Consider the following 288,358-nt stretch of genomic DNA (forward strand, 5'->3'; position numbering starts at 1 on the left):
TCCTCAGATGGAGTGTGTCAGGCCAGAGGGAGTTCATGTCTTCCAGCCTTCTTCCTGTGTCACGGCAGTGATGTGACCGTTGGGACCATTTGCGGCACCTCTCCTCCTCCTCAATGCTTTTACATGAGCCCATCCCTTGCCCTTACTCTGGCAAATCTTACAGGATGGGTTCTGAGAGGCAAAGATAAGCAACCCTTGAGCCTGGGCTCAACTTGCCCACACTCCAACCACAGTTGAAGAAGGAAAACAGAATCAGCATCATAGGAAACACAGATGCTGTAAGAAGATGCAGGTGAAGTGCCAGATGGGAGCCTGACCCCAGCCTTTGCAGAGGTGCCAGTAGCCAATAAAAAGCTCTTTCTTCCACTCAGGGCAGAAACCGTTCATTGTTCATGTGTGTGTGAATCCAATAAACACTTGTTGACTGCCTCCTGTCTATTAAACCTGTTTTCTGGAAGCGTAAGAGAAGGACTACCGGGTTCTAGCACAAACGCCCCATGCTGTGAAGATGAGGCCACACAACACGGGGAACAGGAGTATGAACAGTGCTTTTTTAAAGACTCCTGTAAGGGGACTGGAGAGATGGCTCAGAGGTTAAGAGCACTAGCTGCTCTTGCAGAGGTCCTGTGTTTAATTCTCAGCAACCATATGGTGGTTCACAACCATCTGTAGTGAGATCTGATGCCCTCTTCTGGCATGCAGAAACACATGCAGGCAGAATGCTATATACATAATAAATAAATAAATCTTTAAAAATAAGTAAGTAAAGACTCCCATCCCATCTCCTAGAGTCTGGACTCCGAAGAGATAGCTCAGCGGTACTCCAAATTCAAAGCCACATCCCAACTGGTTCTGCATTCCAGGCAAGAGGCGCTACAGTAACCAAGAACAGAACAGGAACGGAGAAGCTGTGGCACAATTGCTAGAGACAGCTGCAGGATGCTTAGCTTTTGAGCAAGTCAAACTTGCTCCCCTTGCCTGATGCTTGCTTCTACATGGACTCTCCTCCAAGAGAGGACTGTGGGGCCATATTGGGAGTTTCAGAACTGAGCTAAGCGTGTGTGCCTTGCTCTCCTGCTCAAATGCTGTCCATTAAGAGACAGGTCATGATTAAGAAGCCAGATGTTCTGGGGCTCTTTTTGGCTCCCAATTCCCCAGGGAGCTTCTGCCAAGCCTGGACTTGCTGATTTTTATCAGTCGCAATGAGAACCCATGTATGAGACCAAAATCTACAGAAGTTTGTTAGAGTACGTAAAGGAAAAAAGGATGGATGGACAAATGGATGGGTGGACAGACAGATGAGTGGACAGACAGATGGGTGGACACCCACAAGAGCTAGAGTGTCAAAGAGGTTAAGCTGAGCCAGGCAAGAGCATCCTCCCACGCCATTCTTTAAAACTGCCCTGAAGTTTTGACAGTTTTCAGAGTCCAGACTCTGTAGCACAGTCCCTAGGGTGGTCTGGACTACCCGCTTTCATCTCGCGGTGACCTCATTCTGGATCCAGGACTAGGAACCTCCCACTCGCCCCCAACACAAGCACTCTGGAAGTGGTCCCTCCACTTCTGAAGCCTGATTTCGAGGGAGGAATGTAGTACGACATTCTGATCACTCAAATGCCCAAGGCAAGCCTCATGTAGAGGAGCATATGGTGACGGGGCCAATCTCACTATAACCCTGGGACACTGATGGTGGGGATGACCGGGTAAGTATGATAATACAGCTGGAGCGGGGCTAGGAAAGAGCCATGTTCTTGAGAAAGGAGCATAGATCTAGAAAGTTCCACAGCAGAAGGGCATAGAGTACCTGACAATAAAACAGAGAGCTCTGACACCAAGGAAAGGCCAACATGTGGGGTCACAGGTAAAAAAAACAAACAAACAAAAAAAAAAAAAACATGGTGCCAAGGGAGAAGAAAGCCATCCCAGCTCAAGGGTTCTAGACTGACCACAGAGACCTGGTGCTCAGCCTTGGTGTACAAGCACTATCAGGGGTGGGGGAGGGGGTGTTGAACTACAGTCCCCTCGTTTCTCAGCAATCCTGTTATGTCTAAACGCTCTTTAGGGATGCTGATGCTGGCCTAGGGTCCACACATGGAGAAGCATCATCTAGACTGCTGGCATCCACCGGCCCCTCTTCACTCAGAACCTCCCAAATAATCTCTTCTGTGCACACTGTTGATGCTTAGCCAGGACCTAGAAGCTCCCTACCTCTGGAAGTCTGTCCCAGGGCTACAAGATGGCTTGAGTTAAAATGTCACGTAGACAGAGTCAGCGCAAGGCTGATCTTGCATTAACACCTGTTAACACCACAAAGGGGTACACAGAAGCCATCCCAGAGTCCAGGATCTGGAGTCACAGACTTCCCAGCAGAAGATGACAGCCCAGACTACCCTGACCCTGGATGAGACGCAGCAAAGCCAAATCTGGAACAGGATCTCAGGCTCTATTGGGCAACCTATAATCCCAAGGTCGTGTTTCAATGCAGCGCCCGCCCTTTGCTGCCCATGCCTGGAAGATTTGATTTTGTCTGGTCTACTGTGCTTGGGAAATGGTATTTGGTATTGAGGACATATTTATTTTTGTTGGCTTGTTTTTTTTCAGCACTGGGGATGAAACCAAAGTCTTGCTTATGTGAGGCAAAGCTCCATCGCAGAGCTGTAACACCCACCAACACTATGTTTGGCCATTTGGATTTCTTGATTTGCTTCTCACACACCACCTCAGAGAAAGCCTGTGTTAAGCGCATGTTCCCGAAGATTTGGCACTGCAGTTCTGCTGCCTCCAGAAGATCCACTTCACCCAGGTTCACTCAATTCCTACTTGTGATAACTCATACAGAAAACGAGTCACTCAAAGGCACATTCACTAAGTCGAGAACCTGGTCTCGAACCTCTCACTGTGGATTCACTGCCCTGCACAACCAGAGGCTGCTCTTCTGAGTGGCTAATCCTGAACCTGCCTCCAGCTGTGCTTCTCCGCCCCAGAGAAACATCACAAAGGGGATGCCCACATCTTCTCTCTGCTTTCCCAGCCTCCTGACTAACCTGTCTCCGTGCCCTCTCACACCATACATGTCCTGTATCCTGGGATGAGAGATGCTGCTGCCTCTCTGATGGCATCAGCCTCCTGATCCATTGGCCCCACAATACCTGGATAATCATGTCCATATTTTAAAGCAGCCGTTTGAGATAAGAAATACAAGGTGAATCGTCAGCCTCTGGGGCAGCGGGAGATATTGATACTCATTTATTCAAATGCTGTTTTAAATATTTTAAAGATTTCTGGGGGATGAAATCCAGATTTCCCTCCCAATAGCTTCAGAAAGGTCCCAAAAGGCTTGCCTGCATTTCTCCGGGAAAGCAGGCTGTAAAGGTTGCAGCCACGCTGGACTGTTCTAATCGACGGCTCGTCTCCAGGGTGTCCTAACAGAGCATGGGTTTGTTTGCCCACATTCCATTCAGCTTAGGGAACCAGAACTACAAAAAGACTGCAGTGCAGGACTCTAGTTCCCTTTCCGAAGCTTCCTTCTCCGGGGAAGGATGGATCTTTGTTAGCCACTCTGGTCCCTCACAGATTCCATACACATCTGCTGGCGAGTTTGGGGGGAACTAGATCTCTGTGACTGTCCCTCTCCCTCTTCTTGGGAGCCAGTGGCCCCCAGGAGTGAAACAAAAAAACACTTACTCTGTCATTTCTAGCAGGACCCTTGACCTGGGCCAACTGTTATGCAGATGTGTTCCAAGACCTGGTCTAAAAAGCCCATTGTCCCAGCTACTCTGAGCCACACTCAATGAGTAACTTTTAAATTGAACATGCCAGGGCTAAGGAGATGTGCAAGCACAGGAACGGCGTTCAGATGCCCAGCACCTACATAAAAGCTACATGTGGTAGCCTGTGCCTATAACCTTAGTGCTGGAGGGCAGAGATAGGCGTATCTCCAGGGCTGATTGCCCAGCCAGTCTAGAAGAAATGGCAAGCTCCGAGTTCCAGATTGAGTGAGAGCAAAAATATAAAGTGGAAAAGAGGTTAAGGAAAACATCCTTTTGTCATCTACATGCGTGTGCACACACTCTACAAATAAATAAAAAAAAAGCATCAGTTTCTTTATCTCTAAAGTACGTGTTTATCTAGTAGATTCTTACATATTGTAAATTCGTGATACTTTCTTCTTTATTCCTTTATTTCTTTTCCTCACTCAAAGCTTTCTCTCCCCCGTCCCTGGAGCTAGTCTGTCACTCCTTGACCTGAAAGCTCTGCCCTATAGCTGGGCAGTTTCTCAAAAACCAGCGCACAATGGCTCTTGAAGTCTGTCCACAGCAGACTTGTTTGGCTTTGATTTTTCTGAAGCTGTGGGAAGAAACGGGGCTTGTAGTCCCCATCACCACCCTGGTTTAGAGTCTGGTTGACCATGTGAGCTTCCGAGAAAAGAACTTCCCTGGGGGTACCGGGGGCAACCATAGCTGTCTGTGGCTGCAGCCAAAAATAGCAGCTGAACAACTTGTCCCTGGACACTAAGAGGCCACATCCACTGTAGGTGGCAGTGATCTCTTGGAGTCCAAGAGCAGTAGCAAGCAGACCTGAACAGGTGACGAGGATGGCAGATGCCCAGGGGGTGGAGAACACATATTCAAGAAAGCAACCACAGAAACACAGGGAGCTTTGGTGCCCAGCGGTTGGCAGAATGTCAGGGCAAAAGCCAGTGCAAGTTTGGTGTGGGAGCAGTTTATCCACGCTGCAGACACATTGTAAAAATCTACAGTTGGCAAGGTACCATGCCCAGTTCTGGAGATGTACCCTTGAGTAAGAATCCTCCTGGCTTGAGACTCTTGCAGTAAATCTCCACCTTTTCTATTTAAGAGCCCCCAGTATCTCCTTGGGCATTTGAAATGCATGAGGCATTAAATATACCTTTAATGTATCAGTCACTTTTGGTAACGGTTGTTAACAACCACTGTTATCCTTATTTACTTCTTGAGGAGGTAGCATATTAATACATAGGGCATTAAGAGATCAACCTGCTGCTATACTTCATTAGGACTCGAGTGCATGAACCTGTGTTAGTCAGGTTTCCTTGATTCTTCAGGCACGTTTTTCTTTGTTCCCTGGGTGGCCTGGTTTGTAATTTGCTTATTTGATGATAGGCTAAGCGATTATAGCCCACTACCCCACGTGAGAGCAAAACGAGATGGATCTGACACCTTCCTATTCTTTCCGACCATTGTCCCTGATTTGTTGCCTGACACAAGTCTCTGTCTCTCTCTCTGTCTCTCCCTCCCTCCCTTCCCCCCTCATTTAGAAATATATGCATGAAACTACTGTCTTCTAATCACAGACATACATGTGTCTATACACGTGTGTGTATAAAAACAGAGGAAGATTAAGGGGAGAGAGAACACAAATGTCCAGTTTCATTGTTCCTGCTTTCCCTAGAAGGGCACCATGGTGTGAATGAATATTTCCTGGACTTCATTCATTGACATCCTTCTAAGAACCAGTGATATTGTTACATGCCTCTTATTTATTACAGTGGCTTCCTTAGTCTCCCATTGTGTAAGCTACCTATTGCATTCCCACCCCTTGCCTAGTAGATACCTAATTTGGTTCTGCTTCATATTTTACTCTCTAATATGGGAATTTTCAGACTTATACAAGAATAGACAGGATGGCATGGAAAAACCCAGGAAAACCATCACCAGTGACAAAAAATGTCAACACATGAGCAATCATTTCTTTTATTCTTCTACCTAAGACACTGCCCTTAAACAATAAACAGTGTCTTTTAGAAAAGTAACAGCTCTTTTTCCATTTGCTGTATTGATCTCATTATGCTTCTTCTTTGACATGAATATGAGCTGCTGAGAACCCCTCTCTCATATTCTTCTATCACTTCAGAAACATAGTTTGAAGGCAGTATGTCCAAGGCACAGTCAAGGTGAGTCTGAAGATCAGCTGGCAGTTCCTCCTAGTCACAGTCAGGTTCTTTTTCTGGGATCATGGCTGAAGCTGCCAAAATCTGCAGGTGGGGACCAGGTTGCTGAAGGGACTAATAAAGAGATCATAAAGCCCACGGTTCTGCTGTCCCAGCTGCCTGGTCCTTCCATCTCAAGCCATGTGCTCTGCCTTCACAGGGAAAGCCTAGATGCTCAGAAGCCACTGCTTCCTCTGCCTGCTTCTTCTCCTCCTCAAATGGTGAGAAAAAAGAGGACGGAGCAAGAGGAGACAACAGCAGGGAAATGTTAAAATAAGGGTCGAAATTGATTCTGGTTCTCTTTGGTCCAAATCGGGGCCTGTTAAACTCTCTCTGGGAAGGGCCAGATAGTAAATGTGCCAGGCTCTGTAAATGAGCTGCTCTGTCTGCAAAGAGCAAAGACAGCCAATGATGATCCATAAACATGCAGGCATGGCTACATTCTGATGGGGAGAAATGCACAGAAACCAACAGCAGACTAGAGTTGCTGGCAAGATGTGGTCTGCTTTTGTGTAGCCTACGCAAAGCAGCTATTTTGATTTCTGTTGATGCTTCCTGGTTTGACTTCTAATTTCAAAAAGAAAAGGTATAAATACACAAAATATAGCTAAATAGTTAATAGAGTTTTTGCTATCATCCCAACTTTTCAAATGGGAAAAGTGGTAGTCCGCAAGATAAAAGGATTTGTCCAGGGTCACACAGCAAAGATAGCACTCCTTCAATTCCTTATTTCCAACTTTCATCTTTGTCTAGATGCAGGTAATGGCATCGTAACTCAGGCAGTCAAGCATGGGGAACAGCTTAGTCACCTGGAACTCCACTTGGCTCAACCTATGCACACACACCCCACTCCAAACAATGCACCTAGCAACGCTCCAGCAACCTGGGACCCAAACCTGAACCAAACTATGTGCACAGCCAACTCCCAACAATGGAGTGTGTTCTCCCTTTTCTTACTGACCATCAAACCTTGATTCTGTGCAGTCACCCTTGGCTTATGTCGAGGAATGAAGGTAGACAGGCCATTCAGCCTGGATTGGTTTTGGATTCATTTTGTAATGATGCAAAACCGCGTTGTCCCTAAGTGAACTGCCCAGAAGAATCCTCTGTTTATCACCTTATGCATATGCATAACTGGGTGCGCATACGATTGTAATCAGATAGATGCATAACACGGAAAGGGACCCACCAGGAGAAATGATTATGCAACATAATTGGTCAACTACAACAGAGACGCGCTCTAGTTCTGCCCTACGAACTACACTTCCTCTTCTTTTGAATCACGTACAAGAAGGTCCCGGGGAAGATAGTCGGGCCTTTAAATGACTCACTCATTTGAACCCCTGTCAATCTTATTTAATTGAAAGGGCAGATGGACTTTCAAAGCACTCTGGAGGGTTTCCCTCTTATTCAAGACTAATAGCTCCTTGTTTTAGTGGTTGTTTTGGATGGGTGAAGAAGGACATTACTGTACTAAGGGTCAGGCCCAGTGGGCACGTTCTCCACAAGCCTTCAACGGCTGCTGTTGGCTTGTTCTCATACAGGGACCAACAGGGACAGGGCCGCTCCTACTCCCTACGCATTTGCTCCCAGCATGATTTTCAGAGAAGTGCGGAGTGTGGACTTCCAGCTCCGGCTACAGAAAAGCTCTGCTGAACAACACAGAGCAAACCAGCCTCTGAACAGCACAGTGACATTCATACAACATGACACAGGTTGGCCTCGTGTTAGTTCATTTCCTTTATTTGGCTTGGGCTGGAAGGAAAGTCCTGGTTGTCAGTCCGTAGCTTGGTCAGTCCAGCCCTCTGTTTACACCGTCTGTGCATCCATATTCCCGCCACAACCAGGAAGACCAGTGACAGGGGTGCCAACGCAATGCCCCAGGAGAACGTGGAGGAGACTGTAGAGAGGAAAGAAACAGTGAGAAGAAACAGCTCTGCAGAACCAGGCAGCCCAGGGCACAGGGAAGAAACAAATCAGAGGGTTTCTCTTTCGATAAATTTCTAGAAAGTTTGTCCCTTACACCAAAGCCTATGATATCTGTGACATTACAGAACAAGCAAGGTGGGCAAAACCTACTTGAGGGACATCACAAAGTAAGGAGCCAAGGCCATGGGGCTGTACCCATGGGGTGGTGCGTGTGAAAAAGAGCTTGCTTTTGTCTCTGCTAGCTGTCCATGATGTGCCGGGGACAATCTCTGTCTTGCCAGTGATCCTGGGGGTCATGGGGATTAAGTAGGAAATAAAGAAACTTTTGGTTAAGGACCTTGGATGCTAAGATTATTTCTTTGGTTCAGTGTTGTGTATTTGATTCCTAGACATATCTGTTATGGAAATCCAAGAAGAGATTGCAAACCGCAATAACAAAAAGTGTGTATGAGAAGAGTGTTATTGGATATCACGCTGATAGGGTCACAATTCAACGATTTTTTTTTTTGAGATAGGGTCTCAGTACCCAGTAAGTCCTCAAACTCTTGACTCCCCCTTGCTTCGGTTCAGGGACTAGGGCTATAGGTATGTAGGATTCCACATTTGTTAGAGCGGTGTTCACACACACCTCTCTTTCTCTCTCTCTCTCTTTCTCTCTCTCTCTCTCTCTCTCTCTCTCTCTCTCTCTCCTCTCTCTCTCTCTGGAGGGTATGGGTGTGTGCAAGTGCGGTGATGGTAGGGCATGTGTGTGGGTGTATGTATGTGGATGTTCATGGGGGTAGATGTGTATATGGGGAGGATTGTAGGGTCAGTGGTGTGAGCATACACGGATATGAGTGGGTGAGTATAGACGTGTGTGCAGAGACCAAGGACTAACTCGGGTGTCTTCCTCTATCACTCTTCCCCCCTCTCTTTTCTTTTTAATTAGGGTCTCTCATTGAACCTGGAGTTCATTTATTGTCTGGATTGACTGGTCAGTGAGCCCCAGGATTCTTCTGTCTCGCCCCCCCCACCCAGCCTTGTGATTATGGGTACATGTTACCATGGCTGACTTTTTACATGGATGCCTGGGATATGAACTCAGGTTTGCTTTACCTGATGAACTTCTCCCCAGTATCAGATTAAACATTTGGAGCTAGGATTTGCCGTGCTCTGCCTAGGGATGAATAGGATCTGAAGCCAGTTCTATGGGGAATTTCCCCACCGTCTTACAATTCCCCGTGGATGAGAACTATACGAAGCTGTTATTTTCTGAGAAACAAGTTCCATATACCTCTCAATCCTAATGTCCCCTTGAAAATCAGCCACAGCCTCCCTAAGGACAGACATGCTAAGTTAGGACTTAGTGATCTAACGTGTAAAAGGTCTCCAGCGCAGGGACCACACACAGTCCAGGTTCCTTTGTTAATCTGGTACCCAGATAGGGAAGCAACTTTCTGTGGGACTCTGACTTTCAAGTCTATGCAACTCCTACATCATCAGGTCCCTCCCAGCTTGAATGGCACCGAGATGACCTGAGACAGCACCTCAGGCACTCCAGCTCCAGTTATACACCTTCAATCTGGAAGGAGCCAGGGCAGTTGCAATCTGGGGCAGCTCAGGAGAATCTGTGTGGAGGTACCTGGAAATTTGCTTACCCGCACAAACCTAAGGATAGACTGCAGGTCCCCAGCACCTATGTATATGCAAGGTGGATATGTCAGCCTGCTTATAATTCCAGCACCCAGGAGTCAGTAAAGTGTCCACTGTACAAACACAAGGACCTGAGTTTGAATCCCCAGCAGCCACGTAAAAGCTGGGTGCACACATTTATAACCTCAACTCTGTGGTGGGGTAGAGAGGGGCAGATGCCTGGAGTTTATTGGCTGGTCAGCCTAGCCAAAGCGATGTACTCTGCATTCAGTGGGAGACTCTGTCTCAAAAAAGTATAAGGTGGAGAGCAATTGCAAAAGGCATCCAACATGCTTCTCTGCACCCACATGTACAATACACACGCTCACACACATTTTGAGGTTTGCTTTCAACGCCCCACAAGGAAACATCAGTGTGCAGCTCTGTCCAGCATCCATAAAGCATTCAACAAGCTGGGTTTTCTTTTCGTGTCCCTACCTTCTTTGACTGTGGTATGGAGTGACTGAAGACTCCTTGGATTCTTGGCCACACATTTAAAGACCGTGTTCAGATCCTCCCTTGTGACTGGATCGAAAATCAGCGACACTTCCACATAGTTCTCATCGTTCTCTGAATATTGGCTGGGTGAGAAGACCTTTGATTAAGTACGACATGTGTATGGCAAGTAGACCTGCCTTTTTCAAGATCGCCAGGCAGACATTCTCAAATTAGAAACACCTGTCACGTATAAACTGACCAGGACTTCTGTGGAGCTCAAAGAACTGGTCGTCATATTTGGCTCTCTTTTGAGAGACCTTCTAGCATGTTCCTGGAGGACAATACGTCCTTGAAGATGCTGTTCATTGTAACAAAACACTTGCTAACAATAAAAACACATAACCTCCTTTTGGTTTGGATGGAAAACTTCATTTGGGGGTGAACAAAAATATTTTCAATAATCAAGTAGAAACAGAAAATTCTAGTTTGGGAAATTTGACTCTCTCACCAGTCGGTTATTGCATGGTGAGGTAGAGGGAGTTTCCAGAACTCCATCCCCCATAGGTTTCTTCCCTCATTGCTATTTCAGCCCTCATGGCAAAAACAAATGCAGGTAAGAGGCATCAGCCAGTCTGGGGAAAGCCTTAATCAGGGTGGCCACCATTTGTAATGTTAGCAGAAGTCAAAGATATTCACTACCATCCCTTCATCTGAATAAAGACATGCCAGCATGTGTTAACTGGGGCTATTAAGGAAGCAGGCTGAGTCTACTAACCTTGGACATTTATTGTGGCTAAGTCTTTGGAAACAAGGAACTGAAAGCAAATGATTGTGCTACTGCGCATCCTTCTCATCCACTAATTACACCCATAAAGAACTTCTTGTTAATCTTCCCCAAAATGCAAAAGAGTGCCAAACGTAAATCCAGGCTAATTCGAAATATCAAGACTGCAACTTATAAAGCAGGGGAAGTTTTGAACCACTTGTCTCCTTCCCTGTCAACTTTCATAGTGCAAAAACCTATTGAAGGGATGGGTGCTTATACACAACTAATTCATATTCTTTCTCTCTCTTAGAACACATCGAGCTACAAGACTGCAGTTCTAATGCAGATACTAGGGCAAGGCCTTACAGTGTTTACAAGAACTTATGAAAATCTTTAAGAGTAATGAATGTGGCAGAGTGGACAATGGAACTATATGAACTCTGAGATAGACACGCAAAAACTCAAGAAATAAATGTTCAAAGAATCAACTGGCAAACTGCAACTCCTCCAAGTCTAGAGAATGTTTGGTTCTCAAGATAACTTTTTGCAAAATTCAGTTTTTCAAGTTCCAAATCCCCAAGAGTTTATATCTTTTTAAGAAGTACTTTTCTTGCACGTATGTCATATTAACGGGCCCTGAATGTAACACCTCCTCCAGAAGGAAGCAAATCACAGCAGAGACCCTCACCCACTTACTGGAGTAGCCCCTCGGTCACACGGCCTCTCGGGTAGGCCACTGAGATAAAAGTGCTGTTAGCCATCCACCACACAATGGTGTTGGAAGATGTATCAGTTCCCAGAAACACCTTGCACGGGACTATGAGTCTTGACCCTGGGTATAGCAAGATAGAACACATCAACCATCAGAACCCAGCAGGGAAAGGGGCCCCCTGATTTCCCATCCTGCAGAAAGCTCTCAGCCCAGGGCTTCTTTGTCTTCCCAAATACCCCTCACAAGTCAATCCCTTCCTTAGAGGAAAATTTAGTTTCCTCAAATGGTTCTGCTCAAGTAAAGCTTTGTTCGAGTCTTATTTAACAAATATCCCCAGGACCATCCACTGGTCTATGCAGGCAATGGACTTGAATGGCTTCATCATGGTCGCTCAGTTCCTACAGAGCACCCAACATTCAAGGACTGTCTTCTTCCACAATGATTGTAACTACTTAAAATCCAACCATATGTGAGTCTTTCTTTTGGCCCCTTGCTGGTCTCAGCTCCACTCTTTCCCAATAGAAGGCTCCATTCCAAGAGGTCCAAAGTTTAGAATTAACCCTCTGAAAACCAACTGCATAATCTAAAGACAGAGGTTCCTATACGGCTGTGCCAAGAGATGGTGCCAATGCCTTGTGAAGTTACCTTTCCTTCTGAGTCACCAAAGAGGAGACGATGAAAAAGAAGAGTAAATCCCATTCCCTCACTTCTTACTCCTAAGACACACCTTCTGCAGTTGGCCTGTTCCTATTCTTGGTCCTATGTCATACTTAAAGAGAGAACATCAGCTCTCCTCCGTCGCTTCTTGTCCCTGTGACCTTAAACACTCCCCACCCTCACCCCCTGCTATAGTATAGCCCATTATAGCTAGGTCACGTCTAATGCGCAAAAAATCTGACCCCATGCCCAGAACTGGGATTAAATAAATAAATAAATAAATTGGTAGTCATGTGACTCTCCTACACCCTGTGATGCCCTCAAAGCAAGAGATCGGAACTGGAATCCTCTTTGCCGGGTAGCACCTGAGATCTAAGAACCTGGAAGCCAGGCAGTACCAACTACTGTCTCCACGACTATGGCTTTTAAATAGCTGGTCAATAGGCAGGCATGAGGGATACAACCAATTCTAACCTCTGTACAAGAGCTCTCTACCTCAATGGCCTCAGGGTTTAACTTTAGCATTTAAATCCAACACTAAACCGAGGTAATAAGGATAATGTTTTGTTTTTAAAAAGGCCTCTGAAGCCAGAATGAACATCAAAACTATAAAAATCTATATTATTAAAACCAAACACATAAAAGGGTATGTACATGTCAGCTGACTTCCCAGGCATGCAGACCAGAATATGTATCCAGACTTGACCCCAAGTGTGAGTTTGGGAAGTGCACTCTTATCCCCGTGACTCACCGGTGGCTTTTCCTTATGGTGAATTGCAGAAATAAAACCTTCCTATAGAGTTGGTGTAGGCATGGGATGGACTCCCACTGGACAGAGTAGATGCTCAATAAATGGCCAGCTCTTTCCTCCCATGAATGCCAAAAAGGGACTAGTACAGTTCCTTTATGTGCCTTTACTGGCCGCCCACTAAGGACCATCCAGCCAGTGTGTGTGGTGGCCAGGACATCCAGCATCAGCATGGGGCGAGAACGGAAAAGCCCTTTTCCTCAGAACCTTGAGAGACTATAGCAGCTCCTCTAATAACAGGAAACTGTCTGCAGTCACTGCTGGCTTTGTCTGACAAATAGATTCTTATAGGGATTCTGAGCAGTTGCTAAACATTGAGAACAAGAATTAAGCCATATACACCAAAGATGCCAGTTCTGAGGACTCTTTCCTCCAGTTAATAACTGTTACCAAATGATTTACCTCTTCACATTTAGGTTTTTGTAGGTGTAACTTTGAGAAAATAAAGCACTGTTGCTCTCAAATACTGGCAATCCTAAAAAGCGCTTGGCAAAAGACAGAGATCCCCTGCATTGGTCATGTCGGTCCCTACATATTGCGGTTCCTGGGTTCCACTCAGGCAGTATACACCCAAGGGCATGGTGTGGTCAGCAGATGCAGGTCTCCAACCCCCCGCCCCGATGGATTTCAGGCACCACAGTGGGCATGTAGGATACCCAGTCCTTGCAAATCCTTACCCAGAGATGCTGGTATTGTCTCTAGGGGAGAGATAATCACAGGGATGGATTCCGCGGTCATTTCTGAGAAGGTTGGAAGGAAAAGAGTTTGCATTAGGGAAGCCTCGGTTTCGAGCTGAGATTCGGATTCCATTGTTTAGTTAATTAAATGATCCTTCCCCATGTGGCCAGGCATTTCGAGAATCAGCCTTTGTCTGGCAACGGAAACGGGCTCTCCATAAAACTGAGCATCTTAAGCCAATCCTTTTCCCGGCAGAGACATTACTGGAAGAGGCCACGGTTGCACATTCCTCTGGCAGATGGTCTTTTTATCTGCTCTGTAGTGAACAATCAGCTGGTCCTCTCCCAGGCTTCCTGAAGGCACACTGATGATAGCCACAGGATGGCTTTTGCCTAAATGTCTGCCCTACCCATCAACGCTAAAGATTCACTTCTTCAAGAGCAGACCCAGGGGTTGGAAAGTCGCCCCTGCATGAGACTAATCCCACGCTGGGTATTAAATTCAGTGACCCAGCCCTGATCACAGATGCCTTTTTAACTAAGGAAATAATAAACTCTTTAAGGAGGCTTGAGTGGACCTCCACGGTATTTGAACCAGCTTGAAGGAGCTGAGCACCTGGCGTGGAGCAGAAAGGACAGCTGGGAGCAAGTGAAGGGCTGGGAGCCATTCTTCACCTGGCCTCATAGATCTCTTTTCTTCTACTAAAAAGAACTTAAATTACCAGTGAAATAAGGACCTGCTGAGCTGACAGTGAAAGTTAAGAAGCAGATGGCTTCTCCACTGGGAAAGTAACATTGCTACCTTTAACAAGGCTGGGACAGTCAAGGGAGTTCTCCAACTTGAGGATATACCTGCATGGTCTTGAGGGGGAAGGCCCTGGGATAGGCAGTACACAGGCGACGCCGCTATTTTTGGTTCAAGACTACCATTTGGGACTCACTGTGCCTCCCCAGGTTCACAACTCAGTACAACGTGTAGGTCTGCTGCCCCCTCATGTTTCTGTGCAGTATTACACACAAACAAGCAGTGGAGGACGTTCCCAAACACTAGCCTGAATCAAGCAAGAAGTTATGAATGGGTTCTCACAGGACAGGAAAAAAGAAAGCATAGCCCAGAGGCTTGGGTTCATGGAGGATAAGATATCCCTTATGACACAAATGAATCTCTGGGTTCTGGGAGAGAAGCTATTTTCCCCTCATGGAAGTTACTTAACCCTCAGTGTTCCCAAGCTCTCTGGTCTGCCTTTAATTTAAGTCTCCAGTTGTATCTGATCCTCAGTATAAAGAAAGACTGGGTATTCTCAAGGACAGAGTATGTGGCTCACATATTTTATTCTCCTTTCACTCAGCTTCCCCTCCAGCATGTAAGAGATGGGATGGATATTAAACCGCTGTTAAATGCTAGCCAACCCTGCCTACTGCCTTCTTTTCCCAGATAAGTTGTCCTTGTCTAGGCTGAGCGTCACTTCTCCAGGTTTTCAAAATCTGAAGTCCTCTAAAATCTGGAATTCGTTGAGCGCCAATATAATGCTGCGAATGGAAAATGCCGTACTGTGACACTTGGTTTTATGCAGAGTTACTTAAAATACTGGTGGCATGTGTCTGTAATCTCAGCATGGAAAGATTGCAAGAGGTTCTTTCTCTAGCTGGAAGTCAGCCTGCTGCAGCCCCTGGACCACATAACCATTCTAAGAATAGGTTGAGACCCCACCTCAAAATAAAAAAAATGATAGATAGATAGATAGATAGATAGATAGATAGATAGAACGAACATCAAACTATCTCTGGGTCATATTTAAACATATATATATATATATATATATATATATATATATATATATATGAAGCATAAACTAATTTCATATTTAACCTTGTGCCTATCCCCAAGATATCTCATTATGCCAGTGTAAATATGCAAGTGTAAATATGCCAGTTCTCAGGAGTGAGGGAAATCAAGATCCTGAAGATTTCTGTTGTCAACTTTCAGGCAGGTAGTGCTCAATCTGAATGAAGAACAATGAGATATACCCTCGGCAGACAACAACCAGGACACTTTGAATGGGCCACGTCAGTGCACAGTGCTCTGTTCAAAAATCCAATAAAACAGGGCTAGAGAGATGGCTCAGTGGCTAAGAACACTTGTTACTCTTGCAAAATGATGAGGGTTCTATCCCCAGAACCCACATGGTGGCTCACAACAATCTGTAATCCTTGTTCTAGTGAATCCAACAGGCACACACGTGGGACACACACACGTGTGGAGGCATACACATAAAGTAGAATAAATTTAATAAAAAATAAAATAAAGTAGTGGTTCTCAACCTTCCTAATGCTGTAACTCTTTAATACAGTTCCTCATGTTTTGGTGACCCTCAACCATAAAATTGCTTCATTGCTACTTTTATAACTGTAATTTTTCTAATTTAATGTATCTTAATATCTAATATGCAGGCTGTTTGATGGATGACCTCCCCAAAGGGGTCACAAAGCACAGGTTGAGAATCACTACAGTAAAATCTCTGTGCCTTAGAAGTATATACAAGATAATGGCAAGTGTGTCCTCACCAGCTCAGTTTGTACCTTCCATGTTCCAGACTCTTTGGTTTGGCCTCCTCTAGTGGTGAGTTTTAGGCTTACCATTTTCAAACACCTACTTGAATCCTTTACCTGCCCAAGAATTAACTCTCCTCTCAGAACTCCCTGGTATATACTGTCTAAAGTATCGTGCACATGTATTAGTATGTTTTAGAATAGTCGACAAATGTATTTTTCTTTTCCTTCATGTCAAAGATATTCAAGGGCTTCTATGTGATTCTGAATTTATTCTCATCGGGCTACTTCTAGGCATGACAGGTACATTGGGGGTTAAGTACTCACCTTCAACACGGAGCTTAATATTCCTAGTGATGTTGTATTTCGTGCCCTTGTGGAGAAATGTGGCGACACATCTGTAAAAGCCGGCATCTTCCAGGGATGTGTTGGAGATCAGTAAGCGTGTAGGGTCTCGCACTCTGAGGAATTTCTTACTGTCTCTACCCAAGAGGACAGAGCCCTTGAGAGGAAATGGATCATAACGTTACATTGTAGACTAACACAGCTCTTCAGCACTCAGGACCACATTAGCACTGCAATGTAGAGTCTGCAACCCAAGAATTTCCCTAGTACATATTTACATTGACAATTTTGTCTTTGGGGACACACTTTTAACTATGCTTTTAAGAAACTCATACTTTTTTCTTGAGGCAGAAACTTATCATGTAGCCCACACTGGCCTTCCACTCTATAGTCTCCTGTCTTAGCCATCTGGATTCTGGGATGACGTGGATGGATGCCCATACGCAGTTTAGGAAAAGGAATCTGCTAACATCTGTTTTAAAGATGAATATATTTTAGGCCATTAAAGATCTAACAGCCTTCTAGCGACTAGGAACAATATCAAGGAAGACTACTATTCACCAGCTATGGAGATACAAAGAGCAAGGGTGGGAAGAGAGCATGCTGCAGGAATTGCTTTAAAAATCATTTCAATTTTAGGACATACTACAAAAGACATACTGCAAGAGTAAGAAAATAGAGGAGCCTGGGTCCATAGTCTCATACGGACACAGAGTCCTGCAGATTCTCTGCAAATAGAACGTTCAAGGGCAAGGCCTCCAGTAAAATAAGAGAAGTGCACAGGGTAAAAAAAAAATCCTTATTATACCATGTTCTCAAGAATATTGCTTTGATACCATGATAGACCCATACACGGTATTCTGTACCCATAATCTCAGCAGTGGGGAAGTTAAGACAGGAGAATTAGAAGTTTGAAGCCAGTCTGAGCTATATAGAAAAAGCCTATTGTAAGGATAAGGGAGGAGGAGTGGGGCAGAGGGGCTGAGGAAGAAAAAAGGAAGGGAGGAAGGGGAAGAAAAGAAAATGTGATCAAAGTGCAAAGCTTTTAGTAGTCAAATATAACCTTGAGTGACGTCATAGTCATACTCTATTATGGGACAATTCAGGTGTGTTTATGGACACCAAAGTTTGAACTTTTGTCCGTGGTCACGTGCTCTGAAGTAGTCTTCTAATTGTTTCAAGCATTTCCAAACTGAAAACTTTCCACACTTGACGAGTTACACAAAGACAGGTGACCACGCTATGTGACTCTAGGCTAGAAATTGAGGCCTATACTCGAAATAGCCATGTCTGATGCCCTCAGAATCCACACAATACTTACTATTTATTCAGGAAGACCAAGTGCAACTGCATTTCCTCCTGTAATCCAAAAGTTGCCTTGTGCTTTAAAAGAGACTTCTTTAACGTGTATATAACATTTTTGTAGTCATGAACAGGGTTGGTTTTTTTTCTGCTTATTTTTAGGCAAGTGACAGTCAAAAGCCCCTTAGCAGCTATTTATCCTGGAATCATCTCATAGTCTGTCTGTAGGAACCTTACCCACAAACCAGAAAAGGACCAATAGACAATACTAACATCCGCCATTTAGATTAATATTATAATTCTAAGTGTGTAAGCGGATGTGTGTCTACATGGATAAATTGTCTTCTCACAGCTTTTGTGTATGTGTTCTATGGGCCATAAGACGTATTTCAGTGGCACACGTACCTTATACCACTGGACATTTCCACCGGTTTTGCCAATGAATTCTTTCAGGTCAGGGCACACTAGCAACCCGGTGGTAGAAACGGTTGAGATTTGCGAGTAGGAGACAAATGGCAGGGATGCTTGAGTGTCCTTGAAAACCTTGAGCTCAATGGACATCTCCTCACAATGAGATGCGTTTCTAATTGTTTATTGAGAAAAAAAAAGAAAGAGGCAATGAATGATAAGACAGAAATACAAAACCAAAATGCAGAGAAGAGCGACTTCCCACCCCCATTCAATTCTGCCTGCATGGTTTTGATGATTATGGCTTAACTCCTGATTATTTTAAGTTCTTGGGATACGAAACAAAGCGTCACATACTAACAGCTATATAGAAGCTGTGTGCACTGTGCTTTTCATGAAGGACCCCGCAGAAGTTTCATTCCAGTGCCCAGGATATTAAGAAACTCCCAAGCCTTCTCCAAAGGAATTGGAAAGTTGAGAACCTTGAAACTAGCCTAGATATGATCCAAAGGACCAGACCCAGACAGATGGCTTCCCAAGAGCCACTGTCTCCATTAAAGAAAATTTCCTTCTCTTTCCTTTATTACCAACTGGTTTCTAGTTTCAGGAAACTGCTGAGAACTTTGAGTTTGGATTTTAAAAGACATAAACACAACTGAATGGCAGGCGGGGGGGGACAGGGACCATTAACTAGGTAAGATGTGTTTGATTGTTCATCAGCACACCCATAATCCTACTATTGTGATTCTATCAAGCCCTTAGAACTGAGAAAAAGTCAGGGGTAAAAATAGTGCTGGAAATATGAGGGGGAATGGATGGAGGATAAAAGAGATTAACAAATTTAGTGTTTAAAATAGAAAAACAAGGGCTTGGAAGGTAGAGAAGTAATTGAGCATGCACTTTTGCGGATGGCGCTGTGCATTTAATTTGCAGCATCCAAAAAAGGAAACAAAATAAAGCAGAAAAATGTAGTTCTATCAGTTAAGACCCTGAGATATGAATAGCCACCTAAGATGAATAAAAACACATCAATCAAGAGCATGAGAATCAATTGCAAATATGGTATAAAAGTTACTTTCACAAAAGAAGTCAAACAATAGACATCCAAAGAAGCAACACTGCGTGACCAATATATGTGAGAGAGATTTGATAATCACTTAACTGGATGAAAGTTTTAAAAGTGAATTAAAAACATAAAACCAAGAAAAATTGAATTAGATGGACAATTTATGCACAAAGAAAATGCAGAATGTTAACTCTAACTTTTAAAAACAATGAGTAATCGCCCTTGGGATTTGAAGGACACTGAGAAAATCGGCTGAGCTGTGGCTGGAAGTTCCCTCCCCCCCGGCTAGTTTTCACAAGTGTCAGAGCGTGCTATGCACACTGTTGGAGGAGAAAAGTCACCAGCAGTCTAACTGGCTGTGGACCCCATATGCTGCAGCTTCCTACCTGGCAAGATATGCACGCTCCTGTAAGAATGGCATAGCTCTTACAGAGGTAACCAACTGCTCCCTGCTGGGATCTGAGGCTTCCTCCACAGGAAGAAACACATGCTTGGTTCTGTAAACCTGTTCTCCAAGACTAGAGAGGTCATAGGCCCTTCGGGGAACCTTTGAGTCTTGTTTTATTAAATGGACATGATGTTAAACCACTTTCTAAGTATTTATGTTTATATTTGTAGATGAATGCTGTTTTCAGCCTTCATCAGAGACGCCTCTTTTTGCAGCGGATGGCAGCAGAGAGACTCAATGCTGTTACCAGTGTAAAGGATAAGTGACTAGGGAGTGCTCGGCCCTAAATACGACACAGATGTCACCTACTCACTGACTGAGAGAACACTGCAGAAGAGGGGGTGGAAAGAAGCAAGACCCAGAGGCTGGGATAATGCCGCAAAAGAGCATCTTCTGGACGTGACATAGCCACTGCATCCATGAACTCATAGCATCTGGGGTTGCCTGTATAAAATCGGGCTGGTTACAATTGCACAATGCACTGGGGAGGAGCCCCTGAGGCCTACTGTCCACTGAAGAACTATGGGCAACTAATGGGTACCAGGAGAAGGGGCTGTCGCTTTCTCCAGTTATATAGCCGCTAAGTTACCGCTGATCCATTTGTAAACAACAACCCAGTCACGTTTATGCAGGCAACCATGATTAAACATAATGGGTCATGCACACAAAAAGACACCTCCAAAGTTGGAAGAGGATTCGGGGGAAGAAAAGGGGTTCCAATGGAAAAGAAAGAGGAAAATGAAAGACAACAATGGGGAATGGGAATAATCAAAATTCAGTAAATATGTGTATGAAGTTGCCTAATAAATAATCACATTACAAATTGAAGAGATGAAAATGAGAAGTCTGCCTGCAATTCACAACCCCAGAGGACCTAGACAGCAGTGAGGACACTAAGAGAAACATATATGGATCTAATCTACATGGGAAGTAGAAAAAGACAAGATCTCCTGAGTAAATTGGGAGCATGAGGACCATGGGAAAGGGTAGAATGGGAGGGGGAAGAAAGAAGTGGAGTGGAGAAAAATATATAGCTCAGTAAAAACAATTTAAAAAAAGAGAAGAAGTCTGAAAAGTGCTCAAGGTAGCTAGTTTTAGCAAAGTGGTCTTCAGTCAAGTAACATATATGGGAGCAATGATTATTATAGTGATTTCAACTAAAGTAAATTAAGTACACATTTAAGTAACCTTAAATTAACTATGTATATATGTACACATAGACATACATATGGTAATCATGACTATTACAGTGTTTTCAACTAAAGTAAGTTAAGTTCAAACTCAAATAACCTCCTAAGTCTCTATAGCTACTAAAAGACAAAAATCAAAGGCCCTTGGAAATCCCATAAACTACAAGAAGTCTCCAGAAACCAAGCTTGCCAGACATATAAAGAGTCTAAAGCTTGTTCACATTATTGATCTGGTTTAATTCCAGATATTTTTTATATTTTCCAGTTTTTATTCCATTATTTCCCCCTTGGGCAAAGCATTGAGACTGAGGACTGTTTGTTCTGGCAGTATTATCTTGACTACTCTGAGCAACAGCAAGGCCACGTGAGTTCCCAATAGTAAGAGCATAAACATCGAAGAACAGGGCAGTCTCGTGGCCTGGAACCATAAATGCCAAAGTTTGTCCTAGCAGCTGCTGGAGCTTTCCACTCGAGTTGAAGCCCAGGACTACACATTTGGAAGAGACGGCAAGCATTTCCCCCAGGCAAGAAACACTTTAAACACTAGGATTCTCAGCACTCCACCTCAATATCAGAGCTCCTTCCCCACCACACACACAAAAATAAGGGCATTAGCTATAGTTCTTGATCTAGCGTAAAAACTTACTATAAGGCCAACATGCCTCTGTCCACCCCTCCCTAACACTCCTACCTGCAGGGGCTCCATGCTCACATTGGTTATAGGCCATGAGTCTCAGTACACCAGATCCTTCCCAGGCTGTGTTAGTGTATCCAACTCTTCTAACAAACCTCCCAACAGGGAAGAAAATAGAGGCTTAAGTATCAGGATACACAGAGGAGCAGCTAAAATTCCCATTTATGTCTTTCTGATTCCAGAGCAAGTTCATTTTTTTCCTACTCCACTTCTAAGTCTTCCTGGTAGTGTTCCTCAGAGAGAGTCAGACGGAAAACCTAGAAGGAAACCAGCTTTATGCCGGCTGCAAAGTTGGATGTTCCCACTTCCCCAGTACAGGAGGAAGAGATCCCTGGCCTGCTTCTTCAGCAAAAGCGGACAGGTTGAAACCTGCCTCAAAGCAGGGGAAGTGAGGCACACCAACCACCATGTAGAGCTGGATTGGATCTGAAAGAACTTTTGACTCCACAAGCACACGCATGTTGCTTATACACCGCACCTGGGACTGGAGCTGATATTGTGTGAGCTTCCTCCATTCATGCTAAGAACGTCAGCTTGTCTAGACCTCCTTCTAAGCATCAATATTCTGGGCAATCTTGCCATAAATGAGTTAATGAAATCTAGAGGAACTCGAAAGCCAGCAAGTAGGTGAAGCAAGCAGAGGCTTAGGAACAGAGGCAGCCATCTCAAGAAGGAAGGCTATTCTCCAGGCATGCCAAGGGTGTGCCCTAATCCTTTCAGAAGAACTGTGCCAGGAAACGATCAAGATCATCAACATGAAATCAACAACTTTACCCTTCCAGAGGCGGCGGGACACATCAGCACCAATCACTGCAGAAAGAATCTTCTTAACAGATGGCGCTGAGAGCAGCAGAGCCCCATGCAAAACCAGGGCCAGACCCTTGCCTCACACTGTGTGCCAAAAATAGCTCAGAATGTACGAGACACCCAAAACACAAGAGTTAAACATAGAATTATAGGAAGAAAATGCGGGGGAAAGCTTCATAACTCTGAATTCATTCATGATTCCCTGATCCCAGAAAACATGAACAATAGGGGAAAGTACATAATCGAGAAGTCACCAAAATGCAAATGAGTTTCTCCAAAGGACACTATCAGTGGAGTGAATGAGCAAGCCAGAGAGTGAGATAAAGGATCCCCAAGTCATACAGCCAATCAGAAGACATTCCAAACTCCTCCAACTCAATAGCAAGCAATAAAGCACAGTTCTCAAAACTGGCAAAGACTTGAGCAGCCATTTCTCCAAGAAATATACACAAGTGGCCAAAAAAGACATGGAAAGCTGAAATACCAGGAGACTACAGCCAAGGACACAAACTACCGGTTCATACCCATTAGAACAGACCTGTGAAAAATAAAAGCAACCAGCATTGGCAAGCATGGAGAACAGCAGAACCCTGGTAGGGATGGAAGACAACGCAGCTGCAGTGGGAAACAGATTGGCAGTTCCTAAAAAAAAAAAACAAATAAGATCAGACATAAACCGCCAGATGATCCAGAAACATGAACAAAAGCTCATGTTCATAATGGCATTACTGAAGATGGCCACAAAGCAGAAGAAACCTGAGTGTTCACAGAAGGACAAACAGACAAGCAGACAGGAAGGTGTTTACACCATGAGACAGCAACCCATCAGTCTTGAAAAGGAAGGGGCACCAATACTTGCATGAAGCATCTAGAGAGGTAGATTTACAGAGAGAGAGGGTAGAGCAGTGATTGCAGGGGTGAGGGGGTGAGGAACAGAAGGACGGCTGCAGTTTAATGAGGACCAAGCTTCAGTTTGGGAAGAGGAGGATGCTCTGGAGGTGGATGGTGGCCACAGTGGTGCTTCAATATGGAAGCACTTAACTTGCTTGAGTGGCACACTTAAAGACAGTTAACATGGCAGGGTCCATGTTACATGTGTGTAAAAATATTTTCCAAAAGCAGTAGGACATAAAATAGGGAGGACTGGTCCAGATTCATGGTCTATTCCCTGCTCCTTTCTAGAAGAATTTTCTATGCATACTCACTTTCTCTATCTGTGCAATAATCAATCAGATTCAGCTATCTCTAAGATTCCATCCTGTTCTAAAATTCTCCCTGGGATTTTCCATCTATGTCTTGTTTCTCTACATGTTTCTTTACCATGAGTCACCAGTGAAGGGCACAAAGCAAATCCCCCTCTTTCTGCGGCTCGTGTTCTAATGGCGGACATGTGCACAGAACAGGTGTGACTGATGGGAAAAACTCGGTCAAGAAAAATGACATCAGTGTAAGGAGAGAGGACCGAATGCTGCATCAGCTAATGTGCTGGGGAGTTCTCTCCAGAGAAGTGACATTTGAGCAGAAATCAAACACACCACAGGCGAGATGTTGTCTTGGTTGATTTTCCATCACTGATAGACATCCTAACTAAAAGCACCTTGGAAAGGAAAGGACCTATTTCAGCTCTCAGCTCACATTCCATCATGAAGGGAAGTCAAGGCAGGAATCTGGAGGTAGAAACTGAAGTAGAGGCTGTGGAGAAACACTGCTTACTGGCTTGCTTTGCACAAATGACTCAGCCTCCTTTCTTATATAACCAGAACCTTCTGACCAGCGATGGCATTGCTTACGGTGGGGGTGGTGGTTTGAAAAAGAACGGCCCCCAGCGGCTCATGTATTTGAATACTTGATCATTTGGGAGTGGCACTCTTTTGAGAGGGATTAGGAGGCGTGACCTTGTTGGAGGAAGTGCGTCACCGGTGGGGTGGACTTTGGAGTTTCAGAAGACTAAGCCAGTGCCAGGGTTGCCTGTAGATCTAGATGTAGAACTCTCAGCTCCTCCTCTAGCACCATGTCTGCCCGCACGCCATGATGCTTCCCACCATGGGAAGCTGAAAGAAAGCCCCAGTTAAATGTTTTCTTTTGTAAAGATGGCCATGGTCATGGTTTCTCTTTGTAGCAGAGGAACACTGACTAAAACAGTGGGCTAGGTCCTTCTATATAAACCACTAATCAAAAAGTTCCACCTAATGTCTATAAGTCAATCTGATGGAGACAATTCCTCAATGGAATTCCCTTTCTCCATGAAACTAGCTAATGTCAAGTTGACCAAAGAAATAAACATAAATAAATAAACCCTAACCATCACAGGGGCTCTGCAGGGACCCCATGGAGAACAAAGCGTGAATTGCCATCCGTGTGTGCTGAGAACCTTCGACTCCATTCTGCCTGGAGCCACACCACCCCGTCCCAGAGGGTCTTACCTGAATGTGCAGATGTAGGTCCCAGAGTCCGGCTGCACTGCTGGCAGAACCCAGAGGGAGGCATCCTTCACCCACAACCTTGGCTCATCTCCCGGGATCAGCTGAGATGAGTTCATTTTACGCCAGGTCAGAAAGGGGTAGGAACTGGCGGCAGCATCTGAATAAGACCACGTCAGAGGGCACCGCAGAACCACAGGCTCACCTTCCAGCCGGAATTCAGATTTGAACTCTCTGCCACGAAATTGGCAGTTGTCTCCAAGCTCTGCCAGTCAGAGAGAGTAGGCTTTAGATCCAAAACCTGCTCACATCACAAAACCCTAGGTACCCAAACTGAAGGTGGTCCCAACAAAAGGGTACACAGGGTAATCTAAGTAAGACTCTTTATATCCCCAACAAACTGACCCGCACCCAGGATCCCATGAGCAGTACTCCCTGCTACTATGCTTTGGAATTCCCCAAATGATAACCTGGGGACCACCAATTTCAGTTTTCATCCCGAGGAGTCAGTTAAATCAGATTCACAATGCTATTTTTTTAAAAATGGGGGCTGGAGTTCCATTCTTCAGCATCTTACATCAGAAGGCTCAGAACCATCTGTAACTCTAGTTACAGGAGATTTGACACTCTCTCCTGGTCTTTCAGGGGACCTGCCTACATGGGCGTACACATACACACGCCTACATGCATGCACACAGAAATAAAAACATCTTAAATTTCTTTTTTAAAGATTTAAATACATGGTCTTATATTTTCATTTGTTGATATTAAACGTCGAACTCTATAAGTACAGATAAAACAGGTTGGTTGAGACAGATTTCAAATCAAAGGTGTGATGGCTAAAGAAATTCTATTTTCTGCTAAGCCTCCACCTTAGTAAGCACTAGCCATTTCTCTCTGATGCCAGTCCCTGAAAGATAAGCCCCAAAAATTTATCTCAGTAACTCAGTGACTCCCAACCAGAAATACACACCCATGACCACCCACTTCCATGATATGACTGAAGACTTGCTTTGCTTCTGTAACCTTCTTATATAGACATTCAAGGACTATTTTGAGGTAGCCTTGGCTACCTAATCTTGGCAGAGCAGAACAGTTCTTGATTTGCTTGTGCTGATACTCAAGGTGTTCTTGTGGTTTTCGCGTGTAAAAACCCCTTCCTTCACCCCGCCCCCTCCCCTTTGAGCAGCAGTGCCTAGCTTGGCTCAGCAACTGCTGTCCTGCTAACAGCTTCACTAAACTTAACTATTTACAATCTGGATTAAGGCTGTGGTCTTTTTCCAGGGGTCTCAAACTCCATAACAAATGTTTCTTTAAATAAGGGCAGATTGGCCATATTCTGAATATGTATATTTGTTTAGAGAATTGTGCTCCCCAGAAACACGGGGTCAGGCCCTTTCTTTCCCTGTTGAAGTGGTTGTTTCTTACCTATGTGTTTCTCTGGCGTAGTGGGGGTTCCAGAAACCCTTTCTGCGTGTTCCACTGACGAAGTGGTGAGAGCAGAAACGCAAGTCACCAACACACACAAGATGAACATCGTCTGCACCAACTTCCCAAGGGCACGGGACTCTCGGAGCCTACAAGAGGAGAAAGAAGAGTTGGTAGGAACGTGAGCTTCCATGGAAAGATGGTCCTGGGGGATAGAACGGGGTCTTGAAACTGCACCTGAGGATGGGGAACATTTGGTCTACAAATTTTCAAATAAGAAAACTCAAACCATTTTATTTCTCTCCCTGCGGCTATGTTTCTGAAGGTGTCTAACATTAAACCCCTGGGTGTCTCCCACACACCTGCCTGGAACGGAAATTTCAGGTCCCAAGTGTCTTGTCTCTCCAGTAATGCATCTCAATAGCTCCAGCCCTGGGCAACTCTTTGTACCTATTTCTCCTCCAGGCATGCACCCACACACCACTCTCTGAGTGAGGTCTCTCCTCACCCTCAGCATGAGCCTTGCGTTACACTCTGGCCCCAGTGGCCCCTCCACACCCTCCTCTCTGGCTTTGTGGTCCTTTGTAGCAATTCTTCATTAAACACACACAAGCTCTATGTGGATAAGGAATCCACTTTATTCACCATCCTGCTCCACCCCAACTCATTTGCTGAATTTGTGGACAGTTTAACAAATCACTAGAAGCCGGAAGTCCTCAGGTTTTACTCCTCATGGAGATTTTCCTGGTTCTACATGGGCAGATTGAACAGGCCATGGATGAGAAACCAGCAAAAGGGTCTCCTCTCATTAATACCCGTCCACTCAGCCCTTCCTGTTACCTGTTTGCCCTGCCAGTGGTGGGACCACAGCTCACAGGAAGCTACTGTGCCTCCTTGGCCTTGGGTTCTTCTGCTCCGTTCAAGGTAGAAAATAAAGCAAGCAACTCCACGGGAGGCTTTGGAGGGGATTACGCTCAGGTGGGCACAAGGAAGCAGAACACAGACTAGAGTCCCTGGGTCACTCTGACGGGGCAAGGAGCGAAGCCTACACAATCCGAGATGCTCGCCTCAGACACCCAGGACTGCTCATGAAGTCCCTTTGTGAGGGAAATGGCTTAAATAGCGTGATCCTGCAGAGCCTGTTTCTCATTAAAGCTAGAAAGCAGGGTTGAGAAATCAGAGCTTTCTTCATCTCTCATCCCACCCTCCACCCTCAAGATTAGTATCTTCGGAGATTTTAATAGCTCATGACTGACAATATCTGTTTCTGGCTGCTCAAAGGCTAGAGGCATAGAAATCTCTCCTTGGCAGTTCTAGTAACATGTGGTCCTGATGCCTCTCCTGAGGGTATAGGTTAGAAACCTATAGTTTGCCATGCCTGGGACGCACAGGGTTGTCCTCTGGATCCTAACAATGGCACTTGTCTGTGTTTGCAGCCCAGCTCCCTTTCTTAGCATGGTTTTCATAGTACTTTGATTAAAAAACACTGTCCCCAAAAAAGATAGCGGCTGTCCCCAACCCCAAGAAAGTTCGGGAGCTTCCTGTAGGCCCCGATAACACCCTTAGAAGGCACACAGGATCGTGACACTGAAGAGATTCAATTTTTGAATAAACATTGAGCCCCAGGGACCAAGAAGATGCTCCCCTCTATCTTCATGGACAAGGGTGGGGTCTAAGGAGTCTGACTCCCTAGCAATTCCAGAGCCAACCTGTATTTTCAGAGATTGTCTGTTAGGGATATATATGAGTTTAGAACTGGTATCATCAAAGTAAGGTAGCGAATGAAGAAACCTATCCATTCTCTCTAAACAGAAATAGAAACCTATCCATTCTCTCTAAACGGAAATAGAATCAGGTGTTAACTGGAAGGAAAGTTAAACTCCTGACCCATCATTATACCCATCATTGGGCAGCTGGCATTGCAATGAAGGCCAAGAAGTTGGATTGGACTAGAACAGGAAACTCCATATATAATAAAACTGTTACCCTGTTTGCGGGTCAAGGGTTACTTAAGCCGAGGCTCTCCTGGTGTGACTGACTCTGTGAGGGAGGCAGTAGAGCCTGAAGGACCCTCAGGCCTCTTCAGTCCAGGTGGTGACATTTCCTGCTCAGACTGAGCTTGGGTTTAGCGTGGGGCACTTCTCAGCATGCCCTCCCGAGGTGACCAGAGAGAGCAGGCTCCCTTCCTTTATGCGTACTGTTTCTGACCTTGATATCACTGTTCCTATTGGAGCTGGCTATAGACCTTCAGGGGCTCTGTGGGGTGGCCCTGAGGTAGCAATCAAGTCAGAGAAGCCAGATCTTCATAGGTTTCTCTAACCTCTTATGATTCTCAGACCTTTCCACCCACTCTGTGGTGAAAAGCCTTACAGGCCTCTACCAGAGCAGACAAAAGGTCAGAGTCTGCCTCAAGCCGTGTAACTTCCTGTAGGACACTGGGGCAACCTGTGTCATAAGATGGGTAGCCACTGAAGCCCTCTTTCCACTGAGCATGGGACAGCGTTGTCATGTTTTCAGGAGTATCCGGATAAAGTCTCAAGAAGGCCTAAGCTGATCGTACTGAACAGGCTCAACCCTAAAACCCTTCATTTTTTTCAAAAACACAGGACACGTTCTATTCTCTCCCTAGCCTCAAGGTGGAGTTCTTCATCTCAGTGGGGATCCACACAAGGAACTCCATCTCTTCTGGGTCACTGAATATTAACTATGTGGCCGTGTATCAGGTGCTGGCCCATGGTGCAGTAATAACATGCTTCCAAGGCAAGACGAATGTCAAATTTTAGGAACTCATCCCTGAATCTCTCAGCATTCTCTGAGAAGTTACCAAGCCTGTCTTAGCATTGGGCCACGTCCATTGCTGATAGGAACACCTGCTCCTTGATCATGTGTCTGTCTCAAGTTGTCATTTCCCAGGAGGGAAATTGAGTCTCTTGCCTGGGGTAGAGTGGCAGCTGGTTTCCTGATGACCTCAGCCTCATCAAAGATGGAATAAACAAGGGTAGGTGGCCAAAGAGAAAGAAAGAAACACCTCAAAATTCAAAAACTGGAATGGAAAAACTCCAAGGAAAGTTAAGTCCCTCAGTCTTACTTTGGTACATTAGTGTGATCGCATATCATCTTCGGAAGCGGGGCCAAGCCTTTTCACTAAGATGGTTCTGCTGAAGTATGCAGAAACGATTTGTAGAGGTGATTGCCCTTCACCCTTTACCCCTTTGTGCCTTCAGAAGGTGTCTAAGCAGAACTTGCCACGCATAACTGACTTGCTTAGCGCATGTTAAGTTAGGAGATTCTTGGGCCCTAGATTCTGATTCACTTGGGTCTTCTCAGGAAGTCCCCACTTGGATTCGTGTTTCTCAGCATGACTACGTACTAGGATCACCTGGAAGCTTTCAAAAAGTACCTAACACCCTGAGAAACTGCAGCTGAAGGGGGATCCCCAAATTAGTAATCCTTCTTCCCCCCAGATGACTCCAACCTGCCGTCAACAAGCAGCTAGATCCGTGTGCCCTGTCAGAGATACCCTTAAAGATGTGTGACTGGAATTCCTATCTGGAGAGCTTTGCTTTGTCTAAATTCCAACAGAAAAGGGGGTTTGAGAAAATTACACATCTCTGCTGCATTCCCAGATACAACCTTCTATGTGAGAGGAGGGGGAGTCTGAAGAGGGGATGAGACTGGGGCGAAGTACCAGATGGAGGGGTGAGTCTGCTTGTCTGAGCAAGGGAGCTGTAGACCTAGGGATTTGGAGATTTGCACCCCTACAAACCCATGACAGAAGTTTTTTACTATAGAGTTCTGACAGCATTTCATAAAGGCCTGTCCTTCGGGCTTTCTTCCCACCTCCCCTCCCTTTCACAGAACAATATTATATCTGAAATACCCATTTGCTAAGACTACTTGCCAAAGTCATAAAACGTGGTAGAGCAACTTGGGCCCTTCCTATTCTTTCTCACCATCTCTGCTATACATGTACAGACATCGACCACTCTTGATATTCCTTAAGCAAGACATTAGAGCAACAGCACAGCTAGCATTTCCTTTGTGTTTGATATCATAAGTGGCATAGACATGATTCAAAGCATACAGGAAGGTTATATAATTCATACACAGGTACTGCACCATCTTCCATAGGGGTCTTGAGCATCCTCAGTCTTCAGTATCTAGAAGATCCTTAAGTCAATGACATAGACCTGGAGACTGACTCTTACTTTATACACAATTCTGACACACACTTAGAGATTCTACACAGTGCTAACTTCCTGCTCTAAAGTATTGCAGGGGGAGGGGAGAGCAAGAATATCTTGAAGGGATGAGAATCTAAAAAAGTGAATATCATGTACAAGTTCATGAAGCATTCCTACCCTAGGCATGGTCCACCAATTGCTTGTCTAAAAGGCTCCTGGGCCTTTCACACCACACAACTGCTGGTTAAGCAAGCCAACCATGACCATAGCAAGGCAGCGTAGCAGATTATCCCCAGTGCTGACGACATAAAGTGATCATTGGCCGTGACTCACAGTCTTTATGTCATATACAGGCTGACTAGTCAAGACCAGGCAGGGTTGAGGATGACTCCAAAACACAGGCGGAGTCCACGTGGCCTCCATGTTGCTCTCAGTATCCTTAAAGCTGGAAACACCCATTCTCAGGAATAGCCAAGCAACACAGGCAGAAGCAAGCATTGCTAAGCTTGGAACTAGTGCCTTCTTACTTGCCCACATTCCACGGCCTCAGCAGGTCATGGGATCAAGGCAAGAGTCACACACCAGCAGGGGTAATTATGGGAACATTCATGTTCTCTGTTGTGCTTGCTCTTTGCCTGGTTCTGCAGGGGTGGTGACAGCTTTCCGGTCAGAAACTGTGTTGTGTTTATAAGTCTCTTGGCCTCAGTAGCCAATCATGGAAAGTACCAGGGGATATTCATGACTGAAATTCTACCTGAGGTGTAGTCTGAACCACCACCACACCTCCCTTGTCCTGGGAACAACTTGAAATAGTTCAGATGAATATCCACGCTAATGCAGGGAGAGCATTGAGAATATTCCAGTAAAATCCTCCCTCATAAACAGGGGATCTCAGATTCCAAACACCCAAACCTTCAGGCTTGAAGCCCACTTCTAGTAACAGGACAGGGGATCCTTCTCTCTTAAGTGTGTATCTGGCCTAGCGCTGTATCCCCCAAGGTCTTCTTGCTTCCACAGGCTTCTCTCACGCATGCATTCTTGAAACATTAATACTTCTTAAATCTCACCTCTAACCCTGTCTGTCCTCTTTTTTGGTGACATGAAAACTGTACAAACATTAGGCAAGCTGCTTTGTCCTCTTCAGACACTCATTTGAGTATCATGTCTTCAGCTACACTGGCCCTAGCCCAGACTGACTATCCAGTTGGAATAGTACACCATGTCTAACGTATGCTATGCCTTTGTACAAGAAAATTAAGCCAAATATACAAGTGTGCAGGCTAATGTGATAGCCACAGTGACTGTGACAAATATTGAATATACATTTCTTCATTTGTCCCTAGGGGTGACTATCGTACCATTTTATATAAGATGCATCAGAGTAAATCAAAGAGATTAAGGGGGCTTGGCCATGATAGAATAACTACTAAGTAAGAACTGGAGTTTACCCCAAGACTGCTGACTTCAAAGCTCCCTGCTCTTCAGAGCGATACTTTCTATGGCAGATACTCTTTTTCTCCTCCGCCAATACCTATCCACCCTGTTTTCCCTAATAATGTTACCTCTGTCTCTCCTCTGGGTCCATCCCATACAAAGACCACACTTCCCATCACCCTCTGCTGTTAGAATTGTCCATGTAAGAATGAAAATTTGAGCCAATGGAATGTAGCTGGAATGCATAGTCTTCCTGGGGAGGTCCCTTAAAATAATATTCATGAACCTCACAGCCCCATGATTAAGCATATAGCCAAAGGAAATAAAATGAGTATGTCAAAGAGACACTAGTGCTTATTCACAAAAAGCAGGATTTGGAGTCAATTCAATACCCAGATGTAATGAATGAAGAATGTGTAGCATATATACACATAATGGAATACTGTTTGGTCATTTTTAAAAGTGCAAATTCTTCCATTTGTATCAACATAAGTAGAAGGGATATCGTGTCAGGCAAAAGAAGCCAGACATACACAATTACTATAAAATCTTCTTTGTATGTAGAATCTGAAAATCTTGATCACATAGAAGGTGTGGGTAAAATAGTGGTCTCCAGAGATGGGGTTGGGGCCAGAAAAGATTTGAAGTAGTTGGTCACGACACAAAGTCAGACGTAGACAGGCAAAAGAAGTGCTACTTCTCTAACTGTGAAAGCATCGAATTATAGTCAATGTGTATTCCAAAGTAGCTAGGAGGTTTGTAGATGAGATCCATACCAAGTGATCAATTGGTTAAGCGCATATAATTGCTCATTATATGATATATGTGTGTGTGTACCATATTGTGCTGTATCTCATAAACATGTACTATTATCAGTTAGAATGAAATAACATCCCCCAACAAAACCTTCACTAATCATAGCCCCTTGTGCCCTCAGTGTTCATACCCACTGGTGGCTAGGCTGCAGCCATCATCTTGGACCACAAGTTGAGAGGATTCGTGGAAAAGTGTTGGATCAATGAGAAGCGAGTTGGCTCCTAGACCACCTTCTTCTATGTCCTCAAGCTTTCTATAGTATGCACCCAAACCTGATCTGGGACCTGCCTGGAGATCATTAAAGAATTTTCTAAAAAATACCCAGGGGAAGGAGCCCTAAAAGGCAGCATGAGGCGTGCTGTTCCCACAGCCTTCCTTCTGATACCAACTTGGCCCAGATCAGACTTTATCTGGTGGGAGGATTCTGAAAAATGACTTTGACTCGGGAGTTGCCTTGCAGCCTCTGCGGGGATGAAAGCAGTCCCCGCCCCAAGGCTCACACTGTTTCTGAGTCAGGCTTTCCTTGGGTTTGTATCGAGGTCTATAACACGAATAACAATTACTCTGATACCAAGACGTCAGTTAGTATCTGCTGGCATGGTCTCTAGATGATGCTTCATGGAACCATGAAGCTCTGGCATCAGGGAAGTGTGGTTAAGGTGGGGAATGCCCCGGGCCCATGTATTTGAACACTTGGCCTTCAGCTAGCAGCACTGTTTTGGAAGGTTGGGGAACCTTTGGGACGTGTGTCCTTGCTGGAGGAAGTATGTCACAGGGGTAGTCTTGAGGTTCTGTGGTCTGGCCTCACTTCCTGTTCACTCTTTGCTTCCTGACTGTGGATGCAATGTGACCAGCTTGTCTCTTGTCTTGCTTGCTGCCTTGTCTACCAGGATAGACTATATCCCCCTAGAACTGTAAGCCAAAAATAATTGGCTTTACATTGCTTCTTATGTTTTCTTTTCTTTTGTTCCAGCAGCAAGAAAATTAACTAATACAAGAATTTTACTCCAATATCTTCCTTGGGCAAGGAACCAAACAGAACTGGAAGTTGACTGTTCTGTCCAGTTTATCCATCTGCTCAAGCAAGAAGGTAACTGTTTCTATAAGAAAAGGACATCCTCGAGGGCTGCCCTCCTTGAGCTCTGTTTGCTCCTGTCCATGTCCCCGGCCACCCCCAGTCAAGAGGTTCTCTTGAATTCTCTCTCTTTCTCTCTCTGGATTACAGCAAAACAGCTGCTTCACCGTGACTTCCCCAGGAAGTGGCTTCAGACAAGCAAACCGCAGGCACGTAGAAGTGACAGTTTTCAATAATCAAAACCTCACAAAAGGCTGGAACCAAAATTGCTGCCGTGTGGGAAACAGCGAGTCCTTGGCAGGCCCATAGAGGGGACGCAATCATTCGCTGAGGCTCCCACCCAAACACATTCCCTGCCCTGCTTTCTTTAAACACATCTCCAAAGCCCAGGCAGCTTGATTTTTCTCCTGGAGTCCAAGCTGACCTTGTGATCGGGAGGACATTTCAGGGGTGGTTCATTCCAAGCACGGGAGTCATAATTTGATCTCTATTTTTTTTTCTGGACAAATAATCATGTTTCATGCTTCTCATTCCGTGTAAGAACACGGCGATGGGCTGAAAAGTGGGGTAGGAGAGCGACTAGATTTTACATGCAAATGATAAGTTTGTGTGAAGATGAGGTGAAAAGAGAAATAACACAGTAAAGTAAAAGGCCCAAATGACCAGGCCCTGAGCAGACAGGAGTCCTCTTCTCCTGCTTCTCCTGGTACTCACTCAGGCCTGGGGGACCTGTGCCTTTGAGCACAGGTTTAGCTTCTGACCCTTGTACATGGACAATGCAAACAGCTTACGAGCACGTAAGCAATTACATCACTCCACAAACTGGAAACGAAAAAGGTCTGGGTACTTCAGAGTAGATTTCACCTAGAATTGGAACTCATTGTCGTCTCTGTCTCTGTCTCTGTCTCTGTCTCTCTCTCTCTCTCTCTCTCTCTCTCTCTCTCTCTGTGTGTGTGTGTGTGTGTGTATGTGTGTGTGTGTCTCTGTCTCTCTCTGTCTCTTTGTCTCTCTGTGTGTCTCTCTGTCTCTTTCTCTGTGTGTGTGTCATTCTGTCTCTCTTTCTCTTCTCTCCCTCCCCTTTTCCTCTCCTCTTTCTCTCTCTCTCTCTCTCCCTCTCTGTATACTGTAAAATTCCATATACAGAAAAAAATACAACATCTGAAAATTACAGGTATCATCAAATGTCTAAGTACTTCAGGATACATATAGCAATAAATACATTTTAACAGATTTAACAGAAGAACTAAGTAAAAATAAGAACTCGTGACTGGGAAGTCATTCGCCCTAGGGAAAGACCTATGGCCATTGTTTGGCTAAACAGACAGATCATCAAACTGCCTTCTAAATACTTAAGTTTCTATCCACAGATTAGGCAGCTCTCAGCCCCCAATCACAGAAGCGTCTTTTCGCAGTTACTATGGAGACAGCTCATCAAAGTGCGCTGTGGGGATATGTGCTCATCCCTAAAGGAGACATCTAGAACAAGCCCCTCCTCAAAAGGCTCTGAAGCATTTTGAGGGGAGAGAAGAAAAGACTGTGGGAGCCTGAGATCAGTGAAGACAGCTGCTTAAGTGTGTCTTCTGGGCCTGTCAGAACTATCGCACCAGTGAACTCACTAACCTCTGGGGTTGTCTGCAAAAGACCGGCAGATATCAAGCCAGTCAATGTCTCCATGTGGATGGAGGACGGATACAGGAAGCCCCACTGCCAACTGATGAGCAGCTGGCAGCTAATGGCTGCTAAGAAAGGGAGGGTCAGCTTTCCTCGGAGACGCAGGCCCTGATGAATTCCTCATGCTCTATGGGTTGGCTCGACACCATACACATCCAGGCCACCCTAACCAAACTCAGTGGGTCATCCAAAGAGGGCCTGGAGGTGGGAGAGATATAAATGTGGTCTGAGTGGAATCACAGGCGAGTATATAAACAAATTCTTTTTAAAGATCAATTGAAATATTTCAAAAAAAAAAAACCTCCAATACTGTATTTGAATGTGTCAGGACTAAATTAAAGTGGGAAGTTAAGCTTTAGTGTGCTCATTTTGATGCCTGGAGGTTTTGGGCAACTGTCCCACTTCTGAGTCAGACAGAACAGTCACCAAAACAACAGGACAAAGTGGCAGTGTTGACTATTAATCAAATTGATTAGCTACTGGCTCAAGCATCCATCACTTAGTCACGGCCAGGGTGGCAATCAAAGATCCTAAAGCCCACACACGTATCATGTGCATCCTATGAAGCCTTCTATGACTGATAAGGAGATAAATATTCACATCATAGCTTAGGCGGGAAATCTCAGAACTTTAAGAACTGACGGGATCAGAGCATCCTTGGCGTAAGTCAGGAGGGATGTATGACCGGGCAGCCGCAACTTTTATTGGCAAATGTGCTGCCTGGAGACAGAGCCTTTGATGGGATTGTTGCTGCTCTATTGGAAAAACAGAAGCTAGGTTTTACCCCCAGAATAAAGGGGATTCTGCCTCCAAGCAGCGTGATGGTGCTATTTCTGACTGCATAATCATGTCAGAATGAACACTGACCACTCCCTAACCAGGGTCCCCGACTCCCACTGTGTCCTGGAGAAGCCTAGGGAGGAGATGTTGACACTTTCTAGAAAATTCTTTCCATCAGTATCATCTGTAGATGGTCACGAACTTACCTCCTTAATAGACAGGCCTTTTCCATCTCCAGACAAATCCCTAACTCAATACATTTCTGCCAGTTCAGGGCCCAAACTTGCCTTTCTCTAAGTGGCATTCATTGGTCAGATGTTGCTACCTAGAGTTGTCCACAGAAATTTTGTTCACCTTGGTCAGTAGGCCTGGACCTCAGTGAGACTCTTTAGAAAACCCAGGGGAAAGCTCGTGAGGACAGAGAGCGAGAACACAAGGAACACCAGGGGCACAGCCAAGGGCCAGAAACATCACATGTGGGTGGTTCATCCCCTCATCTGGAAAAAATTTTAGGAAGACAGACATGTCACTTGTAGAACTCAACACAGTGCTGGAAAAGAGAAAGCACTCAATACAAGGCAAGGCTCGCCGGTATGTCACAGAAGCTGGTACTTGAGGGGGTTAGTGACATGACAAGCACACATGGCTGGCAGACCCAAGTGAGTGGTCACAGAATCCACCCTCTGCATTCTGCCTGGCTCCTGCTTTGGTGGCCCTCCACAGCCAGGAACTTTCTAGCATCTTCGTCAATAACTGAGCTAATACCAGTTACCATGCTAGAAACGTATAGACTGTTGCCTAAAGCAATCAGTAAGACCAAATGCATACCTCTAAATTACAGAATATATTTAACATATAAGCATGATCTTAAGTACACGGAGAAAAATACCTACAGGTTTATAAAGCTGGTTGGGAATTCTAAGCTTTCTGGTACCTTTTTTCAGATTGACCCCTTAGTGACAGAGTCCTTAAACACAGGTAATGGAGATAGGAACTGGGCCCTCTGTCTTCATGTTGCTATGCAGTCTTGGGCAACCACAAAGTCAATTACACAATCTGTGTCACCATTTCCTCATTTCTGAAATACAAAGGCTATGCTGACGGGGCCTCACTGCTGAGGATTCAAAGTTAATTCTGATTTGAGCACAGGTCTTGGTCAGGCTTTCAACCTCCACTTCTAAAGATGCAAGTTGAAGGGCTTCATCAAACAAAGTATATCAAGTAAGCCCATCTATGTGAGCTGTTTGGGCAGCGAAGAACAGAACCAATGCTCAGGATTTGCCGTTTCTGCCCCCTCTGGACCATTTCTAGGCAACTGTAACTAGTGGTCAGGTCTGCTCTGCTGGCATTGGGGCTGAGTCTGGCTCCCAGCACACACAACACCCTTCAGATGACATGTGTGCTTCCAACCCCTAGATCATGAATATAGGAAACAAGGCAAACATTCAAAGAACCAGTTACCCAAACAACCTGTCCCACTAAAATACCACAGAGAGAACAAACAAGGACCCAAAGATGGGAACAGTTGAAGGAGCCCTAGGTTCTCAACGCAAGAGTCTGTGTTTACTCACAGCGACATCCTAGAAGCCCCCTCCGACATTCTTTCTCTCTCTACGTGGTGTGGCTCTCTTGCAGAGTAGATTAGACCTTGCAGATGTCCGTGAGCATGGCTTCCATCCCTCATAAGTCTCTGTAGTGCTACCATCAGCCTGCCATCAAGAGGTGGAGTCCAGCTCACCTCCCTTGAATGTGGGCAGGCTAGTAACTCATGTGTGGCCAAAAGAATGCAACAGAAGTGAGCTCACTCTGTGTGAACTCTGCAGCTAGGTGAGAGAGCGAAGCAGATGCCACCTAGCTTCCTGGAGGAAAACCAGCCACCTTGAAAGCAGCCTGACTGCCCCCAGAGGGGCATGCGTGAGGGTCTTGATTGAGCTGTCAGCAACCTCTCGAACCCCCTCAAAGGTACCACCCGTGTGAGATAATCATAGACGACACAAACATGTCCCTTCATTAACTGATAACCACAGTTGGAACTCAGTTGAAATACACAGAAGAATTGCCCACCCTTTCTCAAGTATGAGTCCTACGCGATGTATGAGTTATAACAAAGAGGTTATAGTTGTGTCAAACGGCTACATTTTAGTGTAGTTTATCATGGAGGCCAGGGTGAATGTTCACTCAAAAGCAGATGCGATGCTGCTGGTATAGCAGAACACGCTCAACATATTTAAGCTCCTGGAGGATGGGGGTGGGAGTTGATTGGTGGTAGAAAAGTAGATGGTTGATAGAAAAAAAATGCAAACTGCAAACAACAGCAGGTGGTTCCCTGGCAATAAAGGAGATGAGAAAAGAACTAAGACTTGCAAAAAGCAAAGCAAATAACCACGTGGGGCTTGGAAGAGCAGACAGAAGCATTGCCCTCCCTCCTTGTTATTGGGTCCCAACAAGGGCCTTGGGATGTGAGAGCACAGAACAGCTAAGGTTTTCAGTCATGGCCTTAGATGGCACAGAAAGATTCAACTCTGGTTCGAGGGTATGTTTTTAGTGAAGGAAATGTGTCCAAGCTATTCCTGATGGTTCTACAAGATGGCCCCAGGAGTGGAAGCACAACACACTGATTGGAAAGGAGGGGAGGATGTAGATAAGACATGGGGGACACTCCTTCTCAGCAGGAAGACAAGCAGAAGAGAATGATCCTTTGGGGTCCAAGGAAAATGGAAAAGAGAGGTACCAGATGAACGAGATGGATAGGCCTATAATGTGTTTGAAACCTGAAAGCCAATCAGAAAAGAATTTTGATTTTTTTTTTCAATAAACTTAAAATAGAAGAACTCTTGCTCACTACAAACGGATCTGTATAGGAGTCCCACCTTGGTCTGGCTAGCTACTCTTAGTAGGGTGGGAACAGCAGAGAGAAAAAGCAATGGCGATGGGATACATCACAGAAGGGATGCTAGGTTGCTATAAGATGACTTACTGGTAGTCTCACTCCCGGGTCAATGGAGAGGGTTCAGACTGTACGTGCAGTGAAGAATGGAAGGTAAGCTAAGGGTTGGGCTGGGCTGGGGCTGCCACGGCGAAAGGGATTGATCTAGATGAAGCTGTCATTGGGAAGCAGCAGAGTGGTCCGAGAAGGAATCAGGGCATAGCCACTTTGTCTCTGCTCTGATGCTCCAGCTCTCCTGATGCTCCCAGACATCACCATAGTTGAGCAATCGATGTGGCAGTATCCATTCGGATTGTTAGGGGTATGTCCCCCACCAGCTGCTAATTATTTTGGTTATCACCTGGACATTCTGAACCAGAGGAAAATAAACAAAGTGGTGGCCAAATGCAGAGGGCTGGTAAAGTCAGTGAGGAGTACAGAGGACATTGGCTGTCACATACCTGGGACATTAGACTATGGGTTTTTCCAGCCATGGGTCCCAGCAGACACAAACACAGATCTGAGGAAGCCATTGAGTGACCCTAGGTCAGCAGGTATACATCAAGCACACTTCCTCCTACCATTCTTGGGGAATGCATCTTAGAAGATGGCTATAAGGAACCAGATGAGAAACTGCAATGAGCACCTACCCAAAGGAATCTGATGAGCCCAATAGGAATGAAGGTGAGGCATCTGAGATGGAGATACACAAGAGCAGGCTGAATCTCCCTCCCCCGTGGAAAAAGGACTCAGGAACCAAAGGAGACTCTTTTCGCAACAGCAGCTACACGGAGGGGCAATGATTTTCAGTGAGCATATGGTTTTTCTGTAATATAGCTATACATTGTAGAAACATTTTCTCCTAGAACTGTCAAGATTCTGGGACAGATAGGACTTTTCCTTTTATGCTTTGAAAGATCATTTCCCATTCTCCAGCAACTGCACCCAACCTAGACTGGACAACAGTCTAAGGGTAACCAAGGACAACAGCTAAGATGCCTTCTGCTCTGAGGGTCACCAAGGAAAGAAGCTATCCTGAGGAGCCGTGCATGATGAATGTCCTTGAGAAAAAAACTAAAGATCAACAGTGAGCACATATGCACGCATCCCCGTCCACCCACGTACATGCACACACAGAATTCAAGAACTTTCTATCTACACCACGTGGGAAACCCCTTGCTGTAAGAAAATGTTTTAATTGACCGGAAGTCATCCCAGACCCGCTGCATTTTCCATGGGCTCGAAAACTCTTGGTTCTCCCCAAAGGGCTGTGTTCCCTTGCCACGCTGAACCCTCTGGCATCTCTCTCCTGGAGAACACCACCGCCAGCCTGTTCCTGCTGCTGAGAACATCCCTGAGAAGTTTGGAGTCTGAAATCCATTCCAGGATTTCCCTCCTAGCAACCCCCAGCTAACATACCTGAGCAACAGGACATAGTAGATATTAGTATACCCAGGTTCATTAGTGGCTGGCCCTTTCTTACTCTGGCATTTCTCTCCTCTGCAGCCTTGAAGTTAGTCCTGGCACAGCACTGATAGGAACGCTTGGACTTCCAGGCCTACCCACTTCACAGCTGGTGTTCTCTACGCCAGCCCTCTGTTCTCTGGCCATGGGAAACAAGGAGCTCTGGTGAATGATGCCAGCAGAACACAGCTGGACACCCTGACAGGTGATTACCAAAGTCCAGCTGCTGATCCCCACGTTTGTCCCTGCCTCATCTCTTTCAGGAAGTATGAGTGGAGACACAAGAATTTGCATTTCTAGGAAGTTCCCAGATGATGCTGAAGCCTCTTGTCCAGGGACTATACATTGAAAACCACTTCCGTAGGACAGAAAAGCAGTTTCACGTCCTGAATATCCTGTAGCAAGCCTGGGGGGGGTATTACAAACACGCATGCACGCACGCACACACAGAGAGAGTTGGAGAGAGAATGGATGTCAAAACAATATATAATCCAGCAGATGTTCTCTGTAAATACTGATTTGAAAACGGCCGGGGAGGCCTGGGGAAGCTGTGGGAAGTCATCAGGGTCTGGCACAGTTGATGGAAGACGAGATGGCAGAAGCAAAAACTGACCGACGCTGTGTTAGACTATGGGGCGATGTAGGTACCCCTGCGCTGCAACTTGGATTAGGGCATACAGACGTCAAAGAGAAAGACCGGGACATAGTTTTGTTTCCTATTTCTGCGAAACCAAGGACCATACACTGGGCATTTAGCCCCACCAGCTGTAGGTCTAATGTCTGAGCTCAGTTTAGATGGTTTCTTTGCTCAAAGTCTTTCCTGATTAGAGCCAAGGGTCAGCTGGGCTGTGTTCCTTTTATGAGCCTGTAGTCCTCTTCCAAGTTTCTGTGATGGTTATAATTAGGATATTGAAGTCCCTGCTTTCTAGTGGCTGAAGGCTGGCTCCTAGTGACCACCCAGGCTCTAGCTTGTGCACCTCTTTAAGGCCAACAGGTCACTGATGCAGCTTTAGCTCTCTCTGACGCTGACCTCCAGACCCACTTAGGAAGAGTGAGGCTCTGGCATGGGAGCTACCAATCTGCTCTTCCTTTTGCTCAGCTGGTTAAGAGCCTGAACTGCACCCACAAAAGTCCTACAGCTGTACTATATAAGGTGACACAGGCCGTGACTGTGAGATCCATCTGTTCGTACATCCCAGCCTCTCTCAAAGAGAGGGGCTTATACGGGGCATGAATCGGTGGATCACATTCTACGGTTCTGCCTATTGCACACATGTAAAATATCCCGATGAGTACTGCCTCTCGAACATTCGAGACCCACCCAATGCTTTACATTTTCTCCTTCCTCACCCTCAAGTAAGGTCTCTTCCAAACTCCTTACAGCTTAGTTGCTCAGAGTGTAGCCCAACAACATGAGCGGCGCTTGTAAGGAATGCAGATGCTCAGGCCCTACATCAGCTCGCGGGAACAAAAATCACCTGTGTGTCTACAAGACTCCCAGGAAAAACAGGGATCTCACAAGGTCCTTGTCCCCAAACAATTCCCTCCTAGGCTTACTGATGGGCATGAACCTTGTCTTATCGCCTGAGAAAACAGTCCTCAAAATGGGTTTTCCATGCAAGCAGTGCCAGTCTGTGACGCAAGTCCCTGGGTACCCATTCACACCCACTGAATCTGGAAATCCGTGTGGGCCAAACAATCTGTGTGGTAGGCAGATCTGATAGCAGCAAATTCCGAGGACCTGACGAACATGGGCACTGCCATGGTGAAGCATCCACGGCAAGGTGCCTGCATCAGTACCACTTGCGGAAGGTACTAGCATTGCTAGCATTAGGAGCTGGCTCTGCTATCCTGGAGTATGGGAGGAGGGATGTGATCACAGGATTGCTCCACTCTAGGGATCAAACAATTTTGGAAAATGAGATGCGAGTGAAGATATCGGGTGAAGCCCAGGCCCACCGACAGCCCATGGGGGAGGGTCCATCCCAGCTACACTTCCAAACTTGCAGCTCCTGGGAAAGCCTACGAAGCAATGCATTGAGACAGATGAGGTTCAGAGGAGCCTCAGGGGAAGGCATTCTTCCGCACTTACGCCTGTAGGAACAAGACACTGATCCCAGAAAAAAAAGCCTCCTGGAAAGGCAGAGGGAGAAGAGGGTGAGGCTGATGGTAAGAAGCCCAGAGGGAAGACAGCAACATCTCATTGCAAGCAGAATCCTGGGCGGGCCTGAGGAGGACAGTCCAGTTGCTCTGCCTCTATTTACCCAGGGAGAAGTTCTAGCCAAGACCACCCTGCATAAGGAGGCTCAGGTCAGAGACTGGTGAGGTGGGTATTTAAGGGGGAGGGGAAAAGATTCCAAAAGGGAGTCAAGAGAGGGGACTCTAAATAGCAAGGAAAAAAAAAAAAACAAAGAGTTTCTCTAACACCTATGAAGTGAGCAGAGTGAGCAGCCCTCTAGGCCTATCCTAGAGGGCTGCTCACTCTGCAAGAAGCTATGGCTTCTGAGATGCTTCAGGTCCATTTAAAACAAACAAGCACTCCACATTAGGAAAGTCTCAGGAGCCTTCCAAAGAGGCGCTCTGCACTCTGCCCCACATGCCCAGCCTCCTAAGGTGAGAGCCCAACCTATTCAGTCCCTCCAGGGGGGATTTTAGGATTCTGGATGTTTGTCAGCTGCCTGGAATTGTGGACTGTCTTAAAAGCCCTCTGACCCAATTCACACACACACTTTTTAACAGAAAAATCAAAGTGGGAAAAGGCAAAGAAATGTTTAAAGTGACCTGCACACTTGTATAGACACTCACTGGGGAGAAAGGTCACCTAGATGAAGACAGGAGGAGCATAGAGAGTTGTCTGAGGTCCCAGTAAAAAAACGGAGCCTGCCATTCTGCTTTCTGGTCTCTCCCAGGCTCTCTCTAACCTTCTTACCTGGAGCTCTGCATTCTTGAAGCTTGCTGCTTCTTGCCTGGGGAAGGCTGCCAGGTCAGACTTTCACCTTCAGTGATGTCTCCAGAGTCACCACAGGGATTTATATACTCCTGTCTGTTGGGACTTCCTAACTGGGCTGTGTCACTCGCTCTAAATGGGTGGCGTTGGACACACCTTTTCCCTCCTCACAGGGGAGTAGCTGGTTTAGGCTCATGGCGTTTTTTTGTGCGTGAATGACTGCCAGATGGGGAAGTGGCCTAAGGAAACTCTGAGTTTCCCTAGTGTGTGTGTGTGTGTGTGTGTGTGTGTGTGTGTGTGTGTGTGTATGTGACTGGCTAAAATGACGTACTTCCGACCAAGAATACATCTTAAAGTGATTCTGGTTGTATATCCAACATTTAAACAGTTCCATGCATGGGATTTCACCACATTAGCTGGATGCTGGTTGAAACCCAAACATAGTCCCATTAAAGAGACAAGGAGGTGTCTAATGAGTGGGAGAGAAGGTCCCCACTCCTACCCACGAGAAACTCTCTGAGAGCTAAAGAGGGTTAAGCTTATGGGATTGTTTTAGGGGATTCAATTTAGGTTTTTGGTTTTTAGTTGTTTGTTTCTTAACCTTGTTTTTTTTTTTCAAAGAGAGGTGATGTAAAGAGTTGATTTTCAAAAATGCTGATGACAACTTATGCTGGAGAGAATATGGGGTACAGGGAACACTCCTGCATTGATGGTGGGAGTGCAAACTGGTAGAACTACTTTGGATAACAGTATGGTGATTTCTCAGAGTAGGAAACAACCTACTTCAAGACCCAGAAAAACCACTTTGGGTATATACCCAAAGGATGCTCAATTGTACAACAAGGACACATGCTCAACTATGTTCATAGCAGCTTTGTTTGCCATAGCCAGAACCTAGAAACAACCTAAATGCCCCTCAACCGAAGAATGGATAAGGAAAATGTGGTACATTTACACAATGGAGTACTACACAGCAGAAAAAAATAATGACATCTTGAAATTTGCAGCAAATGGATGGATCTAGAAAACATCATATTGAGTTAGGTAACCCAGACCCAGAAAGACAAATATAATATGTACTCACTCATAAGTAGTTTTTCGACATAAAGCAAGGAAAACCAACTTACAATTCACAATCCCAGAGAACCTAGACAACAATGAGGACCCTAAGAGAGACATATATGGATCTGATCTACATGGGAAGTAGAAAAAGACAAGATATCCTGAGTAAATTGGGAGCATTGGGCTCATGGAAGAGAGTAGAAGGGGAGGGGAGAAGCAGGGAGGGGAGCAAAGAAAAATATATAGCTCAATAAAAACAATTTTAAAAAAGAGTTGATTTTCTAATTCTTTTTCCAGTTTGTGGAATTGCTCTAATAGTAGTTTCTGTTCTTAAAGAAACATCTCATTAACTCCCCCAAAAAGTCCAAATGATACCATTGCTTGCTCTCTCTCTCATTCACAAGTCAGCTCCACACAGTGAGCAGGGCAGGATGAGTACAACTGTGGCTCAGAGCCCCAGCTCCAATCTATCCCCTGATGCCTAGCAAGATTCCAAAGACATCATGGTCTACCACTGGGTGCTGGTTAGGGAGCCAAGTAGGAGAATGAGGTCTTGGCCCTGGCCTATCCAGAAGACAAGCACCAGGTCTTCCAGCTCTATGCAGTCCCAACAGCCCCTTTGCCCGGCTGTATAGATGTTGGACAGTGACACACAGTATAAACAGGTGCATTTGGAGGCCCCCTATTGGAGGATAAAAAATAATGCTTCACAAAATGTACTTGAAAATCCAGCACTGCGAGTAATAATCACAAACAATATCAGTGATGGAAGAAACAAACCACCAACCCATGCTATTAACTCCGGTGTTATTTTCTACCTTGTTTATACCCGCTCATCATTCCCCACAGGTGAAAAAGTAGGTACAAAAGCATTTAAGAAAAGTATTAAGACTTCCATATCCTCAACAAGAGTCTCAAGGCCAGGTCTGGAGGGAAGACTCAGCAGTTAAGAGTACATACAGCTCTTGCAGAAGTCCCAAGTTTGGTTCCCATCATGTCAAAGTGGCTCACAACTGCCTGTAATTCCAGGCGATACAACTTTCTCTTCTTGCCATAAAGGACCCTCCATTCCAAAGCACTTAACCTTACACAGATATACACATAGAAGTAACTTTAAAAATTTAAACAATTTTTTTAAAGTCTCAAGGTCAAGTTAAAACTGACAGTCTTTGGATAGCAAGGAAGGTAATTCTTGGAATTGAAATTTCAAATTGAGAAAATGGTATTGAAAAGAAATATAATAGGAGAACTAAATAGAAACTTGGCAATAATCAAATCCATCCTTCAGTTGAAAAGGAGTGACCTGAGGTCCAGGCAGTTGTGGGGCCATGTTTGAGTTAATTTAATCACACACATAACATCATACTAGGTGTCTTAGTTATGGTTTCTATTATTGTGATAAAAGTCCATAACCAAAAGCAATTTGGAGAGGAGAGGGTTTATTTCATCACATAATTCTCAGATCATCACAATCTATCACCAAGGGAAGACCGGGCAGGAACCTAAAAGCAGGAACTGAAACAGAGGCCAAAGAGCTTGCTCCCCACAGCTTACTCAGCCTGCTTTCTTAGAATATCTAGTACCTCCTGCCAAGGGGAGTGCAATCCACAATGGTGTGGGCCCTCCCATATCAATCATTTGTCAAGAAAATACCCCCTCAGTCTGGCCTACAGGCCAGTCTTAAAGAAGTGTTTTCTGAGTTGATTGCCTTTTCCGTGATATGTCTAGGTTTGTGTCAAAGCCAATATGTACACTGGGCAATAGTCTTATAAAGCTATAACTACCCCCAAATGAGCTTTTAGGGCAAAGGGTAAGTCTTAAGTTATATGTTCATACTTTTCCCAAAGACAATTGAAAAAAAGATGATTGCTTTGTTTCTTAATTCTGACATGGTAAGATTGAAGAGTAAGCTCTAAGTTTGGAGCCATGCCAAGGAAGTTTCAAAGGCAGAAATTCACCCCAACAGGAAGATTTTCCTAAATGCCATCTCCATCCCAGCATAAAGGCCATGCAAATGGCAGACTCCTTCACTCTCATCTCTGCAGCTGACCTGCCTAACGTAGGATCCTATCCACTCAACAGCAAAGGCAACACATGTCTTAAGGCAGCCTCAGAGGAGAAGCAAGATCCTGGCAGACGCCTTTGACTACACTCAAGAGGAACTGTGGGACCTTGTGATTCGTAAAGAGGAATTTACCCAACCTCATTTTCTGTTATGGAAAAGCTTGATCATTGTGTTGATTTGCTTTTGTTGACTGGACACAAACCTAGACCTATCTGGGAAAAGAGATTTTCATTGAGAAAATTTCTCCATTAGACTGAGTTATAGGCAAGTCTGTGGGGAAATTTTCTTGATAATTGATTGATATGGGAGGGCCCATCTCAGAAGGCAGGGCAAAACAGGCTGCCATCCCTGGGAAGGTGGTCCTGGATAGGATAAGAATGCAGGCAGAGCAATCTAAGAAGACCAAGCCAGTAAGCAGCATCTCTCCATGGTGTCTACTCCAGTTCCTGCCTCCAGGTCCTTGCCTTGAGTTCCCTTTACAGCCGGGCAGTGGTGGCACACGCCTTTAATCCCAGCACTCGGGAGGCAGAGGCAGGCGGATCTCTGTATGTTCGAGACCAGCCTGGTCTACAGAGCTAGTTCCAAGACAGGCTCCAAAACCACAGAGAAACCCTGTCTTGAAAAACCAAAAAAAAAAAAAAAAAAGAAGAAGAAGAGTTCCCTTTACGAAGGACTGTAAATTGTAATTTGAAATAAGCCCTTTCCTCCCCAAGTTGCCCTTGGTCATGGTATTTATCATAGCATTAGAAACTTAATTAAGGCAATCAGAGTCTAATAGTCCTTTCAAGTACTAATGTTCAAGGCCTAGTTTGGGAATGTGTGTTAGCAAACCCAGCAATTCGGGAGGCAGAGGCAGGTAGATCTCCGTGAGTTCAAGACCAGCCTGGTTCTACATAAAGTCCCAGTCTATCTAGGGTTAAATGGTAAGACTCTAACAAAAGGAAGAAGAGAAAGAGGAAGAGAATAAGAGGGAGGAGGACAATAAGAAAACAACTAAGGTTTCAACTTAGTAGTCACAGGGACTAAATCCCCAAACCTGCTACAGGACCCAGGGACAATGGCTGCTTCTCCTGCATCCCTCTATCTTCCATTCATGGTCCCACCAGCAGCAGGATGTTTGGCTCAGCTTCCCCACCAGCTGATGGGAAATGAACAAGAGCATCGTAAGATCTCCTGAGCTTCAAGATGCCTGTTGCCCAAGATGTTCATTGTAAAGGCTGAAGCAGCGACTCCTCCTCTTTTAGCCCCAAGGAAGCTTTCCCAACGTGTGTTCTGGCTCAGAAACCAGCAGCCACATCTAAAAACCCGGTGGCCAGGTCCTTTTTGGTGATGTTCAGATCAGAGGGTGGAGGGAAGTGAGCAGGAAGACAGCAAGTGGGCCAGCTAACAGCATGAATTTGTTACCAGTTTGAGGGCAAAATCTTAACTCTAAAATACAATTCATCTGTTTTTATCAGACCCAAATCCTGCAGTTTTGATGGAAGAAAATGTGGTCATCAAACACCTAGGATAAAATTCACCGTGAGACATCATACAATTGGGAATTCTCAGCCCTAATCTGGCCAACTGAGCAACAGAATACCTCTGTCTTTTTCACAGAGACATGAGAAAAAGTATTCTTGCATATAAGTACTTCATAAATTCAGGGCAAGGGGAGAAGACATGGGCTTCGGGCTTCTGTTTTTTGAGAAGATAGGATGAAGACGGGTAAATGAGATCTTTGTTTGTTCCCTGTTACTACATCATTCTGGGAGTCAGAGGTCTGAATGAGTCTCCGCGGGCTAAAATGAATTGCAGTTAATATCGGATCTCTGCTGGAACCTCAAGGGCAGCATTCACGCCTCGATCTTTTTCTAGCCTCTGTGGCTCTCTTGCTCATTGGCTACATACAGCCCTGCACACACTACCCCCTTTCTCCTTTGGCCAGCTTACCACTCTTCCTTAAGCACCAAAACTAGCCCTGTCCCCGCACCTGGAAATCCGTAATGAAGTCCCTTTCTCCACACCACATAGCATGCTCCCAGCTTCCAAAGTCTCAGAGGCAGACATCCTTCGGCTCAGTTCTTCAGCCTGTTTAAGTGCAAAGCTTCCTTCCAGCACTCACGATCCGTGCTTTACAATTCTAAATAGAAGACTGAGAAGGTGATTCCGGCCAGTACATCAGTATGCACCTGGAGTCCCAGCGCTCAGAGACTGCGTCAAGATCGCTCAAGTCCCAGAGTTCAAGGCCAGTCTGCCCAGCATGGAGACTCTGTCTCTTAACAACAAATGGCTGAGCATAATTGTTCACTGGAATCCCACAATTCATTTCATAGCCCAAGTTAAGGTGGAAACAAAGTATGGAGTTTTGGAGATTTCCAGGAGACTTTACTTGGCAGTTCAATTCCAAGAAAAGCCAGTGATCACTGTGGGAAGATTTTTGATTTCCTGTCTTTCCTTTTTCCCACCTTGGGTTTCCAGGCAAACTGAGGAAGAATGGGAATGACCTCCAGAGGGACCAGCCTTACCACTGACCGCCGCTGACCACTCTCACACCAGCTCACCTTCCCAGGGGGGCCAGGACTTAATAACAGGGCTGCTAGAATCTGGTCTCAGTTCCACACCGTCTGGCCATCCCAAGAGCACCTAAGCCTAATCCAGGACCCAAGACCCTGTATGTTCTTCCATCAATTCCTCTAAGTCTTTCCTCCAACCCTGGGGCTCCAGGGACACCATGTGGTTTCCTACCCTGATCTGAGCCCACTGTCTTCTTTGCATGAATCAAACACCAACATCCACAGGGAGAGCCTCCAAACACAATGAACTTTATCAGGCGGGAAATGCACAATAGTAAATAATGTGGGGTTTAAGGAAGTTGAGTCAAAGGGCAGCTTTTAAAGAGAAACGGGGGAGGCTTGTTTAAGTTATTTTGAAATAATAATGCCAGGCCACAGGATCAATACCAAGTGTGGCTTCAGTTACATTAAACAGGAAGTCGTTGAGCAGAAACGTGTGTGTGTGTGTGTGTGTGTGTGTGTGTGTGTGTGTGTGTGTAAGGTTGTGGTAGCCATTGTGCAAAGTGTCGATTCTAGAAGAGTCTGTGTCAGGTCTGGTTGAGGTTTATGTGCCTGAGGCCCCTTCCTTCACATCTCTCCAACCTTCTGATGATTTGTGTTGTTAGCATCTGACAGAAGTGACCCTTATACAAGGAGAGCAAACAGGTGCTCCCCGGCCTTGCCTCTCTGCCCATGGGGCCTACCCAGGAGGGAAGCCCCAGAAACTGACTACGGACAGGCCACTCACTGCGGTGGCCTCCTTAAGCTCTGCTCTGGAGGGGAGAGGAAAACGCTTTATTCCTTTAGCATCAGAAAGCGTGGATATGTCTTATGGTGGAAAGTCTAATGGATAGCTCATTGGCTCTCTTTGCCTTCAAATAGAACTAAAAATTACTGAAGAATTGAGTTGGCACGGCTCACAATGAAGTTGTCACACACACACACAAATACACACACACACACACAAACCTTTAGATGAGGTCTCTACTTTAGGATCCCTCGGATATGTGGAGAGGGTGTTACATGTTTGTAGATATCCCCCCGAAGTGTGAATGAATTACAGCTCTCCATTCCTGCCTCCCAGAGCCACGCTCAGTCTCCCGCCATCCCTGATCCACCAATTATCACCATTTCCACCTAGACCTGACAGGACTGCCAACGGGTGACAAACTACACACCTTGTCACAGTTTTGTATTAAGCTCTCAGTGTATTAAAAATTAAAGACCCGTGCCAAAACAGAGTAGCAAGCACCAGACTTTGTTTAAAAGTTTGCATTTGGAAAGTGTTTTAAGACTTAAATAGACCCCATGTGGAGAACTCATTTAAGACAAATCTCAAAGTCATCACCCAAAGCCTTGAGAACTCAAATCTGAAATCTCAAAGCCATCACCCAAAGTCTTGTATGACTGAGTCTTAGGTTGGCGGTTTCGTTTACCCCTCCACCCTCAGTTGCCCATCACACCACACCCCTAGTTTCTATGTTACCTTCTAGCTTCCAAGTCTTTTCTTTTTTAGAATCATGAGCCCTCTACACTCTGACTGATCTCTCCATAGGGCAACAGAACTTTCGCTTTCCTCGGCTGCTGTCAACAGCCCACATCTCTGCAACGCAGCCATCCCATAAGGCCCAAGAGCTCCCAGGGCCTCTTCTTATATCACATTGTATACATGGCAACTTTTTGTGAACCCCACTTGGGCACTGCGACATACTAGTGTGGCTCCCCACACGCGCATGCTTTCTGCAGAGCCCTGACTCAGATCGGTCATCTTCAAACCCTTCCGCTCCCCAGGACACACTGGTGTGAATGGGTTCCCTGCTTTGGCTTGTCAGACTCAGGCTGTGACAGTGAAGCCAGCCAGGAAGAGGACTCTAGGTTCCTCATCCTACAATGGCAGCTTTCATAGGAAAGCTACATTTTCTTTCCAGGGATCCATGTGAGCTCCATCTACTTCTTCTCCTGCAATTCCAATGACAAACTCCGATACAATTCCACCACCATTCTTTCGGAGGAACCAATGAGATTATTGAGCTTCGTTGCAGAGCATAAAATCCCGCACTACCTGCAGTGTGGGAACGCCCACCAAAAGGCCACATTGGAAAGTCTTTACCAGCAGAAATGAGGGCTTTTTCAGCTGCTCTGTAGCTAGGACCCACTCACCTAGTCTTCCCCTACATAGTTAGGGTAAAGCTGTATACGCCTGGCGGTAGGGAGCAGCTGACCACTCAGGTGAGGGTCCTCACACCCTTCTCTACACTCTGTGAGGTGGGGGTGGGGGAAACAGTCAAAACCCAAGCAGGGATGATCTTTTACAAGAGGGCGGAGCTAAACTTCCCAAGATGGTGGCTGTTTGGCTCAGAGGATAGTTTTGTCTAACAGACACTCAGTGTGATGACCACACAATGCCACTTCCCAAACACTGCTGAAGTTACAACATCTGTGTATGATGTGTGCTGCCTCAGACACGGTCAGTGAACTATGGAGAGAGACAGAGAGAGACAGACAGAGATGGAGAGACATTACTTTCCAGAGGTGCTCCATGGAGCCTGTCTATGAGCCATGATGCTGGTCTGGGTAGAAGCCTGTCCTGGAGCTTTGTCCCAGTGCAGGCAGAGTTGGGTTCCTAACCCCTCTTCAAACCCTTCAGGGAACACCATGACTTCCCCGGAGCCTGCATTCGTACAAGTGGAATAAGATGGCGGTGATGGCAGCTCTCACGCAGCAGAACTAAGACCCTGACTGCTCCAAACACTCCATTTATATAGTAGCTCATTTAATCATACAGTGACCTAATGACCCAGTCTACAGATAAAGAAATGGATCCCTGCTGGCACTAATAATTTTCCAAAGGCAAGACAATAAATGCGTTTTCCCAAGGCAGATATGTTGAATCCTAACACTTAGTATCTCTGTGTCTTTATTTGGAACTATGGTCTATATGAAAGGAAGTCAAAACAAGATCATCAGGGTGGGCTCTAGCCCATGGACTGGGGCCTGTATACAAAGAAGAAAAGCCAGCACAGAGAAAAACACAGAGAGAAGGAAGAGGACTTAAAGGTAAACTGAGAGGACAACTGTGGCTGGTGTGGCAAACAGAGGGATGCCAAGGATGGCCAGCAACACCAGGATATGGAAAAGGTACGGAAGCATCCTCCTGCAGCCACCAGAGGGAGTGTGACTTGACCCCACAGTCTGACCTCAGATGGAAGATCTCAGATGGCAGAGACGATTAAAATTGATTGTTCTAAACTATCTAGCAGGCAGTTCTTTGTTAGGCTAAACCACACATGTGCCTTTTGGTAGTGCAGAGCTTGGATGACTGTAAATAAAGCAGCAGGGAGCACAACTCATGGTGGTGGAGGTGAAAGTGGTGGTGGAGGTGGAGTTGGTGGAGGTGGTGGAGGTGGGGGTGGAGGTGAAGGTGGTGGTGGAGGTGGAGGTGGTGGTGGAGGTGGAGGTGGAGGTGGTGGAGGTGGAGGTGGAGGTGGAGGTGAAGGTGGTGGTGGAGGTGGAAGTGGTGGTGGTGGAGGTGGTGGAGGTGGTGGTGGAGGTGGTGGAAGAGGAAGTGGTGGAGGTGATGGAGGTGGTGGAAGAGGAAGTGGTGGAGGTGGTAGAATTGGTGGTGGTGGAGGAGGTGGTGGTGGTGGAGGTGGTGGAGGTGGTGGTGGTGCTCGTGATGGTGGTATTGGTGGTGGTTATCCAAGAACTCCACAGATACAGAATAGATGGTAGATAACGTTTCATTCATTGCTCATCTACATTCTCAAAAGATTAAGATAGACAGAGGCACGTTGACAAACCTCTCCAACAAGACTGAAACCACCCCGACACTCTAGCTTGTAGTAACAGAACACTTTTGTGAAGAATGGCATGTGCCCCAGTAATAGGTTGGGCTTGTTTACCACGTTTTGAAGTGATTTTTCACTCTGCAAGGGTTTGACCCCGTCACTTGCAGCATGAGTCTGCTACTCCTGCCAGGTGGAATGAGGCCAGAGCAAACTGTGTGCCCAGAGGGTAGATGAGGGGCACCCCCAAACTTGCTCCCACAAAGACTGGGCACCACCAGGGTGGGACAGACTTCAAACTGAATTATTGGGGGCTGTATGAAAGTGAGTTTCTCACCCTGATGTCAGAACAGCATCTACACTACAGGCATTAACCAGTCACCCTGAAAAACATAGGCCCTGTGAACAAAGGTAGTAACCAACATCCTCAGGGGTACAGGTCACCAATTCAACCCAGCTTGCCTAGCATTGATCGCTTGAATATTAATTTCTTAGTGTGTGTGTGTGTGTGTGTGTGTGTGTGTGTGTGTAGGTGCCTATGGTAGGCAGAAAAGGGTGTCAGATCCCCTGGAGCTAAAGTTATAGGCCAATTGCCCAACATGGGTTCTGGAAACTGAATTTAGGTCCTCTGAAAGAGCAGCAGGGCTCTTAACTGCTCCTCTGCCCCTCCAGTCTCTAGATATTTTTAAATATGTATATGTATGTCTGTGTGAGTATATACCACGTGTGTGCGGGTACCATCAGCAGTGAGAAGAAGGTGTTGAATCCACTGGAGCTCAGGTTGCAGGAATTTTAAGCTGCCTGACATGAGTACTGGGAAGCAAACTAGGGTGGTCTGGAAGAGTAAGTGTTATTAACTACTGGGCCGTTTCATCGCTCTGGCCCCCAAACCATTATGAAGCACCAGCTTGGCTTCTGGAGTCAAGGTGTAAGGGTGAACGTGATGCTATAGATAGTGTCTTAGTGCTCTATGGTGTCTTAGATAGCACTATAGATAGAGACACCATAACCACCACAACTCATAAGGAAAACATTTCATTGAGGAGGGCTCACTTACAATTTCAGAGGTCCAGTCCATTATCATCATGATTCGGAGCATGGCGGTGTGCAGGCAGATGTGGTGCTGAAGGAACAACTAAGAGTCCTACATCTTGCAGGCAACAGGAAGTCAACTGTAACACTGGGCAGTATCCTGAGCATAGGAAACCTCAAAACCCACCCCACAGTGACACACTTCCTCCAACAAGGCCATACTTACTCTAACAAAGCCAAGCCTTCTAATAGTGCCATTATGAGATTATGAGGGCCAGTTACATTCAAACTACCACAGATAGTAATTAGGCATGTGGTTTACCCTCTGTACCTCAGTGTGCTCTTCTGCAGTGTGGAGACAATCGTATTCTCTCTAACAGTGTTTTAGGATAAAACTGACGTCTGAAAAGGTTGAGCACAAAGGAAAACTCCCGGTCGTGTCAGCAACTTCTACAGAGCTAACATAAACTAATGAACACAGAGGTCTCAGCCTGAACTACAAGGATTGAGAACACAAGACCATTGATGCCAGGTGAATTCTAGCAAGAAGCGAGTCCTGCCTCAGCTCTTGGGTCTTGGCCCTTACTTGTGTGAACAAGCACCGTTCTAAGCAATAGGGCCCAAGTTAGGGATCCTGAAGCTGCTGGCTCAGGGTCGTGTCAACCTTGCCAGCTCATGACCTTGTTCCTGCCTTGTTCCACTCCCAGCTCAGGCCTGGACCTGCTCTAGCTGCTCTCCTTTACAGATTGGCACAGGCATCCAAGGCCTAGCACCTTGGTGAAGCAAAAGCAGATGTCAGGGCATAGGACGAGTACTGAGAAGCTAGTGACAGCTGTGGAGGGTGAAGGAATAAGAGATGAAGAGGGACTGGGGCAGATGGGGTCCTTGTCCTCCTCCAGAGATATCCAGTGTACCCAGTCAGCCCTGGGAGCCAGCTCCCTAAGGAGATAGGATACTCTCACAGATACCTGGTCTGTGGATAGAGCTCAAGATTTTCCCATCATGTTCATGTGTCCTAGGCACTGCATTTCCACAGAAGGAGGCACAGGGAGCCGATTCTTGCAGCACTTGGTCACTTGTTTTATGCTACCTGCACCAGGTCTCCGTGGCCCAGGCCTCTAAGCCTCTAGGCCTCCAGGCAGTGAGTCATGGCCACCCATCTTGTCAAGGTGACAAGGAGCCTGAATTAGTAAAGCCAGGCCACATGGTTCCATAAGTAAAGGAAAAGACTCGCACCCCAGGGCATCTTGGGACCCCACCCTGCTCCCTCTCCTATATCTGAACCCCTCTCAGCCTAACAATACCTATGCAGTGTCTTTCTCCCCTCCTGCTCACACAATTGATCCTGATTCCTTACCCTCCCTCAGCTTCCAAAGCTGTGGGCGCATGTGGGGGAATCCTTCTCCTCACTCTGTCCATTTCTGTGGGTCATGGAGATTCACCATGAAGTAATAGCTAACCGGTTACTCAGGATGCATGGACAAAGCTGAGAGGTCAGAGCACTGGAGCTCCTCACCGTCCTGGTGACAGCTACAAAACTCCAGATCACCAGCACTACACACACCAACAGGACTGAATCTCTTTGTCCTATACAGTCAGGGATCAGCACAGTCCATTCTGAGATAACAGGGTTCTTATCTCCCCAGGACCCTCTTGGCCACAAGAGGCCCCTGAATGTACCAACTTTTCACCAGGCAACATGTTCAGAATCTGATCAAAAATTGGGGTTCCGTGGAGTGGATTCCCAATGTGGTCTCCTCGGCAGTCAAATCCAGATGTTGCTCCGAGGACACGGGACACAGGCCCACCCTCAGGGTGGCCACTCTAAGCATCGGCCTGCTGGCCCTGGCTGTGCTGACCACTGGCCACAGGCCCAGACCTTCCCTGGAGCCCACATTCTGCAGATAACCAGTACCCCTCATCCCAGCTTTCAATTACTTTCAGGCTTGTCTCGCATGACCTGACCACCAGGACAAACCCTTCCTGCCTTCTTTCACCAAAGTGCCTCTAGTGAACCATTCTCAGGAGCATGCAGTCCCAAACCACATCACGGGGGAGCACTGGCTTTTGTCTCAGAAATGCAGAGCAGAGAACTGTGGAATAAGGAAGTGATGAAGTCAAAACCCAAGATCCCACTGTTGAAGTCTCCAGAAATGAAAGGGGTGTCTGTGAACTCCTCCTTTCGAGACTCCTAGTACCCTGAAGATTTGACAGAAAGTAAATACCCATTTGCTTTCCTGGAGAAAATGACCAGGGCTGAATAGAGAATAAAGATCATCATGCCTCCAGGGTTTTTTTTGTCCTGAAAACAAGATCATACAGCACTCCCTAAAATGGTTCAGCCCAACCCACTCATCTCAACGGCCTTTGCTGTCAGCAGTGAGAGCCCATTTCCAATTCAGACCATGGCCTGAGTAAGTCACCCTTTCACCAACGAACACCCACTTTGGTGTTCAGTCAGTTGGTGACTAAGATATAAGCAGGAAACGTCCTGTAGGTGTGACTTTCTTACTAAGAGGCTTGATGACCCCTTTCTTGAGACCTCTTTCCTGATACTCCCATAGTCCTGAGGTATGGCTCAATGCCAGTACCTATCACCTGTGGCATCTGATGCAGATGTTGACATGACTTTAATGTCACTGCGCAGTTTGCATATATTTTGTTCCCTGAGAAAAGTTCGTGTGCCAGGGAGCTGATCTCCAGATAGTAGTACCATCTGGGGGAGGTTCTGAACAATTTAAGAGGTGGAATCTGACTGACAGAAGGTGCTTGGGAATGTTCTATTTCTGACCTCTTCTTATTATCCCTGTTCTCTCTCTCTCCCTCCCCCTTCCGCCCCCTCTTCCATCCTTTTTCCTCTCCCTCTTCTTCCCTTTTTTCTTTTTGCACCCTATGATGTGTGAAGCCTCTGTCACATTCCACCACTGCTATGGCATTCTGCCTCAGCTTTGACTTTGAATGAGCAAGCTCTCACACAATGAACCGAAACCTCTGAAACCATGAGCAAAAATAAAATCTTGCTCATCCTTGTTGTTTTATTAGATATTTGATCATAGCAATAAGAAAAATGATAAGTTGAGTGTAGCTTGATCCTGTGGTTCCTGCCAATGATATAAACCTGAAGGTAACCCTGAGTAAACACTAGACAAACATGGAGGAGCCTTCCAAAGACTCCCCAGGCTACCATCTTTTATAAGTGGCAAATACCATGAAATATAAAGAAAAGTGGTGAAACAGTCCAGGTTACAGGGGCCAATGAAATATGACCATGAAATGCAAGGAAGGATGCTTTTGCTATAAGGGAATTATTGGGACAAATGGGAATGCATACATACATACATACACACACACACACACACACACACACACACACACACACACGGTTCTCTGGCTAGGAGAAAATTTCTTTTCTTCAGGAAATGCATTCTGATGTGTTAAGAAACAGAGAATGTGCCTAGTCACAACTTTCATTAATTCAAAAAAATACTAATTCATATACAGAGAGAAGGGATAGAAAAAGATAGTGTCGATACAATAAAATATTGATATTCAGAGAATCTCATTGAATTATATATGGATTTTGTCTACTATTCTTGCCATGTTTTTTCAAGGCATATAGTCATAATGAAATAATACCTAGGTTTAAAACAACACAGCCCTCAAGTCCCAGAACCCCTTGGCTCATCATCTGGCCTTAGGGTCTTCTCCCTAGAACTCCTTGGAAGAGCTGCTGAGATCTCAACCTAAACCCCATTTCTCCTCCACACCCTGCTCCTTGAGATCAGACTGTATACTGCCCTAAGACACTATGTTATGGAGAAGAGCAGCTATCAGGCTGTGCCTTACCTTGCATGGCTCCATGTTGTAGGCAGCCTGTTCCATTGTGAGTGTGAATGCTCCGGAAAAGGAGAAGACTGCATCTTGCCTGTGCAACCAAGTGCATACTGCCATCTGCATGGCAAAACAGGCTTGAATGTTGTTATGCAAATAAAACATGACCACCAAGTTAATTTATCAAGTTAAGCTGGGAAAGTATGGACACGCTGCTGTGGAATAATCAAGCAGGATTTTCAGGACAGAGAGAATGCTGGGAAGAAAAAGAGCAGAGTCAGAGGAGTCAGTCACCAGGTAGACAAAAAGGAAGCAGGTAAAACCCACGAGCCTTGAGGCAGCACATAAATGAATAGAAATGGGTCAAGTTGTAAGAGCTAGTGAGTAATAAGCCTGAGCTATCAACCGAGAATTTATAATTAATAATTACTCTCTGAGTGGTTATTTGGGAAGCGGCTGGGGGAACAGAGTTGATTGTGGTCCCGACAAAACACTCCACCTACAACACACACGTCTACCAAAACCATTTTTCAAAAAATTCCCAGCCCCTGAACTTTTAAAAGCACCTGACCAACAAGTGATACTTCTCCCTCCAATTGTCACATAAACAGAGGGACACCTAACACTGGGACGGTAGCAGCTACCAATCCTTGCCAAAGCAGGCACATGCCACGGCTGCATCTGTATCTGCTCTTTGCTTCTCTGGCAAGGTCTGTGAATTCTGCAACTCTTTAACCCATTCTTGGTCACTTGGGAACACCACACACACACACACAATTTGAGATCTGAGAGTTAATATCACTTAGATGAGAGTAAAAGAAACAGTGATTGCCAATACCACGAACTCAGTGAATCTCAGTTTCTTGGAATTCAACAATTACGGAAAGCTTAGACATGCCTGTCCATAGTTCTGACATTTCGTGCTGTGACACCCCTTTCCCCGCTTGCTTTGGTTGTTTAGGGACTTGATGGAGCAAAGAGCCAGGCATGCCCCAGGTTGGCCCATTTCCTCTTTGATTGGGATCTTAATTCTGTGGAAATAAGGACTACCCAAATAAGAGGGAACCAGCAAAGTCTTGCTCTGACAGATCAGTCACTTGAGATTTGGCAGATTAAAAAGGCAGGTGGCATTGAGCCTCCTCCTAGGGGGCAGGGAAGCATCTGAGGGACACAAGCTGCTGCCGTGGGGGGCTGCGTGTGGCAAACTGGATGTGAACAGTTCAGATGATTGGTTCAGGGTGGTGCTTTCTTCCACTGATTGTAAACTGAAAGCTGGGGCAGCTGTCAGTTGTCATCTAGTCTCCCTGATGGGGCAGTTGTTTGAGGCATCTTTTGGCTTCCCTGTTCTTATCACCCTGTTCAAGCTCTACTCTGCCTGAGCTGAGCTATCAATGGGTACGTCCTGTGCAAACAATGGGTACATCCTGGATTGGCTGCTGCAGACATACCCAGATCAGAGTTCTGTTTTATATAAATGCACTGGCCATTGCTTATTCTTTATATTCAATTTTTTACATGCAAAGACCAAAAGCTAATCCCCAGGAAACCCAAGCTCCTAACTCCAACCTAGGCTGCAAAAATCATGCCTGCATTTCAAAAAGCGCTAAAACAGACTTCTAAGCGACCAGGGGTATGTTTTGACATGCTTGAAGTACTCATTACCTAGCCAGCGCCTGGAACAATGCACCCTCAAAACCTCAACAACACGATTCCTTGGCCACCCAGCCTGCATTGCTCCACTCTCTCAGATGAGCCAAGTACCTAATGTTCCATACTTCCTAGAAAGGATGGCAAGTCATTCCTTACAAAAACTGTCCTCAAGTGATAATTCACTTAACCATCCAGTAGGCCCTCATATATCCCAGAAGTTAGGCACAAAGACAGGGTCTTTCCATGTCCCCCCTCACGTCATCCAGGCATGCTGTTCCTTCTCATGGAAGGATTTCCAGCTTGTAGAGATTGGTTCCTTTATGTCTTCAGAGGGTTTTGTGCTGTAATCATGATGCTTTAGGTTCTCCAAGTCCAAAATAGATCCTTAAAATCCTTGCCCTTCCTAGCAGCGTGTTGCGCACAAGCGCTCTAAGACGTCATACCTTCTAGTCGACTGGAAACGTGAGTCAGCGTAGGCTCTTCCTGCGCAGTCTTTGTGAGCCCAGGGCAGCCTCCAAAATGCAGCTACATGTGCAGCACTTGTTCCACAGTGTTTGGATGCAGAAAAACCTTACATTTCTGAATTCTGATACATCCAACTAAATCTGGCCCTGGGCACTCCCAGATACCCAACTCCCCAATCGGAGATATTCAAGTTGCCGAGAAACTCGTTCTCAGGCCGAGAAACTCGTTCTCAGTTAGGCCATCATCATGCTTACCTTGAAGCTATGTGAACTCCTCCACAAGCAAGTCCCACAGCCCGAGTTTGTAGGTGACCTCCAGGGGCACCCCTGTAGATACCTGACTCCTGTGTCCACACGTACACTCTGTTTTAAAAGATATTTTTAACAAGTTAAAGTCTTGTAAGCAAATACGCAGTAAGGGTTTTCTGAATGACGCAAGGGTTGCAAGCAGCTATAGCTGGCTCAGGGGAGAAGTCTAAGCAGCATGGGTTCACATGGGAAAAGCAGTGTGGGAAGAGACAGCAAGTGGAGGGGCTGACTTTCCAAGGCGATGGGAAGGGCAGTGAAGTCACCTGCTAATCAACTGCCATCTGCTGGGGAATATTGAAGATGTGTTACACTTGTTTATGCTGTGGGACATTTGTTTAATGATGCAAAGATGTGCCGCATTCTTTTATGTTACATTTGTTTAACTCTGTGAAGCTGTGTTACTTTGCATAAATACGTAAGTAAATGCAATCAAAGTGGCAGGCATGTGTGAGGCCAAAACAGAAGCAATCTACCTTGCGGGTTAAGGCTCTGTTTGCAGTTAAGACAGTTAAGAGTAAGGTACGGTTTGTCCTCTGTTAATTTGTCCTTGAAAATGAAGGTTTCTATTTGTAATTAAAAAATCCCTGTCTGCCGGGCAATGGCAAACACCTTTAAGCCCAGTACTCAGGAGGCAGAGGCAGGCAGATCTCCATGAGTTCGAGGCTAGCCTGGTCTACAAAATGAGTCCCAGGACAGCCAGGATTACACAGAGAAACCCTGTCTTGAAAAACCTAAATTAATAAATTAATTAATTCAATAATCAAAAATGAAAGAAGTTCCTGTCTGTCCTGTGTTAAATCCTTGCAAGTTAAAGTTTCTATTCATAGTGAAGCATAAAGTTCACTGTTTCTTAGACCTGATATCTGAGGTGCGCTGCTTGCAACCCCGTTCACATGGCGTATATATCCTGGCCTTTGTTTCTTCCTTTCAACCGTGTATGATAGCCAACTCTCTCGTCCTTGTGAAGACCGCATCTCTCCTATGAAAGGGATTTCAAGAGGCTGGCAGGGGCTGCTCTCTCAAATCAGATGAGATTCCAGCTGGCAAGTCCTGGGGGCACCCCAATGTACAGCTTGGTTTAATAGAACAGTTTTGGATTTGGTCCTTTCTCCTCTCGATCGTCAGGTTTAGCACGTGCCTGACACTGTTTCCCATATAAGGTCACCTTTCTTCTTACCGTCACAGTGGAAGGGTAGGGAGTACGGCAAAGATGAGATCATGTACGGAGCTATTTATTAGTAAGAGAGGTAGAGAACAAGGGAGGGGCCAGTTGTTTCTAGCTCAGCCGGGTGAGCCTCACCTCTAGGACTTCAGACACATGAGTTATCGTGTGAGTCACAGTGTCCTTGTCGGTAATAGGTAAGGATACCTACATTATCAGTGACTTAAAGGATGGAAGCAGAAAATTCATAGGTAACCCCCATAGCTTCCGTGTCTGTAATAAGTATATTCAGTGTTTAACAATTTATGGAGATGATAATAACTGAGAATCCATAGCTTCATATTCCTAACAGGACTTTTCTCAGAAAAACACAGTGCTAAACTCCCTTCACACAGAGGGTTGACGCTACACCAAACATTACATAGAAACAAAAGGAGATTCCATCCAGTCTCTATCACCCACAAGCCTAAAACCCTTCCAGGAAGACCAGCTACACACGCCAAGAACAGGGTCTGTATCGAAACACATATTTCACTTGGGGTATACCTTGGTCCTTTGGATATAAAATGAGACCTCACAGGAACACAGGCATGAGAGCAGCCTGAATCATCAAGACCAGAAAGACGAGCGTGTGAATGAGGCAGTTGCAAGGTTCTTCAGGCCCTATGCTCTGCAGATGACGTCACCCAACAGCGCACAGGCCGGAGCGAGAGCAGACCCCTGACCTCTGGTTGTGTTGAAGCAGAAAAGGCTGGTGGTAACATTTTCCATGAAATCTCTTCTGGCTGTCTTATAAGACAAACATGGCGGTGGGCCCACACTGGGGACAAGGGAGTTGGCTGCTTTCGAGAGCCCCTCATTTTCTAGACAGGATGGACACCGTCCCGGAAGACACCCAAGTGCTTTAATGACAGCACTATGCTGTCACTAGTGAGAGCCGGTTGTGGTTTTAAGATGGTCTACGTACATGTCTCCTCTACAACCCTCCCAAATACTGTGAGGCCTTGTCCCCCTTGGGGAGTACGCTTGAGATCAGCCACCTATCACTGGCAAGCTGGCTTTGCTGACTCAGAGGTCAGCGCTCCTCTCCAGGCTGCCTGTCTCTGGAGGAGGCTCTTCCTCCAGATCCCGCCGTTGTAGGGAAGTAATCTCCAGACCCAGCCCACCTCGGGTCTCTTCCCATGTGGAAAAGCCGGGCATCTGCCCTTGTGAGTCTCCTGTAGATCTCAAGACCTATACAGCCCTGTCTGGGATCCTAAGAAATACCACCGGCTAAATCCCATCTGTTAGGTCTCGGGCTGTCCAGATATCCAGAAATGAATCGAACCTGGACTGTAGGAAGATTTGGGGGTTAGAGAAAAGCCAGCATTCCTCAGGAACTTGTGAGACGGGTTCCTATCTGCCAAAAGGAGTTCATTTCCCTAACCTCTGGGAGAAGGGACATGTGGCTTCTGTGACACATACCTGTGGCTGCATAGCAAAGCCTCTGCCAGCCTCCAGGCTCACAAATACTATTCACAAATCTCAGTGGTCACAAGTGCTTGTTACATATCTCAAAGGCCCCACACAGTCTCCATCTCCCACCGGCAGCTACTCGCTCTCCATCTAACTCTATTCTCTACTCTTCCCACGCATGCTCTCTCTTGCTGTGGTTTATTCTCTGTCTCTTGTGTCTCACTAGCTTCACTGTTCCCTCCCATTCTACCACTTCCCAGGTTCTGGCCATGTCTAGTCTGTTGGCCATGGTCAGTCTCTCTCTCTCTCTCTCTCTCTCTCTCTCTCTCTCTCTCCTGGACTCTTCCACATGCTTGTAGGTGTTCTTTCCTTCCTTAATCACATCATGGAGCAGTCATGCTGGCAGTTTCTTCGCCACCCCATTCCCCTCTCACATACACCACTTTAGCTCTGAAGAAAAAGGGAAAAAAAAAAACACTCTAAACAGTGCAAGACTAGAAAGACTATGTGTGTGGTCTAGGAGCCAAGCAGAATGATGTCTGGGCAGGGGAGAGAGAGCAGGAAGGGATGGTTAAGAAATGGTGGTTGGTCTCCACCAGCCAGCCCCTGGTGCCTTCACTCCATTTGGTACCCAAAGGATTTAAAGGGCCAGAGAGTTAGTCCTGAACCGCTGAACTGGTACAAAGAGAGATCCGGCGTATATGGCATCCTTCCTTCATAGATTCAGAGTGTGGGGCTCAGCTCTGGAGCCTCCTGATGGGCTAGTCCTCCCATTTGGACCACTTAGTAGCCAACCACATTTCAGCTTTGCTGAAATCCTGCTTGTGGAGGGCTCAAGCGTTATATGGGGAATGGTTGAAAATGGAAAGCCAGGGTTGCTCAAGCCTCACTGAGTTTGCTGTTTGTGATGGCCAATTCTTTTGCTCATTTGATTGGATAAGAAATTACTAGATCTTGGAGAGCACTGTAGAAGAAGGGACATAAGATTTTAAGAACCAGAGTTTGGGGAAGACAGATACAAAACAGCATCTTCCTGACATGACAGGACCTCGACGGTCATGAACTCCCAGTAGTGTGGTGACCTGCACAGGACCAACATGAGATCAAGCCAGTCAACATTGCAGCAGGAATCAGGGAGGCGTCACAGGCCTCATCCCTTGCTGAGGGACTACTGACAGGCTGTGGCTTCTGAGGGTGGGAGAGTCAGTTTTCTTTAAGGATACGGTCCACAGAAGGTTAAGTAAGCTCTAGTGGATGGCCTCATACCAGCAAGTATACAGGCAACATAAATTAGACTCTTGAGATATAAACAAAGAGAGAGAGAGAGTTGGGAAGGAGATGAGGCGTGAACCTGATCTAAAAGGAAATAATGGGAAAGCAGGTGTTGAATATTGTAGTGGCATTTGAATTGTATTTTAATAAATGAAGACTGCCTGAAGATCTGAGAGTAAAACAGCCCCACTGGTCAGCCTTACAGATCAGGTTATGGTAACACACACCTTTAATCTCAGTAGCCATAATGACACATACCTTTAATACCAGTAGCCACAATAGTTGCCATAGAAACTGGGTGATGTATGCCTTTAATCGCAGCTCTAGAGAGGAATATAAAACGGGCTTGAGGCAGCTCTCAGATGCAGTCTCCTTCAGAGATTCCAGGAGGCAGGATCACCATTTCAGACTGAGGTCAAGGTAAGAGTCAGTAGCTGGTTTTTGTTTTTCAGCTCTTCAGGTTGAACCCCAATTTCTGACCCTGAGCTCTTATTAATTGTGTATCAGAATAGAATCAAATATATTGGGTGCATATGTGAAATTCTCAAAGTAGTAATAAAATATTATATGTGATATATGTGAAGCGTGTGTGTGTGTGTGTGTGTGTACAATACCTGGGCAATTAACGAAGGATACCAGGAAGGGTGTTTATGATGGCATTCATAGAGACAGATAGATCCTGAGAGTTCTGAACTCCTTGATTGATTAAGCCCTAGATGAATTCATAACACAATGGTTTCATTGAAAGGCAGTGAAACATAGGGGGTGGAGCCTATTTGGAGGCAGGTAGGAAAGCCTGGTGGGGAGAGGGGGGAATGTCCTTGGAGTCACATCTCACCCTGGTTTCTTTCTTTGTCTGCTTCACGTCCAGCATAAAGTGAAGCATTTCCTCTGCCACAGCATATCCCACCATCATGATATATTAACCAAACACACAGGCTGAGCAACTGTGGCCTGAACCTCTGAGAATTGCGTCTGGAGCAAATCCTTCCTCATTTAAACTGTTTCTGAGAGACATCATGGCAATGGCAGATATGCTCACTATGGAAACACGAACACTGTGTCTTCAGACATCTGACGGGTGAGCCAGCTGAGTATGTCTCCCAAGCCTCAGACACTCCATGAGACACATTGAGCCCCCTAAAAGATTGAAACCACACTGCCGTTTTCCATAGAGTCCTGTCTTGCTGTAGCTATCCAACCTCACCATCGTCTAAATCACTGATAGGCCCAGCTAACAGCAGGGGACGACCCCTCCTCTTAAAATGTGCTCTTGTATCTCAATTGCATCAGCTCAGTTCTCTGCAATTAGTAACAGAAATTAATAATGAAAGGCAGACTCTTCCTCCTCCACTTCCCTACACAATGTCCTTTATAACTGCGAGTTCTACGTTCTTCCAGCGGTTTCTTTTAAATGAGCATAAATTGTTTGAGAATTTGAAGGAGCCACCTACCAGCTTTATGACCCAGACCCGTCTTTCATTCCCCTGAGATACAGACATTTAGGGACAGCACGTATGCAGCTCTCGGTTTCTGTGGGAGCTGGGACCTGACTGTTGCCATAGTGCTGGCCCTCATCACATAGACAGGCATTTGTCCTGCCTTTGTATGAGATCAGTTAACTAGCGCAGATGGTGACCCAGCTATCAGATGAACTGCGAAGGGGAACATGTGCCATTACCAGGGCTGCCATGGCCCTTTAGTGGTTGTTTATCTCATGTCCACTTGGCTGTGTAAAAGGATGAGATTTCCGTCTGGAATCTCTTAGCAGATTGTTGTGATGATGCATATCGCATCCTGGTTTAAAGCTTATCAAATGATAAATTGGTTTTCTTTGTATAAAGGTTTTCTGGGTTGGGAAATTTCATCTTTTACTGTGTTTTCTAAGTAGGACAAATCACCATCAACTTCCTCTTTTCTCAGAAGCACAGAGTCCTCTTGGGCCACAGGTCCCCTGGCAGAAGATAAGCGTCTACCCAAAACTCTTGTGTTACACTTTTGGCCATCAGCCTGTAACTCAAGCTGGTGGGTAGTTAAACCATTAGGAGGTGGGGCTTAGGGAAAGGAAATTAAAATGCTATGTAAGTAGCCATCCAAAGACTATTAGAACACTGTAAGATAGGCCTGAGAGAGACCTTGGTGGGTTCCACAGCAGGTGAGGAACATGGGTGGGAGATGAAATACATCGTGCAAACCGAGCTAGAATGAGGAGATAAAGGGAATGGGTAAGGGGGAGAGAGAGAGAGAGAGAGGCCTGTCCTGGAACTAGTTCTTATAGACCAGGCTGGCCTCGAACTCACAGAGATCCGCCTGCCTCTGCCTCCTGAGTGCTGAGATTAAAGGCATGCATTGCCACCACCACCCAGCCAGAGTTTGTCTCTTAAAGAGACCTTTGCACTAGCATGGTAACATAGCAGCCGTAGGCCCCCGGGGCTGGCTAGGGTACTACCTGGGTTCATCCTGCCAGGTGACAGTGTAGGCCAGTATAATCCTAATACAATGGCTTCCCCTTCCTGTCTCCTGGGTGCCGTGAGGTAAACAGGCCTCGGGTACCATGCTCTCTCCCACTACAGTACACTGCACTGCCCATAGGCTCAACACAACCTAGGATGTATGAACGGCACCAACAAACCCAAACCCTTTCTGTCCTTTAAGATCCTGAGAATCACGACAGTCTTCCTACCCTGATTAGCAGCCCCTGGACCTGAGGGCTGAAGCCCAGAGCTGTCAAGGTCATGTTCTCGAGTTCCCAGGCTGACCAGTGGTTTACATGGGCGATCCCATAAGTGAGGAACGTTCGTCTTTACATCACATGTGGATTAGCCCAAGATGACTCAGAGAAAGAGGGGCGGCCCCAGGGAGTCAGGACTTGAAGGTGACCAGGGGCCCCCTGAGGGACAGGACTATGGAGCCTCCAAGGGGCTTGGCTATTTTTCTTCTGGGACCTTTTCTTTCCTGTGTGGCTTATCTGAAATTCTTTTAAGCATGTTGTGGGCATGGATCCATTCTCCCCTGCAGCTTGGCAAAGTTGATTCCCAGAGGCCTTAGCAGACTGTGGGACTACAGCTGGTACAGCTGGGCTGTTACATCTGGAAACTAGCTGAGGTAGGGCCATGAGGGGCCTGTGACCTGACATGACATGAAGCCACAAGCTAAACACGAATGTCTTCCCAGAGCCAATTTACACAGTGCAGCTGCTGTCTTAAAGCATGCTACGGAAAGAATATAAATCAGAATTGCACAATACGGTGGAGTCAAGATCTCACCCTGGCAACGGAGTTAGCCTAGGAGGGGACAGATGTGTTCATGGTTCATCCTTGGGGCTGTGTCTTGCCTTGCCCTCCATGCCCCACGCCCTGAAGGGCAAGCAGGGGACGCCTGTGCTGCAGGGCCAGCTGTGAGGCCAGCAGGGCATTGATGTCCTTCCACTATGATGGGCAAGATTAAAAGTGGCTCGTTGAGGAGCCTGGAATTTTCCACCGCACATGCCTACACAAGCTCACACCACCCTAGCTAGGCCAGGTTGGCTATCCCTGCCCTGTGCACTCTTTAGGCTCCTCTGACTCTGGGGAAGTCAGACAGGAGATGGGACTCTGAGAGATTTTAAAAAGGTGTTTCTCCAGATGCCCCTGAGCCTGAGCCTGGTACCCACTGAAAGTGTGCTGTGCTCTTCTTGTCCCAGCTGGAAAACCTCCCACTCTTCTCACCTCCAGCTCTGGTCCCTTCTTTCACCTCTCCTGAGGCAAGAGACTCCCCTGCCCTCAGCTGGGTGGCTGGCTACACTCCTTGTCTTAGGGTCTTGCTAGGCAACACACCAGCAATGAGCCCGTCTTTGCCCTCAGGATGTACTCTCGGATCAGCTTTCATGGTATAATTATTGCAACCCCAACAAGGCAATTAGAAATTCAAGGTGATCCTTGGCTCTCTAGTGAGCGTGCATTTTATAGTAGCCTGAGCAGCATAAGACCTTGCCTCAGAGAGGGAGCAGGGATTGATTCCTGGATCTCACAACCCTGACTTACCTCTTTTACCTACCTGGCAAACTACCTACTCCCTTCCAGGACCATTTGCAGTAAGGGGTGGATGTAGTCGTGTGCATTAGGTCTCCAGGTGCTGACCCCACAAAGGCATTCTGTTCGTGTGATAAGGTCCCTGGGTCTCAGCCAAGCCCAACACCTCCTACAGATACCCTTGGCTAATTCTATTGTGCTGTTGCTAAAGCGAGGAGCCCTATGGGGCGGGAAACTGGAAACCCACTGAGGCTTCTGGGGAGAAGTTTGAAAAAAAGAGTCAGTGAGCCAAGAATACTGCTCAGATTGGTAAAGTCACCAATTCCTGCGTTTTGGGTCCTATCTTGAAAGTGTGGAGACAGAGGTACAGGGGAGGTGGCCCTAACACCCACAAGTGACACAGCCTGCAAGTTGTCGCCTGGCCAGGAGCACAGCGGGAGGGTGGGCGGGCTCTCAAGTAAATTTGAGCCACCGAATCTGCAGGACAAAAGGCAGCAGCACTCCAGGTTTGTGCTTGGAAGCTGGGTTGTTTGCACCCATGGGGATTTCCCACCGCAGAGGCCTGTGAAGAAACCTGCCAGAACTCCTCTGCCTGCTGGAAAAACAGCGTGTGGTTGACTCTGCGTAACAGAACCCTGTGGTGAAATGCAGATAACACAGCCCAGGTGGCCACCGTTCATTCCCCAGCTCCAGGGGAGCAGCTGGCTCAGAGGCCCCTGACTTCTTTTGATTCTGAGATAAGTTCACAGACCGTACCAAGAGGAGGCCCCGCGCAGGGAGTTCCCAGAGCATATGCTGCCTCCCTCAGAGAGGCTCTGGCCGGAAGAGGCAGCAGCCCACAGGGCTCGGGAAGAACCTGCCGATTCTTCCACTTCCTGTCAAGTCACTCAGCCTCCCAAGCCGGAGTCCTCATTTGCCAAGGGCTTAGCTGGGCAGCAGTGCCTGCTCTTCAAGGCAGCAGGATATAGGGAACCTCAGGAGTGGCCAAGCAGATGTGAGCCCTCAGTGCCTCAAGGCACTCAAAGTTGACCAGCCCGGTTTAGTTTAGCCTACTGGCTTGGCCAAAGGAAAAGCAGGGTCTCCTTTATGGTCTCCAGCGGCTATGGCTCTCACAGAGGGAGCAATGACGCAGAAGCCCTGGGAAGTATCAGCCTCCCGTCGTGTGCCTCCTTTTGTCAAATGAGGGCTTGGTGAGGTGACCTGGGTGATCTGGGAGGGCTGAAGGATGCTGTCCTCTGCTGAAGGTCCTGTGATCCAGCCTCCGACTCACCCATCTGCCTTGCTTGGGCTCTGTTCTTGCCTAGGCTGACAGCAAATGATTGTTAAGTAGCCTGGTGACCTGTCCAGGGCCATGAGAGATACAGCAGGTGATATACCTCATGTTCAGTAGACCAACCTACCAGATGAGTGTCTCTTTGATAGGGAGCCTTACCTGGAAAGGCAGTGGGGTTCCTGACTGTGGAAACCACTTGCTCCTGTCTATAATTTCTCTCGTAAGTCTCTTCATTTCTTCCTTAAGAATAGCTTTTGGGTGTTTATCTCATGAAAATATTCCATCTGCTGGGCACACATATCTGTGGGTGGTCAGGAAGATGACTTTTCATTTAGCTGTATAATTTTGATACATAGAATATATACTGAGACTTGCTTCATAACTGGATCTATTTGTCCCACAAGGACTGTGGATCCTTTGTTCTTTTGCTCAGACTAACTGCATACAATTAGCTCACTTTCGTCTCAGAGTAAGTTCAAACTGAATAAAGGCTTTTTGTAAATAGGTGGTAATGTCCAACCAAGGTTACTAAGAAAAGCATGTTGATTCTTCACTTGCCAGTCTACTAACAAAAGATCTATGTCTCAAAGATTATCTCACTGTACTCGTTACCCCTCTGGTCAGCCTGGGGGCCCTACAGACGTACATCACTACATCACGCACTGCATGGCCATGCCATACATTGTGTGGTTGCTTAAGGCTCTGTAAACATGTGCAAAGGGTCCTTTTAAAGCAAGTTCCGACTACCCCTGGCTCTCTCCTTCAGCTGTTCTCTTTCCTATCACAGCCCCCCATACCATTCTATCAAATTACTCCCATGTGGGTTTGTGGTATGTTGTGGTTCATTCTTGCCTCCGCTAAACTACAACACATATAGCTACCATTTTGGCATATGACCAGAAAGTCCTCACTGGAGCTGAACAGAGGCCAGGACCAGGCTCCCGAGTCTTTATACTCTTGAGCTAAGTGAGCCCTTATTCTTTAAAGTACCCAACTTCAAGTACTTGTTACAGAAACAAAAAAAAAAATGAGTTATACAATACCCAATATATTTTCTATACATTATAGACACATCATCCACCGCTCCTGGTCAAAACAGACAAAATATCTTATTTCTTCACAGCAAATAAGTTGGTTGAGACCCCTACAGTTCCAAAGGCAACTGAAAGGGGTCAGGTTGAATGCTTTGACATTGTGCTAAAATCAGGCTAGATGGATTAATCATCACTGTCCAGGCCATCATCATGTATGTGCTTCACCCAACAAAGTGGGTATTGCAAGACCGGCTATCGCCCCAGGCCCCAGACTGGTCATACTGTTAAGATAACTGAGAGCTAGGCTAGGTTGACACAGGTGTGCCCAGTACAGCTTTCTTATACTGAAGATCCCAAAGCACCTGCTACTGTGATTTGAGATGCAGGAGAGGTCCCATCCATTGGGTCCATTCCTTTGTGGTCTGGGAGACCAAGGGAGACTACGGCCATTGTCTAGTCACTTCTGCCGTCACTATCAACAAACAGCTGATAAACCAGCTTCATGTTGAGCAATGCAATGTGGAGACAGGGTACCTCATCCCCTAACCAGCACTGATATGCCACTGTGAGGGGATACTGCCAACCACTAACCTGTGCCTACATAGCTAGAGTTTATCCCACAGCTCCATTATGGGCGCATCCTCCAGTCATGACCCAACCCTCAAATGCTAAGTAACATTGCTAGTTCTTCCTGTGCCACCACACTAAGTCATGTGGTTACTGTAGGTAGTTCTTTTAGGACTCAAACATTTCTCCTCATGTATTCTAGGAAAGATATACCGATTTTCTGCCAAAGTAGATCTAGAGAATCAACTGAATAGTAAAACTATACATTTTGACAGACTGTGAAGAAAAAGAAAACCAAACCCCCACAAAATGAAAGATCTGCAGTTCTCTCTAACTTCTTCATTATTGGGTCTGGCCTGTCCTTGCAACCTATCATAATTGAAATGATCTCTTGTCCTTGATGTCCTCACCATCCCTATTGTGTTGTTGTTGTTTTTTTCATTTATTGTTCCAACTGTCTTTGAGCACAGCAGATGGCAGAGGTGACCAATGATTTTCAAAGCTAAGTCTTAAGAAGCTTTTGTAGGGCTGGGAGATGGCTCGGCTGTCCTAAAGGCTAGACGCACAACCAAAAACATAGACACCAGTGCAGTTACTTCTGTCATTCCAGGAATTCTCCCACCCTCGTGTGAACAGACTTGTGTTGGCCTGCTGGAAAATGATCAGTCCCGAGAAGAAACATTCCAACTCCATGCCAACCCGCTGGCCAGTCTCAGCTGAGCCAACCCAGAGGCCACGAACCACCCAGATATCCCAGGAAACCACAAGAAATAATCGAAATCTTTATTTTGAGTCATTTGGTTTCAAGATCTTTCTTTGCCCAGCAATAGCCACGTGGAAATTACACGATCCAGTAAATGAGAGTCTTGACTCAAGAATATTGTAAAGAAAGAATGCCCACAATAACAGAGAGCCCCTCCCCCCCACTTTACACTGCAGTGCCCAGGGCAAGGCAACAAGTGGAGGCTGTATATCCGTGTTTAAGATAGGAATCAAGTCCAAACAGCTCATGGACTGTGCCCAGACGTACCTTGGTTTGCCATAGAATTGCAATAAAACCTGTTGTAAACCAAAAATATCATGAGTCTATATGATTAATATGCCTAGTATCCTGATCACCATAAGTTAGCAAATCACCTACCACAGATTCTCACCTGAATGCTCTCAAGACTACAGTGATGACTTGGAGCTGAAGCTCAATGCTCCCATCCAGCATCTTGAGAGGCTGTGAAAGAGGCATGGGAAGGAACCAACCAGAATTCCAAGGCAGAGCACACCAAGAGTCAAAGAGATTCCATACGTTGATTAATATGGAGAAAATTCCAAGCACAGTTTCTATCCAGTGCATAGTATTTTCAACCTACAATGAAGTTGAAAATCGTACACTGACTCATCAGAAGTCAGGGACTACCTGTAGAGCCCTGCTTTAGGATGACACTCTAGCGAGAGGAGAGGTCTTTAGGTTTCATCTGCAGGGTTGTAGAGACACCTGTGTGATGGCTACTCTGGTGGCAGCTTGACTAGCCATGATGTGCCCAGCAGCTGCTTTAACATTGTCTCTGGTAGGGACCAGAGGGAACTTCTTAAAGATTAGCACATTTTGGGAGGCTGGATAAAGCAGCCCAGTGTGGGAGTACAACCACCAACCTGTCTAACAGATAAACAGGGTAAGGGTGACAAAGCCTGGTTGTCAAGCTAGGCACATGGAGCTCTCTGGTTCTCAGGCCTTTGGACCTGGGCTGGAATCTATACCATGAATCCTTTGATCTGGAGGTTTTACACTAAACCGGTTGAGGGGTCCTGAGTTTCAAGCTTGCAGACAGGATGTCATGAATTACTCAACTTCTATGAATATGAGCCAATTTCTTATCATAAATCTTTCTTGATATAGATATGTGAACATATGGTATGGGAGGTCCTTCTGTCTATGTCTTGTTTTTATTGGTTAATGAATAAAGAACTGCTTTGAGCCTATGGCAGGGAAGAACAGAACTAGGCAGGGAAAGCTAGGCTGCATGCTGGGAGAAAGAAGGGCGGAGTCAGAGAGACACCATGGAGCTTCCTCCAGAGTCAGACATGCTGAAACCTTGCTGGTAAGCCCCTGGCAATATACAGATTAATAGAAATGGGTTAAATTAATATAAGAGTTAGCCAATAAGAATGGGCCAAGTGGTGATTTAATTAATAAAGTTTTCTGTGTGATTATTTCGGGTCTAAACTAGCCGGGCAGCCAGGAACCAACAAGAAGACTCTTCCAACAGACATAGATAGATGTGGTAGAGAAAAGAGGGAGAGGAGAGAGATGCCAATGGATCTGTTTCTCTAGAGAGCCCTGGCTACCTTGTCCACAATCTTCCCTTTCCTCCAAGACTGTTTAACACACCAGAAAACTCAAGTGCAAGAATGTCCCCAGCCCACTTGCAAGCAGCTCTGGCTACTCTGGCTAGGCCTACCTTCATCTCCAAGTAGATACCCCCATTAGACCAAAAGGCTCACACTCAGGGAACAGACCCAGAGAAGAAGACATTACAGGCTTGGGAAGCAGGGTGGGGTGGCATGACCCCGAAGTTCAGGATTTAAGGTGCTAGTACTGGGGTACAGCCTAGAAGGAAGGGTACAGGCAATAGCTGGCCTGACTTCTTCACTTGGAAGATCCCTCACCCTGTGAGGAGGTCTTTCAGGAGCGAAGGCTAGCAGGTCTGGTGAGGGCCTACTCTTGCTGTAGTTTGAGGCTGATGTTAGCGGCTGCAGTAGGCCTGGAAAGCAACAGTAAAAGGAGGCCCTCAGAAATCCCAGTGGATTCTGCAAGCAATTTCACCTATGTTACTATCATTCACCTATAAATCAATAGACCGAAAATGTGTGTTAGAACCTGGAATCGCCTGGGACAAGAGCCTGAGTGAGAAATTACGTAGCTCAGGTTAGCTTGTGGGAGCCATCTGTGGAAGACTGTCTTGACTCCTGACTGAAGTGGGAAGACCCACCCTGCAGTGGTAGACAGGGCCGTTTCACAGGCCGGGCCCTGACCTGCACAAAAGCCAGAACGCCAGCTGAACAGGAGCAGAAGGCAATCAAGGATGAGTTTAATCTCTCTTTGCTCTTGACTGTGGGTGGGATATGACTAACTGCTTAAGTTCCTGCGTTGACTTCCCTGAAATGACGGGCTGTAACCTAGAATTGTACAGAAAGGAAATCTGTCCTCTCCTTGGTGACTTTTGTGGGGATATGGTATCACAGTGACATAAACTAAATGAGGACACAAATAACCTGGGGAACTTTACGCCAAGTGAAAGAATCCGGACTGCAGAAGACCTCGGGGTGCATGAGCTAAAGTCCACGAACGGTCTATATTTAGCAAAACTACAGGGACATCAAGGAAGCAGTAGTCGCTTAGGGATGAAGGCTTGAGATCTTCAGGGAATAGTGACTAAAGAGTACGAGATTATAAAGTTGCTTTGGGATAGATGTAAAAGTGCTGATAGGGGCTGCAAAATACTGTGAAGTTAATACAACTCATTTTTAAAAGGAATATATTACTGCAAAGACATGACTAACATTCCTTTTGAGAAATTCCTGCCAGAATTACATGATCAGCATCTACTTGTGGGGACACATCAGACCAGGGCATCCTTCAGAGTAGCTGGCTGGTGTATTTTTTGGAGGAGTCTTGGTTGAGACAAAAAAGGCCTGAGAAAGGTTCCCAAAAAGAACAAGTTGACACGCATGGGGGACCTGGGTTGGATCTTAGAGGCCCAACTTACAAGCTGATCAGTGGGGCAATGCCCTTTATCTTAATTTTTATAATTTGCATATTCTAATTTTCATCTCCATGACAAATAATGATGTTTTACAGTTATCCATAACTTTGCAGTTTTTTGGGTTTCTTTTGTGAATATATGGATTACTTATTTATGTAGTTGGCCAATTTTTCTACGTTGCTTTTTTCTTCAGTTTTATGAGTGTTAGCAGTATTTCAATATGCATTAACAGTACCTTCCTCCATCTGATCATTACCCCCCTGACTTCTACTAGGACTTGTGCGTGCGTCGGACAGAGGCCGTGGGTAGAGGGCTGAGAGCTCAGGGCCTCAGCCTATGAAGTCAGAGGAGATGTTTGCAGGTGGAACTTCTTCCTGTGGTGAAGGTCAGCAGCCTGAAGCTCTTCTGCTTCCCCTTTCCATTCCTGGCCATGAGGTGAGCAGCCAGTCATACGCTCGTGATGACACACCACCTCACCACAAGCTGCGAAGCCATGGACAAATGAACAACCAACCACAGGCTGAATGCTCCAAAACCGTGAACCCAAGTAAACTTTTCTACTTTTTAAGTTGATTATTTCAAGTATTTTATTGCAGCAATGGAAACCTGATAGCTTCCTGTCTAGTATAATTTGATTTCAGAAACATATGTATAATTAAGTGTACCTGAATCTAATATATAATACCATCCAGGTTTATTGACTTAGGTTAAGAAGTCTCCCCTGTCACAAGCATTAAAACATGGCTCCTTTCATTTTCTTTTTGTGATTTTTATTTAAATGTTTTTACATTTGATTTCTGTAGGATGTTTCGTACTATAGATGAAGGAGGAAGTTCCATGTTTCTTTTTCTAAAAAAAATTATTTTGTGTTCATGAGTGTGTGCATGCACATGTGTGCAAATGCCAGAAGAGGATGTCAGATCCCCTGGCATTGAAACACCAAGCAGTTATGAGCCATTTATATGGGTGCTGAGAACCCAACCTGGGTCCTCTGCAAGAGCAGCGAGCATTCCTAACCACTGAGCCACCTTTCTAGACTCCTCCTCTTTTTTTTCTTTTGATGGGGGTTTAATAGTGCCAACACATGTGATAGGTAAATTGCAAAACAACTCAAGAGAGACAGCACAAATAGCAGTTAAAAAGCAGGCAGCCTGATTTGGGATATGAGCTCCATCACTCTCTGTCTGTGTGACCTCAGGTTTGTGTGCTGACAACTTGACACAGGTTAGAGAGACCACCAATTAAGACAATGCCCCTTGAAGATGACCTTTCGGATGCTTTCTCCATAGATGACCGACGTGGGAGGACCCAGTCCACTGAAGGTGTCACTATCCTGAAGTCAGCTCGACCATAAGTCACAGTGACCTCACATAGCTAGGCAGCAGAAAAGAAGGGGGTGTGGTATCTCTGTTGCTGCCAGAAGCCTGCCCGCCCACCCCTGGTATCCTAGAACTGGCTTTTCCTTCAGACAGCTGAGGACAAAGTTTCCAGAGTCTGGAAACAGTTTAACCCTGAAAGACATCACAATTTTCTCCATTGCAGGTACTCAAGGCCCGTTTATTGGGAGAGGAGAAATGGAAGGGCAGAGGACAGACTTCCCCAGGAAATCTAGCTTCCCTGTCCTGACCAGTCGGTGGTATTGTCCTTGCGTTAACACCCTCTGAAACCCACTTTTCTTAAGTACCAGGGAAGCCTTGCACAGTTATCTTGCTGTTCTTGCTGCCTCAGTCACTATCTCCCAGGTACCTTACATCGTGTCTAATTTATCTTCCTAGGGAAAATGATTTAATGATAACTCAGAACTTCTCCAGGAAGGGACTGTGGGCTTTGCGGCCAATACCTAATGGGAACTTCCTTCCCTTTCTGCTTCCCTGCCCCCATCAGTCACTGTTTCTTGTCATTGCCACCCTCAAAGGTCAACTGGAGATACTTCCAGAGAACAGTGTAGTGCGTACGCTCTATGTACGGTGTGTGGAACTATGTCCAGGGGCCAGGAGAAGCATTCAGAGGGATCTTTGCTAATGAACTCACAGTTTGGGATAAAACCTGTCTAACCTAGTCTCTAGGAGAAGGACACGCTCCAGGGAAATGGAAGTATGAATCTTATCATTTCCTCAAGGTGACTCTCCTCTCCCTTCCCCTCCCCTCCACCTTTCTCTCCTCCTCTCCTCTCTCCTTCGCCCCCTTTTCCTTTACTCCCCTCCCATTCTCTCCCATCCCACCTCTTCTCTCCCCTCCTCTCTTGTCTTTCACGAAGCTAATGTTATAGGTGGGCCAAGTTCTCTGAACTACACTTGGATAACAGCTGCCCCTAACATGTTTCTGAAGTGGTTTACCCAAGGATGTAGGAAGCCAGGGTTAGTGAAATCAAAGCCAGGCTGATGACTGTGGAAAAAGGAAGGCAAGCTGCTCATCACTGAGGCCGATATCTTTCTGTGACTATGACGTTTGACTCATAATTGTCTTGAGAAAAGAAAACAAGGATGGCAGTTGAGGGCTATCCTCAGCAGAAAGAGGGAAATGTCCCCTGTTATCCACCCAGACTTCTCCAAAGGTTCTGAGACACTTGTGGAGCATTTGTGAGATAAATATCAAGATGGCCTCCAACCCCCCTGGCCCCAGACAACACTGTGCCGCAGACGGAGATGGCCATTTCCCCCCACCCCCAACTCCCCCACACCCCACCTGCCTGATAAAAACCGAACCAAACAAGGAAGCAATAAAATCACAGTGAAGGCCCCAAGTCAAACCCTCTGGAGAAAGAAAGGTGCTTTCAACCGGATGGAAGCAGCTGGATCCTGGGTGGGTCCCTGTGCATCTTGATGAGGGCAGGGCTTCTTCGTAGCACCCCTGCTTCAGGGAGCAGTGGTGGGAAGCATTGCTTTAGACAGATGTTCTCCTGCAGGCTTTCTCTCTCAGCTTAGATTTGGGTCCCAGGTACACATCTGGTGGGCTGAACTGCTCCCCGAGGAGGAGGGCCGAAGGCTCTCCTCTTCCATGTAGCAGAGGAGCAGACAGGCAAGACCATAAATGCGCTGGCCACCTTGTGTGAGGATTCCAAAGCCTCATCAGTTTTCTTTCCCCCAAGAGTCTGGAGTCATGCTGACACCCCTGGATGGCAGCTGGAGAAGCTCCAGATCCCCTTGACCCAGGAAATGATGCTACTTGCTGGGACTTTGGGACGCCATCACACCTAAATATTTATGTTATAGGAGACCTGATTGTGATCAGCAGACTCTCATTGATGTGGCTAAGGAGTTGTGGAGGGCCTTCCCACTTCGATGATACTAAACTAGGAAATCCCTTAGACATAACCAGAGGTTTGTCTCCAAGGAGATTCTATATCCTGCCCAGTTGGCCTGCAACATTAACCACCACAGTGTGTATGTGCCTAGTTTGTAATACCCTTTTGATGTGCTATTTCCTTAGGAGTTGTTTATGTTTCAGTATGACGTGGCATTCTTCTCTTCTAATTTTGGTCTGAAGACTATTTGGTCAGATATTAGCACAGTGACAACTGTTTCCTTCCTTGGTTCATTTGTTTAGAATACTTTTTTTTCATGATTTTGCCCTAAGGTTGTGTTTTTTTGTGGAGGCAACAAAGAGCTAGATATTGTTTAATCCAACCAGATAGTCTATGTCTTTTAATTGTGGGATTTAGTCCATTGCTACTTGAAATTATTTTTGAAAGATGTCTTTTAATTCCTGTCCTTTTGCAGTTTGGTATTGTGACTATTCATATATTCACCCAACTATGGGCATGTGAACTGCTGCTAGTATACACACAGGCAGAAGAGGGGTTGCTATACCAGGTGGGTGACTGTGCTTACGTTTCGAGGAACTATCAGACTTACAGCTAGAGCTGCTGAAGTATTTTGCATTCCCAACAAGAATCCTGATTCCTCCACATCATTTCATCCATATATTTTCTGTTGGCATTTGAATCGCACCCCCCCCCCCCGCGCCCCAACTAATGTCGTTATGTTTTCTGTGATTCTTGGACATTGGTGCATATCCTTCGGAAACATGTCTACTCAAGTTTTTTGCCTAGGTTTTAATCAGTTATTGTTTTGTTTTGTCCTGAGACGCAATAAGTTCACATTAATCCCTTATGAGCTACAAGGTGTGCAAATTGTTTCCTCCCTAAATTTTTTAATTTCATTTTGATTCATAAACTTAAATCTGTAATCCAGCTAGACTTGGAAGGGAATGGGGAAAATCAAAAACCCTAAGGACTTCAGTGAGAGCAAAGATTGTCCATCATTACATGCAGATGGGGTGGGGGTGGTTCTCCTGAGCTACAGAATGGTCTGCTGGGTAAGGTGCCCTCAAGTTCGAGGAATTAAGAATTGTCCACAGTCAGCGAGGGAGATCTTGTTAGTCTTGCCATCCTGGACCCCAAATGCTCCATGGCTCCCATATTGCTCATTTCTTCTTTCACCTTCCCAAGGACCACGCTTGCCATCCAGCCACTCGGTCTTGGCAGGGCAGATGAAAAACAATGAACCATTGGTGTTTGGTCCAGCATTTACCATGGGCAAGATGCCAAGATCCGGACGCTTCAGGATGAAATCTTCATCCTCAAATATCTTTGTGTAGATGGAATTGCCACCAATGTCATTATGATGTGTGACGTAACCACCCTGGAACATGAGTCCTAGAATACTTCTGCGAAGGGAGGAACCCTTATTTCCAAATTCTTTCTTTCTATTGCTCAGAGCATGAATGTTCTCTGCTGCCCTTGAAACATTGTCTACCCTGACATTGAAGAACATGGGGCAGGGTTTACCGTGACTGCCAGCGAAGTGGTGACAGGGAACAGTGGTATCTAAAGTAAAATATTATCAATAATAAGTTATCTTACCAAATTTCCATGAATCTGTTTTACTGGTCCCAGCTTTATATAGAACTTTCTAGTCTGATTTTCTTAAACATGGTAATAAATGTTCCAAGGTAACTCCATTCTTTGACATAGTATATTTTACTGAGGATATTTGATATTCCTAAGGATATCTGATTTTTATTATATGCTGAATATTATGCATGGAAAAATTATAGATACAATTAGAGGTTTCTTGAAGTTGTCCTGAGAATATCTTTTGCTTTTTGGCACACACTTGGGGTTAGAGGAAGCTCACTTTATCCAGTACAGGATAGATCTGATTTGAAATTGGTTTTTAGTGTTTGGGGAGGCTCCTTTTTCATGTTTGCCCCTAATCTTAAGAGTGCAGCCCAGTCCTGTGGTTCTTACAGGGAGCCTGGGGCTTTTCTAGGGTCCTGTGCACTAAGAAAGTCACTGGAATCTATGTCTTCCAGATTTATCAGACTGTCAAAGCTCTGTATCCTTTCTTAGTCTTCTTAGGGCCTTGAATTCATGCTGTTTATAAAAGCCAGCTGTTACTTGAGGAAAACACAACAAAATCTTGGTTCATCTTATTGGCTTCTCCTTTTAGTATAAAATGTCTAAGACTCGGCTTCTTAAGCCTGAAGACCTCTCTCTCATCCATGTTTTTGGCTCCAGTGGCTACGAAACTGCTGGAAGCCCAGATTTAGTTCCCGCTCATGAGCGCCTGTATTTTCAACCTTAGGCAACACTGTTTTCAAATAAGCATCTTGTCAAGAGCAGAAATACTTAAGAACACTGGCTTGCCTGCATACTTACCCTGCTTTCATGTGGATTTTTAAAATCTTTTTAAAGCACTTATAATTGTTGTCAGTAGTTGGGAGCATGCGTTTTATCAATGGTTTAGACTTTTACCTGAGTTTAAGTAAATAGTTTTGGCCAAAATGTAAGCAAAAACAAGTTAAGGTGAAGATATTCCAATAAACAGGACAAGCAAGTCTTTAATCAGGAAGACAGAATAAGACAGCCAATTCATCAGGCAGATCTGAACAACTGTTGGACTTAGTGAACGCAGTGGAGAAAATCAGCACTACCTGATTATAGATTGGAAGGCTCTATTAGTGCCACTTAGGATATGTTTTTTAAATTCAATGACTGAATCCAAAATGAAAGTGTTTCAAACACCGACAGTAAAAGGAAAATCCCTGATGCTTCTAGAGTGGGTGTGATGGTTTGCGCTGTCAACTTGACACACCTAGAATCACTGAGGAGGAGAGTCTCACTGGGGGATTGTCTACATCTGGTGGGCATGTCTGTGGGAGATTGTCTTGAGTTAATTGATATGGGAAGACACAGCCCTCTGCGGGTGGCCATTCTCTAACCAGGGGGTCCTGAGCTGAACTGCATGAATGGAGAAAATAAGCCAGGCACATGCAAGCAAACATTCATTCTTCTCTGCTACTGTCTATGGATGCTGTGACTGCTGTTTCAAGTTCCCGAAGCCTTGCCGACTTCCCTGCATCTTGAACTGTATATATAATCATGGACTATAACCTGAAATTGTAAGCTGAAAGAAATCCTTTTCTTCTAAGCTTCTTTTTGTCGGGATATTTTATCACAGCAACAGAAATGGAAACTAGAACAGGGAAAACTTTCAAGTACCAAAGAACAGGATGATATCAATACATGTCTTCAAATGAGTTAACAATCAATGACAGAACATGATGGAATCTGAAGGTCTGTATTCAGGTCAATACAGAACACAAAACTACCAATTATGAGACACAGGATGAACATGAACATTTTCAGAAAGACTACTGTAAAGGTTTCTTCCCACAAACTGTTGAGGAAGTTGCTCAAGGATGTTCTTCAAGAAAATAAGGAAGGAAAAGAGAGAAGGAAATGAAATCCAGAAAACATCTAACCCAGGTAAAGAGAAGAACAGCAGTCACAGAAGTGAAGTGCCAAGTGAGATCTGGCCGACAGTCCTAGACAGCATCATCTAGGAAGGAGAGGAAGCTGTGGTGGTCTACAAGAGATCCTGAGAGGAAAAGTATTGCATTCTATAGTTTCAATACTAAGGCAAGATTGGAGATCTGGTAGGACTGATGGAAAGGTGGGTAGATCAGATGAAGATAACTTCTTAGCCGTTTGTTCAACATCTAGTGGGGAAAACACGCTGAAGTTCAGGGAAAATGTGAACAAACTATTTAGCACGCTTTGAAGAGTTAACAGTGTTGGAAAAGGCTGTTCATTCTCCCATCAGAAACATCTCCTTTCAGTGGTACACAGGTCACAACATTTGACCATAGACTATGCGGAGAATAACACACTATTGGTTCTCATAGCTGACATAGCGAGGTACTTTCTGGAATGGTACGAGTATTAAAGGAGGTTGTGAGCCGGGCGGTGGTGGCGCACACCTTTAATCCCAGCACTCAGGAGGCAGAGGCAAGTGGATCTCTGTGAGTTCAAGACCAGCCTGGTCTACAAGAGCTAGTTCCAGGACAGGCTGCAAAGCCACAGAGAAACCCTGTCTCGAAAAACAAAAAACAAAAAAAAAAAAAAGGAGGTTGTGATGAGTGACACATGATTAGACTTCATCCACATAGACCTCTCAGATCTATTTAAGGGATATCTCATTAAAGCTGTTTTTTAAATAAAATGCAAAGCCCTTTCATATGGCCATGGGATGTTCTACGATGAATGAGTACTTGAGTGTCAGCAATATAGCCATGGCTGTGGCTACAACAACACAAACACGTTTTTTTTTTTTTTTTTTTTTTTTTTAATGGAGATAAAAAGAAACCTAGCTTGTGTGTGTGTTGGCTTTTTGAGACAGGTTCTTTCTAAATTTCCCAGCATGGTCTTTAACTCATGCTAGGAAAGGATACCCTAGAACTTGATTTACCTCTCCCAATTTCCCAAGTGCTGGGATTATATGTGTGTGTCACCACCTCTGACCGTCAAATTCATTTTTAAAAGTAACCTAGAAAGATAAAGAGGCTAATGACTGGAGAAAGGAAAGAAGCTTCGATTCCCTGACTGCCTAGATTTTGTTTAGTAAAACTTGCTCAGTAACAGATATTATTTCACATGAGTATAAAAGTTAAATTTAAAAAAACAATCCTGAAAACTCTAAAGCAGACAAAATTATGTATCACTCTGGTGGCATCACCATTCTAAGGGCAAAAGCAACAAGAAAAACAAAGTCGACCAACAAACCCGTAACTTCTTCCCAACGATCATACATTATTTAGGATGGGTTTAATAGTATTCCGGCTTTGGTATACGTATTGTGACCAGGGAATGGTACTGGTATTCAGGAGAGGAGAAAGTAGATCTAGAATTATAAAACCAAACAAAGAGTTAAAATAAAAAAAAGCCTGCCAGCCTGAATATCAAGTATAAACCCAGCATTTGCTGTCATTAAAATAAGGTCAGAAAAGTGAGAGGTGAATGGGTATGTTTAAATTATATTAATAAATGCACATTTTTCAAAGAACAAAAATATTATTAATATTATTAATAAAATCTTCAGTCAGGCATAATAGCCTGCAAGCACAATTCTGGCACTGAGAAGACTCAAGAGAAAAGATTTTGAGGCCAGCCTGGGCTACACAGTGAGCCCTTGTTCTTAAAAGCAAAATCACAGAGTTGCATGTCATTATGCCAGCACCGTGTTAGTCTTCTCTGTATCATTCCAATATTAGTATATGTGCTGTTGACATGAGTATGAAGCAGTCCTTTTAAAAAAATCTTTACATTGCAAGGAAAACAGAAAAATTCACTGTAGCTACTAGAATACCAGACTGATCAGAAAATACTATTTCTCATGAAGATGGGGCAGTCTTAGAGAAACAGATGAATCCAGTGAGTACAGGAAATGCATCAGAGAGACTACAACTGTCTCTTACATCCAAGAGCTAACAGGACAAGCTTCTGTGGGCCAAAGTTTAAAATAGTGCACAAATAATGCTGACACTCATCTAAATGATCCATTCACAGTTAAAAATAAAACAAAAAAATACTCACAAGAACACATGACAATTGAATATTTGATGAAATTACTTCTGCTAGATTTTGGTGCAATTATTGGATGTATTTGGAAATGGATACTGCGTATTTATGAGTAAAATGATCTAAAGTCTAGGGATTGCTTTGAGATGATCCATAGGTAAAATGAGGTAAGAACAGATACCTCTAAGCTGATAATACCTGAAGCAAGAGGTGGGTGATGAAACAGCTCAGTGATTAAAAACACGGGTTGCTCATTCAGAGGACCAGGGTTCAATTCCCAGCACCCACTTGGCAGCTTACAACCACCTGTAACTCCAGTCCCAGGGGATCTGACATCCTCTTTTGGTCTCCATGGTACACAGACATATGTGCAGACAAAACAGCTATATATATAAAAATATATTAAAAATGTAATTGAAGCAGGAAGATGGAAACATTTAAGATTTTTCATTTGTGTGTGTATGTGTAGGCCTGTGCACTCCCTCAGAACTGGATTTATAGGCAGCTGTCAGTCAGTTGACTTTGGTGCTATAAACTGAACTCAGGACCACTGCAAGAGCATAAGTGCTCTGAAACTGCTAAGCCATCTAACTTCCTATTATTTTTATAAATACTTTAGTTTTTCCACAGCTACAAGATTTAAAAAGCAACTTTCGCCTATGTGCATATCATCTCCATAATGGTCAAGTGAAGACACTCACATTATTCACAGGATTGGACCTAAAACCTCTGGTTAAAACGGCGACACAGAGCCTACACAGGACTGGGGTCTACAGCTTCTTAAGACTGCACCAGAAACACTGGGGATTATAAGCAATCTGGAAATTAGGAGGAAGGGACAGAACCTTCTATCTAGAGACTCTTTGTTTTCTCTCCAGTAGTCTCTTGTCACTTGGGGCTTTCCCATGACACCTCAAATCTGGATAATCAAATACTCTGGAGGGTGAGACCCAGCCAGCCATCGTCACCAACTTCTCCACTTCATGCTCAGAGCTCATTGCTTAAAAGGGGGTGGAAATATCAGAACTAGAGAGAGTGGATGTCTGGAGTCAAACAGCATTTGTTGGATATGACAGGGTCATTGCACACACAAACCCAACAGTAGCTGTGATTGCACGCACAAAAATCGAGCCAAGCAAAACACCAGCAGGGATGGAGGAGGGGTGTACAAATCCCATCCCTCACTGGGGGGCTATGAACAATAGACGGCTGCTGGGGGCAGGGTCTGTTTTCTTCAGCTCCAGAAGCCTATACATGCTCCGCAGACCGACCTACACCCACACACATATAGAAGCACAAAGCTGACTCAGTGCATTAAAAAAAAATAAAAAAGTACATGAAGTTGGGAGTTGAAAGTTGGGGAGAGGGGAAACGAGGAATTGGAGGTGAGGGAATTGGGGTTGCATTTGACTAAAACATAGTATATGTGCAGGCATGAAGTTCTCAAACAAACAAAAAGCCCTTATTTAAAAAATAAAATGAGTAAAAACAAAATAGAACTTTCCCTTCTTGGGAATGCCATCTATGTCCCAGGTTGGAAGACCCTACGTTTGCAGCTGGACCTTCCTCTAAGGCCTGCACTTCGCTGGCCTCTCTGGAGCCACATGCTGCATTCTTGGGATCTGCACGTACTGCCTTTTTTATTTCATATAGTCTGCTTCCTTTTGGAATCGGATCAGAGCCTCACTCATGGCAACTTCAGTGTCTGAGCACTACAAAGCCACCGTACGGTATAATTACGGTGACTGGTACAAAGTGCAGCAGTTCATAAACGTTTACTGCGTGGACACAAAACCCCTCCGTTTCTGATGCAATGGCAATGCTCCGTGCTGCTCCATGTCTGTGAAAGACAACTGTGATGTGAAGCTGGGGAAATGTTGTCCTACATGATGGGAAGCAGTGACTCAGCAGATTTCAGGCTGACCATTCTCTTGTGTTTCTCCCAACTCACGGTGCACAGCCTTCATGACAGCACTTAGTTAGCTAGAGTGCGGTCCCAACAGCAGGAGCTGACAATGGAGTTTGGAGTTTTGTTTGAAACCAGTCAGGGGGATTATGATCTAGACACGGGCGGCATCCATCCCATGGCACAGTCCAGAGCGACTCATGAAGGAACACTGGAATCTTGTTAGTGACTGGGAAGGATATGGCTGACTGTACCATGAGGACAACGAATTACACAGCTGCCATCAAGCTTCTCAATTCCTTCCTCTACAGGTCTGTGCTCCATTCTTTCACAGAGTACACAAGGGTAGGAGCCAGAATCCAGATGCAATGGAAGGGTGGGTTTTCCCCACAAGCACAAGAAGTCTCTGAGCGCCTCATTTCCCAGCCTGATGGCTCCCTGCTCACTGCCGTCAGTGAGTCAGAGGCTCGGATGAACACCTCTGCTGCATGAGCACACGGTTTGCAACTTCATATGGGAACCTTGCCTTCCTTGCAGCCTTTAGAAAATGCAGGACACAGGAGCATGCTGGATTGCCACTAGGGAGGAGGGTTTCTTAGGTTTCACCCAGAGCCAATGCACTTTGCAAAGTACGGCCTCCCACTTTGACCATCTCACGGTACCATTTTAATAGATGCAGGGAACAAGAGCTTTGTAGATGTCGGGGATGGAAAGATTTTGTAAAATTCAGCATAGGTAACATTATATGCAATGGTTCTCAGCCTTCCTAATGCTGCAACCCTTTAATACAGTTCCTCGTGTTGTGGTGACCCACAACCATAAAATTACTTTTTTGTTTCTACTTCATAACTGTAATTTTGCTATTGTTATGAATCATAAGGCAAATATCTGATGTGCAGGATTATCTGATATGTGACCCCTGTGAAAGGGTCATTTGATCCCCAAAGGGGTCACAACCCACAGGTTGAGAACCGCTGTTCTAGTGGGACCTTGTCTTGGTTATCCTGTAGGTCTCTGATTTTAGTAACATATGTCACAATAACATACACTGAAACACAGAAAAAAATCAGCCCACAGAGATCCCCAGGGGCTAGCTAAGCCCCCAGCACACATGTAGAAAACTAAGCACAACGGCATGCACCCATAATCACAGCTCAAGAGAGAGATGAAAACGGGAGGACGCCTGGAGTTTTGCAGGCTGGCCAACCAATCTAATGCAACCAGTGAAGCTACAGGTAGAGACTATTTCAAAAATAAGGTAGAGAGGGTTGGAGATGACTCAGTTGTTAAGGCTAGGCTCACAATCAAAAATCAGGTGGAAGACAATTGACAAGGACCCCTGGCACCAGCATTCTGGTCTCTATATATTCATATGTACGTATGAGCAGACAGATACACACACACAAAGTCTTCAGCATATGCACTGAGACCAGAGGCTCTGTTGTACATGATCACTAGTCCAAACCTCCCTTTAGGCCAGTTTCCCCACAGGAGTACTGTGCCTTATGACTGCTCAGCACACAGGGATTGCTCAACTTGACCAAAAAAGCCACTAAGTTCCCAGAACTTACTCAATGATGTACCCTGCTAGGGAAGGTGAGGGGACAACTAGTCCTTCAGAGAGCACACCAAGGAAGTATCCTAGATGCCAGTAACACATGGGGATCCAAGACAAGACCTTTTGAAACATCTTTCCCATATAAGAAATGGATCCTATGCAGCCCAGTTCTGCCTCTCTGTAGGAGTGAACAGGAAGTGTGAGGGGACAACTGAGACCCTGACCTCACCAACCTGTCCACAGACTGTCCACAATAAGCAGGGACAGTTTGCACGATGCTAGCTTCCGGATGGCGTCCGCTCTAAATTGCGACCCATATCTAGTCTACAATAAACTTGATGTTCAGTAGGATTATTTAGGGAGAAAAGTTCCATTGGGTTTCTAAAATTGAAAACACACCCTAGAAATCTAGGGTAGCTTTGGTGGCTGTTTCCCAAGGGGTGACAGAGTAACCTATGGCTCTTCTTGAGAGAAGCCTTGTGGTTTAGGTAGTCAGTTCTAAAGATAAAGGCAGGCATCTTGGCCATAGACTAGAACCAAGAATGCCAATAAAACATCAACTACCGGCAATGCTATAGCGGATGCACTGAAAACTACACTAAAGGCAGAGGCCACACCAAGGATGCTGTAATCCGTGAATGTGGAGCAGGCAAACAGAATGTGACCAGGAAACAGGAGGTTGCCTATTATCAGGAGATAACTGCAAAAGGGTGCGGGAAGCCTGAACACACAGGCCATCCACCTGTGTGTGTCTCAGTGAACGCGTCGTATGTGAAGATTAAGACAGTATTCAGTATCACCTATTGATGAAGGTCAGTCAGCACTGGTCTGTGTAGCTGTGATCAGGTCTAACTTCTGCAAACTCAGGGAAGGGACAGAATACGCTTGCTCCAGCTCTGGATCCTGTCCAGAACACGTGCGTACCTTGCCGGCCTTCTACATTTTAGACCAAAATAGAAATGAAGATGTCTTAAAAATAATAAAAAACTCAAACCAGCACAGAATGAACAAACAGATGAAGAAAGCTAGACACCAAACTCAAATTCTCTGGAGACCTTGGTCAGGGAGAGCCCTCAGTGTTGCCATGGCAACTCCAATGGGGACACTGGGGCAAGCCCTGGCCTCCCATGTACAGGCTGGCAGTTCTAGTCCGCCTTTCTGCTGATAGATAAAACACTGACCAAGACCAAGGTGGGAAGGAAAAGGTTTGTCTCATCTGTGTTCCAGATCACAAATTTCTCTTGAGGGAGGAGTGATGCTTACTTGCTTCTGGTAGCTTCCTTATACAACCTACGACCACCTGTCTAGGAGTGGCACTGGCCACAATGTGCTGGGCTCCTCTCCACCAATTAGCATCCAAACAATGCCCCACAGCCATGCCCACAGCCCCATTTGACAGGGGCAGTTCTCAACCGCTGTTCCATCCTCCCAGGTGTATCAAGTGGACAACAAAGCTGAGCCATCACACCAGGTCCATACCGCACAAGGGTAGCACCTCCCCAGGATTCCCATTAATTTTTATTTCATTCTTATTAAGAAAAACAGGTTAACCTCGAGAGACTAGAACCTAGTGCTTGAATGCACCGGTCTTCTCACTAGGAAAATGTGGTAATGACTTTTGCCAACTTTCAACTCCTTAGCCATTTTTAAAGCACCCCATCTGCTCCTATTCAGGGAAGCGGAGACATCATTCTTTTAAAGTGTTACACAGAAGGAAGCAACAATTCAACTAGGTCTCTGAGTGTGACACCAAAACAGCTGGTGTCGGCTAAGAGGCTGAATTTGATTCCAATTACTTCCTTTGAGTGAACTCTCAAACAGGGATGGGGAGGGGGAGTGCGGGGCGGAGGGCTAGAAGAGGAAGACTCACTGATAGTCCAAGATGTCACCAGATTTTCATGCTTCATTGGCCACCAGCTGCAAGTAGAGCAAACCTTAGATCATCTGGTAGCCAAGGAATTCATCATTTTACTCTCACCTTTGGAGAGAACATGCTCCGAGACGCAGGCGTTAGTTTCCTTGACAATGCATCCCTGCAACAAAGGCAAGGTGATGGTCCTAAGAGCTAGTGCCCATCTGTCAGAAGTGGCACATGTTTAGAACACTTTGGGATACGACTGGGCACTCAGTCCCACTGACACCATCTAGCCATTGCACCCAACACAGCATTTAAGCACCAATAAAGAAAGGGTTACTTTATGTCCTACTGGGAATAAGATGCTACTTTACATTTTAAGAAGATTTTGTTCCCCTTCATTTGTGTGTCTGCCATGTGTCTTCCACATGCAGGACAGAAAGAGGGTGTAGGTTTCCCGGGAGCTGGAGTCACAGCTGCCTGATGGATGTGTGAGTGCTGAGCTGAACCTGGTCCTGCTAGAATAGCAGGTGCTATTAACTGCTGCGCCTCCTCACCAGCTGGTTTACATCCTGATCCTATTTAGACATGCAAAACCCCAACCTCCTTTCTCCCTTTCCTCTCATTTTTGACCTAGGGACTGAGAACTTTCCACCTTACTTCTGATAAGTTTGTGCACAGGTCTGCCACTTTCAAAGCTGTCCTTCACCAATCTCCCCCAGCCAGAGACAGCAGGATGTGGGAGACCGCTCTGGCCTGGAGTGGCCAGCTGGAGGAGGGAGGGGATGCACAAAACAAGGATCTTCGTAGGAAGGAGATGTCTAAAGGGTCAGGACACACTTAAGTAGAAATTATTTTTACTTTATTTAGGAAAGAAAGGTAGGGGAGAACAATAATTTATATAACAGTAGACAAGTTAGCACTGCAAAAACGAAAAAGCAAAGGCTGTGTACTTGTCCTAGCCTGCTCAGCTTCATGACTAGTAAATTTAATGCACTTTCTCACCTGTATTATTACTCAAACTAGTAAAATTAGCAATTACAAATCCTGAAGTGTGCTACACCTAAGCTAGAAACCCCACGGCCCATAAAAGTCATTTAGAAGTAAACCGTAACTGGGTGCACATTAGTGCCACAAACCATCCCTGTAAACATCCCCTCCCATGTAGAATGTGCATGGTACACTGTACTACACACACAGAGGTTCTTCGAACTTACGTACAGAAAGGCACTGAAGCTCTGGCGCTCTTAGACACACCGGGCGTGGAGGCACCGCGACGAGCACCCCCTCGGCACATTCATGATCCACACCGGTGGTGTGTTACCTTAATACTGCTTTGTCAAAATGACACTCTGTCCTCCCTAAAGGAATATTAAGTCACAGCAGCCTGCTTTTTTCTCTCCTGGGCAACTCTCTCTAGACACCTGAATTCATCTGTATAACTCAATCTCAATTTGGTTTATAAGGTGTCAAGCTGGAGAGGGAACAGTCAAGACGACAGAGGGGAGCAGCTGCTTGTTCTGCTTCAATCAAGTTGGCCATGGAACTGGTCTGGGTCAACTAGGGGAATGCACACTGGGCTGGGAGGGACGTTCTTTCTCCTGCCACCCCCGCAGGAAAGTTCTAGGTATGAACAATCCCAACAACACATGCTTGTACTATTTGCAACCTCTCACTGAAGACAGAGCTTGCAGCCTGTGGATGATGGGCCATGACAGTGGTGCCCCATGACACAGAAGTCAAGTGGACAGCAGCCTCCTTTGTCACTTCCGGCTCCTTGGTATTTGTAGCTTGATGCTTCTTCAAAGCCATCTGCTCACCTTCCACAGCGCTCTAAACCCAGGGGAAAGGCCGACATCACCTGAACAACTTCTGTGTCCTCCTGATTCACCCATCTGCCTTGGTGGTACCTCTCATTTCAAAGACCTGAGTGTGGGCAGGAGGCTGTCAGCATTAGATTTTGAGTTCTTTGCTTCTGGGATCGTCTCAGTCTTGTGTGGGATTAATTCTTTAAACTACTCTAGGTTGACCACAATTAGAGAAGAACAGTAATAGTTCTTGGGCTGCTCTGAAGTCCTTGCATCAATGGAAAACTACTTTTCCCTCCTTTACCCTCTAAGAGTAAGGGTTGCTCACTTATTCTGACCTGTCTTTGCTGGTATTTACAACTAACCACTTAACTGCAGTTTTATGTATTCTTTACTAGACTTTTGTTCACAAAACTACTACACCAGAGCTAAGAGAAGGACAGGTATCTGAATGGGACAGATGGGACAGGCTTGGCACTAGGTACAGATAACTATTACACGGGACAGGGGATCAGATGGCTCATGCTCTAAAAGCGAATTCACCATCAAGCAAGATCAAGCCTTTGAAACAAGCAGTTTCTGTCTGGGGAATGAAGCCCACAGCAGCTGTCGTAAGAGCTACAGCAGGATGGCAGGGCATGACTCAGCATGACTGTCCCTTCTCTGAGACACTAGCATCCTCAGAGGAATGTAGTGATCACCATGAAACCATGAAGCAAATTATTACAAGACATTTATTACAAATGTCACAGACATATTCATAAAGAAAAATTAGTTAAAAAAAAAAAACAGAATGAGAGAGCAAGTGAGAAAACAAGAAAAGCCAGGGCTTCAATATTACACCTAAAACACAGGGAGATGCCATCTTTATGAATAGGTAGAATCAACTACATTCTTAAAATAGTTTTAGTGCGTTGCATTTTTAGAAAAGGGACACCCCCTTACCCCCAAGAAAAGGTTCCTGAAACAATGAACAGTTTGCATGACTACTCAAATGTGACAACCTGCCTGCTACCAAACCCCAACTGAGAACAATGCAATCTCGTGTGTTAAGGGTAGGTGAAGGGGGCCCACCCACCGACCACGAATGGTGAGCCTGGTGAAAACAGAGGCTCTGCGTTTTGAAAGCAGACCGCACCAGCCATGAGGTCGGTCTCCGCCTTCACAGACAGCTTTTCTGGTACCTGATTAGACTTGTGACAAAGTCAGTCAAACTTCAATCAGATAGTTTTGGTATTAAAGTTAAATTAAACATTAATGTTTTCTGCCAAATCCATAAACTAAATCACCTCTCAATGCATTAAAAACAATGAGGTAGGCAAAAAACAAAACAGTAACAAAAAAAAAAAAAAAAAACACAGGAAAGTTGACTTTTTTCCTATTCCAAGTGCAGACCATGGTGGAGCTGCTGTTGCTCTTCCAGGCTTAAACAGAAATCAAACCTTTAGCAGAAGCAGTGCTAATACTGTCACACAACAAAGTTCTGGCCATCGAACAAGACACACACATTTTTTCTTTCTTTTTCTTTTTTTTTTAGAACCATCTGCACAATTTAGGCAAAACTTGGTACACAGAAAAATGACTCAGTTCTTGGCCAGGACAACCCTCTCCAAAAATTTTCAAAGAAACAAAATGGGACCCCTTAACCCACCCCACCCACCCTAGCCCCACCCACAAAAAGTTATCCTAGTAGCTGTGTCTTTCACATTTTATAAATATTAACTTCTTAAACCTGCACCTTCTTCTTTGTCCACATATTGTCACATTACAAAAAAAGAAATGTCAATTAAATACATTGTTAATGTTACTATATTAAATCTGTTCTCTGCTTCAGCAAGCTGCTTCTTACACCACTTACACCTCCTTGTGCCCACTGCCAACATCTGATGGTGTGCTCATCACAACCTTCAGACACCCACAGGCCAGAGTCACTCAGAGACAGGAATCCTGGAGCTGTGGAAAGGCGCTCTTTCTGGTCTGATGCTCATCCCCAAACACTCCTAGCACCGATGGTAGAGTCTAAACAGCACCAGCTGCAATGCAGCCTTGATTTATTTTCGAGTGAGGAAAAGGAGAGATCGGGAATAAACTGGCAGAAAGTGTAGGAAGGAGGGGAGAGGACCCAACACGCAAGAGGCCTGCATATACAGCTGTCCTGGCTGCACCGGTGCAGCTCTGAGCTCCAGTTGCAAGGAATTCCAAGTTCTCAGGGTCTTGACGACTCCGGGGGTCAGTGATCCCAGCTCACACCGCCTCTACCAGCTCAGAAGAGAAGTCCTGCCTAAGGTCATGAAATAAACCTGACTGCTGCCACCAGACCGAACGGAGGCGAAGAACACCTGCAAACAAAACCAGAGAGGGCAGTCAGCAGGCCATCTGCTGCCTTCTAGTGACGAACCCCACCCCCCAAAATATGTCTAAAAAGAAATGTCTAAAAGAAATGTCTAAAAATTTTCCTTAATTTATTTTAAAATATGCCAGAACTGCAAGGAGATTCACCATCAATGTCCATAAAGAATAAACCACTTAAAAAACCAGCCACAACAACATAGGAGCCATAAGGAAACATTACCTTGTCATTGCGTTCACATAAGAATTTTAGTCTTTGAGCCCTTTTGTGCATAAATACACCATCCAAGTGGCCGGTTTCCACAGACCGTATCTCGATCGCCTTCTCTCCCCAGCCCATGGTCTGGTTCGATCGGATATATGCTTTTAGAGAGGGGAAAAGTGTTAGCATAGCAGACTTGTGACAAGTCGCTTGTGACGCACACACACGTCTACCTGAGTGCCTGGCATGTGAGGACTTTGGTATTTCAGGCGTTCTGCCTTGGGGCTGGGCATCTGTTCAATCACTGAAAGCCTACCTCCTGTGCACAAGGCCCGGGTATTGATCAAAAAAGGGGAGTTGTGCCTCTATACACTGTCTGTCATGGGAAGTAGTCATATGAATTAATAATTGAAAGAACTGATTTTCCTTAGGCCTTTAATCAACTTCTGGAAATAGCCATGGTGTGTGGATTATCATACATGTTTCATCAACACAGCATGAGAGACGGTGAGGAAGAAATGACGAGCAGACAGTTCAGGGATGTAAACACAAAGCCATGAAATGGTCAAACACCAGCCTCTGCTCCTGGATACAAAGCAGATGACTGGGCAAGAGGCTGTTTCTAACTGGGGCTCTGCCGCTCAAGATATTTCTATGATTTGCTTCACTCCATATAAATTGGTCAAAAAAAAAAATACACCTGCTTTATTCTATATAAAGTAAGGGTCAAACTAGAGCACTAGCACAGCTGTTAAAGGCACCCAAGAATTACGTGGGTTTTGTCTTATTTAACCTTCACCCATCTGCTGATGACCACTGACCAACCAGAAGGTATGAGCAACACGCAAGTTAGTACAATAAACAGATGTGCTCTTAGTGGGCTCCTCTCACAAATGCCTCTTCATGATGCATCATTACCTACAGATGTTGGCATCTCTCCCCACTGCAGAACCACATCCTTGGTGATCCTTCCATACGTGTTTACATAAACCCCCTCATCTTCATAGCACACCAGAAGCTCCATTCCATCCGTGTTGGGGAGAATAATGATTGCGTGGGGTTTGATGCTACACTGAATCTAGAGAACAGAAACAAGGAAGCATGTTTGTAGCTATCTCCAGCCCCATGAAAATGCTCAGTAAGACTGTCTAGAGAATGCAATAGTCCTATACCCCTGGCCATACCTACCACAAATAGGCAGGACTCTTGGGAAACCCATACAATATACAACCCCAAGTCTACCATTTACAGATCATGGACTCTACTGACTCACAATTTTTGAGTCCTGGAAACATAACTGGATAGTAGACACATTTGAGAAACATTCCCAACCCAGGCTGTTCTGGCCTGACAGCAACTGCCCAACTCCATCCCATGTTAGTTAAAGCAAGTGCTAAATGGTCTTCAGGTCCTAACAGAGCCAGGAAAATGCTGCTTCGTTTAAATACTCACCCTACACGCCAGGGAAATGAGGAAACCCTGCTTGTGTTAGTTCACTAGCAGAGTAAAGGGAAAGTGAAAACAAAGTGAAGCCAGTCAACCAACCATAGAGTGTGGGTTCTTTCTTACGTGTGTTGGTAGATAAATGTCATAGACTGAGCCTGAATCCACATCAACAGCATGGAATCCAGCACAAGATCCATAGATCACTTTCAACCTCTGGCCTTCCTCAACAGTGAGATCCACCAATAATGGTTTATGTACCAGTTCTCCAAATGACTACAGAGATAACCAAGACAGAAGCAGGAAGACAAACTTACAACATCAGATAAGAAACTGGCTGTGGGCATCTGGTTTATCACATGGCATTGTTAATTAGCCTCTGGAAGATACTTCTTCCCTCCCACCTAGCAGGAAAATGCTCTGTCCTGTGTCTTGATTAGAATATGTGCAAAGTCAACAATGAGGAGCTGGCACAACACAGTATTTGAATATTCAAACACAGCAGTGGAATGGGAAGCTGTAGGAGTCACAGCACTGAGAATCTGGCTGTTGTTAGGAGCTATAGACTTTGTGTGACTCAACTGGAAGAGCCCCAGTTCTTCACATCAGCACAGCTCACAGGACCAGGACAGTAAACTGGAGTAGTGACATAAGGCAAATCAACATGCACAGTGTCTGTCATGTAGGAATACTAAAACTAGATTCCAGAAGACAATGTAGGTAAATTTCCAATTTAAATTGAATCTATCTTTACTCAGTAATACTAGATTTACCAAAAATGCTAACCCCACTGACTCTGATTCACTGGGGAAATCAAGCAATAAGCACCCCCTTAATTCAAACTTCCCAAGTAACTGAAACTTACTCTTTCAATAAACTATATCAAAATTATTTTAAATGCAATTATTTTAGATGAAATATCTTATTTCTTAACTTCTAGTAAAATGTCCCTGCACTACTCTTAAGGCTCTATATCTCAAAATAGAAATAATTATTATTTCTATCTAATGCTAGAACCGTATCAATTATAATTAAGAATTTTATGCATTGGATTTAGGGCACTCCCTAAAATAAATTACTAAAAATATACACAGGACAATGACTGTCAGTTCTCTGTATTTGGTGGTGTGGATGATTATGGAGTACAAGGCTTACTGGAAATGTTCCATATACTACCTTTTATCACATACACTGCAAGTAAATATAAGACCAATCATGAGTGTGTATAAACTCACACCCTAAACAGTATCAAGTTTAGCACAAACATTATTACTTCACCCAAACTCTACCTGTAGAATGGTAAAACCACCTTACTGTAAATATCAAGATACTGTTAAACTGAGTTTTTTAATTGAAAGAAAAACAGGACTATAATATAGTCATTAACTTCCTTCTTCCATTTATTTAATGTGTAATATCTATTGTTTATACCCTCCAGAATCTCTATAATTCAATTATCTGTTTGTTTTATGATAGGGTTTTGCTATGTACACCTGGCTGGCCTTGACTCCACAACAATGTTCCTGCCTCAGCCTCTTTGGTGTGCACATCACACCCAGTTTATTACTCAGTTTTTCAACTGTACTGCACTAAACACATCCTTTACTACTGATTTCTGCTGAGCTCTTTTAACCATATCTGGATCGTCATCACATCTATGTCTTTTCATGGAGATCTACATCACCATCACCGTCATCATCATCATGATGATGGATTTTAAGACAGGGTTTCTGTGTAACCCTGACTATCCTTGGACTTGAGAGATCGCCTGCCTCTGACTCCTGACAGCTGGGATTAAAGGCGTGAGTCAACGTGTCCAGTTGAAAATCTAAGTTTTAAGAGAGGGTGCAAGTACCATTTGGGAAAAATGATTATCTGAGAACTTAGAAAATAGTTACATGTGCTTATTATTATTATTATGTTATGTTATATATAGCTTTTTATTCGACAGTTATTTTACATTAATATATACCTTTATATTAACTGTTCAGGCTTCTTAAGCCAATTTAAAACTGGTGGTTTTACCTTAAAGGCCATAAACTTGTGATATGGCTTCGGTGCCCACGCATAGACTTCCACAGAACTCTTCAAAGCAATTACCAGAAATTTGATTCTTTCATATTTTACTGAAATAAACATAAAAGTCAAGAGAAATACTATCAGTATTAACACAGAGCCACAAATTCTTTCTGTAGCCATTTGTAAACTTTATAAATATGCCTCTTATTGCTCATCCAAAATCAAGAGAGAGCTGAAGCCACACACTTTGCTTTTCTAATTCTTCCGTGTGTAATTCACTTCCCTAGATCAATTCTACAAAAACAATAAATAGTTTAGCAGATGATCATAATGTCTTAGATTCTAAGTATTTTATTACCAATGGCCAGCCCAGGCAGCCAATCCTAAAGACTGGAGGACTCATTATTACTTCCAAGTGATAATAGTGTGACAGGCCAACCAAGGGGCTCATACAGACAAGAATAGGGAAGGAGCAAAGTAGTACATGCTGCTTGAATGATAAAGCCCTTGTGTTCTTTCAGAGCTACAACTGCTCCCTAGTGTGCCCTAAGCACACGTGATGTCTGTTCCACATGCCACCCACTCCACACGAACTTTCTATCATCACACCTCTATCTGATACAGCTCTGGTAAACATCACATACTGTCAAATGTTAAAGAGTCATACAAAGAATTATAAGAGGCTGTCCAATGAACGCTGTTAATAGACTTTTCTGGAATGATGGAAATCGTTCTATGTGTACTACTAATCCCTGCAGAGAATACCATAGCTACTGACATTGAGGAGGTCCTAGGGCCACATGGGAGCTGAACTAAAGATTGCTAACACTAATTAACTGTATTTTAGCCACCTGATCTTGTTAGAAACTCAGAATCATTCAAAATAGAAAGATGACTCCTGTAATAATTATTAACCGATGAGCTGGCATTATAGATAAAGAAGACAACGTCGCAGATTACAATATCCTGGGGGAGGTGGGCAGAACAATTGTGTATAGTCTGTACCTTAGTAAAATATGCAAGCACAGATCAGTACTCAATGGATTCTCTAACCTTAACCAGCCAAATTCTATAAAACCACATTATCAGTCCTTAAAACTGTGACTTTGTTATGGTTCATTATTTCCCATTTATTTCTAACACACACTTTCATTTTTCTCATATGGTTAGCTAACTTTGTGAGATTCACTGAATGTTCCAAGGGAGGAAAATGCCAATCAAACAATGGTTGCCAAGAAACAACAACTAGCATGCCACAGTTGTTCATACATCAGGACTACGGTAGCTACCTCTGCATAATGTAGTTAAGTAAAAATAACAAGGCACAAAAATCAGTTAAATTCTCCAATGTTCTACTAGTGACTGCTAAGGGGCACCCAGCACACTCTAAATAAGAGCCGAAAGGTAAAGGGATCAAAGTCAGAGGGCTCAGTATGGTAGCATTTTCTCAGAGAGGTCATCTAGAATCACACCTTACAGAGGAGAATGAGGGCTGTTAAAGAGGGTGGGAGACTCTCAGGGGGAAAGGTGTAGGGAAGACTGAGGACAGAGTGAGCAGAAGGAACACACTGTGCTGTACTTATAGACGAACAATACACTAAGATGTCCAGATGAACCCTAACTAAGCTGAAGAGATCAAACACTACAACTCCCTGGGAACTTACCCACTTTATAGTGTACGCATCCTTCCAAATCGCCCACAGTCGTCCACCCTTGCTTCTTCTCAACTTCTGGGTCATTATGAAGGATTTTATTTCTTAACCAGGATAAATAGTAGACACGTAACTTATCCTTTTTTCCTAAAAAATAACATAAAAATTTATATTTTGATAAATATAAGTATTTTATATGCATGGTCAAAAATAAATCTTATCACTAATAACAAAAATATCCAAAAGAAACAGTAAATACACTTCCCCTAGTGAATTATTTAGTATCAGTTTTATCTGAAATTCCTATTTGGGCTACTTCAAGGAGTTCTGAAGCCCCTTTAAAAATTACCAATGGTATAAGCAGGCATGGCTAGGACAGGATTTGAAAGAATAGTGAATCTTCACTTACATGACAGATCATAAACCATACAGTAGAAACATTTCTGGTTTTTTGTATTTTACTCTATGTTAATGATAGAATGGTGGGTAGCAGGCTATTGTGCAGCTCAGGATGAGAGCTAGGAACCAGAAAGACCAGAGCAGCATGGCTTTCTGCTCCACCCCTTGTCTCCTGAGTCTAACACCATTAGCCAAGGATTAAGTCTATAAAATGAGGTCTCTATTAAAAAAAAACAAACAGAATTACAGAGTTAAGATGAACTTTCAGATAGCAGAACATGTGAGGGTGCTGGGAGACAGTCCATCTGGGAAAGGATGAAAACTTCTTGAAACAATTACAGTGATGATTTTGGATAACAAGCCTATTACACAAAAGCCAATTACTTTCCTATACATCAACTGCAAAATAACAGAGCTGAAATTTAACATAATATTCATAGTAACACTAAAGAAATGAAATAGGCCAGGCACTGGTGGCACACGCCTTTAATCCCAGCACTTGGGAGGCAGATGCAGGGGGATCTCTGTGAGTTCGAGGCCAGCCTACTCTACAAGAGCTAGTTCCAGGACAGGTTTCAAAGCTAGAGAAACTCTACCTCCAAAAGGAAAAAGGCACAAATCTCACAAAATACCTCTTTTAAAGATCTATTTGAGGATAATTATAAAATTCTTGTCAAAGAATTAAACAGAAATACTTTATGTTCATAGATAGAAAAATGCACCATCAGTTCTTCCCAATTTGAGTTACAGACTCAACAGAATTCTAGTCGAACCCAGTGGAGTTATCTGTCCATACCATAAACATCCTCTAAAATTTATATTCAGGAGCAATGCAGTGACATGTTGAACAAAATACTGAAACAAAAACAAAGTTTCTGGACAATTCTTGATTTCAAGACTATACACCCATTACAGTAACCAAGACCATGTGGTTATTAGCAAAAGAAATAAGAAAACAGTGAAAAAGCAGGGCCCAGAAACAGATGCACACAATGCAGTGAACTAACGGCAAAAGGAAGAAGCCCCTTCTAAAATAAACGGAATGCTGTGAATGGAAGGGAATCTGTTCGCAAGCCTTCAGTGTTCCACAAACATAAAGCACAAGCGAGTCACAGACGTAAATGTGAAAATCCAAGTTTGCAGCTTTTAGAAGAAAGCACATACAAATCGGAGCTTGGATTTGGCAGTGACTTTTTAGGTAAAACACCAAAAGAGCAATACACAAAAGGAAAAAGAAAACGAAGTATTTGATTTCACTAAGGAGTCTGCTCTTCAAGACACTGGTAAAGAGAATTAACAGAGAAGCCACAGGCAGGGAAAAGGTATTCCCAGAGCACATGCAATGAAAGGCTGCTATCTAAAATATACAGAGACTCCTTATAATCCAAGAGTAGGGGGAAAAGTAACCCGGTTGCAATATGGGCTAAAGATCTACGCAGACACTAAGTACACAGGTCCCCAAGGAAGAGACAGAGAAGGCAGAAAAGCATGAAAATACACACATCACCAGGGGATTCCCCATTTGAACAAGAGACCACTCTACTAACCTATCAAGATGGAAAATCCAAAACACTAACAATCTTGGGCATTAGAGATGAGGTACAGAAGCCCCCTTCCCTAACTGTCAATTGTGAACACGGAGCCACTTTGCAAGACCGTTCAGCAATTCTCCAGACTAATGAAGCTTTTGGCCTATGCTTCTATTAGTTGTGTTATTTGGCTTTTTATCAAGTACATGAAATGAAGTAAAAAGCTGCACACAAATACTTATCTAGCAGCTTTCCCTATAACTTCCTACCCAGAAGCACCAAGATGTCATTCAGTAAGTGACTGGATACACAGCGACACATCTGTATGAGGAACATTTAGCAATATAAAAGAGACAGACACCAAACCACAAAAAACATGAAGCAATCTTAACTTGAAAGTGTATTTTCAAAGGAAAGAAGTCAGTCCACGTATTACATGATCCAAACAGCCATGCAAGGTTAGCACTATATGAATCCAATGATACAGCATGCAAGAATAGTAAAGTAATCAAAAAGTTGATCAGCTGTCACCAGGAACTCAGAACAAAGTACAAATAGTACTAGATAACAGAATAATGGAATATATATGTCGTAATATAGTTGTCAAAACCAAGTTAATACACTTCTGCATTGCTGGTGGGAATGCAAGCTGGTACAGCCTCTTTGGATGTCAGTGTGGTGATTTCTCAGAAAATTAGGAAACAACCTTCCTCAAGATCCAGTAATACCACTTTTGAGTATATATCCAAAGGATGCTCAATTGTGCCACAAGGACATGTATTCAACTATGTTCATAGCAACTTTGTTTGTCATAGCCAGAACCTGGAAACAACCTAAATGCCCCTTGACTCAAGAATGGATAAGGAAAATGTGGTACATTTACACAATGAAGTACTACACAGCAGAAAAAAATAACAACATCTTGAATGCTGCAGGAAAATGGATGGAGCTAGAAAACATTATTTTGAGTGAGGTAACCCAGACACAGAAAGACAATTATCACATGTACTCACTTATAGGTGGTTTTTAAACATAAAGAAAACCGGTCTACAAATTACAATCCTGGAGACTAGACAACAATGAGGACACTAAGAGAGACTTACATGAATCTAATCTACATGGGAAGTAGAAATAGACAAGATCCCCTTAGTAAATTAGGAGCATGGAGACCTTGGGGAACGGTTGAAAGGGAGGGGAGAGGCAGGGAGAGGAGCAAAGAAAAATGTAGAGCTCAATAAAAATCAATGAAATTAAAAAATAAAAAACCAAGTTAACGCACTGCATAGCAATATAAATTACATTTTAATTAATAGTAGCATACTATTAATAACAATAAAAAATAATGGACTACAAATAAAAAATAGGTTAGTAATAAGGACAACTGGGTGCATGTAGTGACTCTGCACACCTTCCCACATCAGGCAAACTCACAATACTCTGTGATTATTTAATCAGTAGTTCGAGAAGGAGCCGAGTTCAGTATTTAAGGCTAGACATAATGACCGATGCTATAGATTCTGCTTTACAAAAAACACTTACCAGATATTGTCACCAAGACATTCAGGCCCTCAAGAACATCCATCTGCTGGAACCGTCTTCTGTTGATCAGAGGATACACTTTCCCTTGGCCACTTCTGTCCAAGAGCATCAGACCGCTCTCTGTGCCAACTAGCAAATTCACCCCTGTTTCAAGAACACAGAGTGGCTACATTTTAGGCTGTGCTTGTATGGAGCTGTACCGTAAGGAAAGGAAACCATTCTCTATTTGAAAGGACGATAGCTTCCTTAATTCAGAAAGAAATGCTCAGAACAGTGAGGTTAAGGCAAATGATTCTTGCCACACAAGGAATGACAGTGACATTTACTTAAGTACTGAAGAAACCCCATCACCTTACCTGTGCCCACCGTCCTTCTGTCCTGAGTGTACCGTGAGCTTACTGTTTCTTAGGTTTTACAGATCTGGCCACATTGAAAAAAAACCTTCCTCTGATACCATGGCCTCACAACTGGCAAACTTGTGCTTACTCGTAGTCAGGAAGTATCTCTGCTTCTTCCATGGACACTGAAGTTGCTGCCCACGTATGTCAGGTAACAGAAACAGTGGCTCCTACTGCCACGCTTTACTTCCTTATTCTTCCGCACACTAAAGACTCCTACTGAACCCAGGCTTCCCACCTGACAAAGCTACCTAGCCTGGTCTCCAAGTCGAGGTAAAAATCTTCTTGCCCCTCCCTTCTGTCCTCTCGCTCTGGTCTACCATGCTTGCTGACCATTTTACAGATGATGGACACAGGCCTTGATTCAGACTGTCCAGATAACTTCCACTTTCTTTCAAGTGTTCATTTTCTTAAAACTCAGGAGTCATGGTGTATCTTTAAAATTTACACCTCCCAAGATGCAGTGTCAAAATCTCTGGTCTGACAATCAGGACCCCACACTTCTCTAGCCAGTAGCCTTCTTCCACTAAAAGCTTCAGTTAATATGGATTCTCCCTCTACATTCACACATTTATCCAAATGTTCGTACTTCTTTGCTCTAAAACCTTTACCTTTGGAAGCATCTTCCAGCGAACTAAACACATCCATTCATGTCAATCCTCTAAGCTGGGTATAAACTCAGCAAGACAAATAACCAAGTCTCTGTGCTCTTACAAAGTCCCTGCTAGGTCAATCATCTTACACACATAAAATGGGCAGTGGGAGAAGTCAAGACAGTTTGTTAAAGGGGAGCAGTCCATAAAACAGCTTGAGAACATTTTAAGAGAGTCTCTACAATTTGGGCATTTTCCCCCAGAATTAAGTCATTATCAGATTTGCATGACTACTAAAGAATTTGTTACTAAGAGTTTTGCTGGAAGTTTATGAAGCTGTAAGGACACATGCTCTAAGTCAATGCTCTGATTCATCTGCTAACGGACTATCCATAGGAACACCACCTATGTAAATAGACTAACACTAGGAACCAAATAACCCTTGCCTTTACCTTGCTTCTTCTCAGGCATTTGGTCACAAGAAAGGAACTAAGGTCAAAGTCCTTTTAGATGACCAACACACTAGACAAAAGTACAAAAATGAGGTGGGTCTGGAACTTGCTGGGACATTTGAGGAACATGATGTAACACTAAGACTGTTCCCAGGCCTAACTTTTCTGGATAAAATGACATCATTTGCTAAGCATTTATTATCAGTTTCAACATAACTGACATGTTTAACACAATCTCTACACCAACTATGGTGTAACATATAAACTACATTAAAATCTTTCAGTATGAATAACTGACAGCCTGCTTCCTGAAACAACGGCTACTGACGTCTACTGAGCAGCAGCAGCTTGCTAGTCACACCTGTGTGCCAGGCTCCTGCTGCATGGAGCCCACAACCCCTCACCTAGTTTTAGTTTACCTAGCCGTGGTTCTCAGCCTTCCTAGTGCTGCCACCCTTTAACACAGCTGCTCAAGCTGCGGTGACCTCAACAGGAAGATTATTGTCGTTGCTACTTCATAACTAATTTTGCTACTGTTATGAATCATTATGTAAATATCTGTTTTCTGATGGTCTTAGGTGATCCCTAAGTCATTCAATTTCCCCAAAGGGGTCCTGACCCACAGGTTGAGAACCATTGATCTAGACAGCTAATAAAGTCCTCATTGTGTGCCATGAGCTTTAAAACAGTCACGACATGGCAGAGTTCCTGACCCCAAGAGAGCAGGTGTGTTTGCTATGAGTATGCATAGCTCTTCAAAGAGTTTGGGAGATGGCTGGGCAGGAGCTTCAGAGCCGAAGGAGGGCAGGCGGCGTGGGCGAGGACAGGGGCAGGGAGCGTTTGCAGGATCTAAAGGTAAAAGCTGAGCTCTTGCGTTGGTCTCACTTTTTTCTCCCAACAACAACAGAAAGGGGCATGCAAGGCTGGGCTGGAAGGGGACGGCTAATTTACTACTGCATGATGTGCTGGCTGTGACTTCAGGGACTAGGACTGTAGGACGTATGTGCTGTGGACCCCTCCAGAAGACGTCATGTCATTTTTAAGTAGAAGTTGTGTACTCTTAAAGCAGAACACAAACCGTGGGACTAGATGTCAGGGTCAGGACAGGACAGAAAGGAAAGTTTGAGTTTGCGAAGGCAGACCTGAGTGTACAGCAGGCTCCCTGCTACTGCCCTGAGTACACACATGTAAGACAAGACAGGCAGACAGTCCCTCTGCAGACTGTTTCTAAGAGTGTCATTTGGAAACTGGTCAAAGTCACAGGCAAAAAGGTGAACACAAGCACTGACAGACACTTAATCTCCCTGTGCTAAGGACACCTCCTGCTTCATCCTCACCGTGCACCTCCACAGGAGAAAAGGAGACATCTATTGCTGGAAGGACTGCAGACACACACGCACTCTGTCCCCTAACACATACTCAGCTAGACTGAAGGCAGCAACCACAGAAACCATAAGTCCTTCAAAAAGAAAAAAAAAATCTCTGCACTATTAAAACAGCGAGTCTCTGAATGACAGACAAATCTGTTTGTCACAATAAAACTACACAATTTGACAGCAGTGAGACACCTACCCCATAAGGCAGCACACAGTATCTCTGAGTTAAACCTCTTCTTGTATTTACGAATCTCAGGGGTGTCACTCTGTGGTCTAGTGTTGGTGGGGTTCACATTGACCACTGAGCCTTTCCGAGTAGGATCTTGCCTTATGGCTTCTGGTCTCATTCCGTCACAGGAAAATCCCACTGAAATACAGTACATGTGAAACCTTATCTCCTGTACGCTCACAACCGCCCAGCCCCCTCAGCATGCCCCAGATAAACAGCCATATGCTGTACCTGACACTTTCTCAGAGAAAAGGCATTCTGTGAAACATACATGGAAAAGGAAACTGACTGTGAGGCTCACTGCTAAGCAGGCAATGAGAGTGGGATGGACTCCTTAGCAGAGGTCTGTGCCATGAGCAACCATGCCATGCCTAAGCCTCTTGGGAAGCTACTCGAGGGACCAGGTCCTGTCTGTCAGCTGCTTTCCTTGTTGCTGCTGTACTTACCCACGGAAGTAACTGTCGTTCCACTAGATGGAGAAATCTGTAGTAACCTGGGGTCTATAAAAGGTGTAAAGGAGGAGGAAGATTTGTGTTTCTGGAGTGTGCTACTAGCGGATTGAGTCTGCAATGTAAATTTCAATTTCATTAATATAAGAGACATTTAAAAAGTGAACATTAAATTCCCAATCCAAGCCACCTCTTCCTGCATCATTCCCCAAAAACCCCAGCAGGCATTTCAACTGCCATATCTCTTCCCCGAGATGCACACCTAGGGCAGTGATGCTGTAAACTACCAATAAAAGCACCACTTTATAATCAGCTTTAAAAAAAAGTAATGGAAATTCTTAAACAGCATCTAAAGTGTCTTAACATCACTTCAGTACTTTCTGGATTTGCTTCTCATACCACCCCCCAAATGTAACCTACGATCTACTATCTACTGTGGCAGACTATTGGTGTGATCTCCTATGTGGTGTGATCTTCTATCTACTGTGGCAGACTACTGGTGTGATCTCTTATGTACTGTGACAGAATACTGGTGTGATCTCCTATCTACTGTGATAGACTACTGATGTGATCTCCTATCTACTGTGATAGACTACTGGTGTGATCTCCTATCTACTGTGATAGACTACTGATGTGATCTCCTATCTACTGTGATAGACTACTGATGTGATCTCTTATCTACTGTGATAGACTACTGGTGTGATCTCCTATCTACTGGGATAGACTACTGGTGTGATCTCTTATGTACTGTGATAGACTACTGATGTGATCTCCTATCTACTGTGATAGACTGCTGGTGTGATCTCTTATGTACTGTGATAGACTACTACTGATGTGATCTCCTATCTACTGTGATAGACTACTGATGTGATCTCTTATGTACTGTGATAGACTACTGGTGTGATCTCCTATCTACTGGGATAGACTACTGATGTGATCTCTTATGTACTGTGATAGACTACTGGTGTGATCTCCTACCTATTGTGATAGATTACTGGTGTGATCTCCTATCTACTGTGATAGACTACTGGTGTGATCTATCTACTGTGATAGACTACTGGTGTGATCTCCTATCTACTATGATAGACTACTGGTGTGATCTCCTATCTACTGTGATAGACTACTGGTGTGATCTCCTATCTACTGTGATAGACTACTGGTGTGATCTCCTATCTACTGTGATAGACTACTGATGTGATCTCCTATCTACTGTGATAGACTACTGATGTGATCTCCTATCTACTGTGATAGACTACTGGTGTGATCTCCTATCTACTGGGATAGACTACTGGTGTGATCTCCTATCTACTGTGATAGACTACTGGTGTGATCTCCTATCTACTGTGATAGACTACTGGTGTGATCTCTTATCTACTGTGATAGACTACTGGTGTGATCTCCTATCTACTGTGATAGACTACTGGTGTGATCTCCTATCTACTGTGATAGACTACTGATGTGATCTCCTATCTACTGTGATAGACTACTGGTGTGATCTCCTATCTACTGTGATAGACTACTGGTGTGATCTCCTATCTACTGGGATAGATTACTGGTGTGATCTCCTATCTACTGTGATAGACTACTGGTGTGATCTCCTATCTACTGTGATAGACTACTGGTGTGATCTCTTATGTACTGTGATAGACTACTGGTGTGATCTCCTATCTACTGGGATAGACTACTGGTGTGATCTCTTATGTACTGTGATAGACTACTGATGTGATCTCCTATCTACTGTGATAGACTACTGGTGTGATCTCCTATCTACTGGGATAGACTACTGATGTGATCTCCTATCTACTGGGATAGACTACTGGTTGATCTCCTATCTACTGGGATAGACTACTGATGTGATCTCCTATCTACTGTGATAGACTACTGGTGTGATCTCCTATCTACTGTGATAGACTACTGGTGTGATCTCTTATCTACTGTGATAGACTACTGGTGTGATCTCCTATCTACTGTGATAGACTACTGGTGTGATCTCCTATCTACTGTGATAGACTACTGATGTGATCTCCTATCTACTGTGATAGACTACTGGTGTGATCTCCTATCTACTGTGATAGACTACTGGTGTGATCTCCTATCTACTGGGATAGATTACTGGTGTGATCTCCTATCTACTGTGATAGACTACTGGTGTGATCTCCTATCTACTGTGATAGACTACTGGTGTGATCTCTTATGTACTGTGATAGACTACTGGTGTGATCTCCTATCTACTGGGATAGACTACTGGTGTGATCTCTTATGAACTGTGATAGACTACTGATGTGATCTCCTATCTACTGTGATAGACTACTGGTGTGATCTCCTATCTACTGGGATAGACTACTGGTGTGATCTCTTATGTACTGTGATAGACTACTGATGTGATCTCCTATCTACTGTGATAGACTACTGATGTGATCTCTTATCTACTGTGATAGACTACTGGTGTGATCTCCTATCTACTGGGATAGACTACTGGTGTGATCTCTTATATACTGTGATAGACTACTGATGTGATCTCCTATCTACTGTGATAGACTGCTGGTGTGATCTCTTATGTACTGTGATAGACTACTACTGATGTGATCTCCTATCTACTGTGATAGACTACTGATGTGATCTCTTATCTACTGTGATAGACTACTGGTGTGATCTCTTATCTACTGTGATAGACTACTGATGTGATCTCCTATCTACTGTGATAGACTACTGGTGTGATCTCCTATCTACTGTGATAGACTACTGATGTGATCTCTTATGTACTGTGATAGACTACTGATGTGATCTCCTATCTACTGTGATAGACTACTGGTGTGATCTCCTATCTACTGTGATAGACTACTGATGTGATCTCTTATGTACTGTGATAGACTACTGGTGTGATCTCCTATCTACTATGACAGAATACTGGTGTGATCTCCTATCTACTGTGATAGACTACTGGTGTAATCTCCTATCTACTGGGATAGACTACTGGTGTGATCTCCTATCTACTATGACAGAATACTGGTGTAATCTCCTATCTACTGGAATAGACTACTGGTGTAATCTCCTATATACTGTGGTGACTGCTGGTATGATCTCCTAGGTACTGTGGTAGACTGCTGGTGTGATCTCTTATGTACTGTGATAGAAAATATTGTTATAACCTCCTATCCACTATGGTAGGTGATTAGTGTGACCTACTATCTACTGGGACAGACTATGGGCAAATACTTCTTTTGTTCATTGTTTATTTTAATTGAGCCTCTTCCAGAATGCCAATGTTGCTAAAAGGTAAATGACCATTAAGCCCATACCACACAACAGGGGCTCATTAGTAAACGTACAAATGACAATAGGCATGACCTTCTGATCTTTTAGGAGCACTGGTGTTAATAATGTAACTTAAAATCAAAAAATTAAACAAACAAAAAGCTCACAAAGAAAGTGAAACAAGTTGTTAAGTGGAAATGCAATGATGATTAAAACCAAACAGAAAAACTTGCCAGTTTAGTGAGTTAAGGGTTACAGTAAGATGGAGCGTGCGTGAGATATAAACAAGGAGTGCAAGCACAGATCTCAGGGACAGAATACAGCTCAGCAAGCGCCTTTCCTCTAGTTGTTTCCTCTGTGGGGCACCTGAAAGTCACCATGTCCTACAGCCCATGCCATCCTAAGATTCCCCACCTGCCCAGGTTGCCATCTCACAGACTTCTCTCCCTGCCCTGTCAATCAGTGGCCAAGCCGATTTGCTGAGAAAGCAGCTGCCTGACACTGTCCTCAGGAGACTTTTCTCATACTTTCTAGTGAGGGAACCAAAGTATTGCTGCTGCCTAGCAGTCAATCAGGTGTCTACTTGACAAGATTGGCTGAAACTAAATGTTTAGACCTCTGTCAGCTATTAAACAAATGGACACAGTAAGTCTGCACACTGAAATGAAATCTTGTTTAATTAAGCAGGTGCTCAGGTGGGCTATCACTGCACTTGTGCATGACCTACTTAAAGAACAAAGGCTCACCCACCTAGGACCCAGACTGAGCAGCACAGCTATGCCACAAACACACAGGACTTCCTAAACAGAATTTAAATTAAAAGAAAGCTCACACCTTTGTTCTTGCTTAGCATCATAATTGTCTACATTTTACCCCAAAAGTCCTTGACTCTTCTTAAACCCTGAGTATATGTGGATGTCAAGGAAAAAGATAAAAGGACTGGTTAAAACCAAAGTCATCAACCAACAACCAACCCCTCCCCAAAATAAACAGACGAAACCAGTAACCAAAACACAATCAATGCCTATTTGAAGGAGATTCTCACACAAGACAAGAAGTTTGTGCAAGTAAGGCCAAGTTTATGTAGTCACATTTTCCTGTATTTTATAAACTGGATAAAAAGGATGAAGAGGCAAATTCCACAGATGACTACAAGGATTTCATGCCAAATACGTAATGGATCTGAGAACACAGCAATCATTTTATTTAAAAAAAATGAACAGAATAAAGCAAGCCATGCAACTATACTTATCTAGAAAAAGTAAACAGTGAACTGGCAAGTTTTGGGGAATCGATCCATCTAGGGTTAGGGATTTGTATGCAGATCTGAACATGTTACTTGGGATTGGGGAGGAGGGCAGATGACAGAAAAGCAGGGGGAGGAAGAGGGAGAGGGTTTCTGGGAAGGGCTTCTTTGCAAACTAGCTCCTTGGCAGTGCTGGTCTAACCCCAGGAAAGCAGCCAGCTGTGGTGTGAGACATACCTCATTAGCAGTGAGCTTGTCCTGGGGTGTCTGTGGGGACATGGTGGGTGTCGGCTGGCTGGAGGATGGGGAGGAAGAGGTGGAGGAAGTGGAGGAGGAATGGCTTTGCTGTAAGAGATCTGGCAAGAGGTGAATGCGACCGGCAAAGCCATTGCTCTCATGATGGCTGGCACGCTTTTGGTCAACTGTACTCTGTAGAAAAAACAGGCACACTGGTCTCGCTCAAGCACTGCTGACATTGCTGACAACCCTACTGATAACTGCTTTGTTCAAGGTGCTGTGTGACTTTTCAAACTGTTAAAATTACCAAGGAAAATCCAATGAAATTAGCCGGAATCACTCAAACTTCCTTGCCAAATGCCCAATTTGAGCCAATTGAATTCAAAGTACCCAATGCAACCGAATGCAAGTAGCAAGTGTTTCAGCTGGTTCATCTGCAGCAATAGCATGGAAGACCACCCCCTTGTTCTCACTGTAAATCTCTCCAAATTACCCCTAGAAAGTACCCTGTGGTTTCTTTGAATCCTGGTTTTCTCATGTTCTTCCTACTTTCCATCCAAATACACTGCTGTGGCATAAAACACTCAGGGCAAAATCCCAAAGCCGAGAGCGCCGTGTCCTATATTAATAAGGACCCTATCACTTGAATGAAATCTAAGTTAAGAATGAACAGTTATAAAACATCACGGTCCAAAGAGACCACATCTTGCATCACAAACCGAGATAATCACTTTGGACCACAGGAGACCTGCTTATCCTTGTGCCCCACTCCTGCAATACTGCAGACACTCAGGGCCAGACGCCCCAGCAGAGCCTCTTGGTAGCCCTCTTACAGGCTCCAGATCTCAGACTCTCTGTGGCTTTTCTACCACTCTAACACAGATTGTGAAACTCAGCATGGTGCTTGGATGAAGGCTGCCACAGGCATGCAGGGGAGCAGCAATGTGGGGTGGAAGACTACTGGCTACCTTGGTGGCATGCAGCACACCTGCCTCCCTAGCCCAGAATACCCTACCCTCAGAGTTGTGTTAACATGAAAACAGATGATGATGTAGAATAGCATGAGTGAGTGAATGAGCAAGTGGGTTAATGACTACAGGAGAAGCTCAGCCTCTGACAACAGAAAGAAGAGACACAGGTACCTGGCGGACGATCAGGGTGCCCTCCTTGGATGGGGTCATGGCTGGCTCACTTTCCACATCATCGTGAACAATCATAGTTTTCACAGATTCTGTTTCCCCATTGCTCAGATTCAGAGATGACCTGTGGTTACAAAATCCCATGTCAAGAATATCAAGCTGAACCTCCTTATCATCTCAAAGCCTAAGGTGAGAGGAGGCTGCAGGCATGAGCTTCCTCTAGGTAGCAGGATTTGGCTTTATCCTTTTGACAGAGAGTTCTCTGCTGTTTACTTTGTTCTTAAGCAAAACCTCAGAAAGTATACTTTTTAATTATACCCAAACTTCCCTTGTGCTGCACCCTTAAGTTTAAAAAACCACATTCTGAGATATTGTGAGGAGGCACTGACGTGTGTGTGTGTGTGTGTGTGTGTGTGTGTGTGTGTGTGTGTGTGTATGTGTGTAAGTTTATATTCTACTGAGTTCATGAAAACCACATCAAACTTCTGCAACAGTGCTAGGGCAAAAGGCTGCATCAGAAGGAAAGCGTAGAGGGAAGACTCTCATCTGCTAATACAGCAAGCACTGACGCTGCTCTGGTGTCCTCCGGTCCTGAGGTGGAGTCATCAGGCCCCTCCTGCTCCACGTCCTCCTCCTCCTCATCCGTGGTCCCAGACTCCTCACTGGAGGAGGAGTAGTCTGTCACTTTGTGAGGTGGTCGAACATCTTCCACTGCTCGAAGCTCTTTGGCCAATGCAGTCAAGTCCTAACACACAGGATGGAAAACAGGAGTTAGGCAAAGGGGCCAGTAGGAGAGACAGGTAATAAGCTTTCCAGGCTAACTGCCAGTAAGCAGCCAGGGTTGGTGTCAGAGAGGGCTCTCTGGAGATGTGTGTTTCAAATGAAGGAATCTGTACAGTTTTTGATAGAAATAGGCAGATGCCGTTGGCAATCACAATTCAACGATCTACTTAGGATACGCTGACAGCATTCTGTTTTCAAATAGGAAGTAGTGTTTTATGTCTGTTACGTATAGAAACAGGGCCGAGGCTTTGCTATGACGTGTCCTGACTACACGGTAGTATTTCTTTTAAAGGGATAATTCAGAACACCAGCCTCGAATCACACAGATCTGAGTTAACATATCGGAGTTTTCTGCCCTCATTTGTCTAGAATTCCGAGTCCACAAGAGAATGGGGTGCTTCTAGCACAGTCACCCTCACTTCCCTACTAGTAACTACCATCGTGCCGAGTCACAGGGGAAAGTCTCTCTGCTACACGCCATGTAACAGGCGAGATGTTTTCCAGGCCCCCCTTCTAGACTCAGCCACGCTCCCTGCAATATGGCCAAGGAGTGTGAACATCAAAGGAAAACTTCCTAAACCCTGGCTTCATTTCTCTTTACTGTGCTGAGATATTTTAAGATTCTTATCAATCTGCCAAATCTAATTTTCCAGAGTGATGATTACTTACCCCTCCCATTTACATGCCAATTCCAAATTCACTTGAGAATTTTACTTAAAAGCAATGACATTTAAAAAAAAAAAAAAAAAAAACCAAACAACTATATAGCTATTTTTCCTTTCTATTTAAAGAGCAGTTCTGGTTTAGCTTTCTTCTTTTATGCAGTTAACAGTATGTTTTTTAATTCACCCTTGAGCCTCTGAAACAACGGGGACCAAGTCTGAGCCCCCATATCCTGCTAATTATCTGTGCCACTGCAGCAGTTCTCAAACAGACGCTCAAGGGACGGAAGTCTGACCACAGTGAATACCCGGAGCATGTCCTAGTGCTAAGACATCTGATTACCAATGAAATACAGTTTGTGACATCTAGAAAACAATAAGGCAAGTCGAGAGCAGAGTTCAAATTTAAGCCAAGTTAAAAGGTAGAGAGAGCGCTGCTGAAGGTAGACGAGCCAGAGTTAGGGCTTACCACTTCACCCTTCAGGACACGGCAATTCATGGAGGTGGCGAGGGAGGCCATCGTTGATGGGGGATGCAGAGAAAAGGGGAGCAGACAGCAGAAAAAAAAGGAGGGGGAAGAAGTCAAGAAATCAGTCCAAGCAGGAAACTCAAACTTCAGTAGGCTTAAATCTACAACCACCCACAGTCACATAACTAGTTATTATTACAAGGAGAGAAGGGGAGTGCGAGGGGCAGTCACAGCCATCATTCCAGAGACCAAAGGCAGCGGCACTCAAACAACAGGAGGCTTTGAAAAGCTGACTTACAACAGTTCATTTTGAAAGTCAGTACTGTAAATGCCAAACTCATTTAACATAAGGTTTAATGCCCACCTGTCATGTGTGTGTGTGTGTGTGTGTGTGTGTGTCTGTGCACGTGTGCAGGGGGAATCTTAGCTTTTACTTAATATTACTATAAAGTATGTGTTCCCTTTAAAAATGCCTTTCAAATAAAACTACATTTTGTTCTGTGCTTTTCTGTAAAGAGGACTGGACAGAAAATATAAGGCTAAAGTAGAAAAAAATCTGCCCCACTAGGGACTTCAGGTGTGAGATACCTAAGAGAGAACCCGCAAATGCATCCTGGCATAGGACATTCCTTCGACCTCCGCACACAGGGAAAGGACCACACACAAATCAAACCACCACAGGCTTCTCAATCAGTTTGCTTCCTTCTTTTTGCTAGAGACTGAACTAGAACCTCTGAAGTACAGCCCCATACCCTAGCCCTTCAGTCATATTTTTACTACAGAGATTTCACTCAAGCTTGGGACAGAACCGATTGATTTTACACAGTCCTTACAGCAGGCTTGAGAGGTCGAAATACTTCTTTCTTTTCCTCAGGTTTTTTGGCTACATTTTCAAGGCGCTGAGATGGAGAGCCTTCAGACTTGGATGATGCTGTTCAGTTCAAGAGACAAAAAAGTAGAAACACAGATATATGCAAATCATACACTGTTCCTGCCCCACCCCCATCCATCCAGCTTCCCATTTCTCCCTGTTGACTTCTCTCCACGGAGTCTGAACTTCAGGCAAAAAATGGGATCTAGGGACACTCTGCACTCTTTCTGATGTCTCACTGAAAGCCCTGCATCAGTTTCATGGGTGCTCCCAAGGACTACGAAGAAAACAGTAACTACTGTTGTCAATAATACATACTAACGATAGCACAGGTCTCAGAATCCAAACAGGAAGAAATGTCAAACCCCAGCTTAGGCATTTTAATTCACTTTAGGCACATTATCTGACTGCACTCAACTCTAAAGTGTTTATGGTGCTAGATATGTGTGAAGTTTTGAAAATATAGCTCTCTGAGTAAAATTATTATGACTACTTATGATTACTTATTATTTATGATTACTTATATCCTCAGCAATCTATGTCAAAGCATCATTTGTGAAACGCAGCTGTATGCAAGTCCAGGTCTCTTTTACACAAGGAGGTCTTCCAATCACTAATTACAGCCACGGGTGTTCCCAAAGAAAAGTGTGTAGGAGAGATAGATAGCCTACATCTCACTCTGAAGCGTTCACCAGAGCCGCTCTGAGACCCAGGATGGGAGCCAGGCTGGGATCCTGAGTTGCTGGACCCCGAGGAGCTGCCACTGCCTGGCCTGGGGACCAGCTTCTCCACTCTCTCCCATAGGAGCCGGGGCTCAATACTGCTGTTGGAAAAGAAGAGAGAACGGTGTCATTCCACTATGTTATGGCATAAATGTGTACATGATGTGGAATGTGTGGAGGAGAGAGAAGCCTATGAACAGCATTTAACACAGTGCACTGCATACACACGGTGGTGCAGACCTTGTGGACTTACCACACACCAAAGACACCTCCTCCTGAAGCAAATGACATCCATGTTATGGATGCACACAGTCTAGAGCTACAAGCAGCATTTCTGTCCTAATCAGAGCCAATTCTTGATGGGAAATAAACATCACTGAGATAATTACCCATTATATCTAGGTTGCCCTCGTTCACCCATTACAGTTCTCACACCCTGAATGTCCACAATTCATTCTTTTGTCTGAGATGTGTGGGGGAAGCAAAACTGGGAAGGCTTTCTGGCTATGGTCAGACCCACAGCACACATCTGCTGGGGAGAATTCGTGTTCGGGACACTGGCACAGGAGAATGCCAGTCCTCCTGGTCATTGGCATTAAAGGGCTGCCTGCAGATTCTGAGTTACCATCCATCTAGCCACCTGTAACTATACCACGGTTGCCAATACGAAAGGCTCTGTGATGACCAAACTGCCAAAGACTTAGCAAGGATAATCTCTAGGGCAATGCTGACAAACAGAAATTTCCAGTAAGCTGAACATGCAACACACGCCACATCTGATCACTGTACTAGCAGTACACGTGACACCAGCACTTGAAACACTGCTAATGCCCCACCATGGAGGTGAAGTGTTAATTTTATTTCATTTAAAGTCAGTTAAATTCCCACTTAGCCTTGTGTGGCCAACACTACAGCATCACGCAGAGCTGCCCCAACCCCAGTGTGATGCCATTTGACAAGCTCACTAGCCTGCTGCAGGCTGCTACAACACTGACTTTGCTGTGACTTTTACATCAGTCTACACCTTCACAGTTTAGTCTTTCAGGCTGAAAACTTCCTCAAACTTCAAGTTTCTCAGAACCTGTTCCCAAGCCTCCATTCTCTGCTTTACAGAGAAAAGCTGTTTTCATTTCAACTACAATACATACCAAATCTTTTTACTACAGATCAATTTGTTGTTCATACTAATGAGGTAGGGGCGTGTGTACACAAAGCTGCTCATGTCTTTTGTCTAGAACTTCAGTTCTGGGAAGAGCACACTTATGAAAACAGACAACAGATGACTCTGAGAACAAGCACACAGGACATCGGCTCCTGTCAATCTTCTTTTACCTGGTGGAGTTTCTCTGTCCTGCTTGGCTATTTTGCTGTCCACTGCCCTGCAGTGGGGAATCCCGGCGGGATAAGACAGGGGAACGAGATGTTGTTCTCACAGGAACCTTTAGATAGGAAAACATAGCAGTTAAAACTAAAGACATGAGCTGAGCAACAAAGCTCATCTTCAAAGCTCTTCAAAACACATTCCAACACAGTCCTCCTTATGCTGGCACACCTATCACTAGGCTCCTCCCTCTCCCAGTCCTGCCCTTATCCTGCACTGATCAAACCGGCCTGGGCAATCTCTACACTCTGAAACATGATGTGATGTGTGGACTGAAGCTGGTGGCAGGGAGCGCACAACAGCACTTCGCTGAGATAATGTAAGAATCAAGAGATAAGCTCAAAGGAATCAAACAATGTTCTACAAACAGATTAGCAAGAAGCAAAGACTGGCAAAAGCAAGAAATTATTTAGAGGAAGCAAATTCCAAGTGAAGGAAAAAATACACTAAAATATGCCTTTTAATTTCATTTTGTTACTAATTACAAAATAACTTTACAATAAAAAAATCATTTTGTTAATTTTTTCCTCATAAGACTTTTTCTGAAATTTTTGATGTTATGCATCATAATGAAAAGCTTCTGTTTAAATTTACAATTCTATTTACTTTAGAAGCATGCTGTTTACAATTTTTCTTTAAAATTTTTTTTAAAGATTTATTTATTGTGTATACAGTGTTCTGTCTACATGTATGCCCGCATATCAGAAGAGGGCACCAGATCTCATTAAAGATGGTTGTGAGCCACCATGGAGTTGTTGGAAGTTGAACTCAGGACCTCTGGAAGAGCAACCACTACTCTTAACACGAGACATCTCTCTAGTCCCCTTTTAAATCTTTTTATTAAATTACGTTTTAAACCAGTTAACAATAAAAAGCTAACTGACCATTGGCTAAATGTAACTGACTAAACATGGAATGTTTTTCTCTCTATAAAAAGTTACTTTGAAATTTCATTGCCCCTTTAAATCTGGTGAAGTCACCATACCCATAATCAAAGTAAATAATAAATCTTAAAAGAAAAAAGAAAAAGCAGCACACATCTGTCTTTCTGCTCCTTACCCTTGGAGGCACCTCGTCACTGTCTGATCTAGACCAAGCCTTTTGGGTGGGGTCAGGTAGCTCTGACTTAGAGTCAGAGCTTTGACTGAGCACCTCACTGCGGGAAGGTGGACATGGGTCCTGAGAGCGAAGATGGTGGTGTGCGAATTTGGGAGGAGAAGGGTCACTGAAGGAATGGGATCTCGAGACAGGGGAAACATTGTTCTTGAGAGATGCCAGGTGGGACCACTGTACCTTACGAGAAAACAAAACACAAAACATTCAATGCGTTCTGCATACAACTAGCTTTTCTGGTCAACACTAAATCCAACAGGAGCTAGTAGAAGTGAAGTGGGAATCAGAGCAGCGCAGGGTCAGGCACGGAGCAGCAAACCGGTTAAATTCTGATGAAGGAGAGAAAGGGCAAATGCGCACTCACAGGGAGACCAGCACCAGACACATGCTGCAGACAGTGTGGAGGAGCATTTAGACCCCGAGAGGGGAGAGTGCTCTGCATGCACCCCCAGGGCAGGGCAGAGAGGTGGACACCACAGGACAGAGGCACTGCTACACTGCACACTCCCCGCCCCCCCCCCAAGACCTCGAGTCTGAGACTCTGACCAAGAACCAACAGGACAGTTGTGAGCAACCAAAGTTCTTCACATTCACAAAGACCGTAACAGTAGAACCCAAACAACTGACTTTCCAAATATACCAATAGCTTTTTCTTATTTCCTCCTAATCTTTGAGACTTTATATTAATTATGAAAAAAGTGGAATTAAAATTTCTTTAGCAAAAAAATCCAATGACAAGTCACCCCAGGCTGACCAGTGTCGAAGTGTGCCTTCCAATTAAGAACTCAAGAAGGTGACTTTGCCAAGTTAATTTATTCAGTTGCTTTAAAAACATTCTCTCAAAAATCTATGAAATATTTTCATAAAATGTTGTCTTGTTATTGTAGAATAACTGCCCAACATTACGATTCTCATAATTCTTGCTACATACTTACTGATCAGTGTGTTTAGTGCAAACTGAAATCACAAAGTCTTTAACCCGCTTGACTTCTGCCGATATAACCTGTGGCCAAATCCCCGTGCACAATCTCCATAGCTCACAAGTGGATCATATAATCCTAGTTTTATTACAATTTCATACTACTAAAATATTTTAAATGTTCACTGGGAAAGATACAAACAAATGTGTCACCAAGCAGTAGTAAGTGGGGCTCAACGTTAGGTGCCACTGAGAAGGTTCCCTCCAAGAACACTCTACAGTGCTTGCTTAGGCCAAGAGCACTCTCAGCAAAGGAGGAGGAAAAGGGAGACTATTTCTAAATACTGTATTAATCACTCATGAAATAAAAATGAGGTCACGTAACTCAGGAGCTCTTGAATTCTACTGCTCAGAGAGAAGTCTGACCCTTGTGCTGGGTTTAACTTTCAAGACAAATGCTCCTTGTGCATTTACCACGCAGCACACCAGGAAACAAGCTCCAAGTTTAGGAGCGAGTGGCAACCAAACTTTTCTACTTGGGTCTGTTCCTGTTCTCTCACCCTATGCTGTATCTTTTTCTGTCCATCTTTTAATCTCTGGAGTTCTCTGCTGCTGTACCCACATAAACCCCCTCCCTACATACTGTGCCTCAGATCTGCTCCTCTTGACCCCTTGCCATAGCACCCCACTGTCCAATAGGAGGATTTGTTATTGTAAAGCACATTCAAACTCTCAGGTGAATGCATTTGTCAAAGCACAATCATTACTTCTGTCTCAAAACCACGAACTTTTGTCCTAGGAGACATGCAAACTCCAGTGGCAAATGCAGGGAAGTTAGCATCTGTCTGAGGCAGCCTGCAGTACAGAACAGCATGGAAGGAGTATCTAAACACTGTCATCAGCAAGAGAGCAAGAATTAGGATTTGAGGCCAACAGTCAGCCTGGGATGTCTCTGCCATCTACTTTCCTTCCTAGACAACATGGCAGCTTCTCTTTTGAGTACTCAGACAAGGCAGAATATGGTACGGACTGAAGAGAAGTCATAACCTTTGTCAAGACTTCCTCCAGGAAATCAATATTTAATCTAATGGTCATAACCTGTTTGAATCTTGAAGTGTTTGCCAATCTGGTAAAAACAAAGACTTTCCCAGACATATTCAGCCAAATAAACAGAATTCTGCATGGATCTCAGGCATCTTCAGCCTCTAAGCATCCTCCAGGGAACTGGGGACCACAGGAGTAAAGCATTTACTTTAAAATGTTTGAGAGAAGAGCCTCTGGTTCTTTTCAAACGTGCTTACACAATAAAACAACTTTCTAAAAACCTAGTGAAAAAGTATTTGTTTAAGAGGAAGGAGGGACTTCACATCTGAGTTAAGGAGGGCGAAAATGAAATTACTGACTATAGATGTACTGTTCCTAATGACTTAAACAATGAAGTCCGACTGCATATCCTTCTTTAGCTGTACTGCCACAGCAGCTCTCTCCTCTCCACGTGACAATGCACTAAGTGTGGCCAGTGAGCCACTATGTGTCTTCAGCACAGCAAAGGCTGCTGCTGCTACCTGTGGCTCCGCTGGTCTCTGCAGGGCAGGGTGCACAGACTCGGAGTTGCCATTGGAAAAAGATTCTGATCGGGAAGGCACCGGCGGCTCCAATCCTCTGCCTGTTTGCTTAGACTGGGCCTCAGGGGAGCTGTGGTTAGTCTTTCTAAATCTATCTTCCACCTGCATCAGAGAATTAGAAGACATAGCGCCATGTTAGTAGGCAAAGGAGAGATGAAGAAGAAAGTCTAAGAGCAGGACATCAAGAGAAATTGTTCTCTTCAGCTATAAGAAAAGAGAAAGAGCAGCTGAGGGGTGGCAAAAAGCAGGGCTAAGATTTGATACAGGATTTTTAAAAACTATGAAAATTAAAATTAAGCAAAGCAGCCTCTAAGATAGCCTCGGTGCCCAGTTTCATTACTCTATCTGTAAGAGAATTTGTTCCCTGACTCTCCGCCCTGTGAAGGAGGATGTAGAGTAAGAGTGCCATCTACAGGCCAGAACTGCTCAGTGCTCCTGGAAGCAACCAAACCCTTTTGTCTAGCCCAGAGGCGGAAGAAGGCTTGGTTGCATCCGAGTTTGAGGCTGTGACCAAATGTACCAACTGACCCAATAAGAAATCAGGCTAAAGGTCCATTGGATCTTCATCCTAGTCTTACACCAGACCACTTCTCTTGTTCACACACTAAAGAATGATGGTGCCAAACATTCTTTTTTGTGTAGTTTTACTTCTAATTCCTCTAATACTTGTTAAATGAGGCATCCACACAGAAAACGGGTGATTTGCTGGTCCCTTCTGAAATTCATGGTACAGCTCTCTCACCAGTCACGAGGGAATGTCTCAGAGCCTTTTCAGGACCAGCATTTAAGCAAAGTGAAAGAAGATACCTCCCGAGCTCTGTCAGCAGGGTCGTAGTGAGGCTTGGGCTCTGGAGCATGATAGCTTGGCTTGCTCCTGTCCTGCTGCGGCTGCTGCGGCTGCTGCTGCGGGTGCGGCCTCCTGTGGTCGTGCTGTAGAGACAGGAGATATGCTTGTTCTTGTTGCAACTGCCTCTGGAGCCTCTCTGCCTGCCGGTGCTCCTCCATCTCCCGCCATCGGCACTCCTTGGAGAGGGAGAGGGCAACACTGAATCTGGGGACCACGGCGAGCTCATCTCGTCTCTGAGTCCCTTCTTGATTTTTGTTTGTTTAAACAGCACTTCCCCTCTTGTATGAGAGCAAACAAATGGTTGGGATTTTAAATAGCATGTTACCTGTGTAAAATCTGACAGCATTTGCTAACTGTAACATCATTGCAGAGTAAAAAAATTTAATTAAACATCAGATTCAGTGGTATATATACACACAAATTCAGCGAAAATTCTACACATGCTCGGTGAGCCTGACACCTTCAGCACTTTCACATTCACTGAATGCCAAGTTCTGTTTAAAACATGACAGGCACGTACTGAACAAAGCAGTTAACTTACTAATGGGAAATAAACAAAGGCCAGTTTACACTGTGCTTGACAGCATGACCACAGAGGACATCTTCATTAGAAACCTGACTTCCACATAAAACCAAAAAGCTCTGGAGTCACCACAGCCGGCCAACTCAGGGGAGGGACAGGCCCTGTGGCTTGGGAATGGGACAGAGGTGGGGCGTTACCAGTAACATGGCCTGCTCCTGGAGCAGCTGCTGCTGCAGGATTTCCAGGTGCCGCTGCTCCTCCTCTAGCTGCCGCCTGATGTACTCCTGTCACACAGAAATTACCCAGCAGTCAATACATCCAGAAGGAAAGCATCAGTCACCTGTGTGGGCAACCAAGAACTACTCCAATAAGCTTCACAGCAAACTCACCGAAGAATGCACACCTAACCGAAAAACAACCTCTAGCTGGGGACTTTTACAAAGGCTTCAAGCTGGCCAGTGAGTGCAGGGAGGCCAGGGCATCCAGTGACACGTGGCTATGTGGGAGCACTACTGTACAATGCTATTACCACACCCAACACAGAACTGTAAAGGAGGTCTTCCTTTTAAGATGACAGACTCCACAGCCACTGAGCTGAATTAGGAGCAAGGGATTCTGATTAGTAAATACCTGCTTACGTGACATCATTTTAAACAGCATGGGTCAGCAACTTTTGAAAACTAAAACTCAAATCTGTTTTAAGACCAAAAACCAAAAAAAACCCCAAACACAAATTGTGCTTTTGCTAATGACTCGAAAGGTACCTGAATGACTATAGTCTGAAGGATATGGTCAGGGATCACAGGCTACGGGCACTTCTCTACAAGTAAACAGGCCCAAGCTCTTGGTGATGAGTCTGCGTGTTTGTGTATTGTGCACAGACGTGTGCACGGGCACGACAGCGGGTGAAAATGACAGATCTGTATCACAATGGGAAAGGCAATCACATATGAAGCATAATACACAAAGGTAATAATGCTACTTTGACCTGCCTAAAGTCTGTAGTTCAAGTTCCACTCTGGGGGAAGGAGTGAGAGGCGGGAATATACTCAAGCTTGAAGCTGTACCTATCTTATTTTAACAGAGCGATCAGGAGATCCTAAACCCAGTTCCATCAAAAACAAGCTGTGTGATTTGCTGCATACGTTCAACCTTCCATTATGTTTCTTCACCAGAGAAATGGAATATGAGCTAGATACGAAATATCTCTCTGGAGCAAAAGCATTTTATAAGAAGTCTTTCCGTCAGGAAAACAAACACTGCCACCCCTGCATTAGTGAAAACTACCCACCCGCCCTAGAAGGGGAGCAAAGAAAGGGCTTGTGGGAAAACTGTTCCATGGAGGTGGGTTGTTTCTTTAGATGCCTCCTACTGACCAGCCCCTGTTTCATGGCACATGCCTTGAAGTAAAGAGCCAAAGATATGGGCTGCACAGATGCTTAAGCTAACCAGAAGAGTATTAGACAACACAAAAACAATGTCCTGTAAACACCCTCAGGGCACCATATCTTACAAAGAAGACTGAGTCCCCAAAGCCAGGTCCCTGGTCCCCGGCTCCCCAGGATCATGCTTAGCAAGGAGAGTCTTTGTGATGGACATGTGGCCTTAGCTGTCTGAAAAGGAGAATCTGAATACCAAATCATATATATATTTTTTTTGTTTTAGCAAAACAGAATTAAATCCTAACTTAAATGAGTATAGTAACTTGATCTTCCATGTTCTTCCTTTAAAATGCAAGAAAACTGGAGGGGAAAAAAAAATCACATGCTATCCAAACCACAAAGATTCTGACATACAATGATCAGAGAAGATGGAACACACACTTGCATGGGAATGCTATGTGTACTACTTATTATTTAGAAATCGAAAAGGAAAAGCAGAATAAAACAGAAACAATTTTAAGAAACCCTTAAAGTGCAGAGTACTTGCCAGTTAAGGTTAAGATTTATTTTTATTTTGTATTTATGAGTGTTCTGCCTACATGAATATTTGTAGACCATGTGTATGCATTCCAGGAAGAGGCCACTGGATCCCTGGAACTGGAGTGACGGGGTTCCTAAGGGGCCACGTGGGTGCTAAGAACTGAATTCGGGTCTTCTGGAGGAGCAGCCAGTGCTCTCCCCTGCTGGGCAAGCTCACCTGCCCCTATTCACAATATCTGAACAAGTGCAACTTCCACCACAGAATTAAAGGGGAAGCACCACCCTCAAGCCTCTCACAATCAAACACAGCAACACCCCGGTGACTTCTTGACAAGTGGCATTTTCACAAATTTGTAGCCCTCAGGGATAAACATGATAAAATATTAACGACAGTCACCACAAACAAACAGGCAATGCTGTTAAGCATCAAGAAGTAGACAGTAACACGTAGGCTGTATCACGGACGTTCAAACAGACAGTGGTGTATATGCGGACCCAAGCTCAGACACTCAAGGTCCAGGAGGAAAACCAAGAACAGCAGCTGGATCATCCCATCTGGAGTTAAAATCATGGTCTGAAAGTACTTTAAATCTGAAATCCAAGCACTATTCAAATGGTTTCCATTCATTGAGTTTCTTCTTTATTCAAAGCTCAAAACAAAGAATGATCAATTCAAAGACAGGAAAGCCAAATAAACTAAGAAAAGTTATTTTTTGTTTACATATGGTTTAAGAAATTTACAAATAAACTAGAAAGCAATACTAAAATTGAAAGCATTACAAAAACTGTTTCTGTTAAACTATATCAAAAAAATCTTTAATATTACAAATATATGTTTGAAAATGCATTCAGTCACTAGATATTTCAAACATGTATTAAAAATTCCCTTACAGTTGGTTTTTAATTTCCTTATCTAAAAAGTTAACTACCAGATACCTGAAGTTCACAGTATGTAAGCCGAGTCTGTGAACATATATGCAGAAATCTGTCATATGTCACACTCGTCAGGACTCTGGCTAGTTTCAAAGGGTCTCTTCACTGCATCAATTTCTATTCTTTTTGAAGATAAGGAGTCAAGTCGTTAGTGCTTCCAATGTAAACACTAACCTAAACTTCTGAGTGTACATGAGTGCATGCACACAGGAGAGTACTTTTGGTTCCCAGTCTCCAGCTCAACAGGATAACAAACACTACGATTTGATAAACTAACCTGCTCCCGTTCCACTCTCCTCTTCTCCTCCTCAGCCCTTCTCCTCTCCTCTTCTTCTTTGCGCCTCCTCTCCAGTTCCTCTAGACGCCTCTTTTCTTCTTGTTCTCGCCTTCGCTGCTCTCGCTCCTGCTGCCTCCTGGCTTCCCGCTCTCTTCTTTGTTGCTGCAGAAGAAGAACTGTGGAGTTACCAGGGATCCGCTGGCTGTGGTCCTCGGAGATTTGCCGACAGTGAGAAACAGGTGTCAAGGAGCGAAACTCCTGGACCCTGCAGCCTCTTCTGGCCAAGTGTTCTACATGTACCATGTACTTAACAGCTTCCCCATAACTACTGGTCACAGGTGTAATGTTCCTTTGAGCTCTTACAGGGTTTCTGTTCTGCTTTGACTACAATCATTTTCACTGCCTACTGAACTCCACCATTCATTGTTATTCATGGCATCACTATCTAGGACTCTTAAATCAGAACAGAAAGAAATAAATGATTAGAGGGTAGAAAAAAAGGACAAAGAAGAAAAAAACCAAAAAATATCTTAAAAATTAGAAGTATGCACGAGAAAAAAGAACAGAAAGAAATGAGCATCAGCAAAGAAAACAAGTATCACTATTACTGCTGGGAATATCTCAAAGTTATAATTCTCTTTACAACCCTGGGAAGTCAGGATCTCATTCCTACTGTAACTCATTGCGACTACACAGAAAACAGGCTCAGAAAAATAAAATGACCTGTCCAATGTCACTGGCCAAAAAGCCTCTGCTGGAAAAGCCATTCTCCCTATAAGGCTCATTCTTAAGTACACTCCACCTAGCACCCCCTGACAGATAGAGTGTAAAACCAACTCGGTGGACTCAGCCCGCTCCAGACATGCACGCAGTGTACAACAACACAGCTACTTCCCTAACTGTTCTTGCAAAATGACACAGTACCTGTCAGCAAAGCACTAACATGCTGTGGAGTCTAAAGCTTATTAGTTCTTTCTATGAATATGGGAAATGCTAACATTCAACCAGCACTGTCTAATACATGGCTAACACTACCGCTAAACTGTACCTTGCATGCGTAAGGAAACGAGTTTATTAGTGGCTACTCCACTGGACAACACCTCTACAGAATATATCACTTTTTCAGAGAGAGAAAACTGATACAGTTCACGAATTCTATCTGTGCTACTGTGGCTAACAATAAGACTAAATAAAAATACTATATCACAAGGTTACAGTGGGTACACAACATAAGGATCTGTTAGAGCTTAGTACCCCTTCTGAATCTTCCCCATACTCCAGCAGCATCTAAGGCATGTCCTGTGTGTGCTGGGCCTGGACGGGGGTGATGTCCCACTGAGACTGTGCAGTCTGCCCAACCGAGGTCCACGCTGACCTGTAGTCAGTCCCAATGACTCTCAGTACCTGCAACAGGACCACAAAGTGCCCTGCTCTGCAGCTTCTAGGAGCCCCTTTCTGTCTTCAATACAGGGACTCGAAGATGACATGGGCCTTTGCGTGGGCCTTTCTTTCTTTTTGTTTTCAACCGTGTGCTGTGTATGTATTAAGTTTTTCAACTCAGAAACCGTATCTGTTGGTTTTTGATTTTTGGTTTACTATGTAGCCCAGGATGACTTTGAATTTTCAATTCTCCTGCCTCTTTCTGAGTTCTGGAATGGCAGAACATGCCTGACATAAATATATTTCTCAGAGCTAGAAATTTTGTTTAACTATTTAACTATTTGTTTAACTGTATGTTCTTCCCAACACACCAATGTCTTAGAATGTCTAAAGGCAATGTGGGGCTCCTGGATCAATTGGTTTTCTTTTGTTCTATTACCCATAAATTTGTCTTTTCTTCTTTTCCTATTTTCTAAGAGTTTTTAAGCACTTCAGGAATTCTTACTACATTAAAACAAACAACAAATTAAAAAACCATCCTCAGGGGCTTGAGAGCTGGCTCAGAACTTAAGAGCACTGGTTCCTCTTCCAAAGGACTCAGGTTCAGTTCCCAGCACTCACAGTAGCTCACAACTATCTGTAACTCCAATTCCTGGGGATCTTGTTGGAGGCTATGGAAGTGTACAGCAGGTGATAACTAGTGTCCAATAGGCTGACCTATTATCAGATGAGTGACCCTCTGATGGGAGCCCTACTTGGTAAGGCCATGGGGTCACTGTAGACAACTGTTTGACTCTTCTGTAATTTCTCTCATGAGTCACTTCATTTCCTCCCTAAGAGCAGCTTTGGATGTTTTCCCACTGCCTGTGTGTTTATCTCCTGAAAATATTCCATCTACTGGGCACACATATATCTATGGATCGTCAGGAAGATGACTTCTCATTAAGCTGTATGATTTTGATATATATAGAAATATGCTAAAATATGCTTCATAACTAGATCTATTATCCCACGAGGACTGTGAGGCACTTAGAAGCCGCTTTGTTCCCTTTACTCCGACTAACAAGAAAGTAACAAATGTCTCCTCAATCTAAGACAAACTGCACACAATCAGCTCGTTTTTTAGAGCAAATTCAAACTAGACTAAAGGTTTTTGTGAATGGAGTATAAGTTTAAAACTTTACAGCTCTGTACAAGTTCAGAGTCGTGGGTACCTAACCAAGGTTACTAACACAAAGTCTAAAAAACCCTATCACTTCTTCACTTGCCAAGAGTAGCTGATGAAACTGTGTCTCATAGCTCATCTCCCTGGGCACTGTGCCTGCCCTCTGGTCACAGTCACTCCAGAGACCTTGAAGCTTTGTGTGGCCGTGGTAAAGGGCTCTCCCCTTGTCACTCACCCAAAGGAATGTGCTTCTTACCAACGAGATGTAACTCCTGTAATTTTTAAATTATAACTTCAAGCCTCCTGTAAAAAGTGTATTCAGGCTAGATTGAACAGGAAGCTACAGAGAATTGGAACAGAGAATTGGAACCAAAGATTAAAAATTATAGAATTGGAACTAAAGAATTAGAAGCTAGAGAATTATAGACAATTAGAACAAGAGAATTAGATCTAAAGAATAATAAAAGAGAATTACCTTCAGACACTGTGCAAGCTATTATAGAAATCTTTCAATCCTCGCTCCCGAGAAGCATTCTCTGAGTTAGCCTGGGTGGTGGTCAGGGACCGGGACTTCCAGACCACTAAAGGATCTAATGCTGTCTTCTGGCCACTGTGGCACTGTGTGCACAGGTAGGCATAAGTAAAACCCCATACACATAGAATAAAATAATAAATCTTAAAAAGAAAAACCTCAATTATTGACTGAAAGTTTTCAAAAGGAATTTTCTTCTTAGTGTTTAAATGAAACGTTTTAGGAATTTAAGTCCTTTGAAAGCATGGTTATATTTAGCCTTCTCCATGTACACATCACTTTCCTGAGAGGAAAATAGGGTGCACGTGCATGTGTGTGTGTGTGTGCGTGTGTGTGTGTGTGCGCTGGGGACTGACTCCAAGGCCTCAAACATGCCAGGCAATGCTCAGCTACTATTGAGCTCCCCTGTCAGCCTTAATTTAAATTAAATCCGACTTGTGACAAGCACATGGCATCCTGGAGAAAACTGTTGTGGTTGTACTCAGCATCTCACACTCAGAGTGATGGAAGACAGAACTATCTATGCAGAGTTGAAACTCAATCAAATCCTACGATAATCTTTGCATAAAGTACAGATAAGCTAGAGGAATAGCTGGTATATGTGGGTAGGGTATCATATTTTCAAAGCACAGCCTCTGTTTCTCAGGACATAAGGTCTTTGAGTGGTCCAAAGTGTAAGACCTCCTGAGTAAATCAGGAGTGTGGGGGACAAGGGGAGGATAGAAGAGAACAGGGAGGAAGGAAGGGGAGTGGAAAAATGTATAGCTCAATAAAACCAATAAAAGAAAACTAATAAAATAATAATAATAAAGTATCCGAGACTCAGAGATCTCACATATAAGGATCGATTTTCAAATAAGTAGAGTATCAACAGCCACTTTTCAGAGATATACACAGGCCTAGAAATGACTGATTTATCCACTTGAGAAACCTGTATTAGCAAGTATCATGGACATATGAAGATAAATTTGAACAATGAGGCACATGAAAAAATTCCTGAGACTATCCCATTAAGCAAGTCTTGCCTAGGGGAAGAATGAATGAATGGCCAAGGCAAAGAACAAGACAATTTCTTTCTCACTTGCCATCCATAATAGACTTGAATATTCACAAGTATAAACTGAAACAAGAGTATAAAACTGCTCTAATTTAGGGAGGAGAAAAAGAAGACAGGTCCAGAAAGAATCACCAATGTTCAACCCCTTAGGTAAGTGGAGCAATGAGTGGTCTTGGCAGTATCTGGGGAGAGAAAGGGCAAATGCACACTCACAGGGAGACCAGCACCAGACACATGCTGCAGACAGCACCCAAGAAGGGAGAGTGCTCTGCATGCACACCCAGGGCAGGGCAGAGAGGTGGACACCACAGGACAGAGGCACTGCTACACTGCACACTCTCCCTAACATCCTCCCAAGACCCAGAGTCTGAGAATCTGACCAAGAATCAACAGGACAGTTGTGAGCAACCAAAGTTCTTCACATTCAGAAAGACCGTAACAGTAGAATCCAAACAAATGACTTTTCAAGTGTATTCTATTATATAGCTCTTTTTTTTAAGGTCCATTTATTTATTATGTATACAGTATTCTGCCTGCATGTCAGAAGAGGGCACCAGATCTCATTATAGATGGTTGTGAGCCACCATGAGGTTGCCAGGAATTGAACTCAGGACCTTTGGAAGAGTAGTCAGTGCTTTTAACCTCTGAGCCATTTCTCCAGCCCCCTAAATATCTCTTAACAGATGATTAATATGAAAGGCTGTTTTCATGAAAGAAAATAACCTAAATGAAATGAATCTCCTGTTAATACCTACAAATATAATAGTTTAACCTTGTCTTGTTTTCTTGCATCAATTTAACAAACATCAAAGTGAAAGACTGCATAATGTTATAAGAATGATTCTCAAGGTCTCTCAAATCACAGATTTTCTTATTACTGAAGTGTTCTTAAGTGTGTCAGAGTAAATGCATACTTTTTGGGCTATTAAAATCTTCCCCAAGTCTGCCATACCAATACAGCTCTAAAGCCCATTCACACATGCCCTGCATTTACTAGTGTTAGCAATATTCTAATTACCTCCATTCAAGAGGCTTGAGAACATGCTACTGCATACAGGTGACAGTGTGTTTGCTTATGTTACAGTTCTGATCACCTTTTAAAAGAGAAAAAAAAATGACTGGAATTTCCCAAAAGAAAATTCTCCCCATCTTAAGATACCAATGTTTGCTGAATTAAATTCTTCACCAAATTTAACTAAAAATAAAAGCACAAGACTGCACGTCAAAAGAACATTCAAGAACTTACAAGAGGTTCTTATGAACAAGACAGCCACTGCCAACTGGACTAGGCAAGGCCTTAGCTTCAGCCCTGGGTTGCCAGGCCCAGGGATAAAGCAGATCTTTAAAGCGGGAGCTGTGAAAAAGGCAGTGCCAGGCCAAGGCCGACCCTGTTGTCAGATGCTGATGTTTGCACAACAATGGCCTTTTGTATGAAGGCAAGTGAGGAAATGGTTCTTATTCCTTTGAAATGTGTGGAAAGCCTCTGAAAATTCTCTGAGGCAAAGGAGTTCAAATTTTCCCTTCTATGATCTCAGAGCCAAAAAACACAACAGACACAGGATGGCTTATTAACTCTTACTGAGAAACTATGTCTGCCTAATGCTAACCCCACTTCACAAAGAAATTTTCTTTTCTCTCACTTCCCTTTGCTTTTAATGTATTCACTTCCACCTGCCCCTCTAAACTGAATAATCCATGTGTCCTCCTGGGGAGAGGAACTCTACTGAGCACACACTACATGTGCACCCTGCTGAGGAAAGGACACAAGAGGCAAGAGTGGGTATCCTACTGCAGTGTTCACAGACAGAGGGGACAGCAGCAGGGAAGGGAGCCAAGAGTGTTATGGAAAGACTGGCCCGTGTGGACTCCTTCCTGGCACTAAGAGAATGTGACAGGAAAAGCAGAAAGCAACAAAACTAGAAAACCAGTTCCCAGATACCTACGTGAGCTGAGATGTAAGAACAAGCTCCTGTGTTGGAGATTCTGCAAGGCTGCTGGCTGACCGGAACTACTGGGAGACGAGCTTCTTGGCTGTCTTTAGCCTCTTTAATAACCATTCCCTGCCCACTGTGTCTGACCTAATAGCCATGATTACTAGGTAAATCCTTTGCTTCCAACAAAGGTTAGGAGGTCATAAGAGAGCAGGGCCTGGGGTGTGTAATAGGCTCTCCTTAGCAAAGCTAGGGAGTCGTCCTGACAGAAGCATCTTGACTTGTTTGTCTTTGCTCAATCACAACAACTTCATAAAGCTGTGACGTAATGGTAATAAGTGATTAGGTATGTAACGTAAAGGTAATGTGTAGTAGGGTATTGGGGTAACACAGACTGTTCCTAGCCATGATCACTCCCTCTGAGGCGAATGCTGTATCTGCACGCCATGTATAACACACCAGCAAACAGGAGAAGGAGCAGCTGGTATCTCCTAGCTAAGGGAGAGGCACACAAGTACTGAAATATAATGGGCCTCTGCTAGGAAGAAAGAGGACACACCTAGCTGCAGCAAGACTAGTTTTAAAGCAGGGCAAAAGGGGGGGGGGGGGGCTCTGCACCATGGCCCCTTACTCCTCATTTTAAAGCATTTCTGGCTGGCCTAATGAAAGGAAATTATTTAGGGTTTGGGAATTTTTAAATTATGTTTATTTAGTATGCACACATGGAGGTCAGAAGACAACTTGAAGAGTCTGTTTTCTCCTTTTGTCATGTGGGTCCCAGGGACTGAAGCTCTGAGCCATCTCAGTGGCCCAACATCCACTCATCTCATGAATGGGGCTGCATATCTTCACCTACATTGTTCATAATGGGAATTTTTTTAAAGGAATTTTTATTTCCATTTAAAAGGGGGGGCTAACATAGCCTTTTGTTGAAAGGGTTACAAATTACTCAGCCTCAAAGATTCCCAAATTACCTTTCTGGAACTTAAAGTTAAACAATGCTTACAACTGCCTCCAATTAAGGAAAAGGAGCTAGACCTCCCAGAATCCCAACAAGCAGATTCTGTTTGTGAGAACACTTGCTGTTCCAGTGCCTAGCTCTATTTTTAAGGTTTCTTTTTTATTGTTTGAGAATTTCACACATACATATAATGTTTTGATCAACTCCATCCCCTCATTCTCACCCCTCCAACTACCCTAACACCACATTTCCTCTATTTTTCTTTATTTATTTCTCTTAGCAAATGAGTGTTTAGCCTGCATGTATTTATGTGTAGCCTGTGTGTGCTTGGTGCCCATGGAATTATGAATGATTGTAACCCACACGTGGGTACTGTGAACCAGATCTAGGCTTCTCTACAAGAGCAACAAGTGTGCTCTTAGCCACCGAGCATCTCTCCAGCCCCACCCCTATGTTTAGTAAAAGTGGAATCCGCGGTGACCCTGAGTATGAATTTACACTCGATCATAAACTGGCAGACTGAGAAAAACATGCAAAGCAGACATCTCTAACCCACTAGGCATCAATGTACTGAGTGAAACAAATGACCCAAAAACATCAACGAACTTCAGCTGTCTTCACTGTGTAATCCTCACTGCCTACCTCACAGAGAGGAGAGATGCCAATCTCATTACTACAGCCTGAAAGCCACTGTCATCGCCTGCGTTACAAACAAACTCTAGACAATCCAGTTCATAATATCCCCATAGGGCAACCCTTCCCACCTGCATGGGCAGTGGAACTAGACAGGGTCAGAGCTCATCCCAGTACCTGCAGTGAGTTTCCAAACTCATCCAAGTTTTCCAGTCTGTTCACAAAACAGTAAGAAAAGACTTAAATATCTTTTAAAGAGATTTGCGAGTAAGCTTTTAAAAGTCCTGCAAACACTTAATTTTTTCACTATAAAGTTCAGAGTATTTACATATCTCCCTTTGTGAGGCACACACTGGTTTCCAAGCAGTGAGCAAAGCCACAGGATAAAAAAAGACACCGTGCCGGCATACTCGCTGCATGACCAACGCAACAGCATGCTTAGTTCTTTAAAGTAAATCCCACTGGAAATGTCATTACAGGGCTTTATTTCTGATGATTCTTCTACTAGGAAAAAATTATAGAGGCGGAAAAAGTATGTTCAAATCAAATGGAAACAAATGATTGTGAGAAATTAGGGGCTATGGCATAGTAAATAAAAGGCAGTCAAGAAATGAAAATCAAAACACTCTTGATTCTCAAGTGAATCACAGGGAAACTAATCTGTGAATTAAAAATAAAAACCTTTAAATAACTACATTACCAATGCTGAGAATATTAATGGCGTAAATTAACATGGTGTAAACTGTACTTGCCTGCCACAGAACAAAATTATTCTGTTTTCTGAATTTCTTACTCCTTTTTAAAAAAATACATTTGTTGTATGTGTGTGTGTAGTACATGCAATGCACATGTCACAGCACACGTGTGGAGGAAGACAACTTGCTAGAGTTCATGCTCTCTAGGGACCAAACTCCAGTTGTCAGGCTTGGTGGCATGCATCTACATCCATGGAACCATCTTCTTGGCCTGAATTTTTTACTCTTAAATCCACCCCAAAGTTAAGGCATTTTGAGAACAATCTTTTCCATATATATATATATATGTGTGTGTGTCTTAAGTGTCAGAAAAATAAAAAATTGGGATCCAAAAGCCGAGAATGGAAAAGAAATCAGGTCAAGTCTAAGCAAGTCAACTTAAACACAATGGAAACACTATAGAAAGCTGGTCTGGTTCATCTTCAGGACAATGGAGTTCTACACCTCAAAATACACATGTAAACTAAGTGTTAGGCAGGTCTTCAGCATGTTTTACAAGGAACACATTTCTAAGGTCCAGGAATGTGAAGCCTGCCAGGCCAAAGCACAAGCTTCCCTTCAGAAGGTCTGAATGGCTACAACAGGGCCTGCACCTATTGTCTCAGTACCACATCACCTTGGCAACCTGGCGGGGTGTCTGGTAACCAACATATGGAAAAGGAAAAGACCAACGCGGATGTCTCCTACCTCTTCCAGCCGCCTCCTCTGTTCCTTCTGCTGTTCAATCCGTTTCTGCCTCTCCGCCAACAGCTGCCTCTTATACTCCTCCTGCTCCCGGAGTTGTTGCTCCTGAAGAAGCTGCTGTCTCCGCAGAGCCTCAGAACGCTCCTTGTTCTCCTGCTGCAGTCTCAGGAAATCACGGCGCAGAGTCGACTCTCCAGGCACATTGACAATGGAACTGCAGAGTGAAGAGGGCTATCAGGGCTTCATGCATCACCTTGGCTCTGAGGGCGCCAAGAGCATGGGCATCCTCTTCCTCTTCTACATCCAATTCTCTTAATGAGAACTTAACCCAGGCGTTCAATCAACAGGTCCGGGACAACTATGTTTACAGCTCAGAAGGCTTGCATCATCCTTTATCATTAGTAATGTCTGAAAAATCAGTTCTAGATGCTTAGTAGGCATTTCTATCAATTCAACAACAATTCCATCAATTCAACAACACAATGGAAGACTGAGCTCACTTTCTATCATTTCAGTGGTCTCTCTTTGGCCCTCTTATTTTCCATCATCACAAAGAAATGGCACTCACTGGTGCTCAGCATTCCTTCATTTTCTTTCATCTGGCCAGCATCAAGCCTGCTCTGTATTCCCTACCTTTGCTCTTTAGGATCGGGGACAGCAGCAGGCCCCAAGCGGGCTTGTGAGTGGACTTTGCACAGGACGCTGAGCTAGTACTGGTCTGTCTTCCCCAATCCCATATCACACAGAACAGCAAGAATACAAACATGCTGCAATTCCTTTTACTACATATGCCAGTGTGTATCTTACACATGCCATTTTATTCTCTAAAAGCAATTATAGTGTCATGAAATCAATTCTAATTTTGTGCAAATTTTAGTTTGAAATGGACTCAGATTGTTTAAGTTATTGTAGGACTTGTACCACTGTGCCTCCTGGAGCACTAAATGTCAGCAGCAGTATTTCCTCAGCCCCAAACATAAAACTAGGTTAAAAACAAAACAAAACACTAGGTAACAGTTTGGAGTATGGAACTGCTCATAGACATTTGTCATGAGGTGAGGATGGGGACAGGAAGCGAGCCAGTGCTATCTGTTCCTGTGGAATGCCAGCTTCAATGGAGCTTCATCTGTCACAAAGCGGCAATGGCGGCGCCCTTACCTTGGCTCTCCTTCCTGTTCAGGCACTTCCTCCTCTTCCTCCTCACTCCCGCTGTACTCATACTCGGTTTCATCTACAAGACAAGCAGGAGCGTTGACACATCCTGACAGGCACCTGAGGAGGTGAGCATCTCCAGAGGCACGGTGACCAACACAAGATGCTCTTTCTGAACATGGCGGTTAGGAGAACTTGCACAGAACAGATGTTGACTTCCCATATCAATGGCAGTAAATTCCTGGAGCTAGCCACACTCCCTACAGAAGTGCTGGGTTTTCAGCACCGATAAATTCTTAGCTGTGGGATTTTCTGTGAGAGTACACAAAAGAAAAATAGTCCAACAGCACCAACATATTCACAAAGAAACCTATTATAACAAAGTAAATACAAATAGATGCTACATATATACATGGTAGAGATAAATGGTAGATAAGTAGATAGACACAAAAATTATCTACTGGATTTAACCAAGGCAACTAAAATCATAACCAAATTTAATTATTTTTACATTTCAGCTTCTAGCAAGATGGCAAGAGAAAGTTTTGCTAAATAGAAATGAAAAGAGTACAACTGGGGACACCTTAATAACTGATCGCAAATGACACTTCAGAGTCACAGTGACCGACAGAACGCAGTAGTCTTTGGAGTCGCAGTGACAAGCATCTTTCACGAGTCCCTCCTTACAGTGTTTACATATGTGTGTTGGTGTGTGAGTAGATGACACAAAGTAAGCGGGAACCCCGAGAGGGGATATGGCCGTTTACTGTGGCTTTACGCTTGCAGTGTACGTATACAGGAAGGTAGAAGATCATGAGACAGGAAAGTGGAAAGAGGACGTGAGGATGGAAGGGCACAGAGGGAGAGGGATGGCGGGGAAGGCAGTGGAGGCTCAATAACAACAACAAAACTCTATCTAAAAATGTTAGGGTGAAGCCTTTAACACTAGTTTATAATCTTCTAAAATTTATTCAATGCTATGTTAGAAAAAAAGTGAAAATAAAAGAGCCGTAATACCTTTCTCCCCCCTCTTCTTCCTGGTCCGGTCTATATGATCCTTCAGCTGGATTCGAACCTGCCTTTCATTGGGCTGGTCCCTTATGAAAGGGTGTTTCAAAAGCTGCTCTGTAGAGGGCCGCTGCATGTAATTCTTCACCAGGCAGCCTTCTATAAAGCTGAAAAATTTCTTTGACCTGTAAGAGGAAGTGAAACACATCATCAAAGTTCTACCGCAAAAGTATAGCTCCAAAATAGCAATGAGAAGCCTGAAAAGCGGTCTGCCAATCCGCAGCCACGCTGGGAGAACACAGGAGCCCAGGACTGAGGGCAAGGGGGCAGGAGCATTAATGTGGCTTTACGCTCGCAGCACACCACGAACGATGTACCAGAAACCATTGTAAAAGAAGCCAGATTTAAAGGAAAAGAGGTTAAGGCTAATGTCACTCCGTTTCCACCACATCAGGGGTGTAGAAGAGGCAAGAGAATAGAGGAAGGGCTTCACTAAGGGAGCGGGGAGGACACGGACACATTGATGATAGGACTGTGGACAGCACATGCAGGAGCACAGATGAAGATAGCTGTCTGGTATCCAGAAAACAACAGACAGAGAGATGAGCAGAGGGTCTGTCTCAGTGGGCAAGTGCAGGGCATTCTGAACCCACTGATGCTCCATCCAGTCTTGCACTGGTTTGACTCATCAGATCCCAGGGCTTGATGAACAAAGGCAGAAGCAGCCGGTTTTTACTTTGGGGGAGGGCACAATAACTTGTCGCCCACATGTGTGCCACTAGTCACTTTCTGAGCTTTGCCCTTTTCCCATTCCTGGCCCAGCGCATGAACACTCATACCTAGCCCTACCTTTGGTTGGAACATTTAAAAATGTATGTATGTATGCATGTATGTATGTATGTGAATGAGAGATGGCTCAGAGGTTAAGAGCACTGGCTGCTCTTCCAGAGATCCTGAGTTCAATTCCCAGCAGCCACATGGTAGCTCACAACCATATATAATGAGATGTGGTGCCCTCTTCTGACATGTAGGCATATATGCAGGCAGAACACTGCATATGAAATAAATAAAATCTTTGTAAAAATATATGTGAGGTAGAGAGAGAGAGAGAGAGACAGAGAGAGAGACAGAGAGAGACAGAGACAGGCGCATGTGTGGAGGTTGGGAACAACTCCATGAATTCATTTCTCTCCTTCCACCTTTACACAGGATCTGGAGATCACACTCAGGTTTCTAGACCTTACAAGGGGACAACTTCCTTTATTCACTGAGCAGTCTCATTGGCCCAAGTTAAGTCATTCTGCTGGGTTATCTTTTGATACTCAGTTCTGCGACGGGGTCTCCTGGTAAGCCTTTCCTGGCAGCACCCCACCCCAAGTTAAGACCATTTCTTCTGGAGAGATCTGCAAGTCACAGTTTATAGACTATAGTTTTGTTTCTTTGGTACATACTGAGATGGGTTCTTATTTTTCAACCTGTCAGTCATGTTCAATATTAACATACCACAAAGAGTATTTTAATAAGTTTTTGTTGAATGAATGAGTTATTCATCTTTATATTTACTTCAGTTCTAATTATGTCACTTCTATATCTCATATTTTCAAGCTATTTTTTCAGTTTAAGCAATATTTATATGTACATCTATCTGTGTTAGACTCAGTAAGAAACACAAATGTAAAGTAAAGTAGAGGAAAGTTAAGTATACACAACAGCAGGTATATAAAGGCAGAAAAATAAAACTATGTCAGTGTTTAAGCATAAACCAAAGGTACAATATTGTTATTCCAAGTTGGGAACATGAAGACTGTATTCAGGCAATAAGACCATGAACAAAAGGGCAAAAGTATCAGAGACTAAAGAGTCACTTTCTGAGGCTATTACAAAAGGCAGAAGAGAATGGAAAGACAGGTCAGGATCACTTCACAGAAGGGTCTAAGGTTAAAGAGGAACACGACAGTCTATGTAACATGTATAGTACAGCATCCTAACACAGATTACCAAACCTTGCACTCACTAAGATCATTCATAGAATTGACTAAAGAAACAAGTGCTGACTCACTATACCAAAATTCCAAATTTTGAGACTCAATCCCTAAATTAAAAACCACTTATGCACCATGTCCACCAGATAACACTTAGGAATCAACCAGACATGGTATATTCCTTAAAATCAGTAAGTGAATTCTTCTGGCAGATAAGCCACTGGCCATTTCTGATAGCCATTTCTCCAGAAAAAGTAACAGAAATTACATCTGGGAATTAAGACAGAAATCACAAAGGAAGAAGCTTGCTGTACTTTCAAATACTTGGATAACATGAGAACAGTGGCACAAAAGAACCAATGTAGCATTTTACCTAATTTAGTTAGACAAGAGTTTGCCTTAAGAACCCATGAGGTATCACTCCCCATCTACCACTGTCTCTATTAGCATATACTACATGCAAATGGTTAACCAAAATTTACATATAATGGAGACAGTGTGAGGTATTCTTCATACAGAATACTGATTTGTAATCCTCCCAGAACAGAATCTCATTAATAAAATCTCACAAGGAAAAAAAAGAAAGGAAAACAAAGACCACTTGGTTTAGCATGAGCTAAATAGTTCCTCCAGCCCCTTAGCTTGACCCTGGGAAGCATGTCCTTGGCACTGGTTATCAATGATGCCCAGAATCATCATATCTCACTTATTAATACATGGAACTTATCGGGGCCAAAATCTTTGCAACTGTGTGGTCCTTTGGATCTCTCTAAACACCGGTTTAACAGAATTAGGCAATTCTTTTACTTAGCATCGATTTAAGGTTAAAGGGTGTGTAAAGAATGGGAAAAAAATCTTTCAAGTAAAAGAAAGGTGGGAAAGGAAAAGTGAAATGTGTTGAACACCAGGAAAGTAAACGAGGAGAAAGGAGAGAGGTGGGATGGCGTGTGCACCTACAGCTGAGGGAAAGGAAGTCTGCATGGCTCAGAACACAGGCAACCATGAATACAGCAGTCAGCAGAAACTGAAAAACCAAATCCAGATGGATGGGCTGACTGTGAGGCCTTGTGTGTATTTCAGAGAGAGAGTAACACAACCTAAGAAGGGTACCATTAATTAATTGGAAAATTAGTAAGATTTCAAACAAGAGGAAAATGGAAAGCACAGTGGTGTGGCAGGACTAAACAAGCCGAGAGCAGAGGGCACAGAGGCGGGGTGGGGGGAAAGCCAGGCCAGAAAGCATGGGGTGCTTGAGTGCAGACAGGAACTACCAGACAACATTCACGGGGCAGTTAGGCAAAACTCTCAGTTCCCCTCCCAAAAAAAAGAAACTGCCCCTCAAAGATTTAAATTTGACCAAAACACGTGTCTTCACAAGCTACGATTCTAAACGCTTTGCTCAGCGGTCATCATGCCTACCCTCCATGAGTGTCAGAATTCTGAACAACAAACTCAGAAAGCGGCAAGAAGGGGAGCTGGATGCCCGGTGGCAAAGGGCCATTCTGCTAACCGGCTCTTCTGCGACAAAGAGGTGTGCCCACCTGCCATTCTATAAACCATCATTACAGTAACTGCCCCCTTTATAGACGCGGTCTTGCTCTATTATCTAGATGCTTCAAACCCCCACATTCAAACGTTCCTCCTGTTGTAGTCTCACAAGTCATGGGGCCTGCAAGCATGCACCACAGCTCAAATACCTTCCACCAATATTACAGTCTTATTATCATAGGACTTCCAACACATCTTTGCCATTGTTCTGCGACATATTACACTTAAAAGATGTTTAAACATTAAAATATAACCTTTTCTCTATATTATGAAGCTACCAGGTGTCACTAGTCGTAAGTGTGTAATCCAAACACGTATCAAGAACAATAACACAAAGAAATAAATGTACTTTAGATTGTTTGGGGGTGCTGACTTTTGTTACCGAAAATAGAATGGCCAGAATTTTATCCCAGAGCAAAGTGAAACTATTCAAGGTGGGGGTTTTGGAGGGAGGGAAATCCACATACAGCTTACCATTTTTTGGACTTCAGTCTGGGAGGAGGGTTTCTAGGGATGAGAAACAGTGCTCTCATGGGATGCATGTCACAGAGAGCTGGGGAAAGGAGATGGCTGTGTCAGTAAGGCACGTATTTACTCATTCTTGACTTCGGGATTCATTCACAAATAATTTCAAATACTCTATCCCACTGTTCAACTGCCATGAATGTCAAGCAGCCGAGATGTATTTTACAAACCCTAGGCCATATCTTAAATTTACCATTTAAAAACAGCAAAATATAAGGAGAAAACCAACAATTCACAACTTCAAATAGACACTGGAAAGTTTTCATAAACCAAAGATAATATTAATTCAAATTTAAAAGGAGAAAATACTTAAGTCTTCAAAGCACCTTTACGATTGTAATGAAAATGGCTGTTTCCATAAGTCTAGTTTAAGGCTCAGAGCAGCTTGTGAAGGCCTTCAGAGCCTCCACGCAATACTGTCTGTTATTACAGCTAAAGTCACCAGGAAGAATACAGCTGAGTGTAAACAGTCTTTGTAGTTACCGTCTGTATTTACACAATCCGAGCAAGGTGAACTCAGCAGACACGCACACTAGCGTGTCACGGTAGATGAGACACATTTCTAGGAGGAACGTGGGGCCTAGACTAGCAGACACCAGTGTCCCAGTGTGAAAGAAAACAGGCAAATGAGTCAGCAATAGGTCCCCTGTCTCAATAGCATACAAATACACAAGGGACCCGGTTTCTGCTTTGTAACTGTTTCTTTACTGCCAATATTTTTCATTCACTCAACAACTATGTGCGGGGCATTGTACAGTTTGTGCACACCTCACGGAAGCAGACCAGGAGAAAATGCTACACATTCCTTCTTTCCTTATTTTCTCTACATTTCTAGTACAACCTTAATTAAATATCAGTTTCATGATCAATCAATTTACTGATTTAACCCAATCAAATCTTCACAAAAAGTTCCATAAATAAAAGACAGTATCTCAATTTATAAAGTCAAAATAAGAAACAACAAAATTTTAAAGATTAGGGCCCTGTTCCAAATGATATTTTTAAATGCAATTAAGAAAAAATAGCCCTTATTAAATCTGGAGCCCAGGAGGATTACTGGTTACCAAGAATTTGCTCTACATCTAAAGCCACTCTTGATGGTGGGCCCTTCATCCACTCGCTCCACTGGTTCTGCCCAGTGGCCCTTGGTTCAAGTTACACAGAAGAAATGAGCTCAAAAGGAACAAGTTACTCACGGGGGGCACCTTCTGCCATCTCAATTGCTGTGATGCCACAAGACCAAAGGTCACTCTGCAAAAACAAAAAGAGAATCTCCTGGATACCTATTTATATTTCTGGTCAGGCATACAAATGAAATAAACACATCCTTCGAGGAAACAAACAAACATTACCTCCCCAGTGCCAGGAAATATTTGCCATTTACTTCAGCAGGATATTACTTTGACAATGTTGGAAGGTGTTTTCAAATTCTAGGTATATATTAATAGTAGAAAATTATAAACTCTGCAATATATTTTTAAATACTTGAATCAAGAGAAAATTCCTCTGCGGCAATGGTTTAGATTAATCCTCGTTAACTGGGTATTTAAAACAAATGCTGAGCTACATGGGGAACAACTGAAAGATGAATTCAGTTTTAACATCATTAATAGACACAATAACCACTTATGCAAACATTTTGGTTTGTTGACAAATGAAACAGCAATGTAGTCAACCTGAATGAGATTATTAAACACAGGGTTTTTTTTTTTGTTTGTTTGTTTTTTTTTTATGTCTGGATGAAAAAAGTGCATTATGGCTTCAAGTCCCTAGAGGTCACTGTATAATCACTTCAATTTATTTGTATAACTAAGAGGTTATAAAACTCGTTACAGAAAAATACTATAAAATTTCAGAGGATGCTATTATAAATTTTAATGGTATATTCAAAAGAAACCGTATCTGATTCTAATGTGTTCTTCAAGATAAAAAGGCTGCTAGGAGAGGGGCATCGACAGGCTCATGAGGAGATTTCTGTCTGTCTGGCTGTTTGTAACCTCAGTGAAATCAGAAACGAAGCAACAGATCAACAGCACCAAAAAAGTATTTTTGCACAGGCCTGAAAACCTCTTTCAACAGTCTGTGTATTTCCAGTAGGTGGAGTGGTGTGCGGTTCACAACCAAGCCCCCAGTCCTCTGCAATGCTAAGGACCCATGGATGGCCCAGGAGAGCAGGTGCCACTTACTCTGTAGTCATAAGTAGCGTCTGGGTTCTCATCGCAGGCAATGACCTCAGGAGCCATCCAGTAGGGTGTGCCTATGAATGTATTTCTCCGGCCAACCGTCCTGTCCAGCTGAGCGCTCACACCAAAATCAACTGAGGAACAAAAAGCAAGGAAAAGTGAAGCACAATTAACAAAGAAGAAAAACAACTGAGGTGTCACAGCAAACACAAACAACACTGCTTTGTTATCTGCAGAACTGTTCAGGCAGAGCAATGACACCAAAAGCCTGTACCACTCCAGAAGAACCTAAGAGGCCTGGCCCCGGACCAGAAGAGGACCTGTTTGTTACAGGGACAATAATGAGGTTTGCACTTTTTAGAAAATATGTGTGTCAAAACAAGTGCAAATTAAAGAAAGCCCCAAGTTTAGGAAAACGGATATAGAGCCCGTCCTAGATTAGCTCTGCAATTCACAACTCTGGTTTTCCTGGAAAGAACACACTGAAAGGTTCCAGGTAGGCAAGAGCTGTCTGTAAGGGTTGTTTCCCAGATCCTTGCTTTCCCCACTGTCAGAGTTTATTCAGCATACAGGCCCCAGGCTAACACATGAAGACACAAAGGGGCCTGTGAGATGGCTCAGCAGATATGGGCGCTTAAAAGAACTCACTGGACATAACTAGGGATCTAAGGTCCATCCCTGGAGCCTATGTAAGGTGAATGGAAAGAACAGGCTCCAGTTATTCTGACCTCCACATGTGCGTTGTGGCATTTGCACCCACATTTACACACACACACACACACACACACACACACACACACACACACAGAGTAAGAGGAAGGGAGGGAGGGAGGGAGGGAGGGAGGAAGGGCGGGCAAATAAACCTACAATAAACATTCCCCAGAACAACTGGGCCTTCAGTTGACTTTTCAGAGTAACTTCTACTTCCCACAAATTTAATGATGGTGGTCGAGAAGAAAGCTAAAGGATGGGAGGCAGGGCTGGCAGAAAGCCCACGTGTTGGATGTTTGCCCCCATCATCATAGCCCCTACACTGCCATGAGCCCAGCAGGAGGGTCGAGAACAGGAGCAGCTCACACACATAGGTCCACAAAATGCTGGACAATTGGCAGGAACTGCACATTTCACCTCTGTGTACAGAACAAGTTCAGGAAACCACAGGCTTACTTGTTGAATGCTCTTCAATACAAGACAACAACATCAGGACAAAGACTAAATAAGCGTTCTAGAACCCTGGCTAGCAACAGCAACCGATAACTGGGTAACTACTGAAGGGTATCACAGTCTCGGTGTCATGAGGTCAGTGCGTGAACACATCTAACCAAGGCAGTCGGAGCAGGGATGGAGCCAAGTGTTCCAGCTTAGCCCTATGCAGACTTCCACGTGTCAGAGCATCTGTAGATAGCCAGTCAGCACAGGCACTAAGGAAGAAAGCAGTGATCTGAACTCTAAAAAGCAACTTCTATGGTTCAGACTTTTGAGAAGGGAGACTAAATTGTTGAGTGGACAAAGGAAAAATAATGTGAAAAGTAGAAGAAAAGTTAATGTTGATTCTGTTTAAAAATGTTAACAGAGTAAAAATAAAATGAGAATAAGTTCAGGTGTAGCTAGGAGAGACAGGAAACACTGTAAATCATTAGAAGACACCTCTAGGAAACAGTACCCACTATGACATCTGTCAATACCTTCAACACAGAAGACAACACACGAGGTGCTAGGTGAAGGCAGCAGGGACTAACACAGCCCTGGCGCTGGACTCCAGAGTATTCTGGTGAAGAACAATGCTTTCTTTTCTTTGAAAAATGCCACACACTCTCAACAGAATCATAAATTATCAACAGTGCTATAGAAAGGAGGCAGGAGTCCAAGGAGGGTCAAAGGGCCACAGAGAGCCCCTGAGAACAGGAAAAAATGGTAAGTTTGAAAATGTGGACAAGTATTACCAAGGGAGAGCAGGATATGCAAAGGGTCTGGGTGCCATTTAAGACGTCAAGGAAAAGAAACGGCAGTGACTGGGTGGTTGATGCTTCCACCGATCTTTTGTATCTCAAATGCATCTTGATTTACTTTTTATGACTTTGTTTATTTATGATTTTCCTTATTCTATTACTAGAAAAACTTCATAAAATTGCTTTCATGTTATAACATGTAACGTGGGGTAGAAAAAGGGGGTCAGATGACGGGCAGGAAAGTAGCAGGGGTCAGGCCCACACTATTCATTAGTCAGGGCAAGAAGTGCGAATTTTTGTGACTGTGAAACAGGAAATCATTAGGGGTGTCTGCTTCTCTGTGTGTGTCTCTCTGTCCCCTTCCCTCTTTCTGACTTCATACCTTAGGCTGGCTTCAAACTCACAATCTTCCTGTTTAAGCCTTCCAAGTACTAGGAATAGAATGCCAGACACCACTAAGGGTGGTGTTGAAGCAAGAAAGTCTGACTTTATGTCAGCGTAGAGCTGAAAGTGTTCCTCCGTCATCAGTTCCTGGGATTGGGTCTTGTGGTGGTTTGCATAAAACAGCCCCCACAGGCCCATGGGAGTGGCACTATTAGGAGGTCTGGCCTTGTTGGAGTTGGTGTGGCCATATTAGAGAAAGTGTGTCACTGGGGTGGGCCGTGAGGTTTCAGAAGCTCAAGCCAGGCCTAATCACTGTATCTTCAAACTGCCTGTGGATCTAAATATAATCTCAGCTACCTTTCCAGCACCATGTCTGCCTGCATGCTGCCCTGCTTCCCACCATGGTGACAACAGACTAAACCTCTGAATTGTAAGCTAACCCCAATTAAATGTTTTCCTTTATATGAGTTGTCATGGTCATGGTGTCTCTTCACAGCAATAAACCCTAACCAAGAGAAACCTCTCAGTCTCCCTTCCTCAAAGTTAATCAAAATAAAAAATTAAAACACTCTGGCTAGTTGCTCTATCCAGATAGAGGAGTCTACAGAAGCATGGGACAAGGCTGGTGCCTGACTAAGCAATAGGCCAGGTCTCTTAGCCTTAAAGTGGGAGAATGAACTTTTAGCTAAATGTTGAAGGGGCACAGCATGCTGCTGGCTTGTACCAGGTGGGTGCAGCAGACCTCACCCACATCAGCTACGTACCAAGTTTCACCTCCGCATTCTCGGTCAGCAGCACATTCTGCCCCTTGATATCTCGGTGAATAACGTGGTGGACGTGGAGATGTGCCAGGCCCTGGAATGGAAAGCAGAGCAGAGTTCAGCTCTCAGTCCCTGTAAGCAGACAGCCAGCAGCACCCGTTTACAGTAAGTGGCACACGTGGGCCAAGGGTTTGTAAGTCCACATTTAGAATATAAAATTTACCCATGGCGCATTCCCAGGAAGGTGCTGTCAGCCTTACCACACACACAGTAAGCAGCAGGCTGGGTGTTCCCTCTGGGATGATCATACCACTCTCTAGCTGTGCCTATGACACAAGCCCTGATTGCCATCTATAGTTCCTCTGCTATAATTTGTGCTATTTTGTGTACAGGCTAGCTCCTTTCCCATGCCAAACTTCTATCTTTCAGTGAGTAACCCTGTGAACTTATCTGAGCTAGACCCAGTCCGGTCTAGATTAGAGAGGGGCTTAAAATGCAGGCCTGTCTTCCCATTACACAGGAACAACTTAAGTGCTGATGTACCCTACCTTCCATCCAGATGTAAAATAATTCTGCCACCAGAACAGCCTTGTATAGGGATAAAATGTCTTTCTTCCCTAGAGGGGAAAATGTTTCTGGCATAGAGCACTTTTTGATGCCCTTGTATCTAGAATGAGCCTAACAACATCTCAGGAGGCAGTGGGAAAACACTGTTGCACCCAACTGTGGTGTGAAGGCGGCTATGCACCACACATGTTGCACCCAACTGTGGTGTGAAGGCGGCTATGCACCACTGCCGCAACTCACTTCTTTCCTCTTCCTGGCTAGAGAAGCCACACCCCAGAATGCGCCTCCTTAAGACATAAACAAACTGTTTTTTCTGAAATGCCTCAGTACTATTTGTAAGGGGCTTGCTTTATATATATATATATATATATAAAAGAAGGGCTGTGGTGGTGGCGGCGGCAAGCAGAGTCATTACTGTGCAACTTGAAAACCTCCTGCCTTAGCTTTGAGTGCTAGGACCACAGCTATGATATCAAGCCTAACTTCCATCATTTTGCAGCTCTAGATCGCTACCTTTTGAAGCATGGTAGGCTAAATTCATTTGACTAATCTGCCAGTGAAACAGAACACAGCTTATGCGATACTTATCTATTCTCATAACACAAGGTATAGTAGTATACCCTAAGGCTGTGATGGGGGAAAAGCACCCAACACGTGATCCTTCAGTGGTCTAATTAGGAAGCACATCTCCCTCTCTGCATGCTATAACATTAAACGCTGAAAGAGCAAAATGAAGCCACTTTATTCTTTTACAGAATTCCTACTTCTACTGCTCAGTTCACTTCTGCTTTCTAACCTGCATGAACTTACTTCTGACCCACCACATCTCCCCACAAACATAAGCAGCCTGTCTTCAGAGTTATGGCTTATGTGCGATCCTACACACTTCCAGCAGGAAGTATGGGAAATGATGCCCATTTCCCAGTCCATACTGTGCAAGCATTGCTGCTTCTACTCAAAAATAGCTCATAATACTGCTATCTTGAAGTATAATTACTCAGGACAAACATGAATACATGTCCCTTATACGAAGGACTTTGGTAGCCAAGCCTGAACTAAGGCCACAATCATTCCTCCTTGGTAAAGATTCCAGTCCATTTTACTCTGCAAACAGCCTGCTCTAAATCAACTGGGACAGTGTTTCTGAGCTAGGAAACAGTTTTCTTCTAAGTCTATCGTAACTGACTACATGTAACCAAAGAGCAAACTGTCCCTCAACATTGGTAACGTAAAGTCCTAAGTTCTCGTCTTCAGTATGAAATAGTGCTTTCTACTAAGATGAGAAAATTGTTGCTTAGATTGTGAATGAGCAGGAATGGCTGTGTGGTAAACTTTGGGGCCCTCACCATTCAGCAGACTAGCCCAATAGAGGACTTCTGACAGCTGTGGTCTACAGACTTAGGACCCTTGCCTGGTCTACTCTTCTCGAATGTCCACTAAGGGGTGAGGAAAAGCTTTCCCACAGAGAAACCAGCTATTTTCAACAATGTGTGGGAACCCAGAGGACCCACTGGGGTGCCTTTTACATGAGACCACACCTCCATCTTGGTACCCTGCTTTCTCTATCAACATCAACATAACGCCTAAAGCAAACACCTGCATACAATATGGGGCATTCCTTTGTTTTGAAGTAAAACTCTGCTACAGAAAATTTTTATTGTATATGGTTCATGAGTGGAGAAGGTTCCTATTAAAGACGCTCACTGAGAAGGAAACAGTCTGCAGCACTTCAAAGGATGAAGTGCTGCAGACTTGGTCTTCTCTTCAATGTTCCTGGGGTCAAGGGTAACAAAATGCTAAAACAAACACATAATACTTGAGAGGTAAACTGTTCCTCCCAGGTATATAAAAACAGGTCAATCATCTTTGATGTCTGATAATACATCTTATGTCTATAACATTATGCTAAAAGCACAGATTTCTCCACTTGAGAAATCTCTCACCTGCTAAGCATGGTGTTCTACCCTGAAACTACAACACACAGGAAGCCAAAGCAGGAGGCCACAAGTCTAAAGCCACAAAAAAGGTATGTCTATGTTTAAATAGAATAAATAGTCCATCAAGCTCCTCAGATCTGTATCTAAGCAGCTCTGTAGTCCAGTCCTTGCTGCTGTACCCTGCCTGTCACCACGGAGCCTGTACAGCAGCTTTTCCCTTTCGGCCTCAGTTTTCAGTAATATCCATAAAAAGTAAGCACCTGCTATTTTAATAATGGTAAGTCTGAGTAATTATAAAAGTATGGCTCTCCTTCCATCAGCCTCCCTTCCTTACACTGGTTGTGAAGGAAGTTTGATTGAAGACTCCATAAAATATATGAGGAAAGAGAAATCAAACATTTCTCTAGGAATTCTAGTTGGCAGTTTTTAAGTTTGTAGTCTTCTATGAATCTTAAATATAGAAAGTAAATTTAGTTACAATAAAAAAAATGACTAACTTGTTACCAGACTTTAGCAGGAAATAGGAAGTAAAATTTCAGTTTACGTTCAGAGTCTTTATTTTTAAAAAATGGAGGATAAACAATGCAGCCAATTAATTTAAGTGTGTAATTTAGGGGTGAAGGAAAAGAAAAACTATGGTCATGGAATAAAAGACATCCTTTCAACTCTCATGCAGCTTTTAAATATGAAGCCCTGAAAACCTCTGTGCTGTCAGGATGGCTTTACCACTGAAAGGAACCATTTAGTGGCTAAAAAACAGCAATTTAGGAACTTTCTCTGAGCTCATTAGCCAGCTCTGCAATCAGCTGTAACTAACATTAAGCATTAAGACTCACTTCATAAATATTCCAAGAGGTTCTAACAGCTAATGCCAAAGCCCACTGAAGATTCTGGAACCCAGCATTCAGTCCTTTTAGTATTGATCTGTAGCCTCTCCCACAGACACAACATTTCAGGCTCATTTCTCATCTCCTTCCCTCTTATTTCCTTTAAATGCCAAAGAAAGGAACTATTGGGTGCCTTATAATAACAACGAAGTCAAATTCAGAGACTACAGTTACCCTCGGGTATATCTGGAGACTGGTTCCAGAATACCAAAACCTCTAATATATAAATTGCAAACACGCAGTCAGTCAGGCAGTGATGGTGCACACATTTAATCCTAGCACTTGTGTGGCAGAGGCAGGAAGACATCCAGGTTCGAGGCCAGCCTGGTCTATATAGCAAGTACCAGGACAATCAGGGCTACATAAAGAAACCGTGTCTCAAGAAATTATATATATATATATATATATATATATATATATATAAAATATGAATGAGCATGCTCAAGTTCCTCATATTATAACGGTGCAGTGTTTGCATATAAACTATATATATCCTCTTCTTTAGGTCACATTCATAATATTAGGATGGTATAGCTATTATACTGTATTATTTATGAAGTAACGAAAGGGAAAGCCTGTGTACTCTGAACACAGCAATTTGTTTCAAGTATTTTCCAACCACACAAGGCAAGCTCTTAGGTAGGAAACGCTACTTTTTTTTTTTTTAAATCAACCTTTCCACAGAGTGGCAAGTTTCAAACCATAATGTAGAATAAATTAACGAAGTACAGAAAATACTTGGCTACCAAAATAGATAATTATCTCTTGATGGAGAACACACTTGAGATTCAGTTGAGGATGGACACATGATATAGGAATGGGACACTTCGCTTTCCTTACTTACCCTGAGGATTTCTCTGGAGATGTAGGCAATCCAGTCTTCTTTGAGTGTGTTCCCTTTGGTGTTCTTCACAAGGTCTGTGATGGACCCAGCCCCACAAAACTCCATAACAAGCTACAGGGCAGACAAGATAGATGGAAACAATCATAGACCAGACTGAGTACACATTCAAAACAAAACACACAGCCGAATCGCTTGCTCCCCTGAACACCTAGGCACACACCCAATCATGTTGGAAGCATCCAAGTAATAACAGTTGCTTTATACAGAGAGTATATTCACTGTGTCTCTTTGCTGAGAGTATATTCATACAGTCCAGAGGACTCTCACACACATATCTGAGTGGCAAATAACAGAGGTCATTTTGCTGGTCATCATTGCCAAACTAACAGAAATCAGTATTCCAGAAGTTCTTCCTTGAGATGATTTTCAAATTATTTCATAATATTTCCTATGGTACTTCTGAGCAATTACATAGTTCTGAATATATATATCTATCTGAAATAGCTAAACATAATAACAACTACACTTGAAGTTCCTAGAAAATGAACTGAACAATTCTAAAATTTCAATTATGACTGGATTTAGGCAATAGTAACTATTTCATTTCTATTTTCCTTCCCTTTTCTTTCTGCTCCCCCTTTTCCCTTCTCCTTTCTTCTTCCCTCTTTCTCCCTCTCTCTCATCTGTAGTCCATGTGTTTTACTCTGAATGAATGGCCCCCCACAGGCTCATGTGTCCGGTGGTGCTGTTTGAGAGGTTGTGGGACATTTAAGAACAAGTCCTGATGATGGACATATGTCCCTTGCGGAAGGTTTTGAGGTTTTATAACCTGGCCCCACTTCTTGTCTGCTCTCTGCTTTGGGACTGCTGATGCTATGTGAGGAGCGGGCCTCATGCTCCTGGCTGCTATCACTTCCTCATCGTGATGGACGCTGGAACTGTAAGCCAGAATAAACCCCTTTCTCCTCTAAATTGCTTTTGTTGGTGTCTTAACACAATATGCATGTGCAAGGATTGAATCAAAGCACCTTTTCATCTGTATGTGGAGGACAAAGGACTAACTGAGTGAGGTTTCACCATTTTGTTGTTTTGGACTCTGTGTGTGTGTGATTTTATTTATCAGTAAAATATTCTAGGTTCCACAAATGTGAAAGATCATACAACACCTGTCTTTCTATTTGGATGACCTCCAGTTACATCTATTTTCCAGCACATGACATAGTTTTATCTTTCTTTGTGGCTCAACAGAACTCCAGTGTGTATATACTGCATTTCCTTTATCCATTCATCTGCTAATGGGTACACAGTCTGGCTGCAAATGTGGCTATTGTGAACAGTGCTGCAAACAACCCTGTGTGTATCTCCTGAGGCCCATCACACTGGAGCCTGTCAGGTACCTACTTACAGTGTGTAAGTATCTCCTGAGGCCCATCACAATGGAGCCTGTCAGGTACCTACTTACAAGTGGTATATATAGCTGGTCACATGAACTTCCACACTGACTTCCACAGTGGCCAACAATTTACGTTCCTCCAGCAGTGTGTATGAGTTCCCTTCCCCACATCCTCACAGGCATTTGTGACAGCTTCTCCCTGACAGCTACGAATACTGAACACTTTTTCAGGTATTTGTTGGTGATGTGTACTTCATCTGAGGCCTGTCAGTTCATTACCCCATCTATTGATTGGGTTGTTTGGTTTTTGATTTTTTAAATGTATTCTAGATATTAATCCTCCATCAGATGCACAGCCAGAAGAGTTTCTTCTACTCCTCAGACCAGTTTCTTTACTTGACTGTCTCCTCTGTTGTGGAGAACTTTTCAATCTTATGCAATTCCCTTTGTCAACTGTTGGTATTATGTCCTGGACAACTGGGTCCTCTCTGAAAACCCTCGCCTGTCCTCCATCAGTGCTCCTATGCGGTTCTCTAACAGTTTCACAGGGCCAGGCCTTACAGTAAGACCTCTGACCCATTTTCAATTATTTTTGTACATCATGAGAGATAGCAATCTGGCTCCACTCTTCTGAGTGACTTTCCCCAGAGTCCTCTGTTATAGACGTTATTCTCCAAGGTCTGCTTCTGACATCTCTGTCACACATCAGTGGCTATGACTGTGCATATCTGCTTCTGGGTCCTCAGTTCTACCCCCATTCTTCTCTTCTCTCATGTCGGTACCAAGCTGCTAATGCTTTCTACATTAGCCTTTTTAAAATCATTAGAAAAAGCTATCAATCAATCTTCTTGTTCTATAAATCCAATACCTTCAGTTTAGCTCATGCAACTCACACAGATGACGGTCTCTCAGTCATCATTTTGAATATAATTTCTTTTAAGGTTGAATGCATTGGTTTAGGAATTTTTCCTGGAACTTCTGGTTCATAAAATACTACTATCATTAGTGTCAGCAATGACTGATAATACCACACTGTCTTGAGATGTCTATGAAATGGCCTCTCATTCCCCATCTCCTTGCCATACCACAGATATAGGATAAGGAAGGTTAATGATAACAACCCCCTTTGGTTTGGTTTTGCTTTTTTTTCTCTCTCTCCACGTTCCCTGTGAAGTCCTTAATTCCCTTATTACAACAACCACAGACAGAAAACACACCCAAGACTTGCAAAGAGCTACCTACCCAGAGTTGGTCATCATGTCCTGGAGGGCTCTTCTTAATGAAAGCACCATAGTATGTTGCAATATTTCTATGATGAGAATATTTCTTCAGCATATTTATCTCCAGTTTTATTTCTTCCTCTTCATCCTTAAGGAAAAAAAAAAATAAAACAAAACATGGCTTTTGAATGATTTGATTTCCTCCCACACAAACAAAGGTAAAATGACAGGAGGAACACAGACTCCCTTCACTCTCAGCTCACCCTCCTGCAGGTAACTACAAGACAATAAAGAGAGCAATAACCAGTGTGATACACAGCAGGATGGACCAGGGCGGAGTTCCAGCCCCACTCCTCCACCACCTGTGACCTCAGGCTACTGACTCTACTTCTCCGAAAGGCAGTTTGCTCAAGTAAAACCCCACCCCAGTGTTAAATGGTAATTTGACTGCTACTATTTCAAATGATCATTAAGAAGGGCTATTTTCTTTTAGGAAACATTTATGAATAGACTTCAGATGACAACACATGTGTTCCGGGTGTTGTGCGAGGCTCCACTCAGAGGCTGACCTCCTTACACAGGTTGTTTCAGACTAAGCTCTTCCTTGCGTCTGCTGTCATATTAATAAGTAGAGCAGCAGGAAAAGAAGAGAAGATAGGATGAGGAGGAAGAAGGAAACAGACAGACGCATGGGCACAAAAACTTCAGTCAGTTGTTCTGTGAATGACAAAGGCAGAGAGGTCATAGTCTCGCCTCTCTTCACACTTAGGGAAGAAAGTGCATCAATCAACAGGGACATTTTATTTTGTTGCCTGCTACACACACTGACAAACTTCCTGTAAGACAGAGCAGATTATGGAAGTTCTTGAAGTATCTTCCAAATGAAGGAAAATTAGGATTAAAGCGAGAAAACCGTGTGTGTGTTTGTGTGTGTGCATGCGTGCGCGTGCGCACACGTGCGCGCAGGACTTGAAGTGAGAGTCCAGTATAACGGGTAAATTCATGATAAAAATCTCTAAAATTCCTTCTGCACTCCATTGTTACAGCTTCCTTAGATTTCTGCACAAACACACCCACTCGACATTGATGTTCCTCCCTTTTAATGGAATAACTTGAGTAGAATACACAGGTGTGCACACGCATGTCCAGTGAAGTATAGTAAAGTACCCACAAGTGTGTGTGTGTGTGTGTGTGTGTATGAGGCACAAGGTATGAAGATATCAATTGCTTTAGGCTAGCATCTACAGAAGCTCTCTTAAAGACTCAAAAAATATATTAGACTTTATCACTATTATACTCTAAGATAAAAGACAACTATCACTAATTAGATATTAAAGAGAAGACCAAAAGAAATGGAAAAAGGAAAAATACTAATTATAATTTCAGTTATATATTTTACTTTAGAAACCAAACACCTCAGAAGGTTTGCAGTCATCTTAAAGTAGTGAAACTATGAATGGCAGATTTCCTACTGGGTATTATTACCAAAAAAGATATGATAAATGAAAGACACAGATATTAGGATGTTACAGATGTTCTGCAAATACAGTGATTTTATAATTTCCATAGGAGACAACTGTCCACAAGGCAGCAGAGTAAGCTGTCCAAATATAATGCTCTACAATGATTCTCCGCCCTGTAGAGGAAAACCATACCAAATGCATACCACTTCAACAATTGACTCAAACATGGCCGTGTTCAAAGCAGCAATGAAAACTGGGACAATAATTATGGCTATGGTAATTATCTTAATTCTATACAAACTAACATTTAACTTGGCTAATTTAAGAAAAAAATGATTCTATCTAAATTTTTTCTTCAAAGGAACTTTATATTAAAACAAAAAGTAGTATGAACAAAGGCAGAAAGAAATAATGTCTCTAGCAAAACTAAGAATTCTCAATTCATAGAAAGGCTTTAATTGTGTCCTTTACCTATACATGCACACTCATATGTACAGAATAATATATATGAGACATGAGAAGGTCTGCTTACAAAGCCATTCAATGCCTCTTCTGGAACAAGGTCCACAGCTAAACACATGATCCAAAGAGCCCAAAATCCCCTGTTTCTTACATTAGCTGTAGCCAGGAGATCACAGCAAAAACTAAAGATCAGATCATTTTTACTTAAACAAAAAGAAATAAATAAACATATAGAAATTTGGAGTACATTAAAAAAAAGTGCACAGCCAGGTGTGGCTGTGCCAGCCCTTTGAGGCCGCCGCGGTCTACATACAGAGTTGCAGGCCGGGGATACAGTGAGATCTTGTCTTTAAAGAGTATACATGCACAAAACAAAAAGAGTACTTTCAGTAGGCAGGAAAAAGCTAAACATTACCTACAGTTCACTGGTGCAGAGCTGTCCTCGTTCAGGGACATTTTACCCATATATCCCTCACTCCCACCTTCTTCCACTCTCCATCTCGGTTGATTTTTTCCCAGGGTCATTGTCGCATCCCACTACACAAGGGGTTGGTTCTGCTTCTTGGCAGAGAATGAACAAAAGCAGCTCCCTGAAGAGTAATTAAGAATCAGAAGAGTCTGACTGGCTGCAGTGCACTTTTCCTTTGAGTACCAGAAGGCAATTCTTCTAGGATCTAGCTGTTCGTCAAATGCTTCCAAAGGTACTTGATAGTTTCATAACCCACTGGTTAAAAACAAGCACATATTCTCATTATAAGCTTAAATTCAGTACTGTCCAGTGGTCTGAAAATGTTGAATATGTATACTGAGAAATATGATTGGTGTGTTTTCATTGCACTGTTTCTTCTAATTCTAAACATCTTTAGACAAAAACACACTAGTGTGTTCTGTAACTATGTTCACCATCACAAGACTCATGCTGTAACACCTTCGAACTAGGCTGGGAAGCCTGGAATCCCAGCATCTGGGAGGCTGAGGCAGGAGGACTATGCAAGTTTGTAGGCTATATAATGGGACTCATCTCAAAAAGAGAAACTGGGTTACGTCTTAGTCAATGAAATACAAGACCTTAAGTGCACTCAGTTCAACAGTAGCCTTTCTAGAGGACTGGTACATCATCTAGAGAGAAAGTGATCACATTCATTTACTTGCCAAAATATGCCCTTGAGGTCTTAAGGAGTCAAATCATTAAGCCATAAGAAACTCGACTACAAAGAATATTGAGAGGAAATCGTGGTCTCTTTTCCAAAGTACTGTATTAGGATGATGTAATGTAATGGATACTCTAAACATTATCTCTATTGTTTTTATGATTTTAAAATAGATGACTACTGCATATCTAATAAAGACATTCTCCACCACTTATTGTCATTTACTGACTTATTATGAAGACCTAGCCTTGGAGGAAAAAGCATCAGAAATAGAGATTTGCCAGAGGACTTTGAGCCAATTACAACTAGAACCTAAGGACTAATACTGAGTATGCAATAATCTACATTTTCTTTAGACTACAGATATAATGAAGCAAGTTTGAGTTTCAACTTCCCTTTGATCATTGGTTTAAAGTAAGGTTCACGGTTAGAAAGATAGCTCAGCAGTTAAGAACACTGGCTACTCTTCCAGAGGATCCTGATTCTATACCCAGCCCCCACATGGAGGTGCACAACCATTTAGAACTCTAGTTTTAGGGGATCCAATGTCCTTTTCTGGCCTCCATGGTGACCAGGTACACATGTGGTACACAGACTGTATACACATAAAATAAAAAACAAATGTTTTCTTAAAAAATAAGTTTGGTAGTCTTATTTCAACATTTATTAGATACACACACCACCACCACCAAAGTAAACACTGTATTTAAGTAGAAGATACAGCAGTAAACAGGCAGTAAACAGACTTGGGGCTGGCATTTAAAAAATAGCTGAACTGACAAAGCTACACAGAGAAAGTTTAAACTAGACACGTTGTTTAGAGTCCAAATTACTGTGTCCTTCATACTCTACTTTAGGGGAGCCAAGATGATCGCAAATAGGAGGATCTGAAGGATGGGGTGGGGGCTTCTTGGAGCAAAAGGGAAGAGGGCTCTCTTCTGGTTTCCTGCAATGATGAGGCAGCTGCTGACCCCCACTTAGTGAGTTAATGCAGCTGGTGCCAATTAGCATTTTGGCCTCTGACCAACAGGAGCAATTCTCAGAGAAAAGGTCTTTGTCTGGAGCTGGGCTATGACAGTGGGTGAGCTTTCAGTTGGCTATCAGAGGATTGGAGGCTGGGAGGAGCCAACATCTGCACAACATTAATTTGCACAAGCAGCTATGGGTTGTAAATGAGTCAAATGAGAAGCACTGCCCACTTCACCATCTGAGCACATAGGGGTGCAAATTATTACTTTGGCTCTTTGTCTTTTAATGGCCCCTTGGGTGGTGTTCTGAAGATTGTTTTGCAGTGCCTTGAGTATGTTAGGTAAGCGCTCTACCACTGAGCTAACATCTCCAGCCGTTTTTTGTTCCCTTAAAATATGCTTTAACTCCTTATTGTCTCAGTGCTGTCTCATTCCACTGATGGTAGGACTGACAGGCAGACCTCCGGGATGCTAACTGGGAAACAAGAGGACTGAGAAATGTTCTGAGTTTACCATCTTTCCACCTGGCTTCTTTACAAATTTAAATATCAGTTCTTGACAGCTGAACAAATAGAGGGGCAACTGGTGGTCTTTGCAAAACTGGAGAAAAACACTGGTAAAGTGAGACAGTCTCCTGGAGGATTTCTGCACTAAGATGTAAGCATGTTCCTGAAAGAAATGAATGGTTTATAGTCAACTGCTACTTTGCTCTTCCTTATGGCTGCAAGCTGAAAGAAATTAAGATATTTCAACTTACAGAGTCCTGATAGATCTGAGTGTATTACTCAGTTAAAGTCAAGTTAAAGGGAGCACAGACTCAATTAAGTTTAATTTGATTCAAACATAAAAAGTTACACATCTTAAATTCACCATTCAACAATATGTAAATGAAGAAAATTTTACAGATTCTAGAAGAGGATAAATTTTAGAACAAAATTAAGATTATGGAATCAGGTCACAATACTGACAATCTTCAAAACTAACATCCTCATCCAAATCACTGAATACTACAGTAAAAACTCATGAAAATTAATATAACCAAAGTGAAAATCGCATATGCACAGAAGCTTGCTCAAGATATAGAAGAAAAACACCCTTTTGAACACACTCTTTTTATGTAACTGAACCAGGGTGTTTCTTCTGGTAAGGGCTTGGCCTTGAAGCTCTTCTTTGCCTAGTGACACATCTAGTCAGAACAGCCCTGAGTCTTCTACATCCTTTCTCTAACTAAGTTTGCCCCTTGCTGAGTGCTTCAATGAGGCCTTATTAGTCACCTGGTTATCTAGCAGTGTGATTAAAAACAAAACAAGTAACAGCACGAAAGAATGGGACCGACCAGAGATTGCAACTAAAACAACACCACAGTGAGCAGCTTTGGGGGACTGGTGCCCCTATGAACACGATGAAAAAAACACAGAAGCCCAAAGCACACCTCCAAAAGGCACAGCACATGGTGATTTACATCAAGTCCCAATAAAGCACTATTTTTCTAGGTTCTTGAACTAATAGATTGTTTTAAAATTTCGTGTCAACACCCAGACACCAAAGTCAATCCCAAACCATAAGGCAAAATACCATAGGTATAAGTGTTTCTAATGAAACAACCTCAAATAACACAAATTTATTTCCAAAACCAAATTATAATTACACTTCAATGTTTTAAAAGTGATTTTACATCAACTTTTTAAAGGGCCCAAACTGTTAAATTATAAGAACAAAAAGGGATCTAAAAACACCCAGAAACTAGCAAAGCAGTTATGACCTTGGCAACAGATGCAGCTGTCCATAATGTAAATGTGCTATAGACAGGGTGAATGAATACACAAAGGAGAGGAAGAGGAGGAGATTCTACTACAGGCCATCTCTAGGTCAGTTTCTTCTTTAATCTCTTAATCTTCTACATGGCCATGTAATATTTGGCTAATTTTGAAAAACTTACGGTTTATGAAACAGGAATGTGAGTCCTGTGAGAATTCAACAGAACTTTGTCAGTTCTTATGGTCTGCTCCATGTGTGTCTTCCCGTCCCTAATGTTGCAGGATTCTGCCAAACCTAAGACCCTCATAGCCTGGCTAGGACTAGGCCAGAGGCACTACAAGGCCTCAGGCTTGTTCTTTCTTGTCTGCTGTGACCTAAGATCAGCAGTTTCCAAAAGCAAGTCATTCCCAGTAAGAAGCAAGAAAGAGGCTCATCATCCTGTCTTAACTTCTGACTGCCAGAGGCTCCCTTATAGGGATATAGATAGCTTCAGGCCATACAGACACTGTAGACTTTCATGCCAGTGACAAATTCATGAAGCTCCCCATACTACATACAAGAAAGAAAAAAAATACTGTGTATGCTGAATAGTGGTGTTTAAGTCATACAAACACCCAAGTGCAGACTGACAAAGGGAAACTGCAAGGGAGTGATGGGCAGTACCCGTCTGTGACCTCAGGTCACGGGAGCTCCTGTTTACTCACTTGGCATGCTCAGATACAGGCTATGCTCTGAGAAGTATCTGCAATTAGAAAGAATATAGGGAGGGACATCTGCTCCTGGAGGAGATAAAGTATCAAGGGCCAGATGATTTACCCGCCTACTAAAATTAAACAAATCCTGAGGAGGCTAAGATACCAGGTAAGGATGGGCAGTTTTGTGCCTTAAGGGGAGAGTCTAGACTAACCAAGAACAGGAGACTCAAATGGAACAAGAGGAGCCTATGAGCTCAGGGAGTAGAACAGAGTTTGGAAGATCAGCAGCAGCCACATGAATAAACGTCCAGAGAGGAGAGAATTGCACAGATGAAAGCTGTGGAATATGGAACCCTTCTCAGGTTGCAGGACAGCACCGCCACCAAAAAACCACTTGGGGTATGGGAAGAATCCAGTCTTTACCTGGCACCTGTGAGCAGAAACCAGCCCTCACAGAGACAGGAACCGTGCAGACTGCCACAAACCCAACTGAACATCATCCCACAGGACTCTGAAAGCCATGGTCTCAACAGCGGAGAGAAATTAGTCATCGACTAGATGCTGATCCAATCCCAATTTATGGTAATTAACTGAACCCCACCTCTACCGCATGCAAAATCAAGAATATCAAAGCATAAAATATTGTGAATCCAAGAAGGTAGAATTCATGGTGCTGATCTAACTAGAAACTGCCAGGTAAAGAAATTAGAACAAATAACCACAGAAGAGAAGGGGATAAACAACCAACAACCTATTCCTGTTGGTTTTGACTATTGTGCTGGTTAGGAACATGCTCCTGAAATAGCATCACGTGGCTTGATAGGGTGTGCTACATTAACACAACTTGATTTACATGTTTCAGTTCCTCCAGACGATGACAAAGAAAACCCCACAGACCATCTGTCTCCACTTACCTAGTGCTGGGAGAATATAACTGTCTGGACACAATCTCACTATGCGGATCAGACTATCCTGAAACCTACAATCTTGCTGGCCTTAACTTTGATGGAATCAGAGGCATGCAGCACCAGGAACGAATCATGATTTTTAATAAACATTATTATCACACTTAGGAAAAAAAACCCTCCTTAAAATTAATGTACCAAATCACAGCACTTTAATGATTTTTATTGCGTATCAACTGCTAACACAACAATACAGAACCAAAAGTATAGATACCATGGAAACTATTAGACAGTCCATACTGCAAGCAATAATAAAGTGATTTTTAATTCTGACTTTAAAAGTACTAGCAAACAACCAAAGATTTTTAATTAGTTTCTATTTTTAATATAACTGCACAACTTCTTTTTTTCTGCCTAAGATCCTTCCCACTTATCTCACCCCTCCCCACTTTGTTTCCCTTCAAAGTCATGGTCTTTTTCTTTAATATTTTTACACACATGCACACAACAAAAATTCGTGGTCTTATTCTTTACAGCACCTGCTTTCAGAAACATTATCCACCACACACAGCAATGATGATGTTTTTGCTTTAAAAATAACATGAGCCAATTCCTTACACTCAAGTTTCTTTACATCTAAGATAGGGGATCCATTCCAAACAGGTGAGCCTCCCAGTGTTATAAATAATAAATTAGGTTAGCATAAAAACATTTTTACAGTGTACAGCACATAGCAAATATGTGCTGTGATTTTAACTTCAATTATCTTTGCCTTTTTACACTGCATTCCTACAGCAGCCTGTAACACAAAAGCAAGCACTGTTGAACACAGGCACAAATCCTCAGCATGGCCTTCCTGCTAGAAGCAGTGGGCAGACAGGAAATCTAAAACTTACTGCTGGGATGAAGCAAGAAGACAGAGGAAGGATGACACAGGTCAAACCAGCCAATGCCAGTGTAACCTGCTTTATTTCCAACGGCCAGTTAGGCTAATCTCTTGCTAACAATGAATAGCAATTTGAGTCTTAACTATATATACTGTTACTTCTATTCATACAATGACACACACACACATACACACACACACACACACACACACAAAACCCTGCAAGTGTTCCTTCTTAGAAAAACAGGAAAGATGACTATAATCTACAGATATCAAAGAAACTGGTAAGGAAAGATAATTGTATTTACCCAGTGTTGATGCTAGTCCTGCTCAACAGTGCTACACCAGGGAGTCCCACTACCATGAACTCTACTGCAGCCGCTCCCTTAAATGCATGCTAGGGTATGTTCTGAACACACCGCACAGCTGTTGATACTGAACACTGTGTGTATCTTATCAAAGAATAGTTGTCCTTTCAAATGTGATTTTAAAAGATATACATAAGACAACTGTTTAAGATGTGAGATTTTGTTGGATATAAAAGTAAACTTTTACAGGATTCACATGATCCAATTCAAAAGGGCAAAGAAACTATAACTCGTGAAGTTTTGAAAACAGAAGTTGGTTAAGCCTACTACTTTACTACTTCATAACCCTACTAGGCACTGCAAGAAAGCTGCAGAGCAATTACTGAAAGTAAAAGAAAAGCAGACCTCTACCTTAGATAACTAGGAAGGGAGGTGACTGGAACACTGTTTGACGATGGATCATAACACAGAACTCCAGGGCAGCCGACGGCATGCACATTTCAGTCTGGTCTAAAAGCGGCTCACTAACCTGAGATAGGCTCTTTAGTCCCTTCTTCCTCCTTCTGTTCTGAAGTCATGGCTACAGTGCAAGTACACAGACAGACAGAGGCAGTGGAACTCTCTGGAAGAGAGGTCTGGGAGCAGAGCCTCAGAACAGCTCTCCGTCCCGCCAGCAGACGAGTGATGCCACCCCCTAATAACACAGCCATCTCTCCCCAGAGACCCTCTCTTGGCACTCTACATGACCATAAAGCAAAACACATGGTAAGAGTTTGTCTGGAGTCTCCTGAGGTTGGCCAAGTCAGAACAATTGTTTTAAAAATGGAACTCTCACAGGAGACAAGAAACAGAACTCACTTGTCAGAAAGAGGACCACCTACTATCCCATGTCTGCACTCAAGGTAGTGGGACGGCAGAACTGGGTTTCTGCATCAAAGGAAAATTAAATCTATCACCATCATACATACATATACACACACAGGGAAAGGGAGGGAAGGAGACCAAATGACATTACCTCCTCAACAATACATACTGGTTTATAGAGCCTAGAATTTAAGCCAATTAGTTATATGCCGAAATGACTATTCCCCAGTCAAGACCCTGAAAGACAATTACCGACTTAAATTCCTAAGTAAAAATCTGCCTTGTTCTTCCTCCTCCCACCAGTAATAAACGAGAAGTATAAGAAGATTGAGGAGACCATGTCACTTTCCTTGCCAGCCTTTTAAATGCATTCTCCTGCTTGCTGATAGAGTATTTTCAATTTCCATGTTCACACTGAGGGTCAGCTTCACAGCTGAAGCTGAACTGGAACAAGGGAGCATGCACAGGGCAGGGATGGACACTATGCAACAAACATCAACAGACTCTGCAGCACAGGGACAGACAACAGCCACTGGCTCCCCAGGAAGATGATGACAGACAAGAGACTGAAGATGGTGCTTGAGATAATCTTACAGCATCAAGTCATCCAGAACATGACTCACAGCATCCAAAATGAAGCAGACATGGAGGGACAGACAGACACGGACACACAACACACACACTCCTACAGGTTAGAACAATTATATTCACGCTCAAGCCCACACTAATGAACCTATCAGACAAAGCAAACGTGTAAGGAGCAGAGGCTGCACCCCGCACATTTCGCACCTCATCTTTCTATGAAACACTACAGTCTTGCCTAAAATATGGCAGCAGAGAAATGCGGCTTCTGTTTGCAGTCAGCTGACTAGAATTAGACAGGCTGGGAAAAAGAAGCAGCTGACCACTCTAACGCTGAGCACACAGCTCATCAAGTTAAGTGACTTCACTTAAGATTACGTCCTTGATTATGTGGGAAACAGATTGTAAAATCTTGAGATAAGAACAACCCATCCAATGCAAGAACTAGTGAGGTTAACTATTACACATTAACCATGGGCATACATGAGCTTAATATAGAAAAAATAATACAAGCACATAAATGTGCACTGTATAGTTTTGAAAATGTTAATTATATAAAGAAAATACCCATAGTGGTATTGAGGAAAATTATTCTTTCTTTTTTGTTTGGTTTTGTTTTTTGAGACAAGGTTTTGTGTATCCCTGGCTCTCCTGGAACTCACTAGCTAGACCAATATGGCCTCAAACTCAGAGATCTGCCTGACATTGTCTCCTGAGTGCTTGGATTGAAGGTGTGTGCCACCGCCACCACCCAGTGAGGGTAAATTTTCTAAAGATCCTTTTTTAAAATGTACAAGAGTTACTAAGAACACATCTCTGGAGGGCTGGAGAGATGGCTCAGAGGTTAAGAGCACTGGCTGCTCTTCCAGAGGTCCTGAGTTAAATTCCCAGCAACCACATGGTAGCTCACAACCATCTGTACTGAGCTCTGGCGCCCTCCTCTGGCGTGCGGGCATACATGGAGGCAGAATGTTGTATACATAATAAATAAATCTTTTTTTTTTAAAAAAAAAAAAAAAGAACACAGCAGTTCTCAAGAAATCTAATCCAAACCAAATTCACCCTGAGATTAGCTGAAGCTTTCACTGCTCTTTGCGTGCTTGGAGCACAGGGAGTTAGCACAGCCGGAGTACACATGCACTGTACAGACAAGCTACCTGCACAGGAGCATAGAAATACAGTAACACCACGTCCAACTCACTGAAATCCTTAGGGCTTCATGGAAAAATCAAAAGCCTATTGGATTTTTAAATCACGTGCCTCTCTCCTTTGCTAATTAAGTATAATTGGCATTATTCTATTACTTTTCATCCAGCTGCAGAGAACGCTCTAAACCAGGTGTTTTAGTACTGATGCTCCGCTGGTCACAGACACCATGCTGCAGCTCAGCTTAGTGACTGTCATCTTCCAGTCATCTTCCTTCCCTGGTGTATGACGAAATAGGATCAATCTACATCACCTGGGCTCAAGCGTCCACATCAGGAGAACGGTTAAAAATGGGTAGGTTTCAGTCATGGGTTATATGCTTCCTTCTCTACAAGTTAAAATAATAAAGGTGATGGCAATTGTCTTGCCCTTTTAGGAATATCTGTGAAGGAGAGCACTCATTAAACCTTCAGTATAGACGGTGGTAATGAAGAGTCACCTTCCAAGACCCTGGGCGCCAACCACAAAAGTAACTACAAGAAAGAAGTAAAAACTGTCACTAAAACTGGTCTGGTCTTTCGGGATTCACAACCTAAAGACAGCTGCCTAAGAGCACAGACAGAAGGACTATGCGTGGACTGGCTATGCACGCTGTTTACAAGCTACAAAACAGAGCTCACTGTGAGGAGGGAAATGGGGGGGGGTGTATCTGAAATACATTAAGGGACATATTTGAGATGAGGTAAGTTAAGGAACTCACCTTCTGAATTATTTAAACATTTCCTGGAATAAACACAAAGTTCTGAAATTAAATGTAACCATAAGGTAAGCAAATGACCAAGTAGAGTCCTTTGAGTGTCTGGCAGTAGTAAGAAATACTGGGAACAGTCAGAAGCTAAGCAACTGAGGAACGGCCCAAGGTAAGGGGAAATCCATGTTCTATCTCTAGGTGATACGTGACCTTAAGACTTCACTAAATATACATAGATCCTGAAGGAGCTGGGGAGGGGACAGAATATGATCAAAATATATTTCATGAAAAAAATTAAGCAAAAGTATTTTTAAAATCTACTGAAGCACTTTCCACTGTTTTCTCCTCTTCCATACAACTTAATGAAAGACCACAACTTTCTTTAGTTCTAGGGCAAAGGTAGTCCAGAATCTCTACTAGAGAGTAGGAATTAGAGAAGAGTCTATGTGGAGTTCAGCTGGCATTGTCAGAAGGGAAACAGCTACAAAGACAATGCCCACCTATTTTGTATAAACATCTCTCATTCACAAAAGAAATGGTCACCCCCAGGAAGTACTGCATCACCCGGACAGCTACTGCCCTCACTGCTGCTCTCTATGAGGGACAACAAAAAGTCACAGCACCAACACAATGGCTACAGCAATCTCTGTCTCTCCAGGCTCTGTGAGAGCTATGGAGATAGGATCAGAGTGAGCCAACAGGGTAGGATGGTGAGATCTCAGGCTGGCTTGGGATGTTGTTTGGCTCTAGCTCCCTCTGCCACTATCTTGATTCCTTCCCAACCTCCACAAGGGAGAAGACAAGCTGCCAGCTCACAGGGTTAGGCGAAAAGTTACCTAGTCTCCCAGAAGATATGGAGGAGACATGGAGTGTGGCTCAGAAGGAAGACAAAAGGGCACTGTGTAGAACTGTTGCTGAAGAATAGGGCTAACAGTGGCTGTTTATACTGTCAGCTCCAAACTAAAGCTCAGGGCCTGAGTCTAACAAGCTTCACTGGTAGATGAAAATGCCCAGTTGTCTGTGGAAGAAAGTATGTCTGCCCTATGTGCCCTCAGGGCATCGGAGGTCTACACTCCTCCAACTTCACTAATACATCTCCCCACACCCATGCTCATCTTGCTTTGTAGTCTCATGCTCTAAAATAACATGGTAAGGAGAAAGAACAGAATAATGGAAGGACAAAAGACAGATATAAAAAAAATATTTAGTCGTACAAAATACATTGAGTAATTTTTATTTATTTATTTTACTTTAAAATAAACTTCAACTAAAATATGTAGACATCCAATCTGATTGAAGTGTTCATTAACACTAGGCATATCCTGCCACAAAAAGCTTTTTAAAAAAATAAAGAATAAATGTTCTACAGCATAGTTAACTATTCTAGTTCACTGCAGTAGCAAACATGCAATAAGAGCACCGGGAGGCCTTAAAATATCTTCAGCAAATGGTGTTTTCTGGGCTGGAGAGGTGGCTTGGTTAAGAACACCAGTTGCTATTTCAGAGGACCTGGGTTCAATTCTCAGCACCCACATGGCAGCTCACAACGGTCTCTAACTCCAGTTCTGGAGGATCCAGAGCCCTCTTCTGGCCTCCACTGGCATACATGCACATGGTACAGACAAATGTGCATGTAAAACAAACATACAAATAACATACAATGATAAAGTAACTTTTAAAACGGTATTTTAATGTACTGAGAGAGAACAATGAAGCAAGGAAGCGTGGCTTATCAAGTAAAAAGTACTTAACTAGATGCTTTAGCCCTGATAAAAAGCCTACAAGATCGGAATTATTTTTCCATTCTATATACAAGTAAACTGAAACGTTATCTTGTTTAATCCTGAGTAATATTCTAAGGAATGATGTAAGATTGCCTGTCTCCAGGAGAAAGCAAGGACATGAACATAAAATACTAGAGGTTCACAACTGTAAACTCAACTTGAAGGGTACTTATGTTCTTCAAATGGATGTCTACAGGTAAAAGGCTAAGGCATTTTCTATTCATTCAGCAACAAAGTCTTTGTCTTCTTAACAAGGTCCAGCCTATTTTATTTGGGGCAATCTTCCTGTCTCCAAAGTGCTGGAATTATAGACATGGTCAATTTAATAATTTCTTTCTTGGGACATGAAATGTAAGTGTGAAAGTATAAAGAACATAGCATGTTACTATTTATGATTGTTAGCATTTCTGAGTTTTTTTGTGTGTGGCAGGGTGTATTGTTTTGTTTGACATAGGGTTTCTCTTTGTAGTCCTACCTGTCCCGGAACTCACTCTGTAGACCAGGCTGGCCTCAAACTCAGATCTACACCTGCCTCTGCCTCCCCCATGCTAAGATTAAAAGCCTGCACCACTATACCTGGTGATTGTTAGCATTCCTAATTAATTACGATATCTGCAATTATAAAAAGGATATGAAAATAAGATTAATTTTCTTGGCCAAAGAAACCAATATTGTATGCAAGTAATTAATGGTGCCAACCATTGGAGTCTTAATGTGAAATGTTTTTCATAAGCTCATGTGTCTGAAAATTAGACCCTAGTAGGTGGGCACTATTTAAGAAGATTATAAAACTGTTAGTTTTGCTGGAGAGAGTAGGTAAAGGGGGTGAACCCCGTTCCATTTCCTGTTCATATCCTGCTCCCCAAGTACAGATGCAGTGTGGCCTGCCAGCCTCCCACCCGACACTGCTCTTCCTCAAACTGTGAACCAGAACAGACCTTTCCCCTTCTGTCACAACACACAAGGGAGCCAGGAGAAAATCAGTGCTGAGAAGTCAAGCCATCGCTGTGGCAAATCTGACCGTGTATGACAGAGTGTGTGACGAATCCATACACTCTGGGAGGAATGAGAAGTTCGCTGTGCAGGTGAAAACCCCTATAATGTTATAAACAGTGCTTACCAGGGCATTTCGGTCAGAATATGGAAGACTAGAATGCATAGAGAAATGTGACAGTGGTGTCCTAACTCATAAGGTTTACCCTTCAGGGAAAATAAGGACTCTTAGGAAGTCAGACAGAAGCCATCATTGTAATGGCTGCACACCATTACAGAATCTGGCTGCATTATGTTCATGTCCCAAGACACTGAATAAGGACGATTTAAAAGTAATGGACTAATATGTTTGGCAGAGGGGGTTTCAAGGCAGGATAGCATTATTTTTTAGGTCATTTTCTTCTGCTTCACCTATATTTGGTTGTTCAAGTCTTGCTGTTTTAGGGCCACTAGTTTTTATTGGTGTCTTGTTGCTCTTTGTGGTGTTGAATGTATTCTTGTCTTATCTACCCATCTTTTCCTTTGATTGGTGTAGCTGGGACTGTCTATATCTCTGGTGATCAATCTTCCAGATGCCAGTGGATCCTAGGCTCAGATGGTTGTTCCTCGTAGTGCAGTCAGGGCCAAGGTTCCAGTCAGCCCTGGAGGTCACTTGGTGTTCCTGAAGGTTGCTCAGAGCTCCTGGGGGGGTCGATCTGCAATACTGAGGTTCATTTGGGCCTGTTTCCAGGGTAGTTGCTTGCTTCGGGCTGCTTCCACTAAGGTAGCTGCCATGGGCCTGCTCCAGCAGAGGTCGCTGGCTCGGGCCTGCTCCCTCAGAGGTCGCTCCCTTGTCGCCCATTCCTTTCTTGCTCCTTGCTCTTTTCTTCTGTTTATTCTCTCTGCCTGCCAGCCCCACCTATCCTCTCTCCTGCCTCATTATTGGCCATTCAGCTCTTTATCAGACCATGGGGTGTTTTAGGCAGGCAAAGTATCACAGTTTCACAGAGTTAAACAAATGTAAACAAAAAAATGCAACACATCTTTGCATTATTAAATGTTCCACAGCATAAACAAATGTTAATGCATCTTAAAATAATAGTCTACAACAGACTCACGTCCAAACACCCCAGAGCATAACCAAGTATACTGGGTGAAGCAGGCCTCCATTTCCCCACTCAGTGCAGCTGGTGCTGGAGCTGGATTCACTCAGGCTGCCAAAAGTTAACTGAGGGATAGAACCATGCCTTAGTCTTCCCATCCATACCATTCCTCCCTTCTGAGTCTGCATCAACCATTAAGTTTCTCCTAACAAGTCTCAGTCTGATCCCTCCCGGCCCCCAGGAACTAGCTTTTGCACCATTTTTGTCCCTGAGATGAAATAGAGTGGAACTCAGACAGAACCTTCCTATCCAATGACATCTCCTGCTGGAGCTCAAGTCTGGTGCGAAATCTCTCCTATGTGCCTCCCAGGTTCCAGCCAGGCCTACAAGTTCACAGGCAAAGCCTAGAAGCTACTTATGTTCAGGGCAGACAAGAGCATGTTCTCCATGTAGCTGAACATGGGCTTCTATTCACAATCTACACTTACTCTAGATCCTTTCTGAGCCCCAGGCTACAACAGAGGTCAGTACAGGAAAAGCACATGTAAGAAATATTACTCAATACAATACAATGTACTCAATGATTGATTGAAGGTCGGTTCTTTTTAAGGGTCACACTCTGGTTTTCACTTTACTGGAATACATGAGCTTTACACTAATTATTTTTAAAGAAACCCTAAATATACTTGTGTCATGCATTTGCCAACTGTTGCCTTACTTTTCAGGAAAGAAAACACACAGTTGGTGTGTAGGTCAGTGGTACAGCACTTATTTAGCTAGGACACACAAGGTCCTCATTAATCCCCAGCATAGAAAATAACAACAATAATAATACAATACAAAAGCATCTAGTACATGTATAAGTTTGCATGTACTTTATAGATGTTCTCACAAATGCATGATTGGAAGAGAAATATACCGAGGCACACAGTGGCTACTGTAGAAAGGTAAAAGGATGTAACTTTTCTTTATATTCTCCTATATATTACAATCTCTTTCTCTGGTGACCATGCATTGCACATTTATCAGACTCTGCCTTGGATAAGGAGGTCCTCCGCTTGAAGTCTATCTGAGGTGTGAAGGCAGCATACAAGGAGGACACAGCAGCTATTCAGGAAGCACAGCACAGGCTAAAGACACTGAGCCCTAAATTCTGGATTTATAAATATCCAAAGCTTAAGGCTTACTTTTTTTAGTTTTGTTTTGTTGTTTTTGTTTTTGAGACAGGGTCTCTTTATATGGCCCTTGCTCTCCAGGAACTTATTATGTAGGCTGGCCCTGAACTCATGGAGATCTATCTGCCTCTGGTTCCTGAGTGTAGGCATTAAAGATTGCACACCTATGCCTGGACCAAAGTCTATATTTAAAATGGTATCGACAAATCTAACAATAAACCAGTCAATAAGTAAGTTTATAAATATTCAAAATTCCTGGGCTCCGGGACACCATATCCCAAGATAGCAGCAAGAGTCACAGGGACAGGAATAAGGGTTTCAGCAAGAAGGTGCCACTGCCTGGTCCAGTCTCAGAGAGCACTTCACAAATACTTAAATCACACCAAGTTAGAATGTACTACTCTTTCATTGTTCTTTCAAATGTTTATCTGAGCTGTGAATAGGGGGTGGGGCACAGAAGCAGGCAGATCTCCAAGTTCAAAGCCAGTCTGGTCTACAGAGTGGTTCCAGGATAGCCAGGGCTGTTACACAGAGAAACCCTGTCTTGAAAAATAAACAAAAGAAAACCAAAAAATTTTAGCTGAAAAGCATCTAGTTTTCCACTGAGTTATATGCCAGGGTAGGATCCTACATACATAAAAACTGTCCATAACATAATTTGTTAAGCAGATCTTTTGCATATCAACCAAATACGTTTTCCTCTTAAAAGTCTCCTTATGCTCTCTGACAAAGAAAAGAGGGCAGTCACCTACTGCCACGCCTTCAAATATTTGTCAGATTCAACAGATGTCTTGTGGTCTACCATGTTTTCTAATTTCAGCTCACAACTGTACAGATTGGAGAGGTACATGCTGTTTGAAAGCAGCGGAGAGGTCAGAGAACACCTCACTAGATTACTGGTGGCACACTGAATTCAGTGTAGCCGTTAGCATCCTCAGTAGATTCCAGACGATTTGATGTAAAGACACCCCCAGCTCCTCACACCGTATGTCTATCTTATGAACTAAGCATGCATTCTCAATGCACTCAAACAGGCAGGCCCCTGCATGTCCACGTGTGTGGACTCACATTTTGTTTGGTTCAGTTCTCTTTTCCCATGTAAAGCTGCACCATAAATCCTCAATCATTTCAAGAACTATCTTTTCCCACTAAATTTTGCCAACAATCTACTCAACGTTCTAACAGATGTTTCTCTTACAATCCCTGGGAACTTGGCTGGATGTTTTCTTCTCCCGTGATAAAATAAAGAAATAGCACAGGTGTACACTACTACCCTAAGGGAAGCTTTCCTTCACTCTCTATTCATGTGACCTCCATGATCCTGCCTCCGATTTTTTCCCTATTAGTGAAGATGTTTCCAATTACACTCCATTTTGTAGCCAAGGATGACATCACAGGGAGGTGTTCTAGGACAGCTGTTTTAAAAAATAATAATAATAATAAGCAAATGCTACTGACTTAGCTACCTGGGGACCATCTGCAACAACTCAAATATGTCAACTGGCCTGCCACTGGACCCTGAGCACCAAATGCCACAGTGGAGCCATGTGCTCAAGGGATCACAATCTCCAAACACAGAGAGGCTTTTTACTAGGGCAGGAGTAACTTTAAAGCCACAATCCTTTCATAAACATACGTGATCCAGCCTTACCTCGGTGACATCCATAACCTTGATGGCCGCCAGCTGACCTGTTTTAACATGTCGACCCTGAACAAAGAGAAAAGAAAGACTGGTTAATACCAACATTCTGGACAGTCACCCAGACAGAATGGCTGAAGTCTCTCACACAGTATCTCTTCCCTATGCTTGTTCTGTTACTAATAAGAGAAGTTCAAACGAATTTAAATAAAACATCAATTCTTTTTTTTCTGGTTTAATCCAAGGTACTTAAAATACTTTAGTTAAATTTATGTGAGCCTGTGTAAGTTTCACGCATTCAGGAGTCATGAAGGTCAGAAGAGGGCATCAGATCCCCCTACAACTGGAGGTAATGGGGGTGGAGGAGTCTGAGCCACTATGTGGGTGCTGGCAGCCAAACGAAAAAACCATCTCTCCAGTCCTCCAATCAACTTAAGTAATGTGTTTGTCTATACATCAGGGTCACCAACCTTTCCTTCAATGGCCAATAAATGGATGGATGGATGGATGGATGGACAGATAAAGCTCTAGCTATTTATTTTATACCATAAATGGGTAATTGCATTTTCCTAGTGGAATCCCAATAGTAACTACTTGATTTCACAAATTATAAAGTATGTCCTCTTTAAAATCTTCCTACAGCCCCTACAATGCAGGGAGTATAGAGGCTATATTCCAGAGTAAAGGAAGTATACAAAAAGATTCAGAGGCAAGCAAAATAACTTTGTCACAACTATAATTTTTGATCTAGGACCTAAAACTGTGTTGCTCATTCATGTCACTCGGTATTTCAAAAATCTGGTATAATTCTTCTCTCTCAGGATGGGTTTGGTTACCAGCCTATTCTCTGCAGCAAAGCCTTGCTAGCATTTCTCAAGGCAGTAACTAGGTATAGTAACCCAGCTATCTTGTACATGAGCTACTTAAGGATGCAGTGTTTACAAATGGCCCTTCTGCAACTGCGCAAAGCAGGAATAACACCCTCACATTTCCCGAAGATCTGTCTATCTTGTGGTCTCATGACAGAAAGAATGAATTTATAACATCAAAGGACAACTCTGTCTTTACTCACGAAATTTGTGCAGAAACTCACGTTACAACAAGGACAAAGCAGTCCCTGAAATGGTACCATCTGACAGCTAGTACACTGTAATTAAACAACTAGCACACTTGGCAACCAGTAGTGGAGACATCTTTCAGACTGGTGTATGAGCTCCATGGAGGATGGGGTACCGGAAGTGATACACTTCATAGCATTGTGAAATATAATAATCGAGATGCAAAAAATACTGTGGGGCACTTGGGCAGTGGTCAAATATAACCACAGCAGATGAGTCTATCCCCTCCATCAGTAACAGCATCAAGCATCTCCCATGTGACAGCACAATCACAAAGCCAAACTGTGCTTTTCTTGAATCCAAGAAGGAAGAGTACACTTAAGACACAGTGTAACCTTACCCTGACACCGGCAATAGAAAGAGTATGATGATCTCCTCCCACACAGCCCTCAATCTTTTGGCCTTTCTACAGTGGCTAAAAGGCTATTTCCAGATCATTGCAGCAAACTTCTCCCTACTAGAAACCAGGTGACGGTAGAGAACAGCAGGAGTTGTTTGGGCTTTCTTCTTTTTGAGAAGATAGGTATGTAATGCTGGACCGGCCCAGATAAAATATAGAGGAGGGACTCTAAATCTAGAAAACATGAGTCTGTGAAAACACTCTCTCTCCAAAGACTGACACCGTGTCATCTTTCTTTATCCCAATTAAGTAACAATACTCTACCAGTGTCATTTCATGACAGTCTGCCTGACTCACAGTAACCAGAATTACTCCTCAGTACAGAACCTCATAGCTTTTGATTCACTTTTGCTCCCCCCCACCCCAACTAGGAAAATGAATGTCTTCTTTTAAGGGGGGGGAGGGGGGGAGACGAGGCCTGGTAGAGATACAGGCTAAGGAAACGACCTATTTTTCAACTCCCCTTTGAGTTTCTGACCCAGTCACAATCACCATCTTGCCCTTCCAAATATATAATACACAACACATGTTCCAAGGAAAAATCACACTATATAGCTTTAAGATTCAGGACACCATTGCAGCCTGTCTGTACCTTTAGTGAAGTTTGTCCCTGTCCCGCAGGAAGCACAGAGGAAATAACATTAAGGGAAGCTTTTAAATCCCAGTGAGGAGAGAGATGTGTAGGCAGAAGTATATGAGGTCAAATTCAAAGCCCATGTGTCTCTGAAACTTGTATTGGGCTTTTGTTTATTCCCACAGTTATCTCACTGTCCAAAACTGCTTAACGACATGGTACCTGCTCAGAGAAATGGTAATTTGGAAATGTGTGTGTGTAGAAATACTGTGTTTACCCAATAAGAAAAGCACTATTGGGACTCAATAGTAGAATTGCCTGACAGTGAGAAACCAACTGTTCTCCTTTGCTAGAAAAGGCAAAAGGGTAGGTTTTTAGGGAGCAATAATAACCTGAAAACAATCGATCAAAGAGTAGGCCATGGGTTCCCTCCTGAGAATTGGAGCTGCACACAATCTTTCCTATATCCCGGAACAGACATATAGGTGGCCAGAAATGAAAGGAAGAACACAATGGGATGAAAAGCCCTGTCACAAAACCATGCAAACTCTCTGCAGACCAACAGGCAGTGGCATGCGCTGCACCCAGCCAAGATAGCAGCTCTCTCGAAAGCTTAGGAAGAGATTTCATCACAGTATAAAAAGGGAAGCAGATCTGGCTGCTTCTCATTCCCACCCAAAGAAAAGCTTTGTTTCCAAAACCTCTGTTCCTAGACGTGATGTCTTGTTGATTTGGAAAAGTTAGTTGGGTTTGAGATGTTCACAGGAGGTTGGAGTATAAGCATGAAGAACTTAGAATGAATGCCCAGGACTCATTCACAAAAGGTTGAACAGACCGAATCTTATATGGCAAGAGGAAGGCAGTGACAGGAGAAGCCACAGAAGTCCACAGGCCAGTTAGCCCAATTTATTCAGCAGCAATCAACCAGAGATCCTGGCCCAAGGTTATCCTCTGACCTCCAGACAAATGCACCCACATGCATACACACACAAATGTTTTTTTTTTTTTTAAGTCAAGTTTATGGAGGAGTCTGAAGAGATGGTTCAGTGGTCAAGAGTGTGTATTGCTCTTCCAGGACCTGAGTTTGGTTTCCAGCACCCACATCAGAAGGCTCACAAACACCTGTAGCTCCAGCGCCAGAGGATCCAACATGCTCTTCTGACCACCACAGGTACCTGTACACAGGTGGCATGCATGTACATGCAAATACACACACACACACAATTTGTTTAAAAAGAAAACAAAATCTACCCAACGTAGAAGCGTTAAGCTTTTCTAGTAAACAAGTCATGTTCCAAAACAAAACACACACAAAAAAACTGTTCCTGTTCACACATAATGCGTAGACTTCCAGCCCAGATCCAACATGAGAACTGAAGAGAGCAAGACAAGATCCACAGCTTTCTAAAGCAGTGCCTGGTGGCTTCTTGTGCCCCCCTAGGGTTTGAGGCAGTTCTGAGGAATGCTGGGAGTGGGAGAAACAGTCTTTTCCAGGGAAGAGCACACCAATTGGTTATCCAATACCAAATGGCCAGTCCTGAAAACAGACAAGTAACATTATATAGATTGAACAGGTAATGTTTAGAAATATTTATTTATATACACATATACATGTATGTGTATACTAACGGTTAATAAAAAAAGAAGCCATGAGTTTGAAATAGATAAAGGAGGGGTATATAGAAAGGTTTGAAGGGAGGAAATGAGGAGAAATATAATTATAATACAATCTCAAAAATATTTTTTAAAGTTTAATAAAATGATTGTGTGAGAGGGCCAGACTAAGATTCCCCTATCGCTTACAAGCAGTTCATATGAGGAAGGAAAGTCAAAGAGCCACATAGTGCCTCATCTAGACCAACACATCATGGCAGCATCTTATATAGACCACCATGAGGTCAGCTTGAAAATTCCAAGGCCCTCCCTGCTCTGAGTTTGCTTTCTAAAGCACATATGAAACCTCCATGGCTCTCTGCTAAACAGCATGAGTTCAGCACTAGGCAGTTTGATGACCACTCCATCGATCCATCCCAAAGGCAGAGAGGGACAGGTTAACTGGTTCCGCACTGTAAGCCTCAAAAGCACTTCAGAGTGGACTTTACAGGAAGTGCCTTTGGATGGATGGCTGGATGGATGGATGGATGGATGGCAGGCAGGCAGCAGGGGAGAAGGTACAAGGCAGCCAGGCAGCACTGTGAGCCATCTAAGAAAGCTTATCACTAGTTTAGGAGTCGGTTGAGAGCACTTGAGAAAACAACTAGAATGTTCTAAATATCTCCCTGCAGGGCAGTAGGAATAAGGTAGCAGGAGGCCACTGACCCATGGCTAAAAACAGGCAGGCTCACACCTTTGCATATCAAATCCTATAGCTCCTACTTAATACAACTAGCAATGGCTTGTTGCTTCTCCATCTCCCAGGACCAGTGCCTCAAGTGAGCAGGTAGACAGAAGAAGCATTAGAATGCGTATTATAAGATCAGTCAGAATTAAAAAAAAAAAAAAAGAACAGTCCCAAGAGTTTAAGATTAAAAACCTCAATGTCAAATCATACCTTGCTTAGATAAAACAACACTAAAGACGACTATGTAAATGGAGATAAGAGTGAGGGAAAAGCAAAAACGGACAATAGGATGCCTGCCTTATGCCATGCCCCTCCCCAGCCAATGAGTCATCACCTTGCATAGCAGAGTTAGCAAAGAACAGAAAGTTAAATGCATTACGTAGCACATTTTCTTTAAGGGGCCAGTCTGGAAACTTCCTAAACCTTGAGCTCTTCAGTGCCATAAAAATGCTTTTCCTAATGGCTCAGGGACATTGTGAACACAAGTACTACCCAGTCCCTGCAATTAGAGCAATTCAGGGAACTGTTCACCCAGCAGAACAAAGGGCCTACGTATCTGTTCTGTCATTTAGAAATTGTCTCAAAACACAATTTCTTAAGCTGTGAGGTCAGACCCCACAGAGGGAGCCTAATTAAATATGGGGTATAAAAAGAATTAGGGAACAGCAAAAATTTCTTAACTCTTTGTAGAGAAAAATTAATTAAAAACTCAAAATACTTGATTCTAGGTGTTCGTGGCCTCACGGGGATCCTGTCCCTGCAGCCTGGGCTGTGGACACAGGTGAATACTCTGTACAGCATGTGCCAGATGCCACCCAACACCAAGGAATGCTGCCCAAGACACCCCAGCTCAGTCAGGCCACTCACTGCCTATGGTGAGCTGCACGCTTCTTACTGCTTTTATGGAAACCTGCACGCTTCTTACTGCTTTTATGGAAACCTAACAGTTCTAGTTCAGAAAAGAGACTCTGAATATTTTTCTACTGCCATTCCTCAGCATATAAGTATCAAATTAATGTGTGTTTGGATTGTTTTGTGAGAATGTTTGTTTTAAGGGCTAGAACAACGGAAAATTCTGGCTGCAGATATCTATGACCACATGTATCATACCGATATAACCACTACTCCCTTCATTCACTAGAAAAATTCTCTATTCTTCATACTATATGCAAACTTACCCACCAAGAAATATACATTTGCACGTAACTAGTCAGTCTGTTCATGCTAAACCTCAAATTCACATTCTGTCCTGATGCATTAGGAATGAATTAGGTGTCAGGGTACAAACCTTTAATTCCAACACCCATGCTGGCTTGGTTTATGTGGTGAATTCCACCTCTACAGAGTGGGTCTCAAAAAAAGGATAAATACTAGGGGCTTGGGAGATAGGAAATAGCACATTGTGTAATGAGTTCAGATCCCAAGCACCCATGTTGAAAGCTGGTCATGACAGCATGTACCTATAATAAACACTAGTACTGAGGGCAGAGGTAAGATGGTCCATGGGCTCACTGCCCAGCCAGTCTAGCCCACCAGTGAGCTCCTGATCAGTGAGACCCTGTTGTGAAAACTAAATAAATAAGCAAGAGATTGAGTTGAGGAAGATATTTAACACTGACCTCTGGCCTCCATGAGCACACATATTACCATCTACTACCATCCACCTGTGACTTTTAATAAAAACTCTGTTCATTATAATGGTGACCATCTGTCCAGAATAAAAGACCAAGCAGAAATCAGCATTATCCCCTCACCCAAGAAGTTTCCATACATGTCTTCCTTGTGACTTTATAGCATACTTCATTTTGTGAAACTATATCCACCACATCCCTGCGACCCTGGAAACTAAGTTCAAACATCACTAAAGCACTAAGGGTAACGTTTCCCATTGGCTTAGGGCCGAGCATCAGCATTTGAGACACTATCCAAAGACAGAAGATCGTGTGAAAAAAGGACTCTGGTTCCATTCCGGGCAGCGGACCCGCCCATGGATTTCCACTCACCACTAGCCAACCCTCAATTAAGGTTTCCAACTGTTGCTTCTCTAAAAAGCCCTGCTCCTGAGCCGAGACATGGTACACTGCTTATGCAGTCAAATGAATCAAAGTGAGAAACGGAGAAAAAGATCATTTTAAAAATAAGAAAACTTAGGCCGGGCGGTGGTGGCACACGCCTTTAATCCCAGCACTCGGGAGGCAGAGGCAGGCGGATCTCTTTGAGTTCGAGACCAGCCTGGTCTACAAGAGCTAGTTCCAGGACAGGCTCCAAAGCCACAGAGAAACCCTGTCTCGAAAAACAAAAAAGAAAGAAAAAAAGAAAAGAAAACTTGTGGTGCACCCACTACATATTATTATTTACATGTGGCTCCATGGGCTCTGAGGTCACCATAGACTCGGGTGCTGAGAAACAGCTGCAGAAGTTCATGAGCGCCCATACTCAGAGCCTCTGCGTTGTCTGCTACGGCTGCACAGCTCCCACTTCATATCACCCTAGCACCGTATTACAGGCTTCCCGAAGGCTCGGAATGCAGAGCCCACTCTCTAAAGGTTAACGGGGGGGGGGGGGGGGTCTTCTCCCTGGTAGCTCGCAGACTAAGCTGGACAGCACGGTTCCTGCAGCTTGTTTGCTGTAGGGTGAGTAGTGGGGTGATATTTGCATTCCACCTTTCCTGCTGAATATTACAAAAATCAGGGCATTACATACTTTAAAAACTTTATTAATGCATGTACAGGGTACAAAGCAATGGATTTTGTAACATTTTGCTCAAGTATATCATGAGCTTTGGGCATGTTCCCTCCCCATTAGCATCTCCTGTCTCCCTTTCCCTCTCTCACTAATTTTCTTCTTCCCAAACACTCACCACTTTAAAAACCGTAGTTAAAATTTGTGTCTTAGGCTAGGCCCAGGGATCAGCATCTAAAGCGGAGCTGACTGTTGCCTCTGGGTGCTGACCAAGCAGCAGCAGCTCTCAGCATCCTCCAGGCCTTTACCAACAAAGAGTCCTGAAAAATATTTGCAAGGCTCCAGACAGCAGTAGGTCTTGAACCATAGCTCAGTCTCTGGAAAAGACTTCTTACTGTGTGGGTTTTGTTTTTAGTCAAATATGTTTGACCTAAATCTACTGTACCATACCCCATGGACAGTAATATCAGCACAATTCAATATGTAACACCGAAACCCAAACTGTCACTAAGAAAAAAAGTTGTAAGATTCCCCCAAACATTATCACACGTTGCAGTAAGTTGAACTAATAAGTTGCAGTAAGTTGAGCTAATAAGACATGCGGTTGTCTCCTGGATGCACGGAAAAGGCAGGTGTTGAAATGACAAACAAGAAGGCACACAAGAAGCCGACCCCATGAAGCACCAACAGGAGACTTCTGAGAGCCCTGTCCTCCTTTCCCTGCTCTGACCACACTAACCCACCCTGCAAACAGGACCCGGAGTAAAACTATGCCAGACCAGGCGAACTGGAGGTATGAAACCCTCCTTTCACCAGGCTTGCAAGTTGCTGTTGCTTTTGTTGTCTAAGGCCCTGGAGAGAAGGAAGGGGAAAAAAAGATGGCAAATCATGAATTATTGGACGCTAACCTCTCACCCCTAATGCCAGTCCAGGACCGCTCACAGCAGGAGATCAGCAAGTAGCAAAGAGAAATCCAGTCAGTGGTCTATAAACAAACCTTTGTATATGCAATGGCAACAGGGCCAGACCCTGAAACCTCTCAGTGGCCTTTCCTTCCAGGTTTCCAGGCAGCATCTCCTTCAACAGACCACCCAGGATGAGCTCACTGAACTATAACTTCTTCAAAAACACAATCAAATGGAGGCAGGAAAGGGGGAGAGGGGAGAGGGAAAAGGAAGGAAGGCAGGTAGATATAATTAACTCATCTGCCTCTGCAGTAGACAGGACATCACCTCTCCAGTGCCAGACACCCCTGCTGCTCCTTTTAGGCCAGGTGCCCCATGGCCTGCTCCTCACAGGGATACTATAGTAGCCTTGCGGAGCCACTGCATGACACACAGTAAACCTCAGGGATCTACATTGACAGGGAAATATAAACCTACAGATGGATGGCTATGATCTTAATCCAGTCCTTGAAAAAAAAAATAAGAACTATATACATCAAGGAGGGGAAAAACAAACAAACAAACCAGCAAACCCTATTCGCCATTAAATGTATATACCAACAAAAATGTGATAAAGACAAAACCCAGACACCTCGCTGGAAAGGCCCAGAGCTGCCTCTGTAGAAGACCTGTGGGGCTGTCTGTGTATGACCCCCAGGTCCTCCAAGAGCACTTTCTCTCTCTCTCTCCCCTTCCTCCTCCTTCTCTCTCTCTCTCTCTCTCCACTCAGAAACCAAAGGAAGACCACATGATAGGCCTTAGGGTACTGGATCTGTTCTAGCTATAGATTCAACAATCCTTACATGTGTTAAAAACTCTATTCAGACTTGTACACACAAGGAAAACTAGAGTCACTTTTACTTGGCAACTTTTTTAAGTCACTGAGCTGAAGCAGCAATGATTCAAAACCCTATGTGTCTCTCAGCCCTTGGTTCTCTTTTCCTGTTTTCTCAGTGAGGGGCCCCTCAAGACAGACAGACACATCCGCTCAGAGATTGTGTTTCTTGGCATTGTCTTCCTTTCTTCTCCCCCTTGCCTTCCCTTTTCCTATTCTTTTCACATTGACACTAAAGAAATTCAAAGTTAAGAGTTCCTGGTGATCTGGGAGGTCCACGACAAGGAGAGCTCCTCCTCCAGTGCTAAGACTCTTCAGTGGAGTACAAGGACCATGAATCGTGGAATCCTCCAATATCCATAAACACCACCCTACACCAACATGCATTTCTACTACGGTTTCCTGAAAACCTAATGCAAATAAATCAATTGTATCCCTCAGATAAAACAAAGCGGAGGAATCACATGAAGTGGTGAGCAGCCTAGGCTCACATCTCCAGTGTCCCCTCGCTGGACACCCCCACCTCAAAGTAAAGGTGGAAACTGACGTCTGTGGCAACTTTTCTTTGTCCTCCTTGAAAGGAAACAAAATAATTTCAATCAGGTTTTCAGAAAGTAAGTTACAATTGTACACAATTTAAAAAGAACAAAGTTTGTGTGAAAACAAATTATTTTAAAAGTTCTGCTCTGCTTAAGTGGTAGGTGTGTTTCTAATTTGACACTTTAAAAGAATTTTTGCAAAATTCATTAAATTTCACCCCAAGTTCATAAACCAAGTTTAAAATGACTTCAAGTCTGGAGAGACAGATTTGTCCTTTCAGTGAGAAAAACACATGGAATGATTCTGAATGGTTGCTGGGTGGCCTAGAGGCTAACACAAGTCGGTGAGCTTGCAGTCCTCCTCATTAGTGCCATGCCTGACCACTTTATTTGGTCATTGTCCTTTCAATGCACACTGAGTCAAGACTTCTGAAGCCCAATGAAACAATCTCAAAGTAAAGACAGTGGGGGCTGCAGGAGGCCTGGCCCTGCCATGTCAGACTATGCTCAAAGAGCTAAGCTCAGGGAGGAAGCTGCTGACCTCACCAGTAGCAATGATATTTCAATCATCTATCACAAATCAATGCCTGCTTTACTCCTGATTTCAGCCTCTAATGAGAGAAAGTGTGCAGTTGACTGGGATCCTCCTTTTATAGCCCCTCCTGCTTTCAAATGGCATTCTTCAATTCAACCTGTGAATGAAGGATAAATAGGGGAAGCAGCACTGTGAACTACGTGTACAATCTACATTCAGCTGGATCCTGGTCACAATAGTACAGCACCTGGTAACAGCTGTCTGCCCAGCAAACTGCCTCTTATAATCATTTTAGCTCCTATAACTGACTGCCACCAAGACAACATCCCAAGAACCCGATTAATCTAAGTTTGATGAAATGGGAAGGGGGCTGGAGAGATGGCTCAGCAGTTAAGAGAACTGCCTGCTGTTCCAAAGGTCCTGAGTTCAATTCCCAGCAATCATATGGTGGCTCACAAGCATCTGTAATGAGATCTGGCGCCCTCTTGAGAAAGAGACCTGGTCAGTTGTCCTCATCAACGTAGACCATAAAGCCCAATATGGACAAGTTCAACAGACCCGCCATATATGAGCTGCCCATGCAGGCTGCAGCATTGCCAGGGCATACATTTCATTTTTCAATTCAATGCAATGGAGATGATCAAAGAGAAATATTGAGTCCTGCTCTCTTAAGAAACAAGGCCAGGCCAGGCAGTGGGCACACACCTTTAATCCAAACACTCAGGAGGCAGAGGCAGGTGGATCTCTGTGAGTTCGAGGGCAGCCTGGTCTAAAAGAGCTAGTTCCAGAACAGCCAGGATTGTTACACAAAAAAACTCTGTTTCAAAAAACAAAACAAAACAAAACAAAAAAACCCAAAAACACAGAAAGGAAAAAGGAAAAAGGAAAAAGGAAAGGAAAGGAAAGGAAAGGAAGAAAAGGAAAGGGAAAAAGAGAACAAGGCCAGGAGGAAGGTAAGCTGTTGCTAATCACATTGTTTGCACTGGCACAATTTTACACAGTGGTATTTTTTATTCTGTAAAACTTCAAGACGAGCCAGGTGTGGTAGTGCATGTCCATATCCCAGCACGCGGGAGAGTGTGGTAAACAGAGGGTTCCTGAGTCCTAGCCAAGCCTCTCTTATATGCGGGAATGCTGGCTCAAAAGATAAGGCAGTAATGTAGTTAAACAGCTTAAGTAATTGCAGTAATGAGGTACATGTCAAGGGAAAAATACACAAATAAGTAACCATTATGAAAATATTTAAATTCTGTGTTTCAATTCATTTTTAAAAAAAGCTTAGAGATAACTTTATATTGAACAACTGCATCAATTTATATTAAGCCACACACTCAAAAGGCAGTGTGAACTGTGGGAGAGCAGGTAGGAAAAGAACTGCAGGTCTGAGGACAAGCAGCGGTGTGTGTTGTTAGCATGCCAGGCTGCCCCAGCAACTATTAAAGCAAACTTCATACCTAATTAAAGGCTAACACAACTTGCCTTGCCATACACTTCATTTCAGTGCCAGTCAGAAGGGAGCACCTCTGTCAGGGGAGGCTGCCCTGAGCCAGCAGGTAGAAAACACTCTCAACACCAAAAGCTGTGGCCTGGAAAAAGCAGCGGCAGGTGCAGCACCAAAGGAAAGACACTGACTGGATCACACCAAAAAAGTACCAAAGCTGTGCTTTCTAAAATCTGAGAATAAACAGTAAGGTTATTTTGGAGATAACAGATCACAGCACAGCCAAAGCCAAGACACCAAAGCAAGTCATCCTGCTCAGGAAAAATCCTTTGCAGTCAGAGAGCTCCTTCTGAAGATGAATTCAGACTAGAGGCTGGGAAACCACACTGAGGGAAGGGGTGAAAACTTTATAATCTTGAATTAGTGGAGGAGAGGTGAAATAAAAGCCAGGTTAAATTACAGCCTCTTCTATTCAACGTGTAGACAGTCTTCTCAAATAAGCCTCTGCAACATTTTCTCATTAGAGCAGACCACGTGCCATGGTTCCCCTTTCCACTGTCAACATATCTCTCCACTGCAAAGAAGCTGCTTGGCCTATTCAAGCAGAGTTTAAAAACACAATTTCCTAGTACAGGAAACAGAGAAATGAAGACAAAGATGCCAAAGCTGGACACAAGTTAGGAAAACACAACCAAATGTGCAAACTTTTAAAGGAAACTCTGAAAAGTGGGAGAAAAAACCCTCAATTCTGAGAAGGCTCTAAATCTGAAAACAGCTGGAAATACGAAGCTTGAGGTTTATTTCCTTCCAAACTACCTAATCAATTCCACTTGTGTGTATATTTATACACGGGGAAGACACTGAAGAGACCAAGGCCATGCCTCAATGATTGAGAGCTGGGCACAGGCTGCTCCAGGCCTCCAGGCCCTTTCTAAGGTCAAACTTTAAGACATCTCTGATCAGGCTTAACCTAAGGCAAAAGCAAACTGCTCTGCTGGCTGACAAGGGCTACAGCAGTGTCATCCCTCACACCCAGTCTACAGGACCACCACCCTCTCCCAGTCCGGCTTCACCTATCATTCAGAAAGAAGAGGGAAACATCATTCACAACTGGTTTTCCCTGTCAACAATTCTTGCAGCACAGAAGACTGGGCAGGCACTTCAGTTCAATTTTCTGACCAAGGGAGAAAGGAAATTTTGTCCAGAAACAATCTAAATGAGAGCACGTGTCCACAGAAGGTGGTGACAGAGAAGGAGTCTGTGTGACTGGTACAGGACCAACAGAAACAGCAGGCACGCCCCACGCCCTGGACCACAAAACAAACTCGTTACTGCCACAAGCTTTTCTGTTATTGGTTTAGGTTTGTTTGGGCTTTGAAAATTAAAGGTTAAGAAAAAAAAGTATGACAAATTTCATTAAAGAAATTCGTGAGTCTACATTTTAATACAATCTGTAAAGTACTGCTTCAGAAGTGAAAACAATTTTGTGGATTTATTATTGTTAAAACACAAGTGACAGTAACAGCCCTATATGTAATGGTTATCTAATTGTTTAATACCTAGATTACACACCTGCTAACAGTAACATTTTTTTCTTCTAGTTAAGACAGGTTACTGCAATAAACTACTTCAAAACAGAGACATCAAAACCACCCTTTCCAAAAAGAGCATTACATGCAGTTTTCCAATACCGCTATCACAGCTAAGAAACCGATGGCCCAGATGTTACCCACTAGTGCGCATATATATATATATATATATATATATATATATATATATATATATATAGTATACACTCACACCCTATACTTCGGCGTGTTTCTAAAGGGTCTTACACACTCATTCTTTTGACTCTGTCACTGTGAAAGTGACATCGCCCCCTCCCCCACAGACATTCATAATGTCCTTGAACCTTTGCTGTGCAGCTGCTGGCATTATCTGGGAAGGTTATAAAACCTTTGAAGGTGGAGACTTGCCAGAGGAGGTTTGTCACTAAAGGTGAGCCTAGAGTAGAGGTTTTATGGCCAGTTCTCACTTTCTTTCTGCTGGCTAACTATAATACAGTATAAACAGACAGCCCACTCCCCAGCCAGCATACAGTACCTCCCACGGGAGGCCACACCCTTTTTTAAACTGCAAGCCAAGATAAACATTTCCTTGCCGGTCAAGTGGGTGGTCAGAGCACCTAGAAAAGTAACTAATACAGCAGGGGCAGCTTCCTTAAAGAAAGTCTCCTGTTTTGAATTCATCTGACAGTTCCCTTGTGTTAGCTGTGTTGATAAACTTGTTTTTCTTAGTGAGTTTACCCCCAGTAGGTTCTGATTAATTGTTATGAACACTCTATGGATAATGGCATAAGCTGCAATATAATGGCAGTATTACAAATCTACAATATAATGGCAGGCTATCCGACTGGCCGTATACTAGTGATCCTGCGCTCAATTAAGCAATGATATCAGTATTTTACTCTAAGATCATTTCACCTACAAGCATCATAAACGAGAGAATACAAGAAGAAAAAAGGGAATAATACGAGAAGTAAATGAGCCACAACCACAGAAATCCGGGTCTTGGATTTCTATTATATTAGTTTAGGTTATGAGTGACAAATTTAAACAGAAAGTGGAGTCTGTCGGTCTGCTTTACTGCCAGGAGATAACAGTTATCATACAATTAACACTGAAAATCTAATCCTCAAACTAATTCTTTGGATAGCATTAAAATACATTTTAAAATATATGCAAGCAAACGGATATGCCGTCTTCGAATCCATAGACTTTCAAACACACAAGAGCTCGCCCACATCCATACATGAATCACACACACTGGATCTCTCTTAATAGCCACTTAATAGTGAGGGGAGACTAAAATGTTCTCACCCTCATTGTACTGCAACATGGTGTCAAAGTTAAATTTCCCATAGCCTGATACTCAGTATAATGGCCTTTCTAATAAACCTGAGATATGAATTCTGAAGCAAGGTTCCACTGGAGTACAATTTCTCACAATATTTTAATGTGATACTACAGTGCAACAACATTCTTTTTATAAACCAAGGTACCATTTTATGTACTATATATATAAACAATATATGTAAACTATATATAAGTTTTTGTTAATGTCAATGCCCTCTTACCTGAGCGAACAGAATCTCCAAGTGTGTGAAATAAACCCTCTTTAATAAGGCACATCAAACCCACAAAGCTCTCCCCACACCTAACACTGTCACACAGCTCCACAGGACAAATAAAAGCTGCACTACAACTGCCAGAATCTATTCCTGTGTGCTCAGACAAAAACAGCATTTAGGGGTTGTCAGTACCCCAGCGTTGGCAGCCTGGTCTCTGTGAAATCTCACCTCTCTCCATCCTCAGCCTGGGCTGGCACACTTGTGTTGTTGCTTTGTTAGATATACTGTAAATGTATCAGGTTAAGGTGGATTTCCAACTCTTTCACAGATGCATTCATGCCAGAATCCTATTTAATTCTTAATCTTTGTTTCCTATAGAAAGCTTGCACTTTCCAGGCCATTCCTCTGACTCTCTGAATGTTATCAGTTTTAAAAAACTCAAGAAAAATTTGCTTCACCCAATTCCTTTGTCTGGGAAAAACAAGAGAACTTGTGCACATTCTGGAAACAACTCAGATTCTTCTCTGTCTAGAGCAAATTAACTGGGTGAAAATTTTATATTACAAGCCCCACCAATTTAACCACCAAAAACCTTGAAAAACTACACTGTCCAACACAAAGCACAAAGGGATCTAAGAGTTCATACATACTATCAAAAGTCACCAGACTTGGCTGGAATTTGTAAAGGCATACCCCAACAAATAAATGGGTTGGGCTTTTACTATGTTCAAAACGGTTCTACCATGAACCAACTCCCATCCCACTCACAGCAGCTGTGAGGACAGGGCCACATCCACTGCTGAAATAGGAAGTAAAGGGTATGTGCAAAGAAGTTATGTTTCTCCTGTTCTTGCTAGATTCTTCTCTAGAGCCATATGCTGAGGTAAAGTGGATTTAGGCTCCCAGTTATCTCAGTCCAAAGCAGGTGTCTAAGAATGCAATTTGAATGTTCTGTCTCTGTGCTGTTCTGGCCTCTCTTCCTCACATACAGCAAATGATAGTCATATGTTACCTTTCCATACATGTAGCTACTAAAATTCATTACCATACATACCCAGCCCTACCCATCCAAAACGACTGCTGGAACCAGCATAAAAGAAACCACTGCTTCCCACAATCCTTTCCTCTCCTTTTTCCAATTCCACCAGAAGGAGGGCCAAGCACTACGGCCCAAGAGGATGAAATTTGTATTAAGTCCGAGAACCCCTCAGCCCAGTGAGACAACAGTACAGCTTTGTGTACCACATGCTCAGGGTTTCTTCACAGCAATTTCGAATGAGGAAATTATGTTTATTGCCAGACTTTTGTTAAAGGGCTCCCATTTAGATGGTTGTGCCCTTAATAATCTCCCCCTGTGCCACTTCAGCTGTTTTACCTCTACAAGAGCTGACAACTCAGCAGATGGTATCAAAAGCAGTTCTGTACTCAGAGCTGAATGGAGGACCGAAGGCCTGGGCCAGACAGAGACTCTATTCACAAGGGCCTCCTTTGAAAACTCCTCTGGCCTTCTAAACCCTAAGCATTCAACTCAATGCAGGGGAATCCTGACTGCGCAGAGGAAAGGGAGGGGACACCACCAAATGTGCTACCTATGCCAGCCTGGACAACTTGTCACTTTAAAGTCAGGGTAGGTTAAGCATCACATCAAGACATGTCACTTACCATATTACATATTCTAGATGAAGAATTCTTGTAGACCATTAAGATAGGGCCCCTCTAAATGGAGAACACTCAAGTTCTGACATCAAAGCCATCATCAGGATGGGTCACAGCACCACCATTTACATCATGTTTAGTTAAAAGTTCACTTCCCATCACACACTTCCTATCCTGAAAATGACTTTGCTTGCCAGGGGCTCCTGGTTTAATTTTTCCAGTCAATAAATCAACTAAGAGGCTCAGTTGCCCAATCTCCAGACCTGCTGAGGCACAGCCAGGGAGCGCAGCAAGGTAGACTCTCTCCCTAGAGCTCCCTGCTTTTCCAGTTGTAACTGACCTGAATCTGACTGTCCTAAATCCAGACCCATACTGTATAAACTCAGTGCAGACGGGCAGAAGCAGATGGGCACCTACGATAATGCCAGATGCACAAGCACGACTACTTAAGTAATGTCTCCCATATGTCACTGGGAAAAGCCAAGCCATCACTGTATACACAATCATAAAAGAAAAACCAAATCCAAAAATCTTCACAACCATAATCTTAAAAATGAAGTGCTATCAAAGAAAAGTAATACTACTTCAGTAGAATATTTAATGTTTATAGTGTATTTGTAAAGCACAAATGCTACTTAAAAAATCTATTATTGCCTGAACATTTTGCTTCTAGAAGACTTAGCAATTCCAAAGATAAAATCAAGTTCTTTGAGTCCTGCATGAGTAGAAGTTGCATATAATCCCAATCAGAACTCAGAAGAGGTAGAAAGATCAAGAGTGCAAGGACATACTCAGATACACTATGAGTCTGAGACCAGCCTACATCTAAGACAAAAGATTCCTTGATTCATCCAGTTAAAGGACTCCGGTTTCAGCTGGATTTTTTAAATAGCATTTTTCTAATCACGGTTTACCTGCCTATCACTTGACTGCATTATTTTACCCAGTTAATGCTGCTGTTTCATTATGTCAGTGACTCAGTGCAAGGTCCTACACCATATAATAACATGGAAATAAAACATAGGGAGGGAGGGAGGGAGGGAGGGAAAGAGAAAGAAACAAGGAAAGAGAAAGAGGGAGGGAGGGAAAAGAAAAAGAGACAAAGAAACGGAGGGGCGGGAGAGAGGAACAAAGAAAGAAACAGAAAGAGAGGAAGGAAAGCAAAGAGGAAGTGTGGAGCTAGTGAGAACACTCAGTTTCATGGCCTCTTCCTCTCCCCCTCCTAGGAAATCCAGACTGAAGGAAATGCCTAAGAGATGGTGGTACACAAGATGTCTTCAAAAACAGAAATAGCTAAGAGCTCCTTTCTAGGGAAAAGTGTCCAAGGCAGCAAATTTTGTTCACAGAAAGATTTTAATATGGCTTAATGAGCCTTTTCAATCTACTGACACTGAAGTAAGAAGCCTAAATAAAACAGCAACTCTTTTTTACAGCAGGGAATACCCGAAAGAGATTGATTTCTGTTTGACCTGAGAGAACGAGTTGATGATGTGTGTGGCTATTTCTAACGTCTCTATTCCTGACACTGGCTGAATTTCTCAAGTCTTTTCCTTCCTTTCTTTAGACCAGTTGCTTCCTCATAAGCAGAAAAGCATATAAAACAAAGCTGTAGGACCCTTAGAACTAAGAACATCAGGGGAAAAGTGTATAGCCAGCCTGAAACCTGGGGGAGCTTTATATACTTAGCAGAAAGGACTAAAGTGGCATGGTAGCCCTAAGACCCTCTATGCCATCCGTTTCCAAAAAAGAGATGTAAGATGTATTACGACCACAGCTACAACATACAAAATCTCTCTGAGTTATCTATCACCTTCCAGGACAATGGGTTCTATGATTAAATCCACCGTTATATGACTGCCTTAGTTAGGGTTTCTATTGCTGTGAAGAGACACCATGACCATGGCAACTCTTATAAAGGAAAACGTTTAATTAGGGGCCGGCTTATAGTTGAGAGGTTGTAGTCCATTATTGTAATGATGGGAAGCATAGCTGAATTGGCTGGTTTGTGTGTCAACTTGACACAAGCTAAAGTCATCAGAGAGGAAGGAGCCTCAGTTGAGAAAAAGCCCCCATGAAATCAAGCTATAAGGCATTTTCTCAATTAGTGATCAATGGCGGAGGGCCCGGGCCATGGTGGATGGGACCGCCACTGGACTGGTGGTCCTGGGTTCCATAAGAAAGCAGGCTGAGCAAACCAGGGAAAGCAGGTCAGTAAGCAGCTCCCCTTCATGGCCTCTGCATCAGCTCCTGTCTCCAGGTTCCAGCCCTGCCTGAGTTCCTGTTCTGCCTTCCTCCAATGATGAACATGGGAAGCCTAAGGCAAATAAACCCTTTCCTATCCAACTTACTTTCTGGCCATGGTATTTCGTCACAGAAATAGAAACCTTAACTAAGACAACGGCAGAATGTAAACAGACATGGTGCTGGAGAGGGGCTTTGAGTTCTGGATCCTTAGACAGCAGGAAGGAACAGTGACCCACTGGGCCTAGCTGATCACCAGAGGCCTCAAAGCACCCCACCCAGTGACACCCCTCCTCCAACAAGGCCACACCTTCCAACTGAGCCACTCCCTACGAGTCTCTGAGGTCATTTTATCCCAAACCACCACAATTACTGACCATTTTTAGAAAGTTTCACTTTCCCATTGAAATACTCAATGATCTGCTACTGCTACTGTACTGAGTAAAAATTCTGAAACATACTACAGATTTCATTTGCTCACTACAGCATTTACCAGGATAGTGTTTTCCATTTTCATAGAGGGATAGACACAGAAACAAAGTTTATACACAATATTTCTGAAACTTTTAACAAGTGTTCTAGAGTTGCCAAGAGGGGATGCCCTAAAAATAGAAGGTTAATGTGTTAATATTCCAAAAGCATCTTGTCAAACAATCACTTCAGTGAGCTGCTAATGTCGTTAATTACATTAGCTAAGTGTGGAGGGGTCTTTCTGGCCTATGGTGTTCCTCTCACTTCTATCTCAAAGTTATACACAAATCCTTCTGAAGTAGTCTCAACAGTTGAGTGAAACCATAGGAAGAAAGCAAGCCCTGCATCTCTATGTTCTCCATGAAATAAAATGAAAAATTCACTAACAATGGTGGAATCATGACTACAGGGCTTCAATAAATTGGATAAAGTCCAACTAACACAGGGCTGCACTTCCAAGTGATAGCGGCGTTCTTCTAATGCGGCACAGCTGTGATGAAGATGGCTAGAGGACAAAGGACACGGCCAGGGTTCAATCCTGTCCCTACCAATAGAAAGCATCACCGATCAATAATCTCCCGGACCTTTTCAACCCCTACAGGAGAGGCACAAACAAGAGTAGGCTGGACTAGATGGTATCTCCTCAGCTCCCGGGTGTCCTCTCAGCTACAGGGAGGGCTACAGTTTCTGATGGAAAAGTCAATGACTAACGAGAAAGCAAACATAGACATTTACTCCCTTATTAACACGGGAGATTCAGTTTAAGTCCTCTCATATAATTCTCATTTCTCAAAAGTTATCCCTCAAAAAAGAAATTGTGAGTTTATTAGTACAAACAACCTTATGCAAAAGAAAAGTGGAGAAAGTGGACGAAACTGTCTGGAAGTCACTCTAAGTGCTTTGCTAATACACAACTTTCAGAAGGGTGGCTAACAAAAAAGAGATGAAACTGACTTTTGTTAGCCCTTTTTATCAAGCTTAGAATGAAAATTTGGCTATGGTTTCCTTCATGCACGAAAGTATGGCCAGGACTCCTATACAAGATACACACTTTTCTCAAATTTTTTCATTTATTTTACATACCAACCCCTCTCTCCTAACCCCACCTCCATCTCTCCATTCAGATAGGGGCAGGCCTCCGATGGGAGTCAACAAAGCATGGCATATCAAGTTGAGGCAGGTCCAAGCTCCTCCCCCAGCATCAAGGCTGGGCAAGGGAAATGGGTTGCCAAAAGTCAGCTCAAGTACCAGGCACAGGTCCTGGTCCCAATGCTAGGAGCCCCAAACAGAGCAAGCTACACAACTGTCACACACATGCAGAGGGCTAGGTTGGCCCCATGCAGGCTCCCTAGCTAGGTCAGTCCAGAGTCCATGAGCTCCCACTAGCTCAGGTCAGCTGTCTATGTGGGCTTTCCCACCATGTTGACCCCCTGGCTGGTACAAAACCTCTTTCCTCTCTTCAACAGGACTTTGGGAGCTTGGTCCAGTGCTTGGCTGGGGATCTCTGCACCTGTTTCCATCAGTTACTGGAAGGCTCTCTGAAGACAATTAGTGTAGTCACTAATCTGATTACAGGAGAAGGCCAGATCAGATACCCTCTCCACTATTGTTAAAAGTCTTAGCTGGGGTCATCCTTGAGATACATACTTCTTAACGAAGCACAAATACCTGTTTATATTTATTCTGTCCTGTCCAACAACAAGTACACTCAACAGGGAAAGAGGCCACACTCAGGTACTGACTGCGAGGATGAACAGTCCACTAGGAACTGAAGCTTTAAGTCAGGTAGTCTTGATACGCTTCAGCCCCTCCAAGTGTCCTAGGTTAAAACTAGCTGTATAAATCTTTCTTCCAGTAGATTCTTAGACTCAGAAAAATAGAGGGTAGACTGAGAAGACAAGACAATGTACCCTTGCTGTGTTTAAATACTTATTCCCCAGTCCTAATCATATGAATTCAGTTTGTATAGCAGACAAAAGCTTTACTGTGAAGCCTACAAGAAAACCTTCAAAAATTTTAGACCAGAATACAGAATTTTTCACTCTACTTTAAAAAAGTCAAAACAAACTCCATTTTTAGAAAATATTTGATGAAATCCAAGTTCAGCACAGGCAAATTCTTCATTACCCCCAACTACCTTCAATGGACTACTCTAAACAGTGAGGATACATCTTTATTTTTTTCCCAATAGCAAGGAACAAATGAAAACAAACACATTTAACTCTGCTACTCACTCTTGTGATACAACACACAACTTGATGGTCAATCTTTGTTAATGTTACTATATATTCTTCCTCTGGATACCTCCCCAGCACTCTTGAAAATGCTTAAAGCAGAAAAGACTCGCGCTTTCCGCCACTGAGCTAGCTGCTGAATACTCAGACGCTGCTGCTGGTTTTAGCACCAACTAAATGCCAGCCTCATTCTCCCAGAGCATTTTCCTAGGGCTTTAATTCACTCTGTTTAATGCAAACTTAAATCAACAATTCTAACTCAAACAGAAGAATAGGGGAATACCTAAAACTAGAAAGAGATTTCTCACAAATGGGCCAGCAATCACCTCCTGAATCTGAACAGCAACATGAAGTCATTAAAATGAATTTACTGCTAACTGATACCCTGCACAAAGCTCATTCACAAAATGAGGGGGGAAAGACCATGCACATAGATATCTGACAATGAACAAAAAGGGTGGGGGTGTCATTCTTTGAGTCTTTCTCGATTAAGAGAAAGAAACTCTGAACACGTTGGGCTAGCTAATCATCCTAGAACCTGGCTTCATTTTTACTAGGACCACCCTTCTGCACATGAGCTGAGCAATAGTGACTCCTGAAAGATAAGGGAAAAAACTCCAGCAGACAACAAGATGTCGTGCTGAAGAGCAAATCACACAGATGACTTCATTCTTTAAGCCACAGAGTGAGGGAAACTTTATAAAAACACAGCTGACTAAATCCAAAGCAAGCAGCAAAATACCTTCAAGAGCTGGCAATTTCTACAGTGAATATTGTTTGAAAAGAAGTATCTGTTAGATTAAAGCTTGGAAATGTTCTGTTGGGTTAAATGAGACTCGGTGAGTGACTATTTGTGGACAAAATGGATGGAAATAAAGTTCACAAAAAGCCAAAAATGGTTTGCATGCTTGCTGAAATCACTTATCTCTGTGCTCCAGAGAGCAGAGCCAGATGAGGCCGCTGTATCCACTACTTCATTTCTCATGTCTCAGCTTCAACAAAAAAGTCTGTCTACCCTATTTTGCTAAGTTCTCCAGGAAATGCATTTCCACAATCTCCTCCAGGCAGCACAATGAAAATGTGTGTGCAAAACCACCAAAGCACATTCAAAAGCTTTTATTTCAAACAGAGATCTCAAGTCACAACTCTGCACAGACTAGCTCTGTAAGAACTCAGGCAACTTCATAAAAACAACTCCAAGCCTAAATGTCATCACCTACAAGATGGACAACAAAATAATCTGAAGAATTACCTGAGATGGTGGTTTACGTACAAGCATGCTCTATAACTTCTAGAATGCACAGAACACACAGTAAATGCCACTGATGGTTATAGCACAGACAGAACAAGCATTGTCCTATGGTTTGTTCTGCCCTTGGTGCCAGGACCCCATCAGTACAAGGCTGCCAGTGCTCCCTATAGGCAGAACCTGGCACCAGAAAAAAACAGGACAGGGGCGCTTCAGTTGGCCATGGTTTTACAGACAGACACAGACAGGGACCAGCAATGATAATGACGTAGAAAGTGGATGTAGTGAAAATTCTTAGTACTGCTCAGTGGAAAGATTTTGAATTCCAAGCCAGCACCTTTCAAGCCATATAATCACAGACAGGTAACTCAACTTTACTAAGCTTCCCATGTCCTCCTCAGCTCAAACAGATAAGCACATGACAGTGCTGGCACAGGGCCTACTTCCATGAACCTTCCAGATCATCCTGTTTCTTTCTCCCCTCCTTCTTTGCCCTGGAACTGTCTAACACCAAGTAGCTTCTGTCATACGGCTGTGTTCATGAGAAAATGCAGGTTAATAAGGGGAGTGGCATCCTCTTCTCAGCCAAGAATGAACCAATGCAAAATTGAACCAATGATGTAACTGCCCCCTTTCAGATAGGCGCATGAATCACTGAATGAAATGCTCAGAAAGGGACAAGCCAGGGCATTGCAGGCACAGCCTGAGAATCTCAAACCCACGTGGCCCAGTGTGATCCTAGGCTACTCTCCCTAACTCACAGACCAGGCTTCTAATACTTGGACTTCTTTATCCTTGTGCATGTCAGACCTTCAACTTCAGTATAAATTAGTGTCAACCCACTTTAAAACTCTGAAAAAGAAGGGATGGCTCCAAGGGAAAATATAACAGAGAAATCAAAGAACTGTACCGAAGCACCCCAAGTGCTGGAAAGCAGTGTTCTCTAGCGCCCAGCAATGCATGCAGACTACTCACAGGTAAAGTGCAAACACTGCCAAAGAAGCAGGAGACTCCCGGCCCACACCTCAGGCTCCTCTGGGTCTACACTGAGACAGAGTATAACTGAAAACAAAGCAACTTGACCACTAAGGACAAGAGACGCACACTGACTGTGACAACAATGCCTGCTAAATTTAGTCACTTAAGGTGTTCAAGATGCAAAGATTTTGGAGAATAAAATGACATCTAAAAAGCCTTTCTGAGTCAGTTACAAATGTATGTTCCCTCAATTCTCTCACCCTAACTCTTTCTCACACATCCATCCAGTCATACATACGTGTGTCCCGCCTCAACACTCAACTCTCCTACCTTCCATCAGGACACAGAAACTTGAGGTGTATGTGGACAGCAGTCAGATCTCTAACATCCCTCCTATGTCTAAATAAAACTACCATCTTCTCTGTCCCTGCTTACCCCACTATACTGTCTGCATGAACAAAGGAGGGCAGAGGTCACTTCTTCCTGTAAATGGAAAGAGCACTGTGCCTAGTAGCACTCAGTAGGCACCCAATAAACACCTGCCGGGTAAAAGGAAGTCCATCCTCAGCAGAGATACTCCATTCCCCATGAAGTGAAGGCAACTTGCTGTGAGAGTTATATGCCATGGTCAGGATGTGGAAAGGATCTTTGGATTCTACCTCTCCCCGGCATAGGCACGCCAGGAAGGAATACCATTCTGGGGAAACAGTACTTTACTTCATACAACTCCCCAATTTCCCTGTTTCTTAGTCTATTTCGTAGTTGACATCATGTTTCTTCAGCTGGTAAGAATGTGTGCATCCGGAGAGTAAACAAAAATTCTTCGCAGAAATGCTAATTTGTAACTCAAACACCATTATTAAAGCTCTGTCAAACTTTCCAGGACAGCCAGGGAAGTGAAAGTGGCAGAACACCAACAGAATACCCAAGGATGTCGTGTAGGGAGCAAGTGAAGGCTTGAGCAGATGTGTGTTGACATGAGCTTGGCCATAAAGGAGCAAACACTCAGCCCCATGGAATTGGCAAAGTCTCCCCCAGGTAAGGCTCAGAGGAATGGCAAAGTCTTCCTTGGACTGGATCCGAGTGCAAATGCTGACAGTGTACACAGAAAATGTCCACCACAGCTTTTCCCCCGAAGATGCTTACGGCCTAAAACAGTCCCCGACAGAGACTGGTCCTATAGAGACAAACAAAACCTGCCTCGTAGTTCATCCTTTTCCAGCTGTATGCAATAACCCCACTTTCCTGTTTAGATATATATGATAAACACACTGGGCTCCAGAGTGCTGTAGGTTCTCCAGAGAGACCAGACCACCTGATCCCTGATTTTCTGTGTAGCCAAGATTCTGGGACTCAAACCATGCAAGGTCATGGCACTACCTCACTTCTTATCGCTCTGATCAGTGCTACAGCCAAGCTGTCAACCCTGGAGACAGCTAAAATACCAACATGAAGGGAAGTGAAACGATGGGCTAAGAAGATAGATGCCTTATCAAGTTGGGAGAAACTGAGTTCAGATGTCCAGCATCCACATAAAATTCCTGGTATGGCGGCACACACATGCAGTCCCAGCACCAGGGAGGCAGAGAAAGAGGGTTCCTAGGGATTGCTGGCTAGCCCAGCTAATGTAATCAGCAAGGTCCAAGTTCAATTTTAAAAAACAAACAAACAAAAACAACTGCCTCGAAAATAAGGTGGCAAACAATTGAAGAAGACACCGGATGCCCACTGCTGGCCTCCACATACACACCCACACAATCATACACAATGAATGTGCCTGCACACACACACACACACACACCCAAAAAAAAACTTTTTAAAAAGAAGAATGAAAAGATACAAATGGTAGATAGCTTACAGCAATAGCTAGCAATAGCTGGATGCATAATTTTGACAGCCTCTTCCTCTGTTAGGTCATCTTGATAGCCCTGGATATGTTTCCTCGTTCTTTATTTCTAACTGTAGTTTCCTGCTATTCCAAGTTCAGGATCAAGAGGGAGAAACACAAATTATATAAATAAATGAAGCTTCAATAAGTCCATCACCTGACAGTAAACAATTCTAATTTCAAAGCCGGAGAATAGAGTTGCTTTTTGTTTTGTTTTGCTTGTTTATCAGAAACACGTCCCTTCTGAGGCCACTATAGGCACACACCCATACCTAGCTACCTTTGTTGGGTATTTAACATGCTCTCAACAGCTTTACTTACTAAACTTTCAACTATTCAGAAGCCAAAAAGCAAGGTATAGATTTATGCGCACAACCCACTGAAATTCTCTGGGATACTTCCTAAATTACTATGATACTGCTTTACACCCACAGCCTCAGGGTGTGGCTGCTCCTTTGAACAGATGGAGAATACATTACAATTATGCCCAACATATCAATATGCTAAAGACATTTAAAGTATTTCTGTTTCTCTGAGGCTAATGCCAAAGTTATTATCAACGGCTCCAAGTTTCAAGTGCTTCACAAGAATCATTTTACAAACTAGTCAGTCATAGTGAGAGCAGTCTAGCCCAAGCCTAGCCAATTATTTTGAAAGGCTGCAAAGTTAACCAAAGCTTCCTTCTCGTCCCAACACAGGCAGAGTTAGTCTGAGATAACATGTGGGAGCTTTTGTTGTTTTTTGGTAACTTTGTAAGCCAGACAGTTTCTCTAATCCCTATATAAGGCTTAGGAAGAAAAAATGATCCTTCGGAAAAAGGAGAAACAAACAAGGCTGTTGGGCACTGCCATCTAGACTCCTTTACCAGCTGAGCTGTTTTAATTTGCAGTCATATGCAGTACAGACTTTTCTAATTAGAAGTTTGGAATGCCCGTTCCTTTAAAGAAGTCTCTAATTATTCAGCTCTGAAATGCCTACTCCGTTCTAGGGAGACCAGGATCAACGCCTCACACCCCTCAGACACAGGGACATATAGATCATTCTTGGCCGAACTGAAGTGCACAGAAACAATCCAAGGCCAAGTTGTTAGATTTGTTTGTCAGTTTCATCCTCTATCCTGGGAGTCAACTCTTCTGTGGGAGGTCCACTTCAAAGTCTGTCTGGGAGAAGGGGGGAGCTAAGCTATGGAGCTGCAGACAGACCTTTCAGTAAACCTTCGGTTTCAGCAACAACACACTAGCCCAGAAATCAAGTTTCTCTGAAGAATTTGTTCTTCACCTGGAATAAGACATGGGCAGGCCTTTTCTATGGCCAGTGAAGGCACTGGTCTGGCCCTCACGGTACTCCCTAGAGGCACCCACCCTGCACATACCACCACTCACAAAGAACTCAGACAAGTTCAGGCCTCCCAACACAAGCGGCAGCACACCATTCCATACTAGCCAAAGGGCAAATCTGTAAATCTACCGTCTAAAATTCAGTGAGTAGAAAAAAGGAATTAAACAAAGTTTCATTTAATTATAAATCAAATTCTCACAACCCTCAATTTTAGCCAAAAAGCTGAGAAGAGAGGTAAGGCTAAATCCCCTAAGTCTGCTCTGCCTATCTAAGGGCTTTGAGAAGGTGTAAACATGTACTATAAACACACACTATATAGTGGGCTTATTTTTTCTAGAAAGGAAACTGCCTGATTAATAATGACATTTTAAAATGATGAAGCAACAGCTGTGGCTATAATAAGTTAAACAAAACCTATTATTAAAATCAAATTTACCTATTTCTTTTCACATTTTATTGCACTGTAGGAAAATTTAAAAGACACATGGTTCCTATCATAATTCTGCTGGCCAGTGCTGCTCACATAGTTTGAGAATCAGTGAGAATTACAAACAATGCCTTCAAGATTCTATATTATTGTGTCCCAGCACATGAAGGTAAACTGCACTGATAGCTCCTGTAGACAGCACTGAACAGCCAGATCAATCACAGTCTGGGTACAGCACTGAAGGGAGTTATGGTATCTTTCTCCTTGGTAAAAACGGTGATTGCATCTGGGGTAGGGCAGACAGGACAGAAATAAAGGGTGACAACATCTTTCCATAGAATACAAGAGCTCACCATGGCCCTGCCACATGGGGGAGCACTACACATCTGTGGAGGGGCTGACTGCGGCTGAGAACTGGAGTCTCAAGAGACCAATCAGTGCTCTTCCTGTGAGCAGCTGCTGTAGGGCAGTCATCTTCCTGTCACGTCTAGAATGTGAAGAAGGCTGCCTGCCACGTGTAAAGCATGCATAGTGAGCAAAAATCTCTGTGCCCTCCATTCCATCTGCCAGTCAAAGTTTCTCCACGACAAAGCAGGACCAGAGTAAGTGGGAAGTCTCACTCCTTTAATGCATGCCCAAGCTAGCACTGGAGTGAAGACGCTTCACTTTTTGGCACACACTCTTCACTGTAAGCCCCATACAATGAAAAGACAAAGGCACTGGGAGTGCAACAGATGAGTAAGCAGAGGGACATGAGCAGGGATGTGGGAGGGCAGTGTGGCACAGGAAGCCAAGGAAAACAGAAGTCAACTAATTTAAAAGACTTAGGGAAACAACCTAGTCCAAAGAGATCACTGACATCAGACAACCTGAGATTACCAAAAGGCTTTCAGTGCAGAGCCCTGTTGCCTTCGACAATACCTTGTTATTCAACCTGAATGAATCAAGATCAGAACATGCTGGCACATGCCTAAGAGGTCTCCAAAAGAAATCCCAGGGGACCAGAGAGAGGTTGAAGTTCATAGTTCCTGCTGAATGGCACTTTCTCTAGAGATAGGATGAAACCAGTTCCAGAACGTAAGATTTTGAAGGCGTCTTTACATGTCCTCCTGGACAAATGGCAAAGCCCACTGGAGCACGGAAGGTCCCGGGACCAGATCTCAGAACTCTTCGACCTATGCCTTTGTTAGCGACATCTTCAAATAGTAGGTGTTCACTAGTGAGTGCTTTTCCTGTCTACCAATACATTTTTATTTATATCTGTTGACAAGTAAATCTGCCTCAGAATGACTGACTGTAAGCTCTTCCAGACTTGCAGTTAGAAGACTCTTGCTATCTCTGGTGTCTAGCACAACGGTAACTCTGCATTCAGCCTGGAGAGACACTTGGTGAGGAAGTTTACTTCATCTCACAACCCCATTACTTACTCTGATTGACTGGTTTGGTTTTTTGTCTGTTTATTTGTTTAAAATAAGGGCACTGAGAATCAGAAAAATAAATACCATAAGGACCCACAGCTAAAGATTAAAGAAAGGGAACAAACTCAAGGCAGCATGTCCCAAGACATATGCCAGTGGTTTTGTTTCCAGTTTTAGTTTTTACACTTAGAAAAATCAAACTTTTGTTAAGATGAATACTATCACAATTTACATTAGAAATTAAAGTTGAGTAACTACAGAGAGAAAGGAGACAGAATAAAATGCCCTTGATCTAATTTAGTATGAATTAGGAATCCATCATTAACACAGAATCTGTGAGATCCTTAAGGGAGAAGAATATCTATTTATTACACTAATGTTCCCAGAGTCCTGAGGTAGCACAGAGTGCTTAACTCTCTCTTGCCTTGGGAGAGATAACAAGCCCTATAAACTCAGCCTCATCACCCACATAAACAAGGAACAACCACTGGGATGTTTTTAGGGGCCAGGTATGTAGTTGAAGACCTGGCCACAGAGACTCATGCTGATGTAATAATCTTCACTGCTGTGGTTAGCTGCAGCAAGGAGAGAGGTTGAGTGTCCCACTTCATAAAACCTATCCCTGCTCCTTTCCTTACTCTAAACATAAGGTGCTTTTTCAGCACAGATAAGAAAAAGGCTTTCTTGTGCTGACAGTGGAACTGAGAAAACTAAAGCTGATCTTCAAATGTTTATTTTCGCATTTGGATGTCAACACTGCAGTCTACTCAGTACACCTGAAAACAACAGTAACTGCAGACATCAAGGTCAAAATACAGTTTCCATTGTGATGACACTAAAGACAGAAATCCTTTCTGGACTATTTCAGATTTATAGAGTAAATTAGAGACAGAATACAATGTGGGCTTGAATTACAATGTTTAGGGAGAAGATATCAAGATGATAAGTCACTTTAAAACCCCAAACAGCAGATGCTGCACTGAAGCCATGGAAGAACTTTCTCTCCTCCCAGGAAACTCACGGTCTTCACCCTGGGCCTCCCGTGTCAGCACCTGGAAGCCCCAATGACCCTGCTCACTCTTACTTCTTCTGGTGTAAGAACCAGAAACTCTGCCCAAGCACAGCAAGGAAGGGAGAATGCCTTTTACAGATAGGCAGAACCCACTGGGCAGGTCCAGAGCTCTGTACGTTTGACTTCTCAAATGGAGAGTCAAAGAAGTGACTGTCTCTAACTGAGGCAAATTCTTTCTTAATTTCTGGGGTTTACGGTTTCACTATAAATTCTATGTAACAACCGTAAAGGAAGAGTTTCCATCTTATTTAATTATACATCATCGGCCCTGATATACAACATGTCCTCTAAGAAAACAGCTGAAAACCTCCAAGCGACTTATATTAAAAATACTAAAAGCTGTTCTGGCAGATCTGCCAAGTTGAATCAACAAGGACACTTGCTGCCACACCTGTCTACCTGGCTCTGTTCCTTGGTACCCACATGGTGGAAGAAAAGGGCTTCAAAAATTGTTCACTATCTCTACTCCTATGCAGTGATACAAACGCACACGGAAGAAAAAAAAAAAGAACCAACCAACCTAGTACATGGCATATAAACTATTACAAAATAATGTTCTGCTGGCACAGTACCTAGTGTCCACTGTCTTGCTACTACTCAGAAGGTTAAAACTCCAGGGCAACCTGGGCTCCACAGCAAGACCCCCAGAGAGAAGGATCTGGGAGTGATGCACAGACAAGAGGTCAGAGCCTGCCATGCAGCAGGATCAACAGATAGTAATGACGGCATTCTTCTGCATTTCTACTCATTCCTGGAAAACAAAGACTGTGCAAAAAGAAAGTAGGCAAGAATTCACATGAGAGAGCAAGAGGAGAGAAAGCAGGGGAAGGCGTTCATTAGCTCAGGCCATGAATGGTAACAACAGCCGGAAACGACAGCAAGTTTTACTTTCCAAACGTTCATCTGAGTCACCTGTTCCAAGCCCAGGACCCTGCAGGGTCTTGAGTGATTCAAGAGAGGAGGAAGCACAGAACCGCTCCTGTGTGCACTCATCAACATGTTTAATGAGACTGGGCAGTCCTGCCAGATTACTCCAGCTGTCTCTCTCCAAATGTAACTACTCAGTATTTCCCAATCATACTCTGTGATCCATCAAATGAGACAACAATTAGTAATAGCAAAGGGCGGAGGGGACAGAAATGAAAACACCTCGCCTTGCTAAGACTTCACTAGTCATTGGCAGCGATGGTGTGCACTGCTAAGTTCTCCGGAACCATGAGACCAATACAATATAATCTAAAAGTCAAGAAGAAAACAGCAAGCCCAAAACAAGGCACCATCTAAGACTATGTAGTAAACAGAAGCACACACACCCTCCAGCCGTAAAGGTATCATCAGAACGGCAGCTCTTCCGGAAGACGAGTAATCTCAGAGATTAAAGTTTATTAGCAGCTTTATCACCTGTGTTTCACAGACTAGTCATAATGACTAACTTTCATACCCAGAATTCCAAATTGCCCAACATTCCTCCTTTCCTGTGTGTGAACAGCTCATAACAAAGCAAACACATACTACAAGAGTAAAATGAGCCGACCAATGAGGGAGAGGGAGAGCGAGAAGAAAGAACTGATGAAGACTTTTGCTGCCAGGACTTTAAATTTTACACACACCTTTCTGAAGGTGAATCTTGCCCAACAAACCTTGATGTAGCACCCAGTGGATGCCAAAAACTACTGTGTCAGGAGCACTAATCCTGCACCCCAAAAGATCACAACTGACAAAAAAATTCACAGAGCAGTGCAAAGCTGTAAGAGGCACTACAGAGCCCAGCATAAAAGGTAACTTCAGTAGGACGATCAGAAAGACCTACCAAATGAAACTTCTTAGGGGGGTTAGGATTCAGCGACATAATGGATTACTACACCAGGCTAGGCTGAATTCAGCTATGTGATAGCCAGGAGGTGTAGTGGTGAGCCCTCTCTAACACTAATCAAAGACTGCAGAAAGAAAATGCCAAGTGCTATGGCAATAGACTAAACACCTACATCTATAACTTGGGCCCAGTGAGGAATTCAGGCAGAGGTCAGAAGAATTTTAAGCGCTAGGTGGAAATGATGTAAGAACCAGGGCCTGACAGAAGGCTAGAGAGGTGGCAACAAGAAGGGATGCATGTCAGCTAGGCTTGTACTGCTCCAGGGCCAGTCAGAATGTGTCCAACAGTACACGTCACAGCACTCGGAACAGAGAAGAAGGTGACATAATCAATCGCTTGTGGGAACATTTGTAACTATAAGGTCAAAGGTTGAAGGATGAGGTATTGCTGTGGGCTTCAGAGACAAACAGAAGGACCCTGACCACGGCAGCAGCACTGGTACCAAGTCTACCATTCTGGTCTTCAAAACACTCGATGGCAACACGCTTGAGTGGCGCGAAACACCTCGGAAGCGGGCCCCTTGCATGTCAACAGGCGACATCAGCAAACACAAGCTGAAAGCAGGTGCATGTCTGCTTGAGAAAAAAGCACCACTGCATCAACTGTCCTGAAAGCACCTGCCAGCAATCCTTCAACGCTGCTCAGATCTCAGTCTGTGTCAAACTGAGAACAACAATTAGTAAATGGGACCTCCTGAAACTGAGAAGCTTCTGTAAAGCAAAGGACACGGTCAACAGCCTACAGAATGGAAAAAGATTTTCACCAACTCCACATCAAGACTCTCCAAGATATACAAAGAACTCAAGAAACTTGACATCCAAAGAGTGAATAATCCAATTTAAAAAAAAAATGGGGTATAGATCTAAACAGAGAACTCGCAACAGACAAATCTCAAATGACTGAAAGACACTTAAGGAAATGTTCAACATCCTTAGCCATCAGAGAAATGCAAATCAAAACAACTCTGAGATTCCATCTTACACCTGTCAGAATAGCCAAAATTAAAAACACTGATGACAGCTTATGCTGGAGAGGATGTGGAGTAAAGGAAATGCTCCTCAATCTCGATTGCTGGTGGGAGTACAAACTTGTATGGCTGCTTTGAAAATGAGTATGGTGATTTCTCAGAAAATTAAGAAAAAATCTACCTCAAGTGTGGCAAATCTTCCTACAGCACTCAAGACCCAGCAATACCACACTTGGGCAGAAACCCAAAGGATGTTCGTTCAATCATACTACAAGGACATGTGCCCAACTATGTTCATAGCAGCCTTAATCATAATAGCAAGAACCTGGAAACAATCTAAATGCCCCTCAACCGAAGAAGGGATAAAGAAAATGTGGTACATTTACACAGTGGAGTACTACAAAGTGGCAAAAAATAATAACATATTGAAATTTGCAGGCAAGTGGATGGATCTAGAAAAAAAAACATATTGAAGTAACCCAGATCCAGAAAGACAAATATAATATATATTCACTCATAACTGGCTTTTAGACATAAAGCAAAGAAAAACCAACCTACAGTCCACAACCACAAAGAACCTAGAAAACAGAGAGCACCCTGAGAGAGACATACATGGATCTACATAGGAAGGAGAAAAAGAAGATCTCCTGAGTAAATTGGGAGCATGGGGATCATGGGAGAGGGGAAGAAGGGGAGAGGAGAAAAATGTTTTTTGGTTTTTTTGTTTTGTTTTGTTTTTTGTTTTTGGTTTTTCGAGACAGGGTTTCTCTGTGGTTTTGGAGCCTGTCCTGGAACTAGCTCTTGTAGACCAGGCTGGTCTCGAACTCACAGAGATCCGCCTGCCTCTGCCTCCTGAGTGCTGGGATTAAAGGCGTGTGCCACCATCGCCCGGCTGAGAGGAGAAAAATGTATAGCTCAATTAAAAAAAATTTTTAAAAAGACAATGAAACAATCTTTTAAAAAAAAAAAAAAAGTCTGTCAAAATCCCAGTTTGCTCTGCCAGCTACCCCTTGGTCTGTACTTCTCTTGTCTCTAGCACTGACTCTTCCACACACCTCCATGTTTATTTTCTCTCCGGCTCCTAACCCAGCAGCAGCCAAAGCAGTACCTTCAGCCACATGGCTCCATGCCGGCCTGCCCACTCCGCTAGAACAGGTCTTCCTTCAGAATACAGCCTGGACTCACTAATTTAACAGTCCTCTAGCGACAACCTTCAAGCCCTGTCCAAAATGAGGAATAACTAGAATATTCTGAAAACTGTTTGCTTGAAAAAAATTTTGCTTGAAAATCCAAAATTTTCCGCAGCAAGGTCAGCAGGAAACTCCAGCATCAAAGAACAGGTAGCATGCACGGTGTGTTGACTTGTCCATTCAGGAAGACTTTTACTTAGACACCATTCAAGAAGTAAAACCCACTGCCCTCATACGAGAAACTCAGAGGGAGGATAGCCTTGGCAAAAATGACTAGTCCAGGGCTGGAGAGATGGCTCGATGGTTAGGGCTCTTTTTCTTGCAGAGGATCAGGAAAACTAGAGAAGGCTGAACTGCTGTGTCAGAGCAGATGCAAAGATAGGCAATTGACAAGTAAGAGTAGGGCTGGGAAGGTGGTTAAGAGCACTGGCTGCTCTTCCAGAGGTCCTGAGTTCAATTCCCAGAACCCACATGGTGGCTACAACTATCTATAATAGGATCTGATGCCCTCTCTGGCATGCAGAATGCACATACATAAAAAACATAAATAATATTTTTAAAAAAAGAAAGAAAAGTAAGAGTATTAAAACTCTGGCCTGCTATAGAATGAGGCCGTGGACACTTTTTAAGCAAACTGCCCGATTCTCATACTGTTCCATTCTGCACATTCTCAACGTAGACAACTATGTGTCTCAGACTTAGCCGTGAGGTTCTTCTCCTCTAGATTTTTTTTACTACAAAAGGGAATTTTATAGCACATAATTGTTAGCTATACAATTTAGAAAAAATGGGGGCACTTCAACATAACATTTTACCAGGTCATTTTTTTATACTTTCAAGATCTGACTTGGCACCGATTTTCAATTAAAGCATTTCCAAAGCCTCAATCATTCCTATTACAGACACTCCAGTGTGATACCACATAATGGACAATAGCTCACTTTATTTGGGAACTTTTTTCTACCAATTAGCAGAATAATAATAAAAGATGATAAAGAATTCTTATGAGACTTCATCAAATTTATAAAATGCTCGCCAGGTACGACACTTTGTATTAGTGCACCCACTAAGATGAGTCAGCACTGCTATGTCTAGGATTCAAACAGGATTTTTTTTTTTAGGATCACAAAACCAATCTGTGAGAGTCTATAAATCGTTGCTATTTTCCTAACAATGCCATCCCTCCTCCAGCAGAACAGATAAAGAAAGACATGGCAAGTGGGCACTGTCCATGGCCACCTGTGCACAGGTATGTATAATATAAACCCCTTTCCTCCCATGCCCATGCAAACTCCATACATCTTCTGTCTTTAGTGCCTATAAGTCTAACTCCAGCCTTGTCCTAAACTGGAAAAATCAGAGTGCTTGGGCTGAATTTAAACTCACCTCCCGTGCTACTGATCTGTGGAGAACAACAGCACCCTGGTAAACTTCAAAGTTCACTTGTTCTAAATGTTCCCTACCTACAGTCGTAACTGTGATCCAAATGGTTCTATTCCTGCCCCCCCCCCCCGTGTGTGTGTGTGTGTGTGTGTGTACTGCAAAGGACTTCTAAATTCAGTATCAGTTCAAGTCTCACACCAACCCTGGCTGACAGTGCTACCGAAGCACTGGGGTTTGGAAGCAGTGTGCACGACAAGGTAATCTAAGTGCTTTGTAAAACGCCAATGCCCAAAGAGCACTGAAGAATAATCAAGTCTTTCTTCCTGGGGCTGCAGCACAGGCATCAATTTTTTTCTGATCTTCCTAGTGACTATGCTGTGTGAGCAAGGTAGTGGGGAAAGTTTTCAATTAGCTATATCCACACCTCGGATAAACAGTTCCATTGTATAAAGCTGCCTTTCTGCTTGCAGTGAAGCTTTACAACTCCCCCAAGATGATTCTGAACAGCAATGCTGTCCGAAATTTTCCCTTCAAATTTTGTATGACTGCTTTCTCTGAATAAACCCCAGGAAGCAGTCTCCAAACTCCAAAGAGCATGGCTATAGGCAAGCACTCACCAGGTGCAGTAGGAGGCAGCGACTATACACACAGCTAACCTGAGCAGCTGCTATTCACTGAGAGCCGGTCTACTATGTGGCTGATCTGTTGCTAGGTTCAGGGCTGTTTTAAATGAGGTGGGAGAGGACTATATTCTAAATACTGCTGGGAAAAGTAAAGGTTTATGACAAGTCTCTAATCCAATATTAATCATACTTCCTCTCACACAGCAGGCCAAAGGCTATAGTCCAAAGCTAAGGTGCACCTTGCTGAATACACTATTCAGACATGGCCCTGGCAGTGTCCACTAACATCGTCTCTCCTTGCCAAGTCCACAGCCCTTCCTCCTTCTCAAAGCTCGGCGATCTCCTGGAAAGTCGTTTCTAAAAGGACAGGTAAATGTTCTTTTCCAAAGTCATCTAAAGGTGGACTTTGTTTATCAGGCTGCTTCAAGGGATTACCTCTGTATAGTGGCATGTCATATTGACAGTTTCCAGTAGTAGTCAAACTTATTTTAATTCTGAGCCTGCTAACTTGAAGATGGAAATTAACTATCAAAGTCACACATGTAAAACTGAAATGTTAAATCTACACTTGTAGATAACTAGACAGTTTGAATTAATGCTAGAACTGCTATAATAAAGCTAAGTGCAATTCTGCCAGACTACAGTTCTTTGAAAGGTCAAAATATAAAATCTGGTTTTCATTTTTATGAATCATAGGAAATAGTCTTAAAACTGTTATTCTCTAAAGACTGGCCCGCCTGATGCAACAGACTGCAAAATTTGTACCACGGCTGACCAAATTCAGCAATAAACACTTGTACTTGTTTTTCCAAATTACATAATAGCCTACCGTAAATAGACTTAGTAATTATTCGCCTATCAAGACAACATTAACAAAAGATTTCATTTCCTGGGAAGGGGCATTGAAACAGGGTCTCACTAGCCCAGACTAGCCTAGAACTCATCCTGTCCCAGACTCCAGAGTCCTGGAATTACAACCTAGTCTAACGTGTTCAACCCAAGATTTTTTCATTAAGTTGCATGAATACATTTCTAGAAACTAGAGAACTAAAAAGATGCCCAGTGGCTAAGAGGACTTTGCTGTTCTTGCAGAGGATCTGGGTTCTGTTCCCATCACCCTCTGGTGGCTCACAACCATTGTAAGAGATGCCAACGCCCTTTACTGGCCTCCAAGGACACCACCACACACGGTACACATATATACATGTAGACACACTCATACAGATAAAATAAATGAATGTTTAAAAACAAAGAAATTAAAGTCAAAAAATAAAGCTGATAAAAATAATATTTATTACAGTGTCTGTACCTAAGATAACAAAATTTTTTTACAATTTTACTTTTTAAAAGAGAGGTTGCAGCTAGAAAGGGTATGTAGAACAGATCCACATCCTAAGACAGCCAAGTGGAAAACCAGCAAACCCTAAGTCCTGAGTCATCATGTCACAGGACAGCCACTTTTGAAACTGGCTGGGATTCAGCTATATTTTCTGTTACTTAGAGTCAAAACTGTTATTCAAGACGGTGAATATGAACTAAAAACAAGGCAGGAAGAGATCACACAAATCACCAGAGTGACTGTGGGACTCTGTCGGTATACGGTCTAGCAAAGCAGCTTTTCCTTCACCCCAAACCACTGGTTTGCAAGCTCTGGAAAGTAATTTATTTCAGATAACATTTCCAGCGAGAAGGCGGAGTGGGGGTGAGGAGGAGGAGGAAATTTACACTGGAATGTCACTAATCTTTGATCAAGTCCCTCTACCTCAATGAGTCTCGGAACTTCCAGAAAAGAGAGAATACCGGCTCCCAAAGTTCCCTCAGAACCACCATTCTAAAGTTCCAGAGCTCCAACATAGAAGCCACTGTTCTTACCCGCCAGCCCACAGGGGCATGCTTAAGCATGACATGCAAATCTCTGCCAAGACTGATTTTTAACCTGCTTCTCCCTCACCTGTCCTTCCCCTCATCAAGCTCACCCTACCTTCCAGCCACTGCGTTTATGACATCTGTATTCCCACAACCTGAGTCCCAGGCTTTTACTCTAACTATGACATCTTTTCCTGACTGCTTCCCTAGATGGAAGAATGGGCACATAATCAGAAGGGGAGGGGCACGCATAAGCTTCTTCCCTGAGCTACCCATCTGATTATTTTTATACCTGCCCAATTCGCTGACTCAGATCACAGCTGTGGTCTGAACGCCTGTCACTGTATGAGTCTATAGCTTTTTTCCACACCACTACAATGGTCTCATCTGTTTTTTCTAGTACAAACAATGCAAGCCACTCTGGCCCTGGGCCTGCTGTGACCCACCTCACTCTGAAGACAGGCCTCTTCTTCATTCACACTCTCAGACACTTTTACATTTATTCTAGACGTGCACTAGAAACCAAAATGGAATGTGCTCCATGAGTATCTAATGCTATTAATAATCACCAAATCCCCACTTGAGGTGACAAGGCAGAAGCACCACCTATCTGTACTCCTAACAGGAGGAAAGACTTTGGGAGACCCCAGATCTCCTTAACCCGGCCACAAAGACCCCACTTCCATCTGTGTACCCAAAGGTCAGACACTGCAATCTCTAATATCCTGTTCTCTACTAAGAACACTGAGTCCTCCCAAAACTAGAATTCTCACTAAAGCCACAATCTAATCACATCATCAATGTGTGTGACTATACCTGACACTTCACCCTGCACAATCTCAATCCAAATTGACACTGATACACTCTGCTCCAATGAAACACCTAAGTCGACAGCTAACCCCCAACACTCTTAGGCTAACCAGTCTCCTGTGTCCTCAGTACTCAAAGTGTGGAATCGAAGACAAGCAGACTAGACACAGAGTTCCAGGCCTCCCTGCAGACATACTAAATCAGAATCTACTGTAGCTGTACCTGAGTTTTTTTTTTCAAACATGAGCAATTTGAGGAGCAAGAACAACATGATTGTTCTCCTAGACCACCGATGAGAAGCCTGCACACTGAAAGCTGAGAACATAGGACTTCCTTCTACAGAGTTCTACTCTCATTCCTGTAAAGCTAAGCAAAGCAGGTCTAGCATAGCCACGCGTGAACTGAGGCTCCTACACCAAAGCAAAGCTTACAACCATTTGGTCACTCTACTACTGTCCTAAGTGATAGAGGAAAATTCCTAACTTTCCCTCAGCACCAGCTCTTCCACAAAGTCAACTTTTTTTTTTTTTTTTTTTTTTTTTTGATTTTTCAAGACAGGGTTTCTCTGTAACTTTGGAGCCTGTTCTGGAACTCACTCTATAGACCAGGCTGGCCTTGAACTCACAGAGATCCACTGTCTCTGCTTCCCAGGTGCTGGAATTAAAGGTGTGCACCACCACTGCCTGGCATGGCCAGTATCTTTCTAACATTATATTAAAAAGAACAAAGAGAAAACTGATGTGACCAAGGTGGCCGGAGTGTTTTTAAACACCTGCCAACCCCTATGTTACACCACAAAACTTCCAGTTAACTCAGTGACCCAGCAGCTGCCTGAGGGGCTAGAACCACTATGCTGAGCATGGACCCAGCCCAGTCACTGCTCTGCTTAATCATGAAAGGCTGGCCAGGACAACATAACAAAACACTGTTTTAAGGGGTAGGGGCTGGGGAGGATTCTTAATAAATCAATTAGAGTTCATGGAAATTGGAGAACAAGCATTTTTTTAATTGAGGTGGGTTTTAGTACCATGACTAGCGGGTTTTATATTCAGGAGAAGGTCTATATAGTCTCTAGAGGATCCATTCTTTGATCACAGTTCAAACAAAATATCCTGCCAAGGCTGCCACTAACCCTAAGCGAGCTTACATGGAATATCAGAATAGTCTGCAAAACAATTTAGAAAGGAGTTTTAACTTTTCATCTTAAGGTAGTTAACATCAGAGTTGACTTTCACTGAAGGTCAGTTTCCTCGTGCTTTAGAAAAATGGAGGGGGTCTTAGGGCTTGTATTGCTGTGAAGAGACATCATGACCACAGCAACTCTAATTAGGAAAATATCTAATTAGATGGCTTACAGTTTCAGAGGTTTTGTCCATTATCATCATGGCAGGACATGGTGGTACACAGGCAGACATGGTACTAGAGAGGTGGCTCAGAGTTCTACATCTTGCAGGCAACAGGAAGTGAACTGAGACACTGGGTGGTTATCTTGAGCACAAGGGACCACATAGTCCACCCCCATAATGTCATACTTCCTCCAACAAGGCCACATCTGTTATTAGTGCCACTCCCGTTATTACTGCCACTCCCTTTGGGGGTCATTTTCTTTCAAACCAGCACAGAAGTCTTGTGGGTAGTCACATAGGATAGCTGTAAAATAAGTTACTTGTACTTCTGTAGCGGAAAGAAAAGATTCTCTTCAAAGATCCTAACTGAAATGTCAGAAAATTATGCTCCTTATAGGCTGCACAGAAATGCCACCAGTTTCTCAGAGTTGAAGTTAATTTCTCAACAAAGGTTTCTTCACCATAAAGGAAAGGCATCTTAGCAAAAACTTCCTCCCCTGAAATTTAGTCTCTGTTGTAATAAATGAGCAGTGGGGCTGCTTCCCACCACCCGGCTAGCTTTATACCCGAAATAATTACACAGACACTGTATTCTTTTAAACACTGCTTGGCCCTTTAGCTCTAGCCCTTACTGGCTAATTCTGATATCCCGATCAACCCATCTCTAATAATCTGTGAGCACCGGTCTTACCGGGAAGATTCTAGGTCCATCCTGGAACGGTGCTGAATCGCGTCTGCCCGGGAGAGCAGAGCATGGCATCTCTCCGTCTCTCCGAGGCATCTGCTCCCGAGAGGAGAGCTGTGGAATCTGAGCTCACTTCCTCTTCCTCCCAGGGTTCTGTTCTGTTTACTCCTCCCACCTATCTTCTAACCAATGAGAGCCAAGCAGTTTTTTTTTTATTTAACCAATGACCTTCCTCCATCAAGTCTCAACAGGTTGCTTGATGAAATCTGTGTTCTGGGTAGTTCCTCTTTTACTAATATTTATAAACCAGCAGTTGAACAAACTGAATGAAAACTATGCTTTGAAAGTGTGAGAAGGGCCAGGCATGGTGGCATACGCCTTTACTCTCTTGAGTTTAAGGTAAGCCTGATACAGGGAGTTCCTTGTTAAGTACACCATTGTTCTTAAGAGCTCTAGATAGATTTGAGGTTTATCTGTATTGTATGAGTATTAAGACAAAAATATTTGGCGACTTACTCTTCATGAGACCATTCAGGATGGCAACTGAAATAGGAAGCACCTCGGTGTGGTGTTTCTGGTAGGGTCAGATGATGGGAGACTAAAAACTTCCATTTGTCACAGGAACATGGGAATAGCAGAGCACATTTTTCCTACTATGGGAAATATTTTAAGCAAAATAAAGATTTCGGTTTAACAGAAATTTTTAACTAATTGGCTCTGAAAAAAAAAAGCAAAGCAAACTATTAGTGTTCCATGGACAGACTTTGATCTACCCTAAATCACTAGACTTTTGTGATATTGAAAGATATGTTATCAACATAGAGAATTTGTACATATTCTGGAAGTGTTTTACACCATAATTTTTTTTGCAGATATCTTACATCTAGATATTGGCTTGATTCCCATTCCTTAAAATCTTTTATCTTCTTCTATACTATATGGCCTATAATTTGATAAGGTCGAGATCCTGAAATCATTGGTATTATCAAATTATTCTTTAAAGTAATGTGTATGGCAAGTGAGACTTAGTAATGTTTCTATATGCTATATGCCCCCTTACAAAAACATGGTGATCTACTATATACATGATATGTATGAATATATTTATATGTGTTATTCTGGAGAAATGGTGAGATATTAACTTTGAGAGAAATAAGTACTGAATGTAAAAATTTACAGCAACTGCTAACAATGTTCCTTAAAAATATTTGTCATATGTCAAGTAAAAGCAGCAGGCTCTTTGACGAGCTGCTCTGGAAGAAGGCTCACTTTCTACCTCCAAACACTGCAAAGGTGCAGTGATCGAGGTGCTGTGAGGCTGGCAGAAGCAGACACAGCAGCCACTGAGGCTGGAGTCCAGCAGCTCTCGCAATAAATCAACCGAGTTTTAACAAGTGGGTTCAAACAACGGGGATAGAAATCAGATACCTATGTGCAAATGGGTGGCCATGCACACAACGTGAAACACATAGAGAGTAATTAAAAATGAATCTAAGAGCTAAATAAAGCAAAGCAGAAAACATAGGCGTGGACCTTCTAAACCCTGGATTAGGAAAAGGTTTCTCGGATATGACACCAACATCACAGGCAAAAGAGGCACACTGGATTTCATCAACATGAAAAATGTGCTTGGAAAAACTATACAACAAGAAAGTGAAAATGCAATCACAGAATTCAGAAAAATGCTGCGCTCTGTATGCCTGGCGATCCTAGACTTACGAAGAACTTTCAGGCAGTAAATTCAGAAATCGTTATCACCCAAATTAAACAATGGCTAAAAGACTTGAAAACTCTATCCGTAAAAATATTCAAAAGGCCAAAAGCAAGTAAAACCATGCTCAACACCATTAGTCATCAGAGAAATGCAAATCAAAACCACAAATGAGATAACACTCTATACTCATTATGAAGGCCATAATAAAAATGACAGATATTACAAGCATTAGCAAAAAAAAAATACATTCCTATACGGCTAATGGGGGTGTCACAGAAACTATATACTCTGTAGCTCCTCAAAATTCACACTTATCAGACTCCTACAGCCCTAACTGTCTACATAGAAAGTACACGTGCATGCCCACAGAAGCATTATTCCTAGTAGCTCAAACTGGAACCAGCCAAGTGCCCAACAACCGATGAACCAGTACAATGTGGTATAACCACACAATAGAACACCATTAGACAAAAAGTGGAAACGAACCCCTGACACCTACTAAGACATCCATGAACCTTAAAAACACCACGTCAAAAGAAGACAGGCACTGTGTGGCTCTATTTCTATGAAATGTCTACAGTACCTACATCTACAAAAGACAGAAACAAAGGTGGTAGCAGAGGGCTGAGGTGCTGAAGGCATCAGGCACCAGGAGGACTAGAACATGGGTCTATGTGAAGGATGTCATCAGACTGTGACAGTGTGCAATTCTGAATACATTAAGAGCCATGGAGAGCATGTTATAAATGGGAGTATGGTGCAGGAAATGAATCACATCATCAGAATAACACTTTTCTTTTTTTAAAAAAAAATTCTTTATTTCTAGCTGGGTAGTAGTGGCTCTCACCTTTAATCCTAGTACTGAGGGAGAAGCAGTTAGATCTGAGTTCGAGGCCTGCCTGGTCTACAGAGTGAATTTCAGAACAGCCAGGGCAACAGAGAGAAACCCTGTCTCAAAAACAAAAACAAAGACAAGCAGTTCTTTCTAAAGCTAACATGTTTGTTCCACATGTCAATACTACCATCAAAAAAAAAAAATAGGAGGAAGGCATGTTTGTATACACCTTTAACACCAGCAGGCCAGCCAAGTTTTACCTGTGAGACTCTCAAAGACAAGAAACCTAGATGTTTAGGCAATTGTGGTAGTACACACACCTTACATTCCAACACACAGAGGCTGAGAAGGGAGAATCTCAAGGCAACTAATTACAAAGCAAGATCCAACCAAGAAAAAGGAGGCCTGGAGAAATGGTTCAGTGGTTAAGAGTACTTGCCAGGCAATTACACAGAGTTCAGATCACAGCTCCCATTAACAACCCAGGGCATCCAACATCCACCTAAAGCACAGGGCTTACTGGCTTCCAACCTTGCTCAGAAAACCCAAGTCCCAAGTTCTGAGACAGACTATGCCTCAAAAGAATAAGCAGAGAATGATAGAGTCAGACACTGGATATTCTTTTCTGTTCTTACACCCATGGTTCTCAGCCTTCCTAACACTGTGACCCTTTAGTATAGTTCCTCATGTTATGGCGACCCCAACCATAAAATTATTTTGTTGCTACTTCATAACTGTAAGTTTGCTATCATTATGAATCAGAATGCAAATATCTGATACGCAGGATGTCAGATATGCAACCCACCCGATGGGAAACACTGGCTTACAGGTGCATCTGCATATACACTGAATTGTTTTTAAATGAAAGGAAGAAAAGGGGAGAGGAAAAAAGGGGAAACTGGATGTCAAACAATGAAAGGCAGAGAATGATCCCTGACTCCTGGGACTACCTACTCCCTCTAAAGTTTCAGGCCATTACTCAAGAAGAAACCAAAGCAAAACCCAGCCAATATTCCCTTAGCTAAGGATGAGCTTAGAGTCTGGGTAGATTAAGAAGTCAGAGTTAAAATGGGAATGCAGAGGCAGGGATACAGAGGCTGCCCAGACATAAAGAACCCCGAGCTCTAAAAGGGGGTCTGTATGAGTTCAGCCAGTGCAAACCATACATGCATAAAGAAACTACCTATGGTGGAGATAAAATATATACTGAAAAAAACTGATGGAACAGAGCCAATTCAGAGAGATGGCTGAATGCAGAGTTCATAGAAAACTAAGCACTCCAAAATGTCTTGCACACGTAGAAAGAAACAGCTAGTGCCACCCTGTTGTGTCCTATTTAGAAATCAGAGAAATGGGTCCCTAGAAGATTAACTTACTTTCTCCTATGTAACTGAACTCCCAGATAAAAACACTCAGCACTAAAACACAGTAAAATTCACGGTAAATGGCATCCATTGCAAGATAAACATACTGGGAAGTATAACCCATAAGAGAACAATAAGTCTCTGAAAGTCAACTGAAAACTGCAAAATTGAAAGGTTAGAATTAGACGGCATTATTAAAAACAGTATAGCTATTTCTTTTGCTCAAAAAAAATAGAGACAATATAAAGCCTAGAAAAATACAAAAAAAATTCCAAAATCCTTGAAAAAAATGTCTGAAATTTAAAAATATATAGTAGATGAAACTACTAGCAAAGTAGACCCTGGAACTAAAAGATGCTTGAGTGGTGGCATAGAGGTTCAAAGAGCACAGCAGAGGACCAAGTGGCTCCCAACACTCACATTGACAGCTCACAAGTCCCTGGAACTCCAGCTCCAAGGGATCCAATGCCTCTGGCCTCTGTAGACACCAAACTCACATGCACATACCCACAAACATATACATACACATAAATTAGTAAAAACAAATTTGTTTTTAAAAGGTAAGTGAACATGAAACCTGAGCAGTAGTGACCACCCCAAACGAAGCCTTGAAAGAGTCTGAGCAAACAACAGGGTAAATGCATACACACAGACACACAAACACACAGACACACACACACACACATACACACATGAGCACAGGATAATCAAATCAAGCCAACAATAAAAATAAAATTTTAAAGGCAGCCAGGAAAGAATGACATTTATAAACAAAGGAACAAAATAAGAATTAACAGATTCAAATAGAGGCAAAAATGGAAATGAAGACAGTAACTCTAACATACTGAAAGGAAAAATATGAGCCTAGAATGCTATATGCACAAAAATATCTTCCAGAAATTAAAAATGAATGTGCTTTCAGATGTGCTAAGCTGAAAGAATTTATTGTCAGCCAACTTGCACTAAACAATAACAATAAATTACAGAAAATACTCAGACACAAGAAGATGATACCAAGAAATACATATCTAAATAAAAAATGACAAGTACTATCCATGGTAATCACTTGTATGCCACAATGCTATAAGGTCATGTGTGGTAGGTGGGTAAGAATGTCCCCATAGGCTCATATATCTGAATGCTTAGCCATGGAGGAGTAGTACTACCTAGAAGGATTAGGTGGTGTGGCTTTGTTGAAGGAAGTATGTCAGTTTGGGTAGGCCCAGTGTCAGAATGTCTCTTCGCAGAAACAGACACTGACCAAGACAGAAGCTGGTGCCAGGGAGATGGGTATTTCTGTGACAGGCCTGACCATGTTATTTGGCAAGACATGAACTATGGATTCGGTAGGAAAGCAGTTGAACGCTTTAAGCAAGGTTTAACAGGCCATCCTGGTAGAAGCATACAAGATAATGGTCCTGAGTGTGGTGGGCTGCGAGAGCCCAGCTCAAGAAGTTGCAGAGCGGAAGAATATTAGTAAGTCACCATTACTAAGGAGACCAGTTTTGTCTCCTTAAAAAATGTGGCTGCTTTTTAATCCTTGTCCCCCCCCCAAAAAAAAAATCTGCATGAGGCTAAAATGAAGAGTTTTGAATTAATGGTGTTAACACAGGAGATTTCAAGACAATCTAGTACTGACTCTATCATGTGATTATTAATGGCCAGTCATAAGCAGATCTATAATGAAAAGGAGCAAGTGAATAAAAAAATTACAAAACATAGTTTGAGGAGAAAATGAACACCAGGAAGTCTAAAGAAGCTAAGTCCTGTGATGGAGAAGATAAAAAGCTAAGAAAAGCCTTGGTGCTAAATGGTCCAAAGGGAGTGGTGACCTCAGGGCAAGATCCCACCCAGCTAAGCTTCCAACTTGCAGAAAGGAATTACAGAAAAGCTTAAGCAGTGAAGGAAACCATCAACAACAGACAGCTGAACAATTGTAATTGAACGAGGTGGGCAAGCCCTAGCCTAGCAAGCAGCAGAACTTGGCAGCTTTGGCCTCATGGTTCTGGCTTTAGAGTCAAGGATACAAGAAAGGGGTTACGGAATCTCCCTCCTCAATTAAGGAAAGCTGCTGAAGCCAGGCATGTGACAGGGGTGTCCGTGAATGGAGACCCAGAGGGGCCACCGCATGAAAGTGTGAAGGTGAAACCTAACTTCATTAGAGACCCCAAGATGTTGGAGATTCCGGAGCTGTGGGATACCCGCCAAGAAGAGCTGCAAGCCAGGTGTGGAGCCAGCCCAAGAGAGATAATAAGTATGTTGCAGACAACAAAGCTGAAAGGAGCTGGATCTGAAAAGTGCTTTGACATCAGACATGAAGATGCAGAGTTTGGGACTTACCCTGCTGGTTTTAGGTCTTGTTTTGGTTGAGCATTTCCTCACTATGCTCCCTTTCCTCCCTTTTGGACTGGTAATATATATCCTGTGTCGCTGTATGTTGGGAGTATGTGGTCTGCTTTCTGATTTTTTTGATTTTACAGGGGTTACAGGTAAGAGATTGCCATGAGTCTCAGAAGAGACTTTGAACTTTTAAACAGTGCTGAGACTGACAAAGAATGGGGACTTCTGAGGTTGGACTGAATGCATTTTTATATTCTGATATGCTTACAAGCCTAAGGAGACCAGGGAGTAGAATTTGGTGGTTGAGTAAGAACAGTCCCCACAGGCTCATAAATTTGAATGCTTAATCATCAGGGAGTGGCACTACTTAAAAGAATTGGGAGGTGTGGCCTTATTAGTAGATGTGGCCTTGCTAAAGGAAGTACATCACATGGGTGGGCTTTGAGGTTTCAAAAGTCAAAGCCAAACCCAGTATCTCACTCTTTGTGCTGCCTGCAAATCCAAATGCAGAACTCTCAGCTACCATGTCTGCCTGCATGCCACCATGTTCCCTGACATGAGGATAATGGACTAAACCTTTGAAACTGAAAGCAAGTCTCAATTAAATGCTTCCTTCTATAGGGGCTGCCTTGGTCATAGTGTCTCTTCACAGCAACAGAACGCTGGCTAACACAGTAACATGGCAAACTTGGTCAATACCATCAAGTTGACAGGACCTAGAATCACCTGGGAGACAAAGCCCTAGGCATGCCTGTGAGGGATTTGGCACTCTGCATCAACAGAGATGCAAAGATCCCCCAATGTGTCAGCTACATCAGTCCAAGGACAGGGATCCTAGATTGAAAAACAAGAGAAGCCAGCTGAACAAAGACAAATGGCTCTCTGTGTGGCTACAGTGTGACCAGACTCCCACTCTCTGCTGCCATGCCTTTCCACCATAATGGACTGTGCCCTCAAACCTCAAACTGAGATAAACCCTTCCTCCTTTATCTTTGCTTCTTAACAGGTAATACAGGCTAACTTACACATGAAACGTATGCCGTCTCAACTTAGACTGTAAGCTAAAAATTTACACTAAAACTTAGGCATGCCTTTAATCCCAGCACTTGGGAGGCAGAGGCAGGAGAATCTCTTTGAGTTGGAGGCCAGCCTGGTCTACAAATGGGAAACCCTATCTCATTAATAAGTAAGCAAGCAGAGCACTACAAGTTCTAAAGCAACCTATAAAATAACAAAATTACAGCTAGTAACCTGTAAAGAAAAAAATTGGAATTATGGGAGGAGGAAAGACTCCCAAAGACAAAAAGGGAAAAACAACTCCTTACATACAGAGTCGTGGGCAACGAAACAAACAAACAAGGAAATCCTATAGAAAACTTAGCATTAAACCACTTCTTTCATGTAACAGTAAGTAAGCAGCAGAAATTATTTTCAGCTAATTAAGTAACAAACTAGTGAAAAATGAATTGTCTAATTCAATCTTGGGGGTTGATGGCTGACAAAGCCCTATTAAATCAAAATAAAAGGAATTTCACACTTTGAAAGCTAACATTAATAGCTGCAGAGTTTTTTTCTATTAAGATCAGAAAAAGGTTAGAAATATTCTGTTGATTTTGTGGGCCTACGAGATGGCTCTCCAAGTATGGGCACTTCACCCAAGTCTGACAACCTGAGCTTGATCTCTGGGACCCAATGTAGGAGAGAACAAACTCTAGTAAGCTGTCCTCTGTCTTCCACACTGACATCATGGCATGTTCCCAACCATATACAAATAATTATAATTTTAAAAATTAAAAATGGAAAATCCAACAAAGCCATTTTACTTAGTAAGCTCTGAAAAATAAAATTTTTATCCATTATTAAAAAGCAAACAATTATGTGCTGAGGAACAGACTCAACACATGATGACGTCCTACCTAGCGACAGTTGTATTCATTTATACACACACTAAAATTACACACTGGAAAAACAAAATACCTCAAGGGCAACACTTCTCAGAATGTACTCCCAGCACTAAACTCACAACTAACTGTTCAAAAACAGCTTAAAAAAGAAATGGCAAGTTCATCTTTCAATCAGTTACTTCTATTACGGAAACTATAGAAACTTTTAAACCTGCATATGGGTTTATCCCGAAAACCTGTAACCAATGTAGCCATCTTACAGAGGGCCCCCCTTTCCAGCTCTAAGATCAGGAGGGCCAGCACCTGAGAAAGTGATTCCTTTCTGTGTGCAGGGCACACATGGCCTGCTTTGGGTCTCCACTCTCCAAGTATGAATCCAAATATTACTCAAAGGACATTCCAGGCCAATGAGACCTACCTCTGAAGAGAAGAGATGGACAGGCTGAAACATGGATACATAGACTCAAAGCAACCAACACCCAACAGTAGTAGCTGTTGGAGGCAACGGTTCCTAAGACACAGCTAGCTCAAAGCAAACTGAGGGAGAGAGTCAATCACCAGAATAAATATAGAATCCTCCCCATTCTCTTTCTCTGTATTCAAGCCTCCAATATGGTATTAACCAAGACGATAAGTCACAGGCTAAATGGCTTCTCTGGAACCTAGGGACTACTTCTCCTTGCTAGTCTATGCCTCCTGCAAAGACTCTCTACTGTGGACATCACCATCTACTTAACAAATGCAGTTCTGCTCCAGTCACAGGTTCTCTCACAGCCTCTGCAGGACTCCATCTGTAACATCACTTCCTTAAACTGTTCATTGTCTGCCTAACATTGGGCTTGTAAATACGCAGCGGCACACACGGACTTGCCTGTTCGCTGTTCCATTGGTGCCTGGCTCACATTATACACACATTAAGCATTTCAGTAATGAATAAGAGATCTCGCCGAGCTGAACTAGACTCATATACTTGTGGATAGTGAACCAAAAAAAAAAAAAAGAATATTAAGACTTTAAATCCAAAGTAAGAGCTGAGGATCCATAATTTCTTTTCCTGACAATCATAGGAGAGCAAAGCAAGAATGACAGGAAAGAGCACCCACAGCCACAGAGGCCTGAGGAGCTACACACCCCAAATTCACACTGGCATGCCCTGGGACTTGAGTCATGTAAAAGTGAGCATAGCCAACAACTGTGTGCATCCTCAACCACACCCAACACTCAGTATCTCACTGGGAATCCCTAAGAAGGTCTGTGTCCCCTGATGCACAGTCTCTACTCCCATAACCGAGATCTCAAAGTTACGGTCAGAAAAGCTACTCAGCAATTACACAAAGACATCAGAAAAAACTGAGGTAGGCAAAGAAGTTTGTCTGAGAGGCAATACTGTTCTTTCATTGTCTAAATAGGTAAGAAAGAATGTTCCCTGGTCAAGAGTTCCCAAGAGGTGCACAATCATTACTCTTAATAAGAGGAGGGCTAATGCCTCAAGTCTCTAATAAAAAAATAATCATTTTTTTAAAAATGTAAAGTTGTACAAGTTGGCACACACCTATTTTCCCAACACTCAGACAGACACTCAGGAGGCTAAGGCAGAAGGATCATGAGTTCAAAACCAGTCTGGATTTCTTAGCAACATCCTGTCTCACAGTACCACCCATAACCCATACCCCTCCCCCAGGAAACATTCTGAAGGAACTTCTGCAGCAAACTCAGATGAGTAACCTCATTCCTTCACACATAACAGGGAAAATCATTTATTTAACTTGAGATGCATTTTTCTGTCCAAATACAGATTTTTACGCATGTGCACGAATGCTACTGGCAACACACACGAGTCACTTCTCTCCTGCCACCTAGTGTGATCCCAGAGTGGAATTCAGGACCTCTCAGGCCTGCATCTCTATCCTCTGAACCTTGTGGCTTTTAAATCCTGGCAGATCAACAGCTCCTTTTTGGGATAAAGGAAGACAACGGTCTTCAGCATTACGGCACTGGCTACCTTTATGAAATAAAATCTATGAAACACACAGAAGGGAGAATGCCATTTCAGATGAGAGTGAACTCGGTGACAGCAAAGCTCGTCTGCACAGCAATGAGAAAGAAACTGTACTCACAGCTCAAGACTATGACTTAGCCTTACAGCAAGGGAGAAGGTAAAGATTTCAGGAAAGTGGAACTTTCAAATGCTACCTCCCCCCCCCACACACACCAACCCCCCCACCCCTGTAGCAAAGCTGTGTCATGAGAATCAGAGATAAGGCACATTCAGGGTAGTATAGCCAGAAAGGGTGTTTGGTTAAATTGACAGAAATGGAAAGCCCCAAGGACACAAACCCTTGCTCCTTTCTCTTCAGGTAACCCCATCAGGCTGCCTTCTGAACAAGAACGCAATGCCAGGCAAAAATATCTTCCAAATGCACCACTCAAGCGAGCCACACACAAAACACAACTGCAGTGTCTGTGAAGCGGTGGACATCTAGGCAGATGTATGGCAGACCCACATACTGGAATACTATGAACTAATAAAAAGAAACCACCAGAGACCACTATATAGGTAAATCTCAAAAACAGGAAGTGAAAGAAATCACATGCTACACACTGAGCTAATTTAAATAAAAAGGTAAATTTACACAAACAGAATCACCAGGACTGGCCTGGTGCTGAGTTAGAATGGGGAGTAAATGCCTATGAGGATGAGTATCTTACCTGGGCCATCACCTTATGAAAACTGCTGGGGGCAAAGGCTGCGCTGCTCTATAAATGGATCAAAAATCACCAAAATGCAAGCTTCAACAGGGCCAACTTTACAGCAAATAGGAAAAACCTTGAAAAATCAATTTCCAAACTCACTGTCTTGAAAAGCTGCTGCAAGCAGCACAGGGCACCCCAGAGCACCACGCTACACATGCCTCCTCCGTTCCCCCTTCCTCTCCTTCACCTCCAGGGCCTGCACATCCTAAGTCAGCACAGGAGCCTGCACTACGCTTTGTTTCCATGCTGCTTCTGTTACTGTCCGAGGAAAGGAAACACCTGAGCCAACCCCTAAGTTTACAACACAGCCATAACTCCTGGCTAATCGTGGTGGAGTTATCATGTGCACCATGAACTACTGGAAATCATAAGGTAAACAAAAGAATGAAAAAGAGACCAAGAGAGACTATGACAGAGATCATTTCTATCAATTTCTGAAAACCGAAAGGAGACACAGAGCATTTATGAACCCAAATGCCAGGCCAGACGGACACCGACACAAGTCAGGCAGTTTGCCCCCTGGGGTCCAGAAAACATCACCTGAAAGAAAGCAACTCATCCGAAGTACAAGGCGAACCTCCAGAGAACGTATCTAAGTTTGCAGCCCTTGCTTTGTCTCGCACAACTGGGTGACTCTCTGACATCACTCCATACCATGGCGAGTCAGAGGGTTAGCCCCTAGAAGAAGGGATGCTCCAGCACATGGCAGAGGCCAATGGAGGACAGAGGTGGAGATGTGCTTTAGACCTGCAGTGACTTACGGCTTCACATTCTGCATGCTTTCCTGAAGGCTGGTGGAGGACGTATCTCAGCATAATCAATAGTAAGTCAAAAAAAGGGCCATAAGAAACAGGGACACTCCATGACACAGCTGGACACCAGGTCTAGGGGCAGTCTTATCCGCCCAGCTCTGAGGGAGCTCCAGGGTGGAAAAGCTGAAATTAACAGGTTATCTGAAACAATTAATTCTATGTACTCAGCATTAGGGAAAATGGCTGAGAGGTTGAACTTTGCTAGGCATTAATTTAGCTTATCTTTCAAAGTGTATGAATGAGAAAGAAACGGCAAAGCATTGAAAACTAAGCAATAACAAAGAAAAGGAATGTAAGAGGAAGGGTACTGTTTATAAAGGAAACATTATATGCCAGTTGGCTCACAGATAATAATATTTACACAGTCTTGATAATATAAACTGCTATCATTTTAGCCCCAAATGATGACATACTCATTTATGGAAGGAGCAAGTGCAGGAGCCAAGTATTCAGCTGCTCTTGAACTGCAGCAGCTCAGAGCAGCAACTACTGTCACAGGCTGTCAATGCAGAACTAAGCTAGTAAACTGAGGAAAAATGGGTACCAACATACAATAGGGAGACATGGCAGTAAATATCAAACGCGGCAGGTAACAGGACAGAAACTGACGCCTCTGAAGGACAGGACAGCTCCAGATATTGAAACAAGCATCCTAGGATTCTTGATCCCTACTCTGCTTCTAACTGTAGTACACATTAAGGCCCTTATCATAAATAACAGATTTTTTTTTAAATTATAATGCCAAGGTGGGGTTCTTTCTTTAATTATTTAAGTGTAATAGAATAACTTGTCCACATGAAGCCATATCTGAGACACAATGCCAGAGACCAGAGGTATTTGGCAATAAGCACAAAGCTGGAAGCACAGGTTCCTTGGCTCGGCTGCTCAGTGGTGGGAAGTTAACTGCTAGACACTGACAACAGCCTGCTGATGTGCCAAGGCAGGTGAGCTAAGAGCCTGCTCCCTATGAGTTTTACAAGTCAGCTCCAAGCTTCTCAGAGCACAGTTCACTATCAGTGTGCAATAAGATCATTTCTGACACAGCACACGCACAGCAAACTGTTGTGGGAAACTACACACCAGCACTCTATATGCTGATCTTCCCTTCCCATTCTCCAGTCATCTGCTTGTACTGTGTTTTACTGAACAGTTCCTGAACCTCCTAAACTGTAGCCAGGTGTAAGACATTCCTACAGTCCCCTCTATTCTGGAGACTAAGTAAGGCAGGAGAACCTTGAGTTCAAGGCCAGGCTGAGCTACAAAGATAAACTAAGGAGATCCTGCCTCATTTCAAAGCAACCTTAGGCCAGTGTAGTGGCACTTGCCTTTAATGCCAGCACTGAAAGCAGAGGCAGGCAGATCTACAAGTTCAAAGCCAGCAGGGTCTAAACAGTGAGTTCCTAACCAGTCAAGAGCTATGAATTAAGGACTGTGTAGTGAGAATCTGTCTCAAAATAAGCTTGCACTGTGCTGGTTCCACGGTCTGAAAGCAGGTGCTGAGGTCCTGGGGGCCACACAGAGAGGCCTGCTGCACATACAGCTGGTTGCTGTCACTTTGTGTCCACTCCCGTCTTTCCGGCCTTCATCAAAGGAAGCAGTGTCCCTCCCCACAGTGCACTGACACACACAAGAAGCCCCATGCAGGAAACAGTACAATAAGTACCTGAAAAGAGAAAAAAACACTACTATACATTTTTCTTTTAACTCCTCAATTTAGTTCTAAACTCCCCAAACATAAAACATTCCTTGCCTTAAAACATAAAGTCCTAAAACGCTGTTCTTTAAAATATGTTCATGAAAACATGTATCCTAAATCATTACTATGCAAATTTCTTAGCCCAAACAAAGCCAGCAGTCTGTGGTAATGAAGCAGTTTCATACAAAAGATCATATTCTATTTGGCAAACAGTGGTGTAAAATTCTAAAATCCAGATACATTTCTGACAACTGGTAACAATGTAGCATTTCCTTGCCCTTCTCCAGTCTCCCTATCCATCTTGCCATATCCAAACAGTTTACCTTGATTCAATCCTTGTGCTATGAGCAGAGTCAACTAATGTCACCCCAGTCTTCCACAGTGAAGCACATGGGGATCCTTACCCTTATCAGCAGCAGCCCTAGTATTGTAACACTGATCATTCAGATGAGAAGCCAAACACAGTGTAAAATCTACTTAAATTCTAAGTAACTATTTGCAAATACCCAGTCTGCTACAATCTACTAGGTATCTGTCTACCCTGTGAGAGACACTGCTAACACCAATTCAAACCCTGAAACAGAAGACAGAGAAGCCATCTAATACCTTCTGAACACTTCACTCTACTGTCCATGAAACCCCCTCATCTAAGCTGGAGAATAAACCTGAGGGGTGACCACATGGCAGTGCTCACCTCTCACCAGAGCTGTGTCTCGGCACCCTGCCTTTCTGGGTACAAAAAGTGTGAATTTCTGCAACTACATGTCCTACTGCTACCTGCTATTGTTTTCAATGACTGGAATAAATGATGGGAAAAATGAAAGCACTGATAAAACAGGGGCATTGTGAACTTAACACAGCAGAGAGAAATGAGAACTGCCTGATGATCCAAGTGTGGGCCGTGCTTAGTTCAGTCACTCACACCAGTGGGCAAAGAAACTAACAAAATACCACCCAGAAATCCCTAAGCGAAAGCTTCCACCTTTCAGGCACTCAACCACAATGTTTCTACTCCCAAGAAAGGAAGCTGCTTTGGTAACTATTCTTCTGCTCAGCACCACTTTCCTGGGACACACTACTCCAAAAGGAGAACACCTTTTTATGTTTTTTTTTTTGTTGTTGTTGTTGTTGTTCTTTCAGGCTCAATCTGTGAACACATGCACTTCTATCAAAAGGCATGGATAATACTTTCAGTCTGTGTTAATACACAGAAATATAAACATCTCCAATTCTTGCTAAAAAAAAAAAAGGCAAAATACAAGTTTGCAGCTATTCATGAGTTCATATTTATTACAATGTTTTAGAAACTGTTAAAGCTGCACCTTAGCAGGGCCCGCTGGTCAAGCTTTGATGTTCCTGCTTTTGGGAAACAGCATGTAGAAGTCTGGGGTTGACAGTCTGAAGAGCTGCACAGCAATACTTGTTCAACAGGCTGGCTTCCTCCCACCTTACCCACAGCCAGGATCCTTCCAGCGTGAGGGAGTCCAAGTCTCAGAACAAGTCTGAACATGCCACTCAGCTACAGATCAGCTGACACAACACTCTCCTGACGGAACATCACGCTCAGAATTCTCACTGCCCACTGCATGGCTTCACGTCCGACCAGGAACAAGAGGTGCTCTGCTTGTTGGGTTCTTTATCCCTGAGCAGCAATCAGAATCAACTGGGGAATTGGGGCACTCCTACCCTGTCAGCCAAAGCTCCACCTAATCTAGTGACAAGAACTTGCATTTAAAAGGGAGAACCAAAGCATACATGCATCCCCCAAGTTAAATACTGAGAGAAAGACATTCCTGAGCATTTGCCTCCACCTTGCTCCCCTCTAGCACCTCCACCACTGCCCTGCTTCAGACCTTCGCCACCCCTCTCTGGACTCAGGTCCTAAGTCACCCATCCTACCTGCTCTTCCCAAAATATCATCTGATATAGGTCCCTAGGGATCCCCGAGCCCAATAAAACCTTTTAAAGGCTTCTCAGTGCTTCAGGAATACGGTTGTTCCTCAACTGCAGTCCAACAACAATGCCTTCCTGATACTACCATTCCCAATGGTCACTCTCGCTCCTTCATCCGCCACACACGCTTGTCCCTCTATCTTCCTTAAATAATAACTGAAGAGGCAGGATCATCAAAAACAAACTCTCAGTGTTAGTTACCCTTACATCAAGGTCTTTGGGCCTAAACGAGCTTCCTGTTTAGCCGCCCAGGTTTGCCTGACACCTCTCCTCCAAGGTCAGCAAAACAGGGCCAAATCTGCTCTGTCCTCCAAAACTATGGTACCTCTGAGTCCACCCAGATTTCAGCCTCTCTCTCTCTCTCTCTCTCTCTCTCTCTCCTTCTCTCCCTCCCCCCACACCTGCAATGCCTATTACTAAGTACTTCTCAAGACGGCAGTATGCTCATAAAATACAAAATAATGGTAGTTACCCAAGAAAAGCAAAAATCCCCAAATATTCAGAAGAAAAATAAAACCCAAAGTAACATGGAAATTAGCCTTTTGCTGGTCTTAATCTTCCATGCTATTATTGTCTCACTGACAAAAACACTTGTAATTTGCCATTTATTCAATGTGGATAACTAGTAAGCAGATAAAAAAACCACTACTACAGACATTGTTCTTACATGGTATTCTGAATAGAACCTTGTAACCAGAGCTGCACACACAGTAGGTTTCTAGGGACAGAACTGAAGGCCCACCTCTGAGTAGGCAAGCACCTGCTCACTGAACATAGGAAGCAGCCCAAAGATTATTTTTCTAAGCTTTAATCTATGAGTATCTTTCCACACAATCATCCAGATAACTAAGGCTAGAAATAAATTTCTCTGTATAAAGTGTAGTCTTTCAATTCATTTTTTAATGGTTTTTTTTTTTTTACCTTTGGGGTAAGTATGTTATATGCATATGTGTTTGGAGCCTGTGTTCACCACCCAGAGGACAGAGGAGATAGATCCTCCTCTGTCACACTCGGCCTCATTCCCTGGAGACAGAATCTCTCAGGGAATCTGAAGCTAGACTGGAGGGCAAACCCCAGTGGTCTTCCAGCTTCCAACCCCACATAAACAGGTAACCCAGCTTTCACATGGGTGCTGGGGATTCGAACTCGTCCTTGTGCTAGTACAGCAAGCATTCGTGCCTGCTGAGCTACCTCTCAAAGAAAAGACTACAGATATGGTTCAAACACACCAGGCCATATCCTCACAAAGTCATCTTCAAAAAAACTCACTTCATTCAGCACAGCCCCTCAAAACAAGCACCCTACCTCACTCTGTTCCTATAAAATAGAGGGGCAGGTAGGGTGGCTTAGGAAGTAAAACACTTACAGCACAAATCCAAGGCTAGGAGTTCAGATCCCCAGCACCCAGGGGGCACGGTGACCCATGGTAACCCCCCATGTAGGAGGTAGAAACAGGGAACCTAGAACAAGCAACTAACTAGACCAGCTAAACTGACAAGATCTGGGTGTAAGTGGAAAGCCTATGACAAGATGTAAGGTAGAAAACAATCAAAGACACCTAACATTAACCACAGGCCTCCACATGCCACCCACATACATATTCATACATGGGGTTACACACTCAATCACACACATACATACACATATATACACATACATACGTGTATATATGTAGAATATATATATACACGTGCATGTGTGTATATATGTGTGTATATATATATATAATAAAACACTGAAATAAATTAGAATTCTAGGTTGTCCAAGTGCTTAACCTAAAAATGCTTAAAATTTATAAGTTGTAATAAATTCAACTAATCCCAAAACTACCCCATGCCAAGCAACCAAGGGAAAAAAATAGCAACTAAACCACTGTGCACAACAGTATCGGATCTAGAAATTATGCATTTAAAAGGAAAAGGAAACATGCCATTTCTAAGAAATTCAAGCTCCTGTACCTGCTAAGTGGCAAGGACTAGGGCAGGTGGTGCACGCTAGAGAAAATCTGATGTGTGTCTAAGTGTGGAATAACACTGTGACAATGTTTAAAAAGAAGGAGGAAACACTCCAGTATTTATCAATAAAATGTTATCTTAAGTTCAAGAAAAAGGAAAAAGAAGACTACAGATGAAACAGAATCAATGGTGTGCTATCAAACTGTGCTATAAAAACTGTGCTCTCTTGAAAACTTCCTCAAAGAAGAGGGGAAATGTGTAACTGCCTGGGAAGAAAACCTTAAGCGCTACTTTGTTATCGTTGACCTGCAACTTCTATGTCAAGGTCTTAATTCCTTAGATTTGCATAGAGGATACTTCAGCTGCAGAGGGTGGAGTACAAGAACACTAGAGACTGTATCCCTAACACTCCCCAAAAGCACTGCTTAGCAGAGCCCTTGGGGTAGGAAGCGTGGGGCGAAAGAAGAGAGGAGGAGAACAATAAAGAACCTGCCCAAATTCACACCACCAAGTGCCCACCTCTTAAAACTAATTTCATCCGGGCAGGCCTTTTAAACCGCACCAGGGCCTTCTAGCTGACTCCGCTACCACAGCCTCCAGGCTCACCCAGGGAGACCCGAACAATCCAACTACTGTGTAACCAGGTCAAAAACAAGCTCTGGCTAACTCCTTTGGAAGAGTCTACTCACCACTCAGAGTTGGCCAGAGAAACTGGGTTAGAAAAAAACCAAGCAGTGCTTAAGCAAACACTGGGGCTGGGAAGCAAGCCTCTAAGCCAGTTACCAGCCACTCTGGGTTGCAACACAAGCTTTTCCAAAATTTTCCAAAGCCTTCCAAACTCAGCTGAGCCCAGCAGGCTGTTAACAGGGCTGCCTTTCAAATTCAAAAATCTGGCCCGGGCCCCAACAGTTAAACAACAAAACACGCTAATTCACTTGAGATCACCTAAAAATATGGACTCAAGTTCAGACCATGGCCTGTCAATACCAGCATCCAGGTCCCAGAGTGGGGAAGGGGGGCACTAAAGCTAGGAGAAGCAACGGGGACACATAAACCCTATTCATAAAACAGAAAAGGGACAATGGAATCCACACTTAATTTGGCCTCAGAAAATGTCTGCAGTCAGCTTCCACCACCACCCCCATTTTTAGTGAAACAATCACAATTCTTCATGGTGAGCCACAAAGCCCTCCTTCATAAGATAATTTTCTTGTAGCTCAACCTTGACCCAGTCCTAACAACGGGAAAACTCTCCCGGCGAAGACAGCTTCCAGAGAACGTTTAGTAACAAGAAAGAAATCGGGAAAGAGAATTTAAAGTTCTTTCTTTCTTTCTTCATTTTTTTTGGGGGGGGTGGGGGGGAGCCTGAGCCTTCTTCTAGAACGTGCACTCAACAGAATGAACGACACAGTTAGGCACATCGGGTGCCAGCTACTACCCAGCACAGACTAACAGTCTCCACAACTGTAAAGGAAGAGAAAGACCTGGGGTGGTGGGTGTGAAACCGGGCACCCTCTCTACTCCTCCTCCCTTGCTATCTCAATTACACAGCTGTTACACAGGTTATTCCTGGAATTCAGATTTTATAATCTTCACACTGTAATTCTTCCTGCTCCGGTGACCCAAACACACACTCCCCCCCCCATCCCACCCCACCCCACCCCCGGCCTCCCCAAAATACTGTCCGCCAAAAATGGGCAGGCTGGCCACAGCTTTGAAAAGCAGTTCCAGGTAACCCCAAACTCCCCACGTCAAGTCATCTGGCAAGCACTCTTCAGGAAGAAGCATGACGACAGTTTTGAAGAAGACCCAGCCAGTGGTTGAGGGGAATCACAGGCAAGGCCTGTCTACACTGAATTTTAATTCACCAACCAGTGCAAACGTTTCGTGGAGGCCAGATTTGGAGAAAAATGGGGGGGGGGGGTGAAGGGGGGAGACCCTCTGGTCATCTTCTAACTCAAAATTCCTTTTCTATTTTGCTGAAGCAAAGTGCATGCCTAACTGTGTGGCTTATTTCCTTTATCTCAAAGCCAGGAAATGAGGTCTTTTAAGGCCAGTCTGAACACAAGCGAAAAAAAAAAAAAAAAAGCTAGGCGAAACCCCTTTCCCAACTTTGGCCAGGCGGCATGGCCTCCAGTCAGCAAGCAGCGTCTCGTCACCCTTTCCCTCGTCCCCTAAGAAGTTTCTCCACGCCACGGGGAACAAAGGCGCCCCACACCGACCTTATAGACTTGTCCATAGGTGCCATTTCCAACCACTTCCACCAGCTCGAAAATCCCAGCCGGGTCCTGGAGAGAGAGGAGGGGGAGATGGTCGTTTTAAAAGGGGGCCCCCCAAATGAAGAGACAGAGCCGGGCGGAGGGATGCAGGGCGGTGACAAAGGCTCTGGCCCCGCCGGGTCCCCGCCGGCCAGGAGCGCCGCGACGAGTCCCGCCCGCCCGGCAGACAAAGGGGCCGCCGCGCCCGCGGGTGTCCGCGGCCACCGCGATGCCCAGGGCGCGGCCACACTCACCCGCAGGGACGAGAGATCGATGTCCACCAGACTCTTCGCGGGCGAATCGTTCGCCATCTTCCCCGGTCGCCGCCCCGAGAGCGACAAGCCGCGGCGGTCAGGAGCTCCGCGGCGCCGGGGCGCGGGCCGTACGGGCAAGGCCGCCGCCGGGGTCGGCGCGGCTACTCCTCGGAGCGCAGCGGGCGCGGGCCGCGGGGCTCACACCATGGCGCGGCGGCCGTCAGCCCCCCACCCCACCCCCTGGGCGTCGCCCGCCGCCTCAGACCCCGGCGCCCGCCCGCTCGCTCGCTCGCCCGCCCGTGCGCGCGCGCCCGCCCGTCCGTCCGCCTCGGAGGAGCGGCCCGGAGCTGGGGCCGCGGCAGCGCCGGAGAGTGCGGCGAGCGAGCGCGAGGCCGCGAGACAAAGATGCCGCGGGAGGCGGGGGCGGGGGCGGGGACGCGGGGCAGCGACCGGCGCTTCTGAGGAGGAGCGAGCAGCTACCCCCGCCTCCTCCTCCTCTGGCCGGGAAAGCGGGCGGAACCCGGCTCTCGCCCTCGCCCGCGCCGCGTGAATATTCAGCAGGGGTGGGGTTCGAACAATGGCGGGGCGGCGGGGACCTCCGCGGGACGGCGGCCCGGCCCTGGGTGGGGCTGGGGAGCCCTCGGGGCCTTCCCGGAGGAGGTGCGGGGCTCCAGGGAACGCCCCTGCCTCTGCTAACAATGAATGGAGAACAGTGAGGAGCCCCGCGGCCGCAAGGCCACGGACCCACGCCGCGCCGGGGAAAGGGTGTGCCCGACCGGGCAAAGGGAGCTACCTCCGTCCCCACCCACCTCTCCCGGTTTGCCCCTCCGCCGCCTATCGGTCGCGGAGCCCCTCGTTTCCCCATTTCCCCACAGGATTTTCCTTTCCATTCTCTTTTCCAGGCTCGATTTGTGACAAGGTTGCAGTTAGAGGATTCGCTGAGCATCCAAAACAACCCCTGTAATTGCTTGTTGCTGTGTTCCTGACAATCTGTTTGGGCTCTAAAGCCGGGACCGTGCTTAGTACCTGGAGATCACCACGGGTCACCAGACAGGCTTCTTCCAACACAATGGAAGCAAGTCAGCTAGCCAGTTTACACCCTGTTTCATCAAGTCATCTTTATCGCATTTCTGGACCAGCCAAAAACATGTTCGGTGGCTCCCTGTTACCTTAGAGCCGGTGTTCTCGGGAGTAACCCCAGAATGGCCAGATAGTATTGTAAAATCTCCAATTGGGGACTTGACTCCCACGTGTTAAGAGGCCTGGAATGGGCCTGACCAGTTAGCAGATGAAGTGGAGCTTGGTGTTCCAGGGTACCAGGCTTCACAGACATGGGCATCTATTGTCACTAGCAGCCCTGCACCTACTTCCTTGCCACACACTCATGAACTGGTCTAAGTTAGGCAGTAGCCACGTTATAGCCTCAGAGTGGAAAATCCCAAATACTCTTAAGTGTTTTACACAGCCCCATTAAGAGCCTAGTGTGGAAAAGGAGTGGGGACGCTCGCCAGGCCAGCCTGTATATACCCAAAGTTCAAGTCAGCTGCTCCCAGAGAATGACTAGCACTCCCCTGCTTCCTGCTAGTTGTTTACAGTCTACGATTTTTGACGTGGAACTCCATTGTAAAGTTAACTTACATTTGAAACTCCTTATATCCATTTATTAGGAAAGTCATAGTAACAGGTGTTTGAGAATTTGTTAGTGTTCTTCCTCTCTTCCTTCTCTCTCCCTCCCTCCCCCACCCCTCTCTCTCTCTCTTTATGTAACTAACAGCCCTGGCTGTCATGTAACTCGCTAGGCCAGCTTCGAACTTACAGCAATCCTTCTGCCTCTGCCTCCCGAGTGCTGGGATTAAAGGCATGTTCCACCACCACCCGCTTTTGTTTTTTAATTTGGTTTTGTTTTGGTTTCTAAGACAAGGTGTCACCCATGCCAGGCTGGCATCAACCCCACTAGGTTAGCTAAATATAGCCTTAAACTATGATTCTCCCAGCCTGGTAGGGTTAAACCTGTGCACAGTTTATTCTGTGTTGGGGATCTAGTTCAGGGCTTTTCACATGCAAGGTAAGCATTCTTCTGAGGTTCCTCTCCACTGTCTATCCGTGCTTTTAAATGGTTTTGTTTTGGTCAACAGCAATGACATTTTAAGTTATTCCCCTGAGAAGGTTAACTTACTCAGAGAACTAGAGCAGCGCACATCACTGAACTTTCAGATCATGCTATTATTAATAATAATATAGTGGTGCTCTTAACTGTCCTGCTTCACACAGTGGAAAATGAAATCTGAAGAAGTAGCTTGTCCCGTGTGCACAGCTGATCACTATCCAGATATAGCAATCCCCCCCCCCCGCCAGCTCTTTCCACGGATTAGCATCAGACCCACGACATTGAGGTCTACCTCATACCACTTCCTTCTCATCTATATGAATCCCTCCCATCACTTCAGAGCCACCACATCCTACTGTAAGTCCCCCATCCATCCTAAGATGCAATGGCCAGTGTCACCGCTGAGGCTGTCGTTTTCCACTTTCAGGGCAGTATGTATTATTAAAAGGGCTAACAAGTGCCCAGGATATCAGAAAGAGTATCACAGTGTATCCTCAGAGAATTTACAGCTGAGGGATGGTCATGGGACAGTTTCATAAATGCCCATAACTCAGAGTATTGTAATCCCGGCCAGACAGAAAGAGCTGTCCTCTGAAGTCTGCAGAAATCAGGGCAAAGCTGAACTGGGGCTGAACCCTAGCTCTATTATTTATCAATTGTGCAACCTTGCTCCTGTTGCTTAACCCCCCAGCCTATTTCCTCTTCAGTATACTAGATAAAGGCAAGAGATAAGAAAGACAAACTGAGAAGCAAGAGCTCGGGCCAGAGTAGTGAGGACTGGTGACTAGATCTAAGAGGTCATGGGATGCTAGATTCTCCAAAGACTTGACACCTGAAGGGATTCCAGAGAGCAGCATGGAGGTGAAAGGTAAGAGCCTGTCCTTGTGCCTCAGAACTGTGCTGACACTCGCAGCATATTGCCAGGAGCAGGGAAAAGATGGAGTTGCTGGATAACAGTGACCAAATGTTTGCTTTTGCACCCAAAACCAACGTAAACTGAACCCTTTTATCTCTGCCCCACTTGAACCTCTAACTCTGTGGGTAGGAGCCTTGTTAAAAATGCACAGCCATGCATTAGTTCAGGTAATCATAGCCAAAGACCTTGACCCGGGTACCTTTCATGTGGTAGCCCTCCATGAACTATGCTTTTCCTTTCCGAGGTAGCCTTTACCTGAGAACAACTTCAATCTGAAAATGTTAAGTGGAAAATTCTGGAAATAAGCTTCACAAGTTTTAAACAACCTATTATAGTATGTTGTTATAATTGCTTGACTTTATTGTTTTTGTATGCATATATGTGTGTGTATGCATGTGCATGTGTGGGGGGGATATTATCTGCATTTTCAGATATCCACTGAGGATCTTGGCAGCTACTTACTGATGTGTAACTAGCAAAATGTATTTTCTTATGGTTCTAGAGGCTCTATGTGCAAGATGAATGCTTTTAAGTATTCAGCTTTTACCAAGGGTTTTTCCTGTCTGGAAGACATCCACCTGGGTGCGTGATTAAGGAGAAGAGGGTGTGCTCTGTGCTGTCCTGACCTTCTGCGCTTCACCCTTGTTAATTTTTTTTTGTTTTCTTGTTTTATTTTTATTTACATGTATGTATGTCTGCCTGCTTGTTGATACATACACCGTGTGTGCAAGTGCCTGAAAAAGTCGTCAGTACCCCTGAACTGAAATTACAGGCATTTATGAACCTTCTGACATGGATTTGGGGAGCCAAGCCCAGATCTTCAAGTTCTACAAGAGCAGTAAATGATAGTAACCACTGAGCCATCTTCAGGTGGCATTAGGTGCCACTCTCTGACTTACCCCGACTTAATTACTTCCCCCAAGGAACCTACCTCCAAGTACAAACCCATAGAGAGGAGGTAAAACTTCAACATATGAATGGGGTAGAGACAAGCCCTTGTCCTTAGGTATCTGTGGTGGTTTAAATGACCCCATAGACTAATACTTTTGAATGCCTGGTTTCCAGTTGATGGAACTATTTGGGAAGTTTTCGGGGGTGTGGCTTTGTTCCCAAAGATGTGTCACAAAGGGTAGGTGTGAGGCTTCAGAAGACTCATGCCATTCCCACTGTGTTTTTCTGCCTCCTGCTTGTAGATCGGATTGTGAACTTTCGGCTGCTGACCCAGTCATTCCTGCCTGCCCTCTGCCATGCTCCCTGCCACGGTGGTGATGGACTTCTACCCCTCTGGAGCTGTAAGCCCAAAAAACCCTTCCTTCTATACTGTTCATGCATTGTATCACGGCAATAGGAAAGTTGCTACAATGGTATCTGATTGAGCACACAAACTGAGCTATGAAGGTGGAGAATTAGAAAATAAATACCACCCTGACATTTCAGGTCAGGGAGTAAAATAGCTGTCTTAGATAAAGAAGGAAAACTTGGAAGAGTGGAGAGATCAGCCAGACTAGGCAGAAGACTCAAGTCAGGGTCCTCAGTAAAGGCAGAATATGTCACTCATCCATCACTGTAACAAGAGCAGGCTCTGTTTTCCTCAGTTTGGGAAGTTTCAGTCCATGATACGTGGGCCCCATTGCTTCTAGACCTACAGTAAGATACAGTAAGATGGCAGAGTGGCAGGGAGCCCGTGCCAGAGCAGCGCCATTCATCCCAAGGCAGCCAGAAGCAAAGAAAGAAGAAGGAACAGTTGTGGGGGGGGTCCCACCAATTCCCCCCCCACACACACTGCTTAGTGATCCAGGATCCATACTAGACCTCACTTTTTAAAGTTCTCCCATTAACTTCCTGGCTTATCTGGGAATAAACCATCAACACAACACAAGGGCCTTTGAGGGACATCTAAAATCCCAGTTATGTCAAGGAGTGTGCAGACAGCGTCTGCGAAGCTCATGCACCTCTAAACATCCTGCTTCTCAACACTGTTGTGCTGGGGATTCCGTTTCCAACACAGGAACTCTGAGTGATACATGCAAACCACAGCCCGTGAGTAACTCCTAAGCTTAGTAGGTTATGGGACCTTTGAAAGCTCATCTTCCTGAGGTATAAGGGGCAACAGTCGCATCTGTACCCAAGCGCAGAAGTTCCGGGGAGAGCTTCATTATGCAAGGCTGTCTGACAATTACAACATCGCTTTACTTATTTCTTAGCTTTTCTTTATTGCAAAAGTATTTGGGGAAATGTATTTTCCAGATCAGAATAGGACAGTAGATAGCATGGATATGATTTGAGCATTCAAAGTCATTGAGGATATAGATTGATTAGAAATAAGTAATAAAAGTATTGATGGGAAAAGGCAATTGAATCTAATAAGGGGAAAGATGTTTAACTGTGTTCAGAGAAGGATGAAAGGGGGAGAGGCAGGCCAACAGGCCAGAGAGCTTTCTCTGGTGGCCTAGGTGTTGAGAAGATTTATACCCTCTTGAATCCTCAGTTTTCTAACATAAAATTGGAGAATTGGGTAAAATGATTAGCAGATCCTCTTAAAAACCTCCAAATTTCTGTCAGCCATGTATGGAGACAGCACCAACCGTGTGCAGTAAAAATAACAGATGGAGAATATGATAAATTTGGCAGCAAGTTCCCGCCTTTAAAAGCCATTTTTGAAGGACTATCGGTATGGTTTGGTATGAGACCACTTACATAGCATTTGCAAAGCCCTGAGTCGCATCCTTAGCTCTGAAAAACAGAAGAAGACACCCGGGAAATGGTGGGGCACACCTCTGATTTCAGTTGTAGTGAAGCAAAAACAAGGGAATCTGAGTTCCGGTCCAGAGTAAGATTTTGTCCAAAAAAAAAAAAAAAATCACCTTTGATCATTGAAATCAAGACCAAAACACTTTAAACTACTGATCAGATCATTAGGAATAAAGGAAATAACCAGAGACCCACCCGACCAGGTAGACAGTGTGAACTACAGAAGCTAGATCAAAGGGCAACAAAAGAAGAAGTGGTCCCTAGGAGGGACCAACATCCTGTCCGTGCTTCTAAGGCTGTGGGTGTTGGCAGATCTGTGATGAGGAAGTAGTCTTAGCGCGGATCTCCCAAAGGCAGATCCAGAGACACGGATTTAGGTATGGTCAGTTTCTTTGCCAGGATCATCCCCCAAAATACAAATGGGAAGGCGTGTGGTGTTAGGAACAACTGTGTTCCCAAGCAAAGGATTGCTGTAAACAGCTAGGCTAGGCATTCCTAGCTGGCTAAGGCTGAAAACAAAAAGAGAACCACCTAAGATCGTTTCATAATGCCGGTGTAGACTGAGTGGTTTTTAAAGACCAGATCAGTTGGCGCACAGTTCTGGAGGCTGGGAAGTCCAAGAGCGTGACATCATCCTGCTGCTTCACCACATGCCCGAAAGGGAAGGGCAAGCAGGTGTGTGCAGGAGGGAGCAGACCCAGCCTCGCTCTATACCAATCCACTCTTGAGATGACTAATGCCGTCTGCAAAAGAACAAACTCAGAAAAGTATTAATCCCTCTTAAAGTGACCGCACCCCTCCCAAGAGAAAGCCAGAAGGACAATCTCGTTTCACCCACCATGGGTTTCGAAGTCAAGCCATACATAGCGCTTGTGCTCATAGGAAAGGGTTTTGTAGATGTGAAAACAGTAAGCTGGGCGAGGCAGCCTACACCTGCACACGGAGCTACTTAGGAAACTGAGGCAGGATTTGGCACCTCACCAACATCCTGAGACTGATCCCAATCAATAAAAGAAAAAGCAGAATTCTGTTTTGTATTTGTTACAGGTTTAGTGGGGGGTGGGGCTGGGAGTGGGGCTCTATAGGGTAGCTAGGCCTCAAACTCCAGACTAGGCAAGTACTCTACCACTGAGCTACATCCCAAATCTTGGCTTTCCAAATAGAATATCCTTTTGTAGCCTAGACTGGCCTTGAACTCCTATCCGCTTGATTAGCCTTCAGCCTGCTGAGATTATAGGCATGCACCACCACACCCAACCAGAACAGTTTTAAGTTCAGAGCAACATGCAGTGTATAAATCAACCATTTGGAAACCTTGAGTGAGCGTTATTGAAGCTTCAACAGGTAGGTGTTTGTGCCCCCGGTATCCACAGTATATACAGCTCCAGAAAGGAGCCCGACCAGAGGGGTCTCTGGGGCTCAGCATCTACTTTGTGAGAGCAGAAAGAGACGTGTCTATCAGAGTACCCGTTAAAGAGGAACTTCAGGCATACTCAGGTTTATCCCTTCGAAAAGAAGTCAGGCGTGGGGAGTGGGTGAGGTATTTGCTCCTTAAGCGTGATGATTTGAGTCGAGATGCCCAGCCCCCACCCGAAAGCTACCAGTGTTTGGGGGATAAGTGGATCTCCATAGCTCATTCACCAGCCAGTCTAGCCAAATGAGGGAACTCAGAAAAGATTGAGCCTTACCCCTAAAAATAAGGTGGAGAGTGACAGAGACACCCCCAGCATACGCCTGGAGCCATGCATACCCACAAATACACCACACACATGCACACCATAACAGTCAAATTTAAAAATGAACGGCAAGACTCCAATAGCGGTGAAGCAAGCTCACCAGGGCTATTGATCAGTTCTTGGTTAATTACAGTGGCTCCCATCTCAAAACTTCTCGAAAGGTATCCTGTAGCAAAGAGAAAGCGGTGAAGTACCAATGATGAACGGTGAGTTTTGAATGCTGAACTGGGGAGCTGTAAAATTCCTGTCCTCTCGCGTACCTCGCTGTCATTCCCATCATCTGGCCCATGCCCGTAGGCTTTCTGTTCTGTGATGAAACCATTGAGAAAAGAAGACCAACAAAATCAGGCCAAGAGGCCAGCCATCACTGATGGGAGGCACTGACTGGATCCTGATTCTGGGCTATGAACAGCTCCTCGAGATGGCTGGGACTGAGAGGCAGGGTTAAAGGGAAACGAACAAGGATGACTGGCTAGGCTCAGTGCCTTTCAACTCTGGAAGCATAACTCAGAACCACAAAAGGCAAAGGCAGCTTACTCTCACCAAACTGCATCTTGAATTAGAACATACTGTTTCTAGCTGCCTGGTTTGTTTTAAAAGGAGAAAGAGAAGGAGAAGAAGGAAGAAGAATAAAGGCGAAGGAGAAGAAGAGCAAATATTCTAATTTGTAATAGTACTGTGCACGGAACTGTTAAACAGGCATGGTTTTCAACTTAGCTCTGTCGTTCTATAGAGAGAAGAAAATGCAGAGGAAGCCAATCAATAGGGAGAGAAGCTAAAAATTTAAGATCTGGATATGGATTCAACATATCCATTTCTTTTTTGTTTTGTTTTATTATTTGCTTTTTGTTTTTGTTTTGTTTTTGTTTATCCTCTGCGTAGCCTTGGTTGTCCTGGAACTCACTCTGTAGACCAGGCTAGCCTTGAACTCAGAGATCTAACTGATTCTGCCCCCTGAGTTCTGGGATTAAATGTGATTGGAGATACCCCTGACCCTGACTCCCAAGTGCTAGGATTAAAGATGTGCACCACCACCACCACGCAGCAATATATGTCACTTCTAAGAGTCACCACCCATTTTGAAATTTCCAAAAACTAAGGACAAGGTAGGAACTCAGCAGACCAGTTGTTTAAAGGAACCTTAAAATTAATTTTATAACCATCAATTTTTTAGACACAAGAGAGCTATGAGAAAATCATCCAGTGCCATTGAATACTGAATAGATAAAACTGAAATCTGAGTTGGTTTTCAAACTGTGTTCCTCAGAGTCATAAGGTTCCCTGACAATTGTGCAAGATTTTCTGGACATTCCATGGTGTTTCTAGAGAACCTCAGTACTGGACATTCCATGGTGTTTCTAGAGGACCTCAGTACTGGACATTCCATGGTGTCTCTAGAGGACCTCAGTACTGGACATTCCATGGGGTCTCTAGAGGACCTCAGTACTGGACATTCCATGGTGTTTCTAGAGGACCTCAGTACTGGACATTCCATGGGGTCTCTAGAGGACCTCAGTACTGGACATTCCATGGTGTTTCTAGAGGACCTCAGTACTGGACATTCCATGGGGTCTCTAGAGGACCTCAGTACTGGACATTCCATGGTGTCTCTAGAGGACCTCAGTACTGGACATTCCTTGGGGTCTCTAGAGGACCACAGTACTGGACATTCCATGGGGTCTCAAGAGGACCACAGTACTGGACATTCCATGGGGTCTCTAGAGCACCACAGTACTGGACATTCCATGGGGTCTCTAGAGCACCACAGTACTGGACATTCCATGGTGTCTCTAGAGGACCTCAGTACTGGACATTCCATGGTGTCTCTAGAGGACCTCAGTACTGGACATTCCATGGGGTCTCTAGAGGACCACAGTACTGGACATTCCATGGGGTCTCTAGAGGACCACAGTACTGGACATTCCATGGGGTCTCTAGAGGACCTCAGTACTGGACATTCCATAGGGTCTCTAGAGGACCTCAGTACTGGACATTCCATGGGGTCTCTAGAGGACCACAGTACTGGACATTCCATAGGGTCTCTAGAGGACCTCAGTACTGGACATTCCATGGGGTCTCTAGAGCACCACAGTACTGGACATTCCATAGGGTCTCTAGAGGACCTCAGTACTGGACATTTCATGGGGTCTCTAGAGCACCACAGTACTGGACATTCCATAGGGTCTCTAGAGGACCTCAGTACTGGACATTCCATGGGGTCTCTAGAGCACCACAGTACTGGACATTCCATAGGGTCTCTAGAGGACCACAGTACTGGACATTCCATGGGGTTTCTAGAGCACCACAGTACTGGACATTCCATAGGGTCTCTAGAGGACCACAGTACTGGACATTCCATGGTGTCTCTAGAGCACCACAGTACTGGACAGTCTGTGGAATCTCTGGAGCATTGTAGGACTGGACATTCCATAGAATTTGGAGGGCGCCAGATGTTCCTGGGGGTCTCCAGGGCATCAGAGGATCAGGAATACTGCCTTCCTTTCTCTTTTCCACCTACAAATTCTGGCTTTTGATGTGACACAAGTTTGAGAACATGAGTGATTTTTTTTGAGACAGAGTCTCATTGTAACACCCTGACTAGCTTTGAGCTCTATATGTAGACTGGGTGACCTTGAACTAATAGAGATCTGCCTGCCTCTGCCTCCCAAGTGCTGGGATTAAAGGGTGAGTGATATTTTTAATGAGATTTCATTGCTAAGAAAGTAGAAAATCCTACATTAAGGTATACTAGAAACTGTAATCATATAACATATATTTATTAAGTGTATTTTTTAATTCAACACTAAGCAATACTTTAAACAGTTTTTAAATCGTTTCCAGGACTTGAGAAGAGAGAAAGAAATGACTAAGGAGTGTGAGTCAGGAACCTGGCCTCTTGATTCAGAAGCTACCCTGGCATTGTGGGTGCCTAATGCATAGATCAGAGAATGGCCTGTGACTATTTCAGTTGGTGAGGGTGCTATGGTCTGGATATAGCTTGTTCTCAGAAAAGCTCATGTTGAAAAGCCATTGTCACTGTAGGAATACAGACAGATCATGGGGCCTTAAGACTTATTATGCTAGGCCAGGTGTGGTAGTAGATGCCTTTGATCCCAGCACTCAGGAGGCAGAGATAGCAGCAAAGGCAGGTGGATCTCTGTGAGTTCAAGGCCAGCCTGGTTTACATAGTAAGCTCCAGGCTGGACAGTGCTACAAAGAGAGACCCTGTCTCAAAAGAAAAAAAAAAGGAGTTATTCTGGTCTCGGGGACTCCACCCTGACCTGAAGCCCATGAAGGGATTAAGTCCTGAGAGGATGGGTTAGTTACTGTAAGAATGAGTTATTTATGTAAAAGGGTGAGAAACTAGGAGATGACATTGAGACTTGAAATAACTATATAATCATGAACTCACAACTGGAACTACCAGCACCAGGCCTATACAAGATAGACAATCCATCAATAATCGGACATGAAAAGGGGAGGAGCTAATGAGGCCTTACCCTTTACTGCTGATAGGTTTACAGCTATTGATAGATTCTTGGAGAAGGGAAAATGTGATCTTTAGTTATCCACCTGCTGCCGAGCCCACCGTGTTCCAGTGGATAGATGGCTCCATGGTCACACAGACCTCCCTGGTTAAACTCAGTGGGTCATAAAACAAAATGATTAGATGAGAATATGGGGAAAGGATTTGTAGGAAGGAGGGTAGGGAGGTAAGGGTGGTCAGAGGGCATTATACACACGTGTGAAATTGTCAGGGACTGAGCTGTTAGAAAGCATCCTCCCCACCCCCACTCCCCCCACTCCCCACCCGTCCACCCCCTCACCCCTGCTTTCTTTCTGCCAAACCACTTCCCATTCATTTTCCTCCAATAATCGAAACAGCGCCAGGTCCTCATCAGAAGCCCAGCAGCTAGCCCCGCCTGGTCTTGGACTGGTAATCTACAGAACTATGAACTAAAACAACCTTTCTGTACAGGTGAACCAAAGTCAGGTGTTCTGCATCAGCAACCGGAAATAGACCGAGTGGTCATGTGTTCATTCTGTGTGTTTGTCTAACCAAATAGACCGGTCTTTTATATTGGTCATTTGACAAAATAGACAAGAAGAGCAACCCAGGGAAGAAGGGGCTTATTCTGGCTCGCAGTTTGAAGTGACACAGTTGGTCATGCTGGCAGAAGAGTAAGGTAGCTGGCCCCATTGCACCAGAGGCGGAGTGGAGACAGCTGAACACTGGCATCCCAGCAGCTTTCTAGCCAAAATCATCTCCTAGGTGACTCTAGATCCCATCAAATTGACTAACCGTGACACTCATGTTTTTCACAGAGCACACTTCAGAGAATGAAGTCCTCTGTTTTCATGTAAAGTCACTTTCTGAGGTAATGGGGTAAGAGAATTGTGGCAGTTTGAAAGAAAATGGCCTCCGAGGGGAGGGGCACTATGAGGAGGTGTGGTTTTGTTGGAGTGGGTGTGGCCTTGTTGGAGGAAGTGTGTCAATGTGGGGATGGGCTTTGAGTTGTCCTATGTGCAAGCCACTCCCAGTGTCCCAGTCAACTGTCTGTTGCCTTCTGATGAAGATATAGCCTGCATGCCACCATGCTCCCCACCATGATGATAAGGCTGAAACTGGAAAACAAACCAACCTAATTAACTGTTTTCCTCATAGTAGTTGCCTTGGTCATGGTATCTCTTCACAGCAATGGAAACACAAAGACAGGCTTCAACACGTGTTTTTGGAGGGAGGAGAAAAGACACTATTCAAACAGTAATTTGCCGTTTTGGTGTTTCTTTCCGTAGTTGCATCCCTCCTCTCTCTCTGCCTTTCTTTTCTTCTTCTTCTTCTCTCTCTCTCTTTCTTCACTTATGTATTTATTATAACCTGGTTTGGCCTGGAACTCTCTGTGCAGACCAGATTTGCCCCAACCTCAAAGGTACCCCATTATTCTTTCTAACTGGAATGTGGTGGTTTCCACACTTTAGTCACATGAGTGATGGTTTAGGTAGGTTTTTCCCGTGATTCACCTCGTTTTCTCCCCTGCCACCCTCCTTGTTATCTATTCTAGCATGTACTTATTAGTCACACACTGCGTTCATCTAACAAAAATTTAATTTTTTTTCACTTTGTTTTATGTATGTGGGTGTTTTTCCTGGACACCTCTCTGTGCACCGTGAGTGCCTGCATAAGCCAAAAGAGGCACTGAGTTCGCTGCTTTGACAGACGATTTTGAAATGCCTTGTGGGTGCTGGGAATTGAACCTGAGTCCTCTGGAAAAGCAGCTGGTGCTCTTTAACCACTGAGCCATCTCTCTAGCCATTATCAAAATTTAAAACTGCAGCCAGAAGCTGTGAGTTGCTTATTTATTATTTATTTATACAATCACTTTTAAAACAAATAGGTACAACTTGTGAGTCCCTATAAAGAGCGTCCTTAGGATGGCATTATATATAAATAAAAAATCAGGCCATTTGATGGACACCTAAGAGATGAGAGAGAAGAGACTATTAAGGAAAAAGAAGAAAGCCAGATAAGGTTCAAATAGCTCTAAACAGAAATTTAATTTGCCAAAATGACAATTTTTCCACATTGAATAATCTCTAGTTCTGCTGAGATATTTGCAAACTAACTCATGTTTTAAGACAAGGCCTTCCTGGCTTTGGACTATTCGTCTTGTGACTTTTTCTAATGGCAGAGCTAGAAATGGTGGCAAGTTTAGTACTGAGACAAATGCATTTGTTTAATATTTCGAAAGAATGATATCTTTTGCCAAATTTGACAGAATGACATGACACAAAATTGTAAGTAAGGAATTACAGTGTGGCATGGACAAAGTAAGCATGGCTTTCCTTATATCCCTGGAATATGACTCTATTGCTGCTGCAGGCCTTTGCAAGCAAAAATATTTATTTGTCTTGTTGCACGCACACACATATTTTAATGAGAATGTCAGTGACATCATCAGATTGGCATGTGTACTACATTGTGCAGTTATTCTTCTTATTTCTATTTTCTTGCTGAGAGTGCTTTGTTTGTGTCAAAGGCCTAAAGAAATTAAATGCAAAGCTAAGCTGGGACCACAAAACTTGACTCTGAGCAGTCAGGAAATTAGAAGGTGACACTCAACTACTCTGAATATCAAGGGTCAGAAGGCCGAAAGGGGGGCCAGTTTTCCTTCCACAGGAATATTGTTGAGACACAAAAGTACCTCTTCTCTCCTCTTTAATACACAGTGGTGTGGCTGACCCCCAGCCCTGGGTCTCCTGGGTGATTCACCTTGCCCCTTCTCAAGTCCTCTTGCCTCTCCTACAAGAAAGCCAGAAATTCGTCAGTTGGTTATGAACTCAATGAACTGCAGATGGCTACTATTTGAAAAGAACCAATACTATACTATGGAGCATGTATAGACTCCATCACCCTTCCCTAAACAAGATAATAGACCACCCATTTCCAAAGCGTTGATGTCATGTTGGGTACTTTAAGGAATCAAGAGATCATTTAAAAGAGGCTGAGTTCACTCTGTGTGGAGTCCACAGTTTTTGTCTAGGGGACTCCAGCCTGTGTGGATTTGGGTGTGCAGGGTTGGTAGTGGGCGGAAGTGCTGGGTGATGAGCAATCGCTAGTCGATACCAAGGATCGCTATCCATCAAGGGACCACCTGTGTTGACATGACAGAAGTCGTCAGCAGCAGAGCATGGTGGCTGCGCCCATTTAGCACGTGTTTACCATTTGTTGGGCACCATCCCTGGGACTTTCCTTGCATGTCTTATTAAACCCTTACATGCTGTGTAATAAACACGTTTGTCGTAACTGTTTCATGGTGAGGGAGACAAGGAGGCATCGGGTTGTTTGACCACGCCTTCTTTGATTGCACCTTCGGACGGTAGCAGACGCAGGGCTGGAGGCCAGATCCATCTGGCAACCTATTGCTTTTATTTTTAGTTTGGTTTCGTGTTCCCTCTGTGAGTGGGGTGTGTGTGTGTGTGCCACAGTGCACCTGAGGAGCCAGAAGACGACTTGCAGGAGTTGGTTCTCTCCTTCCTCCTATAGGTTCCTGAGATTGAATTTAGACCAAGTCATCAGACTTGGTGACACATGCCTTCATCTACTGACTCCTTACAACAACCCCAAACCCATGCTTTTGACTATGGAGTTTTAGGCAACTTACGCATTTTAACCAAGCTTTGAGAAAAGATCCAATTCATTAACAATGAAAAGGGGCTTAAAAAAAAAACTCCTTTGATTACGAAGTAATGTAATTGTTAAATAAAATATAGAAAAGTATAAAATTAATAAGTATTTACCAATAATTCTTATCAATAATTCGTAACATTTGCTATATTGACATCCCCATTTCCCCCAAGTATGTTGGTTTGCTTCTTTATCTCCTTATATGAAAATGTAATCAAAATTGTACTATTTGGTGGCATGCTTCTTTTCACTTCATTTATTTTTAACATTCTTACAACACTGAATATTTTTATGAGCTAATTTTTAATAGCTTGTTTGACTATAATGTAATTTATTTCCCCCATCCTATTTTGTTAGTTTATTTCGAATCACTTAGGCTCTGAGTACCAGACACACCAGCATGGATGTCCTGCTTTATCCTCTCTTTCTCTGCCTATAGTGACAGTTACTCAGAGTCAACCACAGTCCAAAAATAGTCAGTGGAAAATCCTATTGGACAGTTGGCCAATTTGAAGCTGGGAAGTGACAAAAATCTTGTAATGGCTTATTTTGTCCCTTGTGAGGCATGAAGGAATTGTGTCTTTGTCCTGAATATTCATGCTCCATACACTTAGACCAAGTACACACACACACACACACACACACACCACACAGAGTTAATCATTTCGTGTAGGAAAAAAAATACAGTATGCATACCATTCATTTCAGGTACCCACGGGGTGTCTTGGGACGTATCCCCTGCATATATAAAGAGGGCTACTCAGCTTCCTAAGAGAAATTCTTGAAATAGAATTGCAATTCAAAGCCTATGAACACATATAAGATTCTTGGTATATTTTCTCAAATTCCATCCAAAACTTTTCTGCCAAGTTGTGAGAGGGAGAACTGGAAAGGTGAGATGTGTACACTCTGGCACCAGCTCTGGAGGGAGATACAGGCACAGAGATCACTCACCAGATTTCCCGGTTCCTTTTGGCACCTGGTGTCCGCCTGTGGGTTCCAGAAGGACCCAGTCTGGCACCAAAGGCCAGGGTCAGAGGATGTCACACCCAGGTTCAGGTTTGGCATTGCCGTCCAGCTCACAGATGTGGGCTCGGCAGCCTGGGAGAAACACGAGAAACCACTGCAAAAGCAAAGGTGTAGAGTGACCGGCAGGAAAGTTCTCCGCGTGCAAACGGGGGACTTTTTGCCTGCGGATTCCTCCGCTTCTTGTCAGGTTCTAGAATGATGCACCAGGTGGTTGTCATAGCATCACGTTCCCCTGTGTACAGGAGCTGGCATTAGTCATGGGCCACCGTCTTTGTTTTGCTTTTTGTTTGTTTTGTTTTGTCTGGGTTGTTTGAGACAGAATCTCACTCTGTAGCCCTGGATGGCCCTGAACTCACTTTGTAGACCAGGCTGGCTTTAGACTTGGCTGCACTCCTGCCTTTGCCTCCAGAGCGTTAGGATTCAGGAGAGTTACTCCCTGTTCCACCCAGAGTCGCTTCCTCAGAGGCCCTCCCTCCCGTCCGCAGGTGGAGCTATGCACCAGCACCGTCACAACACGGAGCCCCTAGACTTGCTGAACAAGTTACCATTATTTTTCCACCTTTGCTGAATTCCAGCCACCTAACAGATGCCGTCTTACACACAGCTGGTGCTGAGCCTTCAGCTTGGCCGGCAAAACCAGGCAAAAGCGGGAATGAGGGGAATGCACTCCGCTGAACCGGGGACTGGAAAGGGCACTTGTGGTAATTGCCACGTCTGGTTACACATTCTCAGCGACTACTTAGAGCTCGGAATGACTTTGCAAAGACAATGCCTGGTTTGTTGGCCTGAACAAAGGCGAACAAAGCTCACCCTCGGGCATGATTCTGTGCGCCATTTTGTGGTGTCGACAGAAGAAGGGAAGGGAGCTTGGCATGTGGTGTGCCCTTCTTTCACCTGAGGTCGAGAGAAATGGCATTGAGGACGTTTCCAGGTTTGCCTGTCCATTCCAGAGGGTGTAACATGTATAATACAGACTTACATTTTACCAAATTCTTCTTTTTCTTACACAGTACCAAAGTAGGGCAGAAATAAGAAGCAGAGACAGTTTGTAAAAAGTGTTTTGTAGCTGTAGCCTCTGGGGATGCCTTGGTTGGGGTTGTTGTGCTTTATTGCATCAGGAGTGACCAGGGTCATCATCCCTGCCCCAGACAAAATATGAATCCCCAAAACTGACTCTGATTGGAACGGACTGAAGTGCAGCAAACAGGGTGTGGTGACGTCAATAAAAAATGGCCCCATAGGCTCAAATATTTGGCTATTTGTTTCCCAGCTGGTGAATTGTTTAGGAAGGATTAGAGTTACAGCCTTGTTGGAGGCCCTACAGCCTTAGAGGAGTATGCCACTGGGGGTGGGATTTCGATGTCTTAAAAGCCCACACCAGGCCCAGTCTCTCTCTCTCTCTCTCTCTCTCTCTCTCTCTCTCTCTCTCTCTCCCCCTGCAACTTGCAGACCAGATGTGAGCTCTCAGCTGCTGCTGCAGCACCGAGCCTGCCTGCTCCATGCTCCCCACCATGATGGTCACAGACTAACCCTCAGAGACTGAAAGTAAGTCCTCAATTAAATATCTTCTTTTGTATCTTCTTATACATTGTCTCAGTCATGGTGTCTCCTCACAACACTAGAATGGTAACTAAGACACAGGGGTTTCCATGTTTTACTTCCTAGTTTCTCTGTGATAAGACATGTTTAATGAACATTAAAATACGTTCTGTGGTGCATAGATGATTTCTGAAAGAGGATTTTAATATATCATAGTTAATTTAGTTCTGTGTATGAGCTAGTTGATTGGCCTGAAGCTTCCCTTCACTGTATACACCCATTGATGGAGCCATGGTGTTCTAGTTGGCTTTCTGTTGCTATGGTACCCACTACGACAAAAACACAACTTGAGGAGAAAAGGAAAACTATAATTTCACCTTCCAGCTCACAGTTCATCATCAAGGGAAATCAGGACAGAAACTAAAGGCAGGAGCCTGGAACTGAAACCATGGATGAACTCTATTATAGGCTTCCTTGCAGGCTCACAGTGAGCAACTTTTTGGTTTGTTTGCTTTTGTTTTTAAAGGCAAAAGGCAAGGTGTAGCAGCCCTGGCTGTTCTAGAACTAGCTCTGTAGACCAGGCTGGCCTCGAACTCACAGAGATCTGCCTGCCTTTGCCTTCCGAGTGCTAGAATTATTAAAGGAATGCTCCACCACTGCCAGGTTTAGCAACTTTTCTTATATAGCCTGGGGCCCATCTGCCTAGGGATGACACCACCCACAGTGGACTAGAACCTCCTACATCCATTAGCAGTTATGAAAATGCCCCACAGGTACACCCAATAGAGGCATTTCCCCAATTGAAGTTTTCTCTTCCCAGGTGTAGCAAGTTGACAACTGACACAAACTGCAATATGTGTCATGACTCCTCATCCCAAATTTAGCGATAATAAAAGCCATTCCATCGACTCTCCCCACTAATAGCTCAGTCTGGTCTGTAACACAGTGGTGTACAAGACACGAAATTCCATCATGGTTAAGAGGAATACGTGAGACTGTGTCATGGCTCAGTTAAAGCAAGAACACACTGGCAAATGGTAGAAAAAGCTAGAGGCATACCTAGGTGGTAGAGTGGTTGCCTTGATGTGCCAGGCCCTGAGTTCAGTCCCAAGCACTGAGGAAAGAAAGAGTCAATGTGATCATATAAAAAAGACGGGAACTCAGTGATTGTGTGTTTACCAGGCAGGAGAGCCCGAGTTTGAGGGAGTTAGGCTGCACCTCTTGGTTGTTACTCACCAAACTAGTTCTGCAAAGACAGACATTTAACCTAGAGCCCCAATACTCCGGGGGCATGCCTGCTCTAACTCTTTCTCTTTGCAGAGGAAAATAAGCTTTAGTGTGATTAAGTCAGTTGTTTAAATGTTCTAGTGGGGCTCATTTTTAATTCACACTTTCTGACTCAAATCCAAAAATACCAAGTGGGCAAACCTGCTTCCAACTACGGGCTAACATCAGTGAGTTTGGCTACCAGCGAAGAAAAGTTGTCCAGTGAGCTGGGCATGGTGGTGCAATGCCTTTAATCTCAGCACTTGAGAGGTAGAGGCAGTCAGATCTCTGTGAGTTCAAGGCCAGCCTGGTCTATGTGGTGAGTTCCAGGACAACCAATATTACCCCGTCAAAAAATATGCAGAATGAGTTTTTTTTCCAGCTCCATCCATTTACCTGTAAATTTCATTTTTAAACAGCTGATCAATATTCTATCATGTAAACGTACCACAATTCATTATTCATGAGTTGATATCTAGGAAGTTTCCAATTTCTGGGTATTATGAATAAAGCAGCAGAGAACATGAATGAGTAAGTGTCTCTCTAGTAAGATGTCGAGTGCTTTGGGGATTTGCCCGAGTGATAAAGCTGGATTCTGAGGCAGATCTATTCCCTGATTACTGAGAAACTGACACACCGATTTCCATAGCGGCTGTACAACTTTGCACTCCCACCAGCAAAGGATGAGTGTTCTTCTTATCCCACATCCTTGCCAGCATGAGCTGTCATTTGTTTTATTGATCTTGGCCATTCTTACTGGTGTAAGATGAACTCTCAAAGTAGTTTGAATTTGCATTTCCCTGATGACTAAGGATGTTGAACATTTCTCTAAGTGTTTTTCAAACATTTGGGTCTCACCCTTTCAGAACTCTCCGCTTAGTTCTAGACCACATTTTTTTAACTGGGTTATTTCCTTTCTTGATGTACAGTTTTTGTTTGTTTTTTAGTTCTTTATATTCTTTAGATACCTAACTCTCCATCAAATATATACCTGGTGAAGATCTTTTCCCATTCGGCAGGCTGCCACTGTGTCCAAATGATGGTGTTCTTTGTCATACGGAAGCTTTTCAGTTTCATGAAGTCCTGTTTATTAATTGTTGGTCTTAGTGTCTGTGCTATCTGCATCTTGTTCAGAACGCCCTTGCTGTGCCAATGGATTCAAGACTATTTCCACTTTTTAGTCTATTCAGATTCAGGGTGTCTGGTTTTATGTTGAGGTCCTTGATCTATTCGGAGTTGAGTTTGATGCAGGGTGATAACTATGGATCTATTTGCACTTTTTTACCTGCAGTCATCCAGTTGGACTAGCACATTAATTAAAGATGCTGTCTTCTTTCTAATGTGTATTTTTGACATCTTTGTAAAAAAAAAAAGAAGAAGAAATTAGGTCTCCATAGGTGTGTGGACTTATGTCTGAGTCTTCAGGTCCTTTCCATTGATCAATATGTCTATTTTTATGCCAATACAATGATGTTATTACGTAGATCTGAAGTACAGGGTGGTGATGCCTCTAGCCATTCTTTCATTATTCGGCATTGTTTTTGCTGTCCTGGATTTTTGTGTTTCCATGTGACTGCTCTGCCACTGTTCTAAATAAATGTCCAGAGTAACTCATAAAGGTGAAGAAGCATGGTCATGTGGAGATGGTGAAGAGGTCGACCGTCTGGGGCAGTGCTGAGACTAGCCCATATGGATGCTCCGTCCTTGTGCTATCTTCCTCTTGTGTTACCTTCGAGGTGAACAGGTTATTGTCTTTCTCTTTCTCTCCAGAGCTTAGGATATTGCAATCACCATCATGGAACCTGCGTGCTTTTACCTTAAAAACTCAAAACACAACAGCAAACATCAAAACTACCAAGTCTGACTTGGAACAATTTGTTTAAGAAGAAGAAAAAAATGCCTAGGCTGCTCTCTGTCCCGTCCTCCATTTATCTCCACCCCCAGTACAGTCTCTGGTACAAGATGTTCTGCTAAGCACTTAGTATGAAAGGCACTTCATTATCAAATCTCCTTTCAGGTAAGACCGATGTAATGCTCTTTTTACAGATGGGGAGACAGGCTGAAAATGCTCCTGTTGCTGGTACAAATATCAAAAATGTGGCCAAGGCAGAACAAAGACATAGCTGATGTGATCGGAAATTCAAAGCCACACCGTGAATAGGGCTAACAGGAAATGATAGGATGTCTGACTTAGAATAGATGCAGAGGGTTGGAAAGCAAGAGAAGGAATCAGACAAACGCAGTAAACCAAGGACAAAGTGGCTCACTTTCCCTGTAGGACATAAAGGGATTTTTTTCTATTATTTTTTTCATTTATTTTACATACTAACTACAGTTTTTTTCCCTCCTCTCCTCCCACTCCCTCACCCTATCTCCCTTGTACCCTCCATCCTCCTCTCCCATCTCTTTCAGAAAGGGTCAGGCCTCCCAAGGGAATCAACAAAGCCTGGCACACCAAGTTGAGGTAGGACCAAGCTCCTCACCCAGCATCAAGATTGGGCAAGGGGGAATGGGTTCCCAAAAGCCAGTTCAGGCACCAGGGACAGGTCCTGATCCTACTGCAAGGAATCCCATAAACAGATCAAATTACATAACTGTCACACACATGCAGAGGGCTTAGATGGCTCCCATGCAGATTCCTTGTTAGTCCATAGTCTGTGAGCTCCCAACAGCTCAGGTCAGCTGTCTCTGTGGGTTCCCCTGTCATGACCAAGACACACACACACACACCACCTCCGCTAGTAAAAATCCTTCCTCCTTTTCTTCAGAAGGACTCCTAAAGTTTGGTCCAGTGCTTGACTGGTGTAGAAGGGTCTTCTGTCTGTGTGTTACTTTCGTTGGTTAAATAGACTGCCTTGGCCTTTTGATAGGGCAGAAAATTAGGTGGGTGGAGTAGACAGAACAGGATGCTGGGAAGAAGGCAGGCAGAGAGAGCCACCATGAAGTTGCCAGAGTCAGACATGCTGAATCTTTCTCGGTAAGCCACGACCTCGTAGTTCTACACAGATTATTAGAAATGGGTTGAATCAAGATGTAAAAATTAGGCAAGAAGAGGCTAGAACTAATGGGCCAGGCAGTAAATTAATTAATACAATTTCCGTGTGATTATTTCGGGTGTAAGCTAGCCCTCCTATACTACACTTGACTGGGGATCTCTGCATCTGCTTCCATCAGTTACTGGATGAAGGTTGCCTAATGACAATTAGGGTAGTCACCAATCTGACTACAGGATAAGGCCAGTTCAGGCAACTTCTCCACTATTGCTAGAAGTCTTAGTTAGGGTCATCATTGTGGATTCCCGGGGGGTTCTCTGGCACCAAATTTCTACCTAACCTCCAAACTGCCCCCAATAGGGATATCTTCTCTTTAATTATTCTCCCTGTTTGTCCCACTCCCAAACTGCCCAACCCAAACCCTCATGTTTCCACATCTTCACCCACCCCCCACCCTATCCCCAGATTACCCAGGAAATCTCTTCTACTTCCCCTTTTTAGGGAAATCTATCGTGTGGAACAATTTGAGGAGTATTGATATTAGCTCTTCTTTGAAATTCTTGTAGAACTCTGTGCTGGACTTATTTTGGTTGGGAGACTTTTAATGACTGCTTCTATTTCCTTAGAGGTTATAGGTCAATATAGGTTGTTTATCTGGTCTTAATTTAATTTTGGTACGTGGTACCTTGTCTATTTTTTGATTTTCCAATTTTGTGACATACAGGTTTTTGAAGTATAATTTAATGATTCTCTGTATTTCCTTAGTTTGCTAATTTGGCTATTTTCTCTCTGCCTTTTGGTTAGTTTGAATAAGGGTTTGTCTATCTTGGTGATTTTCTCAAAGAACCAACTCTCTGTTTCGTTGATTCTTTGTATCTTTTTCTTTGCTTCTATTTTTTATTGATTTCAGCCCAGAGTTTGATTATTTCATGATACCTACTTCTCCTGGGTGAGTTTCCTTCTTTTTGTTCTAGAGCGTTCAGGTATGCTGTTAAATCACTATTGTGAGATTTCTCCAAATTATTTTTTGTAAGCACTTGGTGTTATGAAGTTTCCTCTTAGCACTGTTCTCATAGTGTCCCATAAGTTTGGGTATGATGTGGATTCACTATCGTTGAATTCCAGGAAGTGTTTAACTTCTTTCTTTGTTTTTCCCTGACAGTGTGGTGATTCAATTGAGAGTTGTTCAGTTTCTATGCGCTGAAGGTCTTCTGTAATTTGTGTTGTTGTTGAACTCTATCTTTAATCCATGGTGGTCCGATAAGATACAGGAGCTTATTACAATTTTTTCATATCTATTGAGATTTTCTTTGTGATTGAGTATGTGGTCAGTTTTAGAGAAGGTTCCATGAGTTGCTGGGAAGAAGGTATATTCTTTTGTGTTTGGATGGAATGTTCTGTAGATATCTATTAAGTCAATTTGAGTCATAACATCTGTTAGGTTAGTTCCTTTATTTTTCTGTTAAAGCTCTGCTGGCCAACCTGTTCATTGGTGAGGGTGGGGTGTTGAAGTTTCCCACCATTAATGTGTGGGGTTTGATGTGCACTTTATGTTGGGGAATATTATTTTCAGTTGTTTATGCTGCATTTGTTTAACTCTGTGAAGCTGTGTTACTGTGCCAGTCTAAAACACTTAGTGCTCCTAATAAAGATATGAATGGCCAATACCGAGGCAGGAGCAAGGATTGGCGGGGCTAGCAGGCAGAGAGGAGAAATAGAAGGAGCACTGAGGAAGAAGAGGAGCAGGAGAACAAGGAGAGGAGGACATCAGGGTCCAGCCACCCAGCTACACAGCCAGCCACAGAGGAAGAAGTAACTAAAGGTGTACAGAAATAGAACGAGTTAAAAGCCCAGAGGCAAATGGTAGTTGGGATAATTTAAGAAAAGCTGGCAAGAAACAAGCTAAGCTAAAGCCGGACATTTATTACTAAGAATAAGCTTTCGTGTGTGATTTATTTGGGAACTGTGTGGCGGGTCCCCCAAAGAGCCAAAAGAGTAAAACATCATGCAACAAATTTAAGCTTTAGTAATATTTCTTTTACAAATGTGGGTGGCCTTATATTTGAGGCATAGATGTTCAGAACTGAAACTTCATTTTGATGGATTTATTTTCTTTGATAAACATAAAATGCCCTTCTTCATCTCTTTTGATTAATTTTAGTTTGAAGTCTATTTTGTTAGATATTAGGATAGCTACACTGACTTGCTTCTTAGGTCCACTTTTTTCTGAAAACTCTTTTCCCAACCCTTTACCCTGAGATAATGCCTATCTTTGAAGCTGAGGTGTATATGCAGCAGAAGGATTAAGTGCATGTGTTACCGTGCCTGGCTCACTGGACATCTTTATGTAGCTGATAGCCACGCTAACTGATATGACTCTGTGACCTGAGCAGGAAAAAGATGGAGGGTGGCATGTCCAAGAAGGAAGAATTTAGGCAGCAGAGGAGCTGCCTAAATATCATACGGTAGAAACGCAACCACACAGTACATATTGGTTGTGACAAGAAGGATTTAAAAAAATCATCATTGATTTTTCTCAGTTGGTATACAAAAGACTGTGTTTCACCATGGCATCTTCATACATACATGTCGGTATGCTTTGTTCTCCTGCTCTCCCCTCCTCGAATGTCCCTTGCCCCACTGTGCTGGTTTCCAGCTTGCTCCCAGGCAAGCTATTCTTTCAAGTCATATGTACTCTGCTGCCCTCTCTTAAATTCATCACACACACATGCAACACACACATATACACACACAAACACGCACACACACAAACACACGCACACACAAACACACGCAAACATGCGCACATGCATGCACACACATACACACATGCACACACACAAATGTGCACGCACGCGCGAGCACGCATGCACATATACACACATGTGAACATACATGCACACACATACATATGCACACACAAATCACACACAAAGAAAACCCCACACACATATACACACACGCACACACACACACACACACAGAGACCCTTTTAAATGTAGTTTCCACATATAAGCAAAAACATGCAGTCTTTAAACATGGGAATATTTGTCTTTCTAAGTCTTGCTTGTTTTGCTTAACCTAATGAGTTCCAGTTACATCTATCTTCTTGCAACACTGATTTTTCTTCATGGTTACACAAAGTTCCATCATGCGTATGTATTTTCTCTATCCGTTGATGGGCATTTCGGCCGCCTGCGTTCCCAGCTATTGTGCTCTGTGGTATGTTGACTTAGAGTCCTTTGGGTATTTGACCCAAGAGTAGGTCAGAGGGTCGTTTTATTTTTAGATTTTCCATAGTGGCTTCACAGATTTACATTCCCACAACAGTGAAAAAGGATCCCTCCATTTCCACTTCCCGGCCGGCATTTGATCTCTTGATTATAGCCTTTCTGTCCAGGGTGAGAGAAAAATCTCAAACCAGTTTGCATTTGTATTTTCTTGATCAAGGATGTTGAACACTTTCTGCAATATTTATTGACTGTTTTTTATTTCTTCTTTAGTTTATTTTCAGGCTGGATGACTTGGGCTTTGGTGGTTCACTGGTGCGGTACGCTGTACTAGATGACAGACCCCCTTTCTGATGTGTGGTCGGCAGAGATCTGTTCCTAGACAAGTGGAATGTTGGAAGGTGATTGGATCGTGGAGTCTCAGCTCCCAAGAATGAATTCAGCTATTCACGGAGCAGCTTTGTTTGGAAGGCGAGCTCTAGTGGGCACACTAGTTCTGTCTTGTTGCTTCATGCCTTCTGCATGCCACGCTGCATCATTAGGAAGGGGTCAAGCTGATGCTGGTCCCATGCTCAGAGTCTTCTTGGCCTCCAGAGCCCCGAGCTACACAAACCTCTGTTCAAGAATTAGCCCGTCGGGGCTCCCAACGCCACTAGAAGAACGAAGAGGTGTTGAGAGGTGGGGAAGATGGAGGAGTGAAGAGGGCTTTTTGCTTGTTTTTTGTTGTTTTCATTTTGTTCTTTTGTTTCTATTTTTCTTTTTGCTTGCTTGTTTTGTTTCGGTTTGATGTTTTTAAATTTTCATTTGGGGAGGCTCTGCAGGGGAAAGGGGAGGATATGGCGGGACTGGGAGGTGAGCCAAATTGGGATGCATGATGTGAAATTCCCAAAGATTCAATAAAGAAATTATGTTAAACTTTATTTTAAAAAAGTTAGTCAGGGGCTGGAGAGATGGCTCAGAGGTTAAGAGCATTGCCTGTTCTTCCAAAGGTCCTGAGTTCAATTCCCAGCAACCACATGGTGGCTCACAACCATCTGTAATGGGGTCTGGTGCCCTCTTCTGGCCTGCAGGCATACACAGAATAATGTATACATAATAACTAAATAAATATTTAAAAAAAAAAAAGTTAGTCAGTCTGTGGTAATCTGCCATAACAATAGAAAGCAGACTAGTGGATCCAGGCATGGTGGTACATTCTTTTAATCCTAATCCTAGTACTCAGGAGGCCATAGGCTAGTTTGTAGAACATTTTCTTAATTAGTGATTGGTGGGGGAGCCCAGCCCATTGGGGGTGGTGCCTTCCTTGGTCTGGTGGTCTTGAGGGTCTATAAGAAAGCAGGTTGAGCAAGCCATGAGGGGCAAGCCAGTAAGTAGCACCCTCCACGGCCTCTGCATCAGCTCCTGTCTCCAAATTTCTGCCCTGTTTGAGTTTCTGTTCTGACTTCCTTCAGTGTTGAACAGTGAAGTAGTGGCGTAAGCCAAATAAACCCTCTCCTCCCCAATTTGCTTTTGGTTGTGGTGTTTCATCACAGCAATAGAAACCCTAACTAAGACACCCCCTCCACAAAGGAATCATTAAAACAAACAGACCAAGAAGAGAAATAACATAAGAAAGTTATTTCTGTCAATCCCTGGAATACAGAAGGTAGCTAGAATTGCACAGGGGCTGTTGTTGGGAACTCAGGACTACAGAAGCAGTTCTGTTTCTTCCACACAGTGTGTGCAATTCCAAAGAACAGGCCTGGGATGTGTTGCTTTGTTTTGTTTTGTTTTTCCAAGACAGGGTTGCTTGGTGTAGCCCTGGCTGTCCTGGAACTCACTCTGTAGACCAGGCTGGCCTCGAACTCACAGAGATCCGCCTGCCTCTGCCTCCCGAGTGCTGGGATTAAAGGCATGCGCCACTAGTGCCCGGCTCAGAACTGGGTTTTTAAGCAGCTGTCATGGAAGTGAGTGCCACAGCTGTAACTGGAGGGAAAAAGAGAGTAAAATAAATGTCGAAGCCCAGCAGCAGAGGAACTGATGTGTCCTCGCCATATGGAAAAGAGGGGGAACATTTTGCTAGTAAAGTATAATTAATCGCAGAGTAAAAACCTCATTTTTATATTATCATTAATCCTAGCAAATAAATGTATCTGCTACCTAATTAACAATGTTTTGTGAATAACAGAGCACACGACGCATGAACAGTACTTTCACCCCAAAACATAATTAAAAAACACATGAGTAAAGTACCCGGCAAAGTATCTAAAGCAGTTATTGTTATGGGAAAAGATACCTTGAACAAAAGATATATTTAAAGTTGGAAAATGCAGAAACAAATAAAGAGATACTAATAGACAAGGAGCATTGAGTTAAACACAGTGGAGGGAAGGTACCCTACGCTTGCGTCATCCCACTGATAGTGTGTGTGTAAATATATAATAAGACATATATATATAACTATAAAGATAAACTACAAACACAACTTAGAAAACAGAAACAGTTAGACAGCTAATTGCTAAATGATTTACCACCCAGAAGAAACTAATGTGCCTTTAGTGGCCCAGGAAGCCAGACACAGGCAGTTTTCAGTCACAACCAGCACAAAGCCCACACCAGAAGCACCGCTCTGGGCATACAGAGAAGGGGTTGCTGTGAGAAGAAAGAAGAAAATATGATAGGAAAGGTTATGTGTGGTCCAGCAGGGACTTTAAAGACACCTTGGCAGAAGACTGGACGGCAAATTAACTAGGGAAACATTGGGCTCAGATGAGGAGCAGAGACGCAGAGTTAAAGGAATCCTATGGGTAGAAAAGGTGTGACCTGTCCCCTTCCGTGCTTGACTCCAAGAATGCTGGTACCTGACAATAGTAAATAGGGTCTCTTTAGCCTTTAATCCCAGCACTCAGGAGGCAGAGGCAGGCGGATCTCTGTGAGTTCAAGGCCAGCCTGGTCTACAAGAGCTAGTTCCAGGAGAGGCCCCAAAACTTCAGCAAAACCCTGTCTCGAAAAACAAACAAACAAAAACAACAACAAAACAGTTGTCACTGGAACAGAGGAGATAGCTCAGTTAGAGTGCTTGTCAAGCATGTGGTAGACCTTGCCTTTAATTTCTTTGGAAATTAAAAACTGCCATAGCAGATTTGAGAAATTCAGTCAAAAAAACTGGGGATGGAAGAAGGGAACTGAAAATACTCAACAAGAAATTTGAGAAAATTCCTCATGGAGTAAACAAAAGACCACTTGCTTCTCCAACTTGCTTTTGGTCAGGCTGTTTATTACAGCAATAGAAAGCAAGTTAAAATAGTCACACAGTCACACAGAGATGGCACACGCCTTTAATCCCAGCACTCAGGAGACAGAAGCAGGCAGACCTCTGTATGTTTGAGGCCAGCCTGGTCTACAAGAGCTAGTTCCAAAGCTACAGAGAAACCCAGTCTCAAAAAACCATAAAAAAAAAAAATCCTGGGGGAAAAATGTTTTCCAACACAAAAATACACCCCAGATTCCCCCAAACTCCTACTCAAATGAAGACTAGGAAAAGACACATGCAACCAAGCTTCTCTCAAACAGCCTGTCCTCGTGAGTCTGGTCATGTCCACCAAAACAAGGGAGCAAACCAAGAGAAACCGACAAGGGATCAAGTGCTGAGCTCAACACAGGGAATGAAGGGTACACCCAGGGGGAAGTGGAGGCACTCAGGTTCAACCAATGGCAGGTGGGCAGTGAGTTGCTGGGTGCTAAGGAAACACGTACTCTTCTTGAGGAAGGCTGGGTGGGGAAAAGTACCTAAACCAAGCAAAAGCAGAGCTTTATGAACAGCCGAGAGAGCAGATGTTACATGGAAAAGAATATATAATGAAAGGATATTAAGTAGTTTAGCTATGAATCATACTTTCAAATGCAAATATCAACAATTCTAGCTCTGCTAAGAAGAGCGAGGAACGAAGCTGGGAGTGGGATGGGGGAGTGTAAGAGCCCTAACTAGCAAATGTCCCACCCCGGAAAGAGGTTGAATCTAAAATGAAATTCAGGAGATAGTAATGGAAGATAATTATGTAGAAATATGGAAGCAATTACCAGTGGAGGCAATGTAATAAGTGGGAGAGGAAATACGGAGGCAAATGGATGAAGCAAAGAGATTTTACTTTAAGTCTCATATAATACTTTGATTTTAAAAACCAAGTACCCATACAAGTTGAAATTTATATAGATTAAAAATGTAAACACAGTAGACATGACAATATTAATATCATATGAAATGAGATTTAAGCTAAATGTATTACAATGAGAAAAGTAGTTTTGTGATGGTAGTGTTTCTATCTAGCAAGAAAACATATTGTCATGAATCTTTATTCTCTTAATTATATATAATAAATAGTCTTAACACATATTAAAATACACCAGAAACATTGGCAATAACAAGTTTATTAGAACATCATCCAAACCTTTCTCAAAAAGCTAAGATTAAACAGAAAAAAATTTAATTCTGTATTCAAGCAAGACATGAATAGTAGAATTACGTAGAATATATTTACACAACTATATGAATATTTGCAGACGTGTATTTATGTACATTCTTTTCAGTTGACCTTAGAGCACTCATAAAATACATTAAGGGTTAGGGAGGCAACTCAACACATGAAGGTGCTTGCCATGGAGGTCCATCCACAGGACCCACCTGATAAAAGAGGACAAATTCCCACTACCTGACCTCTGATCTCCAAGGTGTGCCATGGTATATGCCCCACACTTGTAATTTTAAAAAATTTAAGAGACATTACTCATCAGTACATGTTAAAAATTCCAGTATGGTTCACCAGGAACGTACATATATGACCACAAAGTCTCAGGCCACGGACAGTAAAGTTAGAAATAGGGAAAGTAAAATGGCAGCAAGAAGATTAAGTCACTAATAAACGTTTATTGTTTATCTCTAGAGTTAAAAAAACATTTTTACTGACGTCATTAACTCCTTTGAAATGAACAGTTGCTAACATAAAACAGATTTTAAGTTAAGATGAAATGGACAAAGACAGAATCTTAAAAGCGACAACAGAATCTTCTTGAAGAAGATGTGTGAAGGGCTGGGGAGATGGCTCAATCAGCAAGTCCATTACTTGCTGATAAGGTGGAATTCACAACCCAGAACCCACTCAGGAGAGCCAGGTGTGGCGGGCGCTGTGCACTTATAACCCAACCCTGGGGCAGCAGAGATAGGTGGGTCCCTGAGGTAGCTGGTCTACCAGCTTACCCTGATTAGGAAGCTCCAGGCCGGTGTGAGGCAACAGCTTGAGAAACTATAACTAAGGTCGTCCCCTGTTGCACACACAGGCATGCAAGCACACACACACACTCACACACACACACACACACACATACACATGCACACTCATGAACACATGCACAAACGATCTCTATAAAAGTAGGAGGAATTAACTGAAATGAAAAAAAATCAATATAATCAATATAACCAAAGACTATTTGAGGAAGTTAGTGAGGAAAACAGATGCACTTTGAAAGCTTAGAATAAATGACAGAAAAAGACGTATAAATAAGTAAAGTTAAGAGGAAGGACAACACTGTCATTTCTCATCAAGAGTTTTCACATCTAGATGAAACACATTCTAGGGAACTATAAATGACCAAAAGTGACATTTTAAAAAGCAAAAATCACTTTATGGGAATTTTTGAATGCTATATTGTGGTAGAATACACACACACACACACACACACACACACACATGCACGCACACGTGTGCCACATTAAGTAGACATATTGGGAACAGTAACTCAACACACTTTCCAAGCCTTTTCCATCAGCCAAACAGAAATCCTATAACTGATAAGGAATACCACCTCCCATTCCCTTTTCTAGCTATTCCATGATGGAGAACCACACACCTTTTTGTCTTGCGACTTCTGATTTCAGGGGCATGTCTTCAAGTTCCATCCAGCCATATCATCTGTCAGAAGTTCATTAGCGTTTATGGATTAATACTGTCCTATGCTCAGAGCACCATGGCCAACAACAGTGACTTTGAAAGAACATAGCCAACAACAGATCAATTGCTTTGGAACAGAGTCAGTGAAAAATCCCTCCTTTAGGCTGGATGTGGTGGCACACGCCTTTAATCCCAGAACTCTGGAAGCAGAGACGGGCAGATCTCTGTGAGTTCAAGTACAACCTGGTCTACACAGTGAAATTCAGGCCAGCCAGGGCTATGTAGAAAGACCTTGTCTCAAAAACAAAAACAAACAAACAAAAATCTTCCCTTGCAAAGTTCTCTGCTTTGGTAATAAGAAACTTTTCCTAGACTCACAAGACAGGTAAAGGTTCCTAGAAAAAAAAATATTGCCTTTATCATTCTAGAAGGCTAACACAACCCTGACTAGACAAAATTCTTAATAAATAGGCTAAGAAGAAACTTATAAAGAATCGTTACTGAAAACCTAAGAGCAAAGGATCCTAAAAGGAAGTAGAGAAGTACAGTTTACCCGAGCTCTGACTCACTCTGCAGCCTGTGGGTTTATCCCCGGAGTCCAGGGCAGTCCATCCTTGAGAAACCTCTCACTAGGATGGAAGATTCCAGCAACTTAAAGAAGAGAAGACTGTATAATATAGAACACAACGTCCATCAAATTCCAACCTCTTTAAGTAAATTAGAAAAAGAAAGAATTTTCCTTTGCTGTTATTCTTTACTCCTCTATGGCAGTGTGGTTCTCAAACTTCCTACTGCTGCGACCCTTTAATACAGTTCCTCATGTTGTGGTGACCCCCAGGCATAAAACTATTTCCATTGTTTCTTCTTACTGTAATTGTGCTGTTATGAATCGTAATGCAAATACTTGTGTTTTCCAGTGGTCTTAGGTGGCGCAAAGAAGGGGGCTACCCACAGGTTGAGAAAAGCTGCTCTGATACAAATGCCATGGAAGTGACTTACAATACAATGAAGACAAACGTACAGCTTTCAGGGAATACGAGACTAGACATCCGAATAAGAGCTCTTGTGTTTTAAAATTGGCAGTGAGCTAGCACATCAGTTTGCAAACTCCAAAGGGAATTTCACTCGGATATTCAGGGGAAGTTGGCAAATTGAGTCCAAGCCCATCGGGGAGAGGAAAGTATCAAGAACTGGCAGAAATACTGAAAAGCAAGGATAACGAGGGGAGAATCGCCCTGCCAGATGGCAAACCAAACTGCCAGACTAGAGCAGTTAGAGCAGGGTGATAGCAGTGCCGGGAGAGAGAACCGGAAAAGCGCCGCTTATACCGGGGAATTTATTGCATCACCCAAGGGGCGTTTCAAATCAGTGTGGGAAGCGGTAGGACATTTGCTATCCATTGGGAAAACACAGATCACTGCCTTATATCACAGACACCAACTGATCCCAGTTCTACTTAGAGAAAGAGACTTCTGAACTTGGGAAGGAACAGGGTTGCTGGCTGTGGACCAGAGTTCCCATGCAAGGCAGTGGCCCAGCCTAGCTCTAGGAGTGGGAGTCCTAGCTCCCAGGGCTCTCCCTGCCTGGGAAGAGTAAGTGTTCTGAGAGGTCCCTCTTTGAGCTTACAGTCCCTCCAAGTCCTGTTTCATCAGCCTGGAGATGCCCCGAGGCACTCATGCTACCTTACAGTACAACAGGAGCCAGAAAAACTGGATCCACCTGGGTTCGAACGCTATTCCCAAGCTGACGCTGTTGCTGCCAGAGACCTCACGGCACCATGGACATCCCCTTTAGAATGAAGACAGAAAACTTCTGAGTTATTGCTGTCGTAGATTTAACTTCCCTGGGTGTCTTCATTTGACTCGATCAGCTCAGTAGATTTTCTGGAGGGGGGATTACATTTATTGATTGGTGTGTATACATGGAGCGCATGTGGAGGCCAGAGGACGACTTTGAGGACTTGGTTCTCTCTTCCCATAATGCAGATCCTGGGTCAAATGCGGGTCAACAGGTTTGACAAGAGCACTTAAGCACTGAACCCATCTCGATGATCTGGGGCAGTAGATTTTTACGGAGTGGCGTGTGCACTCTATTCCAACTTGTGTTGCCCAAGAGAACTTTTCATGACAATGGAATTATCCCGTCTTCGCTTTCCAGTTCAGCAGCCACAAGGGGTTATTAACACTTAAAACGTGGATGGTACAAGAATTGAATGCTTCACTATGTTTTAATATAATATAATTATATTTAAATATAATTTAATATATGCTTTAAATATATTAAATATAGATGCTCACATGTGACTAGTGACAGATGTACGCAGGACAACTTTTAACAGTCATTAGCCTGAGCTTCTGGGCCAGGTAGAATCTCACCGAGATCCCACAGGGTAGCCCGAGACTAGAATCAGGGGCGTCTGCAGAGAAGCTATGCTAGTTTCTTACTGATGCTGATAGGGATACTGGCTCTTCTGGAGGCTCTGGGATTGGAAGCCACTGCTTGCTTGTCTTTTCCAGCATCCAGAGGCTGCTGGCATCTTAAAGCATGTGACCTCTTTCTCCATCTTCAAAACCAACAGTGTAGCTTCTTTGAAATCTCTCTCTCCCTCTTCTCCACCCCTCCTCTGCATTCCCCCCCCCCCCCTTCGCCTCTCTTCTGGCCTCATATCAATTTCTGTCTCTGACTTCTTGCCTTCCTCTCGTAAGGACGCTTGTGTTTTCTCTGGAGCCACCAGGATAGAAACTAGATAAACTTCTCAACTCAAGATCCTTGATTTCATTGCAGAAACTCTTCTGTTATGGAAGACGGGACAGTCACAGGTTCTGGGGGCTAGGACGTGGACACCATCGTAGTGAGAGGGTGTTGTGTAGCCTAACGTCTAGGATGACCGACACACAAAATCCATGCAAATAGTGACAGTTCTAGAGCAGACTTGGAAATGTACTTAACCCAGAATCCTCCACTCCCCCTCTCGCCTCCGCCTCAGTTTTTCAAGACAGGGTTTCTCTGTAGCTTTGGAGCCTGTCCTGGAACTAGCTCTTGTAGACCAGACTGGCCTCTAATTCTCTCCTTCCTGCTGAATTTAGCACCAGACATTTATCTCCAGAGAACATGGAACAGGGTCTGACCCTTGGGAAGAAAGCTAGTAAGCCCATTGCAGAAGAAAAGCGACTTCAGTCTTTGGAGCCGGGAAGGTGGGGGGCTGAGGTTGAGGGGCAGAGGTGAGCAAGGGGGGTGGGATGTCATTTTACAACAACCTGTGCAGTGTCTTCTAGACCCTGGAGAGGCGGTGGCTTTTCTGTGCTGTAAAGGTCTGTAAACAGAGCAATGTTTAAAGAAGATTTTACTGGTTCGGTTGTGTGTGAGTTGGGCAGAGGGAGAGGGAGGGAGGAAGAGATGCTGGAGGGTGGGAAACTGATGAATAAATCCAGGCACAGGGTACTTGGTTTCAGAGGGAACAACCGAAGACAAAAGAACATGCCAGAAACACCTTGTCAAACAGAAAGTGCCCTTAAAACATCCCCCACTGAGCTAAACAAAACAATAACAGCGGAGGCTTAAATCATTTTTAGAAAGAAACATAATTTCTGATGTTATTGGTTTATGTACTCAAGGAATCTGCGAAACTGTAGGGCCTGTTCAATGGCTTTATTAATACCTACCTCTGTCACCAGGAGTATATGTTTGAAGTGCATGTTTGAAATACTGAAATCCACCGAAGGCAGGGTCCCCTGAAACCTTTCCCCACGCACTAGGTGGTTTTCAAAGCCAGCTGACTCTATTTGAAGGAGCACAGTGGGCCAGGTGTTTGAATGAACACCGATAAGATGTGAGGCCCAGGACCATCCTTCCAGCAGCAGAGATGAATTTCTCACATAGGAAGTTGTGACATTTATCACCTTTCACCTTGAAGAAAGAAAGAAACAAGCCCTGCTCTTGTTTACCAGATGGCCCTCTCTCTGCAGCTCGTGTGCCATCTGGAATTGGTTTTGATAAATCCAAACATTAGGGCTACATTATCTTTCCAGCTAAATATAACAGTTAGTTCATTAGCCTGGCAACCTATGCATTGCTTTCACAAGCTAAACAAGATAGGGCTGGAGCTGGCCTGTGTGTTTTGTTCCCCCAGGAAGCCGCCAAGAGAAATCAGTCTGCCTTCAATGACCTCTAGACCGGTTTCAAAGATCCAGAGGCCAGCTGAGTCCCTGAAGGGGTGTAGACACTGCCCTGAGGGCCTGCAGATCGCAGCATCTGGCAGGATGGGGGCGGGGTTTGGATGTGTTTCCCATCCTGGGTTATTACTCAAAAGCAACTCTAGTCTCCAGACACCTAAAGACTAAAGGCAGCCAGCAACTTTCCTCCTTCTCTTTCGAGAATTGCCTTCTTTACATTTGTGCACGCACATAAAAAAGTAAAATCATTGTCCAAGCTTGTAACAAAACAGCAGCCCTACCCGAGTCTTTCCATGTCTCCCTTTAAAACCTATCCCGTTCCCAGGTCAGCTGTTTCTTTGGATTTTTTTTTTTTCTTGTGTGGGGGCGTGTGAGGGTGCATGCATACCTGTGTGTGTGTGTGTGTGTGCGCGTGTGTTCAGGTGCATGTGCACAGGTATGTGTGGTGTGTATATGTGTGTGTAGGCCAGAAGTCAATCAAAGTCTCCTTCTTTATGATTCTTCACCCTAGTTTTGGAGAGAACATCACTTATTGAACACGGAGCTCGCCCATTCAGATAGATGGCTTGACCAATGAGCTCCAGAGATACATCTGTCTCTTTTCCACCCCTCCCCCAGCACTGACACCACAGACACCAGCTTCTACCTGGGTGGTAGGGCTCTGGCCTGGTTAGTGGCAAGCAATTTCCCAACTGAGCCATCTTCCCCAGCCCCTGTGCCTCCATACTTTTTAAAACAAATTTTTGAAGGTTTTTTTTTGTTTGTTTGTATTTTTGTTTTTAATGTATGTGGGTGTTTTGCCTGCATATATATATGTGTGTGTATGTATATATATATATATATGTGTGTGTGTGTGTGTGTGTGTGTGCGTGTGCATGTGCGTGTGTGTGTGTGTGTGTGCAGTGCCTACAGAGGCAGAAGAGGATGTTAAATGCCCTGGAACTAGAATTACAGGAGGCTGTGAGCCACCATGTGGGTACAGGGAATTGAACCCAGGTCCTCTGGAAGAGCAGCCAGTGCTCTTAACCACCAAGCCATCTTTCCAGCTCATTGGTGTCCATACTTTTTAAAACCTTGCTTTTGGTGCCTATCTCTATGTTTCCATTTTAGCATTACCATTTACGTCCCTTGTCCAGAAGGAGCGAATCTGCCCTCACAGGTCACAGTTCCCTCTCAGTTTGAGCCTCCGCTACTTCAGTCAGCAGCAGCAGTGATGTTTCTGTCACCAGGACAATGGAAACGGTCCTCAAGGCTCAGACCTATACCCTGCTGCGGTTACGGCTCTCTCCTTTTCATTAAACTTCCACCATCCTTCCTACCACAATAATAAGTTTTTGTTTGTTGGAAATAGAGTCTTACTCTGAACACTCTGTCCAGGTTCTCCTGGAACTCACTATGTCGCTCAAGCTGGCTTCAAACTCACACCAATCCTCCTACTTCAGCATCTTGAGTACAGAATGACAGGTGGGAGCCACCAGGTTCAAAAATCTTTGTGGTTAGATTTTTATGTGACAACTGATGATTTATCCTATTCTTATAACTATTTCCAAACATCAGCTTCCCCTTTAAGTATCCTAATAGTATATAATTTATTACTATCATTTTTTCCCTTTGGGGAGACTCTTTCTTTAACAGTTTGCCCATCTGTCTTTCTTCTCTGTCACCACAACAGGCCCATCTTCAGAGTGGGCACTTCTCTCTCACTGGGCTGGAGGGTGTCTTGAATCTAGGGGGCTCACTTCTTAGACCCCTCCTTCATCCTGGTAGATCCTACCCTTCCTTTAAGAACACAAAAGAGGAGTTAGGGATGGGAGGGAGCCGGGCTATAATCCCAACCCTTAGGCTGAGGCAGGAGGATCCCAAGTTTGAGACTAACCTGAGGAGCTACACATCTAGACCCTCTCCAAATCAAACAACCACCACAAGACAGAGCAAAGCAGAACAAAGCATTGGAATGCCATTCCGTTCTGGTCATGGCTGGTTAGGTGGGAATTTCATTCCGACATGTTTTCCTGTAGGATGTTGAAGGTATACATGTGCATTGTCCTCTCGTTATCACTTACAGCAGAAGCTGATCCATACGGATGCCCCAGTCTCTCCCCAAAGCCTTGGTACTGTTTGGGATCAGTGGAAGTCTTTAAGAGTCTCTGTCCGGGGTGTGTAGCAATGCCATGTAATTTGAGGACAGTTCTGCAGTTGTTGGTGAGTCGCCTTCATCTACAAATGCGTCCTTTTCTTCCAGGGTACTGCCTCACGCGGTGAATGCTTCCCTCCTGTCTGTTCTTCTCTCTTCTCTGTTCCTCTGCCTCTGGGAGGTCCTTCTTGGTGGATCTCAAATTCTGCTGTTGAAGAAAAGCCAGCCCCCCCCCCCCAGCGGTAACACAGGAAGTCACCTGGACAGTGAGTGACTCAGGGTGGATCAGGCTACCTCACCAGGGTGGCCCCCTGGCTAGTCATTAGTGTTATCAGAGCAATTTGGTTTGTAAAGAAAGCACTGACTGGGGTTGAGCTGCAAGACTGGAGAGAGAAATTGTCGTAAATAGAAGATGCAGCGGGGTGGGTGGCCAAATTTCTTCCTATCACTTAGTTTCTTTAGAAATTAAAAAAAAAAAAGATTTGGTTATTTTATGCATAGGAGTGTTTTGTCTGCAGGTATGTGTGTGCACTATGTGTGTGCCTGGTGTCTTTGGAATTCAGAGTAGGGTATCAGACTCCCTGGAACTCGAGTTTGGAACGGTTATGGGCTACCATGTAGGTACATAAATAAGTAATATTTATGTCAACTTTCCAATTGGTTTCTTAACCTCATTCGCTTATTTATTTTTTTTAATTTGAGACTCTGTCTGTCTCTCTCTCTTACACACACACACACACACACACACACACACACAGAGAGAGAGAGAGAGAGAGAGAGAGAGAGAGAGAGAGAGAGAGAGCTGATTTTGAACTCCTTAGCTTAAGTCAGCCTCTGCCTCCAAAGTAACATTAGATTGTGCCCAGCCTTCCTTAGCTTTTAGCTTGTTGTGCATGGAAGATGCAGAATCTCTTTGGGCCTCTTTCTTTTATCACAGCTGGGAGGTTGAAGCACCCTTGTGTTTGGCAGGGGACTTGTTCCTGTAACCTTACTCAGGAGGAAGCAGGGAGGGCCAGAGAGGAGGCGGTAGAAACATGTTCTGGAGTGTAAAACATTGTTTCCCAAAACTTTGCAAATAGTCTCTTCAAGTTCACCAGGATGCTCGACAATCAGGAGGAAGTGCCTATAAACTCCCCAGCTGTTCTTCATGTGGAAGGTCTGAACATAAAGGCTCTGTGGGTGCGCCAACTGTGGGAGAAGCCATAGCTTCAGGTCTTTCTGTTTTCTGTGTGAGAATGTCACCCATATTAAAACAAAACAACAAAAAAACGTAACTGGGCTGGATTATAGCTTAGGGGAAAACTGCTTACTTAGTATTCAGGAGGCCTAAAGTGGGTCCCGACACCACACTGTAAGAAAGTAATCAGACACAAAGTGGCACACACCAGAGGGCTGGCGTGGTGGTGAGGGATGGGGCTGATTGAGGGTACCTGCTGGGTGATTGGAGTGTTTTGTTTTGACTAGGATGGTGATGGCACAGGTATACACAGTTCTTAAAAATCACCGAATGTACTCCTGAGGTATGTGAATTTCTCTTTATGTGGAATGGAGTGTAATACATTTGCTTTTTAAAGCTGCAATGCTTTCTTCTTAACTAAAATGAAAAAAAAAATGAATGAATAAGATCTTCAAAATGTCTCCAGAATGATCCGGCTGTTTCTCAGCTTCTGAAGTACCGTGGATGTCGCTTCTGTCTTGTTCTAACCCCAACTTGTCCTGCAGCGCTCAGTCAAAGATGACCTACGCCTCTGTTCCTCTCACCAGGAACTGCTCCTGTCTGTGACTTCACACTTCTTCACGAATCATCTTTCTTCTTTGTAGTAATCTTTGTTTCTTCCTTCCTTCCTTCCTTCCTTCCTTCCTTTCTTCCCTTATTCCTTCCTTCCTTTCTTTTTTTTTGAGTAGATCTTTCAGAGATTTTTTTTTTTTAGTATAATGTTTTTTGAATCTTTGAAAATTTCACACCATACACCCCAATCCCACTCGTTTCCCAGGCCTCCATGTCCTCCCTACACTCTTGTAGACTTCCCCCAAAAGAAAATAAAAATAATTGAAAACGAAAACCAAAAAACCCTTTGCTCCTCCATCTTTCCTGCCTCTCTGTCACATATTCATTTGTCATAGTGGCCTTGAGAACTATCGTGTGTCACACACTCTACCCTTCTGCTCAAACAGAGTCAGTGGTGATTGCAGTGAGTCGTCAGTCTGCTTCAGGGCCTCTGGTTTCTGGAACACCATCAATACTGGACCCCCACTGAAACTCCTTTGGGATATCCTGCTGTTTTCTCAGGTCATGGAGCTCCTGCAGCTACGGTTACACCGGACCGCTGCCTTCATATGTTCCAGAAGGTCATAGATGGGGTAGATGTTGGAGTGGGTCAATTCGAAACCTTGGATGTGGGCCTGGGTGGTAGCTAAGTTGGTTAGCCTGGGCCTCTGCCAGGACCCCTCCCCATATGAATGGCAGTGCCAGCTCTCCCACTGCAGTGGCTGACAAGGGGGGGGGCAGTTCTCCCAGGGCCATCAAGTTGGGGCTAGCTTAGCTCTCTCATGCTCGCACCACTGAAGCCAGTTCTCCCAGGAGTGGGGGCCAGTTCTCCCACTGAGGTAGCTGACAAGGGGTGGGAACAAACTCTCTGGTGCACAAGACACGGGGGCCAGCTCTCCCATGGTCCCTGGTGGTAACACGGGTCACAGACATCAGTGCAAAACCCAGGATGCAGTAGGACCATGGACCAGATATGGCCCTGGGCCACAGCTCAGACCAGGACATCACCATGGCCCTGGGTGGCAGCATGGGCCAATCAGATCAGTATGGTCCCTGTGAGATCATGGCCTCTGACACTAATGTGACCTCAGGTGGTGGCCTAGACCCCAGGCATCCACACAGCCTTCAGTGATAACACAGGCTATGGACATCATCACACACCCTGGCTGCGGTTGGACTACGGACCCAGACATGGCCCTCAGCAGCAGCGCAGGCCCAAACATCACATGGCCCCACCCCAGGTGGCAGCGTAGCTTCAGCTCCGTTTCTCTTTCTCTCCCATGTCTTCATCACACGCCAGTTCATCATCACAATGGGGCCTTCCGCCCAGTTCTTTGGGTGACAGGGGCCTGTAGATTCATTTTCTTACAAGCCGTCCAATGTCCGGAACCCTTGCTCCTTTGTTTTGCCTCTTCAGATTTCTCCCTATATTTTCCATGTTTCAGAGAAGGCTCAGTAAGTGTTGGTTGGACTGAAGAGTAAAAGGTTATATGAGACAGTGGGAGGTTCCTGGGTCCTAGGAAAGCGAGGGTGGAAATCCTGGATATCCAAACCTGAGTAAATGAGCCGCACTAAGTTTAGGCTATTTTCATGTATAAAAATTAGATATTAAACCCGGCTGTGCCGGCATATGCCTTTAATCTCACCAACTAGCTCTCAAAAAGGTCCAAGCCTTTAATCTGAGCACTCAGGAGGCAGAGGCAGCAGATCTGTGAGCTTGAGGCTAGCCTGGTCTACAGAGTGAGTTCCAGGACAGTCAGAGTTGTTACACAGAGAAGCCCTGTCTTGAAAAAAAAAAGGTATATACTTACTCATAAGTGAATACTAGCTGTAAACAAAGGATATTGAGCCTGTAGTTCATGATCCTCAACTAAAGTTCATGTAGAAAATCTAAGTAACAAGGACCCTAAGCAATAGAGGAGAGGGTGCCTGAACTGGCCTTGCCCTGAAGTCGGACTGATGAATATCTTAAATATCACCATAGAACCTTCATCCAGTAACTGATGGAAACAGAGGCAGAGACCCCCATCAGAGCACTGGACTGAACTCCCAAAGTCCACCTGAAGAGTGGAAGGAATGAGAATATGAGCAAAGAGGTCAAGACCATGATGGGTACACCCACTGAAACAGTCTACCTGAGCTAATGGGAACTCACCAACACCAGCCAGACTGGAAAGGAACAGGCATAGGTCCAAACTATACCCTCTGAATATGGTTCACAGTTGAACGGGGTGGGGGGGGCAGACTGAGGGGCCACTGGCAGTGGCACTGGCATTTATCCTTACTGCTTGTATTGGCTTTTTTGGAACCTATTCTCTTTGAATGGATACCTTGCTTAATGTAGATTTAGTAGCGAGGGCCTTGGACCTTCCCCAAAACATTGTGCCTTACCCTCTCTGAGGAGTGGATGGGCAGAGATGTAGGTGGAGGGAATGGAAGGAGGGGAGGAAATGGGAACTTGGATTGGTATGTATAATGAAAAAAGATAGTTTTGTTTTCTTAAAAAATGTAATAAAGAAAAACAAAAAAATTAGCTATTAAAGGCAGTTTCACAGAGTAGTTGACAGGAGGACAGAAATAGCACCTGTGTAGGTACCGCTATACCATCTAACTCTCAGTGGCTCTATTAGTCCCTTTTCCGTTGTTATAGTAAAATAGTTGAAGCTGGGTAAGTCTATGTAGCTCATGGGCATGGCCCACTTCTCTTCAGCTCTAGTCTGGGTTCGTGGCCACACATTATGGGAGAGGACAATTGGATGGGGAGAAAGGAAGCCTGTGTGGGGAGGGTGACTCTTGCCTTTCTCTGATGGGAACTAATCATCAGCATTTTTCCCTCCTGAGGGTGATGTCCCTGGTGACCTGTATCTTTCCCAAGGCCTTGTGTGTAGTGTGTGGGGTGGGGCACAGGGGTTGAGGCCAGAGGACAACTTGCCGGGAATGGCTGTCTTTCCACTTGTAGGTTCCAGGCATCATACTCAGGTTGTTCAGCCTGGGGGCAGGAGTCTTCATCCATACATCATCTCACAGCCCAGGCTTAAATTTTTAAAAACATATATTTTATTTTTAATTATGTGTATGAGTGTGTTTATGTATGGAGTATATGGACAGTTGCCCTCAAAGGCCAGATGCATCAGATCCTCTGGAGCTGGAGTTACAGATGGTTGTGAACTGTCTGAAAGGAATGCTGGGAACTGAACTCAGGTCCTCTGCAAGAGTGGGGTGCTCTCAAAACCAGTGAGCCATCTCTCCAGCCCTAAGCTCAAACCTGTGAAGGTTCCATGACCTTTCACAACTACCACACTGGAACTCAGCTTTCAACATGTGAGTCATATTCAAACTGGAGCAGTGAGTACTGACTGCAATGTATGCATCTTATTACTGAATTTTTTTTTTTTAGGACAAGATAATGGAAATAGGACCAGTGATTCCAAAGTCAGTAACACCCCTCAGGCCTTCTGCACCAGAATGTTCTTGGCTTGCCTACCACATCCCTGAGAACTCTCAGTCTTCCCAGTTTCTTGTTTTGGAGGGAAGACAAGGAAGGTGCTATTGAAGGCGGCAGGAGATGCGAGTAGCTACCACCAATGGCCCATGCCTCTGGCCTTCCCCAAGAAGCAGATTCCTTGCTTCATCATAGGCAACTTGTTGTGGAACATTAATTTAAGATGCATTACATTCATTTATGCTGTGAAACATTTGTTTTAACGATGCAAACATGTATTACATTCTTTCCGGTTGCGTTTGTTTAACTCTGTGAAGCTGTGTTATTTTGTCTGTCTAAAACACCTGATAGGTCTAATAAAGAGAGGAACAGCCAATAGCAAGGCAAGAGAAAGGGAATGCAGGGCTTGCAGGTAGAGAGACTAAATAGGAGGAGAAACCTGGGGAAAAACATTCAAGGAGCAAGAAAAGAAGGGGCCAGCCACCCAGACACACAGCCAGACACGGAATAAGAAGAAAAAAACATGTAGAAATAGAGAAAGATAAATGTCCCGAGGCAAAAGACAGGATAATTAAAGAAAAGCTGGCTAGAAACAAGCCCAACCTAAGGCCAAGCATTCATAAGAAAGAATAAACCTCCACGCGAATTTATTTGGGAGTAGGGTGGCGGGCACCCTAACGAGTCAAAAGGAAGCAATGCCTATCTCAGCTTTGGCATCTTCATATTACACAAGCTACAGATTCCTGTTTCCAAGCTCATCTCTTGAATCCTATTATATCTCTCTCCACTTGTCTTCCAGGTCTCTAACTATTGTTAAAGAGAGAGAGAGAGAGAGAGAGAGAGAGAGAGAGAGAGAGATCAGCTTTCTTTGAATCACTTCTCTAAATGGTCCAGTTGCATGGAGTTACTGAGTCAACTAATAGAGACTATTTTTACAAGAGCCCTGAGATGCCTACTAAGCATTAGTCAGGGCTATTGACATTGCCCCTATATGTCACCTTAAGGTCTTTTTTTTTTTTTTGGTTTTTCGAGACAGGGTTTCTCTGTAGCTTTGGTGACTGTCCCAGAACTAGCTCTTGTAGACCAGGCTGGCCTCGAACAACCAGAGATCCGCCTGCCTCTGCCTCCCTAAAAGCCAGCATTCACTCTTAGATCGTATTCTTAGAACTGCTGATGCGCATGAGTGCTTACTGAATATACCCAGCTCCTGTTAAGCAGGCATCGTACAGACATGGGTCCTCAGCTATTCTGAGAACCTGGAGAAGCGCTATGCTCCCCTGGCCTAGCTGCTCTCTGTGCTCCGTCTCTAAATGGTGTGTTAAATCAAAGAGGAAAATAATCAGGTCTATGGCAGTTTTGATTGTTGAATCCTGATAGGTTTTAGTATTTGGATACAGGAACTGCCCGGGATTTTGGCTCTGGTAATTGTGTGCCATTACTGCAGTATACTGTAGTCGGAGCAATCTTGGGTAGGATTTAGAAACAGGTGTAAGTGGCTATAAGTTTTCACTAAGTTGCTTAACTGCTGTGTGACCTTGGTAAGTTCCTTAAACATACTGAGCCTCAGGAGATGGATCTGTAAATGTATGACTGGGTTACTGTACAGATGGGTACTCAGGTAGGTGAGACAGCTCAGCCCAGGACCCATAGAAGGCCCTACATAACAGGCACAATAGATTGGCAAAAATAACTTCCACCAGTTTTCTATGGATGACATCATCAAATCAATTGTTATTGGTTGTTTGTACAAAGGAGGCCCAGGGAAGCCACTTAGAACACAGAGCAGGCACCCTACAAGGTCATCCACCTTCTGGAAGGGCCACGGACCAGCAAATTGATTACTAAACAGCCCAACCAATCGGCTGTCCTGATGAACTAATTGCTGCCATGACCTGTTGCCGGACCTTTGATCCAGAGGAGACGACGTCTCAATTTCACTGCTGCCCTGAGAGCCTGCAGAGGTCTGTCTCTGGCGCAGTCCCACGTCAGAAGCTGCTTGCCCTGGTATTCTGCAGATCATGCAACACCGGCAGAGACACACTTGTCTTCCAAAAACACCTTGCCTTAGGATGGCTTTGAAACCTGGATGCATTTGATTGGGATACGAGCGCATGTGTGTCTGTGCGTGTAGGTACACACACCCATTCGTGAGCATCAAGAGGCCAAAGAAGGATGTTCGATGTTCTCTGCCACTCTCTGCTTTGTTCCCTTTAGACACGGTCTCTCACCCAACCTGGAGCTCACAGTTTATTTGCTTGGCTGATGGCCAACAAGTCCCAACAGTCCTCAGCACAGGGGTTTCAGGTGAGAGCAGCAAGGCTGGCTTTCTAGGTGAGTACCGGGGATCTGGGATCTGCACTGGGGTCCTTAGGCAAAAGCAATCAGACCCACCGAACACCTCCTCAGCATGACAACTTGAACTTTTAAGTGTAGACTTCATGACATAGGATGTTTTCTACATACTTCTTCTATTAGACAATTTATAAAAATTTCAGTCAAAAAAATTTTAAACGTATTTTTTTTGGACTGGGCACATTCTTACAAAATAAGAAGTTTAAAAAATTCTTTACATATAGAGCAAATAAGGATACAGAGTTGTTTTGTGACAGCCTGAGGAATCTATTGACCCCATGTGACAACAGCAGAGATGGAGAAAGCTCCGTTCTTGTCACTGACCCTAATTGGCAAGGTGGAAACTATACAGCCAGTTGGTTTACCTTGTGTTTCTCGACTTGCCTGGGAAGTCTAATCATGGAGGTAAAAATCCGATTCTAATGGCATCTGCTGCAGTCCCTTTAGAGCAGGGAAAGATCTGCCTTGGCTGGGTTAGGTCCCATCCCTCAGTGCCCACAACCCTCCCTCTCCCCCTTCATGCTTTGGTCTGCTTGCAGAGCCATTGGCTATGCTCCGCCCTGTGACCTCAGGTTAGCCTCAGGTCACCTTCCCTGGCTGATTTCCCCACTCTTAAATGCCATGACTGGGGCAGCCAGATGATCCCCGAGTTAGCAATCTGAGAAGCAACCTGAACTCCAAGACTTCCTGACCCCACGCTCACTTTCCAGTAGGAAGGGGGACAGGCACATAGGGAAGAGCTCACGCTCGGCCTCTCTCTGCACCGCTGTGGTCCTCTGTTCTGCTCACTGCAGCTCTCTCCCTTGTCTTCACGTGAACCAAACCACCTCATTCATGATTCTCATTCTGACAGCAAGCTCTTGCCGGGACTTACTTTACTGATGAGCCCTGGTGTGTGGTCGCTATGTTCATTTCCAGCTTTTTACTTTTTTTGTCCCTTGCCTGCTAAAACATCAGCCCATCATGAGATGGATGTTGCAAAGTCTCTTCCCAATGAACCCTGGTCTGGTTTCTTATCTGTCTGATACTCTTTCTTGTATCTGCCATCTTATCTGAAACATCCAGCAACCTACATGATAAAACGGTTTCCTACCATTGACAAAGGTAGAAAGGGTTACAGCAGAATGGGCCCGGACCTTGAAACTTAGACGGCAATTCAAATTACCTTTAAGATCCTCAGAACCCATATGTCTAGATTCTGCCAATGCAAGCAGAGGTTAGGATAATTTTTCCCCTCCCGTAAAGAGTGACTATTTGAAATAAAAGTAGCTCATTGAATGGGCACACAGGGGCGTGGAGATTCACCTTTCTTCTTGCGGTGCTCACTTGGGCTCGTGGGTGTTTCTGACAGGGTGGGTCAGAGGAAGTACCAACCCCAACTCTGTACATTATACAATTGAGTAAACGGACAGCTACTGGAAAAACAAAGGTCACAGCTGGCCACCACCTGTGGAGCTTTCCGGAAACAGGAAAGGTGGCCCCGGGGCAAATTCAGTTGGTTCAGGTCCCCTTCCCCAACCTTCCTGCTAAGATTCTTGCTTGGAGCAAACACACAAAGTGCTCTCAGGAGGTGAAGTCCTCCTGCAAGGTCATTCTCTAGAGACTGAAGCCTCGCTCTTAGAACCCAGAGAGTAGACTGGTAATAACGCCCCTTGACAACCTTCTTGGATATGTATGTCCTCACTAGGTTCGGAGATGCTGAATAAGAACAACCCGCTGCTGAGGGGAAAAGAGGAGTTACCCAAGAGAGAGCTGAAGCGGCCTCTGTTAGGGAAGCAGCACTCTAGAGCGTCTCTTGGAACAGGAGTAGCCGCCTTCACGGAGCCCCTGTCCCTGGAGAACTGGCCCACTAAGGTCTGCTTACCTATCTATCCTCTGCTTCCACAGTCTCCCACTTCGCCTGAACTTCCTTCCAGCTCGGCTGTTTCCGCACGGATCACCGAAACATGAAGTGAACTTTCTGTAAGACAATCCCTACTGCAGCCCCCCTGGGCGCTCCTGGGCGATGCGCTCCATCTCTGGGCTCTAAGGGCACCTGCTTCGGCATGTATGAAAAGAAGCCTGAACAAAATCTACCTTGTAGGAACCGAAGTCATTGCTAGCATAGCGCTTGGTCGCTGATGGCTATGAATATCATTTGCCACCTCTCCTCCACAGACTGCAGCCTCCTAGGGATTCGGGACCAGGTTGTTCGTTTCTGTACCCCCTGTGCTTGGCACCTTCCAGCCGAGTAATAAATGTCTATGGAGCAGAACGGGAGAGGACCATTCTGGCTAACGGCGCCTGACCATCTGCTGCTCATTCTCGTGGTTCCCCAGAATGCCTGTCTGAGTGTGGCTTATTCGGTCCAAGATGCCAGCCTCCGACCCGCTCCTTTGTTCTCCAGGACTTAGAACTGTCACCAGAGGAAAGGGTGACTTTCACACAGACTCTCCTTATGCTGCCCTGAGAACAAAGCCACAGAAAGAGGAAAATGAGCATCTTGCTCAGGAACATTCTAGAATGTGGCAGTAAGGAGGAAATAGTTTCTATGGCTGTTTCACAGGGGAGCCCTGGCTCAAGGGCTAGTTCTGGGAACCCACACGGTGGAAGTGGCTTCTTCACGTGGGTCACACTACGACGCATACGGTGTGTGGGGGGGTGGCACATGCATGTGATTTTTGCCTGTTTTCAGAGGTCAGGATTGTTGAGAGGTTTCAAATGAACCAGGAGAGTCCTTCCAATGTCTGTTTTTATGGGCTGAGGGGAAATCACCCTGCAGTGCTGACATTCAGCCAAGAGCTGAGACTACTTACCCTGAGGTCAGGACACCAGCCCACCAAGCCCACACGCTCACCCTTGGGGGAAGCCAACAAGGCAGTGCTGTGGGCAGAGGTTGGTTGAGTCACTGGAAATAAAAGATTTTGAGCCTGCCCGAGCTACCAGACAGTTCTCAGCTCATTTCTAAAATTGGAAAATAATGTTTACCTTCCCAATTGTACCGCCCTTTCCCAGAGCAGGCCAAGTGTCCTCTGGTCTGTCACAGTCTGCTGAGTGCCACTCTGCCACCCTGCCACCCTGCATCCAGCATCTTTATGACACTTATTGTAATTGTTCTTCTACATTATTGTTATTTACCTAAGTCTCTTGTGTTCTCATCCTACTGCAAAGCCTCCACGGTCAGGTAAGAAATATGTCTGCTCCTCTCTAGCACACGGTCCCATCCATGCTGTAGGGAATTCTGGGAATAGTCTTTGAATAAACAGGAAAAGTAGAGTAAAAATCTGTTTTGAGATTTCAAAAGATTTGAAATGCTTTAAAAAAAAATAGTAAGAGATCTCACGTAATCATTTAAAGATAAAATTTGCCCAGTGATTTGGGAAACATAACTCCTGAGAGAGTAATGAAGATAAGGAAGGGAAGGGTTTCTTTCTTTTCCTGTGTGTATGCACGCACACGTGTATTTATATGTGTGTTCGAATGCTTGTGGGCACGTGTGTGGTGGTGCGGCGTTGACACTGGGAGTCTTCCCCGATCCGTCTCCACTTTTTTTACTGACACAGGGCTCACTCGAACCCAGAGCTCTCTGGTGTGGCTAGGCTAGCTAGCAGCTTGCTCTGAGGATTTTCTATCTCCCCTTCCGGACCCTGGAGTTGGGTCTCCACACCCACCCGGCATTTATGTGGGGTCTGAAAATCCAAACTCCAGTTCTCAAGCTGGCATGGCAAGCGATTTAGCTACCGAACCATCTCCAGAGCCTCACGCTTTTCTTTTAAGCCTGCTCAGCTATTCTCCAAACTGCTCAAGGAACTGTACTGTATTTTGAAATCCTTTCAAATCTTCATTGCTTAGCACATTTTGGACATAATTTTTCCTTTCCCCCTTTTCTTTTTTATAAAAGATGGAATTATATTTACTCTTTTGATTATTAAGAAGTGGCCCATGCATAATGTAAACAACTGGACAACAGAATACAAAGTATCAAGTATAACGAGGTCCATTTCCAAGAGCTTACTTGTTGGTGTCTTTCTATAATTTCAGCGTGATGTGATACACGGCATATTTATAGTTCCTGATCTGCCTGAACTGGCTTTTAAAAATGAGCGCAATGTCATGGCCTCCTTTGCACAGGGACACACATAGGTCCCATTGTTTCTCGGCAGCACACAATTCTCTCTCTCTGTCTCTGTCTCTCTCTCTCTCTCCTCTCAACCACTGCTAGAACTTCAGGCAGATTTTGCCTTCTGCTGCTCCAGGCTACAGTGCAATGAAATCCTTGCACATAAGTCTTTGCCACGTTGTTTCTCCAGTTACCCTTAAATGTAGAACTTGTGGGTTCAAGGGTACAAGCCTTTAACATTCTGAAAGCCTCATTTACCTCCAAAAACTTCGTGCATTTGCTTTCCCAATCTCTAGCCCTGAGTAGAAATTAACACAATCCATCGCGCATCCCAGCCTTTTCGGGTTTTCCTGATGCACGTTGGAAAGCCACACAGCTGAAGGGCTTCCATAGTATAGTAGGAGGGGGAAATACTGAAATACTTTTCAACTGTTTTTATACACAGTTCGTGCATTCATTTTAACCTTCACAGTAGTCCATGGGGCTGAGTAAAATCCCTTAATTCTTGTTGCAGAGTCTTAGACATGAAGCCTTGCCCTGGCTGTCCCTGCAAGCCAGTGTGCATGTCGGCAGAGAGGTCCTTGACCTTTCCCCGACTCTTTCCTGGGCTGGAAGGGCCAGCTGGGAGAGGACAAGGCCATCTGAGTAGGAACCTCCCCCAGGCTCTGCCAGAGCGAGAAGAATGACCTGACTGGAGTGTTTAGTTTCTTTATCTGACATTGGTCCTCTTTTCTGACCGAGCCAAGCTGGAGAAGGAGTGTTGGCATCAGGCCTGTTCAAGCTCTGGGCAGGTTCAGAGAGTGCTGTCCCCACCATCTTCCCCAGGGGGCAGAGCCAGGTGCTCTCACCATCTTCTTGCAGTGTCCTTTGGGCTGTAAATTCCTTTGAAAATTCCCTGCCACTTCAGCTGCCTGGGGATCTTCAGAAGATGCTACTGTTACATAGAATTTAACTTGAGCTACCAGGGAGGGGTATTTGATAGTCCAAGGTTATCTTACTTCTTCCCAGTGGCTCAGCAGGAAAGTGACTTTACATAAAGGCCCAGATGGAAAGTTCCATCGCCTAACATGTCACAGACAGTGAAGGCTGGTTTCTGTGGAATGCTTTGTAAGTGATGACTGCAGGCTGCATGGAGACTTACATGGACCAGGGCCCTGGTGTCCTGTGTGGTAGCCTGCAGCTGGATATAGCCACTGAGCCTTTACGAGTGAGGCTCAGTTCAATTTAGTAGTAGAAAACTTTTTTTTTTTTTTTGGCTTTTTCAAGACAGGGTTTCTCTGTGTAACTTTGGAGCCTGTCCTAGAACTTGCTGTGTAAACCAGTCTGGCCTCGAACTCACAGAGATCCGCCTGCCTCTACCTCCCGAGTTCTGGGATTAAAGATGTGCGCCACCACCACCCAGGTCATGTATTAGAAAACTTTTAACTGATTTCAACAACTTGGTAGTTGGAAGTGCTTTTCAATACTAACTTGTCATCTTTCTCATCTGGTCTTTCTCATTGGACTTCCTTTTGGGACCGTCAGACCCCAAATAATGACACAGAGACTTATTACTAATTATGAAAGCTTGACCTTAGTTTGGCTTGTTTCCAACTAGCTATTCCAACTGTTAAATCAATCAGTTTCTAGTCATCTATGCTTTGCCAAGTGGCTCTTTACCTCTCCTCCATTCTGCACATCTGACTCCTTTGTGTCTTGCTGGCATCTCCTGTTGCACCAGATTCCAACCCTGAATTCCTCCCTTTGCCTGGAAGTCCTGCCTAGTCTCTTCTGCCTAACTATTGGTCATGGCACTCTCTTTTAAACCAATCAGGTCCCTTAGGCAGGCAAGGTAAAACAGATACATTTCCACACAGTGGGATCAAATATCCTGCAACAGTAAATTTCATTGAAGCTGACAACCAAACAAAGGTTTCTTTTGGAAACATTGCATTTTTAATTATATGCATTGTATAAACAGGTATGTGCATGTCAGCCCAGGTACTGGAGGAGGCTAGAACGAGGTGTCGGATCTCCTGGAGCTGGCATGGATATGATTGTGAGCTGCCAGGGATGGGTGCTGGGGCTGGAGCTGGAGCCCTCAGCAAGTGCTCTTTCTGAGCTGGTCCCTGAGCAAATGTGCTTAGGAACATTTTGTAATTTAAGTGAAATTTGTTTCAAGTGGGAACTAGATACTGGCTTTCAACGGTAGAAGATTGGAGAGGATGTAGAGCAATTTAATGGTGCGTACACTGAGGGCATTTTCAAAAGAGAATTTTAGATAAACCAAACAGAATATGAAAATGAATTCTACCTGGTTTCAGTTTTTATACAAATTAATACAGTTCCTGGAAAATGGGAACTTCTTGGCTACTCACTCATCCCTCTTTTATTAGGCCTTTATTAAACACCTGATATTTGCTAAGTACTAGGAACGGAAAGTAGTTATGAAATTCGGAAGAGTGCCTTCTAAGCCTGCCCTGACCGGGTGGGAGGAATACAACTGCACGCATGTGGGAATCTCCCTAAGATGTGACACTACTTAGGATAAGTATTAAAATCAACTTCCTCTGAGTGTCATGAATTAAACTCCTTGCTCAATAATCTGTAGAATCTATGGCTTTGTGACATGTGTATAAGGCTCTGGTTTTCCTGTAAGTTTTCCACATGCTACATTTAGTAGTGTTGGTTAATGGAGGGATCATTTGTGGGAAAGAACACAGGCTGCTGGCACAAATCCTCCAAAGCAGCAGTTGGTGTGGGGTTTCCTCTAAGGCTGTACAATTTCTGTGTCAACTTATGTGACTAACAACCTTGGCAAGGAAGGCAATGGGCATTATATTAAGGAGAGTGACCGAGCCCTGTGCAAATCTTTTTTTTTTCTTGCTATATAACCCAAGCTGATCTTGAACTCACAACCCTCCTGTCTCCAAGCATGTGTATAGGGGCACACCACTATGCGGGGCTCCATATGAATCACTCTGGGTGAGCTGGAAGATGCAGACAGATCAAAGAAAGAATTGTTAGTTTTCCCCATGAGCAGAAAACTGATGTAACACTGATTGACAACAGTTTTGGTGAAATTGTAGAGGGATTAAAAAAAAATCAATAAGGGATCAGTGGTGCATGATGTGCTTAGCATGGATTCAAACCCATTCCCTACCCCATCCCCAAACCCAGCAAAATCTGTAATGTTGATTTCTAATTTACCATGGCTCTCAGGGGAGAACCATCAAACTCTTCCATAAAGCGTGCTTAAGGAATAGACACATAGATAAGATCCAAATATGTTTAGTGGAATATAATTCATCATCTCCCAGTCAACAGCGAATATTCATTGACCACCTATGACATGATGAGCCCCGTGACTGGCATTACAAAACACGGCAAGTGTCGAGACTGGGGAAACAAATACCACGTCTCTTCCATATAGTGCTTGTTACTTCTACTAGTCATGCATAATTATTATCATTCCCCAGGGCAGTTCTGTGATTTACTGTGGTCATATAACCATCAAGGGGCTGAGCCAGGTAAGAGTACTTGGCTCAATCCCAAGTTTAATACACTCAGAAAAGTAGTCTGAGTTCTCAAAGAGTGTCTTGTCTGGGAAGAGATAAGGATACATAGGAAACAATGAAATAATTTAAGTGCTGTCCTAGTAACATTTGTGATGCTTTGTGGAGAAAGATGGGTATTGTTTTAACCTCAGCACAGTGGTTGTGCCTTAATCTACTGCTATTTCAGCCAGCGATTATGACTCTTCAGTTACCTGCCTGCTTCTCTGGGTGCAGTCTGGTGAGAATTCTGCTCCCTCAGGCACTGGCTATGTCACTGCTGCTAATGGTAGCAGTTGTTCTTTTTATAAATAAGACTCGAGAGTCAAAGGTTGGGGTGAAAACCTGCTAGCTCAGAGAGACCGGGTCACAACTAGTTAACATTCTCTCTTTGCTGGCATCTCCCAAAGAGAACGTCCTTCCATTTCACCAAACCAGAAAAAGCTGCACCTCTCCAAATCACTCCCTACTGCTTCCTGTGTCTCTCTATCTCTCCCGGATGCCCTCTAATGTTCTAGAATTACTTTATGTCAACAAGTTGCTAACTCAGCCTCCTCCCAAGGTTCATTTTATTTAATCAACACAAATGCAAATTCAAAAGTCATGGTGTGATTGAATATCCCCCAACAGATGGACCAGAAGAAGAAGTGGGGAGAAAGCAGCACAGGCAGATGAATGACTATGCCAGTCAGTTTTCTGTCACCTCAACACAAACTAGGGTCATGAGGATGGAGCCTCAACTGAGAAAATGCCTCCATCATATTGACCCATACTCTACTCTGCGTGTCATTTTCTTGATTAATTACAAAGTGTAGGAGGGCCCAAACTGCTGTGAATGGTGCTATCCCTGGTCAGGTGGTCCTGGATTGTATTAACAAAGCAGGCTGAGCAAGCCATAGGGAACAAACTGTAAGCAGTGTTCCTCTGTGGCCTCTTCATCAGTTCCTGCCTCCAGGTTCCTGCCCTGTCTTCCTTTTATGATGAACTGTAAACTGTAAGCTGAAATAGGCCCTTTCCTAACCAGGTTACTTTAGCTCATGGTATTTATCACGGCAACAGAGAGCAAACTAAGACAGTGACCACGGATGGTCTCTCTCCTCACAGGGTGGGCAGACCCAGATGGACCCAGCACCAAGCGTTTCTTTCTGCCTGACTTGTTTCATCGTGCTAATGTGGTTTTTCCTCATTCATTCCATTTGTCTGAAGCTCAGTAAGCTTTTCCTTGGGTATGCTAAGTTTATGGTCTACCACTGAGCTCTGTCTCCAGCTTCAGAGAGATGTCAGAGCGTGGGATGTGTTGTATTTAGTGAGATTCTTGCTGTTCACTGAGGCTGGACATCGGCACAGAGCGTCAGGAAGTTCCTGTCTAAGCAGAGATGTGACAAGAGATGTGGAATTGGTAAGGAGACTGTGAAGACATGAACACCCAACCTGCATTCTTAGAATGCCAGCAAGGGGCAGCTGATGGGCAGATGGCGGTTCACTACAGACCAGGTCAGAATCAGGTAACTTAGAAACAGTGGGGGCAAGTGGAACAGAGAGGGGCATTGGCTGACAGAGGTGCCAGGAGCCATCTGAGCCAGCATCCCCTGCTCCTTTCTCACAGGCCGTGTGGGAAGACACAAGACAGTGAGTCAGCAGAACTCTGCTCATTTACCAGTCTTGCTTCGGGTTGGTCACCCGCTCTTAGGTCAAAGCACATTACCACGTCAGTCCTGGAATTCCCAATGAAGAGGAAGTGGTATACGCCTGACCAAGTTCCTGCCAGGCACAGAGACTCACATGCCTACAGACAGAAGGCGAAGGGCCTTTGGCAACATCTTCTTCTATTTCTCCCAACAACTGCCAGAGTGTGGTAAGGACAGAGTTGCTGAAATCATGAAGCCCATTGCCACACGTAGATTTGCCTCTGAGTTCCAACTAAATAGGGGGCACATACACATGGTCCCAAGAAATACACACCCTGGCGGCTTTACCTGTAGTTATAGCTGTAATGTGTCTTAACTGGACACATTAAACACATTTTAAAGTTGTTAAGATAATCTCATCCAAAATGTATACAACACATTGGGGGAATACCTTTGGGGAAATAGGTCTTCATTTTCCACCATGCTTGTTTTCTCAAGTTGCTACAGGTAAGACATAACGCGTTTGTTCAAATGTAGAAGTATTAGAATGGGATCCCACTACACACAGAACTTTACCTTTTGTTTTCTCTTCACTTGGAAGTATATGATGGGCTTCTCCCCTATCCTTCAGAGTTGTTACACAAGGCAGGTAGTGGCTGTGCATTCTCTTCGTGTTGACAGGTGCTGAGCCCTCCCCCAATTCTTACTCTACAACGTTATAATGCTGGGCAGGGGAGGGGCTAAAAGAAAAGGTGAGAACCATTCATATCTGGGCCCTTTCTTAGTCTGTTTCTTGTTGCTGTAACAAGAAACCAAAGACCTAAGTTCTAATCCTGGGATCCACATGATAGAAGGAAAGAACTTATACCCACAAGTTGTCCTTTGACCTACATACACATCACACACACATACACACACACACACACACACACACACACTATGGAATATATACCCCAATAAATAAATATTTAAAAAATGCGGTGAAGAGCAATTAAGAGAGACACCCAGCATCAATCTCTGTTCTGCACATACATATGAACCCACAAGCATATGTAAATGTGTACACACACAGAAAAGATAAAGGTAATATGATTATTCTCTACAATGTCTTTGACTAATCTAGAATTCCAAGCCTACTGCTCGGTCACATGGTCACATGAATAACCAGGGCTGAACGTGGCTGCCACAGCACTTCACGCAAGGTTAAAATGACAAAGATGGGTTTTCTTTGTGTGGGTCTCTGAGTAGCACATCAACATTGGCCACACAAGGTTCATCACAAATTTTGAGTTTCGATTTGGCTTTGAATTCTGACCCACCACCTGCCAATACTTGTGGCCTTGCACAACCCACCCATCCTCATTAAGCCCTTAGAGGGACAAGAATGGGAACCTCAAAGTAGAAATGTAAAACATACATAAGCCCCAAGTTGGACATTTGGCTTGTCATCAGCTTGGCTCAACAAGACTCTGGATATAGAGCTTCCCAGAGTGGTATACTCAAAGCAGGTGAGAGGCCATGAAACACTTCCTTTAACAGGCAGGCCCTATCTTTAGGGATTCTGATGGCCTAGATGGGGAAGCAGTATTTCAAAAGAACATCAGAGTCGATGCCAATGAATGGAGGTGGAGCTGTATGAGGACAGCCAGGGCAAAGCAAATGGGCACGATATTTGCCCCATTTCTGTGTTCTGTGAATGAGTGAGCAGGAGTCAAGTCAAGTGATCAAGAAACACTGGCTCAAAACCCTGGGCTCGGTGGGTAAGAAGTGTGGGGATCACAAAGGTTTCAATCAGAGGCTTCAAGGTGTGATGTCTTGGGTGGGAATTAACAGGCATATGGAGATGAACGTGGCTCCTGGGAGATTCACAGAAGCCCAAGCTGATGAGGGGTTGCACAATGCCAGAAAAGGTGGGGCCGGGGGGGATGTACAGAAGACCAGATAGTGTCCTGATTGCTTAATAGATTGTTTCCTCAGTGAATTTCATACTCTGAACATCATTATCTAAAGTTCTAAAAAGACTTTTCAATAAGGAGCCCTGTAAATATTGTATTGAACGACAAATTACACAGCCAGTCTTCGAAAGGGATGAACAATCTGGTCACTGTATCCAGGCAGAGGAAGGAGGAGCCTGGAAAGGTTGTGGGAATTTAGGTGGGAGATGGGAGCACAGCCTGTGGGCACCGCCAGCACTCACCAGAAGTGCTGGGAGCATTCTGGGAATGGGCCTGTGAGTGCAGATGAAAACAGAGAACTAAATTTCATTTAGAACTCACAGCATCATATTAATCTTTCTTCCCCAACACCTTGGATGTTTTCATGAGATATGATACTTTTTCAATAAGAGAAAACCAAAACATTTTGCTTGATAACAATACACCCAGTTTTAGAATGGGCATAAGAAAAAAATATCTAAAAGGACCAAGAATTGAATGAGAATGGTCACTGTTAAGGGCCACATTGTGTCTCTCCTTCCACTTCCAAACATCTGTGTGTTGAAATGGCCATTTCCTGTGTCCCAGAATGGGCTGCATTTGGGGAAAAGGGGAATTTTTCAGAGATGATTAAGATGAAGTCATTAGGAGACCCTCATTCAGTATGACTTCATACAGGGGAAAAGGAGCTTAGGGACACGTATAAACAGAGAGGAGAACACAAGGTCACAGAAAGACATCACCATCTACAAACCAATAAGACAACGTACAGAAGAAACTAAGTGTCATGCTTCAGTGACCTCAAGACATAAAATTGTTTCATTGCCACTTCATAACTATAATTTTTCTACTGTTATGAATCATAATGTAAAGATCTGATACCCAGGATACCCTGTGAAAGGGTCATTCAACCCCAGAGGGGTCATGACCCACAGGTTGAGAACCACTACTTTAGAAGCATAGAAAGGGGTAGAAAAAGCTTCTGGAGACAGAAGTGGTGAGGAAGAGGGAGGGAGAAGCAGGAAGTGAGGTCACAACAGCAAAGGGCATCTCAAAACTGAGGCGTGGTCGCTTGTAGAAATCCTTACGAAAAAAGCCAGTGAGAACATGGGTTTCCAGAAAGCTTCTGGGACTTAAATCAGGAAGTTGCCAGTGACCTTTGAGAAGATGATGTTATTGGTACAGCAGGGGAAATCCAGGTGCACTGGGTTGGGGAGGGGACTCAATGGAACAGTAATGTCTTGAGGGCAGGACGTTGCATATGAAGCTCAGGGACAGATAGGCCAGTAGCATCAGAGGTAGAACTGAGAAAGGACTTTACAAAACGGCTTTACTATCAAATTTTAATTGCAGATAATTATTCTCATTATATATTTTGATCATATTTTATCACCTCAACATCTTGCCTCTTCCCACACCCAATTAATTCCATTCCTCTCCCCAACTAGTCCACTTTCTACTCTCATGCCCGGCCCCCTTATTTCATCACCCAGTAAGTTTCATTAGGGTTATTTACAGAAGCATGAGGAGGGGGTGTTTGCAGGAGGATGGGGAGGGGATGTTTGCAGGAGGATGGGGAAGGGGGTGTTTGCAGAAACATGGGGAGGGGGTGTTTACAGGAGGATGGGGAGGGGGTGTTTGCAGGAGGATGGGGAGGGGGTGTTTGCAGGAGGATGGGGAGGGGGTGTTTGCAGGAACATGGGGAGGGGGGTGTTTGCAGGAACATGGGCACCTTACCAGTAGCTCTACATCAATGAAGGAGATATCTCCCCTCCCCCTCCCCCAACTGTTGGAGAGACAATGTTTTTGAAGAGTGGGGGAAAGTTCTGGGAAAGCAGAAAAGGACGAGGAGGAAGGACCAGAAGAGAGTCTGGTATCTAATCTACCTTTGTTGAAAAAGTCATATGACCAGGGGGAGCTATGAAGCCCCAAGCAAAGTTAAACCCCTGTGTTGAATATGGCATCTGGAAATAGGAGAAGGAAGGGCTGCTGTGTCCTATCCTCGTTCTGAACAGAACGGCCCTGACTGGCCCTTTTCATTTAGCTTCACCTGGCTCGCTCTGAGCTCTATTGTCGTTGGATTTAGGAC

At 43.9% G+C, this 288,358-nt stretch overlaps 3 protein-coding genes across 52 annotated transcripts; all 3 read right to left on the bottom strand.

The window, feature by feature from the left end:
* Positions 1 to 7,695: 7,695 nt before the first annotated feature.
* Il1r2 (interleukin 1 receptor type 2) lies at positions 7,696 to 43,624 on the bottom strand. Of its 3 annotated transcripts, none has more exons than XM_041656385.1 (9): positions 43,564 to 43,624; positions 26,285 to 26,433; positions 24,860 to 25,121; positions 18,229 to 18,406; positions 16,504 to 16,678; positions 13,627 to 13,689; positions 11,469 to 11,604; positions 10,007 to 10,149; positions 7,696 to 7,868 (listed from the first exon to the last, which is right to left on the bottom strand). In XM_041656385.1, the coding sequence occupies exons 1-9, from the start codon at positions 43,575 to 43,577 to the stop codon at positions 7,696 to 7,698; spliced, it is 1,293 nt and encodes a 430-aa protein (XP_041512319.1). In that variant the 5' UTR covers positions 43,578 to 43,624. The 3 variants fall into 3 exon arrangements, with proteins under 3 accessions (XP_041512319.1, XP_041512321.1, XP_041512320.1); XM_041656387.1 differs by having other exon boundaries at positions 43,556 to 43,593; XM_041656386.1 differs by lacking the exon at positions 43,564 to 43,624 and adding an exon at positions 27,125 to 27,337.
* Positions 43,625 to 79,172: 35,548 nt separating this feature from the next.
* On the bottom strand, positions 79,173 to 79,619 carry LOC121450673 (peptidyl-prolyl cis-trans isomerase A-like). Its single transcript, XM_041655888.1, has one exon. The coding sequence runs from the start codon at positions 79,617 to 79,619 to the stop codon at positions 79,173 to 79,175; it is 447 nt and encodes a 148-aa protein (XP_041511822.1).
* Positions 79,620 to 91,552: 11,933 nt separating this feature from the next.
* Positions 91,553 to 230,957, bottom strand: Map4k4 (mitogen-activated protein kinase kinase kinase kinase 4). Of its 48 annotated transcripts, none has more exons than XM_041655828.1 (33): positions 230,531 to 230,957; positions 230,241 to 230,306; positions 170,450 to 170,506; positions 151,848 to 151,973; positions 149,213 to 149,323; positions 144,981 to 145,071; positions 141,887 to 142,017; positions 140,897 to 140,951; positions 139,650 to 139,728; positions 135,655 to 135,830; positions 134,644 to 134,716; positions 133,489 to 133,699; positions 124,388 to 124,549; positions 121,453 to 121,539; positions 120,693 to 120,908; positions 119,826 to 119,987; positions 117,288 to 117,521; positions 116,180 to 116,286; positions 114,797 to 114,945; positions 114,088 to 114,185; positions 113,255 to 113,263; positions 111,910 to 112,085; positions 111,344 to 111,464; positions 110,202 to 110,393; positions 105,461 to 105,578; positions 104,982 to 105,152; positions 101,967 to 102,110; positions 98,512 to 98,646; positions 96,854 to 96,954; positions 94,931 to 95,104; positions 94,304 to 94,463; positions 93,407 to 93,546; positions 91,553 to 93,173 (listed from the first exon to the last, which is right to left on the bottom strand). In XM_041655828.1, exons 1-33 carry the CDS (start codon positions 230,585 to 230,587, stop codon positions 93,090 to 93,092), a joined length of 4,173 nt encoding a protein of 1,390 aa, XP_041511762.1. In that variant the 5' UTR covers positions 230,588 to 230,957; the 3' UTR covers positions 91,553 to 93,089. The 48 variants fall into 48 exon arrangements, with proteins under 48 accessions (XP_041511762.1, XP_041511761.1, XP_041511767.1 ...); XM_041655827.1 differs by having other exon boundaries at positions 114,797 to 114,948; positions 230,531 to 230,956; XM_041655833.1 differs by having other exon boundaries at positions 114,797 to 114,948; positions 120,693 to 120,815; positions 230,531 to 230,952.
* Positions 230,958 to 288,358: the final 57,401 nt, after the last annotated feature.

The sequence above is a fragment of the Microtus oregoni genome, unplaced genomic scaffold (genome assembly GCF_018167655.1).
Source record: "Microtus oregoni isolate MIOR12 unplaced genomic scaffold, Mior012 000007F_ref0000211, whole genome shotgun sequence".
Taxonomy (NCBI): domain Eukaryota; kingdom Metazoa; phylum Chordata; class Mammalia; order Rodentia; family Cricetidae; genus Microtus; species Microtus oregoni.

Excerpts from the sequence above, each read along its gene's own strand:
- Il1r2 (XM_041656385.1), bottom strand. Across the intron at positions 13,690-16,503 it reads TATTAAGCTCCGTGTTGAAG|AAATGACCGCGGAATCCATC; the intron begins GTGAGTACTTAA and ends CAACCTTCTCAG. Across the intron at positions 10,150-11,468 it reads GTGACCGAGGGGCTACTCCA|CCAATATTCAGAGAACGATG; the intron begins GTAAGTGGGTGA and ends CTTCTCACCCAG.
- LOC121450673 (XM_041655888.1), bottom strand. The coding sequence starts at position 79,619 with ATGTTCTTCAATGTCAGGGTAGACAATGTTTCAAGGGCAGCAGAGAAC.
- Map4k4 (XM_041655827.1), bottom strand. The coding sequence starts at position 230,587 with ATGGCGAACGATTCGCCCGCGAAGAGTCTGGTGGACATCGATCTCTCG. Across the intron at positions 139,729-140,896 it reads GATGGCAGAAGGTGCCCCCC|CTCTCTGTGACATGCATCCC; the intron begins GTGAGTAACTTG and ends TCCTTTCCCCAG. Across the intron at positions 114,186-114,796 it reads TGAACGCTTCAGAGTGAGAT|CATCATCCAAGTCTGAAGGC; the intron begins GTAGGCTATCTA and ends TGAACTGAACAG.